This window comes from Nipponia nippon, unplaced genomic scaffold (genome assembly GCF_047370975.1).
Source record: "Nipponia nippon isolate SJK-2023a ecotype South Korea unplaced genomic scaffold, ASM4737097v1 scaffold_4, whole genome shotgun sequence".
In the NCBI taxonomy this organism is placed as follows: Eukaryota; Metazoa; Chordata; class Aves; order Pelecaniformes; family Threskiornithidae; genus Nipponia; species Nipponia nippon.
In genome coordinates, this window is record NW_028262358.1 from 61,744,915 (window position 1) to 61,982,036 (window position 237,122).

The window sequence follows — 237,122 nt, forward strand, 5'->3', positions numbered from 1 at the left end:
TATATAAATATTTAGATTTCTGTATTATTACCGATCAGTTTCCGCATCTCTAACATGAACAGTCCATTGAAGTCAGCGCTATTACACATGACACCAAGTAGTTTAAAACCTCCACCAGTATTATGTGTGTATCCAGTGTCAGCTTACTGCAAAAAATCAATTGTTGGCTAGCTACCAAAACATTAAATATGTGACCTGCTTAAAAACTAAACAGATCTTTTGACAGAATGTGGATGTGGAATGAACCGCCTCCTCGGGCCAGCGGTGCGGTGATTTGGGCACCCACAGTGCAGTAGCGAGGGGAGGAAGGAGGGAGAACAGGCGGGACTTGCCGAATCGCTTGGAAAGCAGAAGCTTTTTGGCTCCACGTAAGCCTGCCTCTGCAGTAGGATGGCTGCTCAAAGCTTTTCCCTTCAGTTTGCCCATCTCCTGCCGTACGCCGACCTCTTTAGCTCCTTGCTAACGTCCTCCTGGGGCTTTCTTGGTCAGTTTTGTTCCAGCCTTCCTCACTTCTGGAGGTGTCTCTCTAGTCGTGCCCCGGTTCCTTCTCTTTGCCTAAATATGTCTTCCGTTCTCCCCTCCAGCCCTGCTTTGGCCCTTTGCTCTTATAGTCCCTCAAAGACTGAGACGATCTCCCCAGGACCTAGGAGCTCCCTAGGAATGAAAGCTGATTCTTCTTATCGTGGGAGCTTTGGTGAATTCCCACCCCCACAAAGACAGCTCTGCTGGTCAGAGCAAAGGCCCATACAGCCGCGTCCCAACTCCAAAGCAGCCAATTGCAGATGCCTGCAAAGAACTGTAAGAAGCTGGCGGGCGTGCGATGCTGCCTTGGAGCGCTTCCCAGTCTGCAACAGGTTTGTGGTTCAGGCGCAACTTCTGTGCACGTAGCAACGTTGTGCAGCAGGAGCCCCAAGAACTAGGCCTCTTTGACCAGTCCCACCGGGGACCCCCCACCCCACTGCCCACAGGCCCCAGAGCCCCATCTCAGCTCAGCCCGGGGCCTTCAATCCCTGCCTGAGCTACGCTGAAAGGGTCTCTAGCTCTCTCTCCAGCTCCTGGATGGACCCCTGGGATGTACGCTGTGGTCTTGTCTCCAGTAAAAAAACCTGATTTTTTTTATATGCCTGGAAAGTTATGTTGAAAGAATATTATTAACATGACTACTACTTAGTCTGGAGTTCATATTCACAGAATCATGGAAGTAACAGTGGTTTAAAAGCACCTCTTGAGGTCATAGCAGCATAGGGTAGGCTTGGAAGGGACGTCACGAGGTCTCCAAGCCAAAGCAGGGGCAACTGTGTGCTCAGACCAGGTTGCCCAGGGCTTTATCCAGCCTATCTTGGAAACCTTCAGGGATGAAGACTGCACAAATGTCCCGTAGCACAACCTCCCGCTCAGAGGAGGGCTACTTACTGCCCCATCAGGGCAGCTGTGGCCTTGCTGGCCAGGCCTTGAAACCTTCAAGGGCGGAGATTCCACCACCCCTGCGTGTCACTTGTTCCAGTACTGCATGACAGTCCTAGCGAAGAAGTTGTTCCTCACACAATTTTTAGCTATATAAAACCATGCTAATATTCTATATGTGCTCAATAGATATAGAAGCTATTGTACAGTTACATTTGCCTTCCTCTAAATATTTGATTTAAATATTTGTAACACGCATTAAGATCCTGCAAGGAAAAAGCACTTCGGAACTGTACATTAGTTGTTTTGATAGCCCTGCTACTCCAGCTGGAAAAGGACAGAGGCTATCATTGGCTCTGCCAGCACACCCAGTGTTTCAGGTATAGTCCCAAACCTAATATTTTATATAAATATTTTATAAAACTTTATATAAATTTTTCAGACTCTGTCAGGGATGTAAAACTAAGATTAGCAAGAAATGCATTGGTGGTTCACTAGTGTATAATGCATTCTCCTTTAGAATTGTTTCAAAACATTTTCCACGTTTTTAGATGCTGGCATGTTGTAAAAAGAGTAGGATTTTCTGAAGGATAAGGCTGTGAGTCACCTAAAGGAAATGTTGTGGAGGGAAAGCAGGGAGGGAGAAGACTTATTGCGCAGGACAATTGCTAATCTCCATCTCTCACCATTGTCTTGCTTGGACAGCGCTTGTTCACGTGTTAAAATACATTAGAATCAAATGATTCCATCTACCAAACTCTTTTACTAATTTTATCATAAACAACCTTTCTCACAGGACTCAAATGACCCATTGATAGACTTGAGAAAAAGCTTGGATAATATGGCACCACTCCTTCAAATGCTTGCATGCGTGTTCAATATTAGACAACGATTAATTCCATATGTGCTTTTAAAATAAATCAAAATACACCTTGGGCAAATCCTTCATCCTTGGGCAGCCTGCTGAATTATTTTTGCAAGTACTCATCCAGCTACTCATTGTAAACGTAACGATGTTTACAGTCGTTCTAAGATGATCTTTACAGATTCCCACCAAGGTCAGCAAAACTGAACCCTTGTGAACCAAAGTGGGAAGTAAATTCTAGAAACAAGACCAGATCAGAAGACAGGTGACAAAAGACTTTTCTTCTGCACAGCTGGGGACGTATTACTGCAGAGTATGGTTTCTGATACATATTATGGAAATAATATGTGGAAAGGATCGGTGCATTTTATTTAACTTAAAATTCGTAACACCTGTTCTTGGCAGGCACCTGCTCTTTTCCCCTTTTAAATATTTGATAATGTTTATAATTAATTTAGTACAGCAAGATAGAACATGCAGCTCATGTCGCAAAGAACCGAGGTGCATCTTTTGTTTTCTGCGGCCTGCTTTTTAAACTGTTCAGTAATTCATCCCAAGAGGAACGTAATGGAGTAAGACCCTGCAGAAAAAACAGTCTTAAGGTAGCAACTGAAATAAAATACTTGCTCACTTGTTTTAGTAGTTTGGCTAAGTGCCTACAAAAATTGTTTCATTTTCTTTGCCGGTGTTTACACTTTACGTCAGTAGGAGAAACTACTATTCACATTCCCTCGATTAAATGCCACTGAACAGTATTGCTAGTACAGAGTAACCCAGGGGTGCCAGGGAAGGCCCAGTAAATAAAGTTTCACTTTTCAAAGCAATTTCAGCCTCATCGCTAGTGTGCACAACCATGGGCTTGTGGACATAATCCCCTGCACACACCTCTGAATCTTCAGTCGTGGCCAAGAATCCCAATGCTGCAAAACTCTGCCCAAAGTCAGGGACCAAATAAAGGCAATTCCTGCCACAAAGATCACACAATGGACGGATACAAGGCAAAAGAGGAAAAAGAAAAAGGGAAACTATTAGACAACCTGGATCTCCATGATCGACCAAGGTTTAAGCACAGCAGCAACCTAATTTTTGTCAAAGGTTCTGTTGGCATCATGGGCAAGGCTTAATTTATAGTTTACAGGAAAGAATTTGTAGGTGAATTTTGTTGATGGATCCTTTGGCTTAAAAGAAAACCAGGCAAAGTTATAATTTTCTTTTTGAGTCACACAATATATAAAACTAACTTGAATACATATATATTTATATTTAATGGTAAACTCCAAATGCAAAGTTATAGGCCTCATTTGGAAACTTTGATTCAACTAAAGAAAATCCAGTAATTTTTTAAGAAGATTTGTGAAGCTTATGCCTGAAAAGAACTGTGAAGGCAAGCAGGTAGACTTGAGCATGAAATATAGCTCTCATAGTTACAGAAACAGAGTTACATTATAGAAATATATTCTAGAAATCTGTAGTCATATTCTAGAAATATAACTCAGATATTGTTACCTTAATATCAAAGTAGGACAGTAAGTTATTTGCAGGCTGCAATTTTTCTTGGTCAGATTTGTAGTTGGCCTCAAGTCACTTCTTCGTGTTACTTGGGAAATTTAATGCCCTTCCCCCTCTCTAGCTTGGTGGCTCGGTATAAATACAATTGCTACGATGTTTTAAAAGCATCAAGCGACTATTTTTTCCCAGGCTAGAAGATACATTGCTGAGAAGTTCCACTGACTCCATGTCTGTTCTCCCAAACAAACATCAGAAAGCAAGTTTGTAATTTCAGACTGTTTTGTTAGACATATACAAATGCAGAACTAAACCCAAACAAAAATCCATTCCCTAAAGAGAATAAATGTACACAGAAATATTTTTACAGAAAACTGTTTCTAAGCAATGCATAGGCTAAACGTTTTACTAGAGTTTTCTTTTTAATATGACTTTGCTCCAGTAACTCTAATTAGCAAAGGAGAAGTTAAACATTCAAAACATTTTTCTTTGCATTGGAAATACTAAAAAGACATAGCAGCAAGAGGTCTCAGGTCCAAACAGGACACCTGTGACTGTGTGCACCGTATTCCTGCATAATAAAGATGGCCTCTCTAGAAAAATGTTTCAGGCTTAAATACGTGATGGCATACAGTGGGCATGTGAGTAGCACTGTTTCACTGAAGGCAACTGTGTATAGCCTAATAGTTAATTACAGTATGGTACCGTAGATATTAGTGAGAAGACTTCTATTTTAAGGTTTTCTTAAATCAGTCTTAATAGAACAACAGGCTTAAATGAGACCTCCTTGGCAAAGTATATTAAAAAAAAACAACTACAGGGAAAGCATAGTAAAAAGTTATAGACTTCAATGGAAAATAACTGACTGTATGTATTTAGAAGTTTTGGTTGTGGATCACAATAATTGGATTAGTATTCAAAACTGCGGTTATAACTGTCATTAAATACAAAGCATAGAAAAATCAACACATGAAAGAACCAAAGTGGCATCGTTGTGAAAGTGGTGGGGTTTTTTTCTGAGTGTATACAACCAGGGATTGAATTTGCAAACTTTTCTGAAAAAGACCATAAGGGAGGCTCCTAGAAAGAGGCTCACATATAGTCAGCATTTTTTTTCTTCTAAAGAAGCTATTCCTCGGGCTGAAATTCTTTACACTTTCTTTTGCCCCATTTTTAACAAAAACTAAAGAGAACTTTTTTAGCTGTATTTCACTGTATTTAAAAGTTGATTCCTACGCTATTAAGTAAAGCGTTTATGTTTTTTTCTTGAACTAACTGAAAAATGATTTTGCTAGAAATGCTTAAAACTCAGCACGTTCATAGTCCTCCGAGGAGTGCGTACTCTGCCAAGTCTGAAAACACTTGGAACAGAAAGACGGTCTGAGTAAATCTTGCATACTGTGCTACATTTTTGTTTTTACTGATTTATGAACAACACACTGATGCTTAGCTTGTACAGTTTGTCTGATCTATGCAATGAAATAAACACAGCTGCATTTATTACAGTGATTGCATAATCACATATTTGGTACCCACAAACTTTGGGGAATATTCAGAGAGCAGTATGTGCTGAAGATCCTAATTTACTTTCTCTAATACCACTCTCAATTTATTTTAAATTTAATATAAGGTTTTGTTTGCAGAAGTTAGGAATTTTAATAGTAATGTTTCTGCAACACCAGTAACTCAGACCATTTATACCAGTTGTAAAGCAGTGGTTATACCACTGCACAGGTCGTAGAAAATACAAACGTGCCAGCCGTCACAGGTATCACTTTGCGTTTCCGCATTTGGAGGTGTATAGATGCTCAACTGTTACTCCATTTAGTGTTGAGTTTGTTACTCAGTGTAATTTCTAGATAGCCATAAAATAGCTTTTCCTTTAGTGTCAGTCTTCCAAATTATTATTTTGGCATTTGAAAATATTTTGTTAGACCTTATTTATTAGCAATATGCTGGTCTCTGAGAGTGACTGGGTATTTAAACAGAAACACCGAACTTTGCAGCATGAACAGATTGAATCTCATCCCAATCAACCATCAGGTAGATGAAATTATGCAGAGGAGCATAAACAAGGCAGCCAGAGACCTTTAATGATCTACCACAGTGGTAGATTCTTCCCAAATGAATATTTTTAGAAGTCAGCTTAAAGCCAAAAGAATTTCTTTCTGGCACCCTGTAAATATCCAAAACATGGATAGTATAGTAAATATATTTAGGAAATATTTTGTCTTTTTTTTTTAATCTGAAAATTTCAAGAGGTATCCAAAACCTTTAAAAAAATGGAGAGGTGAGTGTAGCCAGTGGTGGAGTCTGTTGCAGATTGCTGCACACAGCCCCACTGCAATTTCCCCAGCGACTGGTTCATCCGTGGTGTAGGGCACGGTGACAAACCATGCTCTCTCGCAAGGAAGAGAATGGGGAAAGCTGTGTTGGTCGGTAGCTGGTTTATCACATCCTGTGTTTTTCTCATTAACCAAAGCCCGTGTTTTATTTATGAGGCAGGAGTCACTGCAACGTATCAAAAACCATTTGTGACTGACTGGCGTACCATCCGTCTGTGTTCATCAACTGAAACGAAACAGGGTGGCGAATTTTCAGAAAGTGTTATATACACGGTTTAAACACGTACTTTGCTGTAGCTGTAGTGACTGATGGTGGGCAGCTAATACCTAAGGAGAAGCTGAGTTCTGCTGCCGTGACCAGCTGGGTCTGCATGTTTGGGGAGCAATTTAAGAGGCTCCCGTCTGTTGGATGTATTGTTTGCCCTGAGTCCTGAGGCATTCATTTGAGAACATCATCAGCCTTGTTAAAAGAATACCATTATTTCAAGTCTTGTTTGACTGAGTTGGTTTTGAAACTGGTTTAGGGTGTTTTTGTTACACTATTTAGTTAACGAATCAAAATGTAAACTGTGTAATTACTTCAAAGGAGACCACATATAACACAGTTAGAGAAGACATCAATGTGGTCAGTGTCTTAGATAAATAAAAATTTCATATGGAATTTACCAAAGCTTTCAACACAAACTGTTCTCATTAAAGCTAGGGACAGCAACAAAAGCCTTTGCTCAGCATTTATGAAATCTCCATATGTTGAGTCTGATTTTCAGCCGATAATTCCTCCAGCCTTTGTTTTTCCAGATGAAAGTGTTTGTTCACAAATAATGACACCCATCTTCCTGCCCTACAGTCACCTGCTGCATGCGTACCTGTAGCTATGTAACTCAGTAATAATTAATAATTATACATGACTTAGATTAGATTTACATTAGATATAAGGAAGACATTTTTTACAATAAGGGTGGTGAGGCACTGGAACATGTTGCCCAGGGAAGCTGTGGATGCCCCGTCCCTGGAAGTGTTCAAGGCCAGGTTGGACGGGGCTTTGGGTGACCTGGTCTAGTGGAAGGTGTCCCTGCCCATGGTAGGGGGTTGGACTAGATGATCTTTAAAGGTCCCTTCTGACCTAAACCTTCTGTGATTCTGGGATTCCATGATATTTAGATGACTTAAGTCCTTGTGAAGCAGAAACCTAAACACTTTATCAATTAGAAAAAGAATATATCAGACGTTTTTTCTGCCACAGAGGAAGTGGAAGTAAGGAATGCGTTTGTTAAAAGACACAGAAACGCCTCAACCAAATGAAGAAAATTGGTATGGCAGCTCCAGAAGTAGTAGCATTGATCCACTGAGATAATTTCTCAGCAACTTGGTTTCTCTATGGGGAGATACAGCTTAGTTTTTTTTCCATTTTCCAAGAATTGGAGTCCTAAAGGCGGGTTGTCTCTCAGTCCCACAGTGCCATAGTGACCGGCAGTCTTCTCTTTCCTCTGTAGTCCATTGAACACAAGGACCAAAAGCCTCTGATGACCGCTATACGCTTTGAGCTCTGAGGGGGCTGTAATGCTATAGTCATGTTTTCATAGGCTCTATGATCTCTTGCACCTTTTTCTATTCACAGCCTAGATTTTCCCCCGCTGTTCTGCTCCCCTGAGAATGGTACAACATACCGCTGTGTCTTGAAGTGCGGAGAGTACATTTTCCTGCAATTTCTCCACAGCATGTCAGCGGCCTTGTTTTATGCAGCAGAGCTGCAGTAGTTCTACACTGAGGGCTTCAGATGCTTGCGGAGCAAGCTACAGACCATGCATCTGTGTGCAGGAATGGAAGGAAGGAAGCAGGGGTGGAAGAGCTCCTCTTTCAGTGGCAAAGAGCTGTTACGCCTGGTTGGTGTGTTGTTGAATCATATCCTAAGGCCATCACAACTACCGCTTCCTCCACAGTGTCACTCCTACTGCAGTTAGCTTGCTTTGGTCCATTGCGCCATTGCTAGCATGGCTTTTATCCAAAGACAACTGTGTAAAGATAGAAAAACAAGGAAGGGTTTGAGAGATTCTAAGCTGGCAGAACATATTGTGCTGACTCTTGCACTTCTGTAGATATGCAGAGCTCTGTAGCTCTGAAAAGCTCAGGGACCAGCTAGCAGAACAACCCAAGGTCTAAACCACAAGCTGGACAGACTTGAAGAATAAGTTTTAGCTTAATGTTAGGACCGAGAAAAGAAAGCAGGGACAGAAAAATCACTGGGACTGGTGCAACAAACCACTAACCTTTAAGATAGTGCTCAAGAAAATATTAAACTCATCTACTGCGAAAGTGTGGATACATCTGCTAAGTAATTTGAATAACAGAGATGAAGGTGTTGAACTGCTGCCTTTGTTTAATGGTGAAGATAACACAGTGAAGAAATTCAGCAAAAATATTACAGAACTAAACAGAAAAGAGAGCTCAGCTCCAGGCTTCAAACAGGTGCATGACCCAGGGATAAGCCAGACAAGGAGAGCTTGGGGCTGACAGAAATCTGAAATGATATATGTCCAGGGAAATAGGACTTGTAAGCAACCTGTGTCAGAGAAACGCCTCTCATCATTAGAGAAGTTCTGCTATGAGTTTTAAAAGAATATCCACGGGATTCCATTTCTGGACAAGGAGGGAGTCTTTTGGTCCGTGCTGGGTAAGAATTCCACTACACAAAAATACCAGTTCCTGGCATTGGTAAGCTGGAAGAAAAGTGATGACTGGAAGTTCTGCTGCATCATGAGGCAAAGGTGATCTTCAGTCTAACATAGTGGCATGTAAATTTAAAGGAACCCAGCAAAACAGCTATCATTTTCTCTGTGGTAATTAATTTGATAATTGGTTAATTTTTATATAAAGCACAAAAAGTACGCAGTCATGAGGGACAGACCAGAAAAGAAATGGGTGAAATTCTGGTACCATTTATCTTTGTCAGGAGTCAGATCTACTCCCATTTTCTGCCTGTCTTAGGCAGGTTTATTTGAAAAAGGTTTTCTATCGAAGACAGAAACAAAATGTATAATGATTAAGAGAGCCCAGTGCCCCAACAAGACTAGGAGCATCCACATACTTTTGGTTAACCAGGAAAGAATAAAATGTCAGAAAACATTCTTCTCTCGCAGAATTGCCTCTATTTTAAGCCTACACCAAACTTCTACAGCTCAACAGCCAAAGTAACTCAAAAATACAGAAGCTGAGTACGTGCCCAGAACATTGAGCTTGCTTTCCAAATTACAAACCAGAGCTCATCAGCGCTGCCCTGGGAGCAACCAAGAAATGCCCTCCTCCATCCCCGCAAGCTGTGCTGTTGTTTATTCCTATGTATCAACTTGATTGGGTTTTCCTAGCCTACACAGGCATATAGCTTGAATCTGTGGGCTAAGCTACAATGGATGAGCCTGGTGATCCCAGCCGACCACATCTAAACTACTCTCTTGGCACGGAACTACAATTTCAGGAAGAGCTGTCTGATGTTTCATGGCTGGCCACGTGGCTCCTGTACCACTGCTTGCCGTTTGCTTCTGAGAGCCCAAGCGGATTGCAGAAGCAAGCTGAGGGAAGAGCGGCATTCATTCCGTAATAGGTGATGAGTAACTCCCACAGGACTTGTCTTCTCTTTCTTGAAATAGAACATGAAAGTTATTAGGTCCTTAATTTGGTAATTTAACTTGAGGCTTAAAGAAGGAAGAAGGCTACAATTCAGACGTAATGAACTTCACAGTGAACTTTGAACTTTCATTAAAAATGAAATCAATATTGACTTGAAATATGTAGTAAAGTCTCTACTGTCCTTTTGTCTGCCTTCTGCCTTTGCATCTCTGTTTTCTAGGCTCTGTTCCTCTTCTCAGAGGATCTCCCACTCCCGACTGAGGGTATTTGCAGGTGTGAGACCCAGAACTCCAGGCACTGTTCCGCCAGGCACAAGTGAAAGCGTCTGCTGCCCACTGAGCTCGTAGACCTCCTTCTCCAGCGGGCGCAGCTAAATGGAAAGCAGCCCCTTGCTCTCACTCCTTACACACCACGGTTGCCACAAACTGCGCTGACGCAAATGTGTGGGGCTGTGAGCCGCAGGGGTGGCTGACCCAAGGGCAGCGGCCTGACGGAGAGCAGGGAGAAACGCAGGGCAGCCACCGCCGCTGCCCTGCCAGGCATTCCCCCCCAGCCGGTGGTGCCCGCCCGAGTATAAGAAAGGGGCAGGAGCATCCTCACGGTGCTGCCAGAAAAGGAAACATTTTTCAGCCATAACCACTTGAAGTAGAAAATATGCATGGGTAGCTGGGGGGGGGTGTCCCTAAGAAAGTCACTATTTCTGCTGAACTTAGAAATTTTAAATGCTTCCTTTCCAGCACGATGAATACCTTAAATCACCAACTCTGTAAGTATTTAAGCTCTGTTTCCCTTCCTATGTTCCTTCCTTTTGCATGGGAAGAAATAAGCTCTGAGATCATCCTTTACTGGTTTCAGTTAACCAATGTTCACATTTGTCACTCGATAATTACATTTTTTTCACGCCTGTTTTTTTTCTGAGCATTCCATATAGTAACAGCCTATCCCAGAAAAACAGACCCAAGTAAATTAACGAGAAAAGTTAAGTTTTGTTTGGGAATAAACATACAGACTTTGAATGTTTCAAGAACGTCAGTGCATTTAAAATTCAGATTTATTTCTTGGTCCAACTGTCAGTCCTAAAAATACCTTATTTTTTATGAGATATTATTCCCACCAGAAATATTCAGGCTGTCACAGTAGTTCACTTTACAGTCTGTAAACATAGGAACCAGTGAAATAGGTAAGGTAGGCTTCACTGGCAGTGAAATTCCACTCAATCACAGTAGCTGAGGCTCTTGACTGCATTTAGGAGTTGCCTAAAGTTCTGATTTCTTGTTATTATTCTCCCTGTGCTCAAATCTGCTTCAACTACTTTTTCCTGCTTAGCGATAAGAACGTGCAAAAATATTTCCAATATCAGGATTTGATCTGAATTTTCTCTTGCAAAAAAGGGTATTAGACTGGTACATGTATCATTTTTAAACTACCTATTACTTAAACTTCAACACAAAAATGAGTAATTCCCAATCAAAGCTTATGGTAAGCCCCGGCAGGTATGTGGCTGTGTGTTCTTTTCAGCTGACACCTGAACTGAGCTCTTTGCTTGTTTTGTTCCTACTGTGTTTTATATTTAAGTCCACCTCACGCTTGGTTTCCCCATGATACCCCTATAGTTTAAACAACACATACAAAGATACACTCCTCAATTCAAACACGCCAGTGAACAGACTATAGTTTTTATCAAACAACTATCCCAAACAAACATGTTGAAGAACTAATGAAGACATTATGTCCCAGACTAAAACCAGAAGAATTCAATATGAGAGAATGACTGCTTTCCATCCTCTGTTAATCAATCCTGACAGCTTCCCTCTTGCAAGACTATGGCTTAGGATTCCTTATGTGCTTAAAACCCTGATTAAACACCATTTAGCCTGTTTGCACCATGTTCTTCTCATCAGTTTCTACAAATATTGCATATATGCATGCAGTGGTGCTGTCCGTAACAGAAAATCAGTGGAAGCATTCCAAGTTGCAAAGTTATCCATTGGTAACCTGTTTGGACTGAGGTCTGAAGAAAGGTGGACTTGTTCTTTGTTTTTTTGACACTAGATTGCATTGCCTCCCCCCCCCCCCCCCCCGAAAACTTGAAGATGAAAGCCTTTTTGAGAAGCATAAAATCATAGAATCGTTTAGGTTAGAAAAAAGCTTTAAGATGATCAAGCCCAACCGTTAACCTAGCACTGCCAAGTCCACCACTAAACCATGTCCCTAAGCACCACATCTACCCATCTTTTCAATACCTCCAGGGATGGGGACTCAGCCACTTCCCTGGGCAGCCTGTTCCAGTGCCTGACTACCCTTTCAGTGAAGAAGTTTTTCCTAATATCCAGTCTAAACCTCCCCTGGTTCAGCCTGAGGCCATTTCCTCTCATCCTATCGCTTGTTACTTGGGAGAAGAGACTGAGCCCCACCTTGCTCCACGCTCCTTTCAGGTAGTTGTAGAGAGCGATAAGGTCTCCCCTCAGCCTCCTCTTCTCCAGGCCAAACAACCCCCGTTCCCTCAGCCGCTCCTCATGAGACTTGTGCTCTAGACCCTTCACCAACTTTGTTGCCCTCCTCTGGACACGCTCCAGCGCCTCAATGTCCTTCTTGTAGTGAGGGGCCCAAAACTGAACACAGTACTCAAGGTACAGCCTCACCAGTGCCGAGTACAAGGGAATGATCACCTCCCTGGTCCTGCTGGCCACACTATTCCTGATACAAGCCAGGATGCTGTTGGCCTACTTGGCCACCTGGGCACACTGCTGGCTCATATTCAGCTGGCTGTTGACCAGCAGCCCCAGGTCCTTTTCTGCCAGGCAGCTCTCCAGCCACTCCTCCCCCAGCCTGTAGCGTTGCCTGGGGTTGTTGTGACCCAAGTGCAGGACCCAGCACTTGGCCTTGTTGAACCTCATACAGTTGGCCCCGGCCCATCAATCCAGCCTGTCCAGGTCCCTCTGTAGGGCCTTCCTACCCTCCAGCAGATCGACACTTCCACCCAACTTGGTGTCATCAGCAAATTTACTGAGGGTGCACTTGATCCCCTCATCCAGATCAGTGATAAAGATATTGAACGGGACCGGCCCCAGTACCGAGCCCTGGGGAACACCACTTGTGACCGGCCACCAACTGGATTTAACTCCATTCAGCACCTCTCTCTGGGCCCAGCCATCCAGCCAGTTTTTACCCAGTGAAGAATACACTTGTCCAAGCCATGAGCAGCCAGTTTCTCCAGGAGAATGCTGTGGGAGACAGTGTAAAAGGCTTTACTAAAATCAAGGTAGACAACATCCACAGCCTTTCCCTCATCCACGAAGCAGGTCACCTTGTCATCTATGACAAGATCTCTTCTAAGGAGATCAGGTTGGTCAAGCAGGACCTGCCTTTCATAAACCCATGCTGACTGAGCCTGATCCCCTGGTCGTCCCATACGTGCCACGTGATGGCACTCAGGATGATCTGCTCCATAACCTTCCCCGGCACTGAGGTCAGGCTGACAGGCCTGTAGTTCCCCGGATCCTCCTTCTGACCCTTCCTGTAGATGGGTGTCACATTTGTTAACCTCCAGTCAGCTGGGACCTCCCCCATGAGCCAGGACTGCTGATAAATGATGGAGAGTGGCTTGGTGAGCACCTACGCCAGCTCCCTCAGTACCCTTGGGTGGATCCCATCCAGGCCCATAGACCTGTGTGTGTCTATGTGGTGTAGCAGGTTGCTAACCATTTCCCCTTGGATTATAGGGGCTTCATTCTGCTTCCCGTCCCTCTTTTTCAGCTCAGGGGGCTGGGTACCCCAAAAACAACTGGTGTGACTATTAAAGACTGAGGCAAAGAAGGCATTAAGTACCTCAGCCTTTTCCTCGTCCTTTGTCACTATGTTTCCCCCCGCATCCAATAAAGGATGGAGATTCTCCTTAGTCCTCATTTTGTTGCTAGTGTATTTGTAGCAACATCTTTTGTTGTCTTTTACAGCAGGAGCCAGATTAAGTTCCAGCTGGGCTTTGGCCCTTCTAATTTCCTCCCTGCATAACCTCACAACATCCTTGTAGTCCTCCTGAGTTGCCTGCGCCTTCTTCCAAAGTTCATAAACTCCCCTTTTATTCCTGAGTTCCAGCCGGTTTTAGCTTAATGTATGAGAAGAATTAGTGAATTGCAAATTTTGTACATGAGTATCCTCCCTAAACGTGTTTCCTGTAGATCTTAACTCCTGTGTGTGCCACTCAGCCTTTGGTTTGTATTCCACTGTCTGTGGCCTTGCCCCCAAACTCCTCCACGTACCAAGGAGCTTCTGATACACTACTGGTGGAATTGTTTTCTTCAGATTTCCCTTAAGTAACCAAGGCTAAAACTACATATGAGAATTACCATGATGCAGAATATTTTGTTATAAATTATGCGGCCTCAAGATGCTAATGGAAGGGCACTGGGGGCCTGCTCCTGGATCCGTCCTTCTCCAGCTGGTTCCCTCTCTTTCATCACGTCGATTCACCAGCTGCAGCTGCAGGGGGAGCTGGAGCAGGCTACAGGGCAGGAAGGGACCATGCAACCACTTTTCCCCAGGGCCCTTTTCCACAAGAAGAGTGGGATTGAGTTCTTCTCTTTATCATATAGCAGGAGCCCAGAGCCAGTAGGCCGTTGTCCAATTAAAATTAAATAGCAGCTGTTGACAGTCGCTAGCAGACTAAATTGGTTCTGTGGGGAATAGCCCATTAGAGCAGTCGTCTCGATGAAGAGCTGGTGGTGTCTTACAGGGGCGACGCGCGGGGGCTTCGACGGCTGGAACCTGTCTTCAGCCCGTACCAGAATGACATGCTGGGGCGACGTTTGGCGCTGCGACGCTCGATGTCATGCTGCCTAGTTCAGACTTTGTTTTTCCTACCTCGCTGTCAACCTTACTAAAAATTAACCACGAGCAACAAGTACAGCCCCGCTCGCTCCGTGCCTCGCCTTCCCCAGGCAGGCCGCCCTTCTTCCCCTGCCTCCGAGCAGCATCTCCGGCCTGACCTGCGGCGAGGCGGGGGAAGAGGCTGGGGCAAGGTGCCAGCGGCGACCTTCCCCATCTCTGCCGTGGCCCCTTTCGCCGGCCGGGAGGAGGCTGCCGCAGCGGGGCCGGGGCCGGGGCCGGTGCCCCGGAGGGGAGCCGCTGGCCCGGGCGCAGACCGCCGCGGGGCTGGGCCGGGCCGGCCGCGGCTACCTTGGCTGCTGGCTGGCCGGGAAGGGTGAGGCTCTGGCAGAGGCTCCAGTTCGGGGAGCCACAGGTAGGCGGCGGCCTCATTTTCTTTTCCCAGGTTCGTGGAGGCTTTTATTTTTTTCCCTTCCCTCTCTCCTCCTCTCTTTCCAGCTCTCGCTTTCCGGGTTGGGAGTTTGGTGCCTTCAGAAAAGTGCCTGCAACGGCACGGGGTTCCCCAGGTGGGGCTGCTCCGGGATTTTCTCTCCCCTCCTCCTCCTCTTCCCCCCCCCCCCCCCGGCTGGTTTTCCTCCTTTGTGGCCGCATCCAGGGCGCTTCAGCCCCCCTCCCACGCTTCCTCCTCCTCCTCCCGCCCCATCGCCACCTCGGGCAGAGAAAGCCGCGCTCTTTCCTGTCTCCCGGCCGCCGGGCAGCGCCGCGCCGCCGCCGCCTCTCCCGCTCCCGCCGTGTGGCGGCGGCCGGCCGCCCTCCCGCCCCGCTCCCTCCCCTCCCCTCCCTCCCCTCCCTCCCGCCGGGGCCGCTCCCGCCTCCCGGGGCCGCTCCCGCACATGGGCGCCGCGCGGGGCTCCCCCTCCGCCGAGGCGGCGGCGGCAGCGGCGGCGTCTCCCCCCCGGCCGCGGAGCGCGTAGCCCGCCCGCCCCGATTCATTTGTTGTTGTTGTTCTCCCTCTCTCTCCTCTCTCTGAACTTTTGTCACCGCGGCCGCTGCGCGGATGAAGACTTGCCGCGCCGGGGACGCCTAGCTTCTACCCCCCCTCCCCGCCCCGCCACCGTGCCCGGCGCTGTCCTCCGTCCCCCGGCCGCGATGCCGTTCCCCCTGCGGACCCTGGAGCCGCTGAAGCTGTGCAGGTTGGAGGAGGCCGGCGGGGACGGCGCGGAGCGGGGCGGCCCGGCGGCGGGGGACCACGCCGGGGCGGCGGAGGGGGGCGGCGGGCGCCGCCGCGGCGCGGTGCCGCTCTTCGGGGCGCTGGAGCAGGTCAGCTCGTACGCGCTGGTGTCGCTGCTGATGCAGCTCTCCGACCTCTCCCGCTGCGCCGGCGACATCTTCGGCGGGATCCTCAGCGAGGCGGACTCCCTCTGCCACCGCAACGCCCGGCTCCAGCGCCGCCTCGGCGCCCTGGAGGCGCTCCTCGCCCGCCTCGACCACCGCAAAGTCAAGATCCGTGAGTGCCGCCCTTCCCCGCCGCTGCGGGCCCGGGACGCTGGCGGGCGGCGGGGCGGCTCGGGGGGGACCGGCTGCCGGGGCGGCGGCGCGGCGGGCTTGGCCTTATTCGTCTGTTGAACAAACGAAAAGACAGAGGGAAACTTTAGCACCCCCCCCCCCCCCCCCCCCCCGCCCTTCCCGCGTCCAGGTGGCGGCGGCGGCGGCGGCGTCCCGCCGCGGCTCCTCCCGGGCCCCGCCGGTGCCCGCCGGCTGCAGCGCGGCGCTGCGCCTCCCCCCGCGGGTGACCCCGGGCCCGGGCCGCGTCCCCGGCGGCTCCGGCGCTGCCCGCCGCCCGGGCAGGGGGTGTCAGCCCGGCGGGCCGGTGGCTGCTGGTGTTTCCGCGGTGCCTGTGTCGGGCGGGGATCGCGTTCGGCGGGGAGAGGGCGGGGGCGGCGGGGAGCCGGCCGGCTGTCAGCACCTCCAGCGCCGGCGGGCTGTAGCGGGAGATAGCGCGGCAACCCTGAGGGAGGGCCGGGTGGGCTCGTTCATGCGTTTGCGCTAGGCTTGGGATCAGCCGGGCTTCTGACAGTTCAGCCCACATGCCTGATCAGTTCTTCTGTACGTGCGTGGGGAGACCGCGGTAAATAGAAACCCGGGTATACTTTGCAGCTGGTTTTGTATCTCTCTGTTCTCCCGAGCTGCTTTTCTGTGTGGAGAACTGATGCCGAGTTTGCATTTGCAGCTTCATGCAGAGCACAGGCAGCAAGATTCAGATTTGGCCTCGGATTCTGAAGTGGTGGCAGTTTGGGGAGGTCTCGGTTAAGTTCCCCTCCGAGCCTGTAAAGTGGCCCTCGGAAGCGACTAGCTGCACAGCTACACAGAGCTATAGGAAAAGTTTTTTCCCGAGCTTGGTCTAACTTTGGAGAAAGGATCACGTAAAAATTGTATCATCTCCTGCACGGAGTTTCATGTGTGCGTTTCATTGTCCTAGCTCCCCACAGACTAAGGGAAAGATGGCTTGCAACATCAGCTTAGCTTTCTCAATGAGTTGGAAACATTCAGGAATCCTAAGAACTGTGTTGCAACTTCTGTGGCAGCCGTGTAAGGTATAAGCCTAGCCTCACTGGGTTGCTGCTCGGTGACCACCGATTGTTTTCTTCTAAATAGAAGCAGAAAGCCTGCTTTGCATATGGCATACTTATGAACAAAATTGATAAGGAAGGCCTTTCACAGATGAGATTCAAAGAGTATGAACCCTGCATGGGTAACTTAACTATTTCATTGCAGAATTATTCCTTACAGTATATTCCAGTATATGGTCCTTCCAAAGGAGGAGACCATCATCATCCTTACCAAAAGGCTATTTCAGTGGCTTGGAAGGGTTAGGCAAAAGTTTTGTGATAACCAGTTTGACTTTTGTGGTGTTTTGTAACTGCTTGGCAAACTTAAGGAGCTTTTCTTCCTCGCCAAGGCAGGTATATCCTTTTCTGCCAATATCGTTATGTTAGTTTGGCAGGGCATGGTGCAGTCAGACTTGAAATGGGAATGTTTATTACTGAGGATACCTGCAGTGTGGTGGCATATTACATTGATGCCCCGATAGGAAGCAGTGTTTATTTATCCCTGTCTTAAATAGGGAGCTAATTATTACTGTACACTGATGCAACACATCTAAAGGGAAGGGTGAAATGAGGCTAGTGCTGCACCGGGCAAACCCTGAAATTTTACATGGGTCAGACATTTAGTTATTGTATTCTCTCTTGGTCATCATTTTGCACGAGTTATAAATTTACTACTTATTTTTTTTTTTATTACAACTCAGTTCTTTGAGCTAAGCCTGTTATTGCTTTTAACTTGATGATCTTGCTCTTGTCATTGCAATTCCCCAAACTGGACGCAGTGCTTACGTTTGGCTTTCTCCATTTGGTTTTAAGTTCTTTGTTAAGTGGCGTCTCTACTGTCAAATTTAATTTTGCTGCTTAACAGCTGCATTGCTGCTGCTATTATTTACTTTTCAAAGATCTCATTTATTAAAGTCAACGAGAATTAATGATGATTTCTTTCTAATGTATTTTTTTAATAGCATGAAATACAGCCTTCTTGTAAAGGAAGTTTATTTTATTTGCCTACCGGTCACAAGGAATTGACGTGTAGGGTAAGCATATTGACATGAAGTTGCGTATAAAGACATGTCAGTTCTCTTCTTATATGCTTTCTACATATTGTGATCTGGCCAAGGAGGCTGGGTGAGATGACCACTTGTAGTTAGCATCATGAACGTCTCTATAACGCAAGCCGTCAAGGCTTGTCTGCAAGTTTAACCCTGTTGCTGGCATTAAAGGGAAATATCTGCAAAACAAAGAGAATGGTTTAATAATGCTGGCTTTGTTTGGGAACAGTGACAAGGGGGATTTTTGCTTCCCTTTTTTGAAGATACAGAAGCTTCAAGGAGAAAGCTGTTTGCTGCTGCGGGACTGTAAGAACAACAAGGATTGTAAACGAATTTAATTGCTTTCCCGTTTACTAGGTTCTTACTGCTCATAAACCTTTTCTTGTGGGGAAAAATATTGTAAACTAAACTACTGTATCTCTTGTGGTGCGCAGGCAGATGCAGCGTGACGTTTTATCAGATGACTTAAGTATTTTGCTCTGGCTTTCAGGATGAGGGGATAGGCCATTGTACACCTGCTTTTCAAATCATGGGTAATTTCTACTTGAATAAATGGCTTTTGTTCTCTTTGTGGGGCTCAGACAATAATTTCCTCTTGGAACCGAAGGTCCCAGGGTGACTTCTGTGATCCCAGCATGATCTTATATGGGAAGGACCAGAAGAGGACTAGCGAACTTCGAATCTGGGTCACAACCACTTCTTGGGAAGTAGCTGCAGACTGGCAGCTGGTATAAGCTACGCTACTTATGTCCCTGGTGCTTGGGAAAGCACATACTTTGAAAGTGTGAGGGGGTTTTCCTCTGTGTACTATCATAGTTTTGTTTCAAAGTAAAGTTGCCGTGTCGTATCCTTCAGATAACAGGGGCCCATTAGTGTTCGTTCCTCACTGAGCATGGGTGGGGGTGCGAGGGAGGGAAAGCAGGCAGAACAAAGCTCTTTGTCTTCAGTTAGTCATTCTTTACAGTCATGGACTGTGCTTGCTTGTCTGGCTGTACGGTGCGTCCTTGTGTGTGTACGTAGGACCCGTATGCTCCTAGATGTAGTAGCAGTATTGTATATGTTGGAGTAGCAGTAGGTAAATGTGTCTTGAATGATCTCTGCTGTTTCTCTTCTGTTACATGCTCTTTGGTATCCTGCATTAGTTCGAGTACATCCATTGATTGCACCACAAGCAAACGAACTCTCTCATGTGGGAAACTGGTTGATGATGTGCCGTATTGCAGTAGGTGCTATGTCTTTGCAGCCCTTACTGGGGGAAACTTCCTCATCTCTCAGGGGTGGCTGGATTTCTGCTATGCTCTTCAACTGGGAGGCCTGCTTTCCAAGGGTTTTGTATTGGTGTGCCATAAGCGCTTAGAGAGCGTAGTTTCATGTACTTCAGGATATTGAAGCTACCTTCAGTTGTAGGTCATCTTAGTGATGCTTTTTCCAGGGTTCATGACTGATGATGGGGTTCACTGGAATGGTTCGGCCCTCTCTGGTTTGGTTTGGCTGTCTTAAATTTTCCATTTACAGTGGTAGAAAAGCCTCTATTTTATGTCCCCCAACTGAGAAACTTGTGCCTGACTCTATTTCAATACACGGATATATTTAAGGCCATTCAGTAAAATGCTTTCCTGACACGTATTTGAGCTTTGCATGATGAGCAGGGTGTTGTGCCACAGGAAGGGACATCAAAATAGGATGAGACGTGTCCCTGTGGGGCCCGTGACTGGTTTATAACTTAGGGTGGCGGGAGGCACTAATGGCTCAAAGTGGTTGCAAGCGCAGCATGCAGTACTCGTGACCTTAGTTTAACTGCACCAGCCATGTCCAGAGAATTAATTAGATTCAGTACTTTTTTTAAACAGTCTTTCATCAGGTATTCATTAAGTTTATGTGCGTTGCTGTTTCGCGTGGTGTTTTGTTATATGTTTCCAGCATCCAGCTGCCGTAATATGGTTTACACCATCGACCTTGCCTAACAGCTTTTCATCTTCTAGCAGTGTGCATCTGTAGCTGTGACCTAGCGTTAGGTGATGTAGTTTTCATCGCTTTCAGTTCTTAAATGTCAGGGTGGGTGAGGACAAGTGCCTCTTTGAAGTGATCAGAGCTCATCACGATGGCAGGAGAGAAATCTGGCGTGAATTACAAGGCCAGCTCTTGGGAAATGCTGTGAGGCCTTAAACAGTCATTGTTTTTATAGGGCATGAAGAAGGACATTTTTTCCATTAATATTTATCGTCTTCCATCTGCAGATACTTACGCGAAAATTAATATTGCTGTTCTTTTCTGTGAATCCTAATGGTTTGACAGACTGGAAGGCTGTCCCTTCCATCCTCTATGCTGTTTATTTTTAGTCTTTCTGAAGGGATGTTTTGAGAGAAATGCTGGGAGGTTAACCTAATGACAACTTCTGGTTCAGTTTCTTCAGTAGTAGGATGGGGTTTGGCCAGTTGTACCTCCTATTCTAACACGAAGAAACTGATCCTGTGGGAGGGAGGAAATGCTACCTCCTAATTAGCGTTGTTGTTGTTGTTTAAAATTCTTCAGTGTTTGGTTTTCAAGGCACAGCATAATCATTTGATGTTCATGCAGAACGTGTATACATATGTATGTATTTTTTTCAAGTTTAAGCACTTTAATGAAAGAGAACTGGGGGGATGGGGAGTGTGGCTTGCTGTTTGTCTGCATGTTGTAAGGACAATCCAGTTTACACTTCATCTCCTGCTATTTTGTTTAGTAAGTATTTTCCACTCTTTGTGTGTAAGGCAGCACTGGAGCACGTTTCCTGCTTTAGCCGAACAGGAAGCTTTATTCAGCTTATTCCTAGGGAAACCCCTCCTCCCTCCCCAGCCACCAAAAGTGAGCATTATTCGAGACAGTATCAGCAGCAGGCAGGAGATGAACCGGCTGGCTGACTTTCTGGGCTTTCTATAGCTTCTGGTGTAAGGAAAGAGTGTACAAGATACCTGTCATCTTGTAATAACAAGAACAAACCTTCGTTAGAAAAAGGTTTAGAAAAAAACCCCAAACCAATGAAAAACAAAACAAAACAAAAAACTCCAAAACAAACCCCCAAACCAACCACCAAAACCATGGTGTGCTATTGAGGGAGCTTTGGTGAGAAAGGACTGACTTTCAGGGGAAAAATTCTGTTCTAACAGCGTTTGGGAGCTACGGTTTCGCTACGATACTCTACTGATGCTTCAGGTGACTGCATGCAATGATACTTTTCTCCTCTCTGTTGCTGTGTAATACGAAGATTCAGCAGCAAAGTTCAAACTATGTTAAACAGTTAATTGCTAAGTTCCCCTAGGAAAAAAAAAAAAGGTATTTTCTCTTTTACCCTGTTGTAATTATTCAGATTGCTGCTCAGAAGCAATATAACTCTTGTTTTATTTAGCTAGTGCAAGACTAATTATCTGTGGAAATTCAACCTGATCCAAAGGAGATTTCGTTTGAAATAAGCAGGAAGAAAGTCTGAGTTAGGAAAAGATTTCCCATGGGGACGGTGGGCCAAGTCGCTGTCCTGCTGAATGGCAAAGCTCCAGCTGAATTCAGTTTGATGAAGGTTTGGCTTGCTGTTTTGAAAACAGTTGACACTCTTTGGCTGAAATTTAGAGCTGCTTTATACATTGCTCAGAACCTATTATACGCCACCTATGAACATTTATTTCTGTAGATCTTATGACTGGCTGGATCATTCACGAAAATGATGTTCAGGGGAGGTAGTTAATGAATTAAACGTACTTGTATTTAGTTGTTTTTAATTAGGATCTATTTTGAAGGTTCCTAGATATTTTAGGATACAATAAAATGTCCTCAGAAGTTTCTCTTCCTATTAGTATTGGCACAGTCTCAGCTTGGTTGAGTTGAAGCGAGTAATCTTGGTCTTGTGGGCTTCTCTCCTAAGCTGCTAATATGAAGTTCCTGCAGAAGAGGCATTTTTTGGGTGAACCTATTAACAAACATAAAACAACACAGTGGAAAGCCACTGAGATTCCTCAAAACCTCTGTCTGGGAATTTAGACCAGCCTCTAACGAGTGGAGAGTCAGATGAGGCTTTGAAGGGGGATGGGGAGCAGATTATCCCACACGTGCTTAGTGATTCCTGCATCTTCCTCTGCGCTTAACGTTGCCAAGCCCAGATTCACTATGGTAATTCCTGGCCTTTTTCCCTATTTCTGGGTGAAGGAGGGGCAATTTCTCTTTCCTCATCTTTCTTTTTTTCCCCCCTGATAGGATGAATGAGGGCATATGCTTTGGTTCCTGTTATCAGGAGCATTAGTGCAGCACAAACAGAAAAAGAGATTGAGAAACAGAAGGAATTAAAAAGTGCACATTGAAGGCTTGGCAATTATGCAAAGTCTCAGTTTCTTTTGTAGTTCTAAACTAGCTATCAGCAGGCGAGATCAAAGCTGTCCACCCTAACAGTTAACAAGATCAATTAAACATGATAATTAAATGTTCTCGGCTGTAGGTTTGATAGGAAACCTGCTGGTTGGATGGCAGTCTCCAGAGAGCCTGGATGACACGCCACTTAAGAGACTAGAAAAAAAATATCTTTCTACCTGTGGGTTAAGCACAGATTAATGTGGGTGGACTGGGCAAGTTGTTTGTATTTATATCGTACCGCGTTTTAGTTGGGCAGGGCTTCTTCTGGCTTCGGGCTGTTATGTTGTTTTTCTTTGTCATTTGTGAATTATGGTGTTTTCTGTTAGGTTTTATTTACTTATTTATTGGCCTCTTGTCCTTTAATCAGCACTGTACATATGAGATTTTGTTGCCCTTTGAGAATTATGAGTAGTTAGAATATGAATGTTTAAGGTCCTACTGAATGTGGTTGAGCTTACGTCAGCGTGCAGTCTGGAGGCAGGGTAGTAACGCCTGCAGAGAGAGGCAGTGCCGAGTAATTGCTTTGCCATAACTCCTCTTGGTAATTTCCCTGTCAGAGCCACTGGTATACACATTATTTAGGTTAAGGCCTGATTATTTTTTTCCCTTCCTCTTCTCTTCCTCCTTTTCTATAGCAGTTTAGGCTCTGAGCTGCCTCTCCGTCTCCAGTCCTGCCTGCTCTGAGGTGTGACAGTTTCAATGTCCACTCTGCACCTTGCCACCCTTGTCATGCCTGATAAAACTGGCCTTGGGCATCTCCCCTTCCTCAAACACAACACTCTCTGCATGCCCAATAGTTGGTAAGATTTGAGAGGAAGGAGGTGAGGGGATGGGAGGCAGAGACAGGAGAGGGTGACATTTGATGGAGCTTCTGGCTTTCTCGTGACAACCCCTTCTCACTTCTCCATACCTCTCGGTGTTAGCCCCAGCGTAAGGCCTTGCCAGCTGGGGTTGTGGCACAGTGGATAGCACCGTAGTAATAGTCTTAATCCTGTCTGAGTATTTCCCTTTGTTCATTTTTAATGCTTCCCTTCCAAACACAGAGATGTCTCTTGCTCTGCCATAGGAGTATAGGTCAAGAGCAAAACCATTCACACCATTACAGTGGTGGAAGTGAGAGTATCCAGGTATTACCTGAAATAAAAAAAAACTCAAAGGAATTCACTTCAATGTGTATCTGTGGCTGAGTTCTTATAACTTTTGTACTTAATGGACATTTTAATGTGTCAGTAGGTTTAATTTCCCTAATCTACATGTGAGCAGCAGCTCTGTTTTAATCTGAAATTTAGCATCTTGACAACCAGTAGATCTGTTAAGTTAGTTGATTGGATATTCCTTTTACTGTAATCAGGCTGTGGTCTAACTAAGCAAATTTTGATAAATCTAAGATTGTAATTTTTTAATGAACTTAGCTCCTACTTTTCAGAGATTAGAACTGTAACAGATGCCTCCTGAAGTAAATTGGAACTATGGATGCTATCTGAAGAATTGAGCCACTTAATTTTTCTACTAGCAATAAATACTAACGTAATGGAAAAATGATAGAGATTTCAAGCATATTGAGTAATAGTGACAGTGGTGGTTTTTTTATTTTGTGTTTTATTTTTTTCTGGTTGAATGGCCAAATGGAAAATGAAAACAAGAGACTTCTTCAAAATATTCTAAATGGTAACGTATTGTACTTGAATGTTCTTCTTTCTACTTAGTTCTCCCAATTTTTTTCCTTTTTAGTATCAAAATGCTGGCTAAAGAAGAGCTCTCATCAACTTTTAAGTGGGGGGATAAATATTGCCGCTCACAGGCTTACATACATTCTTCTGTGTCTGGTTGTTACGTTGGTAAGCTTTCTCAACAGCTTGGGTTTGAGTAAGAAAGCAAGCTTAGTCTTTCTCCTGGCAAGCGGACATCTGCCTTCTGTTTTCTACTTTGGCGAGTTTTGGCTGTTGACAACAGATGGAGTTTGCTTACAGGAAGCTGGGCAGGACCTGAGAGGAGGCTTTGTGGGTTATCTCTAGTGGCACCTTTTGTTCCTGTTGTATGGGAGGAAAGAGCTCCCAAGTGAGTGGTGTTGGCTTTCCCTTCCTATTCAGTATCTAGTTGATGCTAAATAGCTGAATCTGCTTGAGTGGCTTGAAGAACCAAGTGATGTTTGGCTAATGCAATATCCTTAAATGTTAAAAAGACAACCTCAAGATGTGGTCAGCCACATTGTCAGTAGAGGCGCTTAAAATATTTTGAATTAGAAAAAAGAAGCCAACTACCAGGAAATAGGAACAAGGTCTTACAAAACTTATCTAAAACATTCCCTTTATTGTTAGCTGTGGTACTTGATTTTCAATGTAGAAGAAAGATAGCACAATCAAAGCTTGACTGATTACACAGAAAGATTTCCTACCCCCCACCCCCCCATTCTGGACATCATGCAAATAAAATCCTGTTTTCTCAAATCTTAAATGATTTTTTCCCCCCCACCATATGTACTAGACACTGAAAATGTTTCTTTGCAGAAGTCTAAGAATCCAAGAATTTCTGGAAATAACCACTCTGTAAGATTGAGATATATGTTAATGTCTATATGAACAATAATGCAATGAAGTATATGGCTGTAGTCTTCTTTATACTATTTTGATTTTTAGTCTTGGAAAGATGGAGGCTATTTTGTGAACTTTAACATTTTAAGTATGAGGAAGAACTTAAGTTTGTTCTACATGTGTTATGAGGGAGAAAGAGAATGAAAATACTGTAATGTTCATAATATGCCTTGGTGTATTAGTTTAGATGCAGTTTTCTAAAACTCGTTCATGGAACTATTTCCTTGCTCTATTAAAATAAAGGTAGGTAGGTACTGCGTGGTTCCTCCTGCTAGCTTGTTTTGTAGTAGCATGTGTATGTGATAGAAGATCAAGAGTATTACAAGGTATAAGGATATTTATCACAAAAAGTGAGTTTGCATGGCTGAACGCATGCTGTAGGGAACGGGTAGGGTAGGAAATAGAGGGGCAATAATGGGGGAATAGCAGGGTTTTGCACCAGTTTTCTTCAGGAGCTTGATGGAAACCAAGATACTGGAAACTGGTATAACAACTGATCTCCGCTGGGCCAACACCCTTCCCTGTATCTCTGGCTGCTACCCTTGCCGCGGGGAGCATGTGCAGTCCTGTTGGGCAGGCTGGGACAGCCCGAGCCCTGTGGGGAGCAGTCCCACGGAGGCTGGGGGTGGGCCCTGACCCTGTCAGGCTGCAGCTGGGCTTGGCCTTGGTTGTGCAACGTGCGCCGAAGTGGCTCTGCCTCTGCACTTGCCAAAATCCCGGGTGCTATCGTGTAGGGTTTACCTCGGCCTGGGGAGGCAAGCAGTGATCCTAACAAGGGTGGTTTAAATGTACATGGACTATTACAGTTGATTTTGAATTTATAGTTGTAGTAATAATTATATAATAACTACATTCTAAAATATACAGAATTGTAATCTATAATTGTGATCTTTGCATTCAGGAAAGATAGGAAAGCTGGAGAAAATGAGGTGAGCGTGATCCAGTTCTCTTGCCCTGCCTTGTCTTGGTGGTCAATGGTAGGTCAAGGCTGCTCTTCAGCAAGAAGTCCCCTCCATGGAAAGGAGGGAGGCTGTGCTTGCTTATCCTGAAGGAAAGTGAAACTGCAGTGTTGGCCTACTTGCGATCAGAAATTTCCTTAAAACATTATGCATTTATTTAGTACAGCCACAATACAGATTTAACTGTGAGCGTAATACTCTTTGCCCCGAGAGAGTCTAGTCTTAACACATACAAGTCAAGCTAGAAGATGGCAATTTAGTTAAGTGTGGTTTAAAAAGGTCTGTATTGAAGAACTCAAAATTTCACAATAGTTATGGGTCTTCTTGAGGTCTAGAGGAAGAGCAGGTAATTAGAAATCCACGGAGTGTTTGCCTGAGGCGAAGAATACCGCAAAAACATAGAGCTCTTGGTGTTCTTTAGTTTGTCGTGTTACAAAAGCCTCTGTTTGTTCTGTATCTGTTACAGAGACATTGTGTCTACTTGATGGTAACGAAGACCAAAACCATCTGCAGTGCTTATTATCTTGCCTGCTCCCACTCGTTGCTGAGTTTGGCTTGAATTCTGTAATTTGTGATGTCCCCTCTGAAGAGCGTGGTATGTAACATGGGAGGGAGTGCTCTTCGAGGCTTGTTGTTTTGACCCTGTTGCTCTAACAGAGCATGTTTTCCTCTCCCACCCCTTTTCCCAACACACAAAATACAGTAGCTTTTTCCTTACAAACCATTCTGTTACTGTTGGTAACCTTGCTGACAAATTGTGAAACTTGCTGCAGTCTGGAAATAGCTACAGCTTGTAAACAGTAGGATGAAGAGTAGGTAATTTAGCATTGTACAACATGCTGCAGATTAACACATCAAATATTTAAATGATTTAAATGCATTGTGTAGTACAACTGGTAGAAAAATGAATTATGTCACAATAGACAAAAGCTTGTCTTCATTTGAGCTCCTGTCAGCTTGGCGTGTTTGTGCTCCGCTGGTTCTGTCACTACTTACGTCTATACAAATACGGTATTTTTAATTTAGATTATTATTAGTGGCTTATAAAAATAAAATAGGAATAAACTTAATCCTGAAGACAAGTGAGAGCATGGGTATATTTCTGGTAAATTTTGAATTTACCAGAGAGAATCCCAGAATATCTGAGCATTTAACAGAAAGAGCAAGTTGGAAAAATGACTGATGGACACAAGGCAGATCCCACCGAATAGCAGTCTTCAGGGTGAACTCTGTAGGTAAACATTGAAGGGACCAGATTATTTCTCATCACTCAGCCTGAAAGTCCTGCATGATCTCAGTTAACAGTAAAGCACAGTCTCTGCTTACAGGGTGTTATAAAAGATACGTGAACTGTATGCTGTTTGCTGTAGTACCATTTTTTGTTTCTCCACCTGCCTCAGTGACCCTTCTTGAAACTTTTAAAGGAAAAGTTTTTGAGGCTGCTTGATGATGTATTGAGAGCTTTGCAGCTGAAAGGGTGACCACTTTTTCTGTGGTCATAGAAAGCCCAGAATCGTGATGGCACCTACTGAGATCATCTAAGCCAACTCTTTACTCGGAGTAGGCTCAGCTTGAGCAGGGTGCTGAGGGCTGTGTCCAGTTAGGTTTTGAGTATCTCCAAGGATGGAGTGTCTACAACCTGCCTGGGCAACCTGTGCCAGTGTTTGACCACCCTCACAGTAAAAAAGTTTTTCCTTATGTTTAAATGGTGTTTCTTCTATTTCAGTTTGTGCTCATTGCTTCTTGTCAAAGCATTATAAGTGGGAACACCAATACACTCTTCTTACTGGAAGGGTGTGCAAGAGGGGTGCTAATTTGGACACCCTGATCAAGACAGCTGGGGTACTTTATGGCCTTAGGTAAACGTCTTAGCACATTTATCGGAAAAAGGATGGGTAAGGGAAGGTGTTAGTTAATCAAGTAACAAAGCTGGGAGCCAAAAATCACACAATTACTTGAGGAATTCTGAGCTTGCACTGCTTCTGTGGAAGAACTTTAATACTCTCCACAAAAATACCTACTGCTTCTGTTGAACAACAAGGTAATAAACTTGATATCAGAAAGACAGAAACTATCTCCAATGGAGATAGTGGAAACCTTGCAGATACTGTTGTCAATGTCCCTTACAGACTGAAAAGCATTCAGTGTTTGCAGGAGGAGTCCTGAACAACCCTTCCGCGTGCTTAAGAATTTCAGCCGCGGCTTCTTTTCAAAATTCTGACAAAGATTCTTGGCTAGTTTTTTGGAAACTGTCTAGGATCTAGGTTACGTTAATACAATACCCTTTTTTTGCTTGTAGACGGGAGCTTTATTAAGCAGGTTAGAAAAGGCACCTTATAGTTCTGTTCTTCGTCTTGCTTGGGATGAGCAAGTGAACTCCAGTGATAATTACAGGAAACACCTTTTTCATCATCCACACCAGCAGTTGATGAAATGAAGTAGTCCCTCGGTATCCTCAGTTGCTGCTAATTAACACATTTTCCTGTCCTTCCCCTAAGTAAGTACCCTTTTAGGCTGAGTTAATTGGCAGGACTTTGTACATGTGATGGTGCTTTAAATGAAACTTGTGATTTAAGGGCTAAATAAAAGCTATTGGAGAAAAATCACTTATTTTAAAATGTTTTTGTTAGACTCTAGGATTATCTGGTATTTTACATAACCTATTACTTACACACCCGGATGGCGAACTATTATTATACATTCTTTTTTTTTTTTCCCAATGAAAGTTCATAAACTCTCGTTAAAGTGTCCAAACTCACATGGAGGAAGCCAAACTGGCATTTGATAAAGCTATATTTAAAGCTCTTGGCAGGACTTTTCCCATATGAAAAATGTTATATGTAAGCTCTTGGAATAAACTTTAAAAACTTTTGAGATGACAATTCTAAAGACTACCAGATCATCCTAAAATTAAGATGTTTAAATACTAGATCACAGTTTTGTGTCAGAGTTCTCTTGTCTTACACTGTCTTTGTATTGTACATGTAAATTGATTTTTTTGTTACAGCACCTCTGGGAAATATCCATTGGATAAGCTTGTAATCTCAGGTATTTGGCACCTCTGTTGCTTTCTGCTGTGGAACCTTGCAAAAATGGGGTTCACTGAAAAGTCTGGCCTTAAGTATTTGAGAATAATGAATGATTTCTTTTTTTTTTTTTTTTTTTTTCTTCCCCCTATTGCGTTTCTAAGGAGAATAGTTACAGCCTGTGGAATACATCCTGTTTTCTCTGCTGCAATGAAACCTTGCTTTTTATTCATAATACCTACTATTTTTCTTCTTTGTTAAGGCTGCCCACATCTGACCCAGGACTTCTTAAAGCCAAAGGCTAATAGAGATGTGTTCCTTTGTTTTTTTACCAGAGAGGAAAAGGTTGTGTTTTGGTTTTTTTTTTTTTTTTAAACCAGTTAGTTTTCCCTGTGGTGTTTTCAGTCAAACCTTGTGTGTGTATGTCTCCATCTCTCTCTCTCTCTCTCTCTCTCAACCTCTAACAAAACCCCGACCCTCAACCAAAAAAAATTCAAACAAAAAAGCCCACACCAGATGAAAACAACCGATTGACTTTGTCCAAACTGTAAGAAAACCAAAGAAGTAAAGGCATTGTATCCTAAATGCATATATTCTGATTTTGTTTTTCTAATCTGTATCATTAGTAGTGTAGATTGAGAACCTAATCCACAGTCATTTCTAAGTTGATTATATTCCTTTCTGTACAGTTTTATATAAGTAGACTGTGTAGCTAACATCTCTTTTTGCCTGTTTCTTATTTGCGTTTAAGGTCAAGAAGACACAGAGGGGTGAAAGTCTGGGTTGACTTATGATTTGCATTTTCCAACATCAGTTTTGACCTTGAGTTGCTAAGTGTGAACTTGGAACAAAAGAGCTTTATAGAAGTGGTTGATGGATGGGTTGTAATATTGAAGTCTCCCTCCCCCATGCTCACATCCTCGGAGCTCAGTCCCTCTGACTGAAGCGCTGTCTTCGTCAGGAAGAGCCCGCTTGCTTCAGGAGTTAAAAATGCTGAGGCTGGCACTTTGGGAGTGTGTTTATAATAGTGAAGATGTAGGAGAGAGAGAAAATGTGAGAAGTGTGTAGGTAAGTTTTGAGTGGTTTTTTTTTGGGGGGGGGGGTATCCCCCAATGTTTCCTAATTAGGTAGGCAAAATGTTGATCTAAAACAACTATCTATTGCATAGGAAATGCTATTATGTTCCTTTTACCCTCTCTCTGTAAACAGCTTTCTTTGTGTGTGGATTGTGGTATGTTTTTTAATTAATCTTTTACAAAAAAAATCTTTTTGAACCCTATCCCCCTCCAGCTTTTCCACATTTATTTTGGTAGCTCTAGCTATTGCAGGTTCGTGTTTTGCCAAAATTGCTGATATTACCCCGCTGCCTTCTTCATTGAAATGCTATAAAAACAGAGAGGTGGTTGTTTTGGGAGGAGAGGGAATCACCAGCAGTGGTAGAAGCAGCCTGATGAACAGTGGTATATCCAGGAATGCTCGGGAAGGTGGATTTTGCAATATTGAAATCTGAAAATGGAGTTCCTCCTAACTAAGGATTGCCCTTGAGCTTTTAATCAAGCTTTAGTAATATTCAGTAATGAGTATGGTGTAAGAGCAGGACTGCTGTAGAGTAGTGGGGCAAGCGGTGCCATGTCGGGCTGGCACTGTGGCTCCCAGCTGGGCTTCTGCAAGCGGTCTGGGATGTCCTGAGATCAGAAAGCGGGGGAACGTGGCTGCCTGTGCTGTCATACCCAGTTGATGTCTCCTTTGCGTTTAATTAACTAACCTGTTTTGCTGTGGATGGAAAAGGTAAAGTGGTTACAAGAACAGATGGCACAAATGGAAAGGGGTGGATTGAAAAGATAATTAGCGTGAGGCAGGCATCAGTCCCATTGCACTAATGAAGTTCTGTCCTTGGCAGCCATCTTGCAGTCAAGTTAGATTCTCATGTATGTTGTCTTAGTGTTGCTGGTGGGGGTTTTGTTTGTATGTGAAACAAAAATAAACAGATGACGAGTGGGGGTAAAAGTGTTACTTGTTTTTCCGGAGGGAATTTTAGGAAAAAAAACAAATGTGAAAAATCAACAAAAGTTAAAATGCTGCAGATGAAATCCTATGAGTACTACTGATGCTTAGAGTGCTTGTGCTTGCCAGCATCCCTATGAGACCTCTAATAATGACTAGCACACTTGTGCTGTTGGCTTGCAAGATCTCCTCTAGTATAATGATTTAAGGCTTGCCTGAAGGTTAGAGATCTTCTTCCTCTGCAAGTCTTGAAGAGACAGATCTTGATTTTGGAAACTGGAAATACTCTTCCTGAATTTGTGGGTGCAGAAGAACGGACTGATGCACAAAGAACTGGGAAACCTCTGTATGAAAATACCACCATGACAACAGCAAAAAAAAAATTTAAAACATTCCTTAAATGGAAGAGCAACATCCCTTCTTTGAAGACTGATGTTTCAAAGTGAGCCACAGTGGAGATGTGGCCATCCTGGTGTGGCCATAGCTATAGCTAAAAGATGTTCTCGCTCAAAGATGTCAAAAGGGCTTTGAGGATGACAGAATTCCCATTTTACAGTTAAGACAAATAAAATTCAGAAAGGTCAAGTGGCACACCCAAGTAAGCTAGTATGAGAGCCTGCATCTCAACCCTGGTGAAATAGGATATCCCGGTGGATTAAGCTGCTCTCCAGTTCGTAGGCTGCACAAGCTTGATCTGGCTGGAATTGGCTTGCCTTCTGTGGAGCTTCACTTTGATCAGTTTGGCTTTGACGAACAGGACATCAGTGGCCAATCCTATCCACCAGATCTGAGGAGGAGGGGAGTAGGAGTGCCTGGTATTTTGCAGACTTAGGCTGATTGTAACGATTAAGATGACTTTACTGATAAAGGAAAAAAATTATTCCCTGTAACATTCCATGACATTTAAATACAGAGCATTGCTTTTCATCCCAGCATTATATGAAATTAGTATTTTTATTATCATTATAGCATTTCATTTTGGTGCACTAGGAAATTCACCACAAAAGTAACTTCTCGAATGATCAATAGTGGAGTGGTCCAAAGGTGTCTTGAATTACCTGTTCACCTGCTCAGCTATGTGCATGCCCAGAGGCACTCTCTGCAACACCGTGGTTCATGCTTGCTCCTTGAAATCCAGTTGGCGCTGGCAGCCTTCTCCCTGGTCTGCTGGTTAGTGCTTGAGCTGAAATCTTTCCTTCTACGTCAACAATCCTCAAAAGCCTTCCTCAAAAATCCCCACTTTGATTATTTCTAACAACCCCTTGCAAACAAATCAAGGATGTTTTTACTACGTAAATTGGTAAAGAATTATAAAGTACATGTCCATGCCAAAATTACTTCATGAGGCACGTCTGAGGATTTCTGTGGAAAGGGTGAAATGCTTTTTGACTTCGGTTAAGTGTATTTCACATAAGATGTGTATGTGATATCCCCAGTGATAAATTGCTCTCAAATACTTATCCCAGCTGAGTTATGTAATATGAATCCCTGAAGGATTCCTAATAAAAAGTTTGTGAATGGTAGTGGCTTAGAAATGTTAGACATGGAAAGTGCTAATGGGAAAAATATTTTACATCACTCTTAAGATAAAGATAGAGGTCTAGAATTTTTTAGGGCCTTGAGTTTAACTCCCACTGATTTAAAAAATTGAGGCTTTGCTATAAATTGTTCCTTCTGCTTCTGGCAGAACAAAAGTTGAGTGTATTTAAAGAAATTATATTAAGGCTGAGAAGTGAAAAATAGCAGACTGAAAGGTGTGTGCCTAATTCCAATGGCTGCATGTGAAAATCTGCTATAATACACTTCAGATGGTATGATAGGGTGCTATTTCTGAGTACCCCAATAAGGATATTTTTTTTTTTTGGCAGCAGGATGATTAACACTTTTTCTTGGTTACGTGGAGTCCTAAATTTTTCAGAGTGCTTTTGCTGGCAACCAAGAAGTTGGAAATGGACAAGCACTTACTGAAAAAATCTTTAGAATAATATATCTGAACATGTAGAAGTTTTCAGTATGTATAGAAAATTCAAATGAAATGTCAAGGTCCACGATACCTGTACTAATACTTGAAGATCACAGAAAAAGTTAGGAGTTTTCTTTGGGTTTGGTTGAAAATAGAGGTTGCAAGGGTGTAGCCTTTCTGAGTCGGCTGGAGGGGGTTAGCTCTTATGCTGGAGTGCCGAGATCCCTATTGACTTGGGAGCCCTGGGCCTGCTGCATGCAGGGGATGGGTAAAATGAACAGTTTCTCTACTTGGGCGTAAAGGAAATACAGTAAAACATTTGTTGTGGTAAAGGAAAACATACCTGAACACAGGCAAGTGTGAGATCTCCAATCCAGATAGGCAGACAACCTGTGCTTATCTTGCCTGAGTTGTTCACACTTGCTATCTCAAAAACAGCTTTTAATGATGAGGCTGCCGACGTGCTCGCGTTACTCCGTGTGACGTGCACTACCGTGGCTGTGTTCCCTTGTGTTGGGCTCTGTTTGTCCTTCATGTGTTGGTCAACTTCTCAAGTGGTATCATGCCAACCATGTTTTCAGCCCCGTTTACATGGCAGTGCTGGCTTTCAGGCCTTAATTGCCTGCGCCCAGCTGTGGCAGGAGAAGTTTGGCCTGTCCACGCTGTGTTGGTGGCAGCTCTACGCTAGCTCACAGCAGCCCCCCTTGCTCGCCTTGCTCAAAGTGGCAGTCCAGACAGACTTGTTCAGTAGGCTACTGGTGGGACTGCTCCTGCTTCAGTTACAGACTGGTTTCTTCTTGGATGGTGGGAAGATTTTGGTATTGGTGCAAATAAAAATAAAATCAGACCTAATCTGTTTGTGCTCAGCTGATTAACATGACCAGTGTTAAGTGCAGCTGATTGATTTGCTGGTATTTTTTTTCTCTAGAGGGCCATAGCACAGACCTTGAGATACTGGGATGCTGTAGTAATGGGGCTTGAATAATTATTAAAAATAACAAGAGAATTTTTGCTAATGTAAGAATGTAGTGCGGCATTTTTGTGTTGTTTTTTTAAGGATGCCCACATCTGCAGTCCATCATGCAAGGCAGTGCTGCCCTTTCTGTTGTAGGGGAAGATGGATCTTTTGAAATGCTTCAGCTGGTGACCAGTGGCTTCTTGCTGTAGTGTTTTACCTGGTCCATAGTTGGTCCATATCAGAACCTGATGATTAGATATGCAGGAGAGTACTGAGAAGTGAGGAGGAGAATGCACCATCATTGAAGCCATGAAGTAGCAGTGGCTCCACCAGTCTTGAGCTCTAAGTCAGGATGTTAAAACTGGTTTGGATTTCAGGGAAGCAAATGTCATACAGAACTGGAGTTCATAAGCTCTGAAAAGTCACATATGGTTGGTTTTTTTTTTTCTATGCTGAGGAAAGAGACAGTAATCCACACTTGCATTCATTTAAAAAGTCATTTACTTTTTGCTCTTCTGCCTTGGTGTGCATATACACACAAAAAAGAAGCAATGACCCAAAGGAAGCACTCCCATGACTCCGCAGAAGGAGAGGCAAAATCACTGGCTGGCACAGAGGCGGCACAGGACACGTCTGGGGCACCTTGCAGCTCCTGATCAGCAAATGTGAGGAATGATTTGAGCAAGCGTGGCCAAATGCTGCCATTTGGGGCTGCTGCCAGTTAACAGGAGTTAGAGCAGTCCCTGGTTTCGGTGGCATTGAGAGAAAAACATCAAATGGGAGCCAGTTCTGGTGCTTTCTTGGCCAGCCCTCCATTGCTTTATGGCCATTCGCTGTTGGCAGTACCTCTTTCCACCTCTTTGATGCCAGTGGCAACATTTTGAAAAAGTATCCGATTCCAAAATAAATGTGCACATGCAGATTTGCTGAGAATTAACACAAAGTGTGAAATGAAAACAGATTTAGTTATTTTGGTGTAAGTTGGTATGTAGTTCAACTCTCCGTAACCACTCCCAAAGGATATAATAAATACTGAAGTGTTTAAATATAAGGCTTCATATTTTCTTTAATAAATGGTTTTGAGTAAAGTGTCCTGAACTATTGTTAACTCTGTAGAGCAGTTAATGGTATGAGTATGTTTTAAGGATTTTTGTTCAGCTTATGGGTTGATTGTCCACAGTTTGGAGGAAAAAAAAATCCTTGTCTGTTTATAAATGCATTAATCTAAAACAGATTTTTTTTTTTTATCAAATAAGGTTAGATAGTCATTTATTGTCTTAAGATCAGATTTATAGTGGTGATGTTCTTAGGGTTTCTTTTTTTTTAAAAGCTCTCCTCACAGTCCTTAAAATAAAGCATGTTTTACTCTCTCCCAACCCCTGCCTCCCTGAAAAGAAAATATTTCAAAACATTATTTTTAGCTCAAAAGTAATTCAGAAATTACAGGTTGAGTTTTATTAACCTCCTTCCCAGCCTGCTGCTACCTATAAGCATATGTGGCCTGATCCTCCTATATAGAGTCATTCACATTATTGCCAGCTGAGATCTGTTCTGGGTAATATAATTCCTCAAAGTAATGCCTTTTTATTTCTGAAACAGTGAATGTCTCAGCACCATGTGTTTGTGATGACAGTGATATTTTTCAACCATAACAGTGTTACTCTAATTTATACGCATGGAATGACACTCTTCGTTTGTAGTCTTTTGAGGCACTTGGTCTTATTCTTGCAATAATTAAAGTTCAGCTGAGTAATTATGAAGACTAGCCAAGCTTGTCCTTGCTTTATGTATTGTTTGCTTGTTTTTATGGTTGCAACTTATGTTTTTGACAACCAAACCCTGAAGCAGAAATGGCAAACAAGCCCCAGTTGGCATATTTCTAAGGTTAGCTAAGCAGCAATGAAAACTGTGACAGCTATCGAGTAGTGGGAGCAGCAACTAAACTGGGTTAGAGTTATTTGAAGCCATACATTGTGTTCGTTCATATGTGGCAGTTCCTCCATATCCTGCATGTAGTGCTCTTCATTTGTTTATACTGTAGGAAATAAATTTACATTTTGAAGATCAGCAGAGCTTCAGAAGTTATTTACTCACAAGCTTTATTTACGACAGAGAAGTTACACATTTTTACGAACAAACTGTAATGAATCTGTATAACATATATATCTTACTGGTCAGTATCAGATGTCCAGTACTGATTTTTTTTAATCAGCTTTACTAATTGTAGTGAACATTCTTAAGTTTTTGGCAAAGTTAGTATTGTAAGGATTTGCAATTTTTAAATTCTGGAGACAACACCTAAAAAAGCCTGAGTGGTTCTGGTTTTATCTCAGCACCTCTAAGTCCCACTCGATGTGTACCGCTGTGTACCATTTTACAGAGGGGAACGGGGGCGGAGGTTGGCTTGCTCATCCCCTTCCCTCACTTATGGGATGAGGAGTGTACAGCTCATCTGACTGTAACTGGAAACAACTGCTGAACTTTCATCTGTTAATTACCCATTCGTTGAGGACTGCACTGCTGTAGCATCTGTTAGTCATTATATCTTGTTTAAAAAGAAGCCAGTAGGAAAAATATAGGAGGGAGACAAACAGCGAGGTATCGGTTTAGAGCACAGAACTGATAACAAATGTTCTATTTCTGGTTTCTTTGCTGCCATGGAAGCCTTGCACCTTCCTACAAATAATAGAAATGTCTTTCATCACCTGTTAAATGAAGTCTGTGCCTGCTGCTTGCAGGTGCTTTGATTATATTTAGTTTATGCACGTATCAGTAGAAAGCTTTGAAAGTTCTTGGTTTTGCTTTTTCTTTCCTCTGCCTGTGATGTTGTATTTCTTTGTTGTTTTTTTTTTTTTCCCCAGCCATGGTTGTTATCAAGCTTTTCTCTAGATGGCTTTTCGCTTTACTTTGTAAAGCGCAGCGGCAGAGGGAGCACAGAGAGGCTCCAGCGATGCACAAGTTGGAGCCTGCATCACAAGGCTGCGGGAAGTAGCACCAACTCCTCTCAGACACAAGCTTGAGAGCTGTCACTGTGCCGGTGTCAGCAGCTCCTCTTGAGCTGCCTGCAAGGATCTAACAAAATTATAAGATTGAGCTGGGATTTTTAGAACAGTAGCAAAGAGAATTTGTGTAGTGACTGTGAGGGGGGTTTATATTTTAACACTTACTGTTTGGCCTAGAATATAAGGGGTATGGTTGCTGCTTGTTCCCAAACAGCATAATTATTTCACACCCTCATTTATGAACAAGTCTTCCTTGTCTAATACGATGCCATGTACAGTGTGTGCGCTTAGCTGTTGGAATGGTGCTCTGCATAAAACTACAGTGCACTTCAGTCTCTGCTGACTTTTGCTTCAAACTGGCTTTTGTGTCTTTTCAGTAAGTTTTATCTGTTGGAGCATCTAAGCTGTGCCCTGGCATAACCTGTCCACCCATACCTAATACATCAGGAGAGCTTGGTGTGGTGTGTGTGGGAGAAGTAGCGGGAATAAGGCGCCACTGAAATGTTTCAGACCTCTTCCAGGTGCGGTTTGACCCCCCAGGAGAAGGTAGAAGAACGTGAATGCCCCCTTTGATGGTGGCAGCAAGCTGGTGGATGGGCTCAGCCCACCACACTGGGTGACACCTGCTCTGTGTAACTGCTGGTTGCTGCCACGCTTGTCCTCTCCTCCTGCTGTTGCTGCGGGCTCCCTGGGCCACATCTAGCAAAGGTGCAGTGCTAGTTCAGCCTGCTGATCCAAGAGGAAACTTTCTGGCAGAAGGGACGATGCACAGTTTTACTAGGTTAGGAGTAACGTCCATGCTGGAGGTATGATGGTGTGTTCACTTTGGCAGTGCCCACCTTAACAGCTTCTGCCTTCTCTCTGGTGTGCTAGCTCCGCACCAAAGTGATCACAGAAATAAGCCAAGTTGAGATAACTGTGAAGAAGTAAAAGAACCTGGTAGGAGCTCTTTATCTGGCATTTGCTTACTATAAAACCACACATGTGAAACCATGTCCTTGGGAGGTTGCTGGGCCCCAGCGTCTGGACTTGCTGTCCAGAAACTTACCTTGCAAGCTAACCCTGAATGCCTAAACTCAATTGAAACCTCCCTCTTTGTTTGTTTGGTTGTTTTTTTGTTTGTTTGTTTTGGTTTGTTTTTTTAATTCCTTAAGGACAAGGATAGGTACTTCTCATGAAGTGGTCATGAAGTGGTCTCTTCAGGCTGAAGGCAGTCGGCGTGCATGAGCTTCAGTCACTGGGCTGGCATGAAGTAGCAGCACTTTCTGTCCCTCCTGCTGAAGTGAAGGTCATGGGACCAGAGAAAAAGAAACTGGGAAAGAAGCCTCCTAGGCTTTGTAGCCTGGGAGTTAGGGCACTCTGGGATTTTTTTCTGCTTTAGTCCAGTGATTTTTTTCATGTCTTTAATAATACAACTATTATTAATAAAAAGTTCTGTGTATCCAATTCTGGGTTCTCGATTCCACGTAATTTCTAATGCCTTTACCTTGATCGCCAAATATTTTTGGCATGTCAAAATGGAAAACTTTGCTTCCTATATTTCTCCTGAATATACCTCACCGCTCTCTCGGCATCTCTTGTCTTTGTCTGTAGGGACTGGAATTTTCACTTAGCTGAAATTCCTGTTTCTCTCACACACCTTGAGTATTCATTAGTTTCACCTATTGAAATTGATGCCAGACCTGTGTGGCTTGATCTACTGCTGTAATTAAATGCAAATTAAACCAGTTTTGCTCAACGTTAGTCTGCATTACAGCTCACTAATTAAAAATGCCTAAGGTCTTGAAAAACCTGAGTCACTGAACTTCTCAGCCTGGTACCACAGTCTGTGACTTACGTTGCAGTGGCAGAAAGCAGCTGGTTTGGAGTTCAGAGCACAGCAGATGTCTCTCAGATACTAAATAAGTAGAAGACAGGATATTACCCCTTCCTGTTTGCAGCTGCTTTAATAGGAATTGAAAAAAGTTTTTTTAGATGGTTATTCACAAATGATGGGTTTAATTCAACCAGAAACTAGTGCTAATGTCCAAACAGGCAGGTCTGTGCTTGTCATTTTTTTTGATCTGTTCTGTTTTGCTGGAAACTCAGGGCTTTTAGGCTGCCCCGTAATCCCGCTTCCCTGGGAGCTGGGGTGGGAGGCCTGCTCCTCCTCCGTGTTCAGCCCTGCCTGGCTCTTCCTACGTTCATTGGTGTCTCATCTCCTTTTGCATGAAGATCCAGTTTCCTTTTCCTGCTTGATTTCTTCCCCCCTTGTACATCTCTACCCTGTTTTCATTTGTTCTGTACAGTTGCCTTTAGTATTGATGCTTCCCAAAAAGCTCTCCTGTTCAGGACGCATTAGGGTTATAACAAGCATGGCCCTTAATATTGGCTCTCTTCTATGTAGGGTGCACATGGGGCCTGATTTTGAAATTCCCCTTGGGGTGGGGAGAATGCTATTGCTCAGCACACTTTCCCTTTACTGTGTTTGTAAGCATGGCTGTATATACAGTTTAGCTTGGAACACTGTATATGATAACTAGGAGACATGCTGGTAGGAGTAGGTATATTGGTGGGTAGCTATTTACTACCCAGTGTACAATTATTGCTTAATTGCTTTTCATTAGAGTTGTTTTTTTAAACTGGTTCCACCTCTATGCATGTGTTCATTTCTCAGGCTAGTCTTAAACAGCTTGGGAAAACTGTCTTAAAATGGTGAAGCCAGTGCCACTCCACAGGCTGTGTATCTGGGTGTTTGGGGTTGTGATCACTTTTTGGAACTTTGTCTCCCTGCAAGGAAAAGACTTTTCTCAAAATCAGCCCCAAACCACAATCCAAGCACTGTATGAAGTTTTTACTTTGTTTTCAGTGTAGCTAATAGAAAACTATTTATTCAAAGGAAATGTTTAGAATTAATGGCCGTTCTTTTCCTTGTCTCTAACGCTTTGTCATTCCTAGCATTGATCTTGAGTGCTCAGATTGTAGTTTCTCAGTAATGTAGTCTGAGTCAGGATTTCTTGGATTTTAGCATGGCATAGACTTCTTTTTTGGTACCAGCTTCATCAAAGGACAGTAAATCTTCTTGCATCTGTTGAGCAAGTGTGAATTTACTATGCCTATCCAGTCTGTAATTATAGTCACAATACCAGTGAGCGAACTGATCAAATATTGCCTCCGCAAAAGTTGAGGTGACTGGCTAGCTAGCATTATAGTGGGTTTGGCCATTAGTGATCAATATTGGATGTGAACCGGTGCTCTAATACTGACATGTTGGTCAGATTGCTTGTGCCCCTTGGCTTTTGTGAAATGCATTTGTTGGTTGCCTGTGAGCACTACCACAGAAGGAAGGCTGTTGGAGGTTTCACAGTGATAGTAAAATTTTGTCTTTTAATGTGTAAGTAGAGTCTTATATATGCAAGCACAGAACCAAAAATGCAAAGAGCTCTGGTTTTGGGACTCAGGCTTTTCTTTTAACCTTGCCTTCTGTCATTGCGCTTTTAACCCTCTCTGTAGCTTTTTCTGAATACAACAGAAGTAAAAATGATGGGCATTTTGTAAGCAGCAGAGAAGCACGTCATCGAAAGCCATTTTAAGCTTGCGTATACAGCATTGTCCAGTTGGTTGAGCACTGGAGTAGACTCACAAGGCTTTGACTCCTAATTCCAGTTCTACCATTAATCCCCTGCAAAAGCAGGGATAAACTCTTCCTGTGTCCCTATATTTACTAGGAGGTCTAATTCAAGTGAGCCTAATAGGAAGCACTGAACAATCCAGTGAAGAGCGCGTTTCATCAGTTCTTCCTGTTGAAATCAAGGCCTCTCTCCAGTTCCTGTTTTAGTCTTGTTACCATTAATAATCCCCCCTAAGCCGGTGCTGTGACTCACGTTTCTCTGCTCCGGCTGAAGACGATGCGAGGAGGAGGTTGGTGCATCCTCCGCTGGGGCGGTTTCCTGCCCTGCACTTCCCTTTGCCTGCCCAAGAGCAAGAGTTAAATCATGGTGAGCGAGGTGGTTGGGGAGGATGGGGGCCACCCTTTTAATCAGGAGTGCTGAATTCAGCTGAACTTGGGGCTTCAGCTTCTTCTCTTGCTGCTACGTACCTCATTGTGCCCCAAATCGGAGTTCTAAGTATGGTATTGCAGAAGAAATAGTAAAGCAGAAGCCTGTGACTGACTTAAGCACGTGCAGGCAGCACTCCCCTGTGAGCTTAAACCGTTCAGGTAGGGTGTCTTGGCAGGGGTGTGGGGAGAGGTATGGGCAGGGGGGTCCAATGGAGTGGTGGGAAGTCTGAAGGGAAGGAGGCATCGAGTGGCAAGGAGAGACAACGGTCAGCAAAGGAGAGGCCAGGCCGGCGCTGGGATGCATGGGAGTGCTGGAAGTGTAGTAGAGGGGGGAGATGGTAAAAGAAGGGATCAGATTTAAGTAGCAAGACTGAGGGAAGGAAGAGCAGAGTATTCTTGTTTGTTTGTTTTAAAACAAACAAGTGGAAAAGCTGTCATGAGATGGCCTTTGCGGAGAGAAACAAACTAAAACTTGGAGCCTGGTTAAGACTGTGTGGGTGCCTCAGCTACTGTTCTTGTAAGCATGGGAATTGGTGCCTGTGTTCCTCTGTACAAAACCCGATACTTACAGAGAATACTGCAGAGATTTCTGGTTTAGGAATGTGTTACTTCAAAAAAAGCAAATGTTCTACTGTACACGGGTATGTCTCTCCTGCTACCAGCAGGTTTCTCCACTGCCCTCTCAGTTCCTTGTCGTGCCTGAGATTGGATAAGATCTTGCAGAAGAAAGCAAAACCAAAGTATAATCCGTTCATGTTGAAATGTTTCCTTCCTGACCCTTCTGAAGGACTGTTTAAGTTCCAAAGATTGAAATATAATTACGATTATTTTAGCTTGCCCAACCTTGCTTATTGCTCTTTCCCAATAATGGTTGCTGTATGTTTTGAGAGGAATAGCCATGCGTTTTTTTTTTTCAAGGTTTACGTATTCATACCAAAATATAGGTTCGATCTCTTCCACAAAATAATGAATGTGATTAGGAAGAAAAAAAAGAAAAGAAGGAAAAAAAAAAAGGATAATCCCTGCCCTCTCCAGTACAGTGTCTGTGGAAATATCCAGCTTGTCTTTGCTCGAGGGTGTTTTCTCCACTTTCAGCTGCTATATGAAATGCACTAACTCCATAAAATCATAATAGGTGATCTCAGGGGAGGTCAAGTATAGAAATTATACTTAACTGTATAACATGAGTCTGCTTAAAAGCTAACAGAAATAGAACTCAGCCACAAATAATATAATGCTGCAGGAGTAATAATACACTATATTCTGGGTTTTTTTCTTTTATGTTCTTCCCTCTGTACCGTCCCTGGTAGTTTGGTTTTGGGCATCAACCATATAGCTCCAGATGAAGCATGTTTGGAGGGAGAACAGTGGTTTTTACCACGAGATTTTGACAGAGCATGCTTAAAAGAACACAAGGATTTCTCTTCTCTCAGGTCAAAAGCTCTGGTTGGGCAAAACTGATTTGAGATCAGTTCTCATAAAGGAAATCATAAAGAGTCAGTTTGAATTTCTAGAATTCAGTTTCATTAACTACGATCAGAAACTTTTCCAATAAAAAGGAAGCTAGTTACTGGATATTTTTGCAATCATTGGTCTAATATCAGATGTATTAAAAAATAAAGCAAACTCACAGATAAAGATCTAACAATTAAAATTAGGCAGTGTCATGATGTCTGCAAGTATCTCAAGTATGCAATCATGTGAACAGTGTTTGTATGGTATGGATGGGCATGTCTGACCGCAGTGTTATTAAGGGCAGGAGATTCAGGTTTGGATAACATAGAAAGTGAATGGCTGAGGAAAACACAAAATCCAGTGCCATGAGTCCTGTGTGTATGTTTTATTCGAAGGTCTACTGACTTTCCGCCATGGATCTGTAGTCTTGGTGCCTACTGTGAAAAGGAGCTTTGCATAATGGATGATTCCTTTTGAAACGGACTTGAAATACTTCTTAAGGGCACTGTGCTCTGTCCTGGGGGATGGACTTGTAAAGAATTACAAGCACCAGTTGAAGGGCTGCAGAATATCTGGTTTCAGAGTCTTTTCCCCTATACTGAAAATAATGTTTCTGTATAGTAACTGTGTAAGCAGAGAGTGGTGGAGGAGATCTGTTGTGTCTGCAGCAGTGAGGCAGGTTGAAAGCTGAGAAGCTGCTGTGTGACAGCGAGGGCTTCCCTGGTTACTGTCAAATTGTCTGCATTTATTCACTTCTTGCTTGCAGCCTGACAGTCATGAATTTTTGTAATTCACAGTGGAGAAATTTGACTGCCAAAGGAATCGAGTTTTGTGCATGATGGGATTTGAACCCTGTGTATGACATTGCATTTAACAAGAGTTTGCTCGTTGCAAATGAGCTTGTGTGTTCGTTCTGTTGGGAGCAGAAAGCGCGCTTGCAGCTCTGCAGGGAGGGGAGAAGGAGGGAGAGGCAGAAGTCCAGAAAATGGTAAGTTCTTGCCTGAATGTAGACGCTGTTTTCTGCTGTGAACTTTTGTACCTTGCAGCACTCTTGGATTCAGCTTTACCAGTGGGAGCAATCAGCTGCTGGTCAAGAAGCATGGAGATTTCTGGGGGAAGAGCTGCAAAAGCAAGGGGAAGAAATGCACATTAGAAATAGATTAGATTCTTGAATCTTAGTAAATTGAAAAATTGCAGGATAATTTGAGCTTCAAAAAGCCTTCTGGAGATGAGCTAGTATTTTTTTTCAAACTGGAATGACCTTAGCCTTTCTTAAATTGCCGATCAGTGTGAGAACAGAGTTAAAACGGGAGATAAAAAATGAGCACAGTTCATATTCCTACCTGCAAATCAGCTAACAACTGACGCTTTCCACGCTTGGTGGGAAAACAGTGCAAGAGTAGTGTTGAGAAGACCCTAGAACAAGTCAAACACATTATGAGACAAAGAATCAACAAAATAATCTTGATTTAGAATTGTGGTGGTAAGCAGCATAGGCGTGGCATTTGAAGTACTTGGGTTTTTTTTCCAAGTTCAGTTGAAGCTTTAATTTGTGGTGAGATGGTTTTTGAAACGCCGACAGTATCAAGGATTGGCACTACAAGCCAGTCAGATGTATGATGCGGATTGGAAAATGTTGAACAAAGTGGACAATAACTGCATTTTTTAAAAAGTGTCTCTAAATTCATCCCCTTGGTGAAAATCTGTATCTCTTTCAATTGGCATTTCAGGTTTGCTGACTGAAAATCTCTGTGGCTTGACTGGTTACAAATGTTTTCATGCAAGCACATTAGCTTTTAAGTTGGTACATAAGCTGCTTTTTTTTTTTAAGGAAGTGAATAAGCTTGTAAAATAGCATGTTGGAAACAAAAAAAGTCTTTTTTTCATATAGACAGATCTGATTCATTAGAGAGCATCAAGATAATTGTCACGATTTTCATTTTAAAAGGAAACCAAGAAATCTTGGCACAAGTGTAAAACTTTCTGTTGCTATACTGGCCTGTTGCCTGGAGCTAAATATTTGCCTCATGAATTTTCCTTTCCCTATCAGGAACAGGAAGCAATGTTACAAATGAAATGCATTAAGGTTTGTAAGTGATGCCTGTTATTCAAAAAAGGAAAGATGCCATACATGTTACGTGATTATAAGTGAGATAAAATGATTTTTATTCTGGCTGAAATTTGGATGGTTACTTATTTTTTATGATGTGAGTACTTCCTAATGAGGACAATGTACCTACTTGCTGCAAGGCTCCTTCATCTAGATAACTAAAAGACGTATCAGAGTCAGGTTTGTTATACAATTTCAAACACTGTTAAGATGACTAGATGCGTTTTTCCTTTTCTTCTATTTTTCTCTTAATTTTTCTTTTCTTTGCATGAGCTCAGCCATCAGCGGGTTGGGCTCTTGCTGTTGCTTCTTGGCCTTTAGTGCTTCACGTGGTTCTTCTAACTCTGCGTCTTCCCTTTCATCCCTGTCCCTGGAGGGACGCAGCAGCGGCCGGCAGCGAGCAGCCGCATCTTCTCTCCTGCATCGCTCCCGAGGGGCACTGTCTGTGACGGGCCGTTACCTGGAGTAAAAGGAAAGAGAAACCAACCCTGTCAAGAAACCAGAAAACCACGGAGGCTGCGGAAATACGGAAAAGGCGTTTTTAAGATTTTATTCCTTTCAGGGGCGTCTGGAAATGCCCCTGCTTGTTGGGAAGACCTCACTCTGCTGTGTCAGAGAGCAGGAAACCCCGCGTCCCAGGCAGCGTACCTGCCTGCATCCCAGGCAGCGCACCACAGGCGCCGTCTTTGGGACATGGTGTATTTTGTCAAACACAACAGCCTGACAAGTAGCTTGCCTTTTCCTGCTGCTTGGGATGAGGTAGAGGATAATCAAGTGATTCCTGTCCTTCTCTTAGTCATAAGGGAATTCAAAGCCACCACACTACATGTATACAGTTAATTGCTAATATGGTGAATGGTTCTCTAAGCCTACAATATAATGTTTTTTCTCCGACTTGGGTTTTTTTGAGGCAATAAAGGTGATAGTGCTAACTTTGATTGTCACTGAGACTGATGAAAGGCTTTTTGCTTTAACTCTGTATCCTACAAAATCTACTCCATGCATGGAAGGTACTAGTGATATTTAACAACAATATGCCATTCAACTTGTATCTTTGTTGAATCTGCAAGGGCCTCGCTTTTTGTTGTATTTTTCTGCTTTGTAAGTAACAGTTGCCATCTTTATGGTATTAAAGGATAAAATTTAATGGTGAAATAAGTTAGCTAAATGCAGAGCTTTAATTCTTTTTGCTACTTTCTGATTGTGTGTTTCTGAAGTTAGGCAGGTTGGGTTTTCCCCAGTCTTTTCCCAGGGATATCATGTTGTCTGATGTTTACTCATTTCCCTTTCATTACATATTGTAAAGTAAGATTTCTGATCTCCAGTACAGACTTATATATTTTATTCTCTTTATACGTAATTCTCAAAAGTTTTCCTTTCATTTTGCCTATTTTATGCAGCTGTGAAGGGGCTTCCTTCTTAGCTAAGCATACCTGGCATTAACTATTCCCTGTGTATATCATTACTACATATTTATAGTTCTTGAGTTAAGCTAGTTTGAATGAGAGCTGGGCACACAATGGAGTGTTTCCATCTATTCTGGAAAAGCTTTGCATGGTAATAAGCACTGCAGTTAGCTGAAGTACTCTCATTTCCGAATGAAATCTGCTTTCTCTGGACTCTTGGGGAATTGTGGGAGGTCACTGTGGTAGCCATGGTTTGTCTATCTGTGCATTATCATATACCCTTGTAGGAATCAGCCAGAAGAGTTTTAGAAAACCTCTGTACTGTCTTCTATGGTTACATTTTTAATCTGTATAGCCTTCCGAGAGTCTTAGGCAGTAATAAAAACTGCAGTCCTACAAGGGGCCTATCCAATTGCAGTCTATTGACTTCACTGGGCAGGCATTTGTTTTTGTAGAATGTATTGAGATATACGTTTACAGTTCCTGATTCATATCAAAAACAATTTATTATGTTGAGGGTTTTCTATTTAACTTCTTTCTGAGTTTTGTATTGCATAAAAGCGTTAAAGTCAAAGTATAAAATAATTTTTTGTCACTCAACTGTAGTGTTTGTATGTTACAAATAATTTATGTGTATGGACTCATTGATCTGCTTAAATCTTTAGAGTGTAAGAGCTGCCCTTCCTTTAGATGACTTCTAAAAAAACAATATATAGAGAGAAATTAGAATGAAACTGATACAGCTCAACCCCAAGAAATACTTGTGTTCGTGCAAGAACTTGAATGACCCGAGTCAGAGGCTTTGAGTGGGGAGCTGGAGGAGAGGGGGAAGAGAGGCGGTGTGTTTAGGCAAGAGAAAGAAGATAAATAAGTAAAATACGCAAGGAAATATCAGGAAGTTTGGGGCTCAGCCTGGACAAAGCTCAAGGTGTGTGGCATTGGGATTGTGCCCTGTGTGACAGTGGTTTTGGGCAGCGAGCAAAAGAAGCGTCTCCTTTTTAATCCCTCATGCACACAGGGACACTGTGGGTTGCTATGAAAACTTTCAAGCTCTCATTGCAAATTCTCTCTAGCTACAGCAAATTATCACACACAGAGATTTTGTCTGGCTGTTCTAATGCAAATGGACAACATTGATTCTTCTCTTGCAGAAAGAGTGATATTGAGCAAACCGTCTGCACGGGTTTTTTGCCTGGTACAAATGCTGGGAATATAGCTGTTCCATTCTACTAAGCTTTTCTTTATAGTTGATTTAAAACTATTTTTTTTACTTGTGCCTTTTAAACTGTGAAAACTTTGACTCCTGTTTTGTTTCTAAAGATATTTACTAATGAGGAGCTGATGTAACTTGTTTTGGAGGCCAGGCTCTTTTATACACCGAGTGTGCTGTCCTATCAATTGAGATAAAATCTCTGATAAATGCGGACTGAGTTAATGATTCTTAATGAATCGCCAGAATGATATTTATTGTTTGTATGTTGTTTTGACTCGTAACGATCCCTTGACAAACCAATGGAATAGCGTGTTGTGATTTGCAGCAGCGTGTGTCACAGAATGCGCTTACTAGTGCTTTCCACCCGCTATTCAGCTTGCTGTTGCCTGCTTGTTTTCTGTTTTAAAAAGTATTTTCTTTGTCAAACCGCATCCAAACTATTCAGTTGGAGCAGCCCATTTGCTGGTGCTCCGAGATGCTTCGTTTTGTCCCGGCTGACGCCTGATGATGGACGCAGAATATTCTGAACCGAATGGTAAATATGAGTCTTCTACTTATGTCGCTGTTGTTAGATATATTGATTTTATTTAGGTCCAGCACATGATTGAATGTGGATGAGGTCACAGTACTGTTCGGAGCTCTGAATACCAGCAGAAATCCCATGGATGTAAATACATAGAAAACAAACAAACCATGTGGGGAAAAAAAATGGTTTGTAGAACATTGCTCTGATAACAAAGGAAGATTTTTGACTTCTGTTATTTCTGAAATCGTAAAAATCCTGGATAAATATGTAGGATCATAACAATATTTGGTAGCGAATAAAGGCCTTTTAATGAAACCTGACTTTACAGGCCCTTCAAAGCTAAATAGCAAGAACTGAGAAGGAACTAACCATAAAAAGGCGTTTGGAATGTCTGCCTTGGTGAAATAGGAAAAAATGTAGAAAAGCCTGAAACTATGGGTGTACATCGAGTGCTAAGTTTTGGGAGAAGATTGCACAAAAATCTACAGACAGAGATGAAATAGATACAGTCTATGTACTGCATCTTGCATTCTTTGCACTTCTAATTTGTTAAAGGTTTTTCTGCTCAGGTAGTGTCATATCAAATACTGAAAATTGGGATGGATAGAGTGCTCCAAAGAAACCTTTCTGATGTGTTTCTAGGATTCTTGTTTGTATTTTAGGAATTAATGCCGTAATTAGGGCATGATTCTACAATATTTATCTTTTCTTGCACCACCTAAAAGGAACTGCTCATACAGTCAATCAAATGTGTAAGCCTTTGCAGGATTAAATCTTAAGTGGTCTACAAAAATAAGATCTCTAAACTATTTTTATGCTTTTAAATGTTTTTAAGGCATATATGTAGCTGGTATTTTACCCCAGGTATGTGTGTCTGCCTAATTTCTACAGTGGAAAACCCTCACGTGTTTCTTTCTTTTTGTTTCTTTCTCTTTTGCATGCTCTCTGTCTCTTTTTATTTTTTTAACTGAACAAACCAAAAGATACTTTTAAAAGTTACTTGCTTCTAAAAATCTAGAGGAGCCCCAATGATGTCATACTAAAAAAAAAAAAAAAAGGTACTTTTTTCATTTTGATGTTGGAGAGCTTTTGTTCCTCTTCCTACTGTGCAAGTGTTTATATTTTACGTTTCTAAGGAAATTAATTTTGAATTATTTCTGATTAGTGGCTTGGCCCTGCTTCATTGTCATGCTGATTTTCATATGGGTCTCTTAAAATATCAGCAAGGCAGACATGGTAACAGGGGGAGAGCCAGCAGCCCTAGACGTTTCTGGCCACCTTAACGTGGGGGAAAGCCTTTGAGGGAAGAGCAGGAACTGGGGAGCCAGGTCCCGAGGTGGGTGTCCCAGGCAGGGAGTGAGGGATGACGAGGCGGAGGGGGAGGCAGGCAGCAGGCAGAGCAGCATGGGGAGGGATGGCTGGAGACAGTGCAAGAAGAATATGGTGTCTTTTTCTCCCTGATCAGGGAAATTAAACATCTGATTTATAGCACTGAATAGTGGGCTAGAGCAAAGGGAACTTAACAGGGAGCAAAGGTGCAAAGTACCAGAAAAACAAGTGGCTGAGGGGAAAATGCTGTGTTATGTCTTCAGATGCAGCCTAGCAGTGCAGCTGCTGGCCGCAGGGTGCGGTTCGCTGACGACTGGGTCCGAAGGCAATGCCAGTCCTGTGCTGCTGATAAACAGAGCATTGAGGTGGCGAGGTGGTGCCCAGGTGGGATGTTCTGCGCTGGCCGAGCCGCGCTGACCCAGGTGGGACACGTCAGCACTGGGACCTGACCTCGTAGGTGAGGGGCACACGGTTTCTCCGCAGTGTCCCTCATCCAGGTTGTTCCATGTCAATGCTGGCATCTCCCTGTTTGCGAGACTGAGATGTGTTATTGCTGCAGTTCCAGCATTCATTGCTTTCATCCATTCAACTTGAAATACGGGAGCACCAGGCACACAGAAGTGCTCTGTAATATGGCTGGAGATGTGTAAAGGGTTGGAGGGGAAAGCACAAATAAAACATCATTTCCCCAGCACGTTTAATTTTGTGTTTGCTTACATGTAGAAGACATAATCTAATTTAAAAACCTCTTCATTTACTAAGAGGGAGTTTCTTCATGACTATACAGTCAGTAGCTCTAAATTTATTTTCCTACCGCTGTCAGGTGAAGGTAAAACTTGTTTAAGCAGGTGAAATCGGGCTGCCTCTTTGCCAGGATGAAACAAGCAAAACCTCACTGTGTTTCCTTAACCCTCCAAGAAAACTGCAAACCGAAGGGGACAGTTTGCAGGTATTTCCCGCCATCTTTTGCTCCTTAGCCCTTGCGCTGTTGGGTGGTCAGCAGCCCTGCACCCCTGCACGCAGCTGCCACAGCAGCACGCTGCTTACCCTGGTCGCCCCGTGTCAGTTTTTCTCCCCTTCCTCGGTTTTATATAAACTGGTATTTTATTATCACCTAGTAAAGAATCATGTGTGCTCTCATACGTTTGCTAAAATTGTTGTGTTTCATTGTTAATTTTTTAATCTTGTCGGAATAGATGGGGATTTGGAAAACCACAGTGAAGAATTTAGACTAAGGGAGGGCTTAAATCTTAAGTTGCTTTCATTTATGTCCTGTGATATATTATGTAAAATCCACTCTGGTTTTCTTTGTCATATTATAAGCAATAGGCGCTGCTGTGGTTGCAGCGTAGTCTCTAATGTTAAGCTACTGATGTGAGGAGCAGGATTGTAGCTCTCTGTACTCTCAGCTGCTCCGGTAGCTGCCGTGGTCCTGGGTGGTGGGTTGCAACCCGTGGGCCCGCCCTCAGCTCCAGGGCAGCCCCTGCACCCCTGGGGCTTGAGCTGGTCACTTGAAGATGGGCTTGGGCATGTGTAGCAGTCACTGGGGTGGGGATATACCCACAGGCTTAGCACCTCGGTGACAGCCAGCGCAGAAATGAAATTTACTCGTATTTTTCACGTTAGTCCTCCACATAATTATTTTTTTTTTTTCCTGACAAAGTGACTGTACCTGCTTTTTAGCTGGCAGAAGTCTGTCAGCCTGGCACTTTGATCCTGAACTCAGAAATAAATTGTGATTAAATTGTGATGCTGGTCTTTCCATTTGCTGAAGCTTGCAGTAGCTGCTCAAGAAGAATACAATGCCCTGCTAACTCCGCTCTGTCAGTGTTGGCTTCATCACGACACCAGAAACGTCTTTTGTTCAATGCTAGTTTATAAAGCTTTTCCTGATTGTTTTTAAACTGGTGTTACCCGCTGGGAGAAGTTCTAGGTGGTTATTTTTTTTGGAAGAGCATGAATGTACAAATGTGCCTCTACTTACTGTGTGTAGGCTTAAGTGAAGTCTGAAAAATTTTGAGGGAGAGAACACCATTATTTGATGTTAATAGATTTGAGAGTAAGCTTTTTTTTTTTTTTAACTGAAGACCAGGAATTTGTAGATTGCCCAGAGATGCTAAATTCCCAGGCAATAGACAACAGAAGAACTGAAATCACTGAAAAATTGAATGTAGAGATGCTGCTTGTATGGTTGTAGAGCTCAAGTAAACTGCAGTCAAATTATTTATGTATTTGTCTATAGACTTTTTAATGAAATATTTAATACTCTTATATTTGGGAATAAAATAATATAGCCTTTTATGTAGAATCTGAATTCTTTTCCCATGTTTTTGTCCCTTACCTCCAAAAAGTATAGGCAAAGGGAAAGCATCGTCAAGCTAAGATAGTACAAAGTTAAACTGAACTACAGAGCTGTAAAGGCAGTTTTTATAAATTCTGTTCTTTCCATCTATTTGTGTTTGGGATAGGACAGGCCAGAGCTGAAATTTAAGACTTTTCTGACCATTTCAGGTCCTGCTAATTTTTCTATGGGTAATTCAGAAGCAGTATCCCTTGAGAGCCTCATGCCTTCTGTGTGCTATGCAGAGATGTTCCTGACCCTTTCTGTGATTTATGTGGAACAGCCTTGCTTACCTGTTGACCAAAATGAATGAAGTTCTGTTTTCTGTTAACTGGCAAATTACTTCTGCTGCTTTATTTCTTCAAAATGATTTAAAAACTTTTGGGAGGCCCCAGGTTTGTTTTTGTTTGTTTTTTTTTGTTTGTTTTTTTAAGATTTGGTTCTCTTCAAGTGTAAATTGTTTGGAACTGAAGGTTATTGCAGTTTGATGGTTCTGCTAGCACATGAAATCTTTGATCTCAGTTGTATTCCGAACGGCCACATCGTTAATGTTTCCAGGGCATCACTGTGGTTAGCATAAATTTACAGACTTTTGACAGTCTTACAGGAGAGACAAATGTCAAAACTTTTAAAAATAGGTGTAAAGCATGGGTTTTAAAGATGTTGAACTTTCGGCATAAGTAGCCTGATGGGTTTCCCTCCCTCCCCAGAAGTGAGGTAAGAAGCTCACATCATAACTGGTGCAACCACACGTGACTCTTTGCTATAGCATAGTGTTGTACCGTATGGACAGTGGCATGGCCTATACCTGGTGCAGTGCCGTATAGATACAGCTGATGTGTCTGCCCTGTTAGCTGTGAAAGAATGATAGTTTTAAATTTACTTACAACTTATTTTTTAATAATACTATGTTGTGGGATGAAAAAGTAGGGTTTGAAAGACACTGTTGTTTTCCTTCTCCTACTCATCACCACTCAATACCAAAAATGTCAGTTCTGATCTTTTTCCTTTTTGTGAAGGCTGTGTGGTAAAACTTTAGGGTTCTAACGGTAAAAGAAGGACAGTGCTTCCTTACCCACTGTATTAGTTTAGTTTTTGTGAAACTCAGAGGTTTTTACAAGAACTTTCTGGCGTCTGTTCTGTTGGTGTCTGCACTCCTGATTTTGTTACTCTTGCAGCATCACCATTTTGCAAACTCTTGATCTTCCAGGCTAGACGGGATCTGCATTTCTAATACAAAAATTCAGGTGTTTTTACAGATCAAAATGGAACAAAAGTAGACAAGTTTCTCCAGAGCTATTAACCAGGCGTCTTCTCATGAACGCTAATTAGTTTAGTCAAAACTACCAATGGCACTTCAATTGCAGCGATTTTCCTTGAAATGTGAAATACTGCAGTATCCACAAATTTTCAGGATTATTTAACACAAAAAATCCCCCTCCAATAATGCCTGAGGATTAAATTTTGTAGCTTTAATATAAAATTAGCCTTTTGTAGAGTAGATATTAGCCAAATAGAGGTACACTTACAAAATACAAAGGTTGTTCAGGAGCTTGCACAGGGTCATAAGGTTAGAGGGTGAAGCATGAAGAGTGATGAAATAGGATTTTATTAGAATAAGGTGCATTAAAAATATTTTAAGAGTTATATTTGCTGGAATGTTTTTTCTGATACTTCACTATGAAAAAATCCAAGTGTGCTAATGCATTGCCAGGATTTTCGTTTCCACAGTCTCCAACTAAATTGAAGCCCTGTTCCATCATGATTTTCTTTTCCCAACCTATCCTCTTTATTCCTAGTCTGTGAGAGTGTAATTTGAAAAACACACCTATCCCCTGGGCAAGAACCAACAAAGTTTGACTTGTTTTACTAGATGAGCTCTTTGACCAAAATAAAATGCTCCCAAATTAGAGCTGGGGTTGGGTTGATGAAAACAATAAATTGAAGATTGAGAGCTTGCTGATACTCACATTTCCCATACCGAACTCAGTATTTGTCAGGTATGTCATCATCTGTCTTGCCATCATTCATTGAACCAAATGCCATGGAAATCAATGCAAGTTTGGCATAGATCTTGATAACAAATCTTGATTATAAGTCACAATGAACATAAGAAAATTGGGGTGATGTTTTTGGTAAGTGCTACATTTTGGTGTGGCGTAGAAATTGTGGTAAAAGTTCTGCCAAAGTGCAACAGAGATTGACATCCTTTTGTGCTCATAGTCTCTACAAACAGGCTGGCTTTGGAGGAACACTGCAAGTTGCTTTGGGGGTAACAAATATTTTGGAAGTTGGTTTTGGCTCTAGAGTTGTGATTATAACTGGCTGTTACTTTTAATTGTGGTGTTCATAGTTCTTGTCTCATTAAACGTTTCCTTCTTATTTCTTCTACTCTTGGGTAAATTTCACTGTATGTGGTTAAAGCTGAAATCAAACATTAATGTTAATGCATAACAGGATTTGAATGCTACACAAACAGATATTGAATAGGTATTTGAGCAGATTCAAAGTGACTATTACTGAAATAGAAGCAATTTTAGCAGGAGGCATCGTGTTGAAAGCGATGCAACAGAAAGTTGGTGCTATAATAGAATATCCTTTTGAATTTAAGGTTAAAATTTTAGTACGTTGCTCTTCAAGTCTAAAGATGTTCCTTTAGTTGGAGACTTCCTTATGCTGAGCTGTGCGATATGCAACAAGAAACATTTGTCCTTAGCCTGTGCTGCCAGAACCTCGTTTGACGAGTACGTTCATACACGGTTCAATCTTGGGTCTGTTGGAGCAATTTCCTAGTGCTGTTGGCTGGCTCTTGTGATGGGAAATGATATGGAAGTTGAAAACAGTGTTTCAAGGAGAGGCTACAGTTGGCAAGCTCTTCCACTTGCTCACATTCAGAAATCTACGGATTTTAACTGGGCATATACCAAAGTAAACAGACTCTGGTTTCGGGGAGGAAAACTGCATTTGCTCCCGCACTGATTCATGTGCAAGCTACGTACCTTTGCCTTGGGACAGGGTGGGTAGTTAGAGATAGGAGCAACTTCACTTGTCTGACTTTTACCAATTGCTACAAATCTGTCAGAAACCCTATGTGAGTTTTGGTGTCTGAGGAAGGACCCACCACCGAGTTTAAGGAGCTCCTGCCTTGAGCCCTCTGCTGCTGGTTAGTGCTCCAACAGCAAGATTTTCTAAACCTTATCAAGTGCTTTATCATGAAGCTTCTTTAAAACAATTTACCCTCAATCTACTTTGAGGTTTCAATATAATGGAGATGTAAATAAGGCAGAATATTTTCATGCACATTTTATAAATTGAGAAATAGTTCACGTCGGTAACCTGCTCCCATTTTTACACAGATTCTTCGTAACCACAATTTATTAAAATCAGCTGCAAGACTGTAAAAATTCAAACCAGATATCATGGTGACTCTTGGAAATTTGCCCGCTCCGGAAGGTGTCTGACTTCCTTAAAAGCATTAAGTCTGTCCATATTTACTATTTTCCTATCTTGCAATTAGCACGTGCCTAAACTTCTACATCTTTGCCCGCTTTACTACATTGTGCGGGTACTTAATGTACTGCACACTTGGATTTATAGATGAAGGTCCAGTGAAGCTTTTGGGTAAAATTAGAGAGTCAAGTGTTTTAAAAAGAGTGAGCTTTGGCTGGATAACCACGTTTCTGGTTCTCTGTCTTCTATGCTTTTACCTTATATTCCCTTTTGTCTGGACCGTTGCCATGTAGCCCCTGCTCTTCAGCCTGCCGACCAGGGGAGAGGGTAGCAGCTAGCCGTGGCTCCTTGCAAAGCGGTGCTCTCAACACTCTTTGCTTTTCAACAGAAAGCAGTAAGCACGTCAGTCTTTCCAAATATTTGCTGTTATCTTGTTCTTCCAAGTTCTGCTGCCTTCTCCTGATGTTCAAGTAGTTTGGCCCATGTCCTCAGTATTGTGTATTAACTGTACCTGTCAGTGAAGTGATTGCTTCGTTGTTGTTGCCCTTGCCAATTCTAATATTCAGTCATTGAAAGTCTTTCCCTGGCTTGCTGCTTGTTTTATTTTTCTTTCATGTCATACAGCATGCATGAGCTTTTGCTGAGTGATATATGCAGAATTACTCATCATTTTAATATATAAAGGCTTAATACATACCTGAGTCTAATGAGTAAGGAAATAGTTGTTTAAGCTGCAGTATTTTATTTATGTCTTGTAACTCAAAATAAACAGTACAAACCCATAGGCTCCGTTCCAATTAACCATGCTTATAATAGTACTGTGAAGCTGCATGTGTTCTTTTCTCTGTTCCATTCCTTCTGTCCATCAGCCCCACCATTTGTTTGTTTTCCACATTAGTTTTGTTTTCTCTTAAGGCTGTAAATGACTTGGAGAAAACATTTTATATTGTGTGTTTGTACAGCTCAGGTTGGAGTCTCTTACTGTAGGCAATGGGAGTTTTCCACGGGAGTGATGCAGGTGAAAGACGGCAGTTCTGGCACCAACATTAAAGTAAAGAGGTGGGGCCAGTTTTAGGATGAGCATAAACTCCAAATTATAATCTGGATGGAAAATTGGGGTAGCCTGTTTTTCTCTTCTGCTCGAGTCTGTAGTTTCATACTAAGCTTTTACAGAGCAAAGTCTCTGGGAGTGCTTGGTCAGATCTCCTGCACAGCTCATGGAGTTTCATCCAGGAATCTCTACACCAGGCTCAGTAACATGCATCTGAGCTGATCATCTGTCTTAGAGATATGTTTGACAACTGCAAGTTATAAAAGACAAAAATATTTTTCATCCTAAAAGAGAAACATTCTGAAAGTATACTTCAAAGTCTGCTCCTCCTCCCTAACAGTTTGTACTCTGCAACATACATGAGAGATGCAAATTTTAATTATTTTCAGAAGAGAATAAATAACGACAAAATATTTGAGCTTGAGTAATATTTTTTCTAGCAAGTGTGGGTTCCCCTGGCATTACTTGTGTAATCCCACGTCTATGAAAATGTCAAGTTTGCTCTTTATTTGCAGGATGTCAAGATAGGGCGCCAAAAGGACTAAGAGAGGCCACATACTCAGCAAAAACTGAGTGCAGAAAGAAGCCCGAACGCTAGCAGCTCTGAAGCTGGAAATAGTGGCTTTATCTGCATGTATCTGTCACAGAACTTTTGCTCAAGCCTGTGAAATTTGCATCCTCACAACAGGGCATTTTCTAATGCAAACAGTTTTTACCAAATAGGCAGGGATTCCAGTAAGCGTGGCACCGCAACAGTCCACGATGTCTTTCTGAGAAGCTGGCAAAAAAATCTCACTGTTATACCTCTTTTGTTTTCCAACCGCTACAATCAGTTAGTTTTGTTAGATTTAGATAAAACTCATCCTTCTACAGAAGTACAGTAACTGTACTGAACATAGCCTGTGCTGGGCGCTCTGAGAAGGTTTCGTGAGCAGCCTAAGTTTCTTGCAGCACCTGAGGTGTGTTCATGTGCTCGTGTAATGACAGGGAGCCAGAGCTCCTCTCCCTGTTGTCAGAGCCCAAGGAAACACGGTATTAGAAACATAGAATATTCTTGTTTTGGGACGTTTTATGAAATACTGAAATGAGAACAAAATAGCTGTTAAATAGATACAAATGTAAACCTGGGGAAGGTAGCTGGGAGAGTTGATAAAATACATTTTGTGCAAGTCTGACTACTCGCACCAGTTTTCACATAAATAAACATGATTAGGATGTGCTTCCAAATCTTGATGACTTTTTTGATCTGCGTACCATGGTGTAGTGCCAGGAGCTGGCTTTAAGAGACCCAAAGAGCTAAAGATCAAGCTTTGCAACTTAACTTTTAAGTGAGCTGACAGCTTCTACGTGTTAGTACTAGGTTTGGTTAAGATGCTTCTTGGAGTTGCTGTTTGGTTATACTTTCAGGTGTGTAGATACTAATTTTCCAAATCACCGACTTATATAAATAAGTGGAATATGGATTACAAACATGCATAGATGTGTCTGGGAATTATGCCTTTTGTTTCTCTAATAAAAGCCAGAAATTACCTTTCCTTGTCTAAATAATTGTGAGGTTTGCTGGGGCGGGGGGCACAGAACAAGCCCTGTTACCTATTTCAAATTATTTTTTCAGTGCACATGAGTTTTTTTATATATGGTTACTCTATTCTCCAAAATTTCTCTTTGCAAGAATTACTCAAACCAATGACTCTCGCTGCTTTTCTCCGCCGAGTTGTTGCACATGTGGTATTTGCTACACGTGAGGCTTCTTTTACATTCCGCAGAAGCCTGCCAGCTTTTTTACTTCTGTTTCAAAGCAAGAGTTCACATCTGAATGTTTTCTCACTCTAGCGGGGGAAATGGTCTGTTCGAATGTGCGGTAATAACTCTGCAGAAGGGTTAAAACCCAGGGGAACAGGAATCAAGCATTTGAATAGATGGAAAGGCATTTGTATTCTAATAAAAGTGATGTGTATATATTTTTTTTTTTCCTTCAGGCATGAAAGTTGTTTGCCTTGCAAATGAGAATTCAATAAATAGTTTTCTCAAATCCATGCTCATTTGAACAGTTGTGAATGTATGAATGAAACAAAATGCGAAAATAATGCAAATAAATGAGATTTTATCTTTTTTTAAAATTGAAGTAAATTGGGTTCAGGGTATTTGGAATGGATATGGAATAAAAGCAACAGGCATTTAGCTGCACTGAGGACCCTGTTTAAAACACAAATGTTTTAGCAACTACATTTTTTCCTTGAATTCAAAGCTTTGATTGAGTGCAGGTGTTACACGCACCGGAACACCAGAGCATGGGCTTTCGCAAGGGCAGCTTTCCTACGTGCGTTTTCTTGCACATGGCTGTTTGGGGAGCGCAGGTGACAGGTGTTGGCCCATTGCCTCTCTTGGGATGCAATGTCACCATTTGTCCTTTCGTGACCTAAGATCTGGATTGCAGCCTGGGTGTGCCAGCCACAGGCAGTTCCTTCAGCAGGTAGCTTGTATCTTACGCTGCGGAGGGGACTCTCTTCTGCAGATGTTGTCAGTGACAGGGAGTCAGCCTCTTCGGAACACGGTGTTATTTATTCATCCCTCGAAAATGCCTGTTGGATACACGATATGGTACTGCATGAGATGTAGCTTTGTCTCCAAAACGGCTTATGTGGATAGATTTTACTTGCTCATTTATAAATTCCTCTAAGCCTAGATAAATTTGTCTCTGGCAGGGAGAACTGTCTTAAACTGTGTTTTTACAAGATGACTTCATATCCCATGTTTCCACCCTGCGCTCACATGCACACCCCTCTCAGTTGTTCCAGCGCAGGCGCACACCTCTCCTGTGACCCAGAGCGGGGACTGGGTCTGACTTAAAAATGCAAAAGGGTGGGGGGGGAACCCAACGTGTTTTGCGGTTTTTGTTTTGCTCGGGGAAGCCAGATCTGATTCTCAGCGTGGCTGTGTAAGGAGGCATGCTGGCATTGCTGTAGGGCGGGCAGCAGCGTTTCAAACAGGCGCTGCCGTGGGAGGCTCCGGTGGATGAAATCATGCCGTGAGCTTACGGCGCGTCTGTGCGGGGGTCAGCCTGTCCTCCTGTCACCGGCACAGTCATGCTGATTTTTTTTTCCTGCTTCATTCAGACCTTTTCCCTTTCCTTGAGGTAATAAATAGCCTTTGATTCATTTGTAAGCTTTGGGAAAATTAACACATTCAAATATGGATGGATTTATGCAGGCAGTCTCTCCAGTTAATGGTGTCGGCACTGTCAGTTCCTTTTGAAGCTGTGTCTTTGAGACACTTACCTGCTTGCTTGTTTTCCTTTTTTCGGCTCAGAAGCTTAGCGACCCCTTTATAGCTTTCTTTCCTCTTCACCAGGGAAGCAGAGGTACAAGTTGAAGAGAGCATCTGACAACATTGATCCAAAAAAAGGCATTTTTCTACTTCTCTGCAGCCTCTACTCTTTACTCTCCCCCAAGTTAGTCCTTAAAATTTGCGGTGCAGTAGCTGACCAAAATAGTTAAATTTAAATACTTTGGAAGAAGCCTCCATCCTCCTCCTGCTTGACTTCCATTTTTCTGTGGGCTGATTATACTGGTTTGTTCTTTATCTCAGTTTGCTGCTGGGGTAGGTTGCAGATACATCTCTAATGTGAGAAGGTGGCAGAAGCTGCCACTGTTATTACTGGGTTTTGAATATGTTGTAGTCTGGTATTTTCCTGCTTCTAGAGCTCTTTGAAGAGCCTGAGAACCAGTTGTGTGTGCTTTTTGAAGTCCTTCCTCTTGAGCGAGGCAGGAATCCCAACTGGCTGTCCCTGCTGATGCATGAACCCGAGAGCTTTTCCTTAGGACTGCATCCTAAAAAATGGATGCAGTGACATAATGGCCACCCTTCTCCTTTATTCCTTCTGCTTCTCCCAACTCACTTTCAATCCGTGCTTGAAACCATGTAGAGATATCCACAGCATTGCTAGGATTAGCATGTAGAAGAAATTGCAGGTTTCTGTGTGTGTTGAGGTGGCCCTAGCGGTAAGGATTGGTGGTGGTCTGATTCTTACTACATTCAGGTTTCAGTGCTTGAAACAGCTAAATTGTATAGTCATACATAGTAATTTGAATGAAGCAAGATAAAACCAGGAGGAAAGCAAACAAGACCCAAGGGCCTTTAGCATGCCCTTATTAAGACTGTAACCAAAATACATGTAGAAAGTGTAATTAAAGATCAACCCGAGTCTGCTTTTACACCTCTAATCTGAATGTTACTGTTTCAAAGGGGAGGGATTAGTTTGACTTCTCAGTTAACAGAGGAAAGAGGAGAGGTAGAAAAATGTCCGATTCACCAGTTAGTACATATCCACTTGTCATGTTAAGCTTCAGCTCATTTCGTATATTCATGATTGCAGTTTCCCCTTTGTTTAATGCACGGAACAAAACCGCATTTCAGGAGAACTGGCAAAAAGGATGGGATGCGCCCCTTGCATCGGCTCCTCCTCCGCCTCCGGGTCATGGCAGCGGGGCAGTGGGCAGCCGGGCAGCGGGGCAAGCTGCAGCGCGGGAGGACCACGCGTGCGCACGGCCTGCTGACTGTCCTGCTTTCATGAACTGCCTTTAAAGCCAGTTCAAAAGCCAGTGTGGTTTTGTGATAGATCAAATGGGTATCGTTGATGTTGTTTGAATTTTTGACCAGAGAGACATAAGCTGTAATCTGTTAGTGGAGGTATGTGCCGTGCTCTACTCTCACCTCCCCCTTGCCCCAGTGTTTTTTTGTTATTTTTCAGAAACACAGATATTTGACCCCCTGGATATTTTACGACTGTGCTGGTGCTGCGATACAGGAACACAGCTTCTGTGGATATTGTCTTTGTCCAGGCCACTGTCCAACTGTTGCAACAAATTATACGTGGTTTGTTATGAAGACGACACAGATTTTCCCCTGTAAATTGCCAGCCCTGAAGTGCAGTCGCGTTCAACTCCATGGGTGAGCCTGTGCAGCTTAAGAAAGTCTGGCTTTGTCTGACGGAGACGTTGCACGTAGACTAACCAGACGCTGAACCCTTATGCCTGTGTAACTGAGATTGTATTAATTGTGCTTACATTAGCTCTCTGCTGAATGGAGTCAGCCTGCCACAAAGCGGGGCGATGTTGGCAGCAGGGCTCTGGCCGGATCCCATCCCTTCCAGTTGGAAGGGAAAGCATTCCCGGCCAGGAGGAGCGTGGTTTGAAAGCGGAGGGAGAGAGGTCGTGTTTCAAAGCTGCGCACAGAGCTGATGGGAGCTCGGATGGTTGTAACTCGGGTGGAAGTGGGGGGAAACGAAAGAGGGAGGAATGTAAATGGTGTGTGAAATGTGAGTATGCCGGCTCAATCGTAATATTACAAATCCAAATATAAATATTTAAAATCTTTTATTTAACATCATTGTGTAACCAAATCCATGTGCAGTCATAACATGAATGTAACTTCATATAACTGAAGAACACAAAAGTTATTTAGAAAACGATCCACACTTAGTCAGTCTGGCACAGTTTCCCCATGCTGTGTCACTCTTCCAGTCCCTGCACTACCCGTAGCACCGCTGTTCGGTACGCTCTTCGTAGGACAGTTCTGTAACGTTCAGTGGTCCCGGCTGTGACGCCCCGTAACAGAGGCACCTCACAGCCACTTAGCTGTCTGGCCTGATGGGATTCAGATGCTTTGAGCAGGGACTACGAGCAGCAGTACTCTACAGGGAATGTGGAGTGTAGTTTGAAGAGTGAAGCGGAGAGCCCTACTTAAAAACAGAGCTCGCTTTTGGGGTGATATTGCTGTCTAGGTTGCTATTACTGGCACTGAATATTCAGTGTTTTGAAGGAGAGATATCAGTTGGATGAGTATGTGTTTTTGTGTGTGTTTGTGTTGTAGTATGCCAAGCAGATATGCAGAACTGATTTACTTGATGTTTGGCTCATGATGGGAGGTGGAGCTTCAAAACAACAGCCATTTAGTCCTGAGTTTCTTCCCCAGTTACTTTTCCTTTATTGCCTTTCTGCATTTTATTACAGCTGCAAATGTGTACGTTCCTCCAATAGAATACAGTGACCTATATATAACTCAGGTCCCTGCGCAATTGCCAGTATAATAAAAACAAGTGACTCAGAAACTTTTTATCAAAGCTGTAAATAAACAACGAAATTAAAGATCTGCTGAAGGCGATCGTTTTCCTCGCGGAGATCCGATGGTCTCGCGCACATACGCGGAAGCTGCGGGGCTCCCAAGCCCCGCTTCTGGCACTGATGGTGACTGCTGCGGTGGTGAGCAAGTTGCATCACTTCTCCCCTGGCCACCGTGTTGAATAGTTTCCTCTATTAACTGGCCGAGTAGTTTGTTTCCTCTGGAGTACTCCGTCAGGAAGCTGCCAAACCTGACGTACGGTGGAGCCTGTCTTATTCTTTGACTGGTCTCATTGAAGTTAGTGGGTGTGCTTGTTAGGCTGTAATTAGACTTTGTTATGAGTAAGCAGCACCAGGCTATAAACATAATATCCTTCTGAGATGAGTGCTGCTTAAATAATAAGTAACCTTCTGTTTTGTCTATCCAGTCTAGTTTAAGTCCAGTAAGCTTTCAAAATGAAACACTATATCGGATGGCTCTAATAATTTCCTGTAAATAGCAGCTATTTCATACTGCATTTAGACCTGCCTTATACTTGATGAAAATACATGTGCATTTTGCACTGACGTTTCCTTTACTTACTAATATGCACTTTTAAATTAAAATTTTTTATTCAAGTATCTTTCTTTTGCAAATTAGCTCTTCCTGTTCACTCCTGGCCTCCAGTACTTATTCTCATCTTGCATATTACTGTTCCTTCCAAAGCAATTATTGCTTACATTCTATGCTGTACTTGCTGTACAAACATTTTCATATGTGATATAAAAATCAAATAGAGCTAGATATTTCAAACTTTGCATCAGCTAGACCTGCTTAGGGAATCCTGTTTTGTTCCTTCCTCAGTTCCGTCTTCCTTTTGCTTCCCAAGTTTTATCTGTAAAAGCTGCTGTGTCTGGATACCCTTTGTGAACCTTGTGCCTTTTCCTAGTGCTTGGGAGAATATGACAGGGTTAGGAGGTGGGTGATGGCTATCAGTAAGGCTTGGGAGCGGATGAACTCCCAGAGAACATGACACAGTTTGCAGACATGCAACCTGAATTATTTTAAATTAGAAAGTCAGCTACAGAAATTCCAGTCGTCAAAATACATCCCTCGAGCTCCCTGCACTGGGTAGAGCCCTGGTGGCGTGCTGGGAGAGCACGTGTGAAGCTGCCCATATTGCCAAAAAGTTGTATATTTATGGTGGTTTCGAATGCGTTGGCTGTCCTTCCCATGCTACCTCCTGTCCCCTCACCTGCTGCGTCCCTTGCTCCCGGGGCCGTGTGGCCTTGCAGCACGGGCTGGTTGTGCGGGTGCCGTGAGCCGTGCAGCTCTGCTGTGAGCCGGAGCCGGGAACTGAGCCGGCATGGAAAAGTTAAAAAGGAAAGGGGGCAGGCTTTTTTCATCGGTGTCAGGTCCTTGCTGGGTATGACTAGCGAGGGGAGGGATGAAGTGGTGGGGAATGGAAATTGTTCAAGCCAATGTACTGCTCTCGCTTTGAGCGGTAAGACGATGGTCTGAGAGCGCATCAGCCAGTGATAAGTGGTTGACTTACCACTGGCTTAGATGTTTCTGTGCATAGCTTCAGACCCTCACGCTGTTATATATGCTTCTAACAAAGTGAATATGATTTATTTAATCTGTTTTTATGATGCAGTTGGGACTGCTCAGGACAACGCGAGGTCAGTTACCAGCTCTCTGCTAATAGGTTGTAACTTTTGAAGAGGCACATCATGGAAACTGCTTTTTGTTTCTGTGCACACTCCCCGAGGAGCCGCTGTGCTATCTCCTCCTGGGACGAGCTCTTCTCAGCCCAGGTGGGTTCCTTTAGGGATGGAAATGGGAAGAAGTGTATGAGGGTAGGTCTCAGTGCAAAGGTTTCCAAGAAGGGGGAGTAAGGTGTGTGGGGGTAGTGGCTTCCCCTGCAGCGTTGGGGCTGTGCTTGTGGGTCGGATCCATCACTCTTCTGCTGTGCACTGGGGGAGGCTTGTGGCACACACCGGGAGAAGGGAAGGACAGGGCAGGTGGATTTTGGGTGTATTTTGACTTTCCCCTCAAGCCCTTTCTGAACAGAACAAGAGAAACAAAACCTTCTCCCAAAATGTTTTTTCATAAAAGGTGTAAAAACAACCACAAAACCTTCAGTGTTATGCAGATAATTTAGAGGGCACCTTAAACACAAAATGCAGTGGTTTGAAGTTAGTTTTTGTTGAGGTTGTATGTATGCCTCTCAAATTTCCAGGACCTTAGATACTTGCTTAACAAAAAAGCTTGTTTTCTTTGAGCTAAACTCAATACCCAAGATCTGAAAAGAATTCTTAGGCGAAACAGCCACCTTCTCATCCCAAAGACTACCTACTGAGGCTTTCTGTTTTCTCAGGAGTCTCATCCTCTTAGAATAAATATTGCATTTTCAGAGCACGTTTCCTTGCTTAGAATTTTGCTTGTTGGGATTAGCTATTGTAGTACTGTCACCTGCCCCGCGGGGTTGCTCCTGCTTGGCTGCATGTGGGAGAAAAGGGAGAAATTACTGCAGCTTGCAGAGATGCTTTGCCCTATTTATTATTCTTCATTGAGGACCAATGGTCCACCTCAGTGCTGACCACTGGAGAGCATGCATTTGCAAAGTGTCCACTCCTGGAGATCCAGGACAACAAACGGCTTGTATTCAGGTATAAGCAAAATTTCTAACACAGCTTTTCCAGGTGTGAGTTTTATCAATTTGTTTGCTTTTTGCTCTTGCAGGTCTTCATGGTTTTTGAAGGGAGTGGGGAAAGGATTAAAGTTTCTTTCAATGGTGAAGTAAAAATAGGACGTCAGTGCATGTGCAGTCTACTTTTGGGGCAATCAGTGTGGCACCTGCTATGCGGCCTTGATTACGCAGTAAAGGGAACAGAAGCACCCTGTTTTTTATTTTCCGCAATTTAAGCATAGTAAAATGCTGTCAGATAAGGTCTAGCAGGATCCCGTAAGTTTGATGAGGCCCTTTTCTTTCGTTTCTCTTCCCTGCTAAGCTGCTTGGTATTCCAGCGTCCTCCAAACTTCTGCATGCTGTGAAGTAACGAAGCAGAACATTAAATCTTTTAAATCCTAAGAGTGCCGGCAATCTAGTGAGCGTTTCACAGCGCTGTTGTCAGCGAAGAATGCATGTGTGTATTTTCTACATTGTAATCCTCCGAGTGTGACATTAGATCTGCTACCACTTTCTTTTTCTTTTTTTTTTTTTTCTTCTTTAATTCTTTTTCATATCAAATATAATATGTAGATTAATCACCCTGTCTATTTCTGGGTATATAAAGCAAGGGATTACCCTTTTGGTAAGTAGATTTCCACTCTTTCTTTTTTAGTAGTACAGCTTAATAGTCCAATTAAAATAGAATGAATGGTAGTGTGAAGAATTATAGGCTTTTTTCCCCCCTTATTTCTACAGTGGTAAATATTCAAAAGGAGCCCCAATGTCAGTCCTATACATACCTGTTCATATTTTAAAATTCTACTTTAGTAGCATATGGCCTTTTTATGGTGAAAGTTGGGCTTAATAGGTGCCTTCAAAACATTACTAAACATAATTTCATATCAACTTCAAGTGTCAGTAGCACAGTAATATCAGGGTGTCTTAAATAGTTCTTCTCCTTTACTGTGTTTTTGTTGATCACAAGTGTTAACTCACAAGTCTTTTTTTTTGTCTCCGCAGTTTAAACAAGTCGGTAAACTTTTTTTATATCTGTGTCTTCAGCTGTGAAACGAGACTGATGCTTACCTGGCACATCATGGAGTAATGTGAAACTGGTTAGTGCTTGAGATTTAGAAAGGGGCCAGGGGAGTCTGGAAGGTTATTGAGTGGCTGATGTTAGTAGCTGGCACAGACATACAGTTATCTGCAAGAATAAAAATACACAGATGACTGCAAAGACATGAATGACATTGAATTGGATTAGTTGGAATGAAGGGATCCAGTGGTGCAGATGGCTTAAACAGCTGAAATTGTCTGCTTTGTGCTCGCCAGCATGATGAAATCCTTATAGGGATATGGGAAGCCCCTGTGTTATGAAGGATGGAGAAGGTTCAGGTTCCTTTATGGAAAGTTGAGCTATTTGGAGATGTTCATCTCAGGAAGCAGCAGGTAGTGCTTGTTGTAAATGTGATTTGAGTTAGCAAATCTGTTGTGAGTTTATCTGGGCAGAGAGTTAGTGGATGGGCGGGGGGAGGCAAGTACATGTGGTGTGTAGTGCTGAGGGGGAAAGATCACTTACGGGCAGCTTTGGGATTCCCGTTTGCTAGAGTTGAGATGGACACGGGGACAAGGTGCCAGTTTCTGTGTCTCTTAGCACAGGTGTGAGTAGGGCCATTTCTGGATGCAGTCATTCATTGGGGAAATAACTCATTTTGTTTCTGTGTAAATTAGATTTCGTGTTTGGAAATAACATGGGTGTATTTCTAGTCCCTGATTATTGCAGGTAGATTTAAATAGGGGGGTTATATTTTTGGCATTTAACTGACTAAACAGAAGAAAGAGTGTGCTTTTATGCTTGTGAAAGAACAAGTTGTCCTTGCTGTTCAGAATAAGCTAGCTTTTTCATCTGAACATGAAGTTAGTTAAAAAAATTGTCAAAGCATACACAATGCACAAGGTCTGCTGCTGTAGAGAAACGTGAGTGTTCTTTGCTTTAAATGAATATATTTATTCACTCATTTATCTTCAGTAAAAATGTAGGGATTATAATACAATGAAGCTGTGAGGGACTTTGATGTAATGAATCCTGGAAGCTCAGGTCAGACTATGGAAAACTTAAACTTCCTTATACTGATAAGCTCACAGGGGCTGCAGACTAAGACTGGCAAAGAACAATGATTGTTTTTTTCCTCAAAGCTGATTTGCAAAAATATTTTCATGTCTTTTAAAATAATGATTAAAAGCTTTGAGTGTTCACAGATATCCTTGTTTAAGAGCAGTCTAAGCTTCTGTTATACTTGAAGTCTTCTGTGAGCCTATAATACAAATTCTGTGATTATGGGTAGGATAGAAGCAGCATTTGTTGAGGTTGTGTACTTTGCCTTGCTGTGGCCTTGCATGTTTTTAGTGAAAAGTGCTAACACTTGAAATATTGGAATTTCTTTTAAGCAGCAGCACTCTGGGCTTTCACTTCCATTCTCTTTAATCTGAGTGAATATGTCTAAACAACTATGCTGACATGGCAGTCATCATCCAAATGTTTACATTGTGCTGCAAAATAGAGGAAAGCTCATGAAAAAAATTCCATTATTTGAGATTTATTTGACACACAGGTGTGTGTGGTTTCAGGATGCTGTTGCATCCCTTGTTTCCTGGAGAGTCCTGTGTTGTCTGTAATAATTGTGGCATTTTTCTCCTGTGTGAACCTTGTTGCTGTTAGCTATGCTTTTTTGGCTTCCAGAGGCATTTAATGAAGCCTTCTCTTTAAAATTCCTTGAGAGATATAGCAAGATCAGAGTGGAGCAGAGCCGCCTGTTTATCACTTTCCTTGCAGGGAGAGTCGTAGATGCCACGCTGACTTCTTCCTCGCTGCCTGGTGTGGCTCTCAGCAGTGATTTGCCTGTGACCTTTCCTGTGAAAGCTGCTGTACTCCTGTTCGTTAGTGTAGTCCTTGCTCACACTTAATAAAGGCAGGTCCTTTGATGCTGTTGGCACAATTCTGTACTTGAGGGCCCTCGGCTGCACTGATTTGGTCATAGTTTAAAGCATAATGAAGTTGTTTGCTCACTTGCTGCCCAAAAGGCTTGGTGAGAACTTGTGTATGCCTTTGTGCTAGGCGTATCTTATACTCAGGGTATAACTTTTCTTTTAAAATTGAGCAAGGAAATATGGTGGAACCCACAGTTCATGATCTTTAGGATATATTTGTTTCAGTGTGGGACACTATCTGTATAGAGAAAAATTCATAATTCAGAAAAGGAACAAGTCAGCCAGGTGCAAGAAACTCTGTATGTCTGCTGTGCTTTATAATCTAAACAATTTCTTGTTAAGAACTTGATTTAAGAGACTTCGAAAAGCTTTCCTCCCTCCATTTTGAGGTATTTCATGATTTTTTCCAGTGAATACAGCAATAAACTTGTCGACTGGATGAATCTTCCAAATCTCATTGCATTACCATTTTAATTGGAAAATGAATGCAAAGCTGTTATAACCAGGGGCAAAACCAGATGTGAAAGAAGTGAGAATCCTCAGAGGGACTCCGTCCCTTGCTGGAGTGGCCTTTGGTATGCACTTTAGCAACACATTTAAATTATTCATATGAAAAATTTCAATATGAGTAGTAATCATTCAGTGGTCCTTCAATGGTGTTCTTCTGAAAAACAAGAACATTTAAAACTGTGGTAGGTTTGAAACCAGGTTTTGAATGCTTTGAAACAAAAGTTGCTCTTAGATAGATGTAGTCTCGTAGCTAATAATATTGAGAACTCCAGAGTGCCTTCCAGTGATCACAACTGCTTTATAAACACTTAGTCTACTCTTGCTTCTGTTAAAATTAATGACGGTTTTGCCACCGGCTTTGGTGGAAGCAGGCTACGTCTCTTTAATTATTTGAGCTTCGCTTCACTGAAGTTCGGTTGTAATTGTAAAGTTAAAGCACAGGCGCAGAGTCAGAAAAACAGACGTGAAATCCTGGCCCAATGGAAATTAGCTGACTTCTATTGTGGGTTTCCTCACAGAGCTTTTTAATAACCTACTCAACTGAGATAACTGCCGTTCTGTAGTTTTCTCTGTTTGTAAAGTGGAGGAAATGATACCATAAATCACAAGGTGGTCATGGGGCTTCGTGTATTAATAATCTTTAATGGAGTGTAAGATTGTTTTGGTTGAAGCATGATGTGGGTATGTAGATAGATTATTGAGTTTCTCGTAAATAATAAAGTTGTCTCTTCCCTACATACTAATTCACTAGTAGAATCACAGCAGAAAGAAATCTCCTTTATTAGGAGAAGGCATATTTAAGCAGGTACCAATTAATTCTTTTAAGGTATCTGTAGCTGGATGGCTGTTTCAGACAAGAGCGTCTCCTCCTTGATGATCCTCATGGTGGTTTTCTTTGTATTTTTTTCCACCTACTGCAAGAAATGAAAGAATCGTGGCCCTGCCGTCATAGCATGTGCACATAGTATATGCCGTGTTATTTTGTAGAAAATACCACGCTGTGACACGCTAATGATGACAGGTTGTGCTGGCTGTGTTGCATCGGATCTCTCCTGTCAGAGAAGATGAACAGAGATGTGGCAGGCGTGGCGGTGGTAATCCTACCAGCAGTGCACTGCTGAGAATTTGAGGCTTAAGAGGCGGGTGTATAAACCTGCCCCTTGCTCAGCGCCTGGCCCAGGAGCTCCGCTGAGCTTAAAGATCAGTCGTGGGAGTTTGAGCGAGCCTACAGAGGTTGGGCTTCCACCAGGGCTTCCCTCAGCCTGTGGTGAGACGCCATCCCCCGCCGCGTCTCACCACAGCCTTTCTCTGTGGCTTTGAAGAGGGAAGGTTGAGGGAAGTCCTGATTGATTTTGCTGTACAGGTCTGGGAATTAGTATGTGTGTTATGAGACCCATAGGAATCATCAGCCTACCCTTGCATCTCCTTGACTTGCTGTGGCAGCATTGTGGAGCAGCACTGTGGTGAGGCCTGTATATTCTGCAATCCTGAAAGACACAAGAAGTCTTTTCAGCATCTGTTAACTTAGCTCTAATGTACAGTCTATGAGCAAAGGCAAAACCAAATTAGAAATAGGAGTGCTGCAAAGGTTTGTGGCAATGCTGAGTTGTATCTAAAAGAAGACAGTAGGAATTGCTGCAAAGTTATTATTTAACGTAGGCGGTAGGTCGGCAGCAGCCTAAGAAAGCCTATCTGTGAACTCGGTGGTGTCTCCTCCACTGCTGCAGTCCCACTCTCCCCTCTCTGCTGAGCCATTTTGGTGAGCTGATGGAAACAAAACCCATGGCATAACACAACAGAAAAAAAAAGATGATGATTTTCTATTGGGTAAATGGCTCAGGAGTGGAGGGCAGACAGCAATTAGATCAGCTTAAGCTGCATGAAATTGAGTCCTCGGGGCTTCCCTCTGCTTCATGTCTCCTCCCTAGCTAGCCCGTCTCTGCTCCGACTTGAGCGGGGCTTGCGGCAGGAGCTGCTGGCCGGTGGGGCTGGGTAGGGGGGGCGACTGCCATCGCAGCGGCTGGGGCTACGCCTCAGCGGCGCCTGGTACCCCCCTTCAACTGGCTGGTCTTCTGCTCTTGACCGGCCTAGTTGGCAAGCAAAGAAAATTTGGGGTATGTTTTGAGCAAAACCTTGGCACCGCTGCCTGTTGCCTGGACACCTGCATGGGTGTCATTGCATGAGGAACCAGATGGGGGTGGAGGGGGTGAAAAACGGCCCACAGAGGTTTGATTTGATTTACTTGATTTTGCAGGGTTATTTTTCAGCCGGATCAGTTCCTTGGGCCGGTTGGCTGCCTTGGCGGCACCGGTCCTTGTCCCACGCAGCACAGGCTGTGGGCCGGAGCAGCTGCGGGTGGCGGTGGCTGAAGCAGTGCTGCCGCCAGACATGGAATCGCGGCTGAAATACAGCTTGCACTGCTCTAGTACTTATTTTAATTTGCTTTGGCTTCCCTAGAGAAAGTCATTTGTTATGAAAACTTAAATGTAATAACATTGCTTGACTAATTCCTCCCTCATTAACCATATGATGTGCCATAGGGAAGGGGGTGATTCCATTTCTCCTCAAGAATGCTGGATTCCAGTAACCTGTGAGGCTGTGCTAGCGCTGCGTTGCTATTTCGGTAGCCTGCACTGAAGCGTTTATTAAAGTTGTAAAGAAATGTTTGTTTCCAGTTAAATTTTCACATTTGTATTTTAATAGGAATGCTTAAATATTTTAAAGTACTTTGAACAGATCTTTTTTGGAACACAGCTTTATTATTTCATTAAAGCTCAGTGTCACCGTGTCTCACAAAACGTAAGTTGCTTTAGAAAAGTGAACATCTTCCCTTTTTTTTTTTTTAAAAAAAAAGCCCAAAAAACAAATGCCTTCATGTAGTTGTAGATCAATGGTAGATTTATTTTTTTAAAAAAATATATATACAAAGCAGAAAAGAGGGAAGAGATACATAAATATGTAGAGTCAGATTAGAGTTCAGTGGTAACTATATTAATTGGAAAAATTGAACAATATCGGTCTTATTGTTTCCCCTTATGATTACGGGAAATCCATGATCTTATTTGTGGTAATGGTTGGCTACCCATATATCTAGTAATTATAATTGTTAGAAAGAAGTAAAACAGAAACACATTTTTTCTGATGCTATGTGAATTTCATTAGGAATCAGTAATGACTGCAATGAACCTGCATTTTTGAAGAAGATTAAGTAAACAAACAAAAAGATAAAAAGGTTGGTTGGCAAGCTGACAACTTGCTAGTTTCTGCTGACTCCTCTGAGTTTCCACTGTGATCTCCTTCCTTTGAAAACAGGACGAACGGGTTCAAAATTATCTGGCTGTGCTGTCTAAATTGGCCACTTTTCACTGTCACAGTAAATGAATTTTGATTAAAGAGATGCTTTGAGCAAAGGTGGTGACAGATTTATGCTCTGTAAAGCTTTACCTGGTGACCTGAGTCTCTAGGCCTGGAATTATTCTATATTTAGAAGGGGACAATTAAATATAGCAGGAGCAACTAAGTGTTTTTATTACAACTGTGTAGCATTTATGATTATGCAAATAAAGGCCATACTTTGGTTTATGGATGAAAGCTTTACACTTTTTTTTTGTGCATGTATAAAAGTCAGGTCAGAGTCCAAATGCACAGATTCTAACCTAAGTATGTGTCCTTTTGCTTTTATAATATGTTTTAAATCAAGCGTAAATAACAACAGAGAATGCTGCTGAGTACACTTAATTCACTGAATGGTTGGAGGAACCGCTTTAACGAAGTGAATAGTAAAACAAGTCAAAGACTCTCAACTCCTTGCTTTTTAAACAATAGTAGTGAAGTGAACCTTTACATAGAAGTCTTCAAAATTCAGATTTACCACGCAATCAAATTAGTGTTAGTGTTCTCACAGTTGCTCACTACAGATGGAGGAGATTTATCAATTGAAGTATGTGTAAGAATATTTTTAAAAATGGGATTGAATATTTTATGCGTTCAGGGACAGCATGTCGTTTTGTTAGCTGCTTTGTATATAAGACTTTACCTACTGGGTAGATTTAAGTAGTGTGCAATATATAAAAGGAATGGGAAGTGTATCTATCCGTGTATATGTATAAATAGATATAAGCAGATATCTGATGGGAGTAATTTCCTGCAGAGAGAAGATGCTGACCAAACATGCTCTGATCTTGCACATGGATTTTTTTTTTCTGTGCGTGTATGTGTGTTTTATAGACTAGCAAAAGCCTTTAATGAAGTCCGTTGATTGCTTTCCTATCAATTTAAAGCTTATTAAAGAACTTACTATCAATGATAAGAATAGTGAGCTGCCAATAGTATTTTGTTTCTTAGTGGCAGTTAAAACAATTTCATTAATATTAGTAAAAATCTGCAATTGTGAGTTCTTTATGTGTTGCAAGTAACTCTTCCACTTGATGTTTTGGTTTGGAGTAAACACAAATTTTGGACTTTAATTTAGGGTCTCCTTCTCCCCCTCCCCTCAATCCTTCAGCAAGGAGATTTTCAGGTATATGATTGTGGATTTTAGCTGGCTTAGATCACCTTATATGCAAAGGCTGTTTTAAAGCAGGAAATGACTACATTTGGGAATTTTAAAAATCTGTATTCATTTCGGAACTAGTACAATACTAGTGAAAGTTTTGATGAATGGGTGGGTTGACGTGCTGCGTGCGTGGATAAGGAGGATGCTGTACTGCTCTGCAATTTGACCAGTTACTGTATGCATTCACTACCTTGGTAGTGCCCATATCAGACCAGATATAGGCGAGAAGAGATGTCAGAGGTGGAAAGAAAGCAGCGTGGCTGCAATGACTCTGGCAGGGAATGTGACTTCCCCTGTGCTGTTCAGAGCTCTGCTCTGGCTGGAGGGGTGGCCAAGGTGGCCATGACGCGGGGAGGTTGGCCTCTGTGGTGCTAGGAGAGGTACTTGCTTCCCACTCAGAGTCTGTCAGCAGATCCCGTGTTTCTGCTACAGTCTGTCCAAATTTTAAAACCCTGGAGTTCCTTGAGCCCATCGTTTGGTAAGAGGACAGACTATTTTTACATGCAGTGTGTAAAGCCAATGTTACACAGTCCAAGAGCATTACAAGAAAGTGTTGGTATGCGTAAAAAAATATACGTATGACCAAATTTATATTAATGCCGTTATGTGAAAAGTTGTTTTTCAAAAAGAGTTCATATTGCATCAAGTCCAGGTTTAAATAATGAAGTCCAAGATTCTCCAGTTACTGATGAGTTTCGTACATGGTGCTGTTGTAATTTTTGGAAGAGAAGCAGGAGTGACTTCATTCGAATCAAGGGGTATGGCTTTTTTCCACCGTCTCCTGGAACTGGTCTGAGAGAGAGAAACACATGTACTCCGTATCCCTCCACAAAACTACCCAGGGTCCACACTTACAAAGCCCTCATTGAAATGTGCCAGTCCTTCTCAAATAATTAAAAATGAGGAATGAATTGCCAAGTTTATAAAACTGTATGCTCTGCTTGACAACACTTCTCTTTAGCATGGCAAATTTAAAAAAAAAAAAAAAATTTAGAAGCCAGTCCGGTTAACAGTCTCTAGGAGCATTCTAGGCCCTAGTACCAGAAATCTGTTCATTTTATTTACATTCATTTCCCCCAAAAGGGAAGAAATGAGCGGCGCAGTGCTATGTTAGCATAGCCACGGTTTCTAGTGCTTCTGCAGGTCGCAACAATAATTCTCCTGCTTACTCTCCCTGTAGAAAATGAGCTGATAACATGAGTGATCATCTCCGAGAGGAGTCGGGTGAGGGGGAACAGTGACGGGAGGTTGGAGGAAGCGGTAAGGGGGATGCTAGTTTGAAGAAACCACCAGCAGGTGACAGGGAGCATTCGCACCATGGGGCATCGCAAGTGGCTTCCCCTCTAAATTTGCCCCAAATGATGGCAAAGCAGTGTTGGGCTGTTTCTTAGAGGCAGAGGTAGGGCCGTACTGCTGAGAATTTAGAAAACAGAATATAATAAAAACCAGGCTGAAATGACATCATTCTTTTCTGTTTCATAAGCATGCACTGCATGTGTGGACAGTGTGCAGATGTTTTGCTTTGATAACTTGCTGTGTAGGTTTATGGCCTCAGAACGTCGATAATTAAAGAGGTTGGTTTTATTTTGAATGGCATGAAATTCTGTGGAAGCATGTATCGAACTTTTACATCTCTGCAATGTTTAGGATGTTCTAGTCATAAAAATTCACTACTTTAGTACTTAGTATTTTAAGTATTTTTTTTACTACTCTTCCTTCTCCTTTTTTTTAGTTGCTAATTGTTTCCAGACCGTTTTTTTCACTATGATGAAGACCTCTGTTGACGTTTTCCTTTTCTTTATTTAGTTTTTTCTTTTTTTCTAAGTGCAATGTGTAGGGAGGTGTTTTGATTTCATCCTCTTGCTGGAAAGTCGGAGCAATAAACTTTGAACACATGATGTTTCTTGCCATCAGGATTTCCTGCCAATGCTGTCTGATACCACAAAAAAAGAAAAAAAAAGATGAAATCTCTGGAGAGGTTTCTAATGGTTTGTCTTAGTTTACTCTTGTATTCCAGACTAGACTCTATTGTGTCTAGGGGCAGGATTGATATATGCTGCCCGAATCTGCTGATTGCTAGAGAACAGCTTTGCTAGATGAACATAACGCATTCCATAGGTTTCTCCCTTTTATGGTCTCAGTTACAAATAGTTTTTTAGCTCCAGTATGGTTTAGTGAATGTATTCTGCTTTTAAATAGACATTCAGCATATGTGTGTCTGCTTTAACAAAGGCCAACAAGCCATAGATCAGATCAAAAAATCATTTTTCAGTTTGACTACATAATCCTACTAAATGGAGTTTTATTTTTCCTTGTATATCTTTTCTCTTGTTTGCCAAAGTTCCTGTTCTTTAATATTATCCCCAAGTTTCCTGAGCACCTCCCAATCACATGACCAGGACCCTATTTTGGTCTTTTGTGTTGATGATTCAGAAATGCCATAAATCAAGAAGAAGAGGGAATTAAGCAGTAACATAAATATAAATGTAACAGCAGTAACATAAATATAGTGGAGATGAACCAATGGTGATTTACAGTGGTGCATAGCTTGTGTTTCTTTACAGAAGATTCGTGTTTCAGAGCAGTGAAAGGGATCAATAAAATGGAAGAATTTTTTTTCATTTTATATCATATGAAGAAGGCTGTGCTGAGTTCTCAAAAAACCCAAACAAAACCAAAACAAACCCATGTCCAAATCCCCTATGCTTGTTGTAAAATCTTGTCCCTTCAAAGAAGCTTTAGATCAGAGGCCTTATGTGGGCGAGGGAAATATTCCCCTCTTCCATCCCCAGATTCTTTATTGATTGTGGCATCCGACCTGTGGGCAGAGGGTCATCTTCATCCTTGTGATGGGAACCAGCTCTCATTCTGCTGATTATCTTTTTTTTTTGTCTTTCAAATGCCCGTTAGTAAGCTCTTGTGTTGTCCAGCCCTCTCATCGTTGTCTTCCTTTGCATGGCAGAAGCATGTGACGTTTGTTGTAAATGCTCTAGACTATTATTTTTTTCTAGTTCTAAAACATTATTTAGTTCCAAGGTATTATGATTCATTTTGAGTAACTGACTCTTCTGCATTACATATCTCTTGCCAGCTGTCTGTTCATTTGATCATAAAACCACAAAAAGCAATCTGGATTGACCACTCTTGTTTTCAAGGCAAATCTGTCGATGGCTTAGTTTATTCAATTTCAATAAAAATATTTTCAGTATACTCTGATTTATCTAGTCAGTCATTAATGCTTCTTCTTTCTCACCCCTCTTAATATATTGGCTTAGTTTTCCCTAAGAAAGGACAAAAGAAGAAAATGTCAGTCTATAGCAGGTATAGGTCACTTGGCTAAATGGGTAGGCATGTTTCATCTTTAGATACAAAGTGTTAAATGTTGATTAGTCCCTACATGCTTTTTCCTGAGGATAAAAGCAGCTTTTTTTGGAAGCTGATCTGTAAACTCAGTAGTAAGCGGCCTCTTAAAGGAAACTAAGGAAACATAAACAAGAAATTTTTCAATAGGAACTTGTGGTTTAATCTTTCACATCATGCAGTATAAAAATTGGTAAGCTCATTTATTGATGAACTGGCTTCAGTAGGTGGCAGTGACTGAATTTTTAGTCTTGTGGTTTTTTCCTGAATTTATTACTGATGCAGGAAAAACGGAACAGGAGAGGCGGAAAATAGATGAAGTATAAATCTTGTCACAGTAATTGATAGCTAGGTGGAGGCACCCATCCGGAGCTGCCTGCTCGCCTTTATACACGCCCAGCTTCGGGTGATTCAGAAAGAGACTTCTTTTACACAGAGCTAGAGAAGGGAGGGAGGGAGGTGGACATGCTAGTGGTGATCCTATTCTGGTCATCTCAGGTGTTGCTTACTTTCTGCTTAAAAAAACCTGTGAAGTTACTCTTTTCAGAATGAGAGCTTTTAAAGATAATTTTTTTTTAAGTTTGGTTAAAATCTGAGTGTAATCGATGAGAGTTTTTAAGAATCAAGATCAGATTTTCAGTAAACTCTTTGAATAAAATAAGTATTGCAGAACAAGAATTTTAAGTTCCATTAATTAGCTTTTGAGCGGAATAATTTGTGCTTATGTTTGGCTGTGCGTTTTCCGGGAGGAGAGTGTGTGTTATTGGTTCGTACTGGCTAAAGTCTTTACCATATAGAAAGCTTTCTTACTTATTTTCATACAGTTGCTGCTTCAGTTCTTGCTTCTCATCTAACACTTGGGACCTTGCAGTATTTTTGTTAGTATTCTTGTTCTAGCTACTTGGCGGTGAGCAATTACTTAGTAAACTGCTTTCACTACTAAGGGTGTGCACTCAATTATCCAGTAATAAAAAGCCTGTATTTTTCTTGCTTCCACCCTGATGGGGCATCAGCTTGACAGGAGTGACATTAAAATTACTGTATGCAAGCATTCAGCACCCTCCCCAGGAAAGCATCCCTTATCTTGCTTCAACAGCATTCCTGCAGTGTAACTGCTTCCATTACAGAGAATTTGGCTAAGACCTCCCCACCTGTAGAATTGTGTTTAACCAAAGCATTCAGGATCTTGAGTTTACTTGAAAAAATAATGAAATATGAAAATAAAAAGGATTTTTTTAATAGCTTTTGAGGTTTGAACTTTTATGATGTTTGGGTTGTGTGCATTTCTCCCATCCCTCAAATTAAGTTTAGAAATTTTCTCTTTTCTTTGAAGATAAAAGATGAGACTCTTGCCCAGATGTGTGACTCCCAAGAACCAGGATGTGGGAAGCAGCAGCACAAATATGATTCACCCTGAATTTTGCAGAAATTGGCAGCGCTGTGAAAGGTGGGGGGGGGGGGACGGGGTGCACATGCATGGTGTTCCCCCCCACCCACCCCCATGCAGAGCGGCAGTGTGGTTGCTCTGTGTACCTTGCCTTCCTCAGCTCAGTTTCCCACTTGCACTATCCCCGCAAGCCATGTATGGAGATGGAATGATACTGGAGGAAATGTTTGATGAGCTTAAAGATATTTTCTCATGTGTCAGTGTGTGGCTCTGACTAACAGTGTCCACCACTGGAGAAGAAATCAGTCATTATAGAGAGGCTGTGGGATGAGGAGAGAAGGTAGGAAGGAGGCCAGCCTGCCGGCAAGGAGACAGCAGACCCAGTTTTACAGGCAGAACCTGTAGGACAACTGCAGATGAACCTCTGCTGAAGACATGCAAAGGCAACAGCCCTCTCTAAGCTTAAAAGGAGCTGGTAGTGCCTAAAGGATGAGTGTCTGCCCAGTGGACCTGCTGCTGAAGGCAAGGAAGGTATTTCAGGCTGCATCTTGAGCTGTTTTTTCGAGAAGGGGTGTGTGCGTGCATGTGTTTTGATCTAGGAGTGAACTGGTGTCCTCACCTCAGCTGCAAGGCAGTGACGTCTGTTTTCCATCAGGGCTGGAGGGCCAGGGATGCCCGACCTACCCTCCACTCACATGAATGACTTGTCCTTTCTTGTCCTTTTTTTTTTTCCTCTCCATACTTGCTGCTCTAGCACAGAAATGTATTTTCTGCCCTGTCTTGTAGTGGCTTTCTGCAGTAAGGTCTGAAGGTGAAGGTTTCCATTAAGAGAAAAAAAAAAAGTGTTGAAAGCCAAGCAGCAGGCAACAGCTTTGCCAAGGGGGCCTAGAGTTAAAAATTTGTAAAGGAAATAAAGTTCCCTGGAATTAAGGTGGAAATACATTTCCACTTAATTTCAACAGGCTGCCCTAACAAATTGTTATGTCTATAGTTGGCTGACAATGTAGAAATAACCCATGAACTAAAAGAAAAGTTTACTTCAGAAGGCAGCTCTCTTAAATTATTTACCTTGGCTTCATCCTCTCCTGAATTGGGGAAAACATAACAGTGTTTCCCTCTCTTGATCCCTGTCTTGGCTGGTTGCTGAGATGCTTTTGGATATAATGAAACCTTCTTAGCACAGTAGAGAACTTCCAGCATAGCAAAACTGATTGCCAAACCTAAAAAAAAAAAAAAGAGGTCTGCATCCAGTAATGAACTTCCTGTGATCTTGGATGCCGTACCCCTTTTGTGCTGTGGCAATGACTTTTCCACACGTTTTTATAAAGTGTTTTGAATTTTTTTTTGGTGACATAATTCACATGAATGTTCTGAGTGCTCTCTTTGCCCAACACTGACCTCACCCCACTACGGAGCTTCTTTAGTATTTTTTTCCTGTGTTGAAAACTACCAAGGACTTCAGACATCGTTCTCCCACATGCAGTGAAAATAAAGCATTATTTAAAAATAAACCAAAACGCACACAACCAAAAAAAGCCCCCCCAAACCACCCCACCCCTGCAAACAGATTTTTCCCACGAAGAAAAGTTGTTCTGTCTGAAAATCAAAGGGGTTTTTTTTGGAAGTACAAGTTTAATAGAGGCCCAGGAAAACACTCTCCTCTAACCTTCTTCTCCTTATCAATACCCTGAATTATTGTCCTGAAGAGAATTGGAGCATTTGTAGAAACCCCTGGACAGATGTAGTCTTGGGGGTACGGCTGGTTAACTTGATGCGCTCTGCTTCTGAAGAAGTTCCTGTTCTTTGAGTGCTCGTGTCCACCCTTCTCCTTCAGTTTGCCGTCCCTTCGGTTGTGCCGACGCAGCTGTTTTGGGGCCGTCAGTTGGCTCGCTGCAGTGATTTAGACGAACTCCCAGCATTTCTGGAAGGCCGCGGCTGCAGTGGTGCAGTGGCCTGGGCGGTCCCCAAGGCGGCTGTGCTTGCACAGGAGGAGCCCTGCCGTGCTGCAGCACAGGAGCAAGCATGCAGAGGGCAGGGAAAGACGGGAACTTTATTTTCTGGCTTTACTTGAGAGCAAAAGAAAAGGTACTGTGTAGTGACCCCACCTGAGGATAGATTGCATTGACCACCCAGGAGGGTGAGCTGCAGGCACTCTCCTGGGGGCTGTCCTAAGTTTTTTTTCCCGAGGTACTTGCAGTGACCCCTAGAGCAGCCCAGAATTTGGGAGCCATAAAGGAGCTGCTTTGTCTGTTTGCTTAGTTATTTTATAGGTGTCTATAAAGTGGCACTTTTCTCTCTCTCTCTCTCTCTTTTTTTTTTTTTTTTTACGAGAAATCATGCAGGATACTAAATTGACAACTAAATTGTTTCTTTTAAGATGGCCCATTCGTTGCTGAAGGATGCTGGCAGGTACCATATATTTTAGCCAAGATGTGATTGATTGATTGATTGATTTTTTTTTTTTTTTTTTGGGTGTTCGAGTGATCTTTGGACCTGTCAGTCTGTTGCCTTTTGCCGGCCCTAAGCTAGACAGAATAACTCAGGATCCTGTAACCAGAGCAGCCCTTCATAAATGAAGGTCAGTTGGGTGAAGTGCTGTAACAACAGCCTGTAGAAACAGCCTTAGATCAAGGCATCTTTTGTTAATCAGGGGAATATTAACTGCACTGAGAGTTCCTGAAAGTGGGTGGTTTCTACTGCCAAGCTTTGTCGTAATGAAAAAACAATACTGTCTGCAAGTAAAGATTGAAAGCGTCTCCTCACATCTGTTTGTCTAAGCTTGGGAAAAGGTGCCATTGGATGAGAGGAGCAAATCCTGCTGTGGCCGTGCTCGTACTTGAAGGAAAAGCTTTAAATGCCAGCAAATGCCAAGGCGTCTTTCATGAAGTTAGTTTTAATTTATTTTTAGACTTGATTAATAGTTACTGCAATATTTGCCTTGCACATTTTTTAATGGAATGCTTTAAAAAAAACTTGTTTAATATGTGATCCCTTCTGTGTAATTGTGCTCTCATACAATGTCTTTGGTGAGAATGAACTAGCACAGTTTTACCCAGAATTGTTTGGAAGACACCAGTGTGGAAAGTAGAGATGACTCACAGTGCCTTGGAGGAAGAAGAGCTAGCAATTAACCATGGAGCATGGTATTATCTCTATGCCAAAGCTGGCTGAGAAAGCCAGCGTGTTTTCCACTTTGCTATTTCAGGAAAAAAAGTACTGCGGAGAAATATTGGCTCTTTAAGCAATCTTGATAGTCTTGTCAACTTGATGAGTTTAGAACCAGGTAGTATGGGAGGCATGTGAATCAAAAGAAGGTGGTAGTTCCCATCTAGAAACCATTGTTATTTTTATTTGATGAATAAATACATATGAAACATTCTCATTATTTGTCAGCGGGCTCCTCCGGGTGAATAGACTTGGTTGCATAACAAGAATGTGGTGTGTGATTAGAGCACATGGTTAGATAATAAGTATTTCTGCATAAATTTATTTTCTATGTGATCCCATGTGTCTGTACTTGTATTTCTTTAGGAATATCTATATGGCATCTGTTTCTACTGCTGGCAGTTTGCCAGATGCCTGTAAATAAGGTATGTTTATTGTGAGTGAAATAGTAAGTATCTCTTACTTCTCAACGTTATTTGTTTTCCATTTGTGTTTAGTGCAGTAGGGTTCATGTTGATGAATGTGGCTTGACTTTATAGGCAGAAGTAGGTGAAAAACACAGCAATTAAATCTTCATTTTGATTTCTTTACCAAAAAAATCTATCTTTTAAAGCCTATGTTGAATATTTTCTTTTGGGATGTGTTTTATTTACATTAGTTTGACATTTCCTTTTATGTCTAAGGGCCTTTACTTTTGCTTACACAGAGAATACAGTAAGAAAGGGGTTAGCTTCCATTTTGGGTCCTACTTCTTTTCCTCACCCCTTGCCTCCTGAAAGATGTGAAGAGATACTGCTGTTGTGGTGTGCTGCCCTGGGACCTGGGCCTGTTCTCGCGGAGATCTGCTGCTCTACTTCTTCCTATGTAGGTGCACAAGCTCAGTTACCGAGCTCGAGCCATGTTCCTTGTTTCTGCCAAGGAGAAGGTGAAAGACCTAATGAAATACTGGATTTGGCATATGGGCTGCCAGTTGTGCCAATTGCTTTACTTCATTTAGTAAAACAGAAAAATGGTATAGATAGGAGCAGTATTTTGGCATTGGCCATAGGAGAAGTCATCCCGAAGGAGGCGTTTGGGGGTTAATGATGCATCAGGGTTGATACTCAGTTTCCAAGCACCTGAAGAGGAAGGCTTTGAAGAACCTGTGTGATGAGGAGCTTAGAGTTGCTTTCAGGCTAGCAGGGTATTGCAAGCAGATTGCCTTGTGGGCAGGAAAAAGCCCTAGGTGAAGACTAAGCCTGTAATTTAGTCCACTGGTTAATAGTGAAATGTCAGGGCGACTTCATTTAACAATGACTAACAAGCTGTGAATCTTCTTTGCCTTGATGAAACTGCCTGCAATAGTGATTGGTGGTTGGCATTGGCTGTGAGAAGTCAGTAAGTCTGCTTTCTAAACTCTTTCGTCTTTGGGACAAGTTGATTTAGGGTGTTAGTATTGTAGGAGACATCCACTGGGCTCTCAATGGATTAGTATCTGATGAACGAACAATTTTTACACCTGTAATTTCAATAATACGTGATTTCTCTTTCACTTTCTATGCCTCCCACCCTGTATTTCACCAAGTAAGTGGTACGCTAGAAGATGAGCTTTCTTTAGATATGTAAACAAGAAGCTGTGGTGCATATTACAGAAGATTGCGAAGCCTTGATTTGGTTTTCTCTGTGCTGTGAGCAAAGAGCAATGATTTAGGAATTGACGCTCTCATTTTTTTAACTGTGACTAAACAGCTGTTCTGTTGAGGCTGATTACTTCACATGCCAGTGGTTGAGAGGCAGTGTCAGATTATTCCTGCTGCTAGCGTGAATGTGCTTATTTATCCCATCTTCTCTTCTGCTGAGGCTAATTTGGGCTTTCATTTTCCCTCCTCTCCTCACCTTGTTTTGGCAGCTGATGAATAGGAACTATTCCTGTGTGTCACATGTTCTATATAGGGTCTGGTGGGGGAACCACAGGGCCTACAAGAATGACCCTGCGTATTATTCTTTTGTATTCTCAGGTCTTTTTCCACCTAGAAACTGCTGTCGGTAGGGGAAAATGTTAAGATGTTTCAGGGTTGCAAAAAAAGAAGCAAGGATGATTTCAGGCCTGTATATGGCAGAAGGGGAAATTGCAGGGGGGGCGGGGGGAGAAACATTTTTGTTGTTGGTCACAGTTGGTGCTCCCGCTGAATACGTGGATGTGTACATATGGAGTGAGCACATGCGCAGGCACTCCCTATAGAGAGACCACATACGCATACTTGGGCCATATGTTCATTATTTTGAAAGTTTAGTTTTCTCTTGCATTTTTATCAAGCTATTAACAGGGCTATATTAATTGGGATTAAATGTAACTATGTAGGACAGTAACTCAGATGCAAACTCTGTGTTTTCCTCCTTGCTCTCTGTGTGTCAGCAACATTCCTTGTGCTCATCCTCCGCCTAGAAATGAGTTTCTTTTAACCTAGAGCCTGTTGTGAGGAAGAGAGGAGATTGCAGCATTCCTCCAGGCGTGGCAGGGCTGGGTTTCATTTACAAATTTTATCCAGAATTGCAACACACTCCTCTGTACTTACCATGTATCAGGCTAAGCAGGCATGCAAACTTACAAATGGACTGAAAAAGCACGACAGCAATCCTATACTTGTGCACACACATGCAAAAGTGAGCCTTCTGTCTTTCTTCTGAAGTCCAATATTTATGCATGGTTTACAGAAACAGTACATTCTTAGCTTGGTTCCTAGAAGAGACATATGTACAATGTCGGTAAGGTCAAATGATTTTGCTGTTTTGGCTGTGAAGTAACTTTGAAATATGTTTTAAAGATACAGGACTCAAGACAAAAAGATGAGTACAAACAGCATTCATATCTATAGAAAGAAATAGTTTCCTGTGTTTTGCGTGTCACACAGCGAGACCTGGTTTTAACACACACGAACGACGTTTTCGGTGTTGCGGTGGTCAGGTCTGCCCAAGTGTCTCACTGGGTTCTTTTTAAAAAGTTCCTTTTTAGCATTCGATTTTTGCAAATACCTAGTAAAATGTAGTAAATTGCATATTTTGTTAGTCAAAGAGTGTGTAAATACAAACGGGGAAAAAAAAGAAAGCCGAACAAGCACCTTTTGCATTCATGGGCCTAGTAAATAAGATGAAGAAGGAGGATTTCTGAGATAACTGACGATTCTTCTCTGCTTTTTCTTTAGCCACTCTCTCCTTTCTTGTTCTTTGTGGTTCTGTTATCTACAAAAACATTCAGATTAGTGCGTTAATTAGTTTATGTTAACCAGCAGAGGGCTTCCACCTCAAAGCAAACAGCCGTATTCCCTCTGCAGTTTCCCTGGTATCCTCTTCATCAGAGAGGTGGGAAATAGGCGTGTATTTAGTTGCCTAGGGTACTTTCCTGCTGGCAGAATGGTCCTCAATCACATGTTAATAAATGTTTTCTATATGGTTTGTTTTTAACTGGCTTCCAGTTGTTTTCAGTACACCTGTCAGCATTTCCACAGGAAACTTGGATGACCCAGTAGAAGCTCCTTGTGCGTCACCAAAATCTAGTATTTCTAACTTTCTGATGTAACTGGCGTGTTGCAAAGTTTCATGTGCATATTTAGGTATTAAAAGTGATTTGAGCCCCTTCTTAGTATGAACGTAGCATATGCTGAGTAAAGTAGTAGGAGAGAGTAAACAGCTCTTACAATTAGATTAAAGCAATGGAAGTTGCATTTATAAAGTCAGGATTTGTTTAAACCCACGTGTTCGTTGCAGAGTGCTGAAGAGCAGAGGGGAATGTATGTGCCGTAGAGACAGGGCATTAGAAAAGCACACAGCTTTCCTGGGAGCTGGGAGACCCCCGGCGAGAGGCAGGGGGTGGTCTGAGTCAGAGCATCCTCCGTGTCGGCTGGGGCAGCGGCGCGGAGCAGGTGGGTGCCTGGTGGAGCAAGGCTCGGCGTAGCGCAGGTGGGTGCCTGGTGGAGCAAGGCTCGGCGTAGCGCAGGAGCAACGAGGCGTTGGCTTCTGTAGCCCCTCTCGAGTTTCTCTCCCAGACCCTGTAGGTGACTTCTCGGGTTGATCAGAACTGTTATTGATAACTTTTGGTGACTCAGTGAACAGACGAGTGGCTGGGGGGTGTGTGTGGGGGGGGAAGATCTCTTCTACAGACAGAAAACTTACTCCCTCCTCAAAAATTCAGTACTTAGTTAATCTTCACAGACCATCAACACTTGGGATATGTTGGCTAAGAGTTGTGAGTGGAGTGCTTCCCTAGCCAAGCCTCAGCTTTGGAGAGGAGGTGACCCTATGGCTAAGAGATTTTAAAAAAGAAGATTTTGTGTGGTGAAAGCAGAGCCCCACAACTCAGGAGGAGATGTGCAGGCACCGAGGCAGCGGGCACTGTCAGTGGGAGCAGAGCTGTCTTAATTAGTGAGCTGTCATGCCCGAGTCAAAACCCACTAATATTGTTAATTACGTTTTAAGCAGAGATGATAACAGCTTTCTGAAAGCAAAATCGCCAGTGTGTCACCCTAACCGTGTGGCTGTAACATCGCTCCCTCGCCCCGGCACCCCACGGCTGGAGGGAGCCGGCTCCCTGCCCAGGCGGCTGGAGACCTGCTGCCACCTGCCGGCCCTGCCCGCGCTCCCTGCCTGCATTCCCTGCCTGCCCTGCCCGCACTCCCTGCCCGCACTCCTCCCTGCCCTGCCCGCTGCCTACCTGGGGCAGCGATTCCCCCTGGTCCCGACCAGGCACCTGGCAGCTCCTGTGTGCTGGGAGAACAGGAGTTATTTTACCAATAAATATAACCTGCTTTATTTGGAAAATAGTTACTGGCTGCTGTCAGGTAGAACCCATCTGTGGATGGGCAAGGCTGAAACCTAATGCGGTTTGAGCCCTTTCCTCCTGTATCCCTCAGAATATCCATCATACTCTCACCCAGTAAAGCTCAGTACTTGCAACTGCTCCGGCAGTCAGTGATTGCCGAACTCCTTGCATACTTGGAAGCAGATTTTCTCTGAAATTTTGGTTTTCCATCAGTTCTGGAATTGCATTGATTGGCAAAACCAAAAGCTTGTGAATGTATTTGTACCCAGTTGAAGCAGCTAGGTGTCTTACGCGCAGTTAACTTGCCAGCTCTTTTAGCATCAAACTGTTTTAGAGAAAAGCAGCATTTGTTTATAGGCAACTCTGGTGTTCGCACTGCCTCCCTTACAAATATCTTTCTTTTTTGCTAATAACCACGTTGTGCAAGCACCTTGTTCATGTTCCTTAGTCGGTTCCTCTCTCACAGTGAGCACGGTTTGGTTGCATGGGCAGGAGTTACCCCCATGTGCGGCTGGTGTTGAGGGGAGAGCCAGGCCCACGTTAGCCTACCGCTTTCTACAAACTGTCCTCCTGGTTTTAGGAAATTTCCTTACCGAGGTAAGTACAGCTATTAAATCAGAGAAAATACTGCCTGCCCTGATGCAGTGAATCCTTCTGAGGTACAGAAGTTGAAAGCAGAGGGGCTGGTGGCAGATGCATCATACAGACCTGTCCAAAATGTGTTTTATTCTCTATGGCTGTCTGCAGTCTGATTTTTTTTTTTTTTTTTTTTTTTTAACACACCACCACCCCATCCCAACGTACCTCAGAAAGCTGGAAATGTGGATGGGATGCTTGAAGCAGTCCTACCATGCAGAACTCCCTTCTCTTTCAGGTGCTCGCTTATGGTATGGTCTATTTTTAAGTTGAAAAAAACCCCAAAAGGATAAAATGGGTAACAAAACAGAAAGGAAATTTTCATTTGTAATTAGGGCACTCAAAGGCTTTGTAATGGTTGTGATAGAAGCAATTAATAGGCATTGCTTTTTGTGCGAGACAGGGCCTACTTAAGTAGGTCGTGAGGCTGGTAGCCAGGAGACCTACTTTCTTTTCTTAGCTTTGCTGCTTATCCTTTCTGTGATCTTGGGCAAGTAACTTCACTTTTGATCCTTTTCCTTCTTTACTATGTTTTTTTTTTTCCCCTCTCAGGTCCATTCAGATTGGAAAGGAAAGAGTTTCTCACTATGTGATTTGCACAAAAAGGTCCACAATCTTAACTGGAAGTTTCAGTCTCTGTTGTAATAACAAAATGCTCTCTGTGGCTGCTTTGCTGTAAATAGTCATGCAGGAATATGGATTACTTTGTGGGTTTGCTATGTGAGCATTTTATAGGGTACCTGTATAAGAACAGGCATGCTGTAGATAAAGACCTCTGATGGAGGCCAGGTTCACGAGCTTTCGATAGCTACTGAAATTCCCACGCGTCGCTGCCTGGAGATGACGAGGGGCGCTGGGGAGGTGACCATACGTAGAGGATGCAGCGGTGTTGGGGCAGTGTCTGGGATGGAGGGTTCCTTGGAGCTGCCGTGCAGGGAGAGCTGCACAGCGAAGGGTTGATTGAGCCTGCAGGCAAGGTGTTTTCAATGGGCTTTTGACTGTGCTTAATCCAAATGGCTTTATGAGCGGCTGGTGATGAGTTGTTACCACCTGAAGGAAAACACCCAGGAAGCCTGAGAGAGAGGTGTCCTCCCTGCTGTCGGAGCAGCGGCTCCCCAAGGAAGTTATACTTGTGAATCACCCGTGTTACCGTCTGGTTGAGTCATCAGAAATGATAGACTAGGAAATGTCGGAATTAAATTATCATGTGAATTGTGCCAAAAACCACAGCCCAACCAAAACGAGAGCACATCTGCGGGGTTTGGGGGTTGTTCTTTTTCTTTCTGTTTTGTTGGCTTTTTACACTGAACCGAAACCTTTTCCTTGCAACAATTTTTTTGTTTGCTGGCCTTAGGGGAACGCAGTGGCTGTGAGCCATGTATGTGTGTTTGCTCAACAACTTTTAGAGAATTCTTTGAAGATCAAGTTGTGATAGATGGTAAAAATCCTGAAGGCATGTAAGGCTACGCATATTTGCTCTTGTGCACCTCTGAAAATCAAAAAAAAGGGCAGGGAAGGAGGAACCAATTTAGCTTTCTACTTCAAACCCTGGGTTTCTTCTTCTGTGGTTCCTTCATGTTTTTTTACTGAGATGGGCTTGTATTAAGTGAACCGAAAATCTTCACACGCGTAACCTGGCAAATACGAAGCCTATTTACTTGCATGATGACTTCATAAGGGAGAAAATAGTCAGGTTGGAAAATGGTCTAAGCTTATTAGAAGCGTTTCTACTAAATGGCTTTGTAGAATGTTTTACAAAATTAAATTTAATCCTCCAAAGTGTGTCAGGTGCTAAAACTTCCAACTCCTTGGCCTTGCATTTGGCTACTGATTAAAGAGTGGATTAACCTGCAATCCCATTGGTGTTAATGCCTCTATATGTATTCTTTTTCAAACGGTAATTGCTAGTTTCTCTTGATCTTGGGAAATTTGCTTTTGATCCACATGTGCAACAAGGTACGCTGATATTAAGCTTCCCGTCACCTACAAATAAAAATCATTCCACGGTGATGATAGTATCGCGATGGACCTTTTCCTGCAATGAAATATAATAATACCAAACTCTGAACAAAGCATTGCACCACTTTGTATTTACAGTAACAGTGGAAATGTTATGGTCAATCACCCACGGCAATGTTTTTGCCCTTGCATCATCAAAGTGTGACTCAGCACCATGATACAAAGGCAGAGATCCAGACAGGTCAGGAAAATTCCTAAAATCAAATTGCTGCCAAGACCCTGGGCAGGTCTGTGGGATTTACCCTGGCATTTTGGGTTAACCTGAAAGGGTTTCCTTGCTGTTGCTTTCTCTAATCTTGTGTTTCTAAGAAGTACGGTGTGGAGGAGATGACTGTGATTCTGCAGTTCCTACCAGGGTTTTATACGTCTGGCTCTGTGTAATTTAGCCAGTAATAGCTGTGGTAGTTTACAGTTCTCTGTAGTTTGCAGTACTGGCAATTCCAAATGTTTGCTCTGTCTCAAAAGAAACAATGAGTTGACTTAAAGCATGGTCTTCGATTTTTACGTTAAATCCTGCCTGTTTTAACATGCACCGCCCCAAAGTGGATCTCTAGGGGTATGTCACCCCACATTCTCAGAATCTTTTAAGTAAAAGGTCTAAAGAATACAAACAAAACCACCCCCCCAAACCCTACCCAAGTCTCTTGTCTCACTGGGGGCATGTGTCTTTTTAAGATGAAAAACTCCAGAATAGGAGGACTTGATGAGATAGCAAGAAGAGCGAATGTTAGCAGTGTGTGCTCCCATTCGCGCCCCCCCCCCAGCCGCCCTCCGCAGGCCCGCTGCACCACCACTGACTTTGGGAAGTGGTGGAAGCCCTGTGTATGTGCATATGCATTACCTCCCCGGGCCAGCTCAATTTAAATGTAGCCTATTAAATTATTTACCAAAGACAGTTGGCCAACCCATTGTGCTGTGTTAGTAGGAGCCAAAGGTCACTTTGGTGTGCCCGGTTGATTCATAGGGTAATCTGATACAGTACTTAGCTTTTTGCCTCCCAGTCAGTGGGTTAAACCTTATCCTCTTATTATGAGTCAGAGAACCATAAGTTTCAGAAGAAGCCGGAGCCTTTGTTTTTAATGGTTTTGAAGAGGCTGTGCAGCAGAATCCAGAGGGCTGCGAGAGCATCTGCCAGGGGCCAGGGTGTGTTCTGCAGCAGTGTAAATCTGACTGACAGCTTGAGAGCCCAAATGCTGTACCCTTGTTTTCTTAAGCTGCTTGTCCTTTTGCTAACATCATCTGCAGCCATTAGGATGTTAAGGCATTAACGCTTATTTGTCAGATAGGTGGCACGTTTTTGGTTTTGTGGTTTGGTTTTGTTGGTTCCCCCCCCCTCCCCGGTTCCTCGCTACCAGCATCTCCTTATGGATTCACTGAGCTGATTTTATTGGGTATCTCATACATTCAAGTCTATTTTGCTGCAAGATACAAACTTGTCTGTTTTTTGTCAATGTGCATCTTGGTGACAAATGCTGTCAAAAACCTTGGGTATTGGGATGCCTTGGTATTGCCAACTTCTGCCTGTTTTAAAATTCTGCCTTTGCCTCTTTGCCTTCTAGGCTTACTCCCTCCTGGAAGCAGCACTGGTGTTGGCATGCAGGGCAAGCGATTGGCATTGCAGCAGCTTTCAGTAGCGCCTGACTGTTTAGAAGCTTCACACCATGGAGTGCTTTATTCCAGCTGCTAGTTTAAAGAGGAGGTGGCAGAACAGAGCACGGCTGGGAGTGAAACCTGTTTTGTGAGCTGCAGGCACACCAGTGGGAGTCTGGTCACTGAAGCTGTCTGCTTGTGTACAGATTTTGTTTGTGTGTCTATGCGTTTGGTTTTTTGGTGGTTTTTGTTGTTGTGTTTTTGTTTTTGTTTTTTTAAAATGTACCACCGGGTACAGGGGCACTAATGTTTACAGCACGCTCTGTTCAGGATGCTTGTAGTGTTTGCAAGCTCCAGAATTTTATTTTTCCTCTCTCTGAGTCCGCAGAGGTGCACAAGTGCTTTTCTATTTCTGCATGCAGGGTTCAGAAGTTTGTGCTGCCACCGAGCTGTCTGAGGAAAGGAGGAGTTTTGCTTCTGCGGTCGTGCTTTTAGGAGAGCGAGCCTATCGTATTTCACTCTAATCCTAAGCGATAGCCACGCAGTCTGTTTTATTGTTAGGAGAGTCTTCCTGGAGCTCCTTCATCAGGCTTTTCGCTAAGGGAGAGGAGGGCAGCCAGAATGAGGAGGCAGAAGTGTGATCGGTCCGTCGTCCCTCCTGAGCTGTGCCACGCTGGGGCATGATCTCTGCCTGCTCTTCCCTCCTCGTGGGGCGTTTTCCATGAGCCAGAAGAGAGGACTGAATGGCATGCATCCTCCTGGGGAGCGATGCCAGCGAGAAGAGTGGAGCTACGGTTTTTGCTGTTGAGTGGAGAATGGGGAAAACACGTGCCTTAGTACTATATTCTGCTCAGCCGTTACGTGCGTGTCTGAGCTGCTGCAAGGTGCCACTTTCTGCTGCTTTTCTCCCCTTTGTTTTCTTTGGCGGCTCCCTAAGCGCTGTATCAGAACAGCTTCAGGGGAGCAGCGCTGGCACGGTGACCTGCCTCCATACTGGTGCTGGCTTCAATGCAGCGAGAAGAAACCTGGACGGAACTCGTACTGGAATTGTTTAGCCTCCCACGGAAGCCACTGAGAAAGGGGACAGGAACAATTTCAAGAAAGGTCTGTCTGGAACCGAGGCCAGTAGCTGGCTTAAAAGAAAATGAAAAAGGAGTGTGTTTCGAGACCTTTCAAACTCAAACAAAACCCAGGCTCCCTCTCGCGTGCTGTAAGCTGGATAAATTTCTCCTCCTTGTCAAGGCAGACAAAGAGATTGTTTCGCAGCGATGGTGAACTCTCCTCCATGTGTGTGCAGCAGGTAGACGAGGATGATGAGAACTGGACCTACAGGAGCCAGCAGAGAAAAGGTGACTCACTTTGTCTTTAACCCTTGTGATTGCTGCTGCCGTGTCAGCCCCTGCTCCGTGCTGTTGTCCAGCTGCTCGGGTCCCGTCGGAGCCCGGAGCCCTGCAGGAGCCACAGGTGGGGTTAGGAGGAGGAGGGCAGCACAAAAGCCTAGGCGCAGCACTACCTTGCCAAGTTTTTCTCGGGTTAAAACGGCGTGAAAGCTTATAGTAATCAACGGGGGAAACCTTTAATTTCCTGTCTGGGCAGCGTAAAGGTGCTGATTGTGTGGTGTGTAGGTAAGTTTTGTGTATGCTTCTTGTAGCCAGTAGTCACTCCTGGCAGATCCTTTGGGCAGGTGCTGCAGGAATCTCTCCTCTCTAGGTGGTACCAAAAGCCGTTTAAGACTCCACTTGTAACAGACTGGGTGGCTTTTTGGATGACTGCCTCATGGTCCTGCTGGAAAATTTTAAGTGCGTTTTGTTTTATGAGAGCAGATTGAGAAGAGCTCCCAGATGCAAAATAAAAGAGATGATGGGACAGTGACGGGAATTGCTCCACAGAGAGGAGGAGGGAGACCTAGGATGCGAGATGATAGGCAGCTCCGAGTGAACCCTTGAAATACTCAGACCTGGAGTATATTTTATATGAGACTTTTAAAAAGTACTTTTTATTTTTTCTGTTCATTTTTTTTGAGTGGAGTTTGTCAGGTACTTATTCAAGCATACCTCATATTTACTGTAAATCAAAATAAATTTCAGAACTTTGCTCCTCTGAGATGGCGAGCTACTGTTACCAGTGCATTTACTGGCTGGTAGGCAGCGGTATGTGTGTGGTGTGGTTAAAAATACTTGATAAAGTGGTTAGGCTGTAATTTCTCTAGTGCTGCCAGAGCACTGGTTTGTCAATGGAAAGTGTAAGGTTGACTCCATTCTGCTGTAAGGTCACTTTTGTAAGGGCAGCCAGGCTCTCCAAGGGCATTTGACCTTCAAAGGGATTTTTATTTCTTTTTATTTCTGGGAGCAGTTAATAACTGTTTGACCAGAATTTCAGTTCTGAGTCAGAATAAATTGTGGCTTCAGTAAATGGTTTGGATGCAGGAACACTAACACAGGATGTATATGCTTGTGCTTTGCTCCCAGCACACTAGGAGACGATTTTAATCTGTGCTTTGAAGATTGTTTTTTAACCCCTTTCGCTGCTGAAAAACTTCTACAAAGGGAGCTTGCATTTGCAACCAGTGGCTAATTTTTACTTGTGATTGTTGGCATGTTGATATTGCACAGCAATGTCCGATACGCTTGTAATGCCTGTGGGATCTTACATGCTGTGGATCAGAAGAACCACACAGTCCTGCTGCTGGTCGCTATGTAACTTCCATAAAGTTTCTCATGCAGCCTTCCTTAGCCTGTGCTCCCGCCACAAGGCAGAGATGGGAAAGGAAGATTTACTGACGGATTAATGGTGTATTAATTTTTCTGAGTGATTTACATAAAGAGCCCATTGTACGGGCTGGAGGGGGAGGGCAGAATTCCTCCCATAACTGGGCAGCAAGCTATGAAAGCTGCCCTGCCTGCCTATAGCGGAGATGACAATACGTCATTTTTGAAAGGAAGGTGGAGGGAGGTATAGACTATGCAGGGCTTATTTGCCTTTGCAGAGTACAATTTGACTCGACCTGTAAAATCTGTCTGGGGCATAAATCTAACTGTGCACTTCTGTCTGACCGGGATCCTCTGCTTGGAGGGAGCTCACAAACTGGCAGGGGATGCCAGGGCTGAAGGGAGTTTGGGTAATATACTTGGGCAGGAGAAAATTGCCATGGCTGCAAACGTTTCACTCAGGGCAGCAAGTCAGGCTTGCACGGCGTCGGAGCAGTTTGAGTATCGATACCTGGCTGAGTTGTCATCTTGGGTTTGTGTTCAAAGGCGAAACGTGTGATAAATGAATACTTGTGTTCTCGAATTAGCTTGCTCCATTGGACCGCTGCGTTACTGCTTGCCAGCCTTTGTAAAACTGAGGGCTCAAAACAATATCCTTTGGTGCTCGAGTTAACCACATCACTTAAAATTAACGCAGACTAGAAAGAAATGGGATGCACAGCAGGCTGGGAGGGTGGCTAGTTTTATATAGAAAACCAGACTGTTTATTTTAAATTAGCTGAAAAACTATTAACATTTCATCTAGCAAAATAACTTTGCCTCCGGTTCTTCCTCAGGTAAACTGGTAAAAAGGTAAGCCTGAGAAATTACAGGCTCTCCTCCTACCTGTTTCTTCGCCTAACTGTGCATGTGAAGGCGGGAGTGTTAACAGAAATGGGAAGTGTAAGGAATTGTTGTTTTTCTTTCTGAGCCGTTTCTCTTCCTCTCTTTTTAAACCTCTTATTCTTTTGCCGCTTCATTGCTCTTCCCGTCTCATATTGCATTCCCACGGGGCTGCTAGGTGACAGGCGCAAGGCAGCCTGTGTTGCGGGGTATTTCACCAGCAAAGTGGCTAATCTGCATTGGCTGCAAACGGGAACTCGCAAACAGTAGCGAGCAGCGAGATTGGTTGGATTTGTCCGTTTAAAATGAGCAATTAAAACAAAAAGTAAACGCTAACTGCGAACCTGGGGCACACCCTGATGTCCTGCGCAGCTCAGCTCTGCTTATGTGGAAGTCAAGTTGGGGGCTGCCGCTTCGCTCTTGGTTTTTGAAAGGTACACAGGAGTGCAGAGCGTTTTGGAACTGGTAGCGCCAAGTAGACGCCACATCTGATAAAGCCCTCGCTAAAAGAGACGGTGAAAATCCGTAGTAGAATAAAGGTCTGTTGTTTGAAACAGTTATTGCTCAGCCCTCTTCCTCCCCACTCCGCTGAAGGACCTTTGAAATGAGAGCGTGCTGTAACTCCTGTGTTGCTCTTCTTTAATCTGAATTTTTAGTTCAGACTTCTTACTTTTGGGATAGCAGAAGCTTCCTTTATTCTGGAGCATGTTTGTGGGTGAAATGATATTTTTTTTATTCCCTACACATGCTACAAGCGTACTTTTTCTCTTGCATAGGCGCTCCTTATCCCTTTCTGTTCCTGGTGTTCCCGGAGGTTGCTCCAAGGGGAGAGGGCAGGCCAGCGTGGCCGGAGCTGACCTGAATTCATCAAGCCCGTTACGGACTGAGCCGGTGGAGCTGACCGTGCTTCACGGGGCTGCGCGCGGGGCGTCGGGGCAGCGGTACCGAGGCACCTTTGCCGAGGGGTGCTGCTGACTGGCGTTGTCCGTCTCATGAAAGCCACCGGAGTGGCAGATGCCGGCCTTCTGGGTCGTGTAGCTGCTCTGCCACCGCCTTGGTCAGCAGAGCGGGCTTGTTCTGCTGAGCAGGGTCCTGTGGGCTCATGAGGCGGCTTTGTGAGCACCCCGTAACTTCTCTGCCTGAGGGACATCAGCCTGGTTTCCCTCACAGAAGATACCTGAGCAGCAACACCCGCTGCTAGTACTGTTGCTTTGAAGAGGCAGGTGTAGGACCAGTCAGACTTCGATTTTTGTCCAAGCTTTTTGTTGGTAGACATTCTAGTTTTCGTCTCCTTGGCTCTCCTAATGGCATGGCTTGCTTCTGGTGTGCTCAGTGGGAACCCAGGGAACAGCTTGATTTTTTGCAGTGGCTGAGCCTAAAATCCCCACCAGAAGCAGGGCTGGTTTGCTCGCTCATGGTTCCTGGAAAACCGAGCAGGTCCTGGTTTGGGGGCTGTTCCCCGGGTCTTGGTGCGTGTCTGTGTGTGCTGGAGGTGCAGTGGTAGGCCTGTAAAACAGGCAGCGTGCTGCTCCTGCCCCCAGGTGTTTTCAGACTGAAGCTCAGAGCGTTTTTTCCTTTTAAAAAAAACACATTATTGAAAAAACACCAACAGAGTTATTCTTTGAAACTGAAGCTATGGTGCTTGTGTGCGTTGCAAAGGGTTTCTGACATGTAGAAGTATATAACAGTCATTCATGTGGGCCTCGTAGCAAGTTAACTTTGAGTAGAGATAACACGAGTCGGTTTATGGTACAGATCTCACCATATTTACTTTGACTTTGCAGAAAAGGAGGTGAGTCACATTTCAGCATCAGAACATCTTATTGAGTTTTGCTGGCTTTTTTTTTCTTGTTTTTCTTTTTTTTTTTTTTTTTTTTTTTTTCTTCTTCCTTGCCATCGGTTTTGGGGACTGAAAAGGGAGAGCTGGTGACAGCAGCTCTGAGCAGCGCTGCCTTCACGGCTGGTCTTGCTGATCTCCCCGCCGTTCTGGCAGGGATGCAGAGAAAGGGAAGATGTTTCTCCAGAGTGGTTGAATATGCCTGAGCTTGTGACCTTATTTCTCCTGTTACTTCCTTTTATCGGTGATGATCTGGCCAGGTGTTGGAGAAGCACAGTTAGCAGTCAGGTCTGGCCATAGGTGGCAATGCATCAAAAGAAGCTGTTACCCAGTGGGGAGGTTTTCACCCTCTCCCCCCAGCTCCGGTCCCTGCTTATTGCTCTGATTTTTTACCCACTGCCTCCATTTCACTTGGTCGCTTTCCAACCTGTCTGCATCATGAGAAAGTCAAAAGCCTTGGCTGCGTTTTACTGCAGGCTGTACTACCTGGAAAACTTATTTGGAGTCATTAGTCAGAGAAACCTCATTTCTCAGATAACTGCGGTCTTTTAAAGACTGATCAAACCCAGTTCAAAAGGTGGCAACCACTGGCTTTCTGCCGTCTGCTGGCCAAGTCTCAGTCCTTAGTATAAAAGCGTGTGGAACGCTCATTTTTTTCCTTGCAAAAACAGTCTAAATGTGAAACTTTCTTTTAATGCTAAAAGTCCTTTAAATTCATAAGTAACTACTTGTGCGCTCAGCCTTTCATGTCCTTGTGGCAGGTCCGATGGAGATAATCCTGACGTCCCGATGACAATTTTTACCAAAGCTGTCAGTTAACTTCCTCACCACCCACTGCATATCATGGTCTGAGAACGTCACACTTACCGAGGGGTTAAATTTCCACTAACTTAACAATTAATTTCTTCTGTCACAGTAGCAATTTTGGCGCTGCCTTATTATGTCATTAAAAATGATGTTCGTTAGCTATGCCTATACCACCTGTGGTTGGTTTAAACATATATCACCTAAGTTTGATGTTGTCAGATGAGTTTTTCTTCGCCTTCCAGAGGCAGAGTCGGGACTCAAGACCTTCGTTTTTTGTAATACCGAGGAGTTTGCATTTTCAGTGCTTCCTATAGAAACTCAGTGTAGGGATTTGCAACTCTTGACGTTGTCTAACTGCAGCATCAGAGCATCAGCTCGGTCTTTTTTCTAAAGTCCAAATGAATTTTTGAACTTTAAGTCATCAACACAGTTCACGAGGGGATTTCAGGGACAGAGCAGTAGTCACATTTTTTTTTTTAGTAATGAGATGTAAAGAGTACCAAGAACTAGTAAATCCCCATAAGCAGAGTTGCTGCTGCTATTCTAATGTAAAATCATTCAGCGGGGCTTTTTTTCTATGTTTTTGCACAAGGTCTTGTGTTCAAAGGGGGAAAAAGTCATGTCAGTTACTACATAGATAAGGGTCCATAAACCCAAAGGGAGCTGTTAGCATTTGTAGAAGCAGTAATATATGATGGATTGTAGTGTTGGGGCATGTGTGTCCGTGAAAAGCATTCTTGAAGCTTTGGGCAAGTCCATAAATAATCATTTATGGAAACCTCAAAAAGCATTTGCCTAAGAGACTGGAATAACTCCAAAACAAATACTATATATTTTATATACCTTTTCGTGGAAGACTTCTTTGTTTTTTAAAAGAAAGGAATGTTTTATAGACATGCAATTTTGTATATATGAGCACACATATAAAAATCTAAATATTTAAGTGGAAAAAATAGTGAGAGATTTGATACAAAGGCCAATTTTCTGTCTTGTCATACCTTTTCCTTTTACATGTTGTAGGTTCTGTATGCACAGATAAAATTGGATATAGTTATACGCATTTGTAACAATTTGCCTGTATGGTCAAGTTTGCGTCTTAATATTTATGGCTGAAGCTGTTGGCTGTTGCGCTTTTACGGAAGCAGTCCTCAGCTGGGAGCAGAGGTACCGCTTGACTTACTGAGGCACGTACTGTTTGTCTTAGCATGCTTGTATTGTGGCACAGCAGAGGGTTCTGTCAAACTTTCATAATACACGGTGGCAATCAAAACTTTTCATGCTGGTAAAACAGGTGGAGGCAGTCAAAAGTCCTGCATTTAACGACAACTTGAAGTAGCAACTTTTGTATGCTTGTACATAAATGCAAATTTAATCAAAACTTTGCCTTCTTTCCCACGTCTTCTGGTAAATACTGCCATAGGTGGGAATCTGAAAGTGGGTTTGCTAAGTGAAAATTTGTAAGCTACAAAAACAAATGAAGTTTAAGTAAGAAATGTTGATATGTGTCACAGAGTCATTCATTCAAACCCTACATCTCTACTTTTGCTTTATCAAAAAAACACGGATCCAGCCATCATTGCTATTTGTTCTGTAAAATCCTTGCCCAATTTCGATCCTTTGCTATTTATATAGTACAAATAACTTTTATTTAAAAAAAAAAAAAAAATTGGTCTTTGTCATCTGATCAAAACCTTCCAGCTGAAAACAGAAAGAAGAAAGAATAACCTTAAACGGTTGCTGCGGTCCTTCCCTCTTGCCCAGCTGGTATCCCAGCGTGTCCGTTCCTCTCCAGGAGGCAGCGGCTGGAGAGCTGCAGTCTGTGCTAAAGGACGCTTCTGAGTAGATTTTTTTTTTTACAAGCAGTTGTGGCTGGTTTCACTGTCTATATGCTGTCTACTCCAAGAGCCATAACCTCTTGCTAATGTAAGTTTACTGTGTTGAAGGGTATTAATCTCTCAGGGACTGCAGAATTTTTTTGATACGATGAAGGAGTTGAAGGGAGGAACGAGCTTGTATGGTGTTACTGTGGGGAGTCAACGCGTCCGAGCTGCTGTCTCAGATGTGTGCTGTTGTTAGATGAAGGGGAAGTTAACCGCTGGTGTTTGAGAGCCGTGAGGCTCCCCGGGTTGCTGCTCCCAGGGCAGATGCCGGTGCCTTCTGGGCACCTCTGTGCCGCTGCGAAGCGAGACCCTGACCGTTTTTACCTTCTGTAACGCACCTGGAATTTCACTGGCGAAGTAGCTCCAGTAAGAGTTTTCTTGGCTGGTTGCTGTAGAAGACCAGAGTCTTGGGAAATGCAAACAAATTGAGTAGCACCTGACTTAACCGTGTGTTTCCAAAGTGACAAGGCCGTCACAACCCAATCTGTCTAGCAATTTAGCTTTACTTGTGTTTGGGTTAGCACTGTAGTTAGAGCAGCGCTCTTCACAGAATAGCGTGTCCTTTGCTTGCTTCTTTGCAGCGATGAAGAAACACACAGGGTGCTGTAATTTTTCCTTCTGAGAGTGTATTGTTTTGACCTTTATGAATGGTTTCAAGTTATATTTCATGATGTATGCATTTCTATGTACTTTTATACACTTGTTCCCAGGATACTTCTTGTTCCCTCCAAAGTCCAGCTAATCCTTAGGCTGAAAACCTGGGGGAAATGTTTCCCCCCTCAGTAGAGGGTCAAAACTAAAGGTCAGGAGACATCACATTTTACTCTTAGCTAGCTGTAGTTTATAAAGCAGACTGGATGTTTTCCAGTGAGACATTATATGCACTGTTTGAGCTGAAACAACGCACTGTATGTGCTTTCCTATGCACTGCTCATCAAGCAAGAGAATACATGAAAATTTTTGTTTCCATGCAGTTGTTAGCCAACGCTTTTGTGAGTTGTCCCCTAATACTGAGGGGACCTTTGTCTCCAGCATGGTTATAGCTCGCCATTCTGGCAGGACATTGCAAATATTACAGCTACTTGTTTTTCTCCAATCTCCATTACAAATGAAAAGAAAGTGAAGTTAAAGGTTAAGAATGTGGTTTAATGACTAAAGTTAATGAATTTTGCAAGGGTGTATTTAGCTTCTCTTACAATATTTGGAACAATTACAAAGGGTGGATTTGACAGTTTGTAATTTAAACTGTGAAATACATTTTCTTCTTGTCTATTAGCTGCAGTATCTCAATAAAAATAAAGAAATGGAACTCCAGGTTTTCCATCCACCTGTTTTTTTGCTGACATTTACCTATTAATTTATCTACTAGCCTCTCTTTCCCACTTGTAGGTAGAAAAACCCTTTGTTGTCTTTTTCTTTTTTTCTGGGAATTTAAATGGAAACTCTGCTTGTCCTGGTTTCAGCTGGGATAGAGTTGATTTTTTCTTCCTAGTAGCTGGTATAGTGCTGTGTTTTGGATTTAGTATGACGATAATGTTGATAACACACTGATGTTTTAGTTGTTGCTAAGTAGTGCTTACACCAGTCAAGGACTTTATCAGCTTCCCATGCTCTGCCCGGTGCTCGAGAAGCTGGGAGGGAGCACAGCCAGGAGAGCTGGCCCAGACTGGCCACAGGGCTACGCCATACCCTATGGCATCATGCTCAGTATATAAGCTGGGGGAGTTGACCGGGGGGCAGCGATCACTGCTTGGGAATGAGCTGGGCATTGGTTGGTGGGTGGTGAGCAATTGTATCGTGTATCACTTGCTTTGTATATTATTATTGTATTCATTATTATTATTATTATTATTATTATTATTATTATTATTATTATTATTATTATTACTACTACTACTACTACTACTACTCCTCCTCCTCCTTCTCCTCCTCCTCCTCTATTTCATTTTACTTCAATTATTAAACTGTTCTTATCTCAACTCACGAGTTTTCTGACTTTCACGCTTCCAATTCTCTCCCCCATGCCACTGGGGTGGGGGGAGTGAGCGAGCGGCTGTGTGGTGCTTAGTTGCCAGCTGGGGTTAAGCCACGACACAGCTATAACCTTATGTGTAGCTTGTTCCAAAGCCTGAGGTGAAGTGGTCTGTTAAAATATAAGGCTTAGGTGCTTATGATATCTACACAAGGTGTATTTTCAGCATGTGAACAGGTATGTTGGACAAGAGTATGGCATATTTTCCATCCCAAGGAAAGGTAATTAATATGTACACCCTCTGCTCCTTCTAGAGCTTCCCTTACAGATGGCATGGCAGCTTCTGCTTGGCACTTTATCTCCCTGAAGCAGATGGATTCCCTGGACATTGAGTCTCAATGAACTTGCAGTGTACCAAAGGCAGTTATGAGCTGTGAATTAAATGCATTGCAACTGGTGTTACCACTTGCCCATTCATTCAAAACTAAAAGATGTGAGCAGTGTGTAGAAGGCTTTCAGTAATGTTGCTCAGAAGTTGTCAAATCAAACACCGAAGCAGGGGGATTGAGAGGGCTGCATATTGCTTGACAGTAGCTCACAGAGATGTTAAATAGGACTTATCCCCAGTCGCGGTTTCTCCAAGGTAACACAAGGTCCATAATAAAAGTGCACGTGCATTTGTGTACATGTATATTGGAAGGGAGCCAGGTGGCAGAGACATGACCCCTCTTCCTACTTCTCACATGAACTGTGGACCATGTCCATGAACCGTGGTACAAGAAGCCGTGCTTGCTGGCTGGCAGGTCAAGCTTGATAGGGACGGCTGGTGGAGGGAGGCACAGCTTGGCCTCCTCACTGCTTCGCCCGGGACTGGCACCACGTGCCTGGGTGCCGGCAGCACGTCCCCGTCAGTCGGGTCCCATCAGACCCGCTCCCGTCGCCTGCTGCCTCTCTTTCCTTTCGCTTGCTTGCATGTGTGAATTTTCTTACTTCCCTGTGGCTTTGTTTTATTTTGCACATGCAGGTGCTAGCTCCCTAATGCAGTGGGGATGCTCATGGTTTATATATTTGGCTTAATACTCCGAATCACACCCTTGTAGGCACCTCGCTAGCGACTATATGGCTCTTAATTTTGGTTCTGGCATTCGTGACTAATTTCAATGCCTGAAATAGGTATAGAAACTAATGAATAGTGGAGGCTGTTGCCTTTTAGAAACTGAAATTTGTTTGTACTTGCTTGTAATTTCCATGGAGTCTTTTGTATCTGTTTTTCTCCCTTGTAGTCAAGACGGCTAAAGAGCTGATGAGTAAGGGTGACTGATTACAGCACACTGTACACTTACATGGAAACTTTCATCCAGGAGTTATTAACTCAATTTTCTTAACCTTGAGTAATGCATGTAATGCCATATACGATAAATACGGCATTTTCATTTCAGAATGAAAATGAGGTCATTGTGACATGCAGTGGCAGAATCAAGTATGAAATTATACGTTTGACTTGTAGCCAGCTCGACCTGCTTCTGCAAAGGGAGAAGACCCCCTGCGCTCAGCAGCACGTCTCCTCCCACCGAGGTGCTGTCTGGCCAAGACAGTGGAGCTGGACCAACGCTTAGGGGGCTGCAGCTCCTCCACAATCTCGGGCAGATTGTGATTCAGCTGGGACTGTGGGGAAGGCAGCAAATCTATTAAATTAATCAGGTCAAATGAGAAATAACTCATTTTGTTCTCCCTGCTCTGCGCTGACACTTCACACACACGTGCCGGAGCCCCAGTGAAGAAGCAGTCACGTTTCTACCCCAGGGATGATGGCAGAAGACGCCTTGGGGCTGGCTTGGGTTTGTAGCGAGGAAGGAGCCGGAACAGGTGGAGGTTCAGTAATATTTCCTATTGCAACACACAGGTGAAGCTGTAATAACCTACAAACCGCTCTGTCACCCTGCTCTGCGCACGGGTACTGATGAGAGTGCTGGTTCAGTTTGCTACCCAAGGACAGCGAATGCCCAAGAGCCAGTTCTTGTCATTCATTTTCAAGGACTCGAGTGTAATTTGGCCCATAGCTTTACATCAAGAGAGAACTGCTTAAAGTACTGCTAGTTTTAGCTCAGTATTTCCATGAACTATTTCTGGTCCATTAGGTAGGCATTTTGATGATGTGAATGAAGACGGCTCCCCAGCTAGTACTGATGGCGTGCCTGCGTGGTTGTACCCCTTAGGTCAGAAGAGAAACTGATTCTTCTGTTTGCTTCTTTGTGTTTGCCTGGTGTGTGTTTCAGCCTTGGGGATTTTTTTGATAAAAGACCATTGCTCTGTATTTGGTGACAATGTGCCGTAATTGTGCGTATTTTGGGAAACAAGCCGTTCTTTTCTCCTCCTTCTTGTCGGATGGTGCGTAACAGTACAGTTGTCTTCCAATGCCAGGATGATAACAGGGTAATTCACGTGTCCTTCCTGCCGCCTGTGATTTTGATAGTCCTGGTTACCCAAAGGCGGCCTCAGAGCATTCCTCAGTGGCTTCTTGTTACCAGGGCTAGTAAAACACTGACGGTGTCAGTCTGAAGGAGCGAGCCCATGTCAACCTCTGGTGCAGCCGCGGTGATTTTCTGGAGTGGTGCACAGGTGACTGGACAAATGAAAGTGCCTGCCAGGGGCTTTTTTGTTTTGTTTTAATAGTAAACATTATCAATAAAGCCCCGTTGCATCTTTAATCAAAGACAATTTGGCACACAACCCTTGCAAAACAATGATTTTTTTTTTTTATTTAGGAGCAGGTCTTTTAGCGGCAGATTGACATTACTGGATTGCCTGTTGTTTTTCCAGGCTTTTTCTTCAGAATTTCTACTCTCGCCTCTCTTTAAATTTAGAACCGTCAGTCACTGTTTTGGTATAATTAGTTTTCTCCTTGTCATGTGGTAAGCCTCTATACACTTTGGTCCTCCCTGCACAACGAGGAACGCCCTCTTTGTTGGACTTTTGCAGCAAAGAAATTCCTGAATGAATTTGGAGAAGCTGGTTACAGATTCCTTTCTTGACCTACAGCAGCTCTTAAAAAGATTTTGCCCTTTCTGTACCCTTTGTCTGAAGAGTAAGGCAAACAAAAGATAAGGTGAACTAAATCATGACTTCATTGTATTTGTTTTCTTCCTCACTTAAGGCAGAAGACAGCCCATTTCTAAAACAATTTATTTTATTAATTTTAATGCCAAGCACTTTGCACCTGCAGACATTGCTGCGTTTATTACAGAAGAACTTTTTGTTTGTAATAATCAGAAACCATAATACAATTTCACAACTGCTGTGTGTAGTATCTAATTGGAAACTCCACCAGTATAGCTATAGCTAGGGTAGGAATAGAAATAAAGTTGTTGTTTCATTGAAAATCATCTATGAAAAAAACAGACACATAGATAAAGGATTTTACTTTGGATCCTGAATTTACATATGACTAAAGTGGAACTATGTCCCTCCTTCAAGTAAGAGGTCAGTGCTTTAGGTTTAATTCCCTAGGAAAACAATTTCAAATGGTTTCAGAGGTTTTATTGGAAGAAGGTTGTTTTAGAAATCAGTTTTAGTTACGGGCAAATGTTTTTTTCAAATGTTTATGTTGGTTCTGTTCATCCCTGTTGCTTAAAAGTGCTTAAAATTCATTTTTCTTCTACATCTGAGTACTTCAAAAATTCTGTTTCTTATGCCAGTCTTGAAAGGCACAACAAGGCCCTGTAGCTGGGAATCTGGGAGTGCACAAGTAGCTCTCTACTAGTTGTTTCACCGATAATTTGAGAAGGTCCATTCATCACAAGTCACCTGCCTGCATTACTTTTTGCAGGACAGGACACATCCTTTTACCTCCTGCTATGGTGAACATTTATCAGTTTGAGTTATTTGAATTAATCGCAGGGTTATTCCAATTATTCACAGTGGATTCTGCTTTAAAGGACATACTTCCAGCCTGATCATTTGAGTAAGTTACTTGTTGCATTATGTTTGCTGTGACTTTCCCCAAATGAATTTCATCTTCTATAACAATTTTTAAAATATTTCTTTCCTTCCTCACTATATGAGGAAACTCCACCCTAAGCAGTCCTCAAGTGGAATGGGTAATATAATACACGCTATCAACTGCAAGAGATAATAGCAAAATATTTTCTTTTGCTTTGGAGTTACAAGAATATTTGGGTTTACTTATCAAAATAATGGTTAATATCTTTTCAGCCGGTGCTTGGTTTCCGAGTCGATGCTGCTCCTTTAAAGATACACTGGGTCTGACCTGACCTCTCTTTATCTCCCCCCCTCTTATCGCCAGTGGGAGCCTGGTAGGTTCTGGGTCTGGCTTTCCTTAGTGCTTGAGCTGGCTGCAGACTAAATGGTGTTGGGCTGTGACAATCTTCAAGTTGAAAATTTTATTTTTACTCCAGCTGTTTTCTTTGGATAGTTTTTCAGGGTGGGTTTTTTTTTTGTTTGTTTGTGTGTTTTATGCACAGTTTGAAAGGGAAATGTGTCAGAATGATTAAAGATTTAGAAAAAAAAAAATCTCTTTCGATAGTTGGCACCCATCCAGGGTATCAAAAGCGTACATCTCCCCAAATCACGTTGGTTCTAAAAGGAAGAAGGATTTGATTAGGCGTCGCAACAGCCCTGCTAGCTGGCAGTCGAATCGGGATGCGCTTTGCTGCACAGCAACACGTGAAGCAAGACAGAAACAGCCTAAATCCTCATCTTTTTTCCGTGAGTTGGGCAGGTCTGAGCTGCATTTTCTTCCATGCTCATTTTAATGGTACAATCTTTAGTATCCAAAAATGGTGCAAGTATATACAGATTTTTCCTAAATTTATTTCCCTTCATCCTGTTGCATTTTCAGGTTAGGGCAGCTAAGAGAAATGGCGCTAGTGATACGTTTTCAGCAAGGGAAAAATGACAGTGGCGTATTTCTTCTTGTTGTTATGCGAGAGCTGATAGAGATTTCAGTGACTTGAGAGTCAGGGAGAGAATGAATAACACAGTTTGGAGAGTCAAAATTCCTGACTTCATGTGGTTAAAGCATTTCTATTTAGAAGACCATGACCAGTCCTTATTAAACATGGATGTACATGCACAATTCTCCGTGTCTGTCGTGGTCTCCTCTATGGAGCCAGTCTATTTAGCATCCAGTCCGTAGGAACAGTGCCTCCGTGAGAGGTGGCGATGGCAGCTGGCATTATCTCCTCTGCTTCTCCCTTCCTGGGGCAGATGTGGCGGGATATGTTCTGGCGGCAGCGCTTCACACTTGTAGCCGTCCCTTCACATGCAGCTTGACGTGTAATGCTTTATACAATCAGTATACTTGGTAATTTGAGCGTTGGAAGATATTTCCATGTTATTTCCATAGAGTTCACCCTGGTACAATGGGGAAGCCTGGTTCCCTGCTGTCACAGGGAGCAAAATGAGATGTAGGGAGTCGGAGAACCGATTCCCTGATGGAGCTCGGAGTCAGGACCAGGTGTGACGTCCTGCAAGTGTCACAGCTGCAAGAGAGGGTCCAGGCACCTGTCCAGTTGCTGCAAACGCCCAGGCCAGAGAAGGACATCGTTTGGACCTCCTGCCTTCCTAGCCAGCACGTCCGCCACCTTTGAGGCACTCAGTGGGATGCCAGGCTTCCTTAGTTTTGCCACTTGTAAAGCGGCTCATGGGTCTTTGGGACATTCATAGAGTCCTGACACACTAAAAAAGGGGTGGAGATAGATGCTGGACTGCTTTATGTCTGTCCGGGGCCTGGTAATTCTGCTCCCTTCCCAAATATGTGGATTTTAATTTCATTTATTTATTATATTTTTTTTGGAAGCATTCCCTCTTTCCCAGTGGGCATCAGGAAGGTGGGGATCCCATTCAGGCTCCTCTGCTCTCCCCCTGGCAAGGGTGGGAGAGGGAGCTGGTGAGCGGGACGGAGGGCATCCCCCGAGGAAGGGACGCTGGCCCAAACCCTCCCAGGGCGCTACGTGCCGCCGGTGTTACGGCCCAGAGCAACTTCTGACTTTCCAGCACTTTAATACCCCGTTGCCTCTAAGCTGTGTCCAATTTCTCAGACAATATTATTGTTCCGTAGTTGGCTTCCTCTTCCTTGTTTTACTGACAGTTTTTCCCGCTGCCTGTGTGCAGAATCGACTGTTGGTTTTGTCTCTTTTTCGCATTTTTCTACTTGTGCTTGTGATTCCCCTAGAATCCGTCGTGCTGTTTCTCAGTCCCCAGTGGCGCGTTCGCAGCTGCTCTCAGTCCCCGGTGACTGTCACTGATGCGCTGCTTACTTCCCCTTCCAGGTAATTAATGAGTAGATTTAACAAGATTGAACCTTAAAATCCCTCTGGCATCCAAGTAATCTTCCTCTAGCTACAATAGATTTTTGTTTATTTTGCCTCCATGAAGTGTTTATTCCTGGAGCCCTCTGAAGAGTTATGGTAGGAAATAGCGCGTGTGTGCCTGGAGCACCAGAAAATGGAATTAAGGGGAACGGGCCCTTTGCTTCCCAGAGCGTAAGGAAATCTTGGCATTAGTCTGTACCCGTTCTAGCAGGATTTAAAAGAGAAAAGGCAGGCTAAGCTATATAAATTCTGTTTCTGGATTTTGAGTTACTCCACTGTAACGTCTCCACTTTTCTGCCGCAGCAGCCTGCTCTTAGCCCACTCTGAAATGAAGTAACTTTTCTTACATGACGACAGATACCTGAAATGTGATACTTTAAGATCTAAGTACGGCTAACGGTACTCAGCATCTCATTAGGGCTGCTTCATCTGGGGTCTAAACTACCGTTTTCAAGGTGTCTGGACCAGGGTTTTTTCTGGAGCTCCGCCCAAAGATAAGATGCATTTGCATGTGTTCTTTATTTTAATTTGGCTTTGCAGGGAGGATTTTAGGACTCATGCATTTGCAGACAGTTGCAATTCTCGGTTGTCACCCTGACCCCTACCTTGCTCCAGGGTTCTTGTATTTGCTGTGCAAGGGCAGGCGCTGTGAAAGTCAATGCAACAGAGCTGCCTTTAGACCCAAATATCACCAATAAGCACAGTGCTGGTGGCAGCTCTTTGTGACCCGTATAAAATAAAATGCTTACAAGGTTGTGTACTTCTCTTCCTGAAGGTCTGCTCTGCAGAAATAGAGTGTATGTAAGAAATCTTTTTAGCCTCAACATTTGTGGTGTTGAGCTGGGGAAGCAGTCTTAAGGTGCACAGAAAGGAATATATGGTATTAAAAAAAATAAGCATTTTCTCCAGCTTGAGTGTTGAGACACACTTGTAAGATTTTTGTTTATTAATTAAGCTTATATGTATAGATGAAATAGAAAACTGTACAAACAAAGCACTTTCTGAAAAGAGACCAGACATATATTCCAGAACCACAAAAAGAAAAAAAAAAATTCACAAAGAGCAGAGTTAGTAATTCATAACGAACAGTTGATTAAAGCAATGTCTTTCTCTAACGCTGACCCGTTGATGCCCATAAGCTGAATCCACGGCGGTGAAAATTGCTGACAGATGAGCCAACACCATTGCCCTCGGGCCGGGGGCTGCTGGGGCCGCCCCGGAGGGGACCGGCGGTCGCCTTTGTAAGAGGCGTTGTGCTTCGGGGGGGCGAGGGGAGGTGGGGAGCGGGGCGAGGGGAGGCGTGGGCGCTGCGGCGGGAGCCCGGCGGGTGGGAGAGCGGGCCCGGGCCCCGCTCCGCCGTGGGATGGGCTGGCCCCGGGGGCAGCTGGGCTGGCCCGGGGAGCAGGCGGGCTGGCCCGGGGAGCAGGCGGGCTGGCCCCGGGAGCGGCTGCGCCGGGGCGGGCAGCGCGGGGTGCGGCGGCCGGAGGCAGGGCCCCGCCTGGGGCGGCCGCGGGATGTTCTGCCTGAAAGGTGAGGGTGCCGCGCCGGCGGGGAGCCCGCGCCGTCGTGTCCTCTTCGTCTGCCGGAGGAGGGAGTTTAGAATTGAAATGTAATCCTAAAAAAAAAAAAAAAAAAAGCCTATTCCGTGTGTGGGTGAGCGCGCCTTGTGCGTTTGTTCCTTTTGTTCCGGCGGGCAGGGCGCGGGAGGTGGCTGCCCGGCGCGGCTCCGCGGGAAGGCGCAGGACAGCTGTCCGGACAGACAAAAGGCCGGGCGGCCGGGCGGGGGTGTGCCTGCGGGGCCTGGCGTGGCGGGAGCTTCGGTGGCGGTGGCTTACGGCCTGGGGCATCCTCACTGCTGGTGCTGCCCCGGGAGTCTGTCTGCCCGTACTGGGTTTTGCCCCCCTTGGGGTGAAGCGCGCCGGGAGCGGGGCGGAGGACGGGTCCTGCTGCCGTGCTGCGGGTGCAAGCGTGGAAACTCCCGCTGCTCCGCCGGGGGATGCTCGCTCTCGTTTGGAGGTGGCGCAGAGCTGTCAGGGCAGTAGGAGTTTTTACGTCCAAAGGGATTTTTATTTCCTCTTATTAATTGGACTTCCTAAGAAAGTGGTTCTGAAAACCACGGTTAGCAAAACCTTACTGTTTTTGCTTAACGTCCATATTTCTGTTTTAATTAAAAATCGATATTACTGCTTCTCTTCTTACTAAAGCGCAGTCATCGAAAGCTGACACCAGAGAGCTGTTGTAAGGAAAGATTTAGGAGTTGTAAGAAAGATACTTTGCCTGGGAAAGAACAGAAATCAAGTTAAATACTTGAGTGCTTATCAATGCTTGCTCAGAATATTTTGCTCTTCTCTCTACATTGCTTCAAAACGTTGACTGCTTTTACTCTGCTAATGAATTTATTTGTGCAAAGTCCCCACTGAGGGTCTTGGTACAGTTGCCAACCATAAATTAAAAAAGGCAGGAAAAAAGTTTCTTTCCTGCAAATGTCATAGTGAATCAGTGTTTCTAGAGAAAACCTTAAAGAATTGTACAACAGAATTTGCTATGTAGCAATTTATCTTAAGTGAAATTGTTGCAGTGTACAAAGTCGAAAACCTGCCCTATTTACATTTTTTAACTGCACAAGAGGTTTTCAATTCACGACAGGTGAACAGATCACTGGAATTTAGAAACAATGAAAGATTAAACTTTTTGTTAAAGCATTAACTTAGACATACAGGATAGAAGTTGCTATTTAAGCAAAGAGTATAACAGGTAAAAGGTTTTTAAGTGAGGTGGGTAACCAGGCAGCTAAGACGACTGAGGCTTCTGTAGTCTAGAGCACCTGATTGAAAATGAAGCAAGGAGTAAAGTTTTCAGAGATGTCATATGTGCAGCAAATGTACAGAAGCAGTTTTTTGTCTTGTATAATAAAATTAAATCACCCGGGGTGTTATCGTTGATCTTTTTTTTTTTGACCTTAACATGCAAAGGAGTGAAACCATTACACGCCCGTCCTTTTACTGACTTGGTGGTAGCCTGCATAGGGAGGAGGATTTGTTTGCCTTTGAAACCGCGCAGCACATTTGCCTTTCAGGTGCTGGCTTGTGCAGGCTCAGGAAGAAGCGGTGTAGTTGTTTAGGCGCTGCCCTGGCCACCAGCTCCCGCGGTGTTTTCTCGGTCTGATCCGGCGAGCACTCTTCATCAGGTGAATCAGTCCCAGGTTTGCATAGGGACTGAGTCAGTGTGTTCGGTGGGTGTGGATGTGCTGGGTGTGCGTCGGATCGGTGATGAAATCCCTGCTTTCAGACTTGGTCCCCATGAGCTCTAGGGGCCTGCTGCCTCTAATTTTTTCTTTTTTGAGGTTGGTGTTTCTGTTTGCCGTACGATAGTCCGTACCGTCAGCATGGAGCCTCTTGTCGCCGTGCCCTTCCCAGCTGCCCGTTAAGACGCTTGGGGAAAAGAGGTGGTCAGAGCTGGGCACCTCTGCCCGTGCACGGTGGGCGACCCAGCGTCTCGTGCTCGCAGGCTGGCCCAAGCTCTCCAGCGCCAGGTGGCCCTCACACCGCTCAATTCTTCAGCACAGCCCTTGAGGTGACGCCCGTCGTGTGAAACACGAGTTGTGTCGGTGATTGATCGAAATTGGGCATCTGCAGCAGAGGCAGTGCTGTGTGCTTGATGTTACATGCTTGTTATTGATCTTCTGGACTGAAGAGGTACCAATGGAAGATTTAAGTAAATTTTCTTGTAAAAGCATTAATTCCTAGAAGGGTCGTGAGCCAGTTCATTGGCATGTGCTGAAAAATGAGCTCATGTTTCTGTAATATTTGCCTAGAGTTTCTCTTTCCTTCATAGCTTTTGTAGAAAGAGAATAGTGCCAAGAAACGCTGTAAACCAAGCTTGTGTGCTTACTGCTTGCCTGCACTTGGGAACTATTTTCCATCCTTGCTTGTCTTACAGCTGTGGATTTGAGAGGGAAGTCTTTTATACTAATAATAGTAAGAAGTTATGATAGAAGCTATCCATGAAAAATCCCAGGCATGTGCTGCTTGCTCCCTGGAGAAGGGTTCCATGCTAGAAATGCAGATTTTTTTTTTTATTTATTTTTTGTAAAAGATCACAGGGCTGCTCACCAGTTGTCTTGTGTGTTCTGTGCGTGTAAGGACATTCCTTGGATTCCTTTCTTGGCAATGTTCTCATAAAATATCCAATGTTTGAAATCAGAAACAGATTTTCTCTGATGTCTTTAAACAAATGCATTTTCCAAGTTGAACTAGGCAAGCAAAAATTTGTACAAGTTGCCTTTTTTTTTTTTCCTTTCTGTTTAAAGCTTTACTTTTTTGTGTGTCTAACAGCAGGCCAAAATGAGGGAGGGGACATGCAGTAACCTAAATGGAGGAATTTGTCAAAGTGAAGATTCCCAGCAGAATTTAGTCAGTTTAGTTTAAGCCTAAGATTAATTGTGTGGCATTTGTTCCTCTGACTTCGTTTCAGTTTTTTTTTATTTCTGTCTCAGTTGTGTGTAATCACAATGGGACTCGTGAGTCAGACCCATTCTTCTTGTAGTTGTTTTTTATATGATATGCATTATTTTAATAGGGTAAGTAACTTTGAGGACATTTCTTATCTGCAAGTCTTCAAAAGATAAAAGCAGTTTGAACAAACGCAGAATTAGTACAAACAAATGAGAATTAAGTATCAAGCATATGACTTCGAGTTAAAAAAAATCTACTTCTGAAAAAAGAGCTCGGCTATTTTTCTTCATTTCTCCTGTATCTTACAGAGTTAATCTTTCTGCTGTGCTTTTTCCAGTCTCTTCTTTTTGCTGCCGATTTTCCTATCCCCACTCAAGTGACTGGCTGCCTGGTTCATCTCGGGCGCAGCTGGGGCCTGCCGCTTGCTCGCTCCGTCGGCCGAATGGGCATGTACGCAGCTACACCTGTGTGAATCCCTGACGTGCCAGGAGGGCCACGGGGAGCTCTGTCAAACACGGTGTATTCGCGTGCTGTGGAAAAAAATCCGTTTTTACTTAATTACTAAAGAGATTTTAGTGTTTAAGACTGCTTAAAGTTTGAAGGTTTTGTTGGTTAAATGACAACTTCATTATCTCACACTGAAGGAAGGAGGGGTACAGAGGTGGGGAAAGAGATGCCCGCGGCTGACAGCATCTGGCACAGGACCGGCCTCTCTGTCAGGCGGCAGTGAATGGGAATTGCTTCGAACCGTGCCTGGAAGTACGGAATGAAACTGAACATAACGAAAGGAATATTATAGGTCTGGATAATAACATTCTCACTGAAGTCAGCCAGGTGCTCAGAAATATTGAAGATCCCCGTGTACTTCTACACGTGTCATTCAACTGTTCCACCTACGGCTACGGTCCTGTTGTTTAATGTTGTACTTGAGCACCAAGTAAAACACTGTTTCTGCTTGGATGAATTTACAATCGAAATATATTGGAAGGGGGGGCAGCATACGTAAAAGCAAAGTGAATTTCTGAAGGCAGCTGAGTGCCTGGGTGGCTGAGCTGTGGCCGTGCCCGCACTGCCTACCGCACTTGTTTCTTGGCTCTGTTTGCTGCAGAGGGGGCAAGTGGAAACCTCAGAGAGTATTTCTGCCATGCCGACCCACCGGGGGAGAGTGGCGTACCCCAGCTCTTGTTTCTGCAATTCAGAGATTGCTGGTAAATACATTTGTCCACCACATTGTGTGAGCATGTTGTTCCCCTCTTTCGACCGTTTCTGAGGAGACCACCAAATGGCACGGGCACAGAACCTGCAGAATGAATGCCTATTGTTCGCTGTGGTTTTGCTTTCCTTTTTTTGGTCATAGAACAGGGTGTGGGCACCTATTTTTTCCGTTAAATTTTTACGAAGGCCGATTGGCAGTGGGTGAAGCAGGGTGAACGTAATCAGGCATTAGATAAAAATCTCTTCCGGCAGGTACGCCAGCCTTTCCCAGGGCACGCGGGGCTTTCGCCCTAAAGTGGTGTGGTGACAAGGCAAGTCGTACACATTCCGCTGTGAAATCAGTTAGTATTGAACCTCTCTTTCAGTAAATCTTTAGCTGATGACTGGAAATGTGGAGGTCAGGATAGACCTCTGTATGTGCCTAGCTTTCGGTACTTGAATTCAGCTTGTGCTTTTCAAACACAGTGCAGTGTAAATGCACACAGACAAAAACACTTGATGGTTGTAGTCCATTAGTTTACTCAGGTGGCGTTCAGTCTTTAAGAGTATGCAAATTGACTTGTCTACTGTCACAACTGTATAATTAACACACAGCTTTTCCTTAGACACTATTTTTACTGTCATGTGAGCATTTAATGCACTCTCTGCCTTTCTGCTCCACATCTGGTTCTTTACTGCAGGCTGCAACAGGAGCCGTTTGCACATTTCGCACAGCACTGCAATCCTGAAGAGGGCCTGTTGGTAAATGAATCATAGGTAGAAAGATCATCTGCTGGTTTCCTTGACCTGCTAATGTTTGCTTTTAAACAATATCTGTTAACCCCCTCCATCATTTGGAGGGCTTGCGAGTACAATGCAGATGGCGATCGCTATGCAAAGCAAGTAGCAGAAGGCAGTGAATTTCTGTCAAATTGCAGCAAGAAGCCAACGCTTAATTTTAAACAGTAAAAACGTGCAGGCTAGAGAATATTAAAACAGATGTAAAAAGTAGCATGCACAGCTGATTGGATTCGTAAGCATTGAAAGAATTTCATGTTGAAGTGGTCTTTGAAACAGCATGCTCACACTTGGAACCTATAAATATCTTCATACATTTTTCAGTGGTTTAAGCATAGTAATGATTTCACATTGTTTAAGTATTGCATTACCAGAGTTGTACTGTCTATGTTTGTCGCTCTGCTACATTGGCTGCTCCCCCCAGCATTTGTGCAGAAGACTGCTGTTAGGTCTGGGGAAATGCCATAAACCTTTGTCAAATGGGAGACCCGTTCCCTGTGAAAGCACATTGCCTGGTATTAAGAGATAGAAATTTTATTAATTCTTTATTCAGAGCCCTGTCACAGCTGTGATCTTGCCTGTGGTTAATGGCTGGTAAAACAGTCTATAATTACCCCAGGCATCTTTTTCTAATACTATCCCAGCGTTGTCTGACTTCCAGTCCTCTAGAGCATCCCACTTTTTTCTAGCTCTATTTAAAAACATTCAGAAAATGTTTTTGGCATTTGAAGCTCTTGTGTAACTTATCTGGACCTTCAGACTTTAAAATATTTTAAACTTAATTGCTGGTCGTATGAGGGATTACAAAGGCACGGCTTATTTAGTCTAGCTGGTAGCTTGGGAGGTAAATACCACAAGGAGGGAGGAAACCTGTTGAAGTCCAAGGAGAGTATTGGCAGAAGATGAATGGTTATGAGTGCGTTCTGAATTAATTGAAGTCAGACATTAAAAGGTCCAAAACCATCCGAGGAGGGAAGTTGTGGAACAGACTTCCAAACAGGATAATGCGGACAAAGAAGTGTTTTTAAGATGGTTCTTGATAAGTTTTGGGAGAGTTTAAGTCAGAATTTCTGGAGCTGGTAAGGGAAGTTTTTGACAGGGGGCTGCCGGGCTACATGGAGACTTGGGGACAGGATTGCATTTGTACTGTGTGTATGTTGTAGTCATCCCATGTTTAAGTGCATCTGTTGGTCCTCCTGTGAAGGCCAGGAAGAATTATCCCTTTAAATACGTAATTGCAGCTTCTGAAGTTTCTCTTTATTCTGTTCCGCTTCACTGGAGGCTGGCTGCAGGGAAAGGCAGGCCGAGGAGCAGGGTGTGCTGCAGGTCCTCCGGCATCAGGCTGGCTCGCAGGTGTGCCCGGCGCGCCCCATCCTTCCCTTGAGGCTGAGCAACAGGGACTGCTCAGGCAGAAATACCCCCGCGAGCTCAGGCAGAAATCCCCCCGCGAGCCCGGCCTGCTCGGGACCGCTGGGCTTTGCCTGTCCTCTTCTGGCGCAGGGGGTGCTGCACTCGCCTTGGAAGTTTTCTCTTACAGATCAGCTCTCACAGGGGCTTTGGACCTCGCTGATGCCCTTCAGTTTTCTCTTGCTCTTTTCCTGGGACGCACCGTAGTTACGTACGTAGTGAGATACTGCCGTGTCTCACGGTAGGCTGCTTGTTATAAGGTCTTTTCTTGGCCCGTGAATCCTCCTCATCCAGAGACCTGTTGGAAAGCTGCTCTTTGCAGCGCAGCATCCTGGCCCCTTTCCGTTTCTGATTTTTTGATCCATCCCCATTTTAATTTAAACCCATCAATAGCTGCTGAAGCAAAGATAAAACAGGAATTTTAGCCACATCCCATAGTGAAGACAAGGACTAATACTTGTGGTGCTGAAGCAAAAGTATCTTCAGCAACGGCGGATCCTGCCTTTTAGGAGGGGGATGTGCTTTCTGTCTGCACCTCACTCACAATGTCTTGGACTATTTTGTGTGTCTTTTAGCCTTAAAAGAATCACTGCATCTTTAACATGCTTACGTGGGATAAAGAAGCGTGACGCTTAAGTAATGAGGAAAACCCAGGTTTTTTCTCCCTTGATTATTGAGGTCAACCAGTTGGATGCTTTTGCCTGAAGGCTTAATTTGCAGGGAGGTTTGTGTTAAATAAATAGGAGAAAAGCTTTCCACCGTCTGAATGCACAAATGCACCCTTCTTTAGTCGGTCAGGTTTGCTTTTTGTTGTCTCGGTTTCATACCTCAGATGAATTCAAGATCACAACGAGGTTTTTGTAGTTACTGGCAACCAGGAACCATCCTTTGTGCAGCACCCTGTGGATAGGTGCCCTTCCCCATGCAAACCGTGCTGGAAAACAGCAGATAGTGGGAACACTGAGTCCATCTTGAGGAAGAAGGATGCAAGGTTTGGTGTTAAACTTCTCTCCTTACAGGCAGAGTGCTGGAGTAAAGGTGGCTGTCAAATTAGGAGAAGGAATATGTGCTTAGTACCTTAATTAGAATTTAAAAAATGAAATACGTTCTTTCTCCTGCCTGTTATATGGCTGTGCTTTGAGGAGCAAGGTCACTTTTGTTCACCTTCCCTTTTCGGAAAAGTGAGTTAAAAAAGGTGTCAGTTTGTTTCTTTGTTACCTTCTGAAGGTTTCGGAAGAACCCTTGCCGTGGCACGGCGGTACGCCTCGCTCAGCTCTCTTCCCCTCTGCAGCTGTGGCGAGACTTGAGATGGCAACAGCACTCCTTGGCAGGATTGAGGCCAAGAATATATTTAGGAATAGAAGAAATGAAACGCTGTTTTTCCTGCCTAAGGGATATTTGGAAGACAGTTTTTGATTCTTTTCCAAGCCTTATTTTTCTGGATGTTCAGCGCATCCGTGTGTATCGTTATGAGTCAGTGCATGCTCTGGAGCAGCGTGGCTGGCGAGGGCAGTGCCCCTGCCTCGTGGAGTCCAGCGCATTGCTGTGGTGAGAGGTGTCCCACCTTGTTGGGCCAAACAGCTGGTAGCTGCACCCTGAAGGTCTTTAAGGGTTTCTTGTGGTTGTCTCCCGTGCAGAGGTTGCTCTGATTACTTATTGCTTCTCTTTTTAAAGGATTTGTTTTCAAATCAGTTAAAAATAATTTTACTTTTCTGCTAAAATTTTGAAACCAGTTCTTGAATTGTCATCCTGATTTGTGTGGCTTTACTGTCGTTTTTCTTTAAAAAAAAAAAAAAAAAAAGTGTAGTGCAAAATACATGTAAAGGCTGAGTGACTCTTTTCAAGAAGAAAAAAGTTTATAATGATCTGTTCAGCTTCAAATTTATCTTGATCCAGTAGCCTGAGGACGATGTATTCTTGTCAAAATACGGAATTCTGAAATTAACAGAAGTATAGATTTGAAGAATTACATAAATTTTCCATGTCCTAGTTGATAGGACAAGGCTTTGATATGAGCCTTGCCATAGCCAAGGCATTTTGCATTGCTCACTCAGGGTTGTTGCAGAGGAGATCCTTCTCTGACACAATGTTGGTATGTAGGGAGGGTAATCAGAAGGGAGACCTATTTTCAAGAATATTGCTTGGAAATTCAGGATTCATTTCATTTCTTATTTTGATCTATTAATTTGTGTGCTTACTGTGGCATGTATACAGATGGCAGCTCTTTCCAGTTGATTTTGTGAAGTTTGCCCATTTGACTTGTATTTTTTACAGAGCAGTAACTCCAGATACCAAGAAAGAAGGGCACTGGTAGGCTGCGTAGCAGCTATAGCACCTGCATTCAATCATTTTGTTGGAAAATCGGATATTGTAAGAACAGTTGACTTCAATAACTTTGTATTCTGCATGAAAAAGCAGTCCAGAAAGTTTGTTGTTAGAGATACAAAAGTGACAAGTCAATATGAATTTTCTGTAAAAATGAAGGCTATATAATTGGTATTAAAAAGTTTACACATCATATGGATATATTATTGATTCAGGACTCAAGAAGAAAATTCTTCCTAGGGTGTGACTTTGTTTTGGATTGAAATAGTGCTACTTTGTACAGCTCCTCATTAGCTTAATCTTTTCCATGGCAATGGGTGCATATTTTTGTCATTACTCTTTCTAATGGAATTTGATGCATTCCTCTGCTGTGATCTGTAAATCCAAGAGTTTACTTACTCTTTTTAAAAAGCCTTTATGTGACCTGTTGGAAAGTAGGTGGGCTGTATTTAGCCATAATTCCTAAGAAGCTAGTGCTAACTGGGTTATCTTGCATAAATATGATTTTCAAGTAAGTGTGACACTTCAGATTAACAATTTAGTACTGAACCGTTCCAGGTTAATCTGATGATATTTGAGATAAAGTATTGTTTTAGTTCTTTTAACGTACTTCTCTTTGCTGAGATACAACCTTTCCTTAGGCCGCTGACAGAAGTGTGTGACAAGGTTACTTTTTTCATTGGTTGTGCATTTAGAAATAATAAAACTCCCTTATCTTAAGCACACAGCAGTGATTAGGAGAAGCTATGTCTACACTGGCACGTAGCCTGACAGAAGAGAGAGGAATCTGTAGCGTGAAGTAGTTGTGTGAGGTCCCTGCGCCTGCGATGGAAACCGGTGGCATGGGATGCGGAGGTGGCCAGGGTCGTGCCAAAAGCAGCATCCCCGAGTTGAGCTGACGTGCGGCTGAAATGTGTGCCGATAGGCAGGTAGACCCTTTCAGGCTGCAAATTGAAAAACACGACCATTGAATTTCTTATTTTTATGACAATTAGGTTTGTCATTCTTGCTCCTTCATTGATGTTTTATTATTGTTGCATTATGTTGTAATGTTTTTGTGTCTAATGTATTAGCTGCTGCTCTGTGGTCTGAAAAAGAGTGAAAAAACGCCTCTGCCTGGCAGCAGCTGACTGATGCTCTTCGATGTTGGGTGTTGCGCCCTGCAGAGTGGAAAGTCGTGACCTTGCCGCGGTGGGTATTACCTCCTGGTTTCTGCCTAAAATGGGTGAGCAACAGATCAGCTCATCTTCTGACATCTCAAGACTTTTTTTTTTTTTTTTTTACTATACCCTGAGGCAGCGCTCTGTTAGTAAAACTGAGTTCCACTTTTTTTCTTTCCTACACGGAGCTTAAAAGCAGTTCTTTATAGGGCACTCATCGAAGCACTCTGGCCCTGTAAAAACAAACCGTTTGTAGAAGTACCCACTAAAAATAATGAAATCTCTCGATACGGATTTGAATTCTTTCAATCATTTTTGTCGTTTTACTCTTGAAAACCCTCCTGGCTCTCCGTTACGCACCTGGCCGAAGCAGGCCTTCCCGGGAACGTGCATGTCCAGGAGGTGGCACTGCGTTTTTGACAGCGGTGGTGGTGTACGTGAAGAGAAGGCAGCCTCAGCAGAGCATCCCCTCCAGAAGGAGGAGGGCTAGGATGCTGTAGCCTTCTGACTGAAGGCTGTTTTTCGACGGTGGCTTTTGTCAAGTAGTGTGAGTTGCTTTGGGTTTTGTATTGAAAATCCCACTGCGTGTGGACTCTTCCAGTGAGCCGCTTGGGTGGCAGGGAGGTCACTGCTGCTCTGTATCAGGAACGTGCTTCCCTCTTCAGGCTTTTAAATCCATTAAAGGAATTGTGAGAGAAAATAGGAGTGGGGAGACGACTTCTTTCTCTCCCTGTTACCATGGTAATGAGTTTAATGAGCAGACCTGAAACGGGTAATCCTACCCAACTCTGTCTGAATTGCCATTTAGTATTAGTTGTAAAATAAGCTGGTAGAGATGTGACTCCTTTGCTCGCGGGGTGCGTGGGTGTACCAGCGTTACCGGCGCTGCCATCCGTTGTGGCTCCAGACTGGAAGCTGCCTTCTCCCCCGGCTTTTGGCAGCACCATCTTTTGCTCCGTGTTCTCGGAAGGATCAGCAGATGCGTGGGACCCAACCCCTGGAGTAAGGCAGCAAGAATAGCTTCTCTTTCAACTACCGGCAGTAATAGCAAATTGCTTCTGTCTCGCTAGCGGCTCTGTCTTCTGTCTCAAATGTCCGTCACCCCCTTCCTGAAGGTGGTCTGGTTCACAGAATGCACCAACCAAAATACTTTATCTTTCTTTTTGTATGGCAACAGAGCTAAAACGGAAAGGCACAGAAAGACTTTTCTGAGTTACCTGCTGCTTATGCAGCTGGCTTTATTTGCTTTCTTGTTTAAATATTGCAAAGCAGTGATCAAGAGTTAATATCAAACATATGACATTGCTTGTTGCTCTTAAGAAGGCTTCCTAATTGAAAGTAAAGATGAATAATTAGAACACAGAAGTGTATTTTTAAGTTTCCAGGGACTGCCAATAATGTAATGCAAAGCGTGTTTTTCTCCTCTGGTGTCTTACATATGTGCTGTGTATCAAAATACTTACTGGGTTAAAAATAATTGCAGAGGGCTATTACATAACAGCAAAGGAAAAATCAAATTAAGATATAAAAGAGAGGGTAATGGGTAGGTTCAGAGTTGATGTGGCGGGTAGATACAGGGAGGCTGTTCCAGGTAGTAAGAAAAGATTCTCCCCCACTGTCAGCAGAAGAGATTTGTATATGAAGAGACAGAAAAAGGCTGTTGATGGAAACAAAGATACCAAAAGTATGTGCAGCAATCTCTGCGTGGTTTTAATGGGAAGGGTGTTAATTCTGAGCTTACAGTGAGCACAAAACCAGAGGAGCTGTTTTGCTAGTAGGGCTGTAGGTGCTGGAGCATGGCAGAAAGCAAGAAACTTACATCAGGAGGGTTTGTAAAGATTTTTTTTGCTTTCCACCAAGGCATCGATTCCTCACAATCCTTTTAGTTTGTTTATATTTTTATTTTTGTTGTTGGTGTTGGTGTTTTCTGTTGTGTTTTATGGATGCCTGCTGTATCGAATGGTTTGCAGATTTAGTGTCCCTGCAGAGGGCTGAGGTTTGCCTAAGGATGGCGCTTTGAATCTAGGCCTGGCTATTTGGGTACCAGGAATTAAATTAGCCAAATGCCCCAGCATTCAGGGGTTTGCATCCAGTTTGTTAGGCACACAATTGCCAGCAACACTTGCTGTAGCTTTTTACAAAGCGTATTTGATTGCGAGGACTGCTTTTAGATGTCATGCCAGTCGAGCTCTTTAAGCCGCGCATGCCTTACTACGTATGTCCTTTAAAAAAAAAGTTAAAAGCTTGTGATAGATGCTATGTGATCGCAAGCATATGATAAAAATACATCCATGAAAATAGTTGGGGATAGAGCTAACACTGGAGAATGTGAAGATGGTCACATGGCGAGAGCTTTTTGGAGCATCGTGAAGCTTTGTGTGCATCCTGGCAGCGGTGCCTGCCTCCCCGCCCGGGTCCCTTCCATCTCCCCTGTGCCCTGATGTCTGTCAGAACTGTACGAGCTCGTCAAATGTTGGGCTTGCTTTAAGCACTATAAAGCTGATACCTCCTGCTCGCTTCCTCTTTGAGAGATTCATATTCAGTTTAAAAGCAAATTACAATACCTCAAGGTTGGTTGTTTTCTTTTTTTTCCCTCCTTCGTTTTGAAATTCTTTGGCTTTTGTCTGCTGTATGTGTGTTTAAGGAACATGAGTTAAGACTTCAGAGACATTAAATTAACGCACAAGAAAGAGGGAAGGTACACACACGGGCCAGGAGAGCAGGGCATCCCATGTCGGATTTGGCTGTTGCCAGTTCCCAAGGATGCTGGAGTGCTCCGCCGCAACGGGCTCGTCCTCGTTCTTGCTGTGTCGCAAGCTGTCCATCTGTGAAGGGAGGATACTTTCTCTCTGAGAGTATTATTTTAAGGCTTAGTTAATGCTATATGGGTCCAATGAAATACGTTTTACGTATAAATATTTTTTTCTTGCTTGTCTTAAAAATAACTGTTTAGGTACAATTTAAAACCTCCAGCTGATCAGCCAAAAAGCCCAGAATACATCAACCCATCGCTGCTAAAAATAGAATCGCTGTCTAATTAGGGCAGAGTTTATCCCTGTGGATTTCTACAAGCTCTCTTTAATTTCCAATGTGGCTGTTGGGCTTGCACCAGAAATTACTTCAGTTGATGGTTTTGTTGTGCATGGTGTTCATAAAAGTGCCGTTATTTCACTACATTGTGCATGCTGCCATTTGCCTTCTCTCCAGAGGATCTACAGATTGTACATAAAGACTGATGATACCATTTCTTATGTAGCATATTTATAAAGATTATCTTAGTACCAGAGTAGGACTGATGTGACCATGCTTTGTGATTGCAAACCCCCTGAGCAAACCCCCATTAGGTATATCCTATATGCTTTTTAAACTCCTGCGTGTAGTAAGTCATCAGTATCATTGCTGTTCTCAGAGCTCAGGAGCATATATGCTTGTCTAATAAAAGGGCTAATGTTTTCTTTTTTTTTTTTAATTTTGTTTCTTGTAATCCCCAAGTTAGTCACAGTTTCGGGAATCTGTCAAACTCTTAACGATCTTTTTTCTTTAGACCAAATGTTGTTTCCAGTATAATGTAAGCAATTTTCTCCCTAATTATTCAAGCTCTCCTTAATAGAACCTGACTGTAAAGAGGTGGTTTAGCAAAAATGAAATATGCTGATAAAGATGAATACGCATGTTTAACAGTCTGCTCAGAACATTCATACTTGCATTACTAATAGTTCAATTTTTAAAAGGTGTGAAAAAGAATAATAAGGAAATAAAATGTTACTTTGGAGAAATCTTTATATAAATGATAGCCCAAGGCTGAGAAAAATGAACAGCCTCACTTTTGTGTATTTGAAAAAATAAAACAGCGCTATAGCTGCAGTAGAATAAGTGAAGTTTAATCAGAAGTTTTGTGGTAAAATTTTGGGTGAAATTTTGACTTTATCAAACTTATTATAGACACAGTATAAAATAACAGTTTCTTTTTATCGGATTTCTGGGGAGAGGCTAGAAGATGAAGAAGCAATGTACACAATGTCTTTCTCACATGAGATGGTACATCCTCTTTGTCTTCATGGTTTTGCATTTGCTAATAGCTGTGACCATAACCATCACCAAATCTTTTGTCAGACCAAGGTCTTCCAGGCTCCAGGGAAGAACAGATTTATTCTTCGAGTAAAAAATTTGTGGGGACGTTAATGCCTACCATATGGTAAATATACTTGTTAAACTGGATTTCAGGCTTGATCCCATTATTGTGCATCAGCCTTACTTCGTGAGCACGCATTGGAAACATGGCTAATTGAGTATGTCTGTAGTCTAGAGGAGCGCATGGTAAATGTCATGGGGACTCCAGGCCAACATGTTATCCTGTGTCATCTTGTTAAGTGTTTGGGAACATCTGAGTCTGCTGAAGACTGAATCTTGTCTGTGTACCCTGTCTTCTTGCTCCTGTGTTTGCACTGAGTGTTACCTAGTAATGCTGGTTTGATGTGTAGATCTACATTTAACTTTTACGTCAAGTGACATGATTGCATAGAGATACAAAGACAGCGTGCAAACATCAGCCGATATCCTCTTGAAATATAATTTGGTAACGTGATTTTGAGTCATTAAAATAAAAAGCATAACAGAAATCCAACTGTATTCTTGTCTCGTAAAAGATACCATTCCTGTCCACAGGAGAAATAAATACAAGCCCCAGTGCACTCTTTTTTCAGTAGCCTGTTGGTGCTCAGAAGTTTTGTGCGTTATGTCTATGAGAGTGACTCTTCCTGAGACCCTGATAATCGCAGGGAATTGAAAGGGTGAGAGAGCAGGCACAGCGGCTAGACAAGTGGGTTACAGAGATACTGTCCCATTAGGGAAGCGTTCACGGGGCCTCCTTATGAACTGGTTCGCTAGCAGCACTCTTGGAGCTTCATCCCACCCAGGAGGACTGTCTAGACATTCATTTATTCTGGCGGATGCAAGAGTATCAGCCTGGTTGATGAGTGAGTTGAATTCGGCTAGTGTTAATCACAGTTTGTCTTTCTCATAGTCTGATGAGTAAATGTACTTGGCTTTGTAAATTTGTGTTGGCCTCAAACGCCCAATTGCCAGTGTGCAGTTTCTGCTGGTGAGTTTCTGCTCTACGTACAGACAAACCAGCGGTGCCGACAGCTATCGCCCGTGCTGTTGGCACATTTTCCCCATTCCATCCGTGTATTTGCAGATACTTGAAATTGTTGTCAAAAAATGTAAAATTGCGGGCAGGGCTTGTTTCATCCCTATTTATTAAAGTTACCTGGCATGTTTCATTATAAGACCTGTTTTCATCTATTTGCAAGTTTGCTGAGATGTGACCATGTGAGGTGTGCATAAAATACTATATAATCAAAATTATTTCCTCATATTGCTGTGCAAAGTTACAGCATGTTAAACAATTCTATTTTCTGATTTTTTTTTTTTTTTTGGTTAAACAGTAATTTTTTTTCCTGTCCAAAAGTTTATAGTAGATATCAACCGAACAGCAGATAAAGCCTTTTCTAAAATGCATAAATACTTACCTGACGCTGTCGTGCTCCTTTATATAGAGCAGCCACTTCCAAGAATGGTATGGGCTGCAACCAAAGCATTCATAAAGAAGAATTAAGGAAGCAGACTAAGAATTGGTCTTTGTTGTACTTTACTTAGGGTTTCGATGTCTTCCTATTTTTAAAAACAAATATCATCCCATGCAATCTTTCAAACAATATAAAATAAAAAGCAAACTTTAAAAAGTTGCTGAAGACAGCAGTTTATGCAGGGTGCATGTCTCTTTATGTGCTGTTTTTCTTGCTGCCCCAATCTGACTGTGCTGTTGCAGCCGATTCAAAGGCCCAGGAAGGTCACGCTTCCTGGATCCCAGCGAAAAACCGTATAGGGAATGCGAGATTAGGATTGACACGGTTACCAGCGTGGAAACTTGCTAAGTAGTGCAGTATTTGGGAGAGGTGCCATGGACTAATGGCTTGTGGATGAGGCTAAAGAACTGGGAATACCTCAACTCTAATCCTGGCTTTTCCACTCTGTGGGCAGGTTACTAAATCCCTTCCAGACTATGTCTTCATCTTTAAATAGGAATAATACCTACCCTCTAGAGGCATTGTGAGGATTTATATATTTATACAGTACTGAGTGCAAAGTGATAACTGCTTGTGCTTTGTATTCAGCATCAATCCACTTGTCGTCTAACCTGGAAGATACCTTGGTGACAATCATTATGATTCTGACTTTGAAAGGGAGTTTCCTTACTAAAATCCAAGTACTGAAATCGCGAGACTTTGCTCTTTTTGCATTAGTCTGTATAGTTTTCCCGCTTTTGCATTCTAGAAGGTGGTAAATGTTCTTGTTGTTGGCAGATTCCTGCCAAGTTACGGTTCTCTAGCCGTCAGTGTCAGAGCGATTACAGTAAGTTAGCTTTAAATAAGCTTCTCGGATATGGCCATCTGCATATGGCCATAGTACCTGTTGTTCAGAGGGCGGTGAATAATCGGGGATAAGGCTTAAGAGAAGCGGCAGGCTGGAGTGGAAGCAGGAAGGGAGAAGTCTGAAATCTGTGGCAGGTGACGGGGTTTCCCGGCTCGCTGCAGCCCGTATTTTCCTGCTTGTCGTGGCTGTGAGCCGGGGGCTGGCGGTAGGGCAGGGGCAGGGCATCCAGCAGCTGGAGTGAGCTGCTTAACCAGGTGGTTGATTTGTTTGTTTTCCTTTTTTTTTAAGGGCTGATAGAATCCTATTCAAAACAGTTCCCAGCGTAACTGAATAGCTTAGCTTGCCTAAGCGCAGAGGAGGAGAAAAATAATTTCCTTCGCAGCCTTTTGAATGCGTCCCTTCAAGGGTTATGAGCAGGCCACTCCCTTCTGCTCCATACTAACCATTGGGGACAGCAGGGACATCCTTGAGAGCAGCATCTCACAATGATTGCCTATGTGCGCTGCCTGCCCGCCGACCCGATGGTCGGGTGCCTCGGCGGGAGCAAGTGGCAGCCCAGCTGCGACGATGAAGAGGAGGAACTTATCCCGCTGTATTCCAGCAAAATGGGAAACACTCATGCCAAGCTGCCTGGGCGCCTCAAGAAAAAGTTACTGAGCAAAGATGACAACTCCTTCTGGCCAAGTAAGAAAGATCGGTTCCTTTTCCTTAGTTTTTTTGGTCATTTAGCATTGTGTTGTCATTGCTGAGGAAATAAATAAGTAAAACAGATTTTTAAGAGAGGAAAATATTTCTCTTACTCTTTTGGAGGATGAAGGCATTGGGAACAATTTTCTTCAGGAGAGCGTACATAAATACTGTACCCGGTGGGACCGCGAAGTTGATACGGGATGACACTGTCTTTGTGCATATGATATGTCTGTGTTTGAGAGGTCTTGAGCACTCGCTTTCCGTTCGATAATGCTCCTTTTCAGCAAAATGATTGTTTTAGCTGAGTGGAGCTGTTGACATGGCACTCTAATTGAAAGCCATAGAAACAATCAGTGGATGGAAAGGCCAGGAAAAATAAGAAAAAGATTTAACAGACTCAAAGATGCTTAATACAGTTGATGAGTACTTATTTTAAAAAAACCCTGCTTTTGAAGAACCTTAGGTCTAAGGTTATTTTTCCTCTGAACGTGAGAAGAAAGAATTCCTGAATTGTGATGAGTCTCCTTTTTTTAACCTGTATAGTTTCAAGTTTCACTGGCAAATACAGATGGGAAATAAGGAGAGAATAGGACAGGCAACGGTAATGTTCAGCTGTTTTGTTTTTAGCCTTATTGCTTGCCTTCCCTTTTTTTCTGACCACCTAAGCAAAGGCACCCAGCTGTTTGTGGAATGGTTGCTCAGAAAAGTGTATTTAAGGGTGATGGGGGAGAAATTTCACAAGACAAAGAAAGCTTTTCCTGCAAAAGCCAGCTGGCTGGCTATCTTGCACCAGGCCTTAAAAAAAAAAAAAAAAAAGTACATGAATATATTTGCAACTGTATTGATTTTTCTTTTTTGCTCATTAGTCTCATGCTGATCATCTGACAATGGCTAGTTATTACCAGCAATTGAAAAAATCACCAGCTAGCCACACGATGGTAACACTGATTAGCGAAACTAGGCATGTGTCTGTTTTCTCTATTACAGCATTCTCCATCTAGTGCTAAGCAAACTTTGTTTGATGTCCTCTCCTGTAGGAGGAGTGTGATTTACCACAGGGGTGTTTCAGGCTTTTTTTGAAAGGAAGCCATTTCTTAAAATGCAGGGAAAGAAAAACCCAGCTTGTCTGTTTAGTTTTTGTATTTTAGAGCACAGGGTCAATTCTGGTTCATTTAGCGTGGAAAGTGAAAATGCTTCCTTTATGTAAAAGTACCCAGCCTCTGTGCTGTAGGGCCTGGGGAAAACTGAAGGGGCTGTGGCTGCCCAGAGGTGCCGGGGAGCAGCTCCAGGGATGCTCTCAGGGAGGAGGCCATGGCCCCTGTGCGCCCCAGCCGGCCTGGGGGGCAGCGGTTTTGTTGCTCTTGCTGGGTGACGGGTTAGTTCCTTCCTACAAAGTCGTGGTGTTGGCTTTTCAGAGCTTTTGGTTCTTGTCGTGGCCTGGGAGGTGTCGCTCTGGCAGCCGAGCTCAGGGCATCGGGAGCAGCCGCTGTGTTTGAACCTGCTTCTCCGGAGTGTGGAAATGGGATTGAGGAACATAGGTAGGGCACTCGGGAATCCCTGGTCCCTCCCTCCAGCCTGCCTCCCTGTTCTCTTTGTGCTATCTGCAGGGAAAGGTGTCCAGCCTCCCCCTTCTCAAATGCACTTGACTTGGAATTCAAAAACTTTTCAGAAGATGAGTAGAGACAGAGGAATGGGGAACACAGCAGCACTTTGAAGAATATTTACGTTACTACAGTATTAGAAAGAAACAGTAAATATGTGCTGATTATCTTAAATCTTCTTTGCATTTAAAAAGTTTGTAAACTGAAACACAGGGATTTTTTTGTTAGTTATTTTTATGTTTAAATAGCTGAGTCACTTCAAGGCACTGTCCAGTTTCTTCTTGGATGAGAACTTAATGACCTCTGAACTGAAATTCTATAAATAGGTGCGCAAAGAAGAACCTGGGAAACTTTCACATATCTGAACGGTGTGATGCGGTTCCTATGTATGCAGTGGCAGCGTCTGCCCTCCCTCTCCAGGTGCATTCATTTTTTATTGTTGCTTCAACATATTCCTAATGAAGAGAGAATTCTATTTAATTCTATTGCATATTTTAAAAATTGTATGCATGTGTGTAATTTGTTGATTTGTAATATAGCGCATATCTAAGCAATGGAATTGATTGACTTGTGACCTACTAAAGCTTTTAAATGCAATTTCTGATCCCTAGCTATACACTTTTACATGTTTCAGACTGAGTTTATTGTTGGTTCCTTTAAGCCGAGTTTCACTGATGTCTGGTATGACCCCATGCATTTCATTTGTTCTTTTCGAATTACAGACCATAGAAGTTTCAATATTTAATGTTGAATCCTTGAAACGGTGAATGGAAAAGTAAGTTAACCCGCTTTCTGCCCTGAGTTTTCCCAGGAAGACCACTTGTGCTTCTGCGGTGGTGTCCCACCGCAGTACACGCGTGTACACGTGGGACACCAGCAGCTCGGCCCCGCTGGCTCCCTTTCCTTCTTACTCATTCCCAGTCCACAGAAACAAAAGAATGGCAACATAATTAAGCCATCAGTTAAAAGTGTTATTTGCGGGACAGGTACTATTTGTCTTTGAGACAGGGAGGCTGCGTTGCTTTTAAACTCTGTTAATGTTTATTTTAAGGAACAAAAGTGTTTCAGAGTGGAAGTGCTTTCTGGGACCAGGTCAAGTGATAACTGCAGAGCACAGCAGGGGATTATTGGCTGAGCTTTATCTCTGTTGATAAAGGCCTCCCTTTGGGGTCCTTATCGAGCGTCATGAGAACTGCGCTTCCAGAGGTTTCACAGTGCTGATGTACTCCGTAGAAAATGCCCCCGGTAGCGTTAGCGTTGTTTGGAAACATAATACAGTCAAATTATTGAACTTTCTCGCAGGCTGGGGGAGCATCCTCGCGGAGGGGATCTCGATGGTCTGCAGCAGTAGTCCCCGGCGCTTCTGCTCACCTGACAGCATCTCTGCTGCAAAATACTCAATATTCAAAACATTTGTGGTGTGATGTAGCAGCTGTGACAATCAAGCGACCACGTTAGGGTTTGCGGTCTTTGAAGCTGTAGCAATTGTTCTGATAAAACAGTTAAATTAGTGATACCGTGAAGTGGAGGCTCTGCATTACCAGCTCAGCCTCATTTCAGCATCTGTGATGCCGTTCTTCACTGCCAGATTGATTGTAAATAGACAACGTGGGATTGAAATCATCCAGAGTGCAGCAATACACCCTTTATCAGCCTGCCTGCCTGCAAGAAAAACAGTATTACAGTGGTGGAGGGACTGTCACCATCACGCGTTCATTCATGATTACAGACAAACTCCAGTGGTGCTGAGTGTTTGGTTGTTGGTTTTCCTGCAGCAAAGTTAAGGTCCTCCGCTGACCAGGTTTGGCAGAAGGGCGAAGGGCTTGGTTTGGTTCAAACACCTGCAGAATTGGAGCCTGTTGGCAGTGACTGCTGCCTTGGGAGGCCGTCACCTCCTCCGGGTTAGAGCATCGCCTGCCTCTTGTGGTTCTCGTTGTCGCTTCATATTTTATCAAATTCACAAAGTTTAGAGATGTGGTGTGCTATTGCTAACCTAGCTAAACTGTGGCATCTGTTGGCTTTTTGTGACGATAAAGTTTTGGTAAGGATTTTGGAGGTTTTTTGTTTCTTTTACAGATGTGGGCAGGAGCCAATGGCAGTATCAGATTACTTTTAATGTTTGTTAAACAGTAGCTTCAGTTATTGGGATTTTTTCTCAGTGTTTTGTTGCCTGCTAGCTCATGAAAGAATGCTTTCTTCTTTTTCATTCATTACTCTTTCTAAGGACAACAGCTCTGTCTTATCTGTAAAGCCAAGACTGTTCTGTGAGATGCATGTTTTGTGAAAAACATAAAATTTGAAAGAATAATAACTAAATCTATTTATAAATTAATAGGATGTTCTGAACCAAGTTGGGTATTTTATTATTCACTATTTACCATGGCTTTTTTTTCCAGGTTTCTCTTCCAATAGCGATGAGATTTAAATTTCCCAATTGAAGGATGTTATATAAAAAAAAAAAGAATCCTTGCAACTTGGGAGGATTCATCCTTTGCCTTCTATTTAGCAGTGTGAAACAAAGACTGAATCGCTTTCCATCTTTGCAAGTCCCGGGCTGTGCGGAGCACTGAGCAAGCCTTTGTGGCCTTTCGTGCCCGAAGTGACAGAAGGGCTCAGTCTATGGCGGTGAATGGCCGGGACGGCTACTTACAGAGCCTGGTGCAAGTGACTGGCCATTCTCGTTCCCAGCTTTATCTTCTGCATCCAGCTCGTACCATAGCAGCTGACATATCAGATTGCATCAGATAAAACCGGGAACTGGTTTGTTTTGAAAAGAAAAAGTAACTTCAATGCAATTTTTATTGTGTGCCTAAAAAGGGGGGATTTTTAGCCCCTTTTCTCTTGGTGTTCTTAATGAAGGCTTGTCTTAGGGCTGAGTTGTCTTGGAGGTTTTGTTCGTTTGGCCAAAACAAGCCACTGAAATCTTGCAAAGCAAAGGAACTTGTCCATTTATGCAAAATTACTTCAGGTCTTGGGTAAATAACAACTCTCCTGGTGTGCGTTTCTGTATGCGTCTTGCATTTTTGGCTCATTTTGCTGCCTGTTCCTTGCGTGTGCCATAGAGAACAAGCCTCCCCGCCTGTCCTTTTCTGGCCAGGCCATGGAGGTCCAGCTCTTGGTCTCCTGTGCTGTTGCCATGCGGCTCATAAGCTCTTCTGAGAGTCAGATGTGAGAGCATTGCGGATGAAGGGAGGGAAAAGAAGAACTTGGAATATGCTGGGTAAAAAGAGATTAATGTTGGGATGTTGTAAAACACTTAAGTGAATCAGTAACATGAGTGTGAAGGCCTTGGTGTGTTGCCTTGCTGAAGGAAAACGCTTTGCTCGCCTGGCTGCTCACTGCTCGGTGTGGACCTGCGCCCGCCTTTGCACGGAGGTGCTGGTGGTGGATGTGTCGTGCGTTCCCCTCTGCGTGCGAGCAGGCGAGAAGCTGTGCGTGGCACTGAGGAGCACAAGGAAGAGGTGGGGAGGTTTCAGTACAGAGCTCATTAACGTCGCTCAAGTGTGTCTGGAGGAGTCTGAAAAAACAGAGAGTTCAGAGACATCTTTTGTGTAGTGTTTTCGGCAACTGGAGCAGGGAGCGTCTGCTGTAAGGAGGCGGAGCAACGTAAGTGCAAATCCACATGTGAGACAGGTGAGACTGGAAAGCCTGTGGTTGAGGATGGTGGTTAATGGTAGACTGAGTAGGCTCTTCAGTGCTTAATCTGATTAAGACTCCTGGGGTTTATGGATAGTGGGTTCAGGACGTCTGCAGATCTTACTGGGAGTTGCTTTGTCTAGTGCAGTGGAGTCAAGAAATGGTTTTGAGTGCTACAAGAAAATTGGACTCAGATCAGCTTAAAGCTGAACCATGGTGAGGAGAATGTGAAACTCCACAGAAAAGGCACAAGCATTTTAAAGGATACCTTTATCAGCCTGGCTAATGGAGTCACGCTAGCAATCAGAAACGGATTATGGCAGCATTATCAAAATCCATTTTACTGTGCCATGTTTCTTACTGCATCCCACACTCCCCCAGGCCAACACTTTGAGATGAAGTGATAAAAGGTAACCAGGTTTTATAGCTGCAGTGCATTGTCTTGTGCTGGAGGAGTAGAGAAGCCAATTGTCCGATTAACAAGGCAGATATTCGTATCGTTCCTTCTGGAGCCCATTTTTCAGGACTCTGCAGTTCAGTGGCTTCCACCCATCTCCTGAGTCAGGCTGTGTGCCCGTGCGTGCTGGGTTGTGGTGGTAGAGGGCTTCTGCAGCATTTGGCACGTTTGCAGGGCTCCTGCAGCAGAAATCCTCCTGGTGACTTGTCTTTTCTTGTTAACTGTTACTAAATCTGAAAATCTTCAAAGTCTTCCTTGCCACTCCCTTATTTTTCCTGTGCTGCCAACTCCTCATACAGTGTCCTTTCCCTTGCTTTTTCTCACAGTATTGGGAAGCCAGAAGTTTCAATAATGACCCCCTGGAAAGGTGCGATGGTGTGTTGCCTTGCAAATACTTTGATTTATCAAGTATTCTGTTCAGTGCTTTGTGTATGGGGTGTGCTGCCCCAAGTTGAATATGGGTAACCTGCCATGCTGCTTTTGCAGAGCCCATGGTAGGTAGTAATGCGATGATTAAAACAGTATATTGCCATTTAGGTGGTGGGTATGATGACCTCTATGTTGTGCTCAGAAGGAGCACTATGGACTGTGCAGCATACCACCAGTGAGGGACAACTGGAAAAGGACGTACAGCCTCCACAGGGGACACGGGCTCCCAGTGGCGGACCCTGCACAGGCAAAGGGGTCTGGCTGCTGGATGGCAGCTCCTGTGGTGACACCCGGGGGGACCAGGCTGGCAGAGCGTCGCTGCCACCCGCCCCAGCACCTCTGCCCGTGGCGGGATCTGCGTTGTGTAGGTTTGCTGGTGCTTGGAGCTGGTGCTGTGGTCCCTGGCCCCCTGCCCTGCTGGGGCACGGGGGTTTTGCTCCTGCTCTCAGCTCCCAAAGAGCTCAGGACTGTCCCTGAAACCACTTTTCCTCCGTATGGCTCCTGCATAGGCCAAACTAACGCCTCCTAAAGGAAATGCTTATTAGAAGTCTGATAGATTACAACAGATTCTTAGCCCTCTATTGTTTCCCTGCCCTAATCCGATGACAAATCATTGAAAAATGTGCACGCTGTGTGATCCTCAAGATTTTCAAATCTCTGCACGGACACAGGTACAGATCAACTCTGCTTTTTGTTCCCCATCCAGAGCCACTGGCTCTGTATCACGGGCTGTGATACTTCAAGTAAAAGCGTGCTCATTCTCTGAAATACATCACTTCTCTCCTTAACTCTCGGTTGGCTTGCGCAAACGTCTTGGAGGTAAAGCAGACTTGCACTTTGCTGGCATTGCAGCTGGCAGCATATAAATCTGGCTTATTGATACCTTGTAGCGTTAATAAAAAAAGACATGTTTAAAATAATCCCAAATGCCAATAGGCTTAGTGACATTTAAGCATGAGCGATGCTGTCAGTTCATCTGCAAACAAAAGCGGTACATCTTAATTTGTCTAATTACGCTCTAACATGCAGACCAGCTGCTGCTATGAACAAAAGCAGTTGATCACACCATTTGATTAATTGCATATTAATTGCTGCATTCATGTTAACCGTATGGGAGACAGTGGAGTGGAGTGAAGGCTACTTAGTGGTGGAAAAGAGAAAATGAACTGGCAGAGTGGTATCTTCAGAGGACAAATCTCAGAATGATAGGGTGCCTGGAGCCTGCTGATGCGATCCGATTTTTAGAAGGGATTTGTATTTTTTTCCCCATGCTAAATTATTGTATTTAAAACTGAGAGGGATTTGAGTAGAAAGGACTGTGCCTTGCGTGATGACTCTGTATTTGTGAAAGTACTACTGTTACCAGCAAGTTGGTACTGAATTTGTTTGGTAATTTGCTGAAGGCAAATTTGCTGGCACGCGGCTGTCTGCCTTTGTCTGCCTGCTGTGCCAATGGATGCACCCGCGCTGCCTGGAATTGCTTGCTACGGGAGCAAGGCTGGAAGGGCCAAAAGGAGTACAAAAGTTGCTGATTTTTATACTTTGTGCAGTTTTGCTGCAAGTTTGTAGTCTTTTTAGATAACAGTGGCAAGTCTTGAGCAGAACTGGGCGGGTTAGAAGAAAAAATAAAAAACTTGACGCAGGTGGGTTAGCTGGTATAAAATACCTGCAGCCAAAAGCAAATGGTAGTGGACTGGCTGCTGCATGTATTTAGCATCGGATTACCTTGTAGATGTTGAATGATGCTCTGCCTGAAAGTGAGACTTCAGAAAGCTGGCCTCAACTTCTTTTTTTTCTTTTCTCTTTTCATGCTGTGCGAAGGCAGCAGCCACCCTCAGCAGATGCATGGCGGTTCTGTCGGGTAGCAGGGGTAGGTTGGGAGTACACAGGCGGTGACTTCCCTCCTGTCACCCCCGACTGACGTTACCGCGGTCCGTAGAGCAGCTCCGTCGGCTGTGGGGTGGCCGTCTCCTGCCTCCGGGCAGCCGCTGGCCCGCAGGCGGGCACCCGCGGCGGGGACAAATGATATGTGCAAAGGCAGCTTACTAAAACGAGACAAAAAAACCACCCAAGGTCCACCTTGAGTATGTTTCCTCTCTCCTCCCCTTCACACCTCTTTAGGAAGGTGAGCAAAGCCCGGTCCTGTAATTTCTAAGCCGGTGAAGGGGCAGCAGGTTTGGTAGGAGGAAGACCCAAGGGCAGCTCATTGCTTTCTTAGAAAGGAAGCGATGAGTTAATGGCAGGTCAAATAGAAATAGGTCTAATTACACGAAAGGACGTGCAGGACTGGACCTGGAATATGGAATGATTTAGAGAACTCAGTCTTGTCAGTCGATTAAATCTGCCTGCTTGGGTTTTGTAAAGCAAGTATTTCAACATTAAAGGCTTAGTCCCACCTTATTGCCAACAGATGGCATTTCGCTTGCATTTCCTAAATGTCTCGGCAGAGCTGGGATTGGGAGAGATTGGTTATTTAAAAAAAAAAAAAAAAAGGAGGCAGGGGCATGGACTTTGTTTTAATTAACGTATTGTGGGAAAAAAAATCAAACAAAAATACATGTTTCAGACTGCATTGGAAAGCACAAAAGGAGGCACAAGGATTGCACAACTAAGAAATTACTAATAAGCAGTTGAAAAGTAGATCAGATCTGATCTATTCTAAGAATATGTGGTGCAAAACAAGCAGTAATGGTGATGTTCTTATGCCAAAGCAGAAGCTGGGGCAGAAGGGTTGTTTTCTTGGGGATTTTTTCATCAGAAAAATGCATTAAGTGGCTCATCACAATTGCATCTCAACTGGTGCTGTAATACGCTGCAGTGGGATCCGGATTATGGGGATGATGCATGATTGGAAAGACACAGCTTGAATTTTGGATTGCAAACGGTGCCTGCCGTTACAGCAGTTACAGAAACAGCGCCTGGCTTGTGAACTGACCAGTTTTGACCTGGAGTCACTGGAAGAGAGTAAATACGAAACCCCACGATGCCACTACTCCAGTCACAGCAGAAGGGTACTTAATCGGCCTCCCCGTGTCTTCTGTGCGCAGGCAGGCAGGCTGTGGCCTGACTATTACTAATTTAAAGGCCGAATTCCCCAAAGCGCTGCTCGTGGATGTGAGGCTGCAGCCCCTGGCTTTTGTCTGGAAACTGTTTTTCAATGTGCTGGCAACCATCTAGGTTACTAGCGAGGGCTTGTCCCCATCAGCTGAGCTGAGCATGAACTGGTGTCACTGGAGACTAGGCTTCTGGAGAAGGGAGAAAAGCTTTCAAATATTGTGGTTGAAAGGCAAATTATCCAAGAGTGATACCTTTTCCATGGGAGTGCTCAGCTACCAGCTCTGCGAGGAGTCAGTGGCTGCATGCTGCTCGTCCCGAAGGTCTCATCCCGAAGGTCTTGTCCCCCGTCCGTCTGATTTCTGATCTGAGCCCCAATGAGCATAGGACAGCTTTTCCTCCTCTGATTCAGTGCTGTCATTTGTTTGTCTGCTATCCTTTGGGTGCTTTGACAAGGAGTTTAAGAACGGTGAAGTTTTACACACAAGGGATGCAGAGCGCATTTATCATTGCCCAAAAGCATTGACAGAGGCTTATAAACCCGTTTCTCTGCAGTTTCATGATCTGTTCTAGGGTGAGCTAATTAAACTTGTAGCTGCGTAGCATCTCCAAAGCAGATTTGGCACCTCTCCTAACTGAATGATCCCTCATGGTTGTTTGCAGCATCAGCTTTTAATCGGCCTGGCCCTCCTTGTGTTTGTCAGATGTTTGCCACGAACACAATGGCGCAGCTAGACCAGGGAAAGTGGGCTGCTGTTTGGCAGGTGCGAGCAGGTCCCCAAGCAGATGGTGGTAGCAATGTTAGGTTAAATAATTAATAGCACCAGAGAAAAAGACGCTCTTTTTACATCCAGTCGCTGAAGGTGAGCGCGAGTTTTTTCCTGTGTGTGATGCTAACCTTGTCTTGTTAGGTTTAATTAATCTGAAGAGGAGCAGGATGGGAATTGCCCTGACATAAAAAAGAAATATTTTCAAAGCCTATATCAACGCAGTGTTCTAATTTCTTCATTCCTGGAGCAGGGTACTTGCTCTGTACAGAATATTAGGCATTGTGGGATGTGTCAGATACTTTTAATGGCTGTAGGTTCAACTATGTTCTTCAAACCAGCCATGGTTTAAAAACAAAAATGTAAATTGAGTTTTGGTGTGCATCAGCTTAGATGATTCCTGGCATGGTGGCAAAGCAGGGATCCTGTTAGGTGACGCTTCTGTCTAACTCAAGTGGACTGGGATTGAAGCTTGTTTAGTGCTGCATTGCAGTGTCCTTAAAGGGTGCCAAAGTCTAGAACTGCTTGTATCATTATGCGTAAAGATGGGAAAAAGGAAGAGGCTTTTCATGCATACTACATACTGCAGAATAATTTGGGGAAAATACAGCTGTGGTTTTATTGATTGCTTTTCCTGAGGGTGTAAATGTTATTCACATTGACCGTGTTATTGATCTCCCACCTCCTTCTTCACATTCGAATCGGATCTTCTGCTCCAGGGGTCAGCCCTGCCCTGGAGCCGGCAGCAAGTTCCCCACCTGACTCTTCCAGACTATTTTTAAATTGGGCTCCTCCTCTCTTCTCAATAACTTGCGATGTAAAATGCTGTCCCATTCCATTTCTGTAAAAGCGCAAGCTGTCAGTAATTAACAGTCCTCTGGAGAAATCTGTAACCCAAAGTTGAATTTGGATCATTGTGTATAGTTTAAAAATGCAGCCACTGGGATACACGGTGGTTTCATCAACTATCTTGAGATGGCAGGGTCATTTGCTTAGTAGTAGTTAACTGCTGATATTTCTTTGCCTTGTTCTTACTGTCGTCTGAATAACAGATACTGGGATGTTTCAGGAATGACCAAGCTGGGCAGGACCATTGATTGTTGCAAGCTTATTGTCTGGGCTGGAAAACCCATGGTGTTTCTGCACAGAAATTTATTTTTAGGCTCCGTATAGTTGTCTCTGTATTTGTTTGAGTGGTGTCTCCACTCTCTGATCAAGTGTTGGAAATCTCCAAGTCACAGTGTATCTCCTGTTGGCAAGATGATACGTTTAGAAGCTCGTTCAAAAATATATTGGTAGCTTTCGTGGAAGTGGTGTTGATGTGGATTGGTGATGCATGCTTGTGTTTCAGTTCACTTGAAGTGAGATTTCACCACTGGAAGAAGGTTACGCCGAAGACGTGATGTCAGGTTATAGAGCGGTGATCTGTTCTGAGCTGCAGTGGGGGTGATGGTGCCATAGCTGCACGCTTTCGAAGGCTGGCACATACAAATAGTGAAAGTACTGGAAGAAATATTTTCAGAACTAGCGTCAGCCATCTCAAGTTTTAAACTTATACTCCTCCTCCAACTTCTCCAATTTTTACTCCAGCTCCTCTAACAAAATATTAACTTTTCTGCAGCTCATATTTTGTGCTAAGTGGGGAAACCAAGGATACCAAAAGAGACATTTTTGCTATTAAAAATGGTATCTTTCACTTTAAATGCTGCGTTGTTACACATGTTACAACTTTACTGTTTGTTCACTTTGCTGAAGTTCTCCAGCTACAGTAGGGAATAACTACTTTTTCTACAGCAAGAAAAACTGTAGGTATCTGCAGTAGGGATCCTGTAGAAAAAAGTAGGGATCTTCTCCTTTCCCTTTCTGCTAAGAAATGGAGGCAGAAACAGCAGACGGAATGTGGGAGAGGAGAGGAAAAAAAATCTCCATTTTTTTATCTTTTTGTGGATTAACTTTTGATGAAGTTGATAGTGATGCCTGTTGTTTGCTTAATGCCCCCACATACTTATTTATTGAAACCATTGCCATGTTAAAAATCATGATAGTTGGTGTGCTCACTAGTGCTTTCTGATGATGTTTGGTGGCAAGGCACCTTTTTCACAGTAGCATGGTTTAAACTGTTAGGTGCATTTCGCTAGCGATCCAAAGAAACGCAAGTACTGAGCTGTTAATGTTGACTGACCACGGCATGTTGTGGGGTTTGGGCTGCCTGTTTGTGTGTGATTAATAACAAGGATGTTTGCATCTCTGACACTTTTAATCAAACAGGTAGTAATAAAATTTTAAGCTGGCATCCACATTATAAATTTTGAAAGTTGAACCAATTAGCAGTATGAATTTAGGAGGTTATCCTTTCCTTTCGAAGACTTTGTTGAGAGCCTTTATAAGAAGATGCTAATCACAGGAAGGTCATCTTAAAATTTGTTTTCAAAATCTATTGGTGTTTGATCATGCCTGAGATCCACATGCCTGTGGCCAGCCAAAGACGTTCTCTGGAAATGCTGTGGTAAAGACGTTGGTTCAATTGTTGCCTTAGGAGCTTAAAACAGGTTGCTGAATCTTTCAGCAATATAATTATTAGGTGACTGTTACATGGACTGGATGCCTTATTTTAGTTGGAAAATACTGTTTTTCAGGGCGGTTTGTGCCGTTATTTAATTGGAACATACCCAGTTTTCAGATTTTGTCAAAAATCTTAGGGCTTTAGGGACAATACCAAATGTCACAACTGTGGAAATCCGGTTATTATTTGTGAACCTTAGCTTTTACTTATCGTTTTACTGTTGTGTTGTGCAGATAATCTTTTCAGGGCAAGTTTTTGGAAGTTTCTAAGAAACAAAATTTTTTTTCAAGTTGCTGTGTCAGACAGTGAGCGAGCACTTGGTGTTTGATTTTGGCATGAGCAGTTATATGATCCTATGAAGGTTGGTATTTTCCAAGCAGCTTCATTTTTTTCATTTATAGATTGCAAAGTTCTTAGGAAACTAGAGGACGTACTGGCCTAATTTTAAGAGAGGATGTCTCCGAGCTTAAATGTGACTCACCTTGAGTTTATTAAGACAGTCAGCAGAAAGAAGAAAAAAAGAACTGCCAACTTCTTATACCAGGATAATGCATATATAAATAACAGTAACCTGAAGAGCAGTGTTGGGCAGGGAGATGGAGATACGCTACAAGAATTCTTTCTGTGACCCTTAAATAAGTGAAATGAGTGGGGAGGGTGTCCCCTTCAGGATACCATACGGAGAATGCAGACTGAGATTAGCTGAAGATGTCTCTTGGATATTAGCATGGATCTACAAGTGCGCAGCTGCCGAAGATGGAATTACAGGCTGAACGGGAAGACGGTTCGGGAGAGAAGTTCAGAAGTGGCATTTTTGCAGTCTAATTTTGTTGGTTTCACTCCGAGTCCTACGGGATGAATCAATGCGAAGACTTACGCAAACTTGTCTGCGTGGTATTTTTTCCATAACAAATTCAGAAGAGAAGCGCCTTCTCCATGGTGCATTATTAGGCCAAGTAAGAGACAAGACTTTGCAAAGACTAACTTATTTGCTGCAGCCATTTTTGATTGGCTCTTCAGGATAAGTGGTGGAAGCACAGGAGCATTGTGGATTTGGAATTTAAACTGAGAATATTTCCTGGTGGAATTTTAAAAGGGTCTTCCTAGGGAGAGAGAAAACTATTCTTCTGGGAGCTGACGTTGCCTTAGCTGGGGTTCAGGAATGGCCAGAGGAGAAAAGGATTGTGCCCTGCAATTTAAAACAAAACCATGAAGCAAAATTGCACATTCACTAAATGTTTTCTGTTCTCCTGCCTGCAGTTACAGTGGGGGAGATGCTCTAACCAAAAGAAACTGCTGCTTTGTCTGCAGGCAGCCCTGCCCAAATGCTCCCTTTTCTCTCTGGTGGTGTGTTTGCATGACAGAGGATCCTGTGGAAAGCTGTTTTGAATTGTCAAAGGAATGAATTAGCTTTATTGTGCTGTGACCTAAATAGGATCATCAGATCAATCAGTCTGCTGCTTTTCTGTCCTCTCCGGCTTAGGTTGTGCTGCTTCTCCTTCCCATCTTCCCCCCCTCTCCCCCCTGCCCCGCCGGGCAGCCCCTTTCCCAGGGCCTGCAGCCCCAGTCCCCGGGGCGGCCCATCTCCTCTGGGTGTACACGGCCTCTACTGGAAATTAAAATCAGTTTAACCCGGGGTGGCCCCGTCGCGGCCCGCCCTGCGCGGTGGCTGCCGCGCCCGGCTCCCCTGGCGGTGCGCTGGGCGCCGGGCCGCCTCGGCCTGTTCTTGCGGCGCCTTTGGGATAAAATAAGACTTTTTCTCCTTTGTTCCCGCTCCCGCCGTGCGTCCTCCTCCTCCCAGGTTTAATGAACCGTCCTGTCGCAGGAGCCGGGGCGGTGCCGCGCTTCCCCGCGGCGGCGGCGGCCCTGGAAGCGGCCCCTGTGAGCGGGCCGGGCCCCGGGGGCCGGGCCGGGGGCGGGCGGGCAGCCGGAGGCGCTGCCGCCCGGGGCGGCCTTTGTGCAGGGAGCGCCTTTGTTCTCCGGCAGGATGCCGGGAGGAGGGCCGGGACTGGCGCTGAGGGCGGGAGAAACCCCTTCTGACCGTGAAGTATTGACTCCCGTGGTCTGCGGGGCGGCTTCCACTCCATTTAAACACCGGCAGGCACTCCACGGCGTGGGTGAAGGTGGCCAGAACAGGCGTAAAGCCTGGGCACGAGTTCTGAAAGCACTGGAGACATCACGCTTGATGTTTCCTCATGACGGAAGTCTCGCCTATAAGCCAAGGAGCAGCTTTCAAGGCCGGGCGGTGTTGGCCTGAGCCGGGCAGGAGCCCTGTGACCTGCAGAAGCGGTTTATGGCCCTTCTCGGGTTGAGGCTCGCCCTGCAGATGCCTGGGGAGGGGGTGCTGGGGGGTCAGTCCCATAGCTGCTCCCCTCCGGACACGCTGGGACGTCAGTCCCATAGCCGCTCCCCTCCGGACACCCTGGGTACTGGGGGGTCAGTCCCATAGCCGCTCCCCTCCGGACACCGCAGCTGCTCGGAGGGGGCAGACAGGGGTGGCAGGGAGCAATCCCGAGCACGTCCTACACGGACCCAGTCTTGCAGACATGCTGCAAACAGCTGCCCTCCAACAGCTTCTTCCCCACGCATCCCAATGTGAGCTGCTGGAGCGGGGCACAGTGGAAACTTATTTCGAGCGAGTGACTGACGTGTCCGTAAAAAGCAAAGGCATCGATTTAATTGTTTTGAGTACGTCTGCTTGCCCACGTTTCTCCGTTCTGTTTTGCTTATTGAACAGAGACTCACTGAAAGAGCTCTCGCGGTGCAGTTCCCAGCTCAGTTGTATGGTTTTACTTTTCCTTGCCTCTTAAAATGTCATCAGTGCTATACAGTTGTTTAATGGAGGATTTTTCCATCATCTGAATAAAGTCGCTAAGGCCTACATGTTAAAAGTTTAGGTTTTGAGATGATGATACATGTTAGTTTGATGCATCATTCCTTTCATGAACTTGATACCTGTGTTGGGTTGACCTCTCCTTCATGAAAATAAGTGCTAAAATTTGTCTTGATTTGTGGGAGGGAGCAGGAGTGGGTTGCTTTAACTATTCTTGTGGTTTATTTGGTTTTTTTTTAGCTTAGTACTTCCTAAATTTTGTACTGCACATGTGCATAGGCTGATGAGCGGCAGTAGGAAGGAGAACAGTTGATTCTCACCGATTTGTTAGCGTCCCTGATGGACAGCTGCCACCGGGATGCTGCTGGGCAGCTGCTCCAGCTGTGGTTACGAACAACCCAAGTACGTCCCTTTTCAACATTTGCCTTTTTATAAAGCCTTAACTTCTTCAGCGGATCTTGCGCACTGGTACAAGGTTCAGGGCATTGGGTTGTGAATGGGGGCTGGACAGGAGAGCCGCCCACCCCCAGGGGCTGGCTTGAAATATTTCCGTGGAAGCGGAATATTTCCAGATTGTTTCACAGGCGCCGATGAATGTGGAGGGGTGGCTGCCCCAGATGGCTGTCGCAGAGCAGGTCAGCTGGAAAGCCCCTCTAAAGAGGGGAGAGAGCAGGGAGAGGAGCGAAGGAATGGCTGCAGCATTTCAGGCACGCCATGCACAAGCAGCCACTCCTGTTCCCTTCTCCTCTGGATGTACATGGCCTCTACTGGAAATTAAAATCAGTTTAACCACTCAGGGATTAAAAACTATTACAACGTGAACTAAAAAAAGACCCAGTTTTGCTAATGAGTGTGTTACACATGCATGATTTTGAGCACGCTGTTTGGCACTGCATGTTATGCCTCTCATTTTCTTTGCTTCAATCTCTGACTTGTTTGTTAGGAAGGAATTTCTTCTGGGCCAAACTTTGTACCTTCAGTTAACACTCCCATCGGGTATGAAGTGGGAATTAGCATTTGCTGAAAATCTTCTCTATTTTCTGTATTCCTTGTGACAGTATCCTTGTGCGGTGGCAAGCGAGTGCAATTCCTGCTTGTAAGGCTCTGGGAGCTGAGGCGGGGGGTTAATATTAACTTGTCCAAGGTGCAGTAGGAAGCATGCCGCAGAGCAAGGTCCCCCCAGCCTACTACCTGCCTCTGAGTCATCTCCCTTTAAAGAGCTGGCATCGCAGGGCGTGCACACCTCCTGTTCATGCTGGGTTTATCCAGCTTTAACAAACTTTCGAATTTTTTCTATCAAGGTAAATTTAGGTGGGTTTTTTATTGTTGTTTGGTGGGGGTTTTTTTGTGGTTTTGCCTGCTGGATTGGCAGCGTTGGAGGCTAAAGTCGGTTTGCATATTGACAACAATATAAATATTCTCAAACTGCCCCATCTTTTCCTTCTCTACTCAATGTAGAGAGATGGGCTGCAGAGAAGCACACTTATTTCATGCTTTCAGCTCTAAGAGAACTGCTACTAGAAGCCAATTGCCGTGACAGTTTCTTGTGACAGGAAAAGCGTTTTTAAAAAAAGCTGGATTGAGACAACAGGCTGAATTTCACCCAAGCCAATGGGTTTGCCTCAAGTGGGGAAGTTTTCTGGTTGTTGTTGACCTAGTGCAGACGCTGAGAGATGCAGGTGCAAGTAGCCAACTGTATCCCCTCATGATAGCCATTTTTGATGTTTGACCTCTTTATCAGCATGACCCGGGGGAAGGTGGAAGCAAAGGGGGGTGAGGATGAAAGGCAGACGTCACCTTACGCGTTGTTTGTTACTGGGTTTGAATGGCTGCCTCCATACTGGAGATCAGGGCTGGAGGACAGTGATCAAGTGCTTGCTCTCAGGCAGGGGAAATGCTTCAGGGTGGGTTGAGGATCCCAGAACAAATTGCAGCACTGGACTTGGGACACATTGCAGCCCAGGGTGAAATGGGGAAGGGTTCCCCAAGCCGTCCAAAGTACCCAGGATCATGTTGATACACAGGGTCCTGACCATGAAAAAGGAACAAAGTCTCCCTTGCCAGGGCTTGCAAGCCTCTCTGAGGTGCCATAAAGACCTCGGGGAGAATCTGTCTGACTTCCAGGAGCCCAGTCTCCCTCACATGCCAGCTTGAAACCATCACCTTTCCCTGTGCAGATGCACGGTAGCTCCCCTTCCCACTTACAGAGGCACTTCCTACGTCCTAAAAAAGATCACCGACACACTGAAAAAGGAGTTCCCACCTTCTGGGTTTGCTCTCAGATGGCAATGCTGCTGGAGTTAGAAATGGAGTCATTCTGCATTCGCCTCCAGAGTGTGTCCAGCAAGTGTGGTTTTAATGATGTATGGGTGATGGGAAATTCCTAACAGAGGTATTACTGTGTATGTGATTTAAAAAAAAAAATAACACTAAATAGTTATCTTACTATCAGAGTTTGATGCCAGGGTCATTTTTTGTGTAAGGTGCTTGATGGAAATCAATGCAAAAGCAGAGGTGCCTTCCCCGCCAGTGCTGCCACGGCACCGTGGTCTTCTGTCCCTTCGGCAGAGGTGAGCCAGTCAAAATGTCCCTTGGACCAGCAGCTGCTGGAGAGACCTGCTGCCACTGGCTTTTTTGGTGTCAAACCCGTAAAATCTCTGGGTTTGGAAAGTCCCGATACAATGCTGATAACAGCGTGTTCAGACAACGATGGAGGCACTTTGTTTACGCTCTGGCCTGCGCGGTGCTGAGTCTCAGCCGTTTGGTGAAACTCGGAGCGAAGTTCCTGCGGAGCATCTGCTTTTTACGTGCTGCGCTGCAGAGGCCGGATCCCGCTGCAGCTTCGGGGTCAGTCTGAGCCCCCTGCTGCTGGCATTTTTCTTTTTCCCGAGGAAAAAATCCTTTTCATTGTTAACCCGAGGGGGTTTCCTAAGCTTGCTTTGTGAGGGAGGGCTTGCTTCTTGAGCCTGAACATTGTGCGAAGGGCATGCCCTGCTGAGCACATTGATTTAGCGCTTAGCATTTTCTCTTTAACTTCTGCAAAACTGCAGTTCATGCCGAGGAAGGATGGCTGTGGACCTCTGTACAGATGTATTTTTTTAAGGCATGAGGATATAACGTGCATCTCAAAAAGCTGGGCTGTTTCATCTCTGTGCCCAAGTTTCATTTGACGAATAACAGGTTCTCGATCAGCCAGAAATAACTCGATTTTGTTTTCCATGTATCTGGTCTGAGATGACGCTAATAAGAATAAATTAGGAGTGTTACTGAATGAAATTCAATATGTCAAATCAGCGGGCCGATGTCCCAGGCGATGGCAGTGACGGCGGGGGGAGCAGTGGATCAGGGAGGGTGGGCGGTGCGGAGCGGGGGCTGCGTGTGGCGGCCGGCCGAAGCGCCGCGCTTGGCCCCTTAAGAAAGTGGGGGCGAGGGGGTAAAAAAAAAGGGGGGAGGGGAGAGGGAAAGGGGGCAGGATGGGAGCGGGGGGAAAGCGGGGCACCCTGATTTGCACGAAAATGCAACTCTTACTTGCGACTGGCAGGCGGCGGCGGGGCGGGCGGCGGCGGGGGGGGGGGGGCGGGAAGGTGCCGGCACCGGCGGCGGCAGCGCCCGCGGCTCGGCCGGCAGAGCCGGGTGCCGCGACCGGCGGGGAGGGAGAAGCCACCTGCCCGCTCCGCCCGTCCGGAGCAGCCAAACTTGGGAGAGCCTCCAGAGGGAAGGATGAGAAGGAGAACTTGGCGTAGGAAATGCACGGGCAGCAAGAAAGCCTGATTTTTGGTCCTGTGCAAGCGAGAATAACAATTAATTTTTTCCTTCCTCCTTCTCCTCCTGTTTTGCATGTTGAAACAGGCTGTTTTCAGCCCGCAAAGTGACATGCGAGGAGGAGAAATTCAGGCTAAAGAATTGTAAATGGTTTCGTGCATCAGGAAGATCTAGGCAGATGTAAAGTTGTGATTTGAGGAAAGAAAGGCGGAGGGGAGAAGCCTGGAGAAGAGAAATTTGGTGTGCAGAGTCTGAACAGGCTCACTCTGGGAACAGCCACCTTTCTGCAGCTCCTCCTTTTTACGGGATTTAAACTCCAGGATCGCAATTCAACACCTTGAAAATGGTGGTTTTCATCAACACAAAGCTTAAATCTCTCATGAAACTTTTCAAGAGAAAGAGTAAGTAGTTGTGGGTGCTTGCTGTCCTTTCGGGAGGCAGCCGAGTCTTGCAGGAAAGCGCAATTCCCTTCGGCTTTGCTCCTGCGTTCCTGACGCCTCTTTTTAAGTTTATCTCTCTTCTCCCTTGAATATTTTGTAACGTGCAGAGGCAGCCTTATGAAGGGTTTTAGGACCTCAGCTTTGGGATGCTGTGTTGCTTTTGAAGTCCTGTGTCGCGGTGGTTTTGAAGGAGCCAAACTTCTGCATGTGAAGCAACTTGGGTGACAAGGCTGAGCGTGCCGGTGTCACCTGCGGTTGGGCACAGGTGTCCTGCTGCCTGTTGGGGCATCCTCCCAGCATCTGTCAGACATCTGTCTCTGCTTGTGCAGCTGCTGAGCGCACGTCTAGCTATGGGCTTGTATCTACAAGGCTTGTTCTGAGCCAAGTTGTGTTTTTTAAAGATGCTCTAGTTCCAGCATGGCTTTTAAAATCACCATTTTCCATTTAATTCCTGAAGACAGACAAATTACATTAGAGAGAGTAGTTTGCAGATATGTGCAGCACTTCTGTCGACTTGTTTTGATGACCATTGCTCTGATGAGTAGTAAACTTCAATTTTGGTATGGTGGCACTGCAGCCAGGCAGTGGGCTGGAGGCTGGTGTTTCCCTCCTCCTCTTCCTCCCCAGCCTGTGCTCCCCTCCCCAACCGCCTGCTCACCCAGGGGATGGCGAGGGGGGCTTTTCGGGAAGTTCACTGAATATGCCTGTCACTTTTTCTGTAATAGCGGGATGATCGATGCTGTAACCAGGTAGGTGGTGACTTGTCAGTTTGTCATGATTTAGGTTTGACCTCTGGTTAGCAAGGATGGGAAGAGCAGGCGCAGACTGAATGTGTATCTGCCCTGTTGCAGCCAGGACGTCTGCAGGAGGGGAGGGGGTGCAGGACCGAGCCCCCTCAGAGATGAAGAGACCGATCAAGTCTTCAAAAACCTTTTTCGAGGTCTGATGCTAATCTGAGAAAAGTAAGGAAAGGCAGTTAAGAACCTCCTCCCAACAAGTCCTTTTAGGACAATACAGGCATTGAGCATTAGGCTGTAGGTAGGTTTTGAAGTGAATGGCAGAGCTATTTTCTTCAGTGAGTATTGCCATCCGAGATGATCCCGGCAGATGCACAGCTGTGTTAGGGAAAGCGTCATTTTTCAGACGACAGGAGGCTGTTGCCTTCGTTTTGCCCCTCAGTTCGCACACCTCCTCTGCTACCATGGAGGCATCGGACAAACTCTACAGAGCGATGCTGCAGGCAGCGCAGGGGCCGGCAGCGCCCAGGCAGCGAGGGGAGCAAGGGGAGATGCGGCGCTGGTGGCGAGGCCGGAGCGGCGGCGGGACAGGTGCTTGGGAGGCAGCGTGGCTGCAGTGGCTTTTTCTGCTTTGGAGAGCTAAAAGCAAGGATGTGCAGCACGCTGGCTGAAGGCCAAAGGGTGCCTGGGGGATCATAAAATATGACCCCCGACTGCCCTTTCCCTGTTATTACAGGGTGGAGGGATAAGGCCATTCAACTGTAGAAGTTTTTATTGATGATGAACTTTAAACAAAAGGTAATGGCTGTCTCTCGGGAAGCATAAATGATAAACAAATCTTAGCAATATGTGCTTTGGCTGATTCATTACTAGACTGTTGGGAACTTTGAACTTGAGCAATGTCAGTATTTTATTTTCTGTGTGTATTGGCTGAGAAAAGGTGGCCAGAGCAATCCTTCTTCAGTGCTGTTGTGCTCTGCGCAGTATTTGCCTAGGGAGTTGCTGTTGTCCAGATCTGCTTTCCACTCAATGCAATGGCAAGTAGCTAATTTGTTGGCTTCACTGGAATTTTTGTTCCTGGTTTGAGTGAGCATGAGGTCAGAGAAGGTTATTTCCCAATACAAATGAACCTGTCCTAATCTCTCATGGCGACTGTCATATTTCCAGGGTCACCCTTGAGCAGGAGGAAGTTATCCTGCAACGCGCAGCGCCTGGTGGGATCAGGGGATGGGGAAGCTGATCTCCTTTGTGAAGACTGGGAGCTAGAGGGGGGAAAACAGAGTTGCAAGTTCACAGTAAATACAACAGCAAGTATAAACGCGGGAAGAGGGAAAGGTGTTTCCTACGTAACACAGGAGAATAAATTTAGACTAGAAATGAGAGGAGGGTTTTTAACTGTCATGGAAGTGAGGTTCTAGAGAGCATTTTGATGCGACTACCATGTCAAACAATCTTTTTTGTTTTAAGATGATGCACAAGAAACTTAGGTGTGGGGTTTCATGATACAGCTATCTACAATAGCATTTAATTTTCTTATTATTGTCTCTCTCTGCAGCTGTTTCCAATCTAGATGAAGAAAGTAGATGGACTGTGCACTACACCGCTCCATGGCACCAGCAGGAAAATGTGTTCCTGCCCTCCTCCAGACCACCTTGTGTGGAGGACCTGCACCGACAAGCCAAGCTGAACCTCAAGTCAGTACTGAGAGGTAAGATGCTGCTGCTGACACTGATGCATCCTAAAGGGTCAGTAGTTTTTGCCACAGTTTTTGCAAACATATCCACGTTGCAGGCTTTGGAAGAAATTTATTTGTTCTTCTGCCTGCAGCACATTGGGAACTTTGAGTGGGGTTTACCCACTCAAATGTAGAGATAGGGGAAAAATGCTTTTGCTATCAAGAGAAAAGGAAATGTGTTACCTGGCAGAGCACTCTAGAATGGAAAAGGGGAAAGCCTGGTGTCTTTCGGCCATTTCCATTTAGTCTTTGGAGTGTTTCCAAAATGGTACCTTCCATTTCAGTAAGTCCTGAGTTACTCCATTTGTGCTTCAGTGTAAGAACCACGTCAGGCGTGTTTCATTTGGTGATTTCTTTTGTTGTTGTACAGTGTCATTTCCAGGGATGTGGCTGTTTGGGAAAAGTTGGAAAAGGCATTGAGGGCAAAGAAGGGAAATGGGGAACAGGGCACTCACAAGGACTCTTTCAGTAGTGAAGGTGCTTTCTTGCAGAAGGATGCAGCATTATTGGGGTTTTTTTGGTTTTGGTTTGTTTTGATTTTTTAAGAACCAATTTTTACCCTTAGTACCTTCATTGGAGGTGTACCCGTGCAGTCTGGCATGGGAGGTGTTGTGCTGTGTTAGTGTAGCCATGAGGACAGAGGCAGGCAGCCAACGGAGAGGGCTGCAATGGCTGCAGACCATCTGTCCCGGGGCCAGAAGTAAAGTTTAAAATTACAGCTTAATGTCCGTGTTCTGGAAATGGTTAACCTAGATTTTTCTTTACATTGGCTATTTAACAAAGGGGGTTACCTTGCAAAGAGCTGACTCATTTCAAGTCCCTTTTTGTTTCAGCAGGAACTGCAGGTACTTGATACCTTGCAGAGCTAACCTGATTTAAAAGAACATTGTAATTTTTGTTTGTTTAACATGACATTTCTGCTTTTTAAACATGCAGAAAACTTCATTTTGTATGTCTGAATAGAGAAGTGTTTGGCTGCCGTATTTTATTTCTCTTGCCATTTCTCCAGTTAATTCATTTTCACCATCCCTTACTAGGTGCCTTTTGTTATCATTTAATAGAGGAGTCTTAACAGCCAGTGCTATTAGCTCATGCGTGGCTCAGCAGATAGCCTGTGTGTCCTCTATACTTATTATTGGATTAATGCATTTGTGTGGCCCTTTAGCCTTGAAATGTTTACTGTTCCTTTGCAGACACACTTACCAGTTCTTTACAAAAGGAAAATATTTGCCTGCTTTAGATTAAAAAGGACACTGGTTGTGGTTAGCTTTTTGTAAACTTTAACTACTCATTCTTGTATTTTTCTGTTCTCTGTTTGGGACTATTATCAAAGAAAACTGCACAGGCTAAAATGCTGCTCTGATTTTCTTGCGTTTTGTCAGAAATGTATTTGCTGCAGTTTCATCTTCTATTTCAATAAATTTATATCTAATATATTTGTGTGAAACTAAGTAATATATGCTGCTTCCCCCAGCTTACACATCTGAAGTTATTTCGGTCTGCTGGGTTTTTTCTCTAGAGCTGCTGCTCTTTAAAAAACAAAAGCTATTCAGTACTACTACAACTTACCAGTTAGCCATTTGTGTTAAATAAACTGGCTTGTGCCCATGATGTAGGACTCCTTGGTAATGAAGTGAATTTCAGTTTCATGCTTTTGGGGTAGTAACTGAGAGAGAGAAGAAACTGTGATGCCTTCACCAGACCTCAAGCCGCTGACATAGTCAACAAAACTCTATCTGTCTGTCTGTCTGTCTATCTATCTATTTCTTTTGCCTTAAGCTCCTTCCCTAGGCCGTGTTTATTCCCTAAGAGGAGTTTTAAAATAACTCCTTGCTCTGGCCTGTAGCTGTCCTCAATAGCTACAGCATGAACTTATCACCATTTTCAGTAATTTCATTCTTGCCTGTAGGGGCTCTAAGTAGTAAGAGAGGCATTGACTAAAGTTTTATCACTTCTACTCTGCTGCTGCTTCAGCCAGCGCTGTGAAATCAGGAAGATGCCAATGCTTCTGATGACATTTGGAGGATTGGGTTAAAAGTTGTGCAGCCAGAGCTGAGTTTCATTCAGTGTAAAAGTGCTGTAGAAATCGTGATGTGATTGTGATGACTGCTGAACTGCTTTTCCACCTGGCTTCTTTCAAAAAGGCAGATTTTTCCAAAATGTCTTAACAAGTAGGAAGTAAATTGCCTAGCGCCATGTGATTATAGCATAGAAGACCTTGAGCAAAAGTAGCCTCATGAGAAGCACCAATGGGCTGTTATGGAGACTTTAATTCTGCATTTCTTGGCCTCCTGATGAAGCTTGCATTTTGACATCTTCTTGCTGTTTCAAATGCATTGGTCGAGGTGAAGCATGGGGCAGTAGAACAGGTGTATGTGACCTGTTGTGCTGCCTGGGTGGTGGGGAATGACCAGTGTTGGATGACAAGGTGCACCACGCTCCATGGTGATGAATCCCCATGTTCTCCAGAAAGCACTTGCAGAAACTGGAAAGGAGTAGAACAAAAGCAAAATTAATTTTTTGTGTAAGTCGGAGATGAAGTAGTGGATGTGCACAACAGGGGAGAAGTACTTAGGTTTGAGTATAGGGGAAACTTCCTCGCAGTAAGGATACTGAAGCGTTGAAATAAATTTTTGGGGCTATGAAATCATTAGAGGTTTTTAAGAATAGATGAGAGAAACACCACTCAGAAGTCATTTGTGTGTATTTGATCCTACCTTTAGAGGAGGTAGTGAAGGAAGAGAGAACCTCTGGTGGTCCTATCTAACTTGATAATGTGGTCCTGTGGGCTAAACTAGTAGCTATAGTTCAGACCATTAAAACACACCTGTTTGAAAGTTTTCCAGTCCTGTTCTTGTTTGGATTATGAGATTTGACGCTGCTGGTACATGGCAAATTGATTGCAGACTATTAAATTGTTAATCCATTCATTGCTGCCCCAGTGAATGCGAAAAGTAAGTATAAAACTTAGGTAACAAATAGCAATTCACACGTAGAGCGCAACAGTCATTTAAACTACCTGTGAAGTATATAAAATCTTGAAAAATAATTCAAGCAAGGTATTCCTTTCTATCAAGGTGTTTTCGTCTATCTAATATTAACTAGGTAAAGTCCTGACTACCTTTTAAGGTAATGAAAGGTCAAACCTATTTATTCTGGTACAATTTTAACAGCTCAGCAAATTTTTGACAGCATGGGTCTAGCTAAAAAGCCTAGTGGAATAGATAGGAAGCTGTCTGTTGTCTAGAATAAACTTGTAAGTACCACTTAAGGAGCAGAAAAGCTATTATCACGGCTTATTCTTAAATTGGTTTAAGAATAAAAAGTTAGGGATAAAGATACAAAATGTATGATATCTAACCTGTCTTAAGATAAACTAAGTACTCTGCCTGGTGATCTCTGCATGCTCTGTATGCCTTTACAGGAAGCCACATTGTGTTTGGAGGAGGAGATTTTTCCTTATTTTTTTGTGCAGGTGATTATTTTACTTTGTATATTATATATTGAAATGTCCACTGCTTGTTGCACTGTTGAAGTGGATGCAGCATGTGATAGTAGGTGTTGCACAGGGAGGTTTTTTTAGATTTTTGTACCTATAAGCTAGACTTCTATCCTTTTGAAATCAGGGGAAAATACTGTGCTTTTGCTTTATGAAGCTACTTTCAAGTATAAATGGTAAGATCTTGCATTCGAATTTGTTCATAACTGAGGTAAAGCTATTTATTCTTCTTTAGGTATGCAGGTGCTCAGGTACCACCTGAAGTTTTCAAAAACAGTATTTTCCAGTAATCTGAATTAGGAAATGAAGCACTTAGAAGCTGGAAACTTTGTGATGCACAGTATATCTGTTCTTGAGAACCAAAGTGGCTTTATGTAACTTATATTAAAATGTAAAGTTGTCGTTGACTAAAATCAGTGGCTTGAACTTGTTTAACCCAGGCTGTGTTACTACATTTTAAATGAAAGCTCTTGGTTGGCTTAATGTGGTGGCTAGAGTAGAAGAGCAAATTCAGCGGCACTTCGTAATCATGGTACCATTGCAATATGACTTAAACATTTACAAAATGATGCGCTTCTTTGGTGGGGGTGCTAGATCCTATTATTGTAAATGTTTTGTTTACACTGGATAAAACACGTTCTCCCTTTCTCTGGGGAAGCAGCCAGGACCTTCCTGGTGGAGCAGGTGGGGTGACATGTTGGATGTCAAACATGTGCCATCCAAGGCACCTGTTTCCCTGGCCTTGGGGCCAAGCTGCTCTAACTGGCCTTTCCTGAGAGCTGGTCTTAAGTGGCCCCTTCCTCATGTTTTCGTGGTCACCTTATCTTTTCCAGCATTCAAATGTTCAGATGGAAACAAAACAGTATTGACCCTTGAGGAGTCTTGTGTGACTCTCTGGTCCATGCCACTGGTTCTTCCTAGGGAGTCGTGGAAATGGAAGATGGAGAAGGCAGGTGGGGAGGAAGAGCTGAGGCTCTGCACGGGGTCAGGATCCCCAAATCAATCCTACCTCCTTGCGCCGTGTGCTCTGCTCCAAGGCTGAAGGACTGGCAACATGAGACTAAACAAGTCAAGCAATGTTTCCTAAGTGGCTGGACCAGCTCTGAGAGTCTGCTGGGGACAGCAGAGCTATGAGTTTAATGTTGTTCAGAGTGGCATTAATTAGTTTTTTTTAAGGCAGACCATTATCTGTGCTGAAGGGGCAAGTGCCACATACCCCAGTGTTTCCTACAGCTTTTTTGATCCATGAGGCCAAGATGTTGAGCGGGTGTTCAACCAGAGTCCGGAGAGTAGCACCATGAAACAGCCCCCGTCCCTGACACAGTGCACGGACAGATCTGGCTTGTTGCTCTGCAGCATGGTTGTGTTTAAAGAACCATTGTCTGAAGAAGTCCCTAAAGTATAGTGGTCTTCATCCGTGAGGACAGATACAACAGCAGTAGTATATAGCAATGATGCAAATATTTGGGTAAGAAAAGTAAATTGAGACTAATCCTTATTTTTGCGAACTGTAGTATAATCTAAAAGTGCCAAGCAATAAGGCATGAAGCGCGAAGATGGGGAGGAGACACAGTACTACTGTAGTGTTGCTTTGCTTAACCGCTTGGAGCATGTCATAAGCGTGCCTCTCTACAGTCTGTACAGGTTTGCAGCATTAGCAGTGTGTTCACAGGTGCAGGTCCAGTATCCTAAGAGGACAGCCTAAAGTGATCTGGAATGCACTGGCCTCGAATAATCTTGCAAACTATGATGAAGTGAAGGAACAGGAAAAATTTTCCTATCACACCTGAACTCTCCTTTGCTTTTGCATTTTTCGAACTGTCCTGTGTTCTCCCTCAAATGTGGATGTAAGTCAGTTGGAGTGATGGGAGGCAGAGAAGGGCATATATAGCCTGATTTCCAAGGGGCAGTTATCTTCCAGTTCCAGCAGTTAGCATTGTAGAGCACTTTTGCTTTGAAAAAAAGAAAAATGGGGGAGAAGGATGAGCCCCACTGTTGCGTGTTGTCATTTCTCCATGAGTGGGGACACTACAGGCATGAAGGGCAGGAATAAAATAACTCTGTTAATGTTAAAGGGCAAACACAGCCCGACTGGAATGATACCAGGCTGTTGGGAGATAGCCAGCTTCTGAAGGGTCTTGTGGGTGCTCTCTCTGCACAGTTCAAGCTGCCGATGAGGGGCAATGTCTTGTTGCATGCTGCTGGTTACTGCCTGGGCTGGCTGTCCTTTCCAGCAGATAACAAGGTGTCAGGTACGTACTGAGGAAGGTGTACCTGTAAATAGTGGCAACAGTCCGTATGCTGACTTCCATACTCCTTTCCAGGCTATAGCTGCAGAGGCTTCCTGCACAACTGCCTGTACTTTGTGCCTCTTTTACCCCAGGGTAATTGTGTTGATTCAAGCTATGTGCATAATATAGGGCTCGTTGTTCCAATGTCTGCGATGATTCATTTATTATCTCATCTTTAGAAGAGCTGGATTTGGCTGACTGTAGCTTCTGTTTAGCTTTGTTGGACAAATTCAAGGAATGTATTTAAGCAGCAGTGATTGAAACACTTGATTTGTTTTCCAGAAGACATCTGGTTAGCATTGTCAAATAAAACCGGATTTAAGTAGTTACTCATAAAGCCTCTATTATGTCTTGCTGCAAGACCCTCCAGACAGGTATGTGTTTAGCCTTTGTTTTCTCAGTGCCTCTGCCAGATCAGTGTTCAGATGAGCAATATTAGGGTCAGCCCTACTGGTCGATAATCCTGCTGAGAAGATTATGGACTTAAAATAATCTTATGTTTCATTAAAGAGCTGCAAAATAGGGAGGAACCACTTCATATTAACAATAGGTCCGGTTCAGGTTCAGAGAGATGTCAAGATGTGAGCTCCCTACCAACTGGAAACCTTAATGAAGTAAAAGACCATTAATGGCTAGGGGTAGACCATATGTTCCAGAAAGGCCTTGGAGCTGTAAAATAGAAAAATAGAAATCAACTTATTTCTTGTTATTTTAGTTTCAATAGTCAAGTTAGTACCAGAGGTTCTGCCCATGTATCCTGCCCTTTTTACTCTTCCTGAATTAATTCACAGTACATATGTTGATGGTTTTGGCCAAGTTCCATACTCCAACTGCCCTTTCTAATAAGGAATTTAAAAAAATTTAAAAAAATGAGTATTCAAATGAAACTAAGTAGAATTTGACCCGGAGTCTACACTGCATGTGTTTGAAAGATGCTCCCAAGGAATATCAGACTTCGGTTATTTCCTTTTTTGCTTTTCTTCTTTCCTCTCTTGGATTGGGGTGTTATACATGCCTGTTTGCAGCTTTTTAGATAGCTTTATCATTAAGTGTCCTAGGAGAAAAAAAAAAACAAAAAACAAAAACAAACTCCCTTCATATTTTTGTATTAGCTGTGTTCAGTTGTCTAAGAAACAACAAATATCCACAAAAATGCTAGAGAAAAAGCAGGAAGAATTATTTTAATGCCAACATCAAACATGCAAAAGGAAGCAAATAAACTGTTAAACTTAAGACATCTTGTCACCACTAAATGTAGTTGTATAACACACTTGCAGAAATTTAAATTGACTCAAGCCAAACGGTGATAATTATTTTGAGCACTCCCCAGTGACAGCTGGTTAACAAATATAATTTGTAATGGCTGTTGCATTTTGGTGCCATTAGAAAGGTTTTCTGTGTGGCTAAATCATGCAGATTACCTGGGGAATTAAGGGTGAGATTAAATGTATTTGTTTTTTTAAAAAACTTGAAGAAAAGAAAGAAAGGAATGATCAACACGTTTGCATTGACTTAACCCTGTTAAAGGTATTTTCACATTGCAGAGTTCCTTTTAGTTTGGATCCTTCTTAAAGACTTGATTTGGACCCTTGAAAATAAGTCCTAACTGCATACTTGCTTTACTTTAATGTTACACTTTCATGCCCCATCCTTGCGCTATTACAAGCATCTGTGTGGCTGAGCCCTGAAGCAGCTTGGGAGAAGCCAGTCTGGAAGGGTGGGCTTCCCAGCCTGGCTGGGCATCCAGTCACCATGTCAGGACGCCCTTCCCAATAAGACAGTGAGCACTTGTGCACTGGAGGGAATAAACCTAACATACATTCGGTTGCTTTCAGTAAGATTTCTCTGAAGCATCCGTCCAACAGATTTCTCCATCGTGGAGTCCAGCAGCCCTCTGTTAGGGTTACCTTCACCCCATGGAGCCCAAGGCATCTTTGTTTCTGGGCAACTCTGCACAGCATCTGTCATTAAAAGCTACCTTGTTGCTGGACTTGGCTGCTTATTCAAGAGAGGGAACACACGTAACAGTCTTAAAAAAGTCTGATAGACCTTTCTTGTTACTCATCAGATGAGAAGGCCTTGCGGTAAATGATTAAGTTTTGCTGATGGGTTAAAAACTTGCCACTTCATATGGCACTTGCTTGTGCAAGAAGTGTGTTGGGTACCAGTGTTCACTGTCTCTACACTTGTCTTATGCTTTTCTGTATGTACTGATAAAAATAAAGATCTAGAAATAGCGATATACAATTGCATTTTGGGGGAAGAGAGGGGAATAAGAGGGAAGGTAGCTGGATTGGCAAAGGCTGGTGTTAGCCAAAGCATCTAGATCAAGCTGTTGAGCAGAAGTTTTTTCAGCTGGGCTGCCACGGTACTACATCTGTTGAAATTCCTGACCCATTAAAATGGGAGTCTGAACAAAACAGCGCACTGGATATATCACAGCTGAAGTTCATGAACTTGCTTTGCAGTCAGCATTGGTTACAGTTCAGTTGTTACACAAGTGCATCATTGCTGTGGCTTTACAACATATTTTAAAGCTTTGATATAGAAGCACTCCCTGTGATAGTCAAGTTCTGCAGATGATACGGGGATTTATACATTTAAGGGAAATGGGATTTGATCCAAGCTGAATGAATTTTTGGGAGGAATATAAAGTGGTAGAGGCAAGCTGTCTGCCTCATATTTAGATCCAGGGACAAAAATAGATGCTGTATTAGAATTAAATTGAGTGGTTTTTTTTAAAGTCATATTTAGCATGAGATGCTTGTCAAAAACAAGATTGCCTTTGTACAGCTCTGCTTTTATGCAGCCTGTTTCATCCACACAGAGCGAGCTGTGCATTCTTATCCCCAGTTTACAAATGAGGGACTCATGAAGAGGCACAGAGAGAAAGGCAATAATTTTAGTTAGCTTTACTAACCAAAGAGACGTTTGAACTAGGGCGTCTGTTTTAATTACCGTCCCAGGCTTAATCATTCTCAACAAGCTCTTTATCTTGAAAAGTGACCTCCCTGAAATTCCCTGGTTAACTGGGTAGTTATGGTTTTATCCACGTCTTACTACAGCGCTGCGAGCAGGCAGAGAGGCAGCTGCGCCCTTTGAAGAGGTCCCAGTTTGAGCGTGGCTCAGTACGCACCAGTGCGACTGGTCCCAGACAAAGCATAGCTCTGGCTGTGACTTCTCAGGTGGCAAGCTTTTTGCCTAGTGTTCAGAGCACACTGTTAGGAAGATGAAGATTTAGCCTGTGCTCACCTCATCCTTAAATAATTTAAATTTGTATCTACATGAAACATACTTTAACTTGCAGCGCTCCATTTTAGGCAACTGTTGGATGAAAAGCACATCATCCTCAGAAGTAAAGCTGTTGAAATCCCTGTTACATTCTCCTGCCCCTCACGAGAGGGATGCCTGCAGCATTGGACCCAGCGCTGGTCATTACTGGTGTGGTGTGGATGAGAGTTAAGGCACCTCAGGTTCTTCCTTAGTTGGCTTTATCCTGAGGTGCCTCACTATATACTCGCATGCTGCAGGCAGAGTGTAGATACCCGCTAGGACTCTGAATTTTGGAGGCACGTACATGAAATTTAGATTGTGTCGTGTCTGTCTGTAGATCGAAGTTCTTGACTGGATCTAACCCAAAGTGATTTGCTCAGATGCAGCAATGCTGGGTGGGAAGCCAGGTCTTCTGGCACCCACGCCTGTCTGTCACCAACCCACCAGGTCTCAGTTGTCTCAGCTCAACTGGAAAAACAAATTCAAAATATGCATGAAGTAAATTAAAATGATATGCAGTTATTTTTCAGCTTTGAAACAGAAGGTTCTTCTAAAACAAAAAGCGGTGATATAGTACATATTGTGGTTGTTAAAGTGCAGTGTGACCTATAAAGTAATGGGTCATTTTTTAAAGTTTGCTTTTGTAAGACGAATGTATATTGTACTACAGTCTGTCTGGTTTTAGGTGAAACTTTGAAAAGCTACTTGTAAGACAGTGTTTATAGTTGTGACTTAGGGAGGAACATGGTTTGTGGGTATTTACAGAAAAGGGGGTTGGATACAATGTTTAAAGATAAAAAAAAAATATTCTAACCTCAGGGAGCAGAGCAGTTTTCCAGTGATATGTGCAGTGAATGGATAAATGTGTTTTAATATACTAGTCAGCAGATTTATTTCTGTAGTTGACAGTTCAGCTGACTCTTGCAGTTAATAGCCTCTCTCTAGTACCAAAAAAAATAAAAAAAAAAGAAAGAAGAAAATCGCAGTCTACAAAATACAAGTTACAACATGAAAGGTTCTGCCAAGAAGTCACCCTGACTTCAGCTGAGATAATTTTTCAAGCATGCAGATGCAGCTGTCAGCTCATTGCTTGTCCCTTCTTGCTGACAAGGAGACATCAGGGGGTGGTGCAAAGGCAAGCAAAGCATGTGCTGGTCTTTCCCCTTTCTCCCTCTGCACTGGGGAGTTTCTGTTTCGACGGATTTGGGCAGCTCTGCCGGGCGGGCAGCGCCTCTGCTCCTCTGGGAAGCTGCCCCTGGTCTGGCTGGCATTTTCTCTTTGGGTTTTAGTGATTGGTCTCAAGTTCTAGATGCTGTCCTTGGCTATGAGGCAAATTCAGATGTTTCTGGGACGTTATCTTTCTGTCTTTTGTTGCTTGACCCATCCCGTGGGATGGCTAGTTATTCTAAGCAAGTCGGAGCTATTTAGATATCTGAATAACCTTGATGCCAAGTTTCTAAGTTTATACTTTTGAATACTGCGTTAGTTTAATTTGCAGCACAAGTGTCTTTACTGGTTACTAATAAATACTTAGAAACACAGACAAGTGGGTTTTTCATATTAAACTCTTTATTAGATGCTTGTGAGAGTGTGTCTGAGTGTGTATGTGTGGATGTAGACAGCTACAGAACTTAAGGCCTGATCCTGTGACGGTCATGTGAGCAGTGTTTACTTACACAAGTAATCTCTTTAAGGCTAATTTACTAAGTGATGGCACCACGTTCAGACCTGAGGTGTGGAGGACTGGTCCAGGCTGGTGGCAGAAAGCTGTGGCTCTGCGCTGCCACTGGGGCCGCACCTTGGGGACACATCCCAGGCTCAGATGGGGTCCAGCCCTGAAAATCAGCACCCGGAGCATTTCTCTCTGCGGCCAGGTCAATACAGGGTGCCCTGACCCTGGCAGGGAAAATAAGTTTTGTGAAGAAGCCCATGAAGAATGACACCTAGTCTTGCACAATTCCTTTATGATAAAAAAAAAAAAAAAAAAAAAAAAAAAAGATGGCAAACTTCTGAAAACGACAGTGAATCCATCTCCCTCTGACCAGTGCTGCTGCTGGCAGGGCAATGCATTTTCCTTCATATAAACTTTGAAGATGCTGCTACTGGTTTTAGTGGTAGGAAGCTTGGTAGGCACAAAATGTTACGAAAGTCGGTTGAAGTAGAGGGAAGGAGCCCATGCATGCAGTCCCCTCCCGGCAAACCCAGCCTTGCTTTCATCACGGAGCAGTGCCGTGTGTAGGTCTGACTAAGCAGACAAGGTAAATGTTAATCCTGGTTTTCCACAGTAATACCATGTCAGACGAATTACTGAGGTATCAGTGTTGTGCCTTCTGTTCACTCTGGTGATTTGTGGCTCAAATTATCACGTAAGAGTATGGTTTCAAGTTGTTGGAAAAGCAGTAAATCGTCTCAGTGTGCAAGACTTGCTCCTGTGTGTCACCAGCTCAGGGTCAAATTCAATTACATGTGAGTTCCTCTTATAAAATGAAGAGGAGATCTGGGCTGAGAGGCCTTGGAGGTATTTGCATACATTTGGCCTGACTGCCTGCCGCAGGGGCCGTAAGGTTTTACATGGAGAGGTCGAGTTATTCACAGCAGCACTGAATTCAGTGCTTGTGGCTCAAAGCTGTGGTGCAGAATCGTGCACAGCTCGATTGAGCCCTCGCTCTCAGCATGGTGCTGCTGGTACCCGCACATTCCCCCACTTAGTTACTGTGAGGGAAGAGAGCAGAGAAGGGTGATGCGCTCACCTGCTGTCGGTGAGAAGCACATCCCCAGCACACTTCTGCCTGATGCCAGGATTTAGCAAACGCTGCAGTAATGAAAGGCCGAGCAGACATACAAGTGATTGGGTATACAGCAGGGACTCAGACATAATGGTATTGGGCACTGACAGCTTTAATGCATTTTCTTCTGTCGTGCATCTCCTGAACATTGTATCCACCCTGTTCTAATAACTGTGAAAATGATGGGGAGGGGGCCTTTAAAAGGCTTGTCGACCATGTTTCCCACACACTTCCTTCATGCTTAACTAAAACCACCCTGTGAACAGCAAAACTCAACCTCAGGCAAAATTTCCTTCTCTAGGAAGGGTTTAACTTGTACCACATAAGTGGGGATAAATTTTATTATAATATAATCTGACTACAGTAATTTTTAAGCAACATTTATATATAATACAAAGGAGGTTTTGAAATTTAACGTATCGCTAGTATAGAAGGAGAACGACAAGAACTAGTCTATGGTTGTACCTAGCCAGAAAAGCACTTGCAGGGCAGCCGCAGATGACGGGCAGCACCCCTGCGCACTCAGCCCCAGAAGCAGTTGGGGGAGGAAGGGGAGGTGGTTCCAGCCTTCGTGCCCTGGCACCGCCCGGTGCAGCCACCGATCGCGATTGCCAAGGCAGTAGCTCTTTCCGGGTCCTCCTGGGCAAATGGTCACTGTTTGTGTAAACAAAAACAGTTCATCTTGGGCGCAATAATATTATTGCAGAGTTCAGATCAGATACATGCAAGATTATGACTTTGAGCTTGCTCTGCGAAGCTCAGATTTGAACTGGCAGGTGCATCCTCAGGATTGGGTGTTTGTGTCCTGCCTGATGCAGTCTCCTGGGGTTTGCCCTGGCAGTTCTTAGGCAGAAATATGGAAAGGCTGTGCATGTTTTTGTGTATTGGATAATGTGGGTAATGGCAGCCCTGCTGCTGGGTCCAACCCAGAGCGTGTATGTCCCTGGCTCAGCTAGGACTAATGTATTGTCACATTCTTAAAATCGAAGATTATTAATAACTGCAACTGGCTGTATCCTTCTGTTACCTAGTAAGCTTTCAGTTACTGAAATAACTTGCATAACTGTAAGAACGTGTTTGCTAACTCAGTGTATAGTGCTCCTCTCTGTTTAGGATTGTGGGAATAGGACAAGGTATTGCTCCTCAGGGAAAAAGGAAACATGTCTGGAGTCTTTCCTAGAGTAAGTATTTCTAGCTTCTTCCTGGGTATGTTTTACATAAATAAAAAAACCATGTATCTGAAAAATACAAACTTGATTGCTTACAGAAGACCCATGCGCACCTTTAATAATAGTGATGAAATGGGGGGGCGCCCCCCAGCTTAGAACAGTTTTTAAACAGCGGTTGCTACCCTTGATCTGGCAGCAACAGTAGCTTCAGTTAGATCCAGTGATTGACCTTGTGTTGCACTTGCAGGCTGTTGCAATGGGAAGTAAAAGATACCTGCCTAAAACCTTGGCTGAGGTTTGTTGGCCTCAGGTGCCCTCCATGGTGTGTGTTTCTTGCTGTGCTGAGAAATGTGCTGTGACAGTAAATAAACAGAATAGCTGTTCTTGGGGACAAATCGCCTTTTTGTTGGTGTGGTTCACCTGGCGGTTTGTAGAATTCTCTTGGCTTCTTCAGCGACGTTGCTGCAGTAGCTTCTGATGTTACATGGATCTTGTGTTGTGGACAAATGGAGGTTGTGAGCTTGGGGAGGAGTGGCTGGAGAGCTGCAGGGAGGAAAAGGACCTGGGGATGTTGGTCGACAGCCAGCTGAATATGACCCAGCAGTGTGCCCAGGCGGCCAGGAAGGCCAATAGCATCCTGGCTTGCATCAGAAATAGTGTGGCCAGCAGGACTAGGGAAGTGATCATCCCCTTGTACGCGGCATTGGTGAGGCCGCACCTCGAGTACTGTGTTCAGTTTTGGGCTCCTCACTACAAGGACATGGAGGTGCTGGAGCGTGTCCAAAGAACGGCAATGAAGCTGGTGAAGGGTCTAGAGCACAAGTTTTATGAGTGTTGACTCCAGTGTTGACTTCCTTAAATTTTTGGAGCTCTTCTGGGCTTAATGAAATGCATCATCTTCATCTCCTTGGTTAGGACAATAAATAAGGACAAGCAATTAATATCGGAGGGTGCATCTGTCACCCTCCATAAGAGCCCGTTGTCCTTGGAGCATGCCATGATGCCTGATGTCAGAGAGTTGTAGAAGTGGCTAGCCAGGACCCTGGGCCTTATACCAAGAACAGGAGAAAAAGTAACTGCATTCCTATGTACCCCTTAGGGTACGTAATTTCATGTTTGTTTGTGGTGATTGGTGACTGATCTGAAAGTAAAACTTGCAGTGTCTAAGTTGACAACTTAGCATGTTAACCCACGCTACAAGTTGATGCAAGTCTGCGGGCTGTCTCGTTCTGCCGCAGCCCGCTCATCCTTGTTGATTTGTGGCTCAAACCGACAAACAACCCATCGGGGTGCTCGCGTTTGTGAGTGTTATGTGCTGGATCTGGCTGGATCCAGTGCAAGTTTTGGAAGGGTGGTGGAGGAATTTGTTTTACTGCAGTTGCTGGCAGTCATTTTTCACCCCCCTCCTGAAGTACAGCAGCTGTTTGCCAGATGCATGCAGTGTCGGCATGCTCACATTTGCGAAACAGGTAAACAGGGTTACCAGCGCTCTGTTCCTGAGCTGTAGCATTGATCTGGATCTCAAAACCCACCAACACTGCCCTTGGTCCTTGAATTGAGACAGAAGTGACAGGTTCATGCCATACTGCCCTTTCTGACCCCATCTGGAAACATGTGGTAGGCCAGGACGTACATCTGGCTCTGATGGAGATGGCTAGTTGTCAAACTGTAAGCTTGCCTTCTCGATGTGCATGTGCAGATACAGGGGGGTCTACACTGATTAAATCCTCATAGAGCTGTGGTTGCTCTAGGTCAGTTAACCCATCAGCACGGAGTCCTCCAGACCTCAGTCTCAGAAGCATCTGAGTATAATAGAGGAAATGCTGGAGTTGGAAATCGTAACTCCACTTAACCATTTGCCAGGCAAAAGCCTCTCTAAAACCTTGCCCTCAATATATTGCATGTTTTCCATTTTAACGGGTATTAAAAAGGTCAAGATAAGGAGACGGATGAGAGAATCACAGAAAGTCTTTCTCCAGCAAGTGATGCTAAAAGCACTTTGTGTCATGATAATACGTGTGTATTGTGCAGAAATTTCAGTTCCTGAGACAGAAATGTACCAAATACTTAATTTTCTTTTTGCTTTTCTCATCTTTCAACAGATTCAGATATCTGTCTCTGGAAATGTAAAGCTAACAGTTTGACTGGGCTGATGAGTTTGGTTACTGCATCTTGAACGTTTAATTTTTCCTTATGCTCTGGCGTCTGTTATTCTCTAGCACAATCACACTGAATATCAATTAGGAGGCGGGAAGATGATTGTGGAAAACTTGGGTGAGAGGGATGAGATGCTGACTGAGGTTTTGGCCGTTTTGAGTGGGGATGCATGTTTGCTCTGAATTCTTTCTGAACTTTGAAAACTCTTCAGTAGTAAACTGTACGTGCTCTGCAGCGACGTGAGATTTTGAGATCCCCATGATTTGCATTCCTCTCTCCAAAATCACAATAAATGGTCTCTTCCACGGGCAGGAAGACAAGACAAGTGGTCAGTGCCAAAGTTATTTAGCAGATGGTGCTTGAGTAGTGAGCAACATCATCATTTCAAGTGTAAAGGCACATAATGGATGTCTACCGGCCTGGCAAATGAGACCCCCGGTGTTACTCACATGCTTCCATCTCCCGTCCTGCAAGATGCTGCCATCTGTCAAGACACCGAGCCAAGCCTCACCTAAATAAATAAATAAATAAATAAATAAATCTCCCAAATAAATAAATAAATTTCCCCCTTCTTTCCAAAGCTCTTGCTATCTCTGGGTTAAATAAAAGCCATGTGTATGTACACTATGTATGGGCATATATATACTACATGTGAGGGAGGGGAAAATATAGATACAAATATAAGAAATGCACCTTTGGGTTCTGTTACTTGGGACAGACAATGCTAACGCATGGTAAACAGTTTCAGGAAAATAGTGTGTAGTTTCGTGAGTGCACTGTACACCAAGCATAAACAGTAATGGCTCTTGTAATGAATTAATCTCCTCTTTCTCTTCCGGCAGAGTGTGACAAGCTGCGGCGGGATGGCTACCGGAGCTCTCAGTATTACTCTCAGGGCCCCACCTTCTCCTCATCCTCCAGTGCAACCTGTGGAAGTTACCAGGATGATTATGAAGAAATTGAACAAAAGGTAATGGTGGCGGGGCAAAGTGCTTGAAAAAATACATGCCTGGTGCAGTTTAATTGCCTGCCATAATATTGTTCAAATAAGGTGGGATTTTTAGAAGATCGTAAAGATGCTTATTACTTTGAATTACAGTGATCTTAGGTCATCTGACTTCCACAGTCTCTTAAAAATCCCAGTTCTACCCTTGCACGTATATAAAGTTCCCACTGGCAAAATAAAGGTGTGAAACCCAGGAGGAGTTTGGTAATGTTGTGGAGGGAAGACCCCATCAAGGGTACCTGTTTTGAATCTGTTAAGTGTTTACATTCAGGTAGCAGGAAGAGCTGTTAACCAGCCATCAGTGTACTGGCATTGTAACAGCAACCTGTGCACACTTTTAATTGCTAATACAGGTAGTTATGCAGTTTCATTAGGCAGAGGCTTTGTCCTAATGCATCACAACTGTTTGCATAAAGGCATCCAGAAGAATGAAAGATTGCAGCTTTCTTTCAGTTTGCTTCATGGCTTTCTTGTTTATATGCCCACACCTCAACTCCATGTATGCTTAGCTTAGAATCTAGAAATAAATTAAACAAATAAAGAGAGAAAGAGAAGGGACAGTTGAGCAAAAATCCTAATAAAGTTGTCATAGAATCATAGAATAGTTTGGGTTGGAAGGGACCTTTAAAGGTCATCTAGTCCAACCCTGCTGCAATGAGCTGGGGCATCTACAACTAGATCAGGTTGCCCAGAGCCCCGTCCAACCTGACCTTGAATGTTTCCAGGGATGGAGCATCTACCACCTCTCTGGGCAGCCTGTTCCAGTGTTTCACCACCCTACAGTGGGTAGCACTGTGGGAGGCACTTTGTTCCCCTAGTCCCTATCTTGCAGTTCAGCCACTCAAGAGGTGTGGGAGGAGAGGCTGCCAGTGAAGAGTGAGGCAAAGACGTTGTTGAGTACCTCAGCCTTCTCCTCATCTGTTATGAGTTTGCCAGTCTTGCTCATTGGGGGGGTACGCTTTCTTTGACCTTCTTTTTCTGGCTGACATACCTGTAGAAGCCCTTATTATTCTTTGCATGCCTTAGCAAGTTCAGCTCCAGCTGTGCCTTGGCCTTCCTGACCCCATCCCTACACAACTGGGCAGCATCCCTATACTCTTCCCAGGATACCTGTCCCTGCTTGCACTGCCTGTGCATTGCCTTCTTGCCCTTTAGTTTGACCAGCAGGTCTTGGCTCATCCATGCTGGTCTCTTGCCTTCCTTGCCTGATTTCTTACACCTGGGTATTGAGAGCTCTTGCGCTCTATGGAAAGCCAGCTTGTTCTGCTCCCTTGTCCCTGAGGGCAGTTTCGCAGGGGGTCCTATTGACTAATTCCCTGAAGTGCTGGAATTTTGCTTTCCTAAAGTTCAGGGTCCTGACTTTACTCTTTGCCTGACCCATATCCCTCAAGACTGTGAACTCCACCAGTGCATGATCACTGCAGCCCAGGCTGCCTCCAATTTTGACATCACCAATTAGCTCACTTGCCTTGGTGACCAACAGGTCCAGTATCGCATCCCGTCTGGTAGGGCTGTCTATTACCTGGCTTAAGAAGTTATCCTCAATGCATTCCAGGAGTCTCCTGGATTGCCTGCAGCTTGCTGTGCAACTTTTCCAGCAGATGTCAGGGTGGTTGAAGTCTCCCAGCAGGATGAGGGCCTATGTATATATCTGTATAGACATATATAACAGTATGTCAAGGCGTATTGTTATATATACATCAATTTATATATGCTTCAATTACAGAACTAGTAAGTTGCATTAGTGTTCAAAAGAAGAAAAGAAATTTTGCTCCCCTGTCATTACCTTACCCTGTTGTGCCTGTGGGCTCTGAAAGAGAAGCTAACTTTGGTGCTGGGGAAAAGGACATTAATGCTGGAGTGGACAGCAAGATGGACTGAAGCCTGGCTGTCCAAACCTGAAATGCTGGAGCTCCTGGGATTTTCAGGCTAGATAATTCTAGAATACTCTGCCACAAACTGTTGCTCAGAGAGTGGGAGGATGTCCTTGATGGTAACACAGTTTAATTTCTTTGAATCATTAGTAAACCATATATGCCTCTGTAGCATGGACCAAATAACTCTGTCTCTATACAAAGTGTGCAAATCCTGAGAACTCACTTTAAAGGGTAGAGTGTTTTCAGTTCTGTCCTCCATGGTTTTTAATCACATAATGAAAGGTGTCGTGGATTACGTACAGTCTCTCATCCAGGTGGTGATTGCATTATATCTGTGTATTGGCAGGGAATGTTAGAGCATCTTGTTTAGCTGTGTGTGGTATGTACTGGCAGTGAGCAGAGAGTATAAAGCACATTCATACTGTGGAATGAGTTATAATGATAATTTGCAAAACCTTACTGAAATAAGTAGAATTGCTATTTCCACTGGGGAAAGTAACACATTGTTTGTTGCTATTAATGTACTTCATATATATGCATACATACATGTTATCAACTTGTCTTAGCCAATGCTGTGCAGCATATGACCATCTGCACATGTAAAACTAATGTAACGTTTAAAAAATATACTCTTTTTTTTTTAACAATTCGAATGAGAGCATATAAGCATGGGTGAGGCCTCTTGGAGACTAAGAGCTGTCATCGTTATCTTGGTTAAGGTTTTTCTGGAGTGTTAACATAATGTGTTACTAACAATTTCTGTGTATTCTGAAAAAAAAGTTAATGCAACTAATTATGCTTCAAGGATAGGATAGCACTTCCATTTCAAATTGGAATATTTCCTTTAAATATTTTTAGCTGAAAGGATGATTCAGAGTTGTGGAGAAAGATAGTTGCCAAATTGACAGTCTTGGATGTTACTGATTATCTCAGTACCTTAACCTTAACTCTGCCGCTCTTATTTGCAGCTCAGAAAGACGTTAATCCCTTGTAAAAGCTAGCATGATCCTCCCTTCATGTTGTAGAGTTGAGTGTTTAGTGGTGTCCTTTGACCAGTATCTTTTTTTAATTGACTTTTTTTTTTTGTAAAGGCCTAAAATTTTACTCTTTTTTAAATGAACACTTACCACAACAGATCTCTGAATTATAATCCCACTGGTAAAATGCCAAGTAATTCTAATAAGTGTTATGCCTTGAGCAAGTCATATTTCAGCTGTCAGAAGAGTTCTTCAGTAACAGCGTGGAACTGGGGTCACCAGAATCCCGTGATTCAAAATGTGAACTCCTCACCACCAGATGAAAGCTTTGTAGCTTTGTTGTCTATTCAAAGCAAAAAAGCCAACATTTAAATTCTGTACATGCAGTACTTAATAGTTGAAATTCGAGAACAGCAGAATAATGATGGATGAATAGCTATTTACTGTTTGGAAATTTGCTTCTAAGTTGACATAATTGCCAACTTGCAGAAAAACTATGTTTTGCTGCATGCTGATTTCACAAAGGAATCCATCTTTCCCTACTCTTTTTCATCTGCTTTTTTAAAAAATGTAGCTTGTCTGTCTATGCTGGAGACAATATGAAACCATGGGTAGGTGATGCGAGAGGAGACTTCGATCCACAAACATTCTCAGGTTTTGTGGAGGTGAGTGTCTGTCACCAGCGGGTAATATTCATGCCACAAAGCAGATGGTTCAGTGTAAGTCTCAGAAAATGTCTAAGATAAGCAGAACATTTGCTGTTCTGTAGGAAAACCCCTAGGGAGAAGCAGGCAAATTAGCCCAACAAAAAGGCAAGCAAACAAAATTAGAAAACACAGAAAGCTGAAGTCTCTGAGTGGTAGTTGATATAAAATGAAGTTCTTGGAACTACCCTTTTACTCTTAACGTTGATTCTTACAAGTCAAATTAATGGAGCACAGGCCAAGCTCCACTGCAGTACTCATCGTAATTGAGTTTGTTGGAGATTAAATTGGTTTATCTGGATTTTACATCTCAGTACTGTGACCAGTGTCTGTCTTTCTCATCTCTTACATACCACTGTTGGTGATGCAACTTGGGAGCTATTCCTGTCCTTCAGTATTGCTCTGTTTTCCCAGTGTCAAAGATATATTGTGATGTCGCTTTCAAACTCTGGTTCCCCTTATGTTCTGAAACGTATACATTGTGTATATTAAATGTATTTGTCTTTTGTGTGTTTTTTTCTCGTTCTTTTTTCTTTCCCTTTTTATCACTCATTCTCTTTGTTTCTTTTTGTCTTGCTCAACAGTCTAGTCTGTTAGATTGCATCTCTCGGTCTTGCATTAGCGCCTGCTGTAACTTGGTTCCCTGGAACAACAAGGTACCTTGCCCACAAGTGGGACCATCCAGCTGCCATATCTGCAGCTTGATGTTACGTGTAGCATTTAGCATATATGCAGTCTTATTCTGCTCTTAGCCTTCAGTCATTACCTGCTTCTGGTTTCTGTTTAAAAAAAAGTAACTGCTCAACAGAAGAATGCCATGCCAGGTTTGTTTCCTTTATTTTTCCTCATTACTCCTTTTTGTCTGCAGTCCAATATCCTCTATTTACTTGGTTCACTGAAATTATTTTAATTCCTTTTTGTCTATTAACATTTGCATCCTTTGAAACCCCTCCTCCAATGAACACTGTATTTTATTTAATTGGCTGCTTCATTGGCTTTTAATTAGTCAAGGAAAAACTTTACTGATTTAGTGTTTGTTTGGTTTTTTTTTTAAATGATGAATGTGAGCTATAGAGAGTACTTGCTCCCAGGCATGCACTATATCATGTTTTTTTTCCATCTATGAAAATGTTTGTGTGCCAAAAACTCATGGTATTTTTCCCCAGGTCCTGTCATTTAGTTTATGAACTTTGCCTTGATATAGTCTGTTAAGCTTCGGGTGCAAAAACATGTATTTTGCTTATTCATGAGGAAAAAAAGTAAGTTTTTCATAGAATCGTGGAATTGTTAAGGTTGGAAAAGACCCTTAAGATCATCGAGTCCAACCGTTAACCTGTCACTGCCAAGTCCACCACTAAACCATGTCCTCGGCCAAACTGTTAGCTGTCCGTTTAAGATCTGCAAGAGTCTGTTTGGTATCTTACGTGAAAGCAAATGCATTAGCTGTATTGGCTTGAGGGACCTGAGGCCTAATTCAAAATGTTGCTTGGTGTTAAGAGGGGCTAAAGCAGTTGGGCACTCCAGTTTGGAGGTGGGAATGCCTGAGAGCCCTGAGGCATGGGCTCTGGCAGAACTGGAAGATACTTCTAGGTGGTGGTGCCCTCAGCTGGCTTCCCTGCCCCTCTGCTGCAATTGCATGGGGGTGCTCTTGTAATCAGCACATGTGTTTTATACTGCTTCACATATTTTTGAAAGTAGTGCTCGATTTACTGAGTTGAAACAGCAGTTCAAAGCATAAAATGCCAAAGCATAAGGAAGTGAGTATAGAAACTCTTGGAACAAAGAGGGTAATTCTTCACTCACCACATACTCACACTGTGCAATTGCTGCAAGAATTGTGGATGCTGGGAGTTTACATGGGTTCAGAAAGCAACTGGGTAAATTCTTGGGAGGGGGAGGACTCCATCCAATTCTGAGAGAATATTCAGGGGAAGGTATCACTGTATGCATCCTCTGATTTAATTTCACGTGTATATCACTGATTGGCTGTTATCATAAGGCAGATAGTAGGTAGGCTTTTAGAGCTCAGAACCGATGCAGTACAGCTCTTATGTTTTTAATCCCATTGCAACAGAGTAGAGGAAGAAGAAAAGAACATTTCTGCAGTGCTGGTTAAGGTGATAACTTGCTTGATGGTCAGTAATTTCTGCCGACAAAAGAAAAAATTGCTTCCTTACTGAGACCATGAAGGCTATGAAGTGAAGGGTTTAGTACGATAGCAAAGTAGGCTAGTGCAACTGAAGATCTGTGTGTAGAAGTAATAAAGGGGAATATTCTGTGAAAACCTGGGGGACTAGACTGGGGACCTTGGTCTGGAGGACACCAAATAGAGCAAGACATGACTAATTCAACCTGAGTGTAATTTCATGTGAATTTGTAATGTGGCAGTGTTCCATAACACAGTATGAAACCCCACGGGTTGAAGCAGGCACATAAAATGACATTCTGGATTGACCAAGAAAGAGGAGTTTAAAGGATTGGGGGTTGTTGTTTTTTTTTTTTTCCCTGTTATTGTCTGTCTTGATCCCTTTGCATTGGGTAAAAGAGCATGTGAAGCCATCAAACCTAGTAAAGTCTGGAGAAGAAATTGGATGTTGGCAAATAGTAACAGACAGCTGAATTAGTAGGGCTCCTGTCTGCAATGTTGATATTTCCACCCCCACCCCCAATTCTGTTTTTCTGAGAAATTAGAATTTAGAAATTATTGCAGTAGGCAGTGAGGTAAAAGACATGACTAGAAGTTTGAAGTTCCTTTGCTGAAAGGTAAAATTTGTATGGATTGAATTTCCCTCCTGGAGGTCCCATATTGTTTCAAACAGTGTAATATGAACCCCTGGAATATAAAAAGATTAAGAATAAACAGGGTATTTAGGCAGAGCGTGCTGCAAGACAGACAGCATATACTCACTTGTCATCTGAGACCTCTCAAATAGTGTGAATGTGCTGAGATAGTGAAACCCTTTTGTTGTATCTCAGCAACTAAGATAGGCTGGGGGACAATATGTCAACAAGGCAACGGCAAGTCTCTGGCTTACTGAGTCATATAGCTTGTCTATAGTATATTTATAGGCCATTTCTTTCCTGGATTCTCATTGCAACTCCCATTTGAAAGTTCGTGCTTTTTCCCCTCTAATGCATGTTCATGGAAACACTGCAAGGTCGAAGGCTGTTACTTTCACATCCCACCTTTCCCTCTTCCCTGCTCCATTAAAAAGGACAAATTCCAACAAATTTTCCTGAGGAGATGAGTCTAATATCCTGTTGCACAGAAATTTGGCCATTTAAGTCTGGCAATAAAGTTAGTATGAATCAGAGATGCTGTAAAAATGGGACGGGTGCTTTCTGTTTTATTATGAACATAGTGTTTATGGTCAGCTTTGCTAAGCAGGTACATAACCTCAAAGTAATGCCCAGTCCAGTTCTGTTTCTGATATAACAGACGTTACTTGAGAGGACATTCCTGTTATACAGCAGCAATTCACTGTATCTTCCAGCAAGCTTCTGCATTGTAAATCTGGGAATGTGTGCTAAAAATATGTAAATCCTATTTTCATCCCAATTAGAGGTAAATAATTTCTGTGTGAAAAAAGCTGAAAGATGAGCTGCTGTCTTCCTCTATGTGCAATAAAGCGGTGGACAGCTTTGTCATGCCCTTTAAAAGTATCTTCACGTCACAAAACCAAGTAAATACGCCGTGATCATTGCAAGCACTTTGGAAGAAAGAATATAAGTAGAGACAGTCATGCTCATCCAGGAACCATGGAAAGTGTACCTGCAGATGAAGTGTGAACATTCCTTCCTACACTCAAATCTGCCCACAACTCTTTTACTGAATTATTTTGTAGAAGTACACACCACTGTCCTATGGCAGAAAATCATTCTCACTGACACAGTGCTTTGACCTCAACTGCACAATTGGGTTTTCAATTGCTTTTCGTTTGTTATATGCTCACTGGGCTGATTCATTTCTGTTCATCTTCCTCCACTTGTCCCCAATTTTCTCAACTTCTAATTTTGCAAAATTTGTGATTGTTGCTCCATGGTTTTTTTGATAATTAGGATTCCCTTGTAGTAGATGCTTCAGTTTTTCTATCTATTTATATACTGTAACAGAAAAAGAGTTCTGCTTGGTTTGGGTAATTTCTGTGAAAAGGAAGGGTAGCTTTGTAACCAGTGTCTCTGTCACTTGACATATTGGAGTAGCCCCTGGTGACTGCTATATATATATGACAGCTGAGACCTGGCACTGCAGTACAGTCTGAATGTGACAGATATTGATGGTGACAGTAGCAATCAAGCAGAGTATCCGAAGGTCGCTGGAGCTCATCCTTACCCCATGCAAACTGCAAAACCAGGCTTGAAGCATCATCCTTGGTGCCCTGATTCAGGTGGAGAAAAGCTCTTTGTAGAAGGGGGAAGTGATATTTCTCTGCCTCAGCCCTTGAATACTCATTTAAGTGCATGCACGTGTGCCCGCGGTGATGCTGGGCTAGCACCCCTGTGCCACATTCCTTACAAACCCTTTCTCTCTCTCAGCTGTTTGTAAACCTAATTGGGGGGAAGCATGACCTGGAGGCAGCTTTCCCTTCTACAATAGCATTTCTCTCCCAAATTGCTTAAGTTAATGAAGGTTTTTATAAATTTCAGTGATTTGAGGTGCTTGTGTTTGTGTGTAGGTGTACATACATATGTGTGCCTGCACTGTGCGTGCGTATAAACAGTGTATGTACATGCACCCATAAAAAGATAAACATTAACATTAGGTTTTGGTGGTGGGTTGACCCTGGCTGGATGCCAGGTGCCCACCAAAGCTGCTCTATCACTCCCCCCATCAACTGGACAGGGAGAGAAAATATAATGAAAAACATAACGGAAGGCCTGTGGGTTGAGATAAGGACAGGGAGAGATCACTCAGCAATTACTGTCACGGGCAAAACAGACTCAACTTGGGGAAGAATTAATTTAATTTATTACCAATCAAATCAGAGTAGGATAATCAGAAATAAAAAATAAATCTTAAAACACCTTCCCCCCACCCCTCCCTCCTTCCCGGGCTCAACTTCACCCCCTATTTCTCTACCTCCTCCCCGCAGCGGCGCAGGGGGACGGGGAATGGGGGCTGCTGTCAGTTCATCACACATTGTCTCTGCCGCTCCTTCCTCCTCAGGGGGAGGACTCCTCACACTCTTCCCCTGCTCCAGCGTGGGGTCCCTCCCACAGCAGACAGTCCTCCATGAGCTTCTCCATCGTGAGTCCTTCCCACGGGCTGCAGTTCTTCACGAACTGCTCCAGCGTGGGTCCCCTGCGGGGTCCCAAGTCCTGCCAGCAAACCTGCTCCAGCCTGGGCTCCTCTCTCCACAGGTCCATGGGGCCACAGGTCCTGCCAGGCCACTGCTCCAGCGTGGGCTTCCCACGGGGTCACAGCCTTCTTCAGGCATCCACCTGCTCCAGCATGGGGTCCTCCATGGGATGCAGGTGGATATCTGCTCCAGCATGAACCTCCATGGGCTGCAGGGGGCCAGCCTGCCTCACCATGGTCTTCACCAGGGGCTGCAGGGGAATCTCTGCTCTGACACCTGGAGCACCTCCTCCCCCTCCTTCTTCACTGACCTGGGTGTCTGCAGAGTTGATCCTCTGACATATTCTCACTCCTATCTCCAGCTGCAGTTGCACAGGGTTTTTTTTTCCTCCTTAAATATGTTATCCCAGAGGCACTACCACCATCGCTGATGGGCTGGGCCTTGGCCAGCAGCAGGTCCATCTTGGAGCCGGCTGGCATTGGCTGTGTCGGACACAGGGGAAGCTTCTAGCAGCTTCTCACAGAAGCCACCCCTGTAGACCCCCCGCTACCGAAACCTTGCCAAGCAAACCCAATACAATTTTTGTAAAAATGGTTTTAGAGCCTTTTAGAAACAACATGGGCCTGAAAAAATATTGGTGTCCTCCAAGAAGCTTGCATTGAAGGAAATGCTGGGGCTTTCACAGGGCTGAACCCTTTCCCGCAGAGCAGCATCTATCCCATCCACAGCTTCCCTGGTAAAGAAATGTAAGACTGACAGAAACGGATTATTTCCTCGAAGAAAAGCTCCCATGATTCAAAGTGTGGTTCCAAACCACAGGATGATACTAGTAATAATTTTGTTGCCTGAAATTTTTTTTATTATTGCCTGAAGAGATTTTACTTTTCTATTGTTTTACTTTTTGCCTGGAAATTGCTTTTATTTTTATTTTTTATTAAAGAAAATGTTGGGCTCTGTCCTAAAGGATGTAGAGTCGAAGCTTAATAGAATAAATAAATGGTTATTTATTTATAAACAGTGGGAACTCCTCATGGTAACAGGAAGAAAATTAAAATCAGAAATGATAAACAGCGGTTGTGGCACAGTGTCTGGGCATGTCTTTTGTATAGCACTCAGCTTCAAAAGAAAACAGATTGCTTAGGCTGAAAACCCATAATAATAATAAAAAAAAAAAAAATCCATCTGTTATAAATAGCTGTGATGTTTCTTTCCGTGCCTGTGTACACCAGTGAGGGAGTAACTACCAGGAGAGGCAGTGATCCGGTACTGACAGCCCTATTTTGGGTAGTAGTCTGTTCTTCAAAGGGAGAGGGGAATAAAGCAAAGCGGGGGAGGACTGTAACTCCGGTCTGGTGGTAGAGAGGGAGGTCCGCTGTGCCAAGCAGCCCAAGCAAACGCCCCTGAAGCAGAGGAGTCGGGAGGCCGCAGAGAGATCTCTGCCAGTGCTGCAGCCTCTACGCAGCGCCTCTTCCATGCTTTTCTTCTCTTTTTTGTTTTGCCTGGGGCAGGAGGAGTCAGAGGTTGGTTTTCCTCCACGTCTTCTTTCCTCTCTTGCTTCTGGTATTCCCTCAGGTGCCTTGCTGGCAGGAATGGGGAGGAGAGAAGGCTGCTTCTCCCAGGTTTGCCTGGAGCTTACGACCACCTCCTAGAAGCCCCGGTGATGTCTTCTGTGTGCCCCAAACCTGCCTGTCCTTGGGGTTTGCCGTGGCCTAGTAGTGTCCTATCAGTAAAAAGCTACATTGTGGCTTTCTCTGCCATTACTGGCATGCAAGTGAAGACCTTGTAATGAAAACAGATTTGCTCCCTGACAGTAAATGGCTTTTTTGGCTTATAAATTTGTCTGGTGGAAGGATTTGCATAAACTGCTGCAACCTCTCTTTCTGGTGCAGAAGGTTTTTTGCTTTATTGGTTGTTTTTGGTTTGTTTTTTTTTTTTTAAGGGAAACACCCATCATGGAGGTGAAATCTACCATTTTTGATAAGGAATGACTTTTAAAATGACCATTCTATGGTTACTGGTATTGTTAACTGCTTCATCCTTGAAAAATGGGCAAAACAAACTCCTTGACTGTGTCATGAGTTTCTCTAAGGCCAAAGCAAAGTTATTCTTGCTACCTCACTGATCTGTGGCTTATGGTTTTGTAGAGTGCATTGGCTGTTTCTTTTCCTGAGCTCTCCAAAAATCTGTCTCTTCATAACAGGCTTCTTGCTGAGACCTTATACATCCTTACAACCTTGTACAGCTAGAGCGCAGCAGTGCTCAAATCTCATCTTCCTTATAGGGCACTGGGAGGGGTTGACGACTCCAGGGACAAGATCAATGTGTAAGATAATTAGTTATTGTGCTTTGCTCTGCTTAAGACCACTCTTTTCTCATTGGTATGTATTCCTTAGACTGATCAGGTGTCTTGGATAAACACAACCCAGGTGTTTTGTTGTGGGTTGGTTGTTTGGGTTTTTTTTAAATCAGTCTTTATGTAGGTCAAAGTGTGATATTGGTGAGGGTGTATTTTGCTCCAGAAGCAACTGTGCTGACTGCAGTGGCAATACCTTAGTAATACCATAGTCCTACCTTTTTGGTTTTTGAGTAAACTTACATTGTTGCATGTATTTCTGTTTGCAGTGTCCTGTCTCTTCCCCAGAAGAAGAAAAGCTTATTACCATCAAAAGGCCTAAAACTCCAGTTCCAAATGAGTTATCAGATATCAACACCCAAACCAACTGGACTAAGTCACTCCCACTGCCAACACCAGAAGAGAAAATGCGACAACAAGCACAGGCAGTCCAAACAGATGTGGTTCCCATTAATGTGACTGGTAGGCTTTTCATTTCAGTCATTAGATTCCACTGATGAGGGAGGGAAAGGATAAAAGGGGATCCATACAGTTGGATAGTATTTTGACACTCGTATATTTGATGCATGAATTTTAAATTTACTTCTTGCACGTTTCTGTGAAAACAGTTTTGTGTTTAATAGTCCATCTCCAAACTTAATGAGAAAACCTCAAAATCCCTTAAAATGATCGTTAATGAAGATAGTCTACGTAACGTTGGCTTGAAACAGCATTAGATTGCATGAAATACAAGGAGTGGGTTGATAAATAGCAGTGTTTTGCTGTGGACTGCACTGAAAATATGTAATGGAAAATCATATTTTATGCAATGCTAATGATATTTCAGGATTTTCTTCTGGGAATTTTACATAAGGAAGGTTATCAGGGACTTCTGTATTCCAAAGACTAAATGTTACAAAATTCAAGGACAAGAACTGTAGGGTCTTATTTTTATCAGCAACCAGAGGTTTAGGTCTCAAGGAGAGTAGGGTAAGAACAGCAAAAGTTAATGGGGCTATGTTTTCGAGGAAGACCTTTGGTAAGACACTCTTATGTGTCATAGTGTGTAACACTCACTATGTGACAATAGTCCACATTTTCTTATTATGAACTCAGTATTAACTCTTCATTTTGAACATACTCTTTGGCTTTACAGTTGCAGAACTCCCGCTCTGTGGAAGTTAAATTATGTTAAAGCCTAATGCTGAATAGATACTTTGTTGTGTGTAAAGAGAATTTCTGTAAAAGATCGAATTATCACTTCAATTTAATAATCCCTCTTTTTCTGCACAATATCAAGATTGTCTATTATTAGTTAATTCAAATAACTGACCGTTTGCCTGCCAAAACCAGGATGATATTCAATATCCAATTTATTTCAAATACCATATGGTGCGCTCTGGCTCCATGCTCCCTCTTACAATCAATAGCTTGCAATGTTTGGTTTTGTTTTGAAAGTAAATTAAGTGTTCCCTTTTCCAATGCGGCTACAAATAATTTTTTCACGTGTATTTTTATAAACTAGTATTTTAAATAATACTATTTAGTAGTATTTAAATTTTAAATAGTATAGGAGCAGTACTTCTGTGACAAACATCAGAGAACTCTGAGAAATCAACAAGAAACATTTCCTTAAATAAACAGCAGAAAATATTTGAAATAAATAGCATGAAGACAACAGGAAATTACGAACACTTCAGGTCTGGAAAATTAATAGAAGGAAAACAAATGCAATGCTGAAATATTACTAGGCCAGTTGGCATTATCTAGGGAACGTAGGATACAGGTGCAGAAGGCCGAGTTATGGGAACACCAGATAATCTGACATAATCGATAAGCTTGAGCAGGGCTTAGATATTGCAACAGCAGGAACAGGGTATACTTACAGAAAGAGTAGTCTGCTGTTCGATTTAATGACCCTGCGTACTGAAAATATATGGGGGAAGTAAACAGATGGAAAGAAAAATGAGCTAAAAGAGATCAAATAACCCTCGTAGATTTAATTCAGCGTCACTGGGAACGTTACCGTGTTTGGATAAATCACACTTGTGACTTCAACCAGCTTAATTCGACTGGTGTAGCAAACCTTGTGTCCCCTGAATTGTTTGGTTTGCACTCAGCAAACTCAGTGGTTCTCAACTTTTCTGATAAAAATAGTGCATGTCCATATTACACCTCACCTTTTTGGAGTATGCTGTTGAGCATTTATTCCCTTATAAACATGGTAACTGGAAGGGATAGAAAGGGAGGGCAGTAAAGGAAGACTGCTGTTGCAGTATGTGGACTGGTCTCTGGGATCCACCGTTTCCTTTCCCTTGGAATAATTATATTGCTACTGTGAAACAAGGCAAGCGACAGTAACAGACTGAGAGCCACGCACAACACACAAAAAAAATCTGGGTCCTTGTTCCTCTTTAAAAAGTCACAATCTGCTCCCTTCCTCTGCCCTCCCACACGCCGAGTAATTTTATTTTGTGAAGTTCCTTATGTTGCTGCACGAGGCAGGAAAAAAACGACCAAAAATTCTGTGCTGTTTGTTCAACGTGCCGTGGAACAAACCATCGCTGGTTTTTGTTTTGATTTGGCTTTCCTTCACTTGCTCTTTTTCTCACTTTCCCAGAAGAGAGGTCAAAAACTTCCATTTTATTCTTCCTGGCATGAAATAAAAGGTTAACCTCTGAAGAGGCTGCTGGTAATTGACAGTGTTTTCAGCAGTGCATTAGTAATGATTCTGCTACAATGGCCTCTCACGTGGCTGTGCAATAAACGCTCCGCGAGTTCAGCTTTCAGGGCTCTTCGGTGAACAGATTGCAACTAATACAGTAGTAGTAAAAATCTGTTGGATAGCCTGAAGGTGCAGGGGCATTGCATTAGGCTGACAAGCTGCTGACTAGACATCCAGATTTGGAAGCAGTTTCAGTCTTTGGGAGTGCCTGGGCTGAGCTTATTCTGGCCTGGAAGGGATTGGGCTGAATTTTCAGTGGTGGCCAGTCTTCGCTTTTACATATTCTGGGGGTTAAAAGATGTATAATGGTGTCTGCTCTCATGGGTTTTCCGGAACTAACTTTCTTTCCAGATGGAGGAGTCTGGTGATGGTGGAGGTAACCCGGGCCAGGCTGGATCCTGCAAAACATTTAAGCATTTGCTTGAGTCCGGCTTGACTGACTTCAGTGAGATTTAAGCATATACTTAAATATTTTCGGTGAATCCAAGGAAACTGAGGAAACTGCATGAGGGAAAACTGAGTAAACTGTATAAGGAATGCCTAGGTGATTTGTTATAAACCTGTAACAGAAGGAGAAAAGTATCCTTAAATCTGCAAAATATATTTAATATTAACATTGATATTTTCTAAAAAAAAATATGGCAACAATGAAGGGAGAAAAAAATTGAGAAGTTTTGATTTTGCTTGTTGGAATTTATTGAAGCTGCTACTTTGAAATTCTACAAATTTGCACAGTGGCTTTGAAAAAGCCTTTCTATATTAAAAGCCGTTGAAGATGGATTGGTTGAGTTAGCTCTTGGGTAGCTCAGGGAAAGAAGTTACTGTGAATCAGTTGACACAGTAATGTTTCCCCGTGGTCATCCTGTTCGTGCTGTCTGAGGCTTCATGTAAAAGACTCTCTCCTTGTTTGCACCCTCTACTTACCATTTACATTTTATTCCAGGGCATTCGAAGCTGTATTTTAATTTCCTTGCAACTCACCGTCTCAGGCATAATTGTTGGCCTTTGAATAGATAAAGATATATTCAGAGATGCAAGACTTTCTCCTTCAAATTCTTTGGATTTGTTATAATGTGGCTAGAATTATTGGCCTGCACGGCAGGATTACCTAATGGTCCTGACCCTGACCCCATAAGGGTCCTAGTGTGCTAAGAGTGGTAATGCCCCAGACAGTGGGTAGTCTGTCTCAATATTTCAGGGCTTCTACTAAGCCAGTGGGATCCATAGCTCTAAATTCTATAGATCCCATGGGCTTCCTCCTCCCTTAATCTGCCCTGACTTTAATCAATCCGAAACTCGGATGAAACTGGCACTTTTTTGTAGCTGCAAGGATTCCGCTTAGCACAAGCGCGGCTCATGGGAGCACAAGGCTCCGGTCAAACAGAGTCAGAGTCTTTATATTTACAATATGGTGAATGAAACTGCTATGTTTTTTCCTTGCATTTTCACAAGTCTACATGCTATACTTTAATATACAACTGTATCTTTAACTGTTATAGACGCAATGAGGTTTTCTATGCTATTTGCACGACACACATCATACTGATGTGCAGTCAGCCAGGGATAATATTTATGACATATTAGTTACTGTGCATTAATCACTTTTTAGAGGTAAATAATTTGGTCATCCATCTTCAAAAAAAGCATACAAAGCAAAAAACATATACATGTATATCAAGTTTTTTCTGCATTTAAGTTTTAAATGGGTCATCTAAAGGACATGTAGCAGTGCTTTAAAATGCTTTAACTTCTAAAAAGGGAACTTATGTATGAGGTATGGGGGGTAGTCGTTAGATTTTTAGCAGTGACAGAGAATTAGCTCAGGAGCTATAAGGCAAGTTTTATCTTGCCGCTAGTAAAATGGCCAAATTATAAACCTCTAAACAAAAGTGAATTCCTAAAGAAAAGCTGCTTAATGATAGCGGTGCTTCTGGGTCCCATTGTGATACAGCACATGGTCATCGTAAGGCTTTGTCTGGCAACGTGCACTTACGCACACATTTTTTCAGCTCTTGCCATTGTATATTTTTATAATCATTTATAAAGTTTCACTTTTAAGCAGCTTCCACTCTGACTGAGATATTTATGAGACCACAAGATCAGTTTGATCTCTGCATGCTCCATAGTACTTATTTGTGTTCATGTTAAAAGATCACCACCAGAAATGTGGTACACTTGACAGGTTCAGAGCAACTTGGAATGAAAAAAAGGCGTCTCGTGTGATTTAGTGGTGGAGCTGCACAAAGACGTTGTAATAGCTGTTGCCAATAGCAATGTCTGTTCCTGCATAAACCATTGTGATCTTTCATTTTCATGAGCAGATTTGCTTTTTCTGCAGCTCATTACTTTAAAATAAAACAACAAAACCGCACAAAAACCCACAAAGGGCCAAATTAAAGCAAGGATTCTGTTCACTTGTGGAATTAGAGCTGCTCTCACCAGATCTGAACTGGGCTCAGGAAGTCAAAATTCTTTTTAAAACCTGCAGTACTGTGTAATGGATATGTGTGTCTAAAGCCTTACTGTGACAATATGCCGTATCTTCCTTCAGTGTAAACCTTCATTGTAGGACCAAGCTAACATCATTTATTAATGCCTTTTTTTCCATTTCTACAACAAAACTAGTGGAAGAAAGTGCATGATGTCAGCGTGCTTGGAAGTAATGTTGCTTTGCTTGTTCTACCATGTATTAGGGGAGAATTTCGACCGCCAAGCCAGCATTCGGCGGTCTCTAATTTACACAGACACGGTGGTAAGACGGCCGAAGAAAGTCAAAAGGAGAAAGACTATTACAGGAATCCCTGACAACATACAAAAGGAGCTAGGTATGGCTCATCAGAACTGTATTCCATCCACTGTTCATTGTCACTGCTTATCATTACTCAACTAATAACATTACCAGTGCTCATGAAATCAATACAGTCTGATAGCCTATTACAGTTCCAAATACATGTGTGCCTCCTTGCCACCTTGTGCATCAGGAAATTAGGACCTTTCATCTGTTGACTCCCATCTGTTGAAGGGAATAGGGTGTTCGCAAAATGGTGTACTGGCGCAATGGAAATCTGCAGGGATGTAAGGTTTCTGGTCTTTAGTTCTTTCCTGGAGATTTGGTCTACTCCCCCAGGATGTTCACTGAAGCAAAACTGAAGTGGGCAGGCATTTTGGCTTGCAAGTAATTACTCAGTGGAGTAAAACGATTCATGGATGCCTTTCCGAATCTGCCGAGAGTTGTATCAACAGTGAAAAACCTGTATATTTTCCAGTTCAGTTTAGATCTAATTGGCGACCCCTTAAGTATCAGTCTTATTTGACTGGAAGTAATTTACATGGGCTCATTAGCTATTGCATATAGGCCAAAGGAAAAATGCCTACTTGGTCACATTTACACTACCTCAGGCTGTCCTCTTTCACAGTTAGCAGCATACGTGATATTCAAAGCTGATGAAGCAATCTGAATTTTGGCAGACCTTTCAGATGCTTTTTGCAGAACTCTCTGATTTAAATATGGTCATTCTTATTTATTTTTAAAAAAGATATTTCGGTTTTTCCCAAATGATAACTTCACAGATAAAATTATGCCCCCCCTCCCTTTTTTTCACAGTAGAGGGAGAATGTCTTTTAAAATAGTCTGGCAGAACATAATTTTAGGTGCTTTACACGCGGAATCGTCTCATATATTGACAATTCCAGTAAGTTTTACTACCTTGCGTTTTCCATCTCTTTTAATTATGTTTTCAATTCTTGGTTCTTTGTCTAGATTTTTCAGAAACAGAAGCAAAAATATGTAGCTTGTCTGGATGGGTTTGAAATGAACTAGAGGGCCAGGCGTAGAGAAAGCCAAGAAACGAGGAAGTACATGAGGAACAGTTTGTGAGTGGAACTGTGCTCCTTCAGCATCTCTAATGAAACGGTGCCCTGCCATGGGAATCCTCTGCCTCAAGAAAGAAAATTCAATTGACCTAACCCTGTCAGGACAGCTAAAGTTAGGCAGCTTTAAATGTCGTTACCTTTGGATCTCACATAATGATTTTATTTCTAACTGCTGCTCTGAGATGTGTCCAAAGCTGTCAGGTGTCTTTGTCCATCTCTTCTTGTGGGATGGACGCTGGTTTGTGCCTGCCATAGGGAACTCCTCCTCATAGTGTGGATTCCCTTCTTCCCTCTTCACTGTCCACAGTGGGCCTTGCCACCTACCAGGAGACACTTGCCACACCCGGAGTCCTCCTGGAGGTCAGAATTTGAATTTGTTGTTTCTTGAGAGAGAACGACACATTTATCAGCCTTGCAATCAACTATAAGCAAGCTTGAGAGTTAAATAAAATAAAGTAGATTTGTTCTAACCAAAGATCACAGCTGGAAACAAAGCTACATAAAACTTAATATTGAACTGTTCTTAACTGTTCTTAAAGATTCCCTTCTCCTGTTTAAGGTCTCTCTGAGGCTAATCCCTCAGATGCCATGACTACAGCTGGTTTGAGGAATAGCAGAGACAACCCTCATCCTCTCTCATCTGTTCAGGATGGATACTTTTTACATTCCCTTCTTCCATTTTAAATTAAATCACTTTGCTCTTTGTCTAGAGCTGAGATGAAATGACTTGCACTCCTTAAAAATGCTGGTGCTGCTTAAATGCAAAACTGGTACAGGACATCACTTAAACTGTTCATTTTCAGGGTTGTTACATTGGTCTTGAGTCTAGCTTGGCATTCTGAAAATGGCATACGTACCAAGGTCATAGTTTTCGACAGAGATTATCTTTGACACATGTAGGACCTACCTCGAGGGCAGATAGCAGAGAAAAGCAGAGTGAAGCAGAACGCTTTGTTCCACACTACTGTTGGTCACTTGCTGGGGTTCCCAATGCTCTTTCAGGCACGTGGACTTCGAAATGGGTGACAACTGTACTTGGGTGGATGTGTGGAGAATGCTTCCCGCTGGCAGCGTTTCTAAAACTTCGAGGTTACGTTTGTGACCACTTCAAAGGGATGTCTAACGCTTGAAAACATCAACTGCAGTTTACCTGGTGGAATAAACTGAGAATGCAATTGGCATCTACCTTCAAAAAGAAATCTTCAATTAGTATCTTAAAAGAAGTTTGTGACTATTGCCAATCCATTTCCTAAGGGTGACAGGTTTTATGGTCTTGATTTCAGTCTTTCATCTCTGTGCTGAGCACATTTCATGTTGCACTGCTTGAAGGTTTTCCTTGGCTCCTATTTTAAGTTGCGGAAATTTCAGGGCTGGCAGTGTATCACTGTATGAGCTCTCTCTGGACGGTTCCATGGCCCACAGCCGGCAGGCACGTAGGGCTTCAGCCATCTGCCTTACGGTGGAAGTTGTCTGAGGAGCTTCACGTTGCCTCCGTGGTGGTTGTATGTCGTCCAGACAGCAAAACGTATGCCAGGAAAACTCTCTGATCGCAGTATCCATCCTGTTAGCATATTGCTTTCCATCACTAGAAACAAAGTGCACTTGAAAAGAGAACAGTTATCAGTGTCTTTATCTTATAGATGGGGAAACCAGGCATGCTGCAGTGAAGTGACTTAGCCGGAGTGACCCACCAGGCTGCTGGCAAAGCTGGGAATAAATTAAGTCTCCCCCATCCTTGTTCAGTGCTCTTTCTGCCTTTTCTCCCCTGTCACTCCCCAAATATTGCTGTAGCCTATTTCTCTTACGCTGTCCCAAAACAAACAATGAGTTGTTTTAAAACATTCCACAGTTCATTTGATCAGAACAAGGATCCGGACTAAACTCCAAGTCAAGCAATTGCATTGTGCCTATTGACATTCTCCCTGTGGTTTCAGCTGAATAAATCTCTTTGTTTCTCCCCTAAAGCATTGCTGTGAATGGCTATAATATTTACACAAAGATTAAAATCCCTTGGTACACCAAAGTTGCTGTGCACAGGCTAAATAACCAACACATACAGCAGGTTCTTGTTACCTCTTGTTTATCCTTCAGGAGGAAGCAGAAACTTGAGAGAACCTCAAAGCTTCAACCAAGCTTGAACTATTTTCATTTCTTGTGAGAGAGCGTGGAAGAGCTTCTGCTGGGCCAAGCTGCTGGGGTTCTCCCCTGGCTGCTTTGGCTCCTTTGGAACAAAAAAGACCAAACAGAAGAGAAAGCCTGCGCTGATTACTGGCCTGAGCTCAGCGGCCGTGGTACCCGTGTAGAATTTAGCCAAACATACTGAAAGGAATATTAACTGCACCCATGAGGCATGTGCTGGAAGTATCTTTAAACATTCCTACTTTCGAGCGTTGTAATGCTGCCGTGTTTTCACAGGTGTCTTCCAGCGATGAACCAGTCTCTCTGCGTAGCCTAGAAACTTCCGCATAAAAAATGCTGCGTGAATAAAATGCAAGGTGATAGATGGGATTCTGAGACAGAATAAGAACGAGAGATGCCTACCAGTATAGACATGCCAGTTATTTTCTGAACAGTTATTTTTTAACAGCAGGACCCTCTCAGTACTATTTAGCAGAGTGACACCAAAGTAGGAGGAGAAGGCAAAGCATTCCTCTCTCTGCCAAACACAACAGTGAAAAATGAGTTTTGCATACCTCTGCATTACCTTCATTGTCTTACAGAACATTAATATTATGTATGTATTTAATGGAGTCAATGTTGGATCAAGACTGCAGAAAAGGCAAGAAACTTTGAGATGATGTTTTACTTCAATTATTTGTGCTCTCGGTTTCTCTGCTTTGTGTTGCCATTATCCATCGCCTCTATCGTCTTCTTCAGATGGTACCTTACATGCAAACCGGTATTCTCCCCTCAGGCAAGAAGATGATTCCCAAACAGAAGTTTGGTAGAGATGAGCAGCTCTCTGGGAGAACCTGTCGCAGGCGTTGCTCCTTTCTTGGCTCTTGGTTATCTTCTGTTTCCTTCACACGTTCCAGCTCTCCAGATAAAATAAAGGCAGCAAAATGCCTTCATGTTTCCATGGTCCCTTCTCTGTGTCAGTGCTCTAGGGCCTGGCTCACACTAACATGCTTTTTCTGAAGGTACCAGGTATCAGGTTGTGAGTGTTTCTCCAGAGCTCTGCATCGGTGCAGTCCCAGGCACCGATGGACAGCTTCTGGTGTCCCAGACCCCTTCCCTGTCTTGCAGGAGGAGCAAGTCCCAGACCTGGGTATCAGTTCCACCACAGTTCATCTTCCAAGTAAACGTACCTCACCAAAGCAGGGGAGAGGAAACCATCTTCATGTTTTCCACCTTTTGATTTCTTCTCCTTCTGCCAGGCATTTTGCTTTTCTTTAATCAAATGGAAAGTTTCTGTCCTCTTTTTGTTTTCAAAAAATGTCTTCTAAATTATCCTCTGTGTGTACTTTCCTTGAATTATTTCAATACTTTTTTTTCCACCTTAAGTTGCAATTCAGGGTCTTTACGGCTCTGTGATTATTTCCCTGCCTCCCATTTTCAGTAGCTCACAATGAGTTGTCACCTATAGGACCTCCTGTCGGTCATCAGGATGGATATGACTGACACCTGAACAGTCAGTCCCTCATTTGCTTTCTTGTGGCACAGCTCAGTCCCCATGTGGGTACCAGCTGATGTCCGAGGTATCATTTGGGACTGTTGAAGCTTCTCCTTTGACATGCCATAGAGGAAACAATTCCATCTCAGCAACATGGGGGCACATAAGTCCTTCTGATCTCTGGAAACTCAGCTGTTCTACTGAAGACTCTTCTTAATTGATACTGTTTTCCAATTAGTCCCTTCGGCACTAGCAGTCCTTCAAGTTACAGGTCCCACAGGTAAGAAGAGTCCCAGATATCCAGTGGTCCTACAGAAATACCACGCAAATACCCAGCTGTTCAAGCCAAGTAATTCTACATCCTGCTTCAAGTTGCAACTTTAACAGTCTTTGGAGAGAATCTCTCTCAGAGTTATTGTGCCTTTTAACTAACACTGGGTTTATAGCTGTAGTTTCTCAACATTGTACGTTTCTAGCACTATTCATCCAGAGATGAGGGTGTTACAAAGTATGTGTCATCTGCTTTTTGATAACGGGGGATGAAAGACAGAGATGCTGGGAATATAATCTTTACCAGAGCCTGTTCAGTTAGTGAAATGAAGAGAATCAAGAAAACTTAAATCCCCAATATTTTCATCAAAATTCTCCCTTTCAGGGTGGTAGTGATACATGCAAGGATTCAGGATATTTTTTAGCTGGCAGTACTGAAAAGTATCGCAGGATTCTCTGCAATAATTTTCTCCCCTCTGAGAGATTACAGATGCTTCATGGAGCACAGTGAAAATTCCTTAAAATTACCATAAGCCTGATGTACTTGTCTGTTTCTTGTTGAGTGTGTATTAAAAATGATTTGGTATGTAAGTACTAGGGTGAAATAGATGAAGAATCTCTCGGCGGGGTTTGTAATACTGGAAGTTGTGGTGCCTGCGCAGTGACTTGGCCAGGTCACCAGGTTTGGAGGAGGATTGTGAGGTGGGGCATGAGGAGAAGGTGAAAGCAACAAATCTTAGGCATGTGCCTGTGGCACAAGAGACAAGTGCTTATAGTAGAAGGGATTAGTCAGAAGTTTGGGAAGAGAGATTACTTCTGTATACTAGTTGAAACAAGCATGTTCTTTGTGATATCAACAGACATACTTTTTATCCTCTCAACTCCTCAGTTTTCTAGCCTCGTTTCAATGGAGAGGACCTTTCTGCTGATTCTCTGCAGCAAGGTGCTGGTGCTACCAGATCAGCCAGAGTCACAGGGAGACAGGGAGTCTCCTAGTACCTGGCCCTAGGGATTACATGCAGACACTTCCTTTTTTCCATCAAATTTGCAGTCAGTCTCAGTCCCTGTCATCTCTAATGAGCAACACCACTAACTACCAGAGTCAGGGAAAACTGCTGTAACCTGTATATGCCTATCTTGGATCAAGCGCTTGCAGCTAAGGTGTGCATTTGAACCCCTTCTCTGTGCTTCCATGCAAGAGATGTTAAATGTGTTGCACGTTTCGCTTGTTCCAGATAGTGGGTGTTCTTTACTTGCTGCTGGAGTCTACACTGAATATGTGCGTTAGGGAAGAGCATTTGCCCTAAGAGAGATTTTCAGCATAACAAGAAGTAGGGTAATAAAGAAGAAAGGAATGTAGATACAGGTCTCCTGTGGTGGACATAGCAGTGGCTGCAGGGCTACTGGACACAGGATAATATAAAATGTAGATAAGATGATTATTAATTACATTCAACCACATTTATCCTACCACCAAATTGCAGCCACTTCTGACTTTGTAACATTCAGCATCTGTCACCTGATGTCCAGTTCTGCAATATGTTTTGCTGCTGTCCGCTCAGACGTCACCCCTGCAACTAGATGGACTTGTGGATGGTATTCTTTAAAAGCTCTGATTCAGTTCCAGAATTTTAGTGTTGCAGAAATCTTGTAACTTCTGACTGCTATTTATTTAAGCAGAGGTTTCTGAGAGCCCTAGCGTTTTCAGTGTAATCGTCAGTTAAAGGTTTGAGCTGTCCCTTAGAACTGGATTGTTCATCTTCATCTTCGCTACCCTCCTCTGAATTCCACCAAAATGTTAAAACCCTCAACATTTTAAGAGAATACCTGAATCTCAAATGTTTCTTTGGTTGTTTTTTTGAACCATTTTCCCTGCAGATTTCTGTTGTCCCTCTTCAGGAAATGGAACAGTAAAAAGAGCCATTGCTGTATGATAAAGGGCAAGTAAATCCTCACAGCTTTGCAGGAGATTGTGCATACATGTAAAGTCAAAACCAAAGCTGAAGTAATTTCAGAATATGCTGCATTTCTACAAAAAATATTTAAAACCTCAAAGTTGTGCTCTTGTAATAGCAACAGTTGTGAAAAGACCCTTCCCTGGTCATATCCCATGTAATGATTGAAGGGCATAGCCCTGTAGTTTATAGTTCTGAGACCGGGCTGTCTTGTCCCCTTTGAACCCAGTATTTATTTGGGCTCTGAACCATTCTAACTACAAGAGGCCTTGCACTGGTGCACAGACCTGCCCTGACAGGCTTCCCTGCAGTATCGAGGTTGTAAAGGTGTAAAGGTTTCCTGCTGTTGAGTCAATTTATGCAGTTCCCATGAGCATATTAGACTGGACCCTGAGTTACATCTATTCTAGTAACAAACACAGGGTTAGCAGTGATGCTCAACAGCATCCTACAGTTGTTCGTGCTGCCCTCTGGTTAGCTGCTCCTCCGGCACTGCTCTGGCCTGGGCCAGCCTGTGATCTCCCAGGCTCTGCCTGGGCACGGGTGCCAGGGATGGGGCAGGAGCTGCTCCCCCGGGGATTTCAGTACAGCCGTCCTTGCTGCAAAAGAGCTTAGCTTGGATTGACATAAGAAGGGTCCTTGGCCTCTTTCATTTAGTAGCTTAGATATAGCGCCAAGGTTTAGTTTTATATTTCAGAGATTTTAAAGCATCGCTGTGCATTTGCAATAAAAACAGTATGTCCCAATAACGCATTCTGACACTTCTGGTTTTGGAAGGAGGAAAGGGGAGGTTAGTAAGTCCGGCGTTCTCCTGCTTTGCCATCTACCTTCCCTAGCAGTAATGTTTTAAACAAGCATAAACCATCCGTGTGCGTTATGCTGCTTGTGAAGTGGAGTGCGTTTAGCTTCCTTTGTGAATACAAATGTACTGCATACTGAAATGAGGCACTCTCAGCCACAGGTCAGTATGTGTGATGGTATTAGATACTTGCTGTAGTGCTGACGGCTTCATTCTCCACAAGCCCCATCCTCTGTCTCGTGTGTGCTTGTGTACATTTCATAGTGGTAAAAAGAAGAAAAATACCTCATCTCTTTGGTTGTTCATATAACTTAGTATGCAGATTTTTATTATCGGCTATTTTTAATTGGCTAACAGTTATTGTCAGTGATGTCACGGTTCCAGAACCGTTCGTAATGTCTGCTTTGGTGGTTTTCTCCCTCTCAACCTGATTTTATAGAAAAAACTACTCAATGAAAGCAAAACTAAATTATTTTTCTTACTGTACAGTTCTTAATAACTGTATACAGAATATGCAAATACCTCTCTTGGTTGGCTGCAGTAGTCCATCTGTTCTGACAGTATCTCATATTAGATTATCCAAGATGTTTGCCAGCATCCAAGTATCTAGCTTTGCTGCAGACCTCTACCAGAAGCAGAAAGAGGCTACGTTTTCATGAGAGCAAGAGAATCTACACAAAGCAAACTAAATAGGCTTCAAGCTGCTGAAAGACTACTTATGTGCCTGGAGAAAAGAAGTAAACAATCTTTTTGTGTGTGCTGCTTTCACTGTAGCCTTTTCAGAGCCCTCTTTTCCTTACCCTAAATGCCTCTTTTGCCTGCCAAGAATAAGGATAATTAAATGTCCTTTAAGTGGTGTTTAAAGCTGCATGATAAGAATACCTATCCTCCTGATCCAGTTCCATATAGTAAATATGAAAAGAGAACAGTCATATCAGGCGTGCTACTTCATCACTCCTGAGACTAGCTTTAAGGCGGAGACTTGAAATAACCAATTTTCCCCTGCAGTGACATATGCAGCATCCTTACAAGCATCTCCAGCAGCATGCCCGCCTCTCGTGTCTGCTATTTATACAGTAATGTAACTGACTTGAAAAGCAACAGCCTTACACAGGCTAATTTTAAAGCAGGGCTCTGGTTTGTGATTTTAGAAGGCAGCTACCAATAAAAATGTAAATTTAAAAGAACCCTAGAGTCCTTTCTACTGAGCCAGTGATAACTATATTTTGAACTAAAACTGTTTTTCCATTGTCTTCAAAGTCTTCTTTTTTTTTATGCCAATACACGATTATTACTTCATTAAAGAAAGTACAGTTATTTTTTATATCCTGACGGTGCTGAGGATGAGACGACCATCAGTACTAGCTGTTTCTTTTTCCGCGCTCCTTGGAGTTTTTCCTTTATGACAAATAGAAAGTAGTCTTATGGAGAAGTGTTATTTAATGGTTTTCTTTGCAGTGGTGGATAATGTCTTTGTATAAATGCTGTTATAGCATATGTATTATTTGTGGTAAAACAGTGTGTGTTTCAATGTGTTAGCCTCCTTTCAGATGAACTGGAAGACTTGGAGAGCTATCCATGTCTCCTGAAATTTTTTTTCTGAAGTGTAAGGCTTTTAAAAAGCAGAGCTGATTATTCACGTTAGTCTCCACATTTCCTTCCCCTTTTCTTTATTGCATGAGGCATTAGCATGGAAACACACTTCACGTTTCTCAGGCTTTTGTCTGTTCCTGCTGCTTTGCCTACTGGAAGTCAAACAGTGCTACTTGGTTTCTGAAATAACTGATTACTATGGAAATTATTACCATGTCATAAACCGAGGATTTCATGTGTCGAATGTGCGGCAGGAACGCAGACGATTCTGTAAGCAGAAGGTTCCTGGTAATAAGGAAAAAGGGAAAAGAAATGCAGAAAACACATGATGCCTGTGCAGAATCCATTGTTGCAGATTCTTTTTTCAGAAGGCGTAACCTTCAAGAGCATGGGGATCAAGCAGCTTGCTGGGGTTTTTTTGTTTTTAAATGAGTAAGAAGATAAATGTGCATTTGTGCTTCAAGGAATAATTCTTTTATTTTGACTCCAGCAGTTGGCACTGGCCAAAGTGATTTCCGAGGGCATTCGATGTATGTCCCAGATCACTGTTCCACGCTAGGGAGACTAGACAGCTATCGCTCCGCTATGCAGCGCTCTGAAACCAAGGACACCAGCTGCCAGACAGAGGAAGTTAAAGTTGTGCCCCCTTCGATGCGAAGAATACGAGCGCAGAAGGGACAAGGCATCGCAGCCCAGATGTCTCAGTTCTCCAGCTCATCTGGAAACATGTCAGTGATGAGTGATTCTGCTGCAGTTATATTTGCGTCTCGCCAAAATAGCGACATAGGTTTTCACAGCTTGCCTCGGGCTGGTGCGAGAGTGTCTCTGCAGTCCCTAGAGCAGACACAGAGCACCTCTAGGCAGACAGAAGACGTCGCTGGCACTTTACCCCACCAGATAAGTAAATTGCAAGTGGATGATAGTGTTGTGCATCTGAGGAATAATCCCACCACAGGGACCCTGTCGAGGCCAAAGTCTCAAGAGGTGAGAAGCTATGATAGCGAGAAGTCCGCAAGCCCAGCATGTGTGGTCTCTCCTCATGCCACCTACTCAACAAGCATCATACCCAACGCAACACTGTCATCCTCCTCAGAAGTTATTGTTATTCACACTGCCCAGAGCGTTGGATCGTTGGATAGTAAAATTACCAGCTCCGCTGCCTACCCAAAGCCAAGAGACAATCCTGTTGCCAGCAGTGCAGTAAGTGGGAAAGAAGATCACCATTCTTCAAGCGGTAACTGGAGCGAGAGCAGCTCCACACGTCACTCACAGACTTCAGATACCATCCCATCTAATACTGTCACGATGCTTTCTCTTGGTGACTCTGCTGTCTGTCTTAGCAGTCCTGGAAATGCAGAGGCTGGGTCTCAGGGCGTGAGCTACAGCTGTGGGAACAATCTTGCTTTACCAAACCCTTCCCAGGACAGCGATGGCAGGAGTGAATCTAGCTATTCAGGGGAGCGAGCACAAGCAGCAGTGAACAGCACAGAGCATTGGCTGTACAAGTCTGCAGAAAACAGTGAGACTCCTTCACGCAAGGTGGTTTGTACCACACCAGGCTGTGCCACTCCTGGTAGCAACCTGAGCAGCAGCAGCCTGGAGAGGACTTCGGTCAGGGACGACTCTACTTCTCTGTATTCTGTGGACCACGATGGTTATTACAGTTCCATGCATATGGACTCCGGACTGAAGTCTGACATGCCATGCGATAGTACTAATGGTTTTGGGAACCCCAGAGACGGCGTGATAAATGTCTTTGAAGGAAAGGAGAAGAAACATCAGGATACCCAGACAGGCCAAGGTGACAAATCCCTTGCAAGAAACATCTCTCTGAAAAAGGCAAAGAAGCCGCCTTTGCCACCATCCAGAACAGACTCACTCAGAAGGATGCCCAAGAAAAAAGCTCAGTCCAATGGACAGGTACTTGATGAAACCCTCATTGCCACCCTCCAGCATTCTCTGCAGTTGAATCTCAAGTGCAAAAACGGCAGCTCCCCTTCCCAGAGCCCCTGCAGTGATTATGAGGATCCCTGGGTGTTGCGCTCCCGGAGCCAAAGCTCAGTCAGTGCAAGCAGCAGCATGATGTCCACCACTGCTCCAAACCTGTACTCCATCTGCACAGTCACTCCCTCGCAGAGCGAAACAAGTAGCATCAAGTCGGAGTACGCTGACCAGTGGGGTTACTACAGCGACTATGCCACGGTGGCAGACGACCAGGTAAAATCCCCAGTGACCCATTCTGCCAGCACATCATCTGCTCTCAGCGATTACAGCATCAGCCACTTCAGTGATGGCTCAAGGGCTTCTGTGCCACAAGTGCCCAGTGGACTGGCCAAACCAAAGAGCACTTCTCCAGAGAAGTCCCACCGAGTCACATCGCCGTCGAGCGGGTACTCCAGCCAGTCCAATACACCCACTGCGCTTACTCCAGTGCCTGTATTTTTAAAATCTGCATCATCAGGAAATGGGAAATCCAAGCTGAAGCCTAAAGTGCCTGAAAGGAAATCGTCTCTTCTGTCTTCAGTCTCCATGTCTTCATCCTCCACTTCTCTTTCTTCAAATACATCTACTGAAGGGAGTGTGAGTGTGAAGAAATTGGAACCCACCCCGAGCTCTCCTCCAGATTCTGGTGCACCTCCTCCACCACCTCCTCTTCCAACGCCTCCTCCACAATGTCCCGAGCTTTCTCCCCCCCCTCCCCCTCCTCCTCCTCCATCAGAAGTCATGGATCTGTCACCATTGCCAGCCTCTCCCACATTCCCCCCTCCTCCGCCAGAAGCTGATGTAAATTCTTCCTTTGCCCAGTCTGTCCCATGGTTTCCACAACAAGCCTCCATCAGTTCGTTCTCCTCCCCTGTTCCTCCTCCTTCTACTTTCCCCTTAGCTGTCCCGCCACCAGCACCACCTCTTGATCCCAAACTAACAAAAGGTGCAACAATATACCCGCAGTATTCTTTTAAGAAACGTACCCAGGAAGATTCTTGCTACAGTCCAGTAAAACAGCCACTCAACAAGCAAGAGGTGTCGAGACCTGTGATGCCCTTAGTAACTACCAAAGCGTTGCAAATGGTGCAGCTGAGGTCTGTGAAAAAAGTGACAGAAGGTGAACCAGCACCTGAATCTGCTTCTGAAACCACCTCTCAGGAAAAGGGTACTGTAAATTCATCATTGCAGTCTTCCCTAAAGCCATCTCTCTCACTAAGACTCAGTAACAGCTTAGGTGAAGAGGAAATGAAAACTCAAGGCACTTCGTTTAAAAACTCAGTTCAGACACTGGCTCGGGGTTCTCCTCTCATTCTCTCTGATAACATACCTGCGCTTGACAGTGATCAAAAGCCCACGAGAGCAGTAGGTCTAAACAAGTCTTTTGAAGCTGATGCACTGGGGACAGCTACTGAAGACACACCTGAGCCTTCAGTGCAGAGTGAAGACCTCCGTTCTTGCGTGTCACTTCAGGGGTCACCAGCATCTCCCGATAAGACTCAGGTCGTATTGCCAAGCAAGAAACCGCCTCCTATTTCAAAGAAACCCAAACTGTTCCTCATTGTACCACCTCCACAGTTAGATCTTACAGTGGAGAAAATAGCTGAAGTGAGTGATACTGTCAGAAGCACATCAAGCCCAACTAAGAGAGACACTGTGCTTGCACACTGCGAGGAGGCGAGAAACTGTCTTACAGATGGACTCAGTTCTAGCGAGATGGACTCTGGCAGCCTGGTTCCTGAGGGAGGAGCTGCCGGATTCACCTTCTCTGAGACAGTGGGAGCTAATGCCTTTGCGGTACAGCCTGCTGCATCACCAGTTCAAGAAGAACCCAGGCAGGAGGAGCAGTCCGCTTTTGATGAAGGAAGCAGTTCAGGGAGCAGCCAAGACAGCGGCAGTAACGCTGACGGGCACCTGTCTCAAGAGAACGAAAGTGGTGAGTCTCTTCTCTGACTCTTCTTCAGATGCAGCAGTAGCTATTTTAAAGAAGCTGGGGGGTGAGAATAGCAGTCCTAGCATTCAGGTGAGCTTCTGTAGAGAAAAGAGCCTCTTGCAACAGTTAAAACCAAAAGCCTGAAGAAAGTTGCAGAGATCAGATTAATACTTTATGAGATTTCTTGTCATTCCTTTCTGACTTAGTGTTATTGCAGACATGGAAAGAAAATGATGCTCTATTTAACTGTGCTAGGATTGAAGCATGCTATGAAAACATGGTTAGCTTTGTTAATTTTGATCTTGCATTTTAGTGGAAACCATACACATTTTCTTTCGGTATTGTTCTCCGCCTGTGTATGTGAGCAAGCATAGGCATTTTGAGCACTGCAGTTTCCTAAGCAAGCGTTCTTCTGAAATCACAATAACGGCGGCGGTGCGCTCACTCAGTCTCTGCTTTGCCTTAGAGGCAGTGAGGGCTGGTGTCAGGATTATATGCCTGTTGGGTTCCCACGACGGACTGACAGTATTGTTCAATCTCTCTGCGTAGTGGAGGTGTTTGAATCGGATACAGCAAATAGTTCGTGCCTGCCAAGCAATAGTTATGGGGAAGAGACGGACGGAGTGGCAACACCAGCGAGACCAAGGACTACTGAGGATCTTTTTGCAGCCATTCACAGGTACTGCAGAAATTGCCCTTCCCATACTGTCAGGTCCGGTAGTTCTTTCAAAAACTGATTGTTTTACTAAAACACCCAATTAGAACAGTCATTGTTTTAACAGAAAGCACACATTTATCAACTTTCTACTAAGGCTATGTATGAAAAAGATAAGGAAAAGAACTTGTGTTTTTTATTGTTTAGCAAATATATTTAATCCATTCTGAACTAAAAGCTACCAGATTAAATCGATGTATATTATATTATAAATATCCTGCCCCTTAAAATATCAAGTTACGTCTCGTATTTATTGTACTGTTCTCAATCTGCCATATTAACTCTACTGTTGCTTTTTCTGTGTATCTTTTTGGTTTCATTCTCGTTCTTCTCCATCTCTTTTTACTCTCTTCGCTGCTTATATGGTGCAGTTTGGGACAGAGGCTCAACGCTAATGCTTCATGGCAAGCGTGGCTGAAACTGGCAAGTAACACAACATGTCAGTCATATGGCAAAACATATGGCAAACGCTGGATTATAGCTTGCCATAATCCAGCCTGAGGTCGGGTGTTTTGTGTCAAACCGGTTCATGAATGAAATGTGCAATACTGGCTCTATTATTAATGACATTATTCATTTCCCTTAAAACCAAAATCATCCTGAATAGGCAACTAGATTTTTGTGCTGCTCACATTAGGTTATCAAAAAAAAAAGAAAAGAAAAGCTAAAAAGCTGAAAACCACAAAATGAAACGTGTGCACCATTTAAACAGTACACACAGAAGACAATTACCACTCTCTGAACTACTGAGCTTCCTTTTAGACTAGAATCGATGTAGTGGTAGTGCCATCTTGTGGCTGTGTCTTTTACTTCAAAATTTAGAGGGGCTATCTCTTTTAACTGCTCGCAGAAGGTGCTTGGCAGCATCCGTATAGGTTTATCTAGGTGTTTAGTTAGTTTGCGCATCTATGCGCGAGTACTGCGTCAGGAGTACTGAGGGATGGGAAAAACCTGTTGTGAGAAGGGAGCTGGGAGACTGCAGCACTTGGGATGCAAATGCTAGTTTTTCATTTTTGAAACGATTCTCTTTCAGATGTTACAAAAATTACATATATATGATACTGACTTTTTATAACTTATGGTTTCCCCTTAGGACTTGGCCTGTAGGAGCTGTTCTAAAAATGGTCTGTTGCATTCACGTTGCATGGCGCTCACTAGGACTGCGACAAATCTGTTTTTAGAATGAAATATTCTGGCCAGTAGCCTTTCTCCATTATGTATGCAGATAGAGAGTGGATCTCTGTGTGTATGCACATACATGTAATTCACGAGTTTATGGGGAAATGGACAATGGAACTGGATGTGACATAGTTAAAACTGCTTGACACATTTGTTATTAAGACCTTGCTTTTGCTGGCTTTAGACTTGAACCACCATCTTCCTTAGCTGTTAATTAATAAAAAACATTTTATTTTTCCCCCCACTATTTCTAAAAGGTATTATTTCAGTGATTGGCACTCTGCAATACGTGCTTTGGAGTAAGACAAGACATTTAGTGGTATGTGCATTAAGGGCAGGAAGAACAATCTTAAGTTTAAGTCACAGTTTTGTTTGAATATATACCCTATCTCTGTCTGAAAAGCCACCAAAACCAAATTTGGTTCTTAATTTTAAGTTTCTGCCATAATTCATACATGCTGAGAAAAGCTGGTTAGATGCTGACAGCAAACTGCCTGCTCTGCACTGCATTCGCAGTCTTACTGAATTACTTCAAACCAGGATAACTAAGTCTTTCCCTGCAGATCTTTGCAATTGAATTTTGCTTTCTGTTTATTTGGAATTTCATTTGGTTTTTGGCAGCAGTACACTCCCAGCATCGCAGTGTTTAAAGATACCCATAGGCAGCCAAAACCCTAATGAAGGGAAATCTTTTCCCTGTAACTGTGCACACACATGTTCGCATACAGACTCGCAGAGCATCCAAGCACCAAATTCACTTGCTGCCTACGGTACTGACACACAGTTAAATCTAGACAAGGTTCTTACGTTTGCCACTACTGAAGTTGTCGTTTTATCCTTATGCTATCTGCTGGTGTCCATTCATCCTCAGGCTGAGTGGATGTTGGTATTACAGTTGTCTTCCAGAAGGGCAGGTGGAGGCAGCAGCAGCAGCTGAGAACGACAGCTGTTACAGCTGCCTGTGAGGGGTATCGTAAGTGATCTGTGCACAGCACAAACTTCACCGCTTAAGAGAGACAGGATCGCTCCGAAGTCTTCGCAGAGTTTACGGCAATGTCTGCTGCTGCCACCTACTCAGCTGATGGATCCTGCTACTTTGTTTTCTCTTTTTTTATCATCAGTAGGCTGCAATGCATAAAGACGTTTGAGCTTGCCTTGGCAAAATCTCAAGGCCTTTAAGAAAGTACAGCTAAAGATCACATTAAGTAGAAACCTGTTTTACACAGGGAACGGTCTGTATTGAACACATGCTTGATAAAAATTAATATGGAATTACGGCATGATAATCTTGTATTTGTAACAAGTCTGCTGACTCATTTTAAACTTTTGCCAAAATAGCATATGTAAAGTTAGCCTTTATACAATCTTTTTGAATTAATTCTAGCTTAGCCTGCAAAGAAGCAAAGCAGCTTTGCTACAGATACCAGGCATGTAATACATTTCTTTCTTTAAGATTTCTAATAATGTGGAAATGGTGCAATAGAAGTCCAGTTTCCACTTATTCCCAGTTCCATGATTGTTTCTTAATTTTGTTTTTATTATCTCTGCACTTTGCATTTAAATTAAAAAACACTCCGCCTTTTCATTTGGAAAGATAACTTCTCTGCCAGGAAGTTGGTCTCTCCTTCATTTAGTCAAAGAGTTGCAATGACAGAGCACCAACAGAACTGAATTTTGTCTGTGCATCTTAATAGAAGCTGGAACACTCAGTTTTCACTATTCATTTAATGTTTGGGTTGGGGAGGGGATTTTTTTTTTTTTTTTTTAAATCATTTAATCCAGAATGGTTACATGTGGCTCACTTTACTCCATCTTAACTTCAGCAGCAGTGCACTGCAATATCCTTTTCTAAAGGCAACTGCACTAAACTACACTTCTGATTCTTCAGAGAGCATCAAATAAAATAGTAAACCAACACAAAACAAAACAAAATAACCCACCATACTCTAGATGACATATTTTTAATCAAATCCCCAAACTAGCAGACAAATAGCATTGAGTATAATCTTTATAATGCATTAGTCTTCGCAGTTGAATACTGACTCCAGAAAACCTGATTCACTTAATTCACTGAAGTGTTTTGGACATCAGTATTGCTGGTTTTAGTAGTTTCATTGTTCCAGATTTGCAGAAAAAGAACAATAAACTTAGCTTATACCTCCAATACCTGCACTAATGCCTCTACAGTTTTGGTGGTGTTCTTACTTATGCTTTAGATTTAGATTACTTCTCCCTTGTCCCTCTCTCTGCTTTAGCTTAATTCATTGTCATCGCTCTAAGCTGAGTTTCATTAGGGGAGGTAAAAAGCTTAATGTTTTGTTTGGTCCTCTTTTTTTGTTGTTTTTCAAACTCAGATCCAAAAGGAAAGTCCTTGGCCGTAAAGACTCTGAAGACGACCGTACCCGCAACCATTCTCCATCGCCCCCCGTAACTCCCACTGGTGCTTCCCCAACCTTAACTACCCTCAAGCAAGCCGGCTCTATTCAGAGAAGCGTTCGCAAGAGCAGCACCAGCAACGACAACTTCAAAGCTCTGCTGCTGAAGAAAGGGAGCCGCTGTGACACCAGTTCCCGCATGTCTGCGGCAGAGATGTTGAAGAACACGGACCCGCGGTTCCACCGGTCAAAGACGGATGCCTCCCCTGACCTTTCCGACAGCCCTGCCAGCTGCTCGCCCAGCAAGAGCAAGCGAGCCCAGGAGGAGTGGGCCAAGAGTGAGGGCCTGATGCCAAGGAGCATGTCCTTCTCTGGCACTAGGTATGGCCGGTCACGAACACCCCCCTCTGCTGCCAGCAGCAAGTACAATGTCCGCAACCGCATCCAGAGCAGCCCCATGACCGTCATTAGTGAAGGAGATGGGGAAGTGGTGGAACAGTCAGAGGGCAGGGCCCGAAGGACTTTGGAAGAGCAGCAAGAGAGGCAGCTTGATACATTTAACAGCGATGAAATGGACATGAATGACTTTCCATATGCTGAGGAGGCAGGCTGCAAGGAGACGTTGGATCCAACCCATCTAGACTTAATGACTCAACCAGGTACTTCAAGGAAGTATCTAAGCCCTTCAGCTGAAGAAAGTTAAAAGGCAGTGACAAAAGGCATTGGATATTAGTCTAGAAAATGACAGAGGACTAGATTCCAGAAGAAAGCCCAGACCAGGACAAGTTTACTTTGCTGAGCATTTATTCCATGAACTGCATGTGTGTGTTTAAATGCGAAAGCAATGATAGTTCTGCATGGTTGGGTTGGGGTGGGGAGGACTTGCTTTGAATGAATGGTCTGCGGCTCACAGAAAGTTAACAGTTGAATTTTTTTGTGTAAAGCCTTAGAAGTCCTCTTGTGGGGGGGGAGTTTTCTCAGAGCCTGTAGGGGTGTGAAGTTTTTCTTTTTCTTGAGACTGCAATTGTGCAAGCAAAATTTAGGAATAAGCCTAAAAACGAGGAATGGGAAGGCTTCTGTGGTACAAGCTGGACGTTTGCTTCAAAAGCATTGTATTGGTGCAGCGTAGTGCATTCGTTAAGCAGAAGGAGGCACCATGAGGCACGTTCACCTATGAGAAGGTAGTAGGGTTTGTGCTGGGGTTGCATGGCTTATTATTGGGGTATGCCCCAGTCTAAGATGAAGCGTGTCCTGCTAAAGCAACCAGGTCACCAGGTTATGAATTGGTCCAGGGTACTATTTTTTTTTTTTTTCCTAAGGGAAAAGGAAATACGTAGTTAACGTGGAAAAGGGAGCCGAGTTTTATAACACACTACTAGCTGCTATGCAGCCACACACGTGCGCTTGGTGAAACACTCATTTCCAAGTGAATTGCTTCCTTGACTAGAGTATTCCCTTAGAGAACTGGGACAACTGGATGTGTGCGGAGGATGCGAGCAGACAACAGAAAAGTGGGAGAGGAATTCAGCAGTGTACTGCCAGAGTTTGGAAGGGTTATGTTTCTGAATTAGAAAGCAAAATTTGACTTTGGGAACTTGCACTACAGAGCTGTAGGTGGAGCCTGTCTTTCAAAATCGAAACTTGGGAGTTGTGTTTTGCCGGAAGTCTTTCTTCCATTTGTCAAAACGGGAAGATTATTACTTTTCATCACTTGAAATACAGATACTTGCTAACTTTTGGTTACCAAAGAATAAGTTACAGTTACTTTCCTTTTTGATTTGCCTGCAGTATTTCTCTTCTTTTTTAACCTTAATAATTTAGTGAGGTTCGTTTTTATTGTATATTTTACAGATAATAAAAACATTTAACGGTTTTCCAATTGTAAAGAAGACCATTAATTAAAACTGAAATATTGGCTGGAGTTTTTGGTTCTTAGTAGGAACAAAGCTTTTAATTTTTAAGAAGAATTTTGCATCATTTGATGGCGTGCGCAGTTTTTGTATTGTTTGTAAATATTGAAAGTTGTTGAAATATCTTTTGATCTCCCTACCGTAGAATTTATACATTTTTAGATTGCTTTTAAGAAGAAGAAGCACTCTTTGTAGATTATTTATTTTAGAGAAATATGCTTGTAATCTCTTTCTTCAATCCTTTACTTGTTAGTAATGTAAATTTCAGGGGCCTTTGTTTAACTCTTCCCTTTGCAAGAGGGGAATAGTGATGAAAATGCTGTGACTTTGCTTCAATAAAGAAAAAGGCTGCCAGTTGCCATATTGTCTTTTGAGTTGATTAAAATCTCCTTCAAAAGATGTGTCCCGCAGCATATGGCAACCCACTGAATGCCATAAACCATGCATCCAGCTACTAATCTCCAATTTTCATTGCAAAATTTACTAATTCACTTTAGAGACAACTAAAGCGTACTTACATATCCGTCCCATTTTGGCATCTCAGTGCTGAGACTAAAAAATAGAAATAATCCTAAGCTTTTCCCAGTACCATTTGTGAGCGTTTCTACTACTTCTCTCTTAGTTGCAACCTGTCCCAGAAAACTAAAATTCTTGGAGAACCAGATTATAAGCAGAGTGAGTGAGAAGTGAAATGGAGAAGGTGAATCCAGCTGTGCTCACTGGAACAAGGGGGGGATTAACTGGTGCACAGCAAACTTCTTACTGTTTTTGTCTGCTAAATATATTTAAAGAACCATTGGATTTTTTTAATTAAATGAAAACCTAATTGGATAGATTGTTTCAGATACTATTCATATTGATCTGAACTACATACTGATGCAAAGAGATAGTGCAAAACATTCTGCAGCTGCTAAATGTCTCATGAGTGTTGCCTTGGTGTTCCTCCCAGAGCCGATCGCGTGAAACGTAGAGCGCGGTGTCCTTTTCACAGCAGGTACTGTCCCTTTCAAAGCTACGTGTAAAAGCTAACTAGTCCTCATGCCACCATCCTGACAGGAAAATGCTCAGGTTTTGTTTTATCGTTTACAAATGGGGAAATCATCTAAGTGAAAAATTGCAGCATTGGAGAAAGTTACAGTTCTGGTGTCTGCAACTTCTGCGGTATTGCAGCGTTTTGCACGAAGTGCCCGTAGGAGGGAGCTTGTTTCCCTGGTGCTGGCCAGCTGATGCTGCCAGTCATTTTTATAAGCTATATGGGGAACTCTTTGGAAAGTCCCGGCTTATCTTATCAATGGAGGTAGGTGAGATTCAATTTCAAGGTAGCATGGGCTGAATTTCTTCTCTGGCCACAGGTAGCCTTGATGCTCATCTAAAACCCACATCTGGTGTAACGTGAGTTTGGGTTGAGGCTCAGGTTTTGGCTAGTGTGCAGAAGGCAGTGTTTATGTAGCCCTGCTGATGTTGCTACATGACTACATTTTACACAGTATAAGATGTGGTGAAATACATTAACTGTGCTGAAATATGTTTTAAAGTGCTTACAATGATATTTATTTAGGCAACTGATGTAACTTTCTTCTGGAGATGTCACCATGTCACCTCCCCGCTGCCGTCGTCCTCTGTAGCAGCACATAGAACTGGTTGGTAGCTCAGTTTTCTCAGCAATACAGTCCTTGGCCCAAGCTGCTGCTACAAAACCTTAAGAGCACAACAGCTTTAGGCTGTGTTTTTTTCTGTGCTGGCAGCAACTTTGGTGTGTATGTAATTATGCTAAGCAAAACATGCTTAATTGTCTGTCACACATCTGACTTCAAACTTAGGTTTTTCCATTATAAGCTTCCTCCATAGGGAGGTTTTGCAATTGTGGCTTTATTGGTCAGCAAGCGTAGATTAAGTTTAGCAAACCTCTGCTAAAGACATCCAGAGCAGTACGCGAGGAGGAAAAATACACAAACTTTGGCCACGCTAAAGAGAAAAAGGAGACTGTTGTCATCCTGATGCTTAATGAATCACACTGTTACAGGGCTTGTTCAGAGTTTACAGTTGGCTTACAATTTGTCTCTAAAACAAGAATCATGATTGAAGCTAGATAGGAGATTAATTTCTGGTTTTCCTTTTATTGGGAATGGTTTGCAGCTTCAATCTTTTCCTAAATTTTGCTGTGTATTAACTCATTCTGTGCTTCCTTCATTTATGTTCAAAGTTCCTTCTTACTGCTGTCAGATGTAGGCAGCCCCAGTCCCCCTTAGAATTAGAGTCCTTCAGTTATTACGTTAATGCACTCATAAGGCTCTGTGGCATTTACAAGCCTTCACTGTTTATATGCTGGAGAGAGGAGAATTTATTATCTTAATTTAAACGAAGGATGGTTATGCAAGGAGCAGTAGCTTGGTGAGAGGAGGTTTGGAAGGTTACTGGAAATCAGTTAAAAGAATTGGGAAAGAAGTGGATTTGATAAAGACGGGAGTTTTGAGGAGTCAGGACTGGACGCCGGTTCATGTGTAAGGCTCGGCCTGAAAAAAGGCACAGAATAATGGCAGAAAAGGTGAAGCAGGGAGATTACTGAGAAGAAGAGAAGTACAGTGAATGCATAGGATGACAGTAAGGTATGAGGTGGGCAGGCTAACGCAGATTCTTGAAGGTAAAGAAGCTTCAGCAAGTACGGAAGAGAGAAAAAGGCAAAGGAACAATGGGATAGTCACGGCAAGGGCAAAGGGAAATTTTAGCCTATGTGCTTCTTCACAGTTCAAACGGTATAGAAGGCCAAAGTCAGTCAAACATGAAAAAAAATGTTTTAGAAGAGGAAAAAGAGCAAAATTCTGTGAGCCTAGGGAAGCAGTAATAGGCTGAAGTAAGGAATGCTCTAGACCTCAGGCAACGCTGGGCAGGCGGCTACAGGCTCGAGCACAACTCTTGGAAGGGCTCTGTGCAGAAAAGCCATGCCTGAAATGTGGAAAGAATATGGGATCAGGCAGATTAAAGCCCAGATTGATCCTGCCTAATTTCTACCAACGACTCTGCGTCCAGTGATTCCTATGGACTGGCTACAGTTCTCCAGACACCTGTGTTCGGGTAACTTGCTAAACCTTCAGGCCACTTGTGCATGCAGCACAGGGATAAATGTCTTCATAATATTGCCAGCAAATATATCTTGTCAGGTATTATTCGGATCCCACAACGTTCTGGAAAAGCCATTTGTAGCAGCAGTCACTGCTCCAACAAAGCTGTTGCTATAGTACATTTAAGTGGTTCAAAATGATGCATTGTTTGCTTCTACAAGAGAAGATTAAAAGGATTGACTTCAAAAGTAAAACAAAGTGTTAAAAAAAATGTACAGTGGCAATGAGGAATCATTTTGTCTGTTTTATTTAAAATAATGTCAGTACTCACAAAAGAGAACACAAAGCTGCAAACTACATTAGCTATATAATATACAAAGTACATTATACTAGCTTTCTGAGTTCCCTCCTTATACTTTATTTTCTGAATAACTGTCAGAAGTTAAGACTAGAAAAGTCTTCTGACATAGAATTGATGATTTTCTTGGTTCTAAAGAGGTGTTATCAACTTTAAATCAGAGCGCAGCGTTAAAATCTTGCGGGTATTCAGTACTGGATCATGACTGTGGCCATACTGGTGTGAATTAATAAACACTCAACAGAGTAAAATACAGAGATGTTTGATAAAGAAATGCTGTGTCATATATTGTTCTGAAAGACTGGGTAGAAGCCTTGAGAGTGCTTCCCCAGCAGAATGAATACGTTTTATGTTGCAAATTTGGCTCTTTCCAGTTAGGTTCTTTCACATAATGCACAACCAACCTTTTAAGGGCCAATCAGTTCTTCTCCCAACAATGCTAATGCAAAATGTCATTGATTTTTAGTAGGAAATCGTCTGTTAATAGTGAATCCAAATGTGTGTGTGCATGCGTGGGGGGTATATACAGAAGAGAGAAAGGCCAATCCCAATGTACATGGCTTGCCTCTGTCTGCAGTATACTGCTCTATTTCTGCACCAGCCTTCAGTATAAAACCAGAAATTCTAGCTGCTGAAGGAACAAAAAAAATAAAAAAGTTTCTGCATATTCACTACCTCTTGAAAAGAATAGTAAAAACATAAGTTCTGTGTTTAGGTGGTAGAAACTAATTCGTGGGAAAAAAATATATATAAATTACAAAAACAAAACCAATTAAATAAAAGCTGGTAACAAACAAGAAATACAGGAAACAAAATGCCTATCTGTCATCTGAATAAGAATGCTTCCACAGTGGCAGTATTTAAGAAGTGCTTGACTCCCATGTTCTTCTTGTACGTCTCGGTAGTAAAGTAATGTCTTCTTTAAAAGTCTGACAAATATACATTGTTAGTTCCCGAAGGCAGGAATTTCTGTGTCCATTTTTCTGCAACCCAGTGTGAAAAGAGTGTTAGAAACATAGCTAGTGATTTCATTTGGAAAAGGTAAACTGATTTCTAGGCCGGTTTAAAAGCAGTGAAAGAGCGTTACAGTGCCAAGAGCATTCGGTGCTCAGTGCAGCACCGCCAGCTGAGAAGCTGCCCTAGTGGAGTCTGAAAGCCGGTCCCATCCTTCTCTCCTTAATCGGGCTGTTGTACTGCGCTGCCTGAAAAAGGGTGGTTGTCGTAAAGTACTGTGCCAAGTAGAAGCTGCAGTGTAGTCAAAGGGATGAAAAAAAAGCAAGGCCTAGATTTATATAGTCAGTACAGCAGTTGCAAACTAGGGAGTGATAATGATTTTATTATATTTACCTCTTTATAGAGTCCTAATACAAAGCAAAAGTACATTTCAGAAAGGAGATCCTAAGACAACAAACACGTGCGCACCAGGGAGCGTGCGGCTGGCGGCGGAGGCTGTGCAGTTGCACCGAAGTCAAAGTGTGGCTCTGGGGTAGCTTAGATCCACTTGCAAGCCACGGACACGCCGTGCAGTACCAAACCACTGGCGATCCCACAGGAGAGGGGCTTATTGCATACACAGCACGCTTGATCTTTTAGGGCAAAAGTCTGTAATCCAGGAGGAACCAAACTGAAATTGTACAGAAAGGTCTCTGTGATGTGATATACAGGGAAAAAAGCGTACCTCAATGTAATACTCAAGAGAGTAGCCCTTTATTTATTCCAACATGGAACATTCATAAGACCATTTTTCTCCATTTACCAATGCCGCTTTTTCCAAAACTTGTCAGAAGTGAATACTGGGGTCATGAAAAGCAGTTGCTTGATACGTTATTTCTCTGAGATGAAACAATCACCAGCACTACTTTGTTTCTAGACTCTTAAGCGCAACCCTAGGCAAGCAAGCTTGTGTAAAATAGAAGCTGTTTCTGAAGCGCAGCTCTGAAGCCCAGGACTGACTATGCAACAAATCGGCCATCTCATTTGTGGGATAAGTTTCTTGTATGAGATGACAACCTCTGTAGAGCCAGTCTGGATTTTGGGAACAAAGAAACTGAAAAATTACTTTCTGTGCCACAAACATGGTCTGTCTCAAAGGATCACCAGTGTCTGGGAAATTGCAGCATCATCCTAGAAGAGAAACTTAGTCCATGTTAGAAGTTATCTAAAATGCTTGCTGAGAAAGGAGGGAAAAAAGTACCTTGACAATAAACTGAAATTGTCTTTCTCAAAAGTCATTCCGATTGTTACTCTTGTTTGTCAGACTTTTCCTTCTTTGGATGAGCCACATGTCATGTCATCTATTAATTTACGTAGACTGCCTTAGTCAGCAGTATTCTTTCAACAGGTATTTCTTCATCCTGCTTCAAACATCTTGCTAGCATCAGGACTTCTTTGTGATACTGGTATATCTTCTAAAGGCGTGCCAGGAATATTAAATATGAAGGGACTCTAAGCTTGATTGTCCTTTATGCCCTGGTCTGTAGACCGTAGGCTCCCAAAGTTCATCTGTCTGGGAAAATGCCATCAGTGGCAGCAACTCCTGCTTCTGTGCCAGTCCACACGCGTGCACGACAGCACGGGGGCCTCCAGCCTTGTTGGCTCTTCAGTTATTACCAACAGCTGGAACCTTTTCATTTGCTAGGCTGTGGATTCAGAGGAGTTTCCTGCAGTTACATTTCTCTCACCTCTTCTAACAGGCTTGGCCAACCCTTTGACTCCACTACCTTTCCCCTCTCTTTAATCACGATCCTACATGCCTTCTTGTCACACTCCTCCACCAGAACTCTAGAGACAGACCCTGACCTCCAAGTTCTTGGAGGTCACCATCCCATTTCATGCCCAGCTCTCTCAAACTAGAAGCTCAGCTCTGTCTCCTTAGCCACCCCACCTTGTCTTCACACCCATGGAACGACTGCAAACAGGCAGCAGTGACACCACTTTAGCAATAACAGTATGGACAGGTACTTCCAAGCATGGTGGGAGGGGTCTCTGCCGTCAGTGCCCATCAACAAGTTGTGGTTTGTGCCCAGGCTGGGAGCCTCTCCTGTAGCCTGTTAGCCTACACCTTGCAAGGCTCTTGCTTACAGTCTGTTCTACTGTGCTCTCTTCACCTGCAAATGTTTGGGTTTCCTAAATATCTGTGAAGGGAGGTGGCCCTGGAACAAAAGACAGCCTGTATTAAACATCTTTTTAATGAACAAACTGGTAAGATAAATGGCTGCATATCTTGATTTGCATTTCTCAAGAACTATATGTCCTGAGAGATGCTACCTGGAAAAGCAGAATTCCATCAAATAGGGCCTAATTGGGAACACTGAAAACAACAGAAAATATCTACGTTTTTCCTGGTAGTCTTCAATTGCACTTTTCGGCAGCCTATAACTCTGAGAAGGTACTGGAATCTGGAATTCAGTTTGTTTCCTTCATGTTTGCAAAGCACTCAAGTTTATTCCCACTCCTCCCTACCTCCTGTTGGCAAAATGTTTTTATTGTGATATATGAACAACCAATGTGAGATAGTAAGGGAAGTTTGGCTGGCAAGGAGGATTATAAACACACTCAAGTGACCTGCAGCTGGGGTGTAGAAAAACACATGTATCATACTAATTGTTTAGTCTTCTGTGCTTGACAAGTAGAACATCTGTGTTTAGGTAACATAGGCCTGTGATAGACATAGAGGCATCCCATCGAACGTGCTTGAGATTCCTGCCCCTCTTTGGGAAAGATCAAAGCACAGTAGTAAACTACGCCTGCGCGAATCCCTGAGAAACGGGCGCAAACAGCAGGTTTGGCGATCCTCTAGCATGCACCGAGCTCCGCGGTCCCGGCGTCCCTGCTTGTGTGCCTCTGCCCAGGTGCTGCTTCGGGGATCCGCCGGTTGGTGAGGTAACAAAAATAAATTTAGTCTTTGCATTTCTTCCATGATTTTGTGGTTGTTCCTGCATACTGCCTGTGCTGACTCACACTTTTTGGCATAGTCTGCAGGATCCCGGAACACCCATGCCCTGGCCGGCAAAAAAGCCAGGGACTGGGGAGGCCACGACGGTGACTCTCCATATTCCAGGATGGCCCAGTACTGAGGGCTGGACCCCCATGGCCGCTTTCCTGACTACGTGGGCTCCGCCAGAAGCATGGCCCGAAATAGATGACGAGGTGGTTGTTACCCCCCAGACAATTGAAACAGCTATGTGCGGGTTACCATGGAAAGTGGCGTCGGAGTCTTCTCACCAGTTAGGAGGGAGATCGGGATGGTTGTTAGTTACTGGTCTTAGAGCTCTTGATCGTGAAGTTGTAGCATTACGGAGTAAAATGAGAGAGCTGGAAAGGGAAGTCAGGACTTTACAAGATGCAAAGGTGATTGCACAAGAAGCGATTACTACTCAAGCAGAGCGGTGCCGTTAGCTGCAAGGTACTGTAGAGCAGTTGGTAGCGCATATTGCTAATAAATGAAGGGACAGATATGGAAAAAGTAAGGTTTTGGTTTCCCAAGTTTGTGCTCTCACCACAAAAGCTTCGTGGGATCCCGAGGAATGGGATGGAAATACTTGGAGCGAATCCTCGAACTCCAAGGTTGAGTTTGAGTGGGTCTTAGAAGGCAAGGAGATGGTAGAAGCACGACCCCCCATAAAAATGAAGGGTCAGCAGAAACAAGCGGATGGGGGGGAGCAGGTCATACATACTTACACCCCAAAAGAATTAAGGGAATTTTTAGAGGTCTATCAGCAAAAGAGTGGGGAAGGCATACTAGCATGGATTTTATGAGCTTGGGATAGTGGAGCTGCATCTATCCGTTTATTAATGGGTGAAAAAGATTTATTAAGCCCTATAGCCAGTGATGATCAGATACAATGAGGATACGCTCAGTTGCCAAATAGCAGAGATCCTGATGGGCAAGATAGTATTGCACCTATGCCACATCAGTGCTTGTGTGCAGCAGTTTTAACAGCATATGCTGAACCTGTCGAATTAGTGTTGTGCCTCGGAAATTGGTGTACAATGGAGGAGGGTATTCGTTTCGTGCGGCAGATGGGGATGGTTCACGCATTGATTATGGGATCCAATCCAGACAGGGTAGCAGTAACAAAAACTATCAAAATGCAGCTTTTGAGAGGAGCGCCTGCCTCACTAAAACCCTTGATTATACCAGCAGACACAAATGCTACTGGTAACGTAGGCACCCTAGCAAATACCTCGAGGGAAATTGGGGCTGTAACTTTGGGACTATCTGTGCGGGTGGTGGATAAAGGAAAGCTGGCAAAACTGAAAGAGTTATATCACAGGTGACAAGGAAACAAATATGGAATGATTTTTTACAAGCCGGTGTCCCACAATCAGAAATAAATGGGATCACAACATCAGAAATGTTTCACCGACAGCAAAAGTTAGAGCCTACACAAAAAAGCTGACTGCCCCTGGCCCCGCCACAAGCTCTGCACCCACCCTCCACCCCGCCTGCCACTTCAAGGCAAGGCACTACCTGGCAAATGCCAAAACAGCAGAAATGAAGGTTTGGTAGGTCCCCCAAAATTGCCGCCACTGTAGCCTCTGCCTGTGAGGGGGACCGGTGCCCCTGTGTTCCTTTCACTTTAAAGTGGCGGTCTGGGGGGATTGTACATGTGTTAGCTCTGGTGGATACTGGAGCTGAAGTTACTGTGTTATATAGTAATATTAACAATAAAGAAGCCACATCACAGATCTGTGGGTTAGGGGGAAATCCAACCCCTGCCCTCCAACCTAAGGTTACCTTAATAATAGGAAATGCCACTCCATTTACCACGATGGTGTTAATTGCCACAATTAAAGAATATATTTTGGGCATTGATGTGTTGACAGGATGAACAGTTCAAACTTTAAATGGTCACTTCTGCTTCGAGACTTGGCAAGCAGGATTCGCTATTTGATCTCTAACTGTCTTGCATGGATTCCCGAAGTGGGATCCTGTTGTGCTGCCCGTGCCTGCCAAGGTGGTAACTGTAAAACAGTATTGTATTCCAGGGGGGGAGGAGGAAATTACTCAAACCATCCAGGCACTTCAACAAGTGGGAATCGTTAAGGAAACCATGACTGCTTTTAATAATCCTATTTGGCCTGCTCGAAAACCAGATGGCACTTGGAGAATGACTGTAGATTACAGAATTGAATAAAGTCACACACACCCTCCACTTGCAGTTACAGTACCAGACATGGTTACTCTTATAGAAAAAATTAGGAAAAATTTACAACCCTGGAAGGTGGTCATAGATCTTGCTAATGCTTTCTCTTTGATAGCCGTTGCTTCAGAAAGCCAAAACCAGTTTGCCTTTACCCGGCAAGAAAAGCACTATACTTTCCAAGTATCGCCTCAGGGATACAAACACAGTCCCTCCATTTGCCACCAAATGACAGCAGCTGATGTAGCACTATGGCCAGGTACCCATACTGTTTGCCATTATATTGATGATCTATTGATTATGGCAGAGTCACAACAAGAAACTGTAGTAGCTACCGAATCGTTGAAAGCGCATTTACAGGACAGAGGCTGGGCAATTAATCCAAAGAAAATACAGGGGCCTAGTACTACTGTACAATTTGGGGGACTAGTTTGGCATGGACAGATTAGAGAAATACTAAATAATGTACAGCAACCAGTCCAGCCATTTCCTGTACCAACCACAGTAAAACAGCTACAGGCCTTCTTGGGACTTTCAGGGTACCGGAGAACTTTTATCCCACATCTGGCGGCATTAATGCACCCCCTGCAGACGTTGACTAGAAAGAAGGTTGTTTGGCAATGGACTAGGCAACAAGAAGAAGCCTTTGATGCCTGCAAAAATGCTTTGATTGAGCATGCTCAATTATACACTCCTAGGCGAGGATATTCTTTTGAATTAGAACAATTCTAGATGATATAGTCTCGTGGGGATTGTGGCAGATGACTGGGCTGAAAAATCAGAAAGAACCTGTAGGATTTTGGTCCAAGGCATTACAAGGCTCCGCTGTACATTAGACCCCGATGGAAAAACAAATATTAGCTGCAGTTTGGGCACTACAAGAAACTGAAAGAATGACAGGCCAAGATAGCGTGACTGTACACATCCCCGTACCTATTCGTGGGTGAGTTACTGATGATATCGTTAGGGCCCATGCAGCATTAGCTGAGGCAGCCACACATTGGAAATGGAAACATTATTTACAGCAATGATTTCCACTGGGAAAACCACATGTAACCACTCCAGACACAACTCTTCTAGGAACTGTATCATTTAATCATATGCCCACACTAGGGGAAACTCATCCCCTTGGAGATATCCCTACATCTCCTGGGGAGGAAGCTCCCTCTTACGATGAGTTAATAGAAGAGCACAAAAAAGATGCCTGGTTTACTGACGGAAGTGCAACACACAGCAACCGCGCAAAGGCAATGGAGAGCAGTTGCATATGCTCCGGTTCCAGGAATTATATTACAGCAAATAGGTGTACAGGCATCTAGTCACTGGCCTGAATCGATTGCAGCATCTCTTGCCATCCTGGAAGGGAAGGCACATTACTTACTTACACACTGACAGTTGGGTTGTATACAAAAGCCTCACAATGTGGTTACCGCCCTGGGCCCAAGAGGATTGGCACATACAAAAATATCCTATATGGGGGGCAGATATATGGCAACAAATTTGGCAATATGTACGAAGGTATCCTTTAAAAGTAAGGTATGTCTCAGCTCATCAAAAAGATGATTTGCTTGAGTCACAAAATAAGAGGGAAGTAGATGATACAACCTCTGCCGAAGTACATGCTCGAGCTGTAAGTGCGCATACAGCTTGTGGACACCAATCAGCTCATACTACACGCGCATGGGACATTGCTCACAATCAAACGCCTCTGCCATTACGTATTTATAAAGCAGGTGCACATAATTGTACTATTTGTACGCAGCTACATTTAAGGGCATTATATAGGCCATAGGAAAAGATGAAATGGGGTCAGTGGGCCTTGAATACCTGGCAGATCGATTACATGGGCCCCCTGCCCCCGTTGAGGGGGTGGCAATATGTATTCACTGCTGTGGATACGGTGTCAGGACTGTTTTTTGCTGAACCTACTGAATATGCTAATCAACATAGCATCATTGAAGCATTAGAACAACTCATTCATCAATACGGACCTCCTCACCAAATACAAAGTGACCAAGGAACACACTTTAGTGGACATAATGTCCAAGACAGCTCAAGGGCTAGAGATAGATTAGATATTCCACATTGCCTACCATCCCCAAGCTAATGGCTTGATTGAAAGAATGAATGAATGGGATGTTGAAGGAGCAATTAAAGAAGCTAACCAGTACTAAAACTTACAACATTGGAGTTCACCTCTTACTAAAGCAGTTTTTTTGTTAAACGGCTGGAATATTCATAATCAAACACCCTATCATTGTATTACAACACCTCCAGTACAAAACATTGCGAGGACTGAAATTCTTCCAGATGGTATATCTCCCAAAATATTAACTACAGGGGAAATGGAATTGTTTACACTAATGGATTGTGTGGTGGGACCGCGACCTATTACTCTAGACATGAAGATTCATATAATAACCCCTGAGAATGCCATATGGTTCTGTACCCCAACTTCTCCTCTTATTTACATCCTCTGTTGATATTAGATTCTCAAGTTCTTTTATTTCAGGTATCTTCAACGAATACCTGTGCCTTATCTAGAGGAGATGATAGCATTGGAACAGTGTTATTGGTGTCACGAACCCAACATCGAATTGAAGTTCAATCTGAAAAAGCGCAAGCCGTAGCTCTTCAATCTGTGTGGGCAATTACCCTACATCAGGTTATCAAACGCGGAGTAATATTAGCTGAAGGAGCTGGAGCGACGGCGTATGTATTACTGGAAGGAGATGACACTCCTGTTTTCCTCCCTTACCGCAGGTTGGCTTGTCGTGCTTTGCAGTCTTGTACTACAAGCACACACCCTGGATACATCTCCACGAGATCAACATGTAAATACTTGGATTTGGTTGGCCTCTGCTGTAACTACCTCATCTGCCTTTTGTATTGAGGGAGGATTAACAGCTGCAGATCTTTTGACAATGGTGTGCTTCACTGGTGCTCCAACCCCAGTAGCTGTATTACGGGCTTATACTATGCTAAGTGCTTTTGATATTAATGTTCCTTATTATTATTATTTTTTCCGAGTAGGTAGTGGCTGTACGCCAAGGAACATTACAAAATCAATTGGCGGTGGACAATCTCCTTCTTCGACACCATAAACACTGCTCCGATTTTCAAGGCATGTGTTGCTTCAGCATAACTGATGAACCAGCCAGCGTAGAGGACGACATTCAACATCCCCAGGACTTAATGCCTCACATGAAACAATCTACTGGTGGTGCCTGGCTGGCTGAGTGGTTTCATGCCCTGACAGGCTGGGTGGGACACCTGATTCAAAGCATTACTGTAGGGATATGTTTATTCCTTTTTCTGTGTGTGTGTATTACATGCCTCTGTACATTACCCTGCCCTACACCCCGCAATGGGCACCTCCAGCTTTGCCAGCCCCAGTGGAAGTGGTCCCTTGAGCGAGGGGGTGGAATGTGGGATAGTAACGGAAGGTTGGCGAGGAGGATTACAAACACGCTCAAGTGACCTGCAGCTGGGGTGTGGAAAAACACATGTATCGTACTAATTGCATGGCAAAACCAGTTGGTTCAACAATCCTCTAGCATGGACCGAGCTCTGCCTGCTTCCCCACTTGCATGCCTCTGAGCTGGTGCTGCTTCAGGGATCCCTCAGTTGGTGAGGTAACAAAAATAAATTTACTCTTTGCATTTCATCTGTGGTTTTGTGGTTGTTCCTGCATACTGCCTGTGCTGACTCACACAACCAAGTAGGGAAAATGTGTGATTATAGAAAGTAATATGTAGTCTGATGGGATATAATCTACATAAATTGTGGCCTTTGTAAGAGAAAAAAAAAAGAAAAATGTGGGGGTTTTGCATAAGAATTACTCCAGTGAATGCCTATGGTAAGAGGGTAATATGACTTTTGCTGTATTACAGGCTAATTCAGACCAGGTTTTGGCTCTGGGCAGTGCATGGTTTAGTTGGTGAAAATGAAAACTCAGTTCCCTAATGCAGGAAAGTTGGTACTAGTTTACTAACTTTATTATTCTGGAGATTCCCTTCGGATTATAGGGACACAAACCATTTGGCAGCACCGCACAAACTAGTCCACACCTGGCAGACACACTCATTTCTGCTCGGTCTTCAGCCAAGATATCCAGTTCCAACAGATGAATTCCACCACTCTGGTGTTTGAGTGGTCTTAGCGGGGGCCTGCAAAGGTGGATGCAGAGCTGATGTGCACCAGGCTCACCGTCTATATTTTCATCCCTTCAGAAGACCAGGTAAGTAAAAACAGCTCAATGGCACATAGAAACTCCAGCAGATGAGCTAAAAAGCATGGAGCTCAAGAAAGCATCTATCTTGGTGTCTTGTTCAAAGGCTGCATTTGCTCCTTTAATTCTGTACAGAGGGCAGTAATACCGCAAATAAATCTAATATAACTTCATTGTTCTGCCATAGTTCTGTGGGCAACAAAATACGAACAGCTGTTTTTCTGTACCTTCACATCTTGTTAGATTCTCTGCTGCATCGGACAGTGCATGCTGCAATAACATGCTCACTGTATTTATGAAGCCTTTCTTCTATGTGGATTTTCTTAGTGTCTTAGAAGAGATGACCTAATACGACAGTGTTTCCCTTAGCGAGGTCACTATTATGGTCACTTTCCTTGAAACTTGAATTTCCATGAAACTGAAAGAAACTTTATATTTTTGAAATTATCTAATTTCATACAGCTTTCACAGAGAGGCCATAACAGGGTGGAAAAGCCAGGAGGAGGAGAAGAAAAGACTCTGAGATCCCATGCAACATAATCATATTACATTCGACTAGTTTCCTAAGTAAACCTTGCTACCCAGCACACCCTTTCTCCTCGGCTACGTGGTAGGCTCCTAGCACTGTGACCAAAGGGAGTGTGTCTGGAGGATCACTACTGGTCCTGAACGTTGTTTGGTTTGTAGCAAGCCTGTTAGGAATGGGAGCAGCTCTCTGTGGGCCAAGCACTTTGCAGACCTGACAAAAAGATTGTTCCTGTCCCTCGAAGGTGTTTATTTGGCTCAGTTATTTTCTCGTCCCTGAAGACTGGAATGAGTTAAATTTACTCACAGGTGGGCACGAGAAAAGACTACAGCTGCCTGTGGGACTGGCAAGGCTAGGCCAGGTGGTAGCAGCTGAGTAATTCCCAAGGAAGTCAAGAGCAGCAATAGCATCTAATTGAAACTAGCCAGACTACCTAAGAAAAATACATTTTGACTGCATAATGATTGCTTAAGGGTTCCTTTAAATCCTGGGAACTCCTTGATTGCTCTGCAAAAACCAGGCCACAGGTGAAATCTTATTACAAGTTAGAGTTAGTTTTGGAGTGAGCTTTGAAAAGCTCCATGAAGGTAGCAGTTGCAGCTGAAGACATCTGTAATGCTGAAGGTTGCTTTCCCATGGATTATCAGCACTGTTTGTTACAGGTATTTTTAAGTGCAGTGTTGAGAGTTACATATTACAATATTTGTTGCTGTTTTATTGACCTAGAACAGAAGTCATTCCTTCTGTTAGAAGGATCCTTGCCTTCATAATATTGTGTCAGGGAAAATTTCTTGTTCAGGGAGCTACATCAAAGCTGAAGAAAGACCTCATACAGTATGGAAAACAGCCATAGAAATCCTCTCAAAATGGCTGTAATCAAGTAGTTTCAATGTAGGTCAAATGTTCATGTTGCTTTAAATAGTATAGGACTTGTCCTATTGATATTTGTTTTTCAGTACAAATTGCATTTAATCTGAAGTTATAACTTTCTGAGTCAGGTGAGCAGTGGAACCAGAGGATGCAATACTTAAAGGCCTTCAAAAGGAAGAAACTGGAAAGCAGATTTAGAAGAAGCTGTGTTAAACACTTCTTCTGGTGAACAGGGTGTGGCTTTAAAGCCTTCTCTTTTTGTTCTTGTCCTTAAGCTGACTGCTGAAAGGACTACACTACCCATTAGCTTCTGTGCCCTTGATTCAACCAACAGCTAGATTAAGGGTGCCCTGACTGTCAGATGTATGGAGGCTGTGGGTTAAAATTGGACAGCAGTAGGTGTTATCTTTGTTAATCACCAGGCTCTGCAAGACAGACTACCTGCCCTCTCTAAAGCCAGACCTGTGAATCTGCTTCTGGATGCCTGCAGTTTTGTGTTTAGTGAATTAAGGTAATGAAAATCAGTGCTGATCGATTCCTGTGGCTGTGCAGCAAAGTTCATGAATCAGCAGGTACTTGGTGACCCTTTCTAGGAAACTGTTGGGGTATCCAAGCTCTCCCCTCGGTGTTGGGGAAAGCACTCCCAGTCCTCCTACGTATACATTACTCGCCTTTTGCTGCCTGTAATGCCTTGTACCTCCTCACGCTGTTACCTCGTTAGGGTACCTGCTGGTCACGGACAGCCCCAAGGAAGGCGTGAGGGCAGAGGACACGGGAGCAACCACTGATGGGGCTTGGAGGCCATCTGTCCCCTCTGCGCAGAGCGGCTAGTGAGGGAAATGGAGACAAAAATTAGTAAGTGCTAGTCTACTCAGAGCAAAATATCTGGTATTAAATATTTACAACTGCGCTGATTTACCAGACACTTAATGGTTCAATACAGCGCTATTGAACTGTCACTTGGGTTTTTGGACGAAGCTGCTGCTTGGTCCAGCACTCCTGCGTGGTGAGACGGGGCAGAGCCGCGCCTCTTCTGCCAGGCAGGGTGGGGTGGCCGCTCCCCTCTGCGCCCTCCTCTGCGCCCTCCGCGCCAGGCTGGCCCAAACGGCATCGTCCAGCGCATTTCCTCTCGCCCTCCCCTGGTCTACAGCTGCTCTCAAATAAAACTCGTGCTTGTTGACTAACATGTATTTAAACCTTGGGCGTAAGCAGTGCTTTTTTGGTACAGGGTCTGCCCTCGAGTAGGTTCAGTGGCTTGTCAGGGGTGCTGTAATGATACAGACAACATATATATTTTGTCAAAATTTACAGTTCAAACCCATGTTAACTGGAAAAATACCAGTTGGAGTAGTTTATGTTGTTGGGTTCTATTACAGTAATTTATGAAAACTACTAAACGAAGGCATAAAACTTTAAAGGACTGGTATAGCGTTGCAGGCACAAGTGGGGGAATGGGAGTCGCTGCAAATTCCCTAAGGCTGAAGAGCTATGAAACGCAGCCTCTCCTTCAGAGTAGCTGTTAGGTGTGGGGATGTCCGATTTCCTCAAACAAGCTGAGTCTTCAAGAAAGTGGAAATTTAATCTCGGTGTCTGCACTGTTAAACATGATGGCAAGCTACCTAATGGAGAGAAGGCCTTTCTGTGCTCTCCTCTTCTGGGAACCAGGAGATGCACACAGCACAACTTGTGCCAGGGAAGCAGATTGTCATTATAATGAAAGTGTTTTCAGCTTTTCAAAAATGGATATAATCACTCTAAATACAAGCCATTTTGGAAATAGTCTTTATCTTCTAACAAAGCTAGAAAATTGTATTTATTGGAAATCAATATGCTTGGTGTAAATACTTTGTAACAGCCCCAGGTAGAACTGAAAATCCGATAATAAATAAAACTGGCTAAACCAAAATCATAAATGTCTCTGACAGTGGTGTAGTCAGCTGGCTGTGGCAGGGGGGGCTTGGAAGGGGTCCAGATACCTGCTAAAATATTTGTATTACTTCATAGGTCTAAAAGGAGATGGTAAGTTTTTGAGGTGATGTAAGCTAAAGAGAGCAAGCTGTTCATGTGGAGCTCTTGGATACACTATCTAGGCATACTTCATGCTTATAGTATAGCTTGCTTGTTATCTCTAAAAATCTCTATTATATATTTAAAATAAGGTATGCATAAGCTAGATAAAGAATAATAGATTAGATAATGAGCCTTCTGACTTACAGGCTGACTTGCAAAGCATAAAATGCAATATCAAACAGCAGTTCTTTCCTTGTGCTCTAGTTTATATCAGGTCATGTTTTTAGGAAAAGAAAGTAGAATTTACTCAGTGCCTGGTTTATAGAGAGTCTACCATAACCACTGGCACGCAGTTCTAGATGTTACCAGTGTGTTAACTTGCTACTTTTGTAATAAAAATATGCTCTGAGGGTCTAAAACTTTATTATTTTATTTTGTTTCCAATGGAGGACTTACGATATGACAGGATGAGACTGCTTGGCCTGTCCTTCTTATGGGTGGGAGTGGCAGGACCATGGCTGCTGAAGGGGAGCACAGAAGCACAGGAGATGTGCAGGACCTCTCAGGCCTATTGGTGTCAACGCCTAAGGGCCATCTCACCAGTCTTGGGTCAGGGACGCCACGGTAGTCGCTTGTGTAGCGCTATGTTCTCTTCTCTGGTTGATGATTTCTGGTAATGCTTAGGAAAAGAGACGCTATGAAGGTCTCAGAAGTGTGCTTTGCTTCATCTGTCTCCATACTGATGTTCTCTGTTTGCTTTGATCTTCCTGCTAGAGCCAAACACTGTAAGGGTTGTGGTAATGGATCTGCATTTTTTTTTCCTTCCATTGCATACAACAGCAGCATTTTCTTGTTTCTGATGACTACAATGTTTTGTTGGTATGTGGATTACACTAGAAACCAGCCAGTTATAGAAATGTTCAGGTTCTGCATCATTAAGAGAGGAAAACTGTACTTGCCAGTAAAGGGGGTGAGTATTAATTCACGGTAGAGTTTATAAGCAAGCTGATTCCCTTCAGGTTGATATCTGTGTCTAAAACATAGATGTACAGTCTTTCTGAAGAAACTTGAGGCCATACTAACATCTGAGAGTGGGGTCAACTGCATTTTTTCCAAACTGGAAGAAAAAGAGAAAGGACAAATGCCACAGAAGCAAAACACGTACTGGGTTTTTAATGGCTCTGCTGCAATAATTTGGCATGTTACTGGCTACACAGGCAGTGAAATGGGTTTGTAGAAATATGCTTGAATTTGTCTGTTTAACCTGTAGTGGAAACTGGTTTCACGCAAAGCACTTTATAATGAAAAACTTTGAGTATTTTATGATACATTATATCATATATATGAATATGATATATTCTGATTATGGGTAGAACATAACACATGATACTTAGTTTTGATGTCTATGGCTGTGGGTCAGTCTATAGAGCTAGTTTCCCTTTCTGTGTTGCTTTTTATATAGCTGGCATAAAAGTGAATTAAACTAAAGGAGAGCGAAGTGAAGAACGGGAAGCAAGGGAGGGGAATGCAAGTTTGTAAGAAAGAGGCTTATTTCTAAATCATTATTACAGAATGGTTCTTCTAAATATCCACTGAAAGTATGCAGCACATATCTCTGATAATAATACAGTGGTTTAATATAAATAGAATAGCCTGTCTCTCTTACTTTACCCAAAGGAAGAAAAGATGACACAGCTCTTTGCAACCACAATAGGAGCTCAGAAACGAACATCTCGGATAAAATCGATTCATGCTTGTACAGAGATTGAGCATCTGGCACCTAATCTTTGCTGAAAACTAGCTCATGACTTGCTGGTTTGTACTTGCCAATGATAAAATGTGTTTTCAAAACAGGAGGGTGTCTGCTTGGTCTGATGAAGTAACCAGCTTGTCCTTCCTTTCCTAGACCAAGGGTGGAACCATTTTGCATAAACTACCTGTGTTGTTTTCCTTTAAATGTCTTTTGAGCAAGAAATTTGCATGTGTGCGAGATGTATATGCATCTTAGTCTACAGAGTAATGGACCAGTCTCAGCAAGGGATTCTGGCAGCTCTTACAGAGAGGACAAGCACAGAGATTGCCCTCTGAGCTTCTGAAAGCCTCCTTAATAAGAGGGGGCCTGTATTGTTCCACGGTTTCTTACTAAGTATAAACAAGGGGTTGTATATACATAATAAATCTCATCATGGTTGTTAGTATTTTCTTAATGGAAAACTGAAATGCAATTACCCTTCCCATCATGATAAGTTCACAACTTGTAAGACTATATGTCTATTAGCAGACATTAATATTTAGTAAGTCCTAATCTTAATCAGATTTAAACAAAAAAAATGTATATAAGGACCTTGTGATTATAAAGTACAATGCCAGGGTTACAGTGATCTCTGGATGCACATGAAATTTCATAGTATCAGATTTTCAAAGAAACAGACATCTGATTTCATACAGAACTTGGAAATGATGAACAAAATTTACTTTGATACAGCTTTAGGGCATAGGAACAGGAAAGGACCCAGAGAAGACATCCGACCCATTCCTTGCTCCAACTAGGATCCTTCGTCACTCCTGACAGCTGTTTGTCTAACTTCTTAATGTGTCTAGAGATGGTGCTGCCAGTGCTTCACTGTACTTTCAGACTGCACTTCACTTTTAGAAATTTCTTTTCTGATTTAATCTTGCTGCACTTTAAGCTCACTAGTACCAGTTCAGATTGCTGCAGGCATGAAGGATGTTTATCTTACTTTGTTTGCCGTTACCTTTTATGTATTTCAAAACTTAATGTCTCTCCTCACTCTTCTCGTCTACAGCCTCAACTCCAACATCTTTCTTTTAGATGGTGTGCTCTAAACCTTCATCTTTCAGATTAGTGGAGCTGAGAAAATTAAAGATTTTCCCCCTACACTTATAGTTGCTGTATTGCCAGACACAAGTTCCTTTCAGATTGTGAGCGCTCCACTTGGATGCAGAAAGTGCTTGCCCCAAGGACCTGATAGCTGGCCCACAACCAGTAGCACTAATACCAGTAACACTGTGCTTACTGACATGTGTGTCACCACAGGCTGATATGATCAGAGGTAGCTTCTAGGCAACAGAGATTAATTTCAGTATGTTTCCATGAGAAGCATTCTCTTTTTTGTTTTACTGGACCTTCTCTTTGGGGTGGAGATTTAAGAGTGAGATGCTGGTTATGTTACAACCTATTGGTGACAATTAACGCGCAAGACTAGCCAAATCTGTGTTGGAATGAGGTAAGGGATACCAACTCCTGATGAAACAAAAAGTTGTCAGTCTATTGGAAAGAATAATTTAAGTCATGGAGATGTTCCTGTTCATTTGGATTTGAGCAAGTATCTGGTTTTAATTGTCTATAGTAACGCAAATGAACAGAAACTATTTGTCTAAGGCAGGATTTGAGAGTTATCTGATAAATATTATGCCAGAGACAACCACTCTATTCTTGGAGAGAATAGCAATTCTTGTCCAGGTCTAGAACCATATCAGGCTTGGTCACAAGAAATATCACTCAACAAGTTATCTTAATTGTAACTAAGGTAACAGGAGAGCAATTTAGAATGATGGGTTTCAGGCGCTACCCTGGTAAGGGTAAACAAGAAATTGTGCTGAAGAACAGTGTAACTCATTTCAGAACACAGCAGATCTTTTAAGGAAAAATATACTAAATTTGATACGACAGCGGCTGAATTTTCAAGAACACCTGTACAATTCTGCTGAAGTTAGGGGAATATACAGACACCAGAGGCAGAAGTGATTTATCTTTGAACCTCAGACCTTTGTACCTTGCTGATTAGGTAGCATATGTTGTTTGGTGTTCTTGTATTTTTCCAGCTTTCCTTGTAGCTGGCAACAACTGCATGTACCAAATATTAAGGAGATAAACAAAATGCAAGGAGACAGTAAAATACAGTACTTTCAAATGCATCAGCAAATACCAGGAACTCATCCCAGACATGGTCTGAAAAGAAAAATGGTTGGTTGAATTTAGATTTGTCCAAAACATCTGCTGCTGCTGCTCTTACAGTTTGGTGACCAAAAGGGAACGTTAGAAAAGGTAACGATCTCAAAAGTGTAGTTCAAGAAAATAATCCCATTTCTGTATTACAAAAGGCAGACTTCTTCTCTTGTTTTAAGGGAACTGTATGACTGGGATCATCAGTTTTGACCTGGACTACTTAGTTACTGTGGTGATGTGATTTGTGCCACTGTTGACATAACAACATGAAATTTAACTACCTGCAGCTCAAAAGTGACCTGTCTTGCTTCTGCTGTACAGTGATGATTTCTTCTTCCATTATTGTTTTGTTTTGTTTTCCCCCCAAAGAATGTGGTATGTTCACAAAGCAGGACTGGCTGATATTGACACCTCATGATAGTTGCTGGAATCACAATGTGCAAGTCAGGACAGCCTCTGGGTTTCGGAGTTACACCAAGACTGCATACAACATTATGTAGTAGTTATTGTTTTGGCAAGCCACAGACAAATGTAATGTCATGGAATAATGGACACCTGCAAGGAAGAAGCTGTCATAACTTTTGAGGCTGTCAGGATCTGTAGTAGCCACCTTCCATAACCAGAGCATCTGTCAACATAGTGAAAATGCTATCCTGTAAGAAAGGATTAAAGATAACATACACCATTATCTAAAAGTCTGCACGTGCAAGCTCTCCTGAAACTGAACCACTGGCACCAATGCACTCGAATGAGATTCCCTTTGCCCTAGTGATGAAGGGGAAGGGAGTATAATGTCGTTTTGAAATACAGAACAGATTTTTTTCTTTGTGTATTTGATTTTATTAATTTTTTTCCCCCAACTCTTTCACACGCTGCACCAAATAGGTCACAGGGTTTATTGCTGTAGACTTGTAAATTGGAAAACAAGTCAAGCCCGTAGTCTGGAACGTCGGGACCTTGCAGACCTTGGCAAGCCGCTTGCAGCAGCGGTGTGAGCGTGCTCTTGTGCGGTGCTGCTGGAGTCTTCCTCACGCAGAGCAATGAGGTCTTCTCTGGTTGTCCCCATTGTTCAACTGTGATAAAAGGCAGCCTTTCTCCACAGTGCACATCTGAACCTTTGGGGACAGTCGCTGGAAATTTTGTAGAGGTTATACATTTATTTGCTTTCCTGAGAGCTGTTGCAATCATTCCAGAGCACTGCAGAACAATGTGCTGTTAACACACACGGGTTGAGTAAATCAGCTTGTCAAGAAACTCAATTAAAAATAAACACATAAAAAAGAAAAAGCCAAACTGGAATAGGTATGTGCTAAAAGCCCTTTTTGTGACTGGTGAATCTATAGCGTAATTCATGTTTCCTTGTAGCTGAGGGATTGCAGAGGGACAGATTCCTACCTGTCCTTAAGTTTAACCCTTGCATGACACGCTCTGTTAACTGGAATATCTGTGTTACCAGTCTGGGACCGATTTGGTGCTACACTGTGTGTGTACGCTTGCCACAAATGGAAGGTGGAGAATCCTAGGATGAGGCGAAGAGACTCATTCCCTGTTACTCCAAGTTTCTTCCTTCATTAGTTCATTGGTTTTGTGCCTCATTTGGAATCTTTTTGCTAATTTTAAAGGCCATAGCAGTTCCACGTTTGTGCCTTGAGAGGGGCTGCATGCTTCAGCTAAGGTGCTTCCGTAGGAAGTTTATTTGGTGCTGCTGGACTGCAGCGTGCTCTCTTCATAAGGAGGCACGGGATCTGGAGAGAGCTCAATGTGAGCTTCGTCCATAGACGTCTTCATGGTGGCCTCCTCGTAGGACGGAGGCAAACACACAGTGAGGAACGTGGCATCAGGGAGCAGCGTGGAGTAGTGGAAACTCTGTTCGCTGTTCCAGGGCAGCACAGAAAGGAAATTGGACACATCGTGCTCCGGCAGGGCCTCGGGGAGGTCGATGCTGAAGATCTGCCCCTGCGGAGTGGGGCGCTGGCAACGGCGGTACAGGAAGAGCAGCAGGAATGCCAGGAAGAGCATCATGGTGGCAGGCAGTATGATGCACAGAAATGGTTCTATGTCGTCTTTGGTTGAACTTGTCTGTTGTCTGCTCTGTAATTAAAGCAAGTAGGTAGTGTGTTGAATTCCTGGAGACCTCTTAATTGGAGAGAAAATACACACTCTCCACCTCACCCTGCTATCAGCTACCCATTGCTTTTCCAAGTTACTTTCCGTCTGCATTAGTGGCACTTGAACAATATGTTTTGCAGGCTCATGAATTGTCAAATTCTATTTCCTGGTCCATTAAAAACAAAATACTTTGACAACTAGAGACAAAAGAAATGGAGAAGTTGCAAAGAGCGGGGGGTTTCTAGGAAACCCTGTCTCCATGGGTGGAGAAAAACAACAACCGGGAACTGTATGTATTTTGGTGTGACATTTTATTACTCTTGGATTATGCTGGGACCAGTCCTCTTTGCGAGAGATTGGTTAAGCTTTTAAAACCTGGGAGAACACTGAATTGCAGAGGAGTAGGGGTGGTGATCCACCATCTAGTGTTGTTTCTTTCCATTTGGAAAACTCTACTGTTTACTTCAAAGAACAAATATTACAGCAACTGTACCTTTCATCAGGACCCGCTGCCTACAATAGCTGTTCTTGGGGCTGTTCTAACCTTACAGGCCAGCCCCAAATGAAACATGGTGTGTCAGGACAGCCTGGACTGGGGCTCTTTCTTGAGCTTGTACTGTCAGCTATCCAAGAATCATTTTCCCTGTTTAAAATTGTGGAAAAAGAACTTCTGGTGTAAGAGTAATAGCAGCTGTGACTATTCAGTCACCTTAATCTCCTGCAAAATATTGCACAAAAAGCCTCTGTCCCACAGCTTTTGAATTGTGCTGTGGTGTTAACAGGAGTTACAAGCTTTGGTTTTTTTTAAATGATATTTGTGCTCTTCTGTTGTATTAGCTTCACTTTTAAAATTTAATATAGCTTATTTCCAGTCTGACCCTATCCAGCTCTAGCTTCTAATAACTGGATCTCATTCAGAGTCTAGAGAGGGGGAAAACCCCAAACCCTAAAACGCCACGTATTATCAACTCATTCCCTTTGTAAGTACTCAAAGACTGTAATCAGATGGCTTTTTCACATTTTTATGGTGAGACTAAACAGATCAATGGATCAGATTTCTTTTATTTTGAACAAAGGGAGCTTTTCAAGCTAGGAGAAATCAAGTGGTTCTTTCCTCAAAGCATTTGGAAGCAGGGATGCAAATGGGCTGTTTGCAGTAATGGCTTTGTGAAAGGGGCCAGTAACTCCAGTGCCCCCTTCTTAGTCTACGAAAACTTTCTCTGCTTATTCTTCCAAAAATCACAGTCATCCTTTTAGCTACAAAATCACACCGTAAACTACGGTCAACTGATTATCTACCAGGCATTTGTTACCTCTCCAATTCTTTGTCATATTACGAAATTCTTAGTATGTGGTCATGCCTAAGAAAAAGAAAGTAAATAATGGGTTTTGCCTTCTAACAAATAGTGTAGGGGAGACTTCTGCTTTTTTCCTGAGGTAATGTGGGTCTGAGGCCAAAGCCATTAAAGTAATTTCAAAATACATTGAAACTATTGAGGATTAGCTATTAAGCTTTTTTCCCCCAGCTGTCTTTTACCACAAAAATGCATACTAAAGAACTATCTCCTATTTACTGATCATTTCTTATTAAAGAGTTTCTGGCAGTACAAGCTGTTATCTTACTTGACCATTAAATGAGCTACAGGAAACAGCAGAGTTGGAAGAAACTGTTCAGCTGTTATTCTAGTGCAGGTGTTAAATCATCTTTAAAAAATGAGGGGATTTTCTTAAAAATGCTTGTATTATTGCACCTTAAGATGTGCATAAAACTTCACAGGAAAATGAGAAAAAGCATTCAGTATTGTTTGTGCACTACGTATATTGAGACTCACTGATAATGTTATGTTACCAACACTTTTATAATGAATATTTAGAAGAGCTGAGCTTATACTGGACAGCATTATTCATGACCAGTGAAGAGCACGTTTTTGATATCCAAGTGTAAGTTCTGGGTTTAATTTGTAGGGAGCGGGCTTTCAGTCGGGTGGCAGCGGTGTTCTTCGGATCTGAGAGCTGTGCAGTACTGTGGTTGTCTGTGAGGACAGAAGGTGAGATTGCCAGTGTTTCTTACATGGGACTAGTAAAAGGTATATAAAGCCCTGATTCTCTTACCTTTAAACTCAGTGCAACTTCCCTATGAATTTCACTGAAAGGAGGTTCATGTTTTAAATAGTGGCCAAGGACGCCGTATCCTTCGTGTGCTGGTGGAAGCATGGACTAGCGTTATGGTTGCCTGACATGTCCTGTTGTAAGACATGGCCTCATACAAAGACTGAATTTCTGATAATCCACAGGGTGGTGAGGAGACAGAGGAGGGGCTGGTGGGTTGGATGTGGATTTGAAGTGAAGAGCTGTGGGCTCATCAGGGGAGGGCAGAATGGAGAAAGGTGTGGATCAGAATTGTGCACCAGCATGGATGAAGAGCCTCGGCTTGTGAGGAGGATGCACAAGATGCAAAGCTGCGGGGAGGAAAGCCAAAAGGGAACCGAGAATGAGGGCGGTAGGATTGGATAGGACTGAGAAGAGAAGTCTGAGGAGCAAATGGTGGGGCTGCTCTCTCACTGCACCAGTCCCATTCTCTTTGCAGAAGAAGAAAAAGGAAAGGGCTAGTAACAAACTGGGAGGCAGGGGAAGGAAAGGTTAAGCTTGATGGAAGGAATTAACAAACGGTCTTGGGTCTCGGGGGAATACTTTACTCCAAAGCCTCAACTGGAACCCAGCAGTCTTGGGTCTTGCAAAGAAATATCTGTCAACAGAAATATGTAACATGTATTATTGTTGGAGGGTCCAATTTTCATGTAATGGTATGAAAATGGAAGAAGAGAAACTATTTGTAGTATAAGCTAGCTCAGATGGCCACAGTCTGTGAAACAGGTATAAAAGGACAACCTAGATTCATTTGGGTGTCAGCGTGGTTATTGGGCTGAAAACTTTTTTTTTTTTTTAAAGCCCTCCAAGAGTAACCTATAGCATTGCTTCTAAAGTTGCAAATTCAAGCCCTCAAGACTGAATACATGCCAGTGTTTTGGAAATCTGTGAATCCTTAGTTCGATCCACAACACACATCATTTTTAATTATGGTGTTGTGTACAAAGTGTCTGCTCTAGGGTTGTGACAGATTGCTTAGGGAAGAAAACTGCAGTACCTCAGGGTAATCTGTTGCAGAATTTGTAGAGTATGTAGTGACTGAGTTGGGAGACTGGGGGAAGAGAGAGGACTGTCTGCTAGTTAGGGATCGGGAATGTTCTTCTGGGGAGCTGTATTCCTCTCTCTGTTACTGAATGCTCTGGGGGAGCAAGACAGTTCAGCTGAGGTGTTTGTTGTGGGCTATTCGCTAGTTATACCTCACTTGGAGTGCCTGGGTTGAAATCCCTGGGTCTGGTCTGCAGAAATTCTGCATCTGCGTTGCTGTCTCTGAAGGTGAAAGAGCTGTGCCCTGAGCCTGTGAGTACTTTATTACACTAAGGGATCTGGGCAAAAATGACATAGGTAATAATGAAACGGTTCATATCCTCTTGTATTCCCTGAAGTCATCAGGCAGTTGGACTAGATGATCGTTGTAGGTCCCTTCCAACTGAACTATTCTGTTCTGTTCTGTTCTATTCTGTTCTGTTCTATTCTGTTCTGTTCTATTCTATTCTATTCTATTCTATTCTATTCTATTCTATTCTATTCTATTCTATTCTATTCTATTCTATTCTATTCTTCTACTCAAGATAACTACACAAGTGCCTGGTGACAAACTATTCAATAATGTGTATAAAACAAGACATAAGAAATTTGTTGTTTGAAGGAGATGCAGTAAATAAGACCCTGGGCTGTATGCTGAGAAAGTTGGGGAAGAGTAGCACGTTGAATGGCTAGTAATGAAGTGAATACCATGTCCCGTGCAGTTGTGAAAGAACAGTAAGTGTGTCTTACTACGATCTGCAAAATAGTAGCATGTGAAGCAGGTAGGATTAAGGATTGGGTAATATGTTTTTCTGTATGCTAACAGGTGACATTAAGGACCAGTTTTCCTCAGTCTGTGTTTCAAAGTGTCCATAGCTTTTTAAACACAGCTAACGTTAAGCCTTAGCGTTCCTATTTGGGTGAAATAATCTGTAGGCTACTTAGTGTATTATTTGAGTTGAAATTGTTTGTAACAAGTTAATATTGCCTCACAGATGCCCAGAACCTGAAGCATAAATCACAGTGAGTCATTACATGTCCATTTTGATACTGCTTCCTGCCCAACATTTTACATGGACTGATTTTACATTGAGACGTAGTTAAAAAAGCTGATTAACTTCTTGCAGGTATATCCAGATATCTATCAAATGTATTGGGAGACAACTGAGCAGTGTGGTTTTGTGCCCATTTCTGGGACAAGTGGCTAAGGGGCTACTGAAGGATGTTGCAAAGATCTTGACATAAAGACTTGGAAAAGCTTATAGTCATTAAAAAAAAGATTACATAACCTGTGTGTATAGGTATCAGAAATAGCTGTCAGAACTGGAAAATAAAATGATTTAGAAATGAAACTGAATCTTCAGTAATTGAAAACCAACTGCAGAATACATATGAAGTAAAATCCTCTACTGTTTAAGACCTGGAAGTTTCCAAACCAAGCATATGAAGCGACTGAGGGCATTATTTGGTAGTGTTTTCTTGACTGGTTTGGTTTTGATGCTGCTGCTTCACTGGAGGTCAGCGTGCTCTGCCTGTGCCGTCACAAGCAGCTATTGTCGGGTTTGTAATTGACAAAAATAAGGCTCCGACTTCCAGCATGAAATAAGCCCCAGGCGCAGAAATACAAGGAAAATATCCTTTATAAAGAGAGAGGCAGAAAAGGGCATGGGGGTAAAAGGGATTATGTTTCTAGAAAGTCCTCTGTTTTCCCAGAGCTGATTTTTAGTAGGATGCTTTGGCCATTGTAGGCTCATGTTTATCCTCTTCCTTCCATTTATATCTTTGCCGGGACTGAAGCAGAGGGTCAGTTTTCCAAAACACTGAGCACAGAATTGAAGTAGGAAAACCTTTCACTGGTTATCTGTCTGTCTACATTTTTTTTTAACGTGCTGAGCACGTACAGTTGCCAGCTTACATATAACGTGACCCATATCAGTTTAGATGAGCTTTTACTCGTGCCTGTTGGTTAAGGAATGAAATGCCGAGTGCAGCCTAGTTGTATGGCATTTCCATGATGAGTAATGGAACGGGTGCAATAGAATTGAACAGAATTGAATTGAATTGAACTCTGTATAGACAAAAGAAGCCTAGAACCTGGCTTTGAAGGGAATGACCTAATAAGGCCAAACATGAGTCTAAAGAAAGCTTTTATGTAAGGATAGAAAAGCGAAAGTTTATTTCATTTACTGAAATTCCCATTGAAGTGATTGATTGGTGCTAGGATTTATTATGATATTGTTAATGATTTGCTAGAGTACTTAGAACTTTATTAAAATAATTTTTATTAATACAGCCCATAGGTATACTAATATCTTTGAAGTTGAATCAGGAAACCAGTACTTCTGAAATGTTTTAAGTGGATTTGGAGCAAAGTCTGCTTTGAAGTCATTAGGCTGTGGTCCATGCATAGGTGCTTTTCCAAGCTCCAGCCTGCTTTTTAATGCTGATTCATTATTGCTTGTAAAAAGCAAAATCATATAATTCTGGCAAATAGAACAACATTTTGATGTGTTTTTGTATACATTAATAATGACACATAATTTTAAAGTAAGCCTAGATTTACACTGATTTTTCAAATACTTGTTAGAATGTGACTCTGGTGATGCTGTTTGTTTGTTTCTCACTGTCAGGCAAAATCAGTCTCAAGGTGTGAAGACATTGCCATTGCCATTCTAACTCTGGCAATGTTACTGATGAGTTAGACTGTGTTAAAATTGTAGAGGCATTTAAAAACTACTTTTTCTCCTGTTTTGACCCCCCCCTGCCCCTACCCCCCGTTATTTTACAACAGTACACTTGATAGCTAAGTAGCGTGGCCAGTTAATTTGCTAATGTGACTTGACTCGGACATTTACTGGGGATATATATGCACCTTAAATTATTATTTACGATCAGAGAAAAACCCGTTTGCTATCTCCCAGACAAAGCCAGAAAGGCAGGCTGTGTTTCGATCTCCGAGGGCTGCTTCCCTTCCCCCACTGGCCTGCATGTGATGCTCTCTCACAGAAGTAATCAGCGTGCAGCTTAGGGAACAAGAGTTCATTGCTGACTGCTACTGACTCTTAACATCTGCTGAAAGGCTTCATGGGACCAGATCCAAAGCGTAAACATGTATTTAAAAGAAAGGAAATCAAGGAATAGCAGAATGCATTTTGCTTAAAAGAAATAAACATCTTTACCTGCCGCTCTAGCAAGATTTTTCCATCTAATGTTTTTCTTTCCCCACAGATGTGTTTAAAACAACTTAACAGCGCTAAATAAATGCTCTGACTCTATGCAATTGAGCATTACTGCTTTGATATGTCTCAATACCCAGGTACTTACTCTGTGCTATACACCGAGGCATTACACAGATGTACACACACATGCAAAGTCAAAGGACATGCCACAAAGACGAGCAGGGGGGTACAGACCTGAAGCTCGGTTTCCAGAAGCGGCCCATCTGGTTCACTGTTTAGCCAGTCGTAGTTTCCCCTGTCAGCGTGTCCAAATTTTCTCCAGCTGCTGCCTAAGAGCCACCTCATGCTTTCATTAACCTGGTCTTCTGTCTTCGTGCCTCCACCTTGCTTCACTGCTTGCAAATGCGTCCCCGCCTCCCAGCCTTGACCCAGCTGGGCTGCTCTCGGCTAATGATCCCTCTTAAATGATATCCTGTTTGTAGTGGAAAGGAAAAAAAGTAGTTAGACACCCCCCCCCCCCCCTTGTCAGGAAGCCAAGCGAATAGATCTCAGAGCCTCTCTCCACTTCCAACTCAATCTCTCTGGATTTGCTTCGGTGGCCTACATTACCAGCAAAGCTGGCATCAGGTATCAGGGAGCCGGGGCTGATGATAGCGCTCTGATTGGAGCACTCCCTGCATTAGGATTATTAAAAAGGGAATTTGCATGTGAATCTGGGCCCACATGGTCATGACTCCATGTGGATAAATAACGCTGTATATTTAGGTATCTACTAAACACTTTTTCCAACAAAATAAAATAAATAAAACCCACGCCTCTATGTCGGGAGTGAAGGTTCCCCCTCAGTAATGTAGCGTGAGGAAGAACCATGACCCAGGTAGGTTTTTCCTCCCTGTTGCTGGAACGTACCGTAAATAGTGAGGGCGGTTTCTGGGTAGAGAGGCAAGGACGCAACGCTAAATGCTGTGCTGAATTATTTAGCAGTGTTAGGATGTAGATGTTAATGATAAATCCAGAGAGAGAGCTCTGCCAGGAAAGCTTTGGTCACTGAGAGTATATGGTTGCTTTCAGTAATAACGAGTTGTCAGTTCAGTTAAATCAGCATTCGTTTACAGCTTTCTAGGATACGCCTTGTTAAATGGCAATTGTTTTGAAAGAGAAGCCTTTGTGCTGTTTATCCAGCAACAAATGTCAGTGACGTATGTTAACCTCTGAAGGGAGGAATATTTAAGTTAAAAGTTGAATCAAGGTTTAACTCTTACTGAAAAGTTGGAGGTGTCTTTTTCTGCCTTGCTGTGAGTAGAGGGAGAGGCTGGTGGTAATACCTCATTCAACTCTGGTGTATTTTGCATGGTTTCCCAACTCTAACCTGTTCAAGCAAGAGTTGTGTTTGGGACTGATGGTACAAAATTGGGGTTAGAATTGTGACCTCTTCTTTCTTGCTTGGACTTCCTTTCGTCAACGCTTCTTTCGAGCTCACAGCTCCCAGAAAACTGTAGACCTAATTCACAGCAGGCTGAACTCTTGCAGCACCAACAACGGAGGTCAGAAGTGCCAGCACTTGATGTTTCTAATGAAAGGACTCTGGAATAGCCTGTTCCAAGGCTGGTTGTGATTCCCTGCAACTACGGTGTGCACGAGGGGTTTACCCTGCAGGTGCACCTGGGCTGTGGGAAAAAGAGGAGATTGTTTGATAAATCTATCCCATTTTGTTACCGAAGTTGCCAGCTGAGCAGTGGATGGGGAGCAGTAATATCAAATGAAGGGTTGGTCTTGGTGCTGAAGCAGCCACATCGGTCGTCAGAAACTGGCCACCGCTCTTGCTTCCGCTGAGGAGATCCTGTGTGAAGTCAGAAGGGTCACCTCAGCAAAGCCTTTGCAGGCTTATGAGAAGACTCTTCCTTTCCTGGGCTTGTCATCTTGGAAAGCACTTTCAGAGGTGCTGCAACCAGAGTCCGGGAGAGTTATGCTATGAATTACCACATCCCCTGAGAAGCCAGGTCCTAAAAGTGGCTTAACAGGTCACACCAAGACCCCTGACTTGATGTCTTGACACTTTGTATGGAAGCAGAAATGACAACCATCTTTCCCGAACTGGTGTTAAGAAAATAAATTCCTTAAGGAGTCTTGTGACTGTGTAGCTTAAATCTGTCATCTCACGTGCAAGCAGGAAACATTCATATGTTATCTTAATTAGGGTCTTAATACAGCCCCTAAGAGTATTAATGCTATTTTTAAAAGCTTGCTGTAAATTTGCTTTGGGACTCTGTCATGAATAATGAGGAGAAGTAAAAAATCATGTCTACTTACAGTATAAACACCCTTTTCAGCATCCTTGGGTTATAGTTAGATGAATTTTAGCCAAAATAAGGTGTATACTTTTAAGACTCACTGACCTGATTTATCAAGTGCTGCTTTGAATTCTTGACCTCTGGCAAATGTTTAAGAATGACTTAATTTTGTAGAGCCAAGGCCAAATGGGAATCTAGGGAAATGTGGTGGCTTTTGTCATGCAGGTAATTAGAATATAAAATAACAATTGTTGCTCTGGCTTTATAACTAGCAGACGCAGCAGGAAGATTACTGAGAGCGGTGGGGATACCATCTTTCTGCTGCCAGTGGTCAGATGCTCGTTTGACATGCTGCCTTTGCAGGGAAGATCTGCTCTCGTGCAGAACGGAAAGTACCATTCAAGAGTGTATTTGTGATGACAAACCTGTCACAGATTTCTAGCAGCTGTGGAGCACACATAACACTTATTTCTCCTTCTCACAAAGAGTTCATAAATACCACCAGAGCCTGGGCATACGGTAGTGTGGAAGCTGGGAGAAGGAACATCCTCGAATCCAAGCCCTGTGGCCAGATGCCAGGCGTGCTACTTTGAAGTGTGGGGGAGGTAGACCTTAGGAGGTCTTCAGACCTTGACATGGACAAAACTCCCTCCCTCTCCCTCCCACTGGCTTTGTTCTTTGAAATAGTTTAACAGTTGCCCTCTCAAATAATCTGGAGAAAATAGCTGGCATGGAATCTACCACCAAATTGACTGAAGTTTGGTAAAGGTTTGTAAAACGACGACAGCATGATGTTTTAAATTATGCGACAGCATTGCTAATACCACTTCCAGTGTTCTAGCAGGGAAGCAGGGAGAGGCTTTCTGAGGAAGGCACGGCAGAAAATAGGCACCTCCACTGGCCTCAGTATGAAGCTCAAACTGTCTGTCATAAATAATTCATCTTTCTGATTTGCTGAGATGTTTGAGTTCTAGGCTGTATTGCCACTGGTATTGGTGGGGAACAGAATATCCACGCTGCCCTAGATGCCTTTCAAATTTCTTGCTACTTTTTTCCCCTCAGTTTCTTTTGCCGCTTTCCACAGGCGGCGGTGAACCCTCCCTGCTGGAATGACTGCGCTCTTGGGTGTGAACAGTGCGGAACTATGAATTGTAGTGGGTGAGGTGTTACCACTTGTAAATGGTACTGTGTTAGCTGGTGTAGATTTATCGGATGAAGTGGAGGGAGATCCTGTCTCTTGCCTATAACCAGCTGATAGGTGCTTCTGTGTCCTTCAGGCAGGAGTAGTGTTGGCTCCTGTCCATTCCTTTTCACTTGGGTAATTAAGCAATCCATAGTGATGTGCTCTTTTTTTGGTAAATTTTTCATGATATTGAGATTTTGGCTTTGCTTTTTTGTTAAATGTCAATACTTTTGTTTTTCAAAAAGAAAGAACCTTCTGAGAGCAATCTTTTCTCCCCACAAAACTAAAACCACTGTCACTTCAAAGGGTAGATACAAGCTGGCACAGCCCCACTAAAAACCAGTATTCTGGAGAGCAGCATTTGTGAACAAGCTGTGCATACTCATGGCCTGTAGAAATGGAGACAGGGAGACCCAGTTACAAAACGTGTGTGCTGGTGCTACGAACCTTGGTGTAGGAACAGCACCGGCCATGGGAGCAGGAGGGGGTACTGCTGAGCTATGGATCCGATGCTGCAGATGAGTAGCTGAAAGCAAAAGCTTTAGAGAGAGTGCCAGGGACAGACCTCGGGTCACTGCCAGAGCAGGATCGCCTCCTGCAGAATATCCCTTAAAGTTTTGTGAGTACAACAACACTTGAAGAACTCAGGGGGCCATGGCGGAGTGCTGGTGACTGACCAGCATCCGTCTGACAACCTTGTCTAGAGCTTTGGGGTTTTTATCATTTATTTTTTTGTAGTTTCTGTCAAGCTGGGTTTAACCGCCTTCACTTGCAGTTGGTCATCCTTACCCTGAATTCTTGTTTTCTCTTATTTAAAGTCTGCCGGTATGCACTGTATGGTTCCTATTTAGCCAAACTACAGAAATTCTGGTTGTTTGGGGGGGTGGGGGGGTGGTTGGGTTTCTTGGTGTTTTTTTTTTTTTGTCTTCAGCCCAGGTTGCCTTGTGTTACCACTCAGCCATCTTGTCAATACTGTGTCAACCTTTCAGGGCGCTGGGACACCAAACAACCTGCTGTACAAGAGTGAGCTGTTACCTTTTGACTTGGACAGCAGCCGGCGCCTGGTAGAGACGGTTCGGTGCTCAGGGGGACTGGCAGCTTTCCCTGAGCCGCGCTGCAGGGGCTGAGGCGCCCGATGCCGTGTCGTGCGGTCCCCTCGTGCAGCCAGGTGCCCGCGGCGTCGGGGAGCCCGGTCTGTCCTGCAGCCGCTGCCCGGCTGGCAGAGCCCGTCCCAGCAGCGCTGGCCAGCAAAATCCTCAATGTCCCTTTGGGCCTGGGTGTGTGGTGACCTCTGTCAGCGTGCCTCTGGAGAACATTTCTCTCTCCAGAGAGAAACTTTTTTCGGGGAATTTAACCTTGAAAGGCATGACACGTTTTTTCCTCGCTGTCCTAAACTCCGTGTGTGTGTGATTGAAGTGTTTGGTAATTGATTTCGGTGCTACTTCATGTTTTGGGAAAGGGACGTTGGGTTGTGAGGGGTTTTTTTGAGGGAAGTGGGAGTTAAATGTTCGGGCATGTTTTCAATTTTCAGGCTGAGATACGCCTGTTTTATTCATTCCGCCCTCCTGATGTTGTCAGACACCTCTCCTCTTGGTGCTCATGCTGGTGGAAGTTGTGCTGCCAGCCTGGGCTCTGACTCTCTGCTATCACAGTGCAAATTTTGCTGTTGACTCTGCACAAAGTGGCAGATGTTAAGCTCTGTGTATCATCTTGCCTATCACAGATAAGTGGGCTGTGGGCCAGTTTCTCGCTATTCCTCCTATTCAATGCAATTGAAATCAAATGAGGGGATTTTTTGTTTTGTTTGTTTTAGTAAAGCCTAACTCAGAAAGCATTTACCTGGCATAAGGAATACACTGTACAGACAGCCACAGCGGTTCAGTTATCCCGGTATCTGAACTCCAGTTGCTTGAACATTTACGCAGGCTAATTCATCCCAGGGCTGTAGCCTCCTGGTGGCTGCGTGGCTTCCTGCCCTGGAGCCCATGGCGTGGCTCGTTGGGTGCTGTGCCTTTGGTCTTGAAGGAAAAAAAATTCTTGACTGACTCTGCTTCTCTGTGAGGGATTCTTCCTTTCAGGCTGTCACCTGCAAATAAGCACCCTTTGCTTTTCCAACGTACATAAAAGATTGTCTTTGCAACTTATGCTGACTCAAGGCTGTTATTTTCATCAAAAATTAAAACTGAACTTCATAGCGCATCACCTAGCCAAAAAAAAAAAAAAATCTGAATTTGAAAAAATAATTATATATGCACAGAGTGTAGGAATAGGAAAGAGCCATTCAATTTATGTAATACTACTTCCACCATTTTGCCATAACTTTCCTAAATGTGTTGCTGAGTTCAATTTACTTTTGAGTGATTCAGGATTACCACTGTTCTGCCTGGGAATCCTGAACTTGAACTGAAAACTGGGCATGACCTATAGGTTGTCCTGTGCCAGTAATAAGCAAGAGGAAGCAAAGGTTAGGTTGACATTGGGAAGAAAGGTGGATGGTCTCTTTTGATCTTTCTCAGAGTTGCAATCTCTTGGCTTCTGCATCTGTTTAATTTAATCTGAGTTTCATAGGAGTGTAAGTGGCCCTCTTTCCCAAAATGTGATTACGAGCAGCTGGCAGGCATCTTTTCTGAGATAATGTTACTAAAGGCTGGAATTGCACATGCATTTAAGCACCTCCGGGTGAAGCAAAGCATTTCTGAAGAGCCCAGCTGACCATATATGCTTTTGGCTGCATATGCTTTTAGAAACGTTGCCATAAGCTTAGTGAGACATTGGGCGGTTTGCTACTTTATAAGGAGGATATTCCAAAAAGACAAAAATGGATTAGAAATGCTTCAGGCAAAGGGAGCGAGGAAATGGAAAGGTATTAACCAGGGATAAATATCCGATCCTGCTGGCCTATCCAAGAAGGGGGCAAAAGCTCCACGGCAGGAGGTAGCCTGAAGATGGGGAGAGCAGGAGGAGGGCAGCTGTGAGTGGGTGTCTGTGCCTGTATGACTGTGGACAAGAAGAGGCAGATGTTGCTAGAAGGAGGAGAGCTCATTCCATATTGTGGAAAAGCTTGCTTCTTGTGGTATATCAAAATAAATGAAGTCCCCTTAAGTGAAAAATAGTAATTCCTTAAATATACCTGAAAAAATTGCTCATTGAGATTTCCTATAGAAAATACTAATTTGGTAGCAATATCAAATGTCTCTTCTCCCTTTTTTTAATAAAGCTTTATACCATTCTAATACCAGCAATGCAACCTAATTTAAGTTAAACCATTAAAAATAAGGCTGAACTATTGCTTTCTTGCCTTAAATAATAATAATAATTATAATAAACAATCTTCTATGTCCGGGAGATCTCTACTCAATAGATTGTCTAACACAGCTGTAAAATTTGCTTGTGTTTAACTACCAACTATGGGCACCATTATGAACTGTAATATTTGCAGCATCTGCGGCGATGGCTGTGTCTCTCCTTTTACAAGGCTTCAGCAAGTAGAGCAGATGTGTGTTACCACTGACAGTAAAGAATGGCACACAGGCTTTTTGCATCCTTTATCCACACTTTATTTCTTTTGCAGGTTTCTTCCAGGAATGTGTGCCAATATACGGAAACAAACTTTTAAGGAGAAATATGAATGTCTGGTTAACCTTCAGCTGAACTTTGAAAAGTAAACGGTTAAGATTTATCTGCATCTGACCAAACACTGTTTATTTTTATATTGTTCATTGTATTCTATGTTACTTACCCTGATTGTTGACCTTGTATAATGCTGGGCAGGCCTTACATATGGACCTCACAAGCAGTCTGCAGAGTCTTGTGCTGTGTTTATTCAGTAAGTTGGGAACTGGTGAAATAGTAATGCATAATAGTGGAAAAACTTACAAAAACTTAGTTTGCCCAAATTTCAACCTCTCTTGCAACATGTTTGAAAGGTTAAAAAATCCCCAAACAAACAAACAAACAACAAAAAAAAGAACAAAAAAAAACCCCTCCCCCCAGCAATGCATAGTCTCTATTAGTATCATCATTGCAGAAAAAAGATTAGAAAAGGGAGACTTTGCTGATGGATTTTATTTTCTCCCAAACATTCTTGTTTGGGGTGTGGATTAAAAGTTAATTGTCCTGTTTTGCATTGGGGTTTTTTTATTATTATTTGTTTGTTTTTCCACAGTCCGGGAGCTCCAAATATCTTTCATGAATACTAAGTTCTTGGTTTTTTGCTCAGCAGCTGCCCTTTGTGCTTTTTTGTTGAGGTTTTTTGGTTTTTGGTTTTTTCTATGTATAATTCACACAGGTTGAATCTCACTTTTTAAAAAAAATCACTGCTGTTACAATAATCTTGTAGTGCATTTGGAATTTTTTTCCCCCTGTGTGTGTTCAGGTGGTTGCATCTTCCTTCAGTATTGTGCGGGAATTTAGTTAGTGCTTTATACTTCTTCGGCAAGGTTGCTAATGACAATGTTTAACAAAACAGTATCTAAGTCTGGCCATTGTGTGATCCTACTAAAACAACTCAGCCCAACTAAGTGCAGTCGATGAGCATGCGATTTTTTTGCTTTGCCTATAACGACTGAGTTTCAATCTGTTTAGCAATTCTTTGTTCAAAATGATACAATTTTCTGATGGAATATTGTGAATCCTTGTATCAAATCCCTTGAGGCAGTATCTAAATACAGCAGTCTTGGTGTCAGTACTTGTTGCTAACATCTAGCAAATTCTATACAAAAGCATGGTCATATCTTCATAGCCTGATTGGGTTAATGTCATTTGCTGCCAAAAATCTATGAACTCTAGATGCCGAAGGAATTGGTCTCTCTGGCACTGTTGCTTAGAACCAGCGTGGCCAAGAGGGCGCTGCTGGAGAAGGAATAGCTCTTCTAGCTGCTGGCTCAGTTCTTCACCAGATTGGAAAAAATAAATGCAAATTACTTATGACGCCTTTGTCATTGCTTTAAGGCCGGGTGCAGCTCCAGAGAAGAACTGTAGGTATTACCATGCTCTCTTACAGGTTAATGTCTCTCATTACAGATTT

The 237,122-nt window shown here is 43.3% G+C and overlaps 2 protein-coding genes across 10 annotated transcripts; one reads left to right on the plus strand and one right to left on the minus strand.

The window, feature by feature from the left end:
- Window positions 1-15,717: 15,717 nt before the first annotated feature.
- Window positions 15,718-199,824, plus strand: NHSL1 (NHS like 1). 9 transcript variants are annotated; one of them, XM_087776221.1, is made up of 9 exons: window positions 90,381-91,153; window positions 146,520-146,672; window positions 162,717-162,844; window positions 174,361-174,553; window positions 179,489-179,620; window positions 189,389-192,817; window positions 193,364-193,493; window positions 193,901-193,952; window positions 197,063-197,232. In XM_087776221.1, the coding sequence occupies exons 1-9, from the start codon at window positions 90,949-90,951 to the stop codon at window positions 197,087-197,089; spliced, it is 4,449 nt and encodes a 1,482-aa protein (XP_087632347.1). In that variant the 5' UTR covers window positions 90,381-90,948; the 3' UTR covers window positions 197,090-197,232. The 9 variants fall into 9 exon arrangements, with proteins under 9 accessions (XP_087632340.1, XP_087632347.1, XP_087632341.1 ...); XM_087776214.1 differs by lacking the exons at window positions 90,381-91,153; window positions 193,901-193,952 and adding an exon at window positions 15,718-16,075 and having other exon boundaries at window positions 197,063-199,824; XM_087776215.1 differs by lacking the exon at window positions 193,901-193,952 and having other exon boundaries at window positions 197,063-199,824.
- A 22,009-nt stretch (window positions 199,825-221,833) lies between these two features.
- On the minus strand, window positions 221,834-228,967 carry SMIM28 (small integral membrane protein 28). The gene is given in 3 exon segments (XM_087773463.1): window positions 221,834-221,863; window positions 221,865-222,254; window positions 228,857-228,967. Coding segments are annotated over 3 exon segments (531 nt in total).
- Window positions 228,968-237,122: the final 8,155 nt, after the last annotated feature.

Bases quoted from the DNA above. Each gene is read 5' to 3' on its own strand.
- NHSL1 (XM_087776214.1), top strand. From the start codon at position 15,718: ATGCCGTTCCCCCTGCGGACCCTGGAGCCGCTGAAGCTGTGCAGGTTG. The intron at 16,076-146,519 runs GTGAGTGCCGCC...CTCTCTCTGCAG, and splicing joins CCACCGCAAAGTCAAGATCC to CTGTTTCCAATCTAGATGAA. The intron at 192,818-193,363 runs GTGAGTCTCTTC...CTCTCTGCGTAG, and splicing joins GTCTCAAGAGAACGAAAGTG to TGGAGGTGTTTGAATCGGAT.